The sequence below is a fragment of the Populus nigra genome, chromosome 13 (assembly GCF_951802175.1).
Source record: "Populus nigra chromosome 13, ddPopNigr1.1, whole genome shotgun sequence".
Classification (NCBI taxonomy): Eukaryota; Viridiplantae; Streptophyta; class Magnoliopsida; order Malpighiales; family Salicaceae; genus Populus; species Populus nigra.
The window spans coordinates 13,248,448-13,518,164 of NC_084864.1; the positions used below are offsets into that span (position 1 = coordinate 13,248,448).

At 33.0% G+C, this 269,717-nt stretch overlaps 28 protein-coding genes, 2 long non-coding RNA genes and 3 pseudogenes across 41 annotated transcripts; 16 read left to right on the forward strand and 17 right to left on the reverse strand.

Annotated features, from left to right (window-relative positions):
• Positions 1–536: 536 nt before the first annotated feature.
• On the reverse strand, positions 537–2,913 carry LOC133670953 (loganic acid O-methyltransferase-like). Its single transcript, XM_062091551.1, has 4 exons — positions 2,837–2,913; positions 2,118–2,331; positions 1,351–2,019; positions 537–1,012 (listed from the first exon to the last, which is right to left on the reverse strand). The coding sequence occupies exons 2-4, from the start codon at positions 2,208–2,210 to the stop codon at positions 668–670; spliced, it is 1,107 nt and encodes a 368-aa protein (XP_061947535.1). The 5' UTR covers positions 2,211–2,331; positions 2,837–2,913; the 3' UTR covers positions 537–667.
• Positions 2,914–9,118: 6,205 nt separating this feature from the next.
• On the reverse strand, positions 9,119–12,142 carry LOC133670464 (loganic acid O-methyltransferase-like). The gene is made up of 3 exons (XM_062090965.1): positions 11,923–12,142; positions 11,156–11,824; positions 9,119–9,581 (listed from the first exon to the last, which is right to left on the reverse strand). Exons 1-3 carry the CDS (start codon positions 12,013–12,015, stop codon positions 9,237–9,239), a joined length of 1,107 nt encoding a protein of 368 aa, XP_061946949.1. The 5' UTR covers positions 12,016–12,142; the 3' UTR covers positions 9,119–9,236.
• A 4,468-nt stretch (positions 12,143–16,610) lies between these two features.
• LOC133670361 (loganic acid O-methyltransferase-like) lies at positions 16,611–18,580 on the reverse strand. Its single transcript, XM_062090848.1, has 3 exons — positions 18,444–18,580; positions 17,687–18,355; positions 16,611–17,126 (listed from the first exon to the last, which is right to left on the reverse strand). The coding sequence occupies exons 1-3, from the start codon at positions 18,534–18,536 to the stop codon at positions 16,782–16,784; spliced, it is 1,107 nt and encodes a 368-aa protein (XP_061946832.1). The 5' UTR covers positions 18,537–18,580; the 3' UTR covers positions 16,611–16,781.
• A 703-nt stretch (positions 18,581–19,283) lies between these two features.
• LOC133671682 (loganic acid O-methyltransferase-like) lies at positions 19,284–21,248 on the reverse strand. Its single transcript, XM_062092507.1, has 3 exons — positions 21,059–21,248; positions 19,947–20,603; positions 19,284–19,712 (listed from the first exon to the last, which is right to left on the reverse strand). Exons 1-3 carry the CDS (start codon positions 21,143–21,145, stop codon positions 19,365–19,367), a joined length of 1,092 nt encoding a protein of 363 aa, XP_061948491.1. The 5' UTR covers positions 21,146–21,248; the 3' UTR covers positions 19,284–19,364.
• Positions 21,249–22,569: 1,321 nt separating this feature from the next.
• LOC133670826 (integrin-linked protein kinase 1-like) lies at positions 22,570–27,465 on the forward strand. The gene is made up of 11 exons (XM_062091428.1): positions 22,570–22,824; positions 23,309–23,401; positions 23,668–23,751; positions 24,069–24,160; positions 24,289–24,409; positions 24,589–24,668; positions 24,890–24,952; positions 25,703–25,794; positions 26,031–26,119; positions 26,575–26,672; positions 27,345–27,465. Exons 1-11 carry the CDS (start codon positions 22,570–22,572, stop codon positions 27,463–27,465), a joined length of 1,188 nt encoding a protein of 395 aa, XP_061947412.1.
• A 1,411-nt stretch (positions 27,466–28,876) lies between these two features.
• On the forward strand, positions 28,877–29,900 carry LOC133670827 (E3 ubiquitin-protein ligase SINA-like 2). Its single transcript, XM_062091429.1, is given in 3 exon segments — positions 28,877–28,906; positions 29,276–29,602; positions 29,604–29,900. Coding segments are annotated over 3 exon segments (654 nt in total).
• A 573-nt stretch (positions 29,901–30,473) lies between these two features.
• On the forward strand, positions 30,474–36,718 carry LOC133670667 (uncharacterized). 2 transcript variants are annotated; one of them, XM_062091224.1, is made up of 11 exons: positions 30,474–30,704; positions 30,779–30,841; positions 31,034–31,168; positions 31,641–31,743; positions 33,572–33,642; positions 33,913–34,017; positions 34,517–34,583; positions 35,366–35,466; positions 35,636–35,695; positions 35,761–35,964; positions 36,231–36,718. In XM_062091224.1, the coding sequence occupies exons 1-11, from the start codon at positions 30,585–30,587 to the stop codon at positions 36,318–36,320; spliced, it is 1,119 nt and encodes a 372-aa protein (XP_061947208.1). In that variant the 5' UTR covers positions 30,474–30,584; the 3' UTR covers positions 36,321–36,718. The 2 variants fall into 2 exon arrangements, with proteins under 2 accessions (XP_061947208.1, XP_061947209.1); XM_062091225.1 differs by having other exon boundaries at positions 30,475–30,704; positions 34,550–34,583.
• Positions 36,719–38,810: 2,092 nt separating this feature from the next.
• Positions 38,811–40,517, forward strand: LOC133671723 (heavy metal-associated isoprenylated plant protein 21). The gene is made up of 3 exons (XM_062092579.1): positions 38,811–39,150; positions 39,342–39,417; positions 40,076–40,517. Exons 1-3 carry the CDS (start codon positions 39,079–39,081, stop codon positions 40,366–40,368), a joined length of 441 nt encoding a protein of 146 aa, XP_061948563.1. The 5' UTR covers positions 38,811–39,078; the 3' UTR covers positions 40,369–40,517.
• Positions 40,518–49,167: 8,650 nt separating this feature from the next.
• Positions 49,168–52,850, reverse strand: LOC133670879 (putative disease resistance protein RGA1; annotated as a pseudogene).
• Positions 52,851–55,087: 2,237 nt separating this feature from the next.
• On the forward strand, positions 55,088–56,377 carry LOC133670828 (AAA-ATPase At3g28540-like; annotated as a pseudogene).
• A 402-nt stretch (positions 56,378–56,779) lies between these two features.
• Positions 56,780–57,497, reverse strand: LOC133671371 (histone H2B-like). Its single transcript, XM_062092117.1, has one exon. It carries the CDS (start codon positions 57,413–57,415, stop codon positions 56,969–56,971), a length of 447 nt encoding a protein of 148 aa, XP_061948101.1. The 5' UTR covers positions 57,416–57,497; the 3' UTR covers positions 56,780–56,968.
• Positions 57,498–61,433: 3,936 nt separating this feature from the next.
• LOC133671369 (uncharacterized) lies at positions 61,434–67,898 on the reverse strand. 2 transcript variants are annotated; one of them, XM_062092115.1, is made up of 12 exons: positions 67,658–67,898; positions 67,445–67,585; positions 67,260–67,319; positions 65,854–65,983; positions 65,061–65,290; positions 64,832–64,924; positions 64,683–64,754; positions 63,666–63,698; positions 62,868–63,008; positions 62,527–62,583; positions 61,839–61,934; positions 61,434–61,774 (listed from the first exon to the last, which is right to left on the reverse strand). In XM_062092115.1, the coding sequence occupies exons 1-12, from the start codon at positions 67,751–67,753 to the stop codon at positions 61,715–61,717; spliced, it is 1,209 nt and encodes a 402-aa protein (XP_061948099.1). In that variant the 5' UTR covers positions 67,754–67,898; the 3' UTR covers positions 61,434–61,714. The 2 variants fall into 2 exon arrangements, with proteins under 2 accessions (XP_061948099.1, XP_061948100.1); XM_062092116.1 differs by having other exon boundaries at positions 67,445–67,575; positions 67,658–67,894.
• Positions 67,899–69,867: 1,969 nt separating this feature from the next.
• Positions 69,868–71,051, reverse strand: LOC133670581 (uncharacterized). Its single transcript, XM_062091103.1, has one exon. The coding sequence runs from the start codon at positions 70,740–70,742 to the stop codon at positions 69,966–69,968; it is 777 nt and encodes a 258-aa protein (XP_061947087.1). The 5' UTR covers positions 70,743–71,051; the 3' UTR covers positions 69,868–69,965.
• A 3,869-nt stretch (positions 71,052–74,920) lies between these two features.
• On the forward strand, positions 74,921–76,561 carry LOC133670829 (putative UPF0481 protein At3g02645). The gene has a single exon (XM_062091430.1). The coding sequence runs from the start codon at positions 74,921–74,923 to the stop codon at positions 76,559–76,561; it is 1,641 nt and encodes a 546-aa protein (XP_061947414.1).
• Positions 76,562–79,282: 2,721 nt separating this feature from the next.
• On the reverse strand, positions 79,283–80,406 carry LOC133671715 (protein RSI-1-like). Its single transcript, XM_062092559.1, has 3 exons — positions 80,271–80,406; positions 80,127–80,154; positions 79,283–79,861 (listed from the first exon to the last, which is right to left on the reverse strand). The coding sequence occupies exons 1-3, from the start codon at positions 80,346–80,348 to the stop codon at positions 79,680–79,682; spliced, it is 288 nt and encodes a 95-aa protein (XP_061948543.1). The 5' UTR covers positions 80,349–80,406; the 3' UTR covers positions 79,283–79,679.
• A 2,798-nt stretch (positions 80,407–83,204) lies between these two features.
• On the reverse strand, positions 83,205–88,350 carry LOC133671387 (uncharacterized). The gene is made up of 10 exons (XM_062092147.1): positions 87,722–88,350; positions 87,423–87,560; positions 86,830–87,018; positions 85,415–85,552; positions 85,214–85,335; positions 84,953–85,085; positions 84,742–84,871; positions 84,574–84,653; positions 84,329–84,463; positions 83,205–83,888 (listed from the first exon to the last, which is right to left on the reverse strand). Exons 1-10 carry the CDS (start codon positions 88,247–88,249, stop codon positions 83,661–83,663), a joined length of 1,821 nt encoding a protein of 606 aa, XP_061948131.1. The 5' UTR covers positions 88,250–88,350; the 3' UTR covers positions 83,205–83,660.
• Positions 88,351–94,263: 5,913 nt separating this feature from the next.
• LOC133670830 (5-oxoprolinase 1-like) lies at positions 94,264–97,411 on the reverse strand (annotated as a pseudogene).
• LOC133671325 (valine--tRNA ligase, chloroplastic/mitochondrial 2) lies at positions 97,072–110,625 on the reverse strand. 2 transcript variants are annotated; one of them, XM_062092045.1, is made up of 27 exons: positions 110,381–110,625; positions 109,484–109,574; positions 109,202–109,328; positions 107,883–107,966; positions 107,429–107,523; positions 106,699–106,790; positions 106,375–106,428; positions 106,067–106,119; positions 105,915–105,976; positions 105,575–105,650; positions 104,800–104,883; positions 104,456–104,604; positions 104,245–104,362; positions 104,014–104,130; positions 103,431–103,651; positions 102,779–102,868; positions 101,726–101,837; positions 101,372–101,482; positions 101,096–101,233; positions 100,932–100,982; positions 100,743–100,855; positions 99,770–99,917; positions 99,345–99,449; positions 99,122–99,223; positions 98,270–98,342; positions 97,917–98,083; positions 97,072–97,660 (listed from the first exon to the last, which is right to left on the reverse strand). In XM_062092045.1, the coding sequence occupies exons 1-27, from the start codon at positions 110,535–110,537 to the stop codon at positions 97,532–97,534; spliced, it is 2,919 nt and encodes a 972-aa protein (XP_061948029.1). In that variant the 5' UTR covers positions 110,538–110,625; the 3' UTR covers positions 97,072–97,531. The 2 variants fall into 2 exon arrangements, with proteins under 2 accessions (XP_061948029.1, XP_061948030.1); XM_062092046.1 differs by lacking the exons at positions 109,202–109,328; positions 109,484–109,574; positions 110,381–110,625 and having other exon boundaries at positions 106,707–106,790.
• Positions 110,626–112,407: 1,782 nt separating this feature from the next.
• On the forward strand, positions 112,408–114,154 carry LOC133671066 (uncharacterized). Its single transcript, XR_009834203.1, has 4 exons — positions 112,408–112,683; positions 112,814–112,889; positions 113,354–113,413; positions 113,964–114,154. It is a non-coding gene; the product is annotated as an uncharacterized LOC133671066 (long non-coding RNA).
• A 2,478-nt stretch (positions 114,155–116,632) lies between these two features.
• LOC133671629 (geranylgeranyl pyrophosphate synthase, chloroplastic-like) lies at positions 116,633–118,049 on the forward strand. Its single transcript, XM_062092438.1, has one exon. It carries the CDS (start codon positions 116,914–116,916, stop codon positions 118,006–118,008), a length of 1,095 nt encoding a protein of 364 aa, XP_061948422.1. The 5' UTR covers positions 116,633–116,913; the 3' UTR covers positions 118,009–118,049.
• A 908-nt stretch (positions 118,050–118,957) lies between these two features.
• Positions 118,958–120,174, forward strand: LOC133670561 (heterodimeric geranylgeranyl pyrophosphate synthase large subunit 1, chloroplastic-like). The gene is given in 2 exon segments (XM_062091076.1): positions 118,958–119,280; positions 119,283–120,174. Coding segments are annotated over 2 exon segments (942 nt in total). The 5' UTR covers positions 118,958–119,147; the 3' UTR covers positions 120,092–120,174.
• LOC133670560 (1-(5-phosphoribosyl)-5-[(5-phosphoribosylamino)methylideneamino] imidazole-4-carboxamide isomerase, chloroplastic-like) lies at positions 120,142–125,046 on the reverse strand. Its single transcript, XM_062091075.1, has 8 exons — positions 124,854–125,046; positions 124,653–124,720; positions 124,000–124,210; positions 123,389–123,474; positions 122,640–122,741; positions 122,206–122,339; positions 121,402–121,450; positions 120,142–120,775 (listed from the first exon to the last, which is right to left on the reverse strand). Exons 1-8 carry the CDS (start codon positions 125,011–125,013, stop codon positions 120,599–120,601), a joined length of 987 nt encoding a protein of 328 aa, XP_061947059.1. The 5' UTR covers positions 125,014–125,046; the 3' UTR covers positions 120,142–120,598.
• Positions 125,047–126,816: 1,770 nt separating this feature from the next.
• On the forward strand, positions 126,817–128,568 carry LOC133670469 (uncharacterized). Its single transcript, XR_009834092.1, has 3 exons — positions 126,817–127,352; positions 127,550–127,636; positions 127,969–128,568. It is a non-coding gene; the product is annotated as an uncharacterized LOC133670469 (long non-coding RNA).
• A 532-nt stretch (positions 128,569–129,100) lies between these two features.
• On the reverse strand, positions 129,101–132,842 carry LOC133671718 (uncharacterized). 2 transcript variants are annotated; one of them, XM_062092564.1, is made up of 6 exons: positions 132,635–132,842; positions 132,412–132,497; positions 131,770–131,905; positions 130,965–131,696; positions 130,373–130,565; positions 129,101–129,612 (listed from the first exon to the last, which is right to left on the reverse strand). In XM_062092564.1, the coding sequence occupies exons 2-6, from the start codon at positions 132,486–132,488 to the stop codon at positions 129,587–129,589; spliced, it is 1,164 nt and encodes a 387-aa protein (XP_061948548.1). In that variant the 5' UTR covers positions 132,489–132,497; positions 132,635–132,842; the 3' UTR covers positions 129,101–129,586. The 2 variants fall into 2 exon arrangements, with proteins under 2 accessions (XP_061948548.1, XP_061948549.1); XM_062092565.1 differs by having other exon boundaries at positions 132,412–132,842.
• A 1,770-nt stretch (positions 132,843–134,612) lies between these two features.
• On the reverse strand, positions 134,613–139,112 carry LOC133670562 (glutathione S-transferase DHAR3, chloroplastic). Its single transcript, XM_062091077.1, has 6 exons — positions 138,737–139,112; positions 138,561–138,651; positions 137,521–137,664; positions 136,372–136,489; positions 135,801–135,941; positions 134,613–134,967 (listed from the first exon to the last, which is right to left on the reverse strand). Exons 1-6 carry the CDS (start codon positions 138,966–138,968, stop codon positions 134,881–134,883), a joined length of 813 nt encoding a protein of 270 aa, XP_061947061.1. The 5' UTR covers positions 138,969–139,112; the 3' UTR covers positions 134,613–134,880.
• Positions 139,113–158,427: 19,315 nt separating this feature from the next.
• Positions 158,428–160,824, forward strand: LOC133671031 (DELLA protein GAI-like). The gene has a single exon (XM_062091647.1). It carries the CDS (start codon positions 158,703–158,705, stop codon positions 160,563–160,565), a length of 1,863 nt encoding a protein of 620 aa, XP_061947631.1. The 5' UTR covers positions 158,428–158,702; the 3' UTR covers positions 160,566–160,824.
• Positions 160,825–167,022: 6,198 nt separating this feature from the next.
• On the reverse strand, positions 167,023–170,186 carry LOC133671028 (uncharacterized). Its single transcript, XM_062091644.1, has 2 exons — positions 168,299–170,186; positions 167,023–167,414 (listed from the first exon to the last, which is right to left on the reverse strand). The coding sequence occupies exons 1-2, from the start codon at positions 168,570–168,572 to the stop codon at positions 167,251–167,253; spliced, it is 438 nt and encodes a 145-aa protein (XP_061947628.1). The 5' UTR covers positions 168,573–170,186; the 3' UTR covers positions 167,023–167,250.
• An 851-nt stretch (positions 170,187–171,037) lies between these two features.
• Positions 171,038–176,629, reverse strand: LOC133670425 (protein PTST, chloroplastic). Of its 7 annotated transcripts, none has more exons than XM_062090918.1 (9): positions 176,492–176,629; positions 175,748–175,778; positions 174,946–175,255; positions 174,049–174,138; positions 172,983–173,051; positions 172,216–172,321; positions 171,724–171,812; positions 171,477–171,589; positions 171,038–171,379 (listed from the first exon to the last, which is right to left on the reverse strand). In XM_062090918.1, exons 2-9 carry the CDS (start codon positions 175,765–175,767, stop codon positions 171,277–171,279), a joined length of 900 nt encoding a protein of 299 aa, XP_061946902.1. In that variant the 5' UTR covers positions 175,768–175,778; positions 176,492–176,629; the 3' UTR covers positions 171,038–171,276. The 7 variants fall into 7 exon arrangements, with proteins under 7 accessions (XP_061946902.1, XP_061946901.1, XP_061946903.1 ...); XM_062090917.1 differs by having other exon boundaries at positions 176,395–176,529; XM_062090919.1 differs by having other exon boundaries at positions 176,423–176,525.
• Positions 176,630–183,848: 7,219 nt separating this feature from the next.
• Positions 183,849–186,496, forward strand: LOC133671154 (protein C2-DOMAIN ABA-RELATED 4-like). Of its 2 annotated transcripts, none has more exons than XM_062091809.1 (3): positions 183,849–184,110; positions 185,194–185,289; positions 185,968–186,496. In XM_062091809.1, exons 1-3 carry the CDS (start codon positions 184,000–184,002, stop codon positions 186,256–186,258), a joined length of 498 nt encoding a protein of 165 aa, XP_061947793.1. In that variant the 5' UTR covers positions 183,849–183,999; the 3' UTR covers positions 186,259–186,496. The 2 variants fall into 2 exon arrangements, with proteins under 2 accessions (XP_061947793.1, XP_061947794.1); XM_062091810.1 differs by lacking the exon at positions 183,849–184,110 and adding an exon at positions 184,158–185,082.
• Positions 186,497–194,149: 7,653 nt separating this feature from the next.
• On the forward strand, positions 194,150–196,899 carry LOC133670370 (transcription factor MYB1-like). Its single transcript, XM_062090859.1, has 3 exons — positions 194,150–194,352; positions 194,622–194,751; positions 196,280–196,899. Exons 1-3 carry the CDS (start codon positions 194,235–194,237, stop codon positions 196,839–196,841), a joined length of 810 nt encoding a protein of 269 aa, XP_061946843.1. The 5' UTR covers positions 194,150–194,234; the 3' UTR covers positions 196,842–196,899.
• A 3,739-nt stretch (positions 196,900–200,638) lies between these two features.
• On the forward strand, positions 200,639–203,029 carry LOC133671716 (transcription factor MYB1-like). Its single transcript, XM_062092561.1, has 3 exons — positions 200,639–200,827; positions 201,120–201,249; positions 202,321–203,029. Exons 1-3 carry the CDS (start codon positions 200,710–200,712, stop codon positions 202,877–202,879), a joined length of 807 nt encoding a protein of 268 aa, XP_061948545.1. The 5' UTR covers positions 200,639–200,709; the 3' UTR covers positions 202,880–203,029.
• A 24,391-nt stretch (positions 203,030–227,420) lies between these two features.
• LOC133670397 (transcription factor MYB1-like) lies at positions 227,421–229,556 on the forward strand. Its single transcript, XM_062090883.1, has 3 exons — positions 227,421–227,603; positions 227,920–228,049; positions 228,824–229,556. The coding sequence occupies exons 1-3, from the start codon at positions 227,486–227,488 to the stop codon at positions 229,404–229,406; spliced, it is 831 nt and encodes a 276-aa protein (XP_061946867.1). The 5' UTR covers positions 227,421–227,485; the 3' UTR covers positions 229,407–229,556.
• Positions 229,557–248,324: 18,768 nt separating this feature from the next.
• Positions 248,325–250,199, forward strand: LOC133670390 (transcription factor MYB1-like). Its single transcript, XM_062090876.1, has 3 exons — positions 248,325–248,442; positions 248,683–248,812; positions 249,671–250,199. Exons 1-3 carry the CDS (start codon positions 248,325–248,327, stop codon positions 250,197–250,199), a joined length of 777 nt encoding a protein of 258 aa, XP_061946860.1.
• The last annotated feature ends 19,518 nt before the right edge of the window (positions 250,200–269,717 follow it).

The window sequence follows — 269,717 nt, forward strand, 5'->3', positions numbered from 1 at the left end:
TAAAATCATGGTTTTAATGAAACGTTATTTCTAATAACGATGCTTTAACAATTACAATTTAAAATTACAGTTTCGTAACAAAATCACAATTCTATATTGCGTTTACAATGCATATATATATATATATATATATATATATATATATATAAACAAAAAGTCGTAGGAAATATATATATTAAGTTAATGTCACTTTAAAAAAACTACGAAACAAAAAGTCGTAGGAAATATATATATTAAAAAAAACTGATTCATGAACTGACTATTTACATAATAGATATGTTATTATAGTTATATAAACAATATTAAAACAGAAATTGATGTATGGACTGCTTTAAATATTCCTTAATAATTCAAAGAAGTATATATGTTATTCTTTGGGAAATGTGAACATCGTTGTAAAGATCGGATCAAATGGCCGACTCTGAAGACACCATCTCTATGCTTTGAAAAACTCAAGTACGATGCACTTGTAATTATCAAGTGCATCTGAGGCACTCTCCCCAACCACTCGCAATAATAAAAACAGACAGATAGAATAAAAAAGAACAAGTTTCTTAGTAATATAGCTGCCAGCCCAGAAAAGATACAGGCATTATTTGTTATGGTAATGGAAACACAAAAGCTTGATAATTCGTCAACATTGAAATCCAAAAACGCATATCTTTCATCAGTTAATGTTGCGCTTTAGCAGGATAAAATGGTCGACGTGTTGAGGCGTCGCCCCATTGAAGACAGAGTCATAATTCTCTGCAAACTTCTTGGCAAAATATTCGAATATTTTGTCAACATCATCCCTTCCAAAGTGTTCTTCCAATAGTCCCTGAAAAATAGCTCTAAATTGCGAAATAACAAACTGGACATCTAGCTTCCTTTTCATCATGGGATTAATCAGCATGTTCATTCTCTCAATACAGAAATGTCCATTGTTCTTTATAATCTCTTCCAACTCCTTAGCAGAAGAGTAGTACAGAGGCAAATTAAAGGAATCCACCTTTTCTTCACTAATCACTCCCTGCAAGAAATATTAGTATAGTTCAATGAAATTAATAATTGAAAAAAATAAAAATAAGAGCGTACACCATACCGTTTTGCTTCTCCGTTTCTTACTATTCTTTTATCGAAAAAAACAGGTAAATAGAAAAATAACAAATAGATTATCTTTCTTGAAAAGTTGAAGACAGATCCTTCAGATAATAACTACGAGATTTGTAAGGAATTGCCTCCTCTGTCTGACCTCAAGGGTTGGCGTACTTTACTAGCACAACACCAACTCCTTGCAATTGCACCAAATACTCAACGCTTTTTTGTTGAAATTCTTCTAATCAATACAGGAGAGATTTATATGCTTACCAATTTTGCCATGTCGATGAGGCAAGACCCGAAAAGCTCATTGCATTTTCCAGCTACAGTTTGAGACAAAAGGATTCCGTCAGGAAGACCGAGAATTATGATCACCATCAATCCTCCACCAATAATTTCTTGTGCTCTAGCATTCAGAAAGTTATCCATATCCGTTTTGAACTGAGCTGAATACGCTTTTGCGACTTCTTTTGCAGTTCCACTGCACTGTATGCTACCCTTATTCCATGCCGGAGATTCGGTGTCCACAACTTCCTCTGGAACCTTAGAGAGCCAGTGCAAGGAATAGGAAGAGTATGCAAGATGGAGCGTTGACTTCGGGAATAAACGACCATAAAAAGTACCAGGCACTCCAGCAGCGAAGTATTTTTGATACAATGGAAGGGTTTTGAAGAGAGTGTTGAAATCATTGGTTGTGACATCGTTGAAGAAAACTTGGAACTCTAAGGGTGGGGAGTTTTGGAACTGGGCATGGTGTTTCTGCTCCACAGCTTCTATGATTTTCTCCATTGCCAAGAATGTATTCGGCCCAACAGAACATCCAAAATCTGCGATTCGAAAAGTGCAGATATTTGAAGAATCAGAACAAGGGCTTTTAAAGTCAAGCGTCTCTTTGATGCCTTCATTCATCAATTCATTCACGATAACCAGCCCTCCCCTCTGCACTTGGTAATAAGTAAATACACTTTTGTAATTAAACATCAGTGAATGTTAATTCAAATCAGTCTGTAGAAGATACTGAGAGAAAGAACGCATACCTGATAGGAAGAATTTTGGGCATAGCTACGAGGTCCATCTCCACCAACCATAGCCCATGATTTTGGCACTGTTTTGGTCTCTTCGTTTTCCATCTCTCTATTTCCCAACTTGATGCAGGTTTGCTTCCTATATATGGTAGCTCTACTTCACATTCAAGAGAAGGGTAGATCTCTCTATATCAGTAATTCGCCTCTTACTTCTTCCATCGCATAACTACAATAAAATTATATTATGTGTAGGGCATAAATTAACAAATGCAAGTAACATTTGATTACTTAGTATTTTCTTTTTATATAATATATGTTTGAATTCCAGAACTTTTGAAAGGAATATTAATATTAATGTTAGTTGAGTTGTAATTTATTGACTGATTACTTAATTCTTAAATCTTGGTGTGGTTTTTATAGATTAGTTGTAATGACCAGCGAGTTCTTTTTGCAAGTAGAAGGGATTGACACAGGTTGCGTAACAAAAATCCTAGCTTAAGAAGTTTGCACATGTCAAATGATCTTTCTAACAAAAACTAGCCTAACTTTCGATTCAATCATCGGATTACCCTGTAATTTTCTCTACTTATAAGAGCTGTAACTTTATGCTTGAGAATCCTAGTTTTTTTCTCAAATAATGTAGGGCTATGAAATTTTAAGGATCGAAGATCTATCCACGGTATACACAGCGTCATTGATGAATATTTTCAAAAGTTGAAGAATATACATACCTGATTAGAAAGATGGAAAGCGTTAGGGCCTGAGGGGTATGGTTTCAAACAAAACGTGAAACTCAAGAGTTTATTATACACACACATACATATAATATGCCACCTTCGTTAATTAAAAATAAAATAAAATCACATATTTGATCTGTTGGGAAAACTCGGGACAACTAACCGGATCAATTCAGCGGAATACAATTCACAATTCACAAGTCCCAATCCTTTTTCCCTCTTTGTGCAGTAAAAAACAGATTCAAACAATGATCAAATATAATGCAAATAATCACACAAATTAACACCAAGATTTTTACGTGGAAAACCCGATGCGGGAAAAACCACGGGACCGGAGTCCACCTAAAAACTTCCACTATCACAAATAATAGGTTCACAACTGTTCTTCCTCAGATTCAACTAAGGGATACAACATATATATCATCAAGAACTACTTATTCTCGGATTACAACAAGATTAAAGGAGAATTATTTGAGAAAAACTCACAAAACTGACAGCCCCGTTTTCTGTCAAAACGGCCAGCTTCCACACCACCAATCTTCGATCCAACCGTCCAGAATGAAGAGGAATGTGTCTAGAAGCTGCTGTCAAAATCTCAGCCCGATCCAACAGTGAACGAGATGGAAATCAAAGAAAGAACACAGGCTGCTCTGCTGCCTCTTCTTCTCTTTTCTCTTGTTTTTCTCCCGTTTTTGCTACTGCCATCTACAGTGACAGCTCCTATATTAATTCAAAGAGACAGCCTTGCCTTGCTGTCTCTTACTAATTAATGTGGTGGTCCCACCATCACATGGTGCGGGACCACACACAACAAATCTCCCCCTCACGCACCATGTGAGGAATTCGTCATACTGGCGATCAACATGTAAGCTTCAATTTAGGAGGATCTGATAAGCCTGCTTCCCTTCTGCAAAACTCAAACTTCTCTCTCGGTAGAGGTTTGGTCATCATGTCTGACACGTTGTCATCTGTATAGATCTTCTCGACAACAAATGACTTCATCTCCATAGCATCTCAAATCCATTGATATCTACCCTCAATGTGCTTTGACCGAGAGTGAAAAGTAGGATGCTTACTAAGATGGATTGCACTTTGACTAGCACAGTGCAACACAAAGTTCTCTTGAACTAGGCCAAGTTCATGTAAGAACTTCTTCATCCATAACAACTCTTTGCCCCCTTCAGTAAGAGCAATATATTCAGCCTCTATAGTGGATAATGCCACACATTTTTGCAACCTTGATTGCCATGAGACTGCTCCCCCTGCAAACTTCATCAAGTATCCTGATGTGGACTTTCTAGAATCAACATCACCAGCCATATCTGCATCTGTGTATCCATCCAACACAGGTTTATCATTACCAAAACATAAGCTGAAACTAGAAGTACCTTTGAGATACCTGAGTATCCATTTCACTGCTGACCAATGTTCTTTACCAGGATTGGAGAGGAACCGACTAACCATACCAACTGCATGAGCTATATCCGGCCTTGTGCAAACTATGGCATACATCAAGCTACCAACTGCGGATGCATAAGGAACCTTTTTCATCTCATCTCTTTCTTCATCACTTGAAGGACACTGCTTAGAACTTAGTTTAAAGTGGCTTGCAAGTGGAGAACAAACTGGTTTGGAGTTGCTCATGTTGAATCTCTCAAATACCTTTTGGACATATCTCTCTTGAGATAGCCAAAGTTTCTCCTTCTTCCTGTCACGTGTGATCTTCATGCCAAGAATCTGTTTTGCCGGTCCTAAGTCTTTCATTGCAAAAGACTTGCTTAACTCTTCCTTCAAAATCTGAATCTTCTTAGTATCATGGCCAACAATCAACATATCATCCACATACAATAGGAGAATAATAAAGTTTCCATCTGAAAACCTTTTCATAAATACACAATGATCAGAAGTGGTCCTGTCATAACCATGATCCACCATGAAAGAATCAAACTTCTTGTACCATTGTCTTGGAGCTTGCTTTAATCCATATAGGCTCTTTTTCAACTTGCAAACTAACTGCTCTTTACCTTTTGCTTCAAACCCTTCAGGTTGTTCCATGTAGATCTCCTCATCTAAATCACCATGGAGAAAGGCAGTTTTCACATCAAGTTGCTCAACTTCAAGATTTAAACTAGCAGCTAAGCCAAGCACAACTCGGATTGAAGACATCTTGACCACTGGTGAAAAGATTTCTTCAAAATCAATACCCTTCTTCTGACCGAAACCTTTCACAACCAATCTTGCCTTGTACCTTGGCTGTGAGCAATGTTCATCAATTTTCAACCTGAACACCCATTTGTTCTTGAGTGCTCTCTTACCTTTAGGAAGCTTCACTAACTCAAAGGTAGGGTTTTCATGCAAGGATTTCATCTCTTCTTGCATTGCTTTCAACCACTCACTTTTCTTCTCATGTGACATAGCTTCATCAAAGCATTCTGGCTCTCCCCCGTCAGTAACCAGCACATACTCATGAGGAGAGTATTTGGTGGAAGGTTGGCGAGGTCTAGTTGACCTCCTCAATTATGGCTCATCTGGAGCTTCCTGCATAACCTGTTCAGGAATAACATCAATATCATCATTAGCTGATTCAGGATCACCAATTAATGGCTCATTAAGAAAACCATCATTTTCATCATTTTGCAAGTCTCCCCCATGATTAGCAGGCATCAAAGGTAACTGTGGAGTAAGTGCTGGATTTGAATTAGATGGAATAAAAGTAGTAGACTCTGTTTTCTCCTTTAGTTCAAAGTCTTCAATGGTTTGATCTTCAAAGAAGATAACATCTCTACTTCTCACAATTTTCTTCTCCTTTGGATCCCATAACCTATAACCAAACTCATCATCTTCAGAGCCCAAGAAAATACACTGCTTTGTCTTGCTATCAAGCTTAGACCTTTCATCCCTTAGAACATGTACAAATGCTCTGCATCCAAACACTCTCAAGTGTGCATAGGAAACATCCTTTCCTTTCCAAACTCTATCTGGAACATAAAACTCAAGAGGAACTGATGGAGAAAGGTTGATCATAGCAACTGCAGTCTTCATTGCCTCACCCCAAAAGGACTTAGGCAGCTTTGCATGAGAGAGCATACATCTAATTCTTTCAACAATGGTTCTGTTCATTCTCTCAGCCACTCCATTCTGCTGTGGAGTCTTAGGAACTGTCTTCTCTAACTTGATGTCATGTTCCCTGCAGTACTTCTCAAAAGGACCTCTGTATTCACCACCATTGTCTGCTCGAACACATTTCAGCTTTCTGCCAGTTTCTCTTTCAACTCTGGCATGGAAATCCTTAAAGACATCAAGCACCTGATCTTTGGATTTCAAACAAGTAGCCCAAATCTTCCTGGAGTGATCATCAATAAAACTAACAAAGTACAATGCACCTCCAAGAGACTTATCAATCATTGAGCAAACATCAGTATGAACTAAATCAAGAACATGTGACCTTCTATGTGAAGGTGATCTTTGAAATGCAACTCTATGTTGTTTACCAACTAAACAATGAGTACATGTGTTTAAGTTCATACCTTTTAAAGGAAGGTAGTTCTTCTTGGCAAGGATGCCAAGGTCTTTCTCACTCAAATGTCCAAGTCGCTTATGCCATAGATCAGTAGAGCAATCTTCAATTGCATTCACCTCCCCTTTGATCACCTTGGCTTGTGACATGTAGAGACCCATCTTTTTCCCTTTAGCAACAATTAGGGAATTTCTGGAGAGCTTCCATTTACCATCTCCAAAGTAACTGTGATAGCCTTCTTCATCAAGAGTACCTGTAGAGATTAAATGTAGGCGCATATCAGGCACATGCCTAACATCTTTGAGTAGCAACTTGCACCCAGCATTGGTTTCCAACCAAATATCTCCAATGCCCACAACACTAGCCATCCCTTGATTTCCCATCCTAACTTGACCAAAGTCACCAGCAGTGTAGGATGTGTAAAAATCACGCCGGGGTGTAACATGATAAGAAGCTGCTGAATCTGCAACCCAGGTGGTATCTTGATATGCAAGATTAACACAGCCATCATCACACACAATGACAACATCACCATCAGATACAACTGCAGCTGTACCATTCTCTTCATTCTTGTCTTCATCTCTACCCTTTTTATCTCTTTTATACTTTCTGCAATCTTTTTGCATATGGCCAGGCTTGTCACAATAATAACACTTAAAACCCTTCCTTGACTGAGATCTTCCTCTTGGCTTCCATTTGCCTTTTCTATTGCTGGATTCTCCATCTTGCTTGCCGTGAGAGAACCTGCTTTGACTTCTCCCCCGACTTTCTGTAACAAGTGCATGAGACTCGGAAGTGTTTGTCCCTTTCCTCCTCTTCTCTTCATTGAGGATACAATCCTTCACTGTTTTTAAAGTGAGCTTTCCATTCGGAGTAGAATTTCTAAGTGACACTACCAAAGTCTCCCAACTATCCGGCAATGAACTCAATAGGATTAATGCTTGCATTTCATCGGCTAACTCAAGGTTCATCAATGACAGCTGATTCAAGAACCCTTGGAATACATTTATATGCACCGAAGCATCTTCACCATCTCTATACTTCAAATTCACAAGGTCTCTAATTACAAAAACCTTGTTTTGTGCACTCTCCTTGGCAAATGTTTCTTCCAACATCTTCCACACTGTATAGCAGTCATGTTCTTGAGAAATATGATTAATGGACTTAGAAGATACCCATTTTCTAACATTAGCGGTAGTCTTTCTATTTAGTCCATTCCATTTTGCATCATCCATGTCATCAGGCTTTATTCCTTTACATTCAATCGGCAAAGCCAAATCATTGCAATATAAGTGATCCTCCATCATTGTTTTCCACAGAAAATAATTTGAGGAAGTAAGCTTTATCATGCCCGAATCTTCCTTTTCCATTTTAACTGCACAAGAACTCAATCTACACAACCAAATGCTCTGATACCACTTTGTTGGGAAAACTCGGGACAACTAACCGGATCAATTCAGCGGAATAAAATTCACAATTCACAAGTCCCAATCCTTTTTCCCTCTTTGTGCAGTAAAAAACAGATTCAAACAATGATCAAATATAATGCAAATAATCACACAAATTAACACCAAGATTTTTACGTGGAAAACCCGATGCGGGAAAAACCACTGGACCAGAGTCCACCTAAAAACTTCCACTATCACAAATAATGGGTTCACAACTGTTCTTCCTCAGATTCAACTAAGGGATACAACATATATATCATCAAAAACTACTTATTCTCGGATTACAACAAGATTAAAGGAGAATTATTTGAGAAAAACTCACAAAACTGACAGCCCCGTTTTCTATCAAAACGGCCAGCTTCCACACCACCAATCTTCCATCCAACCGTCCAGAATGAAGAGGAATGTGTCTAGAAACTGCTGTCAAAATCTCAGCCCGATCCAACGGTGAACGAGGTGGAAATCGAAGAAAGAACACGGACTGCTCTGCTGCCTCTTCTTCTCTTTTCTCCCGTTTTTGCTACTGCCATCTACAGTGGCAGCTCCTATATTAATTCAAAGAGACAGCCTTGCCTTGCTGTCTCTTACTAATTAATGTGGTGGTTCCACCATCACATGGTGCGGGACCACACACAATATGATCTGATGCTGCAGAAAAGCTTTTTCCTCTCTGTCTTCATCAGTGCTTTTGTAATAGATGAGATGTATCATAAATAATCATCTCACAATGTCGACTTTTTCAACCAAACAAGACAATAATTGCTTTTCTGCAGAAAATATTTTAAAAGCTAAACGAATCCTTTCTGAATATATTTTTGGTGGGTGCCGTGGACGATGATTGGGGAATGGTGCTCGGTGTCTCGGAATTTGAATTTGGTTTCGGCTCCCATCTTTGCCATGTTGCATCCCGGTGTGGCAGTATTGGTGCAGAATCCTCGCTGTTTTGTTTATTTTATTTTATTTTATTTTGTTGTATTGAGAAACTGTCAACGATGCTGTAGAACTTTGCGTTTAACTGTACAGAAGCATCATAGTATTCGTAATAAAGAGTTGTTTTATTCCCTTCTGGGAATTTTATCCCTGTTAACGAATATTCTTGATACACCAGGGGAAAGAAAATAATAATAATAAAGCATTTCCACCCTTACTGGGAGCCTGTGAAGGGTATTCTTTTGGAAACTGGGTAGATCGTTGTAAGGATCGGATCCAATGGCCGAATCTCAATGCAAGATTAATTTCTCTGCTTTAAAAGATTCAAGTATGGCATTATGGGCACCCTACCACTCGCAAGAACAAGAACAGACAGACAGAAGAAAAAAGAAAAAAGAAAATCGTAGCAGTATAGCTACCAGAGCATAAAAGATACAAACATTATTCGTTATGGTAATAAGACCACAAAACATTGAAATCCAATGACGCATATCTTTCATCAATTAATGTTACGCTTCAGCAGGATAAAATGCTCGACGTGTTGATGCTTTGCCACATTGAAGACAGAGTCATAATTCTCTGCAAGCTTCTTGGCAAGATATTCGAATATTTTGTCAACATCATCCCTTCCAAAGTGTGCTTCCAATAGTCCCTGAAAAATAGCTCTAAATTGCGAAATATGAGATTGGACATCGATCTTCCTTTTCATCATGGGATGATTCAGCATGTTCAATCTCTCAATACAGAAATGTCCGTGGTTCTTTATAATCTCTTCCAACTCCTTAGCTGAAGAGTAGTACAAAGGCAAATTAAAGGTATCCACCTTTTCTTCACTAATCACTCCCTACAATAAAGATTGTATAGTTCAATGAAATTAATATTTGAAAAAAAAAACTCAAATTTATGCTGTACCGTTTTGTTTCTCCGTCTCTTACTATTGCTGGGAGGGTGAATTGGATTCCATTCTTGTAAATTGGAAGTATCGAAAAACAGGTAAATAAAGAAATAACTATATGATGACATCTAATAAATATTTGCTAGATTTATTCTTTATTATAGAATGAACTATAAAGATGGTGTTTAAACCGACCGTACTAGTATTAAGGAAATGATGTGCTAGGTTTAATTATTTATTATTGTAGAAGGAACTAAGAAGATGGTGTTATAGATTTACAACTGAGTTGTTTGTTGAATAATAAAGGTCAATCAATTTACATGTTTTACATTAATAAGGTGGTTTGAATTTTTTTAAACCCGTGACCAGAGTAATCACATCGGAAGCACTATACATGTAAAAAACATGAAACTTAATCCCCAAGAAATGAAATGTTTAAGGACGAAACAAAAAAAATTATACAAAAAAATTCAAAATAAAAATATCAATTAAAAGAATGATGGTGAAAATTCAAATAAAAAATAAATTTGAGGGCAACAAAATTTTTTAAATTGAGGGTTAAATTGAAAAGAATAATGACATTAACAAAATGATAAGAAAAAATCAAAAGAATAATGACCAAATTGAAAAACAATATACCATAAACTTAGATTGAAGGGTGAAATTGAAAACAATAAAACTTTTATATAAGGAATCAAAAGAATAAGAACAAAATTGAAACACGACAAATTGGGATCAAAGGGCTAAATTGAAAAGAACAAAATTTTAACAAAAGGGCTAAGAAAAAAAATAGAAATTAAAAGAAAGAGGATCGAAGCAAAAAAAAAAAACAAAGAGGACCAACTTGCAATTTGAGGGGGAGGAAAGAGAAAAAAATAAAAGGTTCACCAAAAATAAACTACTTAACTTCCATTGACACACCCCATACCAAGAGAAAAAAATGCGGTGACGACTCCAACGACATAGCGAAATGATAATTTTGACAATTAGAAGGAGCAGCATGTGCCGTGCTTGAAGTGCGTGAACTCTTCCCACATGCTGAAACGTGCATACGTTAGTAGCTTTTTAAATTTTATTATTATTTAATTTTTATGAAAAAAACAATATTGCCCTTGACAAAACAACAAAGGGCAAAAGAACTGATATGAAAAAAAAAAAAAGACTCTTGACCGAAGCCTTTTTTTTTATATACTTTATAGGATATTTAAGTAAGTTTATTGTGCATTTATAATTCTAGACCATAATTGGCATCAACAAAATAGTGAATAATAATAATAAAAAAAACAATATAAAAAGACAAAAAAAACCTTTACTGAAGGCTTTTTTATACTTTAAGGATATTTAAATAATTTTATTTGCACTTGAAAGCAAAAGAAACAAAACATATATTCTTAGATTCCAATAGAATTTTAGTTTTTTACTATTCATTAAAAAAGTAAAAGACCCTCTTACCCCCCATAAACCAAGCCAAATGTTATTTGATATCTCTTGAAAAGTTAAAGACAAACCATTTATATGCTTACCAATTTCGCCATGTCGATGAGGCAAGATCCAAAGAAGTCATTGAATATTCCAGCTCCAGTTTGAGACATAAGGATTCCGTCAGGAAGACCGAGAGTTATGATCACCATCAATCCTCCACCAATAATTTCTTGTGCTCTAGCATTCAGAAAGTTATCCATATCCGTTTTGAACTGAGCTGAATACGCTTTTGCTACTTCTTTTGCAGTTCCACTGCACTGTATGATACCCTTATTCCATGCCGGAGATTTGGTGTCCACAACTTCCTCTGGAACCTTAGAGAGCCAGTGCATGGAATAGGAAGAGTATGCAAGACGGAGCGTTGACTTCGGGAATAAACGACCATAAAAAGTACCAGGCACTCCAGCAGCGAAGTATTTTTGATACAATGGAAGGGTTTTGAAGAGAGTGTTGAAATCATTGGTTGTGACATCGTTGAAGAAAACTTGGAACTCTAAGGGCTGGGAGTTTTGGAACTGGGCATGGTATTTCTGCTCCACAGCTTCTATGATTTTCTCCATTGCCAAGAATGTATTCGGCCCAGCAGAACATCCAAAATCTGCGATTCGAAATGTGCACACATTTGAAGAATCAAAACAAGGGCTTTTAAAGTCAAGCGTCTCTTTGATGCCTTCATTCATCAATTCATTCACGACGTCCAACACTCCCCTCTGCACTTGGCAATAAGTAAATACACTTTTGTAATTAAACATCAGGGAGTGTTAATTCAAATCAGTCTGTAGAAGATATTGAGAGAAAGAATGTATACCTGATAGGAAGAATTTTGGGCATAGCTACGAGGTCCATCTCCACCAACCATAGCCCATGATTTTGGCACTGTTTTGGTCTCTTCATTTTCCATCTCTCTATTTCCCAACTTGATGCAGGTTTGCTTCCTATATATGGTAGCTCTACTTCACATTCAAGAGAAGGGTAGATTTCTCTATATCAGTAATTTGACTCTTACATCTTCCATAGCATAACTACAATAAAATTATACAATGAGCGGGGCATACGAAAATGCCGTCAGAGGTGTGTGTGTGTGTGTGTGTAGTAATTCGCCTCTTCCCTCTCCCAAACGCATAACTACAATAAAATTATATTATGTGTGGGGCATAAACAAATGCAAGTAACATTTGATTACTTAGTATATTCTTTTTATATAGTATATGATTGAATTCAAGAACTTTTGAATGGACTGTCAATATTAATTGTTGATGGAAGTGCCTTTGTTTTATTGGAGTTAGGTTTCCAAAATACTAAATGAAATCTTATAATTGATGCTTGGTTTGAGAAGTTCAATGTTAGTATATGCATAAATATTTTATTATTATTTTAACTCGGTCAATTTTTTAATTTAATGAACTAAATATTTTTAAAATTGAGTGTGCAAGAATTTTTTTTACTAGAAGTAGGCTGACAATATGTTTTCCAAGAGGGTGTGGGAGAATTGCAACGCCATCATATTGTAAAGATATCAATTATTATAATCATGCCACATGTCAAGTGATTACAAGATGAAGTAGTTAAAATACTGTTAGACAGTTAAAGTTGTTATACTGTTAGACAGTTAGAAAAGCAGTTAAACATTGAAGAAAGAAGCTGGTTTACGTCTGCAGCTTCTGTTATAAATACATCTTCAATAATGTAAATTGGATCAATGAAAAACAGTGAATATATTCATCTTCTTCCTTTAACTGTCAACTGCTCTCTCTGCCTTCTTCATTTCTCTTCTTAAATCTCTAGAATTCTTTCATTCAATTATGCTATCTTCACACATATAAGATTGAATTCAAAATGTAAATGTTTTATTTTTTAAAAAATATTCAATTTTATTTTTTATTATCTTAATTGATAATTTATTTCTACATGCTAGGTTGCATGATTTTTGGTACGAGGCTTTGAAAAGATCAAAGAAAAGAGGTTTTCTAGGCTAGGAAGACGTGGTCCTGTGGAGGAATTTCAGACCCCCGCACGTCTCGAATGCTATCTAGGAAGCTTATATCCAGCACGTGATGTCTGAGCATTTTTTGTGTCAGTCGCGATCCAGTGCAGAAAATCAAAACAAGGAGATTCATGGTTCAATTACCACTAATTGATCCATTTCGTTCATTTCATATGCGAATCAAATGATAAGATTCTGTTTTATTACATGTATTTTTTTTAAAATTGTTGTTCTATATAAAAATATTTAACTAATATTAGCTTTTTTTTACAGACTACAGGTTTTGAACGCGATCTAAGACCAATAAAGTTTTTAGTTGCCGAAGCTCACATGAAATAAGAAGACTAGCTCTTTAATATATCATCTCGATCCCTTCCCTTATCCTAAAGAGTGATGTATTGAATGATCCTTCCATGAAAACGAGGGGATGCTGGTGAAGCTAATTAAAAGGTGTTGCCAAATAAGAAAATCCTTACGTTTTAAATATTTTTCTTGGACTGCAAACGGGCTTTAAGAAATTACGGAAAAGAAAATTACTAAAACCAAATAAAGTTTTTGTTATGATGAACAAATGCAAATCTCCGATGGACGGAGTTTTGAAAATAGCTGCTGGGTCCATCTCCACCACCACTCATAGGCTAAGATTCTGGCTAACTCTCCTCACTGGCCATCTCTCTTTTCCCCCCTTCTATCTCTGATTGCACTTCAGTCCGATATAAATAGAGAAACAAGCAATCTCTAACTAATTATTGAAATATATTTGATAATCATGGTTTGGCAATTAATTATTAAAATATAATTGATAAATATTTAAAATGGAAATTAATTTTAGACATTCACATGAAAACTTCCATGACAAATTAGTCAATTAACCATTAAAATATATATAATTGTAAACTATATATCATGCTAAACTCTGGCAATGAAAGACAACTTGAGGGACGAAAAGCTTGTAATTTCCGATCGAATCTTGCTGCTGCAATGGCAGCAAGGCTGCTGCCATTGCAGCCCTTCACTTTCTCTCTACACTACATTCTCACCGCTCTCTTACATTTTGCTCTCTCACGTATGCCTATAAATAGGCAAGTATTATGGCTCCTCTTCTTTAACAACAGCAGCTGCACATGGGTTGATGCATTTGTCAATGGTGGGTGCAACTACCATTGACAAATGGTAACCCTACTCTTTAGGGTAGGCTGCCTAATAATAGCAAATCCCAACAATAAAAAATATAATTTTATAGAGAAGAAAAATGAAACATCTTTATTGATGACTTTTCATATGAATGATAAAAATCACTAAAATTTATAGTATTTAGACATTGAGTGTAGCAATCATATGAGTCGAGATAAATCAATCTTCTTCAATTTAGATGAATTGTATCCAGATTTTATGAAGTTTGGAGATAAGTTTAAAGTTTATATTACTGGAAAAATAATAGTAGCAATGCAAACAAAGAAGAACATTGTCCATATCATCTCTGATTTTTTTTTGTTCCAGAATTAAAATCAAATTTACTTAGCATTAGTCAACTTAAAAAAAAAACGTTATGGAGTTTCTATAAAAAACATAGCATGTAGAATTGAAGATGAAAAATTAAGCTTAATTGCTAAAATTAACATGACGGTATATAACTTCAAAATATTACTCATTCAAGGTTTTTTTTGATGTGATTAAAGGAGAAAACATGATTATGGCATTTTCTCCATGTACATCTTAATTTTGACAGATTAGTAATTTTACATAAAATAAAAAAATATGGTGGTAGGTCTTCCTCGAGAAAAATGAGTTGTTGGCAAACAAAATCAAAATCAATTTCCATGAGAAAAATCATGGAGAGAAAAGAGGCCACCGAAGCTTGTTCTTTCCAATATTTATGGGCCAATAACTCTACTTTCTAGTAAAGATAAAAGATATATAATCAACTTTATTGATTACTAAACTAATAAAAATTCTTCGAACATATCATGGTAGAGAATATAACTTATATGAACTTGAAACTTTTTATAAGTCTCATGGAATCAAGAGGCTTCCTGTGATAAATCTTTGCAAGTGAATAAAATGCAATAAGTAATAAAGTTTTTATGAAGAAAGGAGTGTCAAAAGGACTATTTATGCTATTTAGTGTTGAAATTTATCAAATTAATTACTAGAAATAAAATCAAAATTTTATGGAATTGACCATCTAATTTAAACCAATTTGTTTGACAAAAGTAAATTAAAAGAAAAAGGAAAAAAACTTAACGTTATAGAGCTAATAATAAAAAAGAAATTTAAAGCTTTAATTTGATTTGACCTAGTTAATCTTACATAATTTATTATTTTCTATTATAAAATTCCAAATCTTCATATTGATGATTAAAAAATCTTTTAATTATTCAGTTTTTTCTCTCGAACCACATTAAAAATATCCCCACCTAATAATTCAACATATCTCTATGTAAATTTAATTATTTGAAGATTCATTAAATTCTTTGAATTTTTCCTAATCTAAAATTACACTAATCACGGTAAAATATCTTTATCTTTCACTAAATTAATTTTGTTTAGTCCTGAAAATTTCAAATCATAAATAACCTCTTTATCTCATTATGATTTATTAGATCAAACAATAATTGGCTAGAAAATTATAAATAATAAGAACAACAATAAACACTCAACACTCAACATTTATAAATAAAATAACTTGAAATTTAAATTGTGTAATCCAAACTAAACTACATCAAGTCCCAAGAAAAATAAAATTTAGTTCATAATGATTCTAAAATAAACCATGTTTTTATTGAAATACATCAAAGGAAAAATTAAGAAGAGTAAAAACTCTTTTGCTTGCAATCGAGTCAAAAATAAAACTCTTTTGTTTTTAAATTTTTCCGTGTCAATCTATATAATCCAAGACCCGGTCTCTTGGTTGGGTCTATCCTTGAACCGAGTTTGATAACTATGATTTAGAGTTGACGAAGATTAATGGTAGATCATCTCATAGTTTTTGGGTACATTATCTATACCTATATTCCATGTCAAAAGAGGAAATTAAAGGTTCGATGACAATGGAAAAAAAATGCATTTTTCTTAGTATTAATAATTATTTAAAAGCTTATAAACTATATAATCCTAACATCAATAAATCTATTATTTGCCAAGATGTTATCTTTGATGAAGCTAAAAAATCGTATTTACTATAAACATTATATTTGTGGTTAGTTAAAACTAAAAATTCTTAATAATGTATCTCCCTTGATGGAACACAATTTTATCGTCACCTCTAAACATTTATCTACTTCGTAATTATTAAAAAGCCACTCCCATTTTTACGTCCATACATTCAGATAACTTTTCCAATGTTCTCTTTCATTATGAATAAAACTCTTATTTTAAGCAATTTATTGTTCCATGTTATGACAATCCAAGCATCTTTAAAAATGAGTTCTTGGGTGCAATCACTTTGGTTAAGGAGGCTCTGTTTTAAACTCATTTAATGCTTAACAAATAAACTACCCGAACAAGGCTAGTTAGGGCACCGGCACGGGCGCCGGCAGATCATTCATATATTGAGAAACTAGCAAGAGACCTGGTAATAATCGGAGGTCACTAAGAGATACAGACATGATTTCTTAAGGTAATGGAAACACAAAAGCTTGATAATTCGTCAACATTTGAAATCCAAAAACGCATATATTTCATCAGTTAATGTTGCGCTTTAGCAGGATAAAATGGTCGACGTGTTGATGCGTCGCCCCACTGAAGACAGAGTCATAATTCTCTGCAAACTTCTTGGCAAAATATTCGAATATTTTGTCAACATCATCCCTTCCAAAGTGTTCTTCCAATAGTCCCTGAAAAACAGCTCTAAATTGCGAAACAGCAAATCGGACATCAATCTTCATTTTCATCATGGGGTGATTAAGCGTGTTCATTCTCTCAATACAGAAATGTCCATTGTTCTTTATAATCTCTTCCAACTCCTTAGCAGAAGAGTAGTACGCAGGCAAATTAAAGGAATCCACCTTTTCTTCACTAATCACTCCCTACAGATTTTATATAGTTCAATGAAATTAATATTTGAAAAAAAAAAAAAACAATGTATACCATACCTTTTTGTTTACACAAATGTCACAAGTATCTGTCTTGAAAATTTAAACACTGTCCATTTATATTATAATATAACTAAAAGCGAGGCATTATAATTAATATGATATAATTAAAGTGAAGAAGTTTTTACTATAGAATTCCATAGTAGTTAAATTATTTTGATCCTCAAACTTCTTTTGTTTTAATTGCATACTTTTTATAACCGATTTCATGAGTTATAGTTTGGATTTGTAAGGAAAAAAAAAAGAGCAATTAAAAGAGAAAGTACTAAACTTTAAAACATGGCAAAACCGCGTTGCAATTCTCTTATTTGGGTAAAAAAGTTATTTTAGTCCACTCTAGATTTTAAAACTTTAGTTTTAGCCACAATAACTATGAGATTTTTAAGGAATTGCCTCCTCTATCTGACCTCAAGAGCTGGCATGGTTTACTACTAACATAACACCAACCCCTTTCAATTGCTTCAAATACAAGAGAGATTAATTTATATGCTTACCAATTTTGCCATGTCGATGAGGCAAGAGCCGAGAAGCTCATTGCATATTCCAGCTCCAGTCTGAGCGATCAGGATCCCATCAGGAAGACCAGCAATTATGATCACCATCAATCCTCCACCAATAATTTCTTGAGCTCTAGCATTCAGAAAGTTATCCATATCCGTTTTGAACTGAGCTGAATACGCTTTTGCTACTTCTTTTGCAGTTCCACTGCACTGTATGCTACCCTTATTCCATGCTGGAGATTTCTTGTCCACAACTTCATCTGGAACCTTAGAGAGCCAGTGCAAGGAATAGGAAGAGTATGCAAGATGGAGCGTTGACTCTGGGAATAGACGACCATAAAAAGTACCAGGCACTCCAGCAGCGAAGTATTTTTGATACAATGGAAGGGTTTTGAAGAGAGTGTTGAAATCATTGGCCGTGACATCGTTGAAGAAAACTTGGAACTCTAAGGGTGGGGAGTTTTGGAACTGGGCATGGTATTTCTGCTGCACAGCTTCTATGATTTTTTCCACTGCGAAGAATGTATTCGGTCCAACAGAACATCCAAAATCTGCGATTCGAAATGTGCAGATATTTGAAGAATCAGAACAAGGGATTTTAAAGTCAAGCGTCTCTCTGATGCCTTCATTCATCAATTCATTCGCGATATCCAGCAGTCCCCTCTGCGGAAATAAGTAAATATGCGTTTATTAATTGTACTCGACATAATAATGTTCTATTCAAATTAGTCTTAAGAGAAAGAATGTATACCTGATAGGAAGAATTTTGGGCATAGCTACGAGGTCCATCTCCATCAACCATAGCCCATGATTTTGGCACTGTTTTGGTCTCTTCATTTTCCATCTCTCTATTTCTCAACTTGATGCAGGTTTCCTTCCTATGGTGGCGCTCTACTTCACATTCAAGACAAGGGTAGAGTTATATATATATATATATATATATATATATATATATATATATTAGAAATTCGCCTCTTACATCTTCCATAGTATAACATTTGAATTACTATTACAAGTTTGAATATTTACTTTGTATTATTTTTTATATTAGATATGAGTTTGAATTCAAGAATTTCTTAAAGGAATATAAATATTAACTGATTACTTAGTTTTTAAATTTTGGTATGATTTTTATAGATTTTTTCTTCTAGATAATATACCCATAATGTAGTGCTTTCGAGTTGAGAGAAGGGAGGCCAAAATTCTGCAAGGATGTTGAGTTGCCGACATTGAGTTTGACAGCCTTGACTTGATGATTTAGAAAGATAAAAAGCATTAGAGACTAACCACTCCCTAACAATACAGGCGTTGACAACGGCTTCCATTTGATGCGACGCTGCGGCTGAAAAGCTTGTCCTCTCTATCTTCTATGCTTTTGTAATACATGCATTCTTTTTCAACCAGACAGGACAATAATTGCCAAAGAAATCTCGAAGTTTCAAAACTATGATTGAATTTGACACATCAAATAAAAAACCAATATTGCACACTGGGTCCAACTGTGTATAATGAGGGATCATAGACCCTGTCCAACGAATGTAAACCATGATTGCTTAAATTAAATCTAAACTAATTAAAAAAAAAAAGAGGAAATTATAACACACTGGACTGACATTTCAAAGCTAATGAAAGTCTTTTGCTTGAATTAATTGATTTGAAACAAGAAACAACTTTAATCAGAAAAATTGCGCCTTAGAATGATGAACAGGTCCATGAATTTTTTATTCTTCGTATCTATGATGGAAAACCAATTCTCAGATAGTTTTATGTTGAAAAGTTCGAATACTGCATCGACAATCTCACTTCCAAAGTGTCCTTTGATGAGTTCTTCCGTGATCACTCGTAACTGTAATGTAAGAAATTGCGCTGTGAGGGTGCTGATGTTCATGTTGCTAGTTATTCTATCAATTTTCTCAACACTAAAGAATCCATTTTTCTGTAACAATGCTTCTAAATCCTTCGCTGGTGAAATGTATATCGGCAAGTTGAAGGCCTCCACCTTCTCTTCACTAATTATTCCCTGCAATTAGATTTCACGACTAATTAAACATGAGTAGCAATAATACCATCCTCTCCTGAACTTCACTAAGATGCATCTTCAGCTTGTTTTATTCCCAAGGTCTGTTCCCTCAAATTTATTAGAAAATCCAAACAAGATTGGAAGCTTTGCAAGGAAATTTTCAAACTCACGCCTCTAGAAATGACGCTTCAAAGTTTGAGAAAAACACTAAAGCGAAGGGATTTGCAGTCTTACAGATTTGGCCATGTTCTGGAGGCAAGATCCCAAGAGATCATAAGTCATGCCGATTGAACTTTGAGAAAGAAGCACCCCATCTTGTAGGGCAGGCATTATAATTACCAGCAACCCACCATTCACAAGTTCTTGTGCCCTAGCATTCAAGAACGTCTCCATGTCATTCTTAAATTGAGATGAATATGCCTCTGCAACTTCTGTGTGAAATCCTGTGCAGTGAATGCTACCCTTATTCCATGCAGGAGACTTAGAATCCAACACTTCCGTGGGAGTTTTGGAGAGCCATTGCAGTGCAAAAGAGGAGTGACCGAAGTGGAGAGAGGACTTGGGAAACAACCGGCCATGAAATGTACCTGGTACTCCGGCGGCAAAGAATTTGCAAGAGTGATTGTGATGGAGGTTTTTGAAGAGAGTGTTAAAGTCATTGTTGGTGTGATCATTGAAGAACACTTGGAACTCCAAGGATTGATGGTTTTGATGATTGCCATGGTACTTGAGCTCCACAGCTTCTATAATATTTTGCACTGCAATGAATGTGTTGGGTCCAACAGAACAGCCAAAATCTGCTATATTGAAAGCGTTTGAAGGACTGTTCAAGGCAAGCTTGTCTTGGATGGCTTCGTTGATCATTTCCTTCGTTGCCTCCACTATGCTTTTCTAAACATTAAGTGCATGATTTTCAGATTTTTGTGAACTCGACGAAGCTAAGAAGAAATTAAAAAAAAAAAAAGGAACTTTCCTTCCATTTTTTCTTAGCTAAAAATATAAAAACATGTCTATAAATCAAATCACTGGTTCGCTTATTAACTCAATGATCTAATTAAGAACAAGGTTATATTCCTAATCGATTTCAATAATTACATGTAAAAGTCAACCGGATCCTTCCCTGTTCGTAATAATGCTTCGATGAAAACAGGGGACACTGGTGAAGCTAATTAAATGGTGTTTGCCAAATGAGAAAATCCTTTCCTTTTTACCATTGTTCTGTACTGCAAACGGGCATTAAGATTTTAATGGGGAAAAAAATTACTAAAACCAAACCAGATGTTACAGTCAATATTGGTTTTAAAGATCTTATGATGATCAAACAAATGTAAAAACCTGTAACTCACCTGGTGGACGGAGTTTTGAAAATAGCTGTTGGGGCCATCTCCACCACTCATAGGATAAGGGTCCGGCGAACTCTGCCCACTGGCCATATCCAACTCTGCCCCTCCCCTCCGTCTCTGTGATTGAAGCTGCGCTTCAGTCCAATATAAATAGAGAAAGAAGGATTTGTTTTTCTTTTTAGAACAAAATAGATGATTTAAGCACATTATGATATTAGTAAAAGCCGGCAACAATACCGTTTATCTTTTTCTTTGTTTCGTTTCGTTTTTTCCCCCCTTAGAAGTTAGAAATCTATATCAGCCCTTCTCATATTACCTTCTTTTTAATTTCATCCTTGAACAAAAATATTTATCCATTTGGACCTTCTACCCATTCCTGCTCATATTCTCCGTAATTATTTTTTTGGAAAATGGCCGTCTTTCTATACCTTATATGAAATACGCACAAAGGATGGACAATACTTACAGGTATGCTCTGACTTGTGGACTTCACTTGTAGCCTTTGTTAGTGGTTACCATTATTATGCTCTGTTTATTGATGATTTGTTTTAAGATTTTCATGGTTGCTTCCATTGCATAATAATCAAAATTCTTTGCTACTTTTCTGAAATTTAAAGATCATTCCATCACACTATTTCAGGCTGCTGATAACTTTGCAAAACAAGATGTAAGAAGAATATGTGATTTTATGGCTTGAATTTGATTGCCTCGTAATGTTTGTGTAAACCATTTCAACTTAACAGTTTAAGAATCTCACCTAACAGTTTAAACTTTTAGGTTAACGACTAGGCGGTTACGAGTTTGAATCTCACCATCCTTATTTATTTGATAAAAATTAAGCACAAGATAATGTGGGTGTGTGTAAGTTTCAAGCTTAAATGACTTTTACTTGAGGGGATGTGTTAGAAAATAATATAAATCATATCCTAAGACCTAACAAAGCTTTTAGGTTGAGATAGTTCTTTAATAATATATATATTATATTCGTCTTTAATACATGTTGTTATGATTATACATATCAAAAATTAAAAAAATAAAAATAAAAAAGGGAAAGAAGGTGAAACATTACTGTTGAAATTTTTTATTTTCTTTTTGATACTCAAAATTTAAAAGTACTTAGCAAAATAGAGGGTCTTGCAATTAAGAACTTGTGAGTATAAGCTATCATCCGAATGTTAAACCGTCACTGAGAAACAAATAATAATAAAAAAAGGTGATAATTCCTAACCAGAACAACGACGCAAAAACACAAAAGTGATCGTTGGTCGTTAAAACCAAATGTTTTTCTCATAGGAATAACAGCCACTGTTCGCACAAAAAAACAAAAGTCTCTTCTCATGTATAGCATCTTTATATCTTCCCAATCATTGACAATGCCTCCCTCATTGATTAACGAACCAGCCCAGATTTATCAATTCGGTATTTGATGAACTCACTCTCTCACTGATCCCTCATGAACCCACTTTTATTTTAGTTTATTTAATGGTTTGCAGGGTTTTTAAGAACTCAAGACGATGGATCCGATGCAAGAGGACAACTATTCTGACGAGTTTGACATGCAGCTTATAGGTAATTTCTTGAGCTTTGCGTCTAGAGGTGACAGAGTGGGACTGAACCAGATGTTGAGGGACGGTATATCTCCTAATGTACAAGACTATGACAAGAGGACTGCCTTGCATCTTGCAGCTAGTGAAGGCCATGCTCCTATTGTTGAGCTCCTTCTGCACTACAAGGCCAATGTCAATCTCAAAGACCGATGGCAAAGGACTGTAAGCACCCCCATGTGCATTTGTCCCTTGTTTCCATATATTTGTTTTCTGGTAATTTGAATTCATAAAAGAAAATTGATTCACATTTTTATAATATTGTATATTAGCAATAGATGTGGGATTTGTATGGAATTTCAGTCCATCCACAAAATTTAATATTCTCTGCTTTAGCTATCTCATGATCAATCTTAGGCCTCCTGACATAAAAATTCAGTGCATTAATTTTTAAAATTCTTCCTTCATACCATCTTCACTAATAGCACGTTGTTGCTTTGTCCACTAACCAGTACTGTCTCGAAGGAATTCGGTTTAGCAGGATTGATTTGTCCCATTAACCTTGTCCTGTTGAAGACACTCTCATATGAGCTCCCTTTTCGGATTAGTTTGGTGAATCCAGATTTATTCTGTATAACAGAAACAGCTAATCTAATTAGGTAGAAAAGTGATCTTGATATTGATTCTATCTCTTTACTGTAATGTCAAGCCCTTGACAGATGCAAGACTCTACAGTTATCGAGATATATGTAGGATCCTGGAAGTTAACGGAGGCAAGGATTTCATCAATGACCACCCAATGGTAATTGAATCATCTTCCTTTCTTTCTTTATGTTTTTGAGGGAGACAGTGAGAGTGGGGATGGTGGGATGTAGGGAGCATCAGGCTGAATGTTCAGTGTAGAAACAACTGATACATCTATAAGAGATTAAGTAATTAGATCATGAACCTCAAGATCTTTTCAAATGCGTTGTACTACTACTGCTCAGAGTAAAGTAAAAATTAGCATTAAGGAAATTTGCATCATGCAACATATGATCTGTTTCTAACTCGTGCTTTGCCATGCAGACATTTCGACATGAACAAGATAGCATTGAGATGAATTTTGATATTTCAGAATTGAACACAGAACAATCATCAATAGTTGAGCAGGTGACCGTAAATAATTAACATTAATCCCATCGAGGAATTGCTTCTCTGTTTTGTCTATCAACTTTTTGAATATCGTACTTCAATCTTGGAGAGTCGTGTGCATCAAATTTCTATCTCTTATGGTGTTAGTCCTGGAGTACAACAAACGCATGAGTGATCTAGTCTATACTTGAGCAATTCTTCGACTAGCTTGTGGTAGTTAAGCTTGCTAAGACCTCACATATGCAACCTATCTTCATAGCTTTACTGTCAAGGCACTGCCTATGTCTTTACTTGTATTAACTTGTTCTGATAATTCTTCTTCTGATAATTTTCAGGGTGTCTTTGGTGAATCAGTCAAGGTCAAGTGGCGTGGAACATGGGTTGTTAAAACGGTGATTAAGAGTCAGATATACCATCCTGTAAAAATGTATGCTTAGTTGTTCCTTCTTCCGTTCTTGATTCTTTGTTTCGTTCACATTTCGTCGTCCATTGAGCTGAAGGAAACAATTGAACTACTCTAGATTCTGAATAAATCCCGCTTTGAACATGATGCAGGATATTATCTGCCAAGGATAACACTCTCTTACGACAACTTCAGCATCCAAATATTTTGCAGTTTCTTGGTTCAATTGTACATCGGGAGGAGATGATTCTGATTACACAGCATCTGCCTAAAGTATGTCCTTTCAGTCTTCTACATAAGATTTTTAAACTATGGTTTGAGGCTTATGGCAATACTCCACCGTTGTGTGCGTGCAATAAGTAATGGATTTAGCTTCATTGATAATTTTGGTGATTAACATATTTTTCTTGGGCATGGTATGTTTTTCTCAATAGTTTTTATTTCTCATGTAGGGGAATTTGGATGGTATCTTGACCACAAAAGTTCGGCTTGACATTCCTACTGCTCTGCGCTATGCTCTAGATATCGCAAGGTAGTGTGATTTTCGTCGCTCTGATTTCAAGTTATAAAAACGGAATGTTGGGAATTACGACCTGTTTCCTTCATACAACTATTCCATGTGTCAAGCTGCAAATTATTTCATTATATAAATTATACTCTACACAGAAGCTTTCTTGAACGCATGTTCTTGCTATTTCTTCATAAATTATGTTAAAGCAATTTGTGATTCTTTCTTATCTACAATGATTACAGGGGAATGAATTATCTCCATGAGCACAAACCCTTACCCATAGTTCACAATCATTTGACTCCCAGGCGAGTGCCATCCTCAACTTCCACCTTATCCTTCAATTTTAATATATGGCATTCTGTGACTCCATGAGTTTCAAAATTAAAGCTCACATTCCTGTTAATTGTCAACTCAATAAACGAATTTTGGTGTCACCGTGGATGTCGCGAAAGCATGGTTATGGTGTCCTGACAATATTATGCAAGAACATGCAGCAAGATGCCCTGGTTGGATGAGTATAGGAGACCATATTAGGATCCTGGATTTCAAGAATGGTAACCGGAATAAATGACTTCATTTTTTTATTAATATTCTCTCTGTCGGGTTTTATTCATGTATGCAGTGATGACACCATTTGTAGTCATTACCACTCCAATAAGTGTTGTCGGAACTCCACATTCTCTCGCGATCTCTCAATTTCTTTCTTTTAATATATACTAGTGGAGGTCCATTAAGACCAGTGGAATGGGAGTTCCTAAGCTCCTCGTTTGGAATTTTGGCTGGTGATTTTTCAAGAGGACTAGCCCTTTCACTTTTTCTTGAATTATCAGAACTTTTAAGGCTCAGGACTCTCTTAAGCTCTTTATATTTCACTGTCTTTTCTTTTTTGCCTCGTCTTCTATCGTGATTGGATTAACCACTTGTATAAATATCATGTAATAATATATATAAATCTAAAAAGTTTCCCTCATTCCCTACATAAACCCTGTAACATGTTTTCCTATTCAGTCAGATAATGACCTTATGAGGGTTTTCTTGTTTAATTTATCATGCAGAAACTTGTTACTAGATGAAGGTGGCCACTTGAAGATTGGTGACTATTGGGTTCAAATGTTGTATGAACAAATCCACCCCAATCAAGACAACAGTATGTTCTCGCCTTCCTTCCATTTTTCTTTCTTGACCATTTTAAAGAACTATTCAGTATACCTAGAATTGTACTCCCATCTCAAGTATTAAGGTAGGACTCGTGTTTATGTAAGGAGGGTTGCAGCTCCAATTATACCTTTTAGATTCTCAACATTTCATCTTCTTATCATTAATTTCTCATGTATATATATGTAACATTAATTCTACTTCCTAAGACCCTCTTTTGTTTCGAAGGCCAAAGGAATGATGGTTCCATCATGTCTAGCAACCAATCGAATGACACCAAGAAAGATATTCGCTCTTTCGGATTCATATTTTATCAGGTATCTATCTATATTCGAAGATGCTAGCTGCAGAAAAACATCAATTGGCTTGTTGTACAAACTATTTATTCTATCAAAGAGATGTGAAATTAATGTCCTCTGATGGATGCATCTTACACTAATCTTTATGATAGTTTCTGGACGTTCTTCTTTGCCTGTGTTTCTGTCACGATGCATTTTCCCAGACTCCTTTACTCGGCCCCATCAAGTTGGCTTATGAATTGAGAAAAATAAAAGAATAATGAAAACATAAAGCAAAGGGAAAGGAAATGCATACGTTGTCATTGCATTATCTGAGAATAGGACTATTGTAAGTGAGTTTTACTTGCCTTACAAGCATGGGAACGTGCATGTCTGATCTATTGCAATTTTCTTTTTCCAGTTATGGTAATTAAGAATTTCTTGAGTATAGTATATGGTTCACCATTTTAGTTCGAAATTTTATTGTACTACAGATGCTAGAAGGAAGAGTGCTTAGCAACATGAACTTTGATAAGTCTACTGATTTTGAACTAAGGTTTCAGATAAGCCGCTGCCCTAACAGAATTCAACAGTAAGTGAATATCTTTTTTTTTTCTACCAACTCTTTTTTCACTAATGATCCCGATTTTCTTGTAATTTGTGAAAAAGATAAAGCCTTGTTAGAAAAATTAACGCTTTAAAATTTTAAATTAAAATAATTTTTTAATATGATATTAAAACTTTATTGATCTAACGATTATAAGTTCAAATCTAGATATGTTAAAAAATTATATGTATCACTTGTTAAGAATTATATAAATTATATTTCAAAACTTATCTAAAATTTTAAGTTTTTAGATTAAGATTATTATTTTTACCACTCTCATGAATAAGAAATATTCAAATACTGATTTGGAAGAATGGAAGTATGAACAAGAAATACTGGTTTGGAAGAATGGAGGTATTGTTCGTTACCAATTCTGTGAAAAAATTGTTATGTTCAAACCACCTTGACAATTTCAAGATCTTGGGAATTATATGCTCCTAACATTGTAGGTTTTTAGCACAGTGACATCGTCATATCAGCATTTTCTTGGCCTGTGAAAATTGAGATCTCCAAAAGTTTGTCAGAAATAATAAAGATCAGGGAAAAATTTTAGATACATAATACAGTAACTGCATCATTTCAAATTAAACTTATCTACTCTTGTTTGGATTTTGCAAGTGTTAAATTAGTTAGTTAATGTATGGTTATCATTTGCAGGTTAATCCAGCATTGCACAAGTAAAAATCCTTGTCAGAGGCCCTCATTCTCTTCTGTCATAGAGATCTTAGAAGAAGTTTCTGCATATCTGGGGAGAGCTGGATGTTCTCCTGTTTGTTGAGCCCATCAAGCATGTATAATACGAAGTAGTTGGTTATCATCAGGGCTCCATGAAACAGTCAAAACTGGTTTCTGTTGACCTATGACTGTATGCTTCCATGACCCTTTACTGCCATCTATAACCTGAATCAGATTAGTTATAATTTAATCGCTTATTCAAAGGGAGACAAATTAACGTTAAAATTTAAATTAAAACTTCAGTATAAGGGCAATGGTTTTTAAAAAGAAAAATCAAAAGAAAAGAGAGGAGAGGAGAAGAAGAGATGACGATGAACACGTAGCAGGAGATATATAAGCATTTAGATCATCTTCGAAGGTATGCTTACCTTAATGTCCATGTGCTATGCAAATACTCAATACAATTCTTTTATTTAAAAAACATTAAGAGAAACATTTACCTGCCATATGATTGCTAACTGATCCTTGGACGATGATAACAAATACTTTCCGTTGTGTGAAAATTGCAGAATCTTTCAAGTTGGCATAAACTTAAAGGATTCATTCAGAAAATTCAGAGTGATGTGCAGCATATTCATGTTAAGATGTTATGAAATGCAGTAACAATGGTTGCAAAAGCAGAATAAATTAGCATACAACAAATCTTGTATTTGAGACGGTCATGATGCATGTGAAAACTGCAATTTTAGTATGAGAAAGAAATGTAATGGCATTAGAGTATGAAAACAACGACAACGAAGACAAAAAGTAAGGGCATTAGCACTTATTACCTAACCTAAGATTCTTCCAAATAATAGAAAATGCTGACAGAAAATTGAAAAATAACTTACGGGATATTTCATCGGCTTATAGTGAAGATTGCATTGGGGTTAAAAAATACCAATGGAATAGGCAATGAAATACTTACTACTGTCGAAAAATATCTCATAGGATTTTTTATTTCATTAGCAATTCTATCACCATTTATTTTCCTGATGGAATTTTTCGCTGGCTATTCCATCAGTATATTGCTACACATCCTATAAGTTTCACAAAAAATTCCAAATGAAAGTGAAATTTTTGGTGGAATCCCATCAGAAACGCCAACAGAATTGCCTTTCCGTCAGCATTTTCATGAGTGATTTCAATTTTCTTGTTTCGTCTATTATGATCTCAAATTCAACAATTGTTTGCTTACAATAAACCCACAACCACAACAAAAAAGCATCTCCAAGAATTGATTTATGCCAGTTTAACAATAAATAATGTTAAATAGATATGCTAACCTATGAGTTTTCATAGTTGAAAAATTTAAGTAGAAAATTTATATTAATGAGATCAATAGAATTCCATATATAAATATTTTTAAAGCAAAAGTAGATATGAACATCACAAACCATTGAAATACAATCAAATCCACAATGTAAAGTGTATATAATCAGTACATCACACCGGGGGTGTTGAAGAAGGTGGAAATGGAGGGGAGGAAATGGTGGTATGAAGAGGTGATAAGCAACCAACGATGGGATGCTCAATTAAAATTTCATCAAACCATAGGAACAGAGGAATTTCTTAGTTGTAGACAGAATTATTTTCTGGTTCTCTACTCAGATTGCTGCTTTCACATGGGTCCTCCAAGGTGGAGTCTACATTTGGATGGAGACATTTTTTTTTTTTTTTGAATTAATTGAACTTTAAGGGAATGGATCCCTTGAGTTTTGATTTTGCTATTTGGGAATCACAAGTTTTCACCAGAAAGACTGCGGAGAGCATGAAAAACCAAAACCAAAAAACCTTGCTTAGCAATTTGAATGGGGAAACAAATATACCTGGCTTCTATGATGTTTTTTAACTTTACTGATTTGTTTCTGCAGCCAAATATCTCAAACCTTCAGGTGAGCAATAACGTAGTGTGCGGGAACATTGAAGTGGGTACAGAATCTGCTACAATTGTATGCCAAAACAAAGAATATGGGTGTAATGGAACACTGGATTGCATAGATAATGATATCCATGAAGAAACATGCATCTTTTCACCCTGGGCATGCCCTCTTCCAGACTGTAACTTTGCTGGCTCATCTGAACAATTGTCATTAGCCTTCAGCAGCAAACATTGGGACTGTGGAAGGCGTTTTAGGTACAACATTTCCTTTTCCTGTCTCATTAGGGTGAATGAACAGTTCCTTGTTCTTCAAGCAGATGGAAGAGGGTGTTCTTTTTCTCCACAGCAAGGGTATTGAGAGCATTGGGAATATAGTCATCGTAACCTTTGTTAGACCAAGCTTCTCAAAGGATGGGTTCTTATATGATCTAGTAGCAGGTAGAGGGGTCAGCTCTCTTAGGTTAAAATCATTGACTGAGCCTTTTTCTGGGAGGGTGGAAGGCTTACCTCCTGTAGATTTTCTTCTGATTCCATTCCCATTCCTCGGTCCTTCTGGTCAGCTTGACTTGGAGGTTTGTATATGGAGTTCAACAGAACTAGGTGCAGATTGTTCTTAATAGCGTTTAGAAACACATTCTAGATCATCATCATATCTGTAATGGTCTTAGAACCATGTATTCGAAGAGTTGTAGAGCTCATTTCATAGTTTTTGCTCAAAAGATTATGGAGACAAATGCTCTCTTCCATCAAAGCTGACTGGCTATCCTAGTATAACACCTTAGGTATGTTAATCTTGCCGCCGAACTTTCCAGGAGTCACATTCAATCGAACCTAGCCTGTATTGAAAATCACTGTAATGTCCAGCTGATTTTGTAAAGAAAATGATGAAACTTTAAGAATGGCTTAATTGTGCTTTTGTAATTATGAACTTAATTGTGCTTTCCAGTTGACAAATCATTACTGTCACATAAACTTATAAATTGACTCGATAGTTTAACGAACTAAACTCCTTTTCAAGCCAGTCCAGTGTTTTAGAGAAGGGATTTAAGGATTTGAGCCTGGGACCGGTGTGCGGAAAGGTGGTCGGAGAATAGTTGGTCCATTGAAGAACAGAAAACATAAAGCAGAGAGGCCCAAATCTAACTGGGCTAGGCCTGCTACAGAGGCAATAATCAACTGAAAGAATTTCAACCCATGGTGGCTTGGGCAGTGGATGGATAAGCAGCAGCAGAGCAAAAAAAACGTTTCTAAAACCCCAATAGAGTAGCCGTTGAAGCAGAAGGAGAGACAGCGGAAACGGCATGAATTCTTCATTAATGCTACGCCGTTTCTTCTGTTTCAACTCAACAACAACTGCAGTAGCAGCAGCATCTTCTACTTCTTCAAAGAAGAAACCCCTTGTCTTCTTGGGTTCTCCTCAGGTACTAAAAAACACATGTATTCCCTTACTCTGTTTCATAATGGGAACTGAAATGTGATTTTGGTTCCTTTTCAGGTGGCTGCTACTGTTCTTGATGCTCTTTTCAATGCATCTAAAGCACCCAATTCTCTCTTTGAGGTACTTGTGTCAAAATCCAATCTTTTTGTTACCTTATAATGTTTTTGTAATTGTTTCTATCTGGGTTTTGGTTAAAAATGAGAGAGATGATATTTTTGTGTGGATTTGTGTTAATGGGATTTGCTTCTTTTGCAAGTTGTAAGAGGATGTGGCGTGCAATTTAGTGAGAGCATGTTTTTGTTTTGTTATTAGGTGGCAGCTATTGTTACACAGCCACCTGCAAGAAGAGACAGGGGTAAAAAGTTAATGCCTTCACCAGTTGCTGAGTTTGCTCTTGATACAGGCTTCCCTTCTGATCTTATTTTCACACCTGAAAGAGCTGGAGAGGTAATTTTAGTGGTTTTTGTTTGGGAATTTGAATTTTTTTTTTTTTTGAGTAGTTGAATTTTTTTGCAATTTGCATGCTACCAGCAAGAATTTTCTGTATTAGGTCATTTTCTTACTTTACCTGCTATTCTCCCTTACAATTCTGCAACTTATGTGGATGAGTCTGCCAATTAGCAGTCTGATAGGTTTTCATCATCCAAGAGCTACAAATACTGTTTTCTGCAATTAAGTTGGGTCGTAGTCATTGGAAAATTATAGATTTTTATCATTTGAAACACCATGGAAGTGAGTGCATTGCATTGACAGATGCTTACGATTATAACTAAACAAATTAGGAAGATCTTGACAAGTTTATCTTTTCTATTTAGTTGTTTGTCCTTGTCATTGTCATTGAACTTAACTGATATTTTGGAACATGGTAATAAGTGAACTGTTATTCGCAGAGAATTCATATACTTTTATTTCTGTGTAGGATACATTTTTGTCCACTCTAAGAGCATTGCAGCCTGAACTTTGCATTACAGCAGCATATGGGAATATCTTACCAACCAAGTTTCTCAATATTCCACCAATGGGTTAGTGAGATATACTTCCTGCTAACAAAATTGAGAAATTTGTTTCATTGCTACTTCTGGAATCAACATCTCATGTGTGTCAGTTGGACAGTTCTTACTTAGCTGCGGTATTTCCATGATGAAAATTCATTTTTTTTATGTGCATGCGGTATGCTGTTTTTGTAGATTTAATTTCCATTTTATCCATAGAGGAATATAGGATAGCTGTTTCTTTGACCAAATGAATTTGCATATATATGTTTTTATTATACAAGTTTGGGGTTGTGGGCATTATATGGTTCAATTGTGGGAGCTCAAGTTCTAGTAGGGATGGCAATAGGTAGTCAGGGGTCGGGTTTCTACTATATCCATGCCCTATCTATTATCAAACAGGTAAGAAATTTAGATATCTGATATCCATACCCCATCAATCAACTTAAAATAAAATAGTAATGTGCGTGTGCGTGTGTTAAAAAATATATGTGTTTTACATGTATATATCTATATGATACTAATGTATATATCTCGGGTTAGGTTTGGGTCGGGTTTAATAATATCCATATCTTATCTAGTATCCTTCGGGTAGAACCCACCCATTCGAGTCTGTTCAGGTGGGTATCCATCAGGTTCGAATGAAATTGTCATCCCTAAATTCTAGTCTTAAGAGTAGCCATTTGATGCAAAAAAATGTTAAGCTTGAGATTGCTAAGATTTTCATTCTCTCCTCCTGTTTTTATTGATGCCTGTCTTGTTTATTTCCCTCACACTTGGGTGTGCCTCCTTTTGGTATCTTTAATGTTCAAATACTAGAGAACGGAAGGCAGTTGGTAGCTTTAACATATGCTACTGCAGAAACAGGGAAATTAATGTTTATCATCAGGTTTTCACTTTCTTAACTGAACTTGGTTAGTGGTCTAGTGCATTCTGCTTAAGAAAATATGTTTATGATTGGTCTGTTTTTGCCCAAATTAAGCAATAATAGGGAAAAGATTAATCCTTAGACTTGAGTCCTCATAAGCTCAAATAATCATAGTCAAATAGATTTGAATTTTGGTCCTTAATCTAATCAGTAGCTACAAGCTTTTCAGCTAGTGACGAGACTAGAGTTATGCAATCACTAGTGAAGGCTATTGGAGTCCACCTTTTGACACAAAGCTAGTGGCCAGATGAATCATGTAATTCAGTATTTGGCAGTGCACATATATGTTGGTCTCAATCTGTTGTTTAAGTTAATCACTAACCTGCCTAATAGCACAGTGCCCAGTTTTTTAAGATAAAAATACCCTCATGTCTGGTTTGTGTAGAGATGTGAATAAAGGGAATGAAGAAGCAACCCCTATTTAAGAGCATGATTTAGTTGATGGTGGATGAGAATATCTCTCTCCCTCTCATGCGAACAAAAATTCATGAAATAAGAAACAAAAGGGAAACCAAAAAATAATAAAATATCTAATAGGAAAGCAATTATTTATGCTCGAGGAGAGATGTATGTTTAATATGAAAAAAAAAATATATGGCTGGTAAATTCCATAGGTAAAAGCTTCTCACTGGAGAGGAATTGCAACCTCAAGATAGCAAATGCTTTGAACTCACAAATTTATCCTCCATTGAAATATCTTCATGCAGGGGACATGAGGAACATTTTTGTCTTAAAAAATCAGGCACAGTATTAGCCTGCCTAAATATTGGGTAGGTTAGGAATCCTCTTTGCTAATATATCTATTTTGATACAACAGCGATCATTTGTAAAATCTAAACTAGTTGATACTAAGGATCAAGCAATAGCTTTAACATCGAAATCTCAAAGTTTATCTTCGTAGTTACTCACACCTGAACTTTTATTTCTCAGGGACGGTCAATATACACCCAAGTCTTCTGCCACTTTACCGTGGTGCTGCTCCTGTTCAAAGAGCATTGCAGGTTCCTTATTTTATAGGCCATCCATGCTAATTTTATTAAGAGAAATGATAATTTAACAAGAATAAACGACAAGAATAAAGTCTCTAGAAGATTGTGACCCATTGGATAGTTTTTAATATGGGACCAATGGTGTGTCCCATTGATCTAATGGCTCATATGTATTCTTCAAACTTATTCTTGTTAAATTTTCTGAAGAAATAGAATAACTCTTGTATCAAATGCTTATCTACTCCCAGACTATGCAATTGCATTTATGAGTCTCTGCATTAGGATGGTGCTAAGGAAACTGGGGTATCATTAGCTTTCACTGTTCGTGCTCTCGATGCTGGACCTGTAATTGCCTATGAAACTCTGGAAGTTGATGATCAAATTAAGGTATGGATGGTGCTTGTCTGCATTAAGAGTGGCTGGAGTTAGGATCTGTTATTTCATTTTCTTTCATATCCCAATTAAATAACTTGATGGATGGGCTAGAGCTTTTAGTAAAAATATGCATGTTCCATTAAGAATCTTAGCTAGGTAACTACATGGAGTCCATGTGCACTTCCTGGTGGCACAGCTCAATCAGGATCTATAGATAGATGTTTTGTATGGTCCTAACTTCAACATTTTTGCATGAAGTAGCTGCAGTTAAACCCATGCACTTGCACTCGGTAGCTCAAGCCTCTATTGTGCAAGACAATGGTCCCTTAGAGTTTTAAACCAGTCTCCTCTGACATTTATCTTTCTCTATTTCATGCACTTGTGCTCCAACAAAGTAGGGGTGGCAATGTTGATTTTAGTCTTTGTTGTCAGCTCATCCTTTCAAGAAACAGTTAATGAATTAGAATTATTTTATGTTAATTTTAACTTGACTTGTAATTCCTTCTTCCAGAGTGTTTTAAGACTATCTTGTACATGCTTGCAGGCTCCAGATTTGCTTGCATTGCTATTTTTGGAAGGTATTTCTGATTTCTACTTTTTATTTTATTTTATCACCATTGTAACTACTTCGTTATTCATGGCCAATCTATCAATCTTGAATTTGTACTTCAATAGTCATTTAAGTTCTTTTCTTTTCTTTTCTCTCCTTTTTATTTTTTCATTCATTCGAGTTCGTAATTATTCCCAACTCTGCATTATTCAACTAAGTTTATGATGTAAATAAATTATTATACTTTATCCATCATGTATGATGCACTTATAACAGTCATATGATATCAATAGTCAAGTTTTTTTCTTCTTTGTTTATAAGTCATCAAAATTCACTTTGTGAGTGTTAATTTTTTTATGCATGACAAGTTTAGTAATGCATCAAGAGCAAAAGTTAATTGATTCGAGTTGAAGACATGAAAGATAAAGGGAAGACAAAAATGACACAATAAAGGAAACAAAAAAGTTACAAGTGTTATTAACATAAGCACAATATAGTTTTAGGTAGTGGCAGATGGTGAAATAGGATTTATATTGCTTAACCTTGCAGATGAAACAAGGCTTCCTTGAGTTGATTGATAAGAAATCACTTCGTAAATATTTCTAGTTTTCACACGTGATTAGATATGCAATAGCTATTCCTTCTATGTGAGTAGTTTGTATGATCAATGTTTTCTTTGAATCTCTCTTTCATATTTTTCCCAGCATGATTTCTTTATTACGTTGTCTGAGCTGAATTATGGGCTGTGGATCGCAACACCCAATTGAATGCACTTTTGAGTCAGGTACTTCTGTTGATGAATGATTGCAGGATCTAAACTTTTGATTCATGAGCTCCCTTCTATACTTCATGGATCAGCCAGGTTAAAAGCTCAACCCCAAGATGATTCCAAAGCTACCTTGGCTCCAAAGGTTATCCCCCCACCCTTCCTGTTACTTTAGTTTTGAATTCCTTTTACTATGACTAAATACAAACAGCAATGGATCAATTAGAAAGAAGTATGGAATTCCCATCTAGACTCTCTTGCAAGAATTTAAAGAGCTGTGATAAGGCTTCCTATAAGCTCTCTACTCTATGCAGATATCTGTTGAGGAGTCATGGTTATCCTTTGATCAAGAAGCTTCAGTCCTCCATAATAAGGTTAGCCCTCCTTTCCTTTTTCCTGTCAAATATGAATGCATGGTGATTACATGCAACCTTTTTAGGTTCGTGCATTTGCAGGGTGGCCAGGGACACGGGCTAAAGTAGCAATTGTTGACAATGAAAATGATCGCCGCAATATTGTAGAAGTTAAGATTATTACTACAAGAGTTTGCGACCGTAGCATTGTTCAGGGTGATGAAGCGGATGACATCACTTATGTGAAGGATTCGTTGGTGTTTCCATGTGGAAGGTCTACAGCGCTTGAGGTCTGTTCAGCCATCACATGTCATCATATATTTATTTTGTTGTTGATCTGCAATTTTTCTTTAAGACTATACTTTATGTGCTATCCCAGAAAATGTTATAAAAAATCTGGTTTTCCCCATCAAAATGTAAAATGGGAAAAAAAAATTCTCTTTTAACAGTTGAAACATTGTTCAGGTGTGAAGGCATGTTATATTTGTCCAGATAAATGCACATGCCCCAAGCCTTTTTGAGTTGCTGATTTTGATGCTTTTTGTATACCAACCAGGTATTGGAACTCCAGCTTCCTGGGAAAAAGGTTTTTCGTGCAGCTGCCTTTTGGAATGGTTTGCGTGGTCAAAAGCTGAAGAAACTGTAGTAGAGAAAACATTAAATCTGGACGGCTACAAACTACATAAGCTGAGATTTCGGCTAGAGGTAGGGATTTCTTGAATTTTTTCACGGATAGCTTTTTCCTAAACTTTATTTATCCCATGCATTCTGCATTGATGTAAACCAAAAGTGATTATTGATGTTTATGCAAAACTTCGACTTTGTTCAAACAAGAGCTGTATTGCATCATAGGTGATTTTTCACTTGGGAGCTCAGATGGCTCAATTGAATATGTTTCCATTGTGCTGTTCAGTGTATTCCAAGTCGAAGGTTAGAAACTGTTATTGTAATCTATAAGATGTGAATTCTTTGGATCACATCATTCATTCTTTTCTTTAGCATATGCTCAATTGAATATATGATACTGTCCCAATTGGGAGCTCAGATGGCTCAGCTTTCTTCTGTTTTTTTAATTCGATTAAAGGTAGTTCAAAATAGAGACACTAACAAAAGAAAGACGGGAGAAAATTGAGGGCCGTTTGACTGTCCCGTGATATAATCTATTCCTACATATTTTATATTGGTACTTACTGTGCAAGGCAATTATTCTGAATGAAGTCCTCGGAAAGTTTCCTTGTTATATTATTGTTGGGATAGAATCATTTAACAATTTATAAATGTGTCACTATTTCGAACCCTCTTCTTCAGTGCCCCACATGTAATGATGAGTTTCTCCATTAACTTATCTGTGAAATTCAGTGTACCAACTTAACATTGATTGGACAATAGATGCAAACAGAAACAGATCTCTTTGGGATTTAATCTCAAAGTCCAATGATTTTGTTTATGGCAAATGACCCATACAGCAAAAACTCCAATCTGGTGTCATCTGTTAACTCAGTGCAAAGAACCTCAGGCCAATTTTAATGTAATCAAATATGAGTGCATTATGAATGTTTGAATACTAGTGTATTGCCCTTGTCAGTGCTTGCATTGTGAATGTTTCAATGCTGTGGACGAGATTGGCAGGTAGATCAACCAGCAGCCATTCAATCCATGTTAACGGGGACATATTTTCTAACTGATGATCTGCATGCATTTCATTGTGATTAAACAGATATGTGAAGGATACAAATATGTTATTCCAGTTCAGTGGAGAATTGATTGTGTGGTTAGGATGCATTTCTCATCATAGATTAAAAAAACGAGAGAGAAAAAACAATAAAGATGAACGAACCTGACCTAAGCATTAGAAACTGGAAAATGGTTCTCCTTTCATGTCATGCATGATTTTTTTTTGTTTTTCAAAGTCCTCGCAGTAGCTTGAGATGCTTTGAGGTGGCGTCCTGAAGCATGAAGAAAGGTCCAATAATGAAGAGCATAGTATCTAGGACATGGGTGTTGGGGCCCTTCCATGTTCAAACAAGAAGTTCCAATATTGGATGGTAATCCATAACGAAATTAGATGCTGTTTTGCCTGTGGAATTGCTGAAAGAGCTTTCACGATCATAAGAAATAGATTCGTCTCGCTCGAGTTTTTGATAAAAGCATAAGATTTTTTTATTGGTTTATTGAGAGCTTCAATGAGCTTTGGACTTTACAATGGAGGCCATCATCCCTCCTTATAATATAAAATCATTCTTAAATTTTACTTAACAATTTAATTTTTTAAATTAGTATAGTTTTTTAACTTTTTCTGTCTAATTATATAAAAAGGAATTAATTTGATAGAATTTGTTGAAAAATAAAATAAAATCATTGGTTAGTCTCTACTGTGTAAATCATAAGAAATTTTAAATTCATCAATTTCAACGTAAAGTATGGATTTTTTTTCATCATAAATATGGATTTTTTTTCATCATAAATATGGCTTTATTTGCGTGTTCATTCCTCACATTTATACAACCATATTAATATCTTATTTTTCACACTCCCCTATCTGTATATCCATTAATTAAATTAAATTAAAAAAAATAAAAAGCATCGGCTTTTTTATCTAATTGAGTTAATGACTCGAATCTCGATTTTTTTTTACTTTTTAAAAATACTAATGCACTTAATTATATTTTTAATGTTAGCAAAATTTAATCTAATTTATATTGCAACGTGAACTACCAATCTAGTATTATATTAAATCAAGATTTAATTTGGATTAAATTTTAAATTAGATAGGAGAAAAATTAATTTAATTTAAATTGGTCAATTCAATCAAAAACTAATTTGATTTTAAAAAAAATATTAAAAATATTATTTTATTTTTTTAAAAGAAATCTTAAAACACCACCGTTTTGAATTGTTTAGATTGACCCGCCCAACCTTTTACCAAAGTATTAGAAATAAAACCCAAAAGGGGGGAAATTCCTTCTGATATTTCAAGCTCTGGAGTTTGAATAGAATCAACCGATGTTACAATTATTGGGGGATTATTTAATAAAGATAATTGGGAAAGCAAAGCCACGCTCATTGAAAAAAAAAAAAGAAAGCTAACAGAAAAGCACTTTACAATTATTTCTCATTCCATTAACCTGCAAACTAGATTAAACAAATCAAAATCAAACCCAAAAGCACTGTTGCCCTTCATGATTTCTAGGCACTTTAGCATGGTTTGTGGGCAAGATTTTTTTCCCCTATAGTGTATTGTTTTCTCCTTTTTTTTCAAAAAAAATCTCTGGACACTGCTTTTTCACACGACTGCTTATACACAAGCAAGCAACTTCCTATATAAACACCCCAATGCTCTCTCTTACTCTATATCATATATCCCTCTCTCTAGCTAGTTTGCTTTCTGATAAAGAGAAACAAGAATGGGAGCTCTTGATTACCTCTCCAACTTTTGCACTGTCACCAGCACAAGAAGCAAACGAAAACCAATGCAGGTACTCTCTAAACCTAGCTAGCTATCAACCCTTTTCACTTCTCTTTGTAAGTGTGTAGTCTGTAAAAGAGAAGGCAGCCTCTCTCTCTTCTCTCTCTCTCTCTCTATATATATATATCTTTTGCTGTGTTAAATGTTTTATGCTGTGACCCTTTCCTTTCTTTAAAAGATGGCTTGTGTTATATTTCTCAGACAGTTGAGATCAAGGTGAAGATGGACTGTGATGGCTGTGAAAGAAGAGTAAAAAATGCTGTCACCTCCATGAAAGGTTTTGCTTTCTAGCTCTCTCCTCTTGTTTCATTCATTGAAGTTGATTCACTTTTTGGTCTGAGTGAATCATGGGCCTGAACAACCTTGTAATCAGAGAAAGCAATCACATAATGAAAAGGGCATATAAGCTTTCCAAGTAAAAACAAAGGCATCTTTTGTTTAGATATCTACAATCATCGAAATCGGAAACAAATGAATCTGTTGTGACCTTGAGAGAATATATCTTTCTTTCTTTTTTGGCTCAAATTATATTTTCTTTGAATTTTGACAATGACAGTTCAACCGAAGTACACAGCTTATGTTATGACAGGATCAAACCAAAGAATGCATGTACATATGGATAGAGGGTTATTGTCTTAGAAGATTAATTAAAAATCAGATAAAGTCTAAGCTGAAAAAGGGGGAGAAAGAGCAAAAGAAAAATGCCATTAAATTTTAACTTCTTGATATGAGATATGTACTGAAAGAAGGAGGGAAAAAAAAGGCAACCTAACCCCAGTACAAAACTTAAAAAGAATAGCAAAATTAGTAAATATCCCATCCGATCTCTCCTTGCTTCACCCACCTGCAATAATATTGTAGTTCTCGATTTATTTCACTCCTTTTTTTTATAGCAAACACTTGCAAGTATATATAATTTTGCAATACATATACAGGAGTAAAGACGGTGGAAGTGAACAGAAAACAAAGCAGGGTGGTGGTTAGTGGATATGTTGATCCAAACAAAGTCTTAAGAAGAGTGAAGAGCACAGGCAAGGTAGCTGAATTTTGGCCATATATCCCTCAACATCTAGTTTACTATCCTTATGTTTCCGGTGCCTATGACAAGAGGGCACCGGCGGGCTATGTTCGCAATGTTGTGCAAGCTTATCCAGCCTCAAATGCACCTGAAGACAACATTGTATCTCTCTTTAGTGATGATAATGTGAATGCCTGTTCCATCATGTAAGAGATTGTATTTTCATGGATTTGTGTAAAGCAAAATGGGTTGCTATCTTTTTTAAAAGCAAGACCTCCTTCATATGTATGTATTTATGTACTATTTTCTATCTAGAAATGAAGCAAACCTAGCTACAAATGGGTCTGAAAGAGCATTAATCTCTTGATTTGTGATTTTCATTATGGTTAGGATGGTTTTTGCAGAAAGATTGGATTATGTAGATTCCGTTTGGCCATGCTATACTTAATTTATAAGTTAAGTATTTTTAAATATAATTTTTTAGAAGTATATATAAATGTTTAGCAAAGAACTGCTTGTTCTTAATTAGAAAGAACATCCACACAATCTCAGAAAAACAGGTGAAAGCTAATTATTAGAAAAGCATGTCTATCTTCTCTTAATTCTCTCAAAATCAACTAAAGAGTGTTTTATTTTTAAGCATAGTGGGATTAGAAAAACCCTAGTGTATGTTTGATATTATTATACTTTTAAACCACACTTTTTTTTCTTGTTGCTTTTTGTTTATAAATAGTTTTTGATTAAGTGTGTATTTGATATTGTGTTATAGGGTATTTTTTAATTGAAAATATATTAAAATAATATTATATATATTATTTTAATATCAACATATTAAAATCATCCATAAAATAACTTAAAAACATATACATTTAATACTTCGTAAAGAAAAAAACAATTTAAAAAATAAATTATAATACAAAAATAAACACCATGTAAACTTGTTTCCTTAATAAAACATATAGTGGTAACTATTTTGCTTTTAAATAATCTGTTTCTAAAGTAGTGTTGTTGTTATCGGGGAGTTTATTATTTTTTAAATAAAAATATTATTTTAAAAAAATATAACAATAAATTATTAAATATTATTTTTATTAATATCTTTCGAGTCATAGCCAATAAAAAAAACTAAATATGCTAAATTTCAGTGAAATGGGAAGCTTTGAACTAAAATAAGGATTTGCAAGTTAGCCCATAAAAAATAAAAGAGAAAGAGAATCCATTAAAAAGGTGTTTCGGGGTTTTATTTAGGTATTGCTATGGTTGGATTGTATTTTAAAAAAATATAATTTGAAATTAATATTTTTTATCATTTTAATATACTAATACTAAAAAATACAAAATAAATATTATTTTAATATATTTTTAAATAAAATTTATATTATAAAGTAATATCTCCTAGACTTCCAACCAGGTTATAAATCAGGAAAGCAGTGAAATTCTTAATTTGTAACCAAGGAGAGCAGAAAGGGAAATGATGAGAAAGGTGTACGGACTCACCAAAACCATTAATTTTCTGACAGGTTTTCAGACAGCAATACATTAATGTGTTGAAGTTATACTAAGAGACTTCTATAACTGCCAAGCATTAAGGGAATCTAATTCATCTGGGACTAAAATAATCAATTTGTCGGATTCTATTATGTTGATCATTATATATATATGCTCTTGAGGATATGATCCATCTTATATATTTGTAAAATCATAATTTTTAAATTTAATTAATGGTAGGGATTTGCATCATATACATGGATATTTATTCATAAATATAATTAAAAAATCCATTTGATTTTATGATAAAATCTAATCAATGATTTGGATTTAGTGGCTAAATTTTGTAAAAATGACCCATCATTTTGTTTTAGGATAAAAGGTCCAAATAAAAAAAAAACTTATTGTGCTAATCGATTAAAACATTGTTTATTTTTGTATTAAAAATTGTATATGAATATGTTTAATATGAAAAAATATCAAAATCATATTTTTTTTTACTATTTTTATTATTATTTTGAAGTGTTTGTATAAAAAAAATAATTTTTTTAATATATTTTTAATTAAAAAATATTTTTGAAAAATATATTATATCGATCACAATACCAAACACGCATGGAATTGATTTACTACATACAAATTAGTTCGAATAAATTATATGCTTAATTAAACTTCTCCGGCAGTTGAAGATAAAAAAGATCACCTTTTCTTTCTATCAATCTCTCTAGATAATCTACATTTTGTCACTAGCTAGTTCGTAAGAACCCAACTTGTTTTTATAATTCCGATTCCAAAGGAACAAAATTATTATTTTAAATCCTTTTTCTACATGAAAAAAACCTCTAAATATAGTAAAAAAAACAACAACAATAAAAAGTAATATTTGACAATTAAATTGGTGGAGAAATATTCAAAGGGCCGGGGGGACATGATCTGTGGGATAGGAGACTTGAAGAATAAAGGTTGCTGATTAAAATACCTACATATATAATGGAATAACGCTATGTAAATGACACCGTTGATCCAAATTAAGTTGGAATCCATTGGAGCTATATATGATCAGATTGACAGTTGCATTTTCTTTGGGGTCAAAATAAATTAATAAATTCTTCTTCTAGAGAAATATGTGGTTGGCAATTATTGGTCAATTCCTCTTGCATGTTCTTCGTTCTCTTTTTCTTGAGTAAAATCGAGTGAAGAATTCTACTCTAAAATCACGAGCAATATGTTCTTTTTTAGGTGGCTTTTGGTGTCTAAGCAAGAGATCATGTATTTGATTTTTTGTTAGGAGATTTCGAAAATTCTTGAAACGTAATAAGATTTTATGTCTCGTTTGTATTTAGAAAGCTTAATCAAATTATAATTAATACTCCATTTGTTTCACATAAAAAGTTTTTTTCATAAAATATTATATATCACCTTAAGAAAAGACTTGATAAATTAATAAAAAAAAATGTTTTACAGCCAAGAAAATAGTTTTCATCAACCTTATAGTCTAGGAAAGTATATTTCATATAATTTTTTTTGCTTGAAATAAATGAAGCCAAAGAGTATAAAGTTTTAAAAGGCCAATTTTCCATCAAACAAAGAATTGCTTCCCAAACAAAAGGCCAAGGATTACCTTTCTAGAAATTATAGTTACGAAACTCGACAGTCATGAACTAACTTATCTATTGATTTGGTTCCTAGACCAAGCAAAATCTTTTTTTAAATTAGATATATAGAATTAACCTAGACAAACTTGAATGATCTAGTCAAAATTTAGTTGAGACTTGATTATCTTTTTCAATTTTTTTAAAACGGTATTATTCAAGAACTTTTTATAAAAAAAAAAAAACCAACAACAACATTATTTTAAAAAAAAAACCATTTACAAACTTAGATCATGACCCAAACCTTGAATTCTCCATGAGCCGGCCGGGCTGGCCTCTGAACTATGCTGGAATTATCAAGAATCCAAATACTGAACAGTTCTCAGGGAACTTTGGCTGAATTCTGTAAGTTCAAATTCTTCAATTTTCAACACAATCCCACAAGTTATGGCTTTAATCTGAGTGGAATGACGTCGTCACATTATCCTCAGAGAAGATAAAGGTAATTATATTCATAAACCCATGAACAGAACACAGACATGAACATGATCTTTTTTCTAATTTTGTTCCCTTTCGCTGCTTGTGGGTGCTATGTTAAAAGACAGATGGCAAGAAAACAACCTAATGATTTTATAATAATTACAGCCGTAGATATATATATTTTTCTCTCTAAATTTATACTATTCAACACCATCGTTAATATAATACGAAGAAGTTAATCCAATTTAACAATATAATCTCTTTGTCTAGCCGCTCAGAGCCGCTAAATATCATAACATAATCTCAATGAGAGGACAGTAATTAGTAGTTAATTCACATTGTGCCCAAAGAAGGAGAATGATTTTGGGAAGCACGTCCACCTCTTGTTAGGCACACCATTTTTTTTAATGGCGAAAGAAGCTTCTGTGTGCAAGGAAGGGGCCTTTCAAGCCATTTTCAACACTGCTTTAGCAGTTTAATAAGCTTACTATTGGATCCACTTACCCAACATTCAATATTTAATTTTATTGTGAATTATCATATCAATTAAAGTAATGTTTTTCTTGGGATTCTAACAAAAGTGGTAACGCTAAGGATCATGCAGCTCCATTTTTTCTAAGAGGTCTTGGATTATATTTTTTTAATTGAAAAAAAAATTAAATATCTTGTGATAAGTCATTAAGAGCAGGACTATATGGTCAAGAAGGGGAGATTTTAGTTTAAATGTCACCTTCTGATTTGTCCACCATGGGAAATTCTGTTGACCAAGGTGTGAAATTAATTGATTCAGAAATTGTTGCCTTTGACTATAATTATTGGTGGATCCCCTCGTAGCAGAGATCAAACCCCAATAGGGATTAATTTATTTTAAAGTGTGTGTGTGTATGTGTGTGTGTGTGTATATATATATATATAACCATAGGGTTTTTTTTATCGGATCAAACTTTATTGGGTTAACTTAAAATTTTAATAAAATTAAAACAAGTTATTTTATTTTATTTTAAATTTTATCTGATTCAGATTTTGAATTAACTGAATTTTATATTGATACGGTTTAACTTTTATAACAATGCATAATACAAAATTTAATGTTTGGGAATAACTTTTGAGTGTTTTTTCCTAAATAATGTTGAGCAAAATAAAATTTTATTTTCTAAAATAAGGAAAATTTTAATTTATTTATCAAGATAAGATATTCCACGCTATATAAGCATCATAATGATATATAATATCTAAAAAAATACATATGTTTGATTCCATATAAGCACCATGATTATTTATTAGATAAAGAATAAAGAATAGTACTTATCACAATGGCTACAAATAACATCACAAAATTTTATTTTCTGATAACCAGCGACGGGCTTGCAATGACTGTTGAAGTTTCATAGGTTGTATATGTAGGTATAATGATAAGATTGTATAATGCTTTTCAGCGGTTGTTCTTGCAGAAACCTCCATGAACGTGTACAAGACTTTAAGAATATATACATATATATATTAGCTTGCAAGTTTTTAATTCTTGTGAGAGTGTGAAATTATTCTGGATGGGTTAAAATTCAGAACTTCGTATCAATCTTATATCTAAGCATGATAGTTATTCGATGAGATCATGCTATAAAAATGAAAGGAACTAAAAGAAAAACTACTCAGAAAAACTCAAAATCCATTGTGATGAGATCATGCTATAATCGAGATTGCTAAAACCCCTTCAAGTGCTCTCTCGTTCTCAAGCATGTCCAAGGCAAAGCACAGTTTACACACAAAGGCACAGATACAGAGTTGAAATGAGCTGCAGGAAATGGGGTGAATCCACTGAGTAAAAGAAGAGATGGGTTAATTTTGTAGCACAAAAAGGTTATGATTTTGTGTGATGCAATCAGCAATGCAGTACTGTATATATTGCTACTAATCTGGAAATTCTTCCAGGCTCTTTCATAAGCAAACTAGGGTAAAATATCTTTTGTCCATTTTCTTCAACCTGTATCTGAAAATTTCTGACAGACTGACACAATCTTCATGTTTTTTTTTTGTTTTCTGTGTATAATATGATACTAGCTAGAATGTGTTGGAAAAAATATTTCTATCGCCAAGTTAATGGCATGCTTTAACAATTTATTTAGAGCCAGTAATTATTACTCGGTCTCATTTAGTGGGGTCTGTTTTTGCGTTATAACATTAAATTACTTTTTATATAAAAAAGTATTATATTATTTTTTTTAAGTATTTTTAGATGATTTTTATGTGTTAATGTTAAAAAAATTTAAAAAAAATCCAATAAAACATTATTTTGAAGAAAATAAAAAAAATAGAAAAAAAAATAAAAACATGTTTTGTTTGAAAGAGAAAAATAAATTTATTTTTAAAATAACTTCAAAGTGAATTTATCTTATTTAAAAACAATGAGAGGGGAACTTGTCTCTTTTAACCCACACCAAACTTTTTTTTTATGTACTAGTTAATCATGATATAAACAAGTGTAATTAAGAGCATGTATAGTATTATAATAATAATTGTTTTTAAAATATTTTTTTGCTTAGAAATACAATGAGATAATTTTATTTTTAAAAAAAAATATTTTTAATATCAGCATATAAAAACAATCTGAAAACATTAAAAAAACTTTTTTTAAAAAAAAAACTTTTAAAATGTAAAAATAAATAGGCTTTAATTAGACATCGTGTAATAATTTTAGATTTGTTTTTTCCTCTCAAAATACTTTTCTTTAACCGCTACCACGTTAACCTTACTGACATTCTAAAATAGAATTAAAAGAATAATTAATTTTTTAAGCATGATGAATTCGAATCAAGGAACCTGCATGTTTCCAATTGCATCAGGAACACAAGGATAGCGCATGCAAGTAACTCATTTAAAAACCAAATTATGAATAGCTTGTGAATTTTGAACTTCTACGAGCTAGGCATCGTGCATGGAATCTCTTCCTCAAACATAATATTATTTTAACCGAGCGAAGAACTGGGGCAGCATGTTGCTCTTAAACCACAGAGAAATGAAGGATTAATAATTAGTTATAATGGTCTAAATAAACTCAAAAAATACTTCATAACTTGGAAATATCTCATGTGAATTGCTCGAATGTAACTGGAATCTAGCTCTTTTTCAATTCAATCAAAGGGAAAATTAACCAAGCTGTAGATTGTCTATCCAAAGCATCTAGCTATCTTTATCATGGTTGTCCAATCTGATTTGGAGATTAACCTGAAAAAAATTCTAGGTTATTGATCATGGGATCAAGCCGAGAATCATCGATTAATTTAGATTAGTTTTTTTTTATCAATTTGGATTAGTCTTTTTATTAAAATAAAATAATGTTTCATTCTTTTATGTTATTGTTAACTAATTTGAGTTTGGTTGGTCAATTAAGTAATTAAATTTTTTGTCGAGTTAATCAAGTTTTGCTAGATAAATATCTTGTTTTATTTAGTGAAAACTCAATTTAAATTAGGCTCCGAGTCTTGGATCTAACCCAAATCAACTTATCTAATTAGATGAGATCTAACAACACAAAGTACTCATATTTAGTTAACAGGGTTTGTAATCCTTCTATAAGGCTACATCCTATTTAGAGATAATAATTTAATTCAAAGTCGATGGATATCGACACAACCTGATCTAAATAGATAAGTATTTTTTAGACCTAGATATGTAAGGTATAAATATTATTAAACTCGACTCGAAACCTACCTGAACCTAACCTGAAATATATATTTATATTATAAAAATATAATTGTAAAATATTTAGATTTTTCTAATACAATATAATACATACACGCACCTTAATATTAGCATAAAATACATGTGTATATAAATGAATAATATTTATCATTTAATATACATATACATGCTTCAAATATGTATTAACTATTTTATTTTTTTATTAATAGATAATAATAGATAATATATATATATATCTATTAGATACCCCCGAAATACAATGAATTTATGAATATTTAAGTTTCTTACCCCCGTTAAAAATAAAATATAAATATAAAAAAATGCATTCCGCGGTTAACCATTGCCATCACTAATCCTGTTCCTGTAACTGATTTCCTTTCTTTGAAGAATGGAGGTCCATCGGTCGATATCAAAAAATCGAAAGCCAAATGCCCATAAAGTTCGCATGTGCTGGAGATGGGCCACAATGTCCTCTCTCATATATTTTCCTTTTACCCCACAAAAACTGTTCTCTCTCTAGGAATATATATATATATATATATATATATATATATATATATATATATATATATATATATATATATATATATATATATATATATATATTAATAAATAAATAAAAGTAAAGCATAAGATAATGGATAGAAAAGGAGGTCATAATTGCCGTCCACACCCTAAAATCATGATTGGAGAAAGGAAGACAGTTCCATCCAGCTAAATTGTGGATGGATGTCCCTTTTGAGCATTGAAAAAGAAAAGAAAAGGGCCTCTTTCTTTCAGAAAAGCCCATGGAAGGGCCCAATAACCAACTATGCTCCTCATGATCAACCTTCACCTTTTGTGTCCTTGATGTGTCCTCACAGGAGATCTCTAGAAGCTTTTAGCTCATGTTCCAAATTTCCAATTTTACCCTGATTTATTTCTCAGGGTGTTTGTTGCTGTGAGGTAGCGTTTATTTAAATTAATTTTTATTTGAAAAATATATTAAAATAATTTTTTTATTTTTTTATATTAATACATTAAAATTATTAAGAACAGAAAAAAAATTAATTGAATAATTTTTTAAAACAAATATATTTTTAAAAATTATTTAAAAACAAAAGATACTATGCAACCTTATTAAATAATTAAGTGTAGGACTGCCCAGTTATTTATTATAATTATTATTGTTATTATTTTTTTAATGGAAGAAGGGTCTTCTAGAAAGTCTCGATGAGCGGTAAGAATTCAAACAATACTATTTATTTTTGTATTTTAAAAATATTTTTAAAAAATTTTAAAATTTTTTATTTTTGTATTTATTTCAAATTAATATTTTTTTATGTTTTTAGATCATTTTAATATATTGATATCAAAAATAATTTTTAAAAATAAAAAATATATTATTTTAATATATTTCTAAATAAAAAACACTTTAAAAAATAATCACAACCACAGTTCTAAATACCTTAAAAACTAAAAATAATTTATGATAAAGTAAATTTCAAAAAGTCAAAATATCATGTCTGTAGAAAGCATAAGTCGAAGCCGGGGATTGCTATTATGCAGATGTTCAAGTATTGGTGCAGCCGTGATGGCATTACAACCATTAGATTTATTCTTTATTCAAATCCAATGAAATGCACCCGCGTTGTACCGAGATTCCAATCTAAGCACCATAGACTATAGTTAATAAACTCAGCCTGGTTTTGTGGGTTGATTCTCGACTCGAAATATAGTCTGGGTCGGGTTTTATAGGAATTAAGAATACTAGGCAGGAAGAAAAGTCCAAATTTATCAAAACAGAGTATATGTGAACAGCAAAATATTACCCTAGAATTGATTCTGATAGACTGTTTCTCGTCAGATGCCAGGAGGGCCAATCATCATTTCTTCATCTCTGCCAAGAACCCGAGGACTGGATTTCTTCACTGTTGATAACAATTTTAGGGATGTGAGCTATATTCAGCCAGTCTTCTCCTGTTTCCTTCTTGCACCGCCTCTCCAGATTCGGACATTCTTCAATTTCCAACTGCTTGAGCATGTTAAGTCTCTTTACTCCATCCGGCAAAGACATCAAATCAGGGCAATCCGAGATACGCAAGTGTGAAAGTGACATGAGATGTCCAATCTGATTTGGCAGAGAAGAAATTCCCTTGCAATCACAGATTGTCAGAGATCGTAGAGAAGTGAGATGTTGGATACTCTGTGGCAATGAATTCAGCTGTGAGCATCCATAAATATACAAATGCTCGAGGGCGGTCAGGTATTGCACTCCCTTGGATAAAGAGGCCAGTTTATTACAGCCTAAAACATGTAACCGGCGAAGAGAATGTAAGCCACACAATCCATTAATTGGCAGAGATTTTAATCCTCCACAACTATTTATATGCAGTGACTCCAAAGAATTTAGGTTCTGGAGACCTTCTGGCAAGCTTTCAAGTTCATCACATTCTATAAGAAACAAGCGTTTAAGAGCAAATAGATTATCAAGCTGATTTGACAGTGACTTGAGATTTCTCAGCCTAACAATTTCCAAGCGCCCAAGGACTGCGTGGTTTTTCACCATTCCATCAGGAAGATGTGTCAAGTCACAGAAGTCCTCAATACGAAGGGAGGTAAGAGAAGTAAAATTCCTGACCGATAAGAGTGATGCAGTACTGCTGTTCTTGATTGTTAATGCTCTAACAGATGGTATGGCTGGCAAGTCCACCAGCTTAGCACAATTACAAACTGTTATCTCACGAAGGGAAGGAAAACTGTCTCTTCCAGTTACAGCTGTATTTGTCCATGCCTCTAAGCTCTGCATGGAATCTAAAGTCAGACTCTCCAGTGATGGGAATGGTATTTCCTCATCTCCGTACACATCCCTGCTAATATACTTCAAACCTTTCACACTCTTCAGACGAAGGTTCTTAAGGAATTGTAGTTTCCCGAAAGGTGGAAGACGCTCACACCTGCAACACTCTTCCACTGATATTTGCACTAGATTCGGTAGAAGCAAGTCCATCATCCAATTTGGAAATTTTATGCCTTGATATCCACTTATGCATAGCTGCTTTAGATTTGAATGGGGTTGGAGACCACAAAGAACCTCTTCACTTCTTTCCATGCTGGCGTTGCTGCTTATTTCTCTTTTCCAAGATAAATTCAGTGACTGCAGATTTTTCTTCCCCATCAAATTGGCATCTCTGGCTTCTGTTAAACCTTGAATATTATCAAGATTCTTGATCCTCAATTCACCCCCAAGAAAATTTAATCTATTTAGCTCCCCTATGTTGTGACCCTCATGCTTGCCCACAATGAACATGCTGAGCTTTTGCAGGCAAGTCAGTTGTCCCATTCCAGCCGGCATACACCGAAGTTCTTCACAACCCGTGATGTCAAGATACTTGAGGTTTTTCATGTCCTTCATATCTTTGGGTAACATATGAAGGACTGTACAATTTCTTAGAATCAGAGTTTGCAAGTTTTGAAGAGAAATGGTTTATGCAGGAAGTTTATAGATGAATTAGCCAGAGACATCTAAATACCTTAGATGCTTCAAATTACAAATTGATTCAGGCAATTTCGCAACCTTTATAGCCAAGGCCCTTAGATACTTTTGTCTAGAGAAGTAGGGATGAAGATCCTCACTCCAAGGCTTTATGTTGTCATCAACATGAGTCACCAAAAATGAGCGCAGTGACCGAGCTTTGAGGTCCTTGTCATCAGGAGCAGATTCCAGTGATCTCCCATAAAAAGCCACATGACGAACTGTTTCTGAAATTTGCATCTTTTTATTGCCCGCAATCAAAATGCATTCATGGGACGTAATGGATTGTGCAAGATCATGGATGAGATCGTGCAGTTTACATGTTATGTTTCCCAATCCATTGTCCTTCACATCCTGAAAAAATGACCTCCCAGCTAATTCATTGAAAATATCATGCCCCATGCCATGTAAATCCATTTGCCCTTTGCAAGCAATAAAACCATTTGCCATCCATAGAGTTATGAGCCGGTCCTTCTCCATGACATAATCTTTAGGGAATATGGAACAATATGCAAAGCATTGCTTCAAGTGTGGAGGTAGATTAATGTAACTTAATCTCAAGGCAGGCAAAATGGTGCTTCCTTCTTGTCGTAGATCCCAAATCTCACTTTCTTTGACACATAACCACTCATCTTCATGTTTCTTCAACCGCATCAGGTTTCCTAGTGCTTTTATAGCTAAAGGAACCCCACCACACTTCTTAACTATCGCCCTTCCGATTGTCTCCAAGTGTGCATACTCCTCTCTCCTCCTCATCCCGAACGCAAGTCGCTCAAACAAATGCCAAGAATCATCATCGGATAATCTTTCCATATGCAGACATAAAACTGGTTCCATTTTAAGAGCAACAATCTCAACACGGGTAGTTATTACAACAACACTACCTTTAGCTCCACACCTTAGTAAGTCATTCAAACTGTTCCACTTGTCATGGTAATCATCCCACACATCATCCAGCACAAGCAAAAGCTTCTTTCCACTTAACTTCTCTTGAAGACGTCGCTGCAAGGGATCAAGCTCTTTAATGTCACAAGGGCTATTTTCAACAGACTCTATCATGGCTCTTGTCAACCTTCTAAAGTCCGAATCATTAGAAACACATACCCAAATTCTCAAGTCAAAACGCCTCTTCACCCTATCGTCGTTGTTGATTAACTGAGCAAGAGTTGTCTTTCCAATTCCACCCATCCCACAAATAGCATAAACAGAGAGATCAATTGAAGTGGTGAGCAATGAATGGATTAGATCTTCTTTCTCCTTGTCTCTTCCATAAATTTTAGATTCATTCACGTAGGAGCTAGTCACTCTCCAATCAAAGCTGTCCACCTCTACGTCCCCAACTCCCTCTCTTAGATGGAAGTCATGCCTCTCCTTGGCAATGCCATCTAACTTTTCTCTTACAGTTTTCAATCTACGTGCCATTTTCACTCGAAACAAAAGTGGATTATGGGCAAGAGAAAAGAAGGATCTTACTCGGTTTTTGAGATCACTTTGCTGCAAATGCCTTTGAGCTTCAATGGTGAACTCATCCAGCACATCATCAGCATCATAAGCAGCATCCTTAAGGTTGATCAGCCACTGCTTTATAGCCTCATTCTTCCATTGCTTCTCCTCTGCATCCCGGACCACAGCTTGAATCATTGTGAAGGTGCGCTTGAGATTCTCGTGCTCAGTCTTTAGGCCCCCAACAACTCCCAGTTCTTGAAGCACTGTTGAATTCAAGTTGCTCAAGACTGTAGCCACAAGAGCAGAAACAAGTGCATCAGCCATAGCCTCTTGTGTTCTTCCCTTTCTTGGAAAAACAAAAATATAGAAGTAATGAATATGGATATGGATATATCTAGAATATAGAGATATCTAGAATATGGATAGATATGGATATGGAGAGAGAAGCGCGGTGTGGATGTTACATGTGAGTGCCAGGAAATTCAGAGTAACTGGAAGAACTGGGACTTCTTCAAAGATTCATGCATTGAATTTGTCTCTCTCTATGATGACTCAACCTTCTTACTGAAAAATCAAGGAAAACTAATAATAGCTGCACAGACAAATACAAAATTAAACTATGATAATCGGTAATAGTTATTTTTTAGAAGTATTTTTTATTTATAAATATATTAAAATTATATTTAAAAAAAATAAATTATTTTTAATATCAGTATATTAAAATAATTAAAAAATTAAAAAAAATTAAAAAAAATTTCTTGAAAACACGTGCTAACTGTGTTCCCAAACACATTATAAGTGACTATTTGAAAATGCAATAAATATTATGTATGAAAATGTTTTTTATTTGAAAATATATTAAAATAATATATTTTTTTATTTTTTATAAATTTATTTTTGATATTTATACATCAAAACGATAAAAAAATACAATAAAAAAAATAATTTAAAGCAACAAAAAAATTCAAAAAATTATGAGGCAGCAATTCAACTGCAACGTCAAACAGTTCTTAAAAGGATATTTGTTTTTGACGTGATAACATATTTTTTAAAAAAATTAAATTTTTTTTATTTTAAATTATTTTTTTTGATAAAAAATAAGTTTAAAAAAATTAAAAATATATATTTTAATATTTAAAAAACATTAAAAATAACTACGACAGTAACAAAAACTACCTGAAAACGCCCTTCGAAAATTGTGGTTTCTTTTTCTTCGTTTTGGTAATACCAAAGTTGTAGTTAAACTACAGTGTATAACAGAGGTCAAAGGTGGAGGCTGCAGATGCCACCCAACCACATCTTCGGTTGCTTGAAGATGAAATTAATAATAATAATAATAATAGTCTTCATTTGATCGGACTCTAACCTGACTAAATTGACCTGAATTAAAATAATATTTTTTAAAAAATATCTAAAATAATATTATTTAAAAAAGTATTCAAACTTTTTTTTTAACTAAACAGTACTAGTCTAAACCTTAGTTCGTCAGGTTATATCTATCAAATCAGTTAAAGTTTCAAAACTAGGAAAATAAGTAATATAATAGCCTATTTGTTTTTGTTTTAAAAGTATTTTGAAAAAAATATATTTTAAATTAATATTTTTATATTGTTAAAAACAAATTTTAAAAAATAAAAAAATATATTATTTTAATATATTTTTAAATAAAAAATATTTTAAAAAACAACACTAAACTTAATTTTACAATAAACAAGAATCCAACTTGCAAGGCAAGTAAGATACTGAAAGGTAATACTGAAAAATCAGAGACTTTAGGTGAGTCAAGTGTTCGATCCACGCTCCCCGTAAAAAATTTCTTCTCTACAAATGATGGAGTTTTCGAAGCCAATGTTTGGATTAAAGGGGCCGCTCCAAAAGTTCAAGTGTTTCTCTGATTGGCAGTACAGGACAAAGTTAATACAAGAACCTGTTTTGTTTGCCACACAAGCTTCATGTGTCTTTTGCAGCTCAGATTTAGAAACCTTAGAGCATCTTTTTATACATTGTAACTTTTATAGGAGTGTTTGGATGAAAGTTTTGGATTGGTAAGGTATCCAATGTTGTTTACCGAGAACACTTAACTCGTTGCTTCTGCAGTGGCCCGAAATGGTACATGGCAAATTCCAAAGATCAGCTTGGAGACTAATTTCAAGTAATACTATTTAGGGTATTTGGTTGCTGAGAAACAAAATTGTTTTTGAGGAGGGAACTATCAACTTGTTTGATTGTTTCTCCACCATCCTTTATCAGGTTGCTATTTGGTTGCATATTCAGGATTCAAACTTTACTTATACAGGAAATGATCTCTTAAGATCTTCTGATGACATCAAATTGTGGTGTAATAAGAAATCTTAGGTAGTCTTTTTGTTGTTTGTTGTAGTATATCAATTTTTTTCTTTTTTCATATCCCTTGTATTTTTTATTTTTTTTTGCTATTAGCTTTATAATCTTCTCAATATACTCTTGATGATTATCATAAAAAAAAAAAAAAATACTGTAAAATCAGAGACTTTCGAAATGAAAGCAACCGAGGAGCTAAGCAGGAATTTTCTGATATGCTAATAACTTAGTCACCAGGTCTGCCTAAAATAAAATAAAAAAAACCTGGAGTCATGCATCCTTTACCATGTACCATATAAATCTGATACTGCTTTGCAGATTGAGGAATTAAAAAACACTTCATCTCTAACTCTTCTTATCGTTTTCAGTGATGACTGGAGAAGTATGGACTCAACTAAGCTCAGCCATAACTGGCCTAATGCTTGCTTGGGTCATGTTTCGACAATATTTCCCTCATCAACTTCGTGGCTATCTCGAAAAATATATTCAGAAGTTGATGAGTTTGGTGGTATCCTTTCATCCACATTACCTTTCATGAATTCACGAGTGAGCGTCTCAAGCGCAGCGAGGCCTTTTCTGCCATTCAGAACTATCCCAGCTCCAATTCTACAAAGAATGCTAAGAGACTCAAGGCTGATGCTGTCTATAAAAGCTAGTCTATCATCGTGATTGCCTGGAAGCGTTGCTATTTCCTTTATGGCCCTCCGGGAACTGGCAAATCGACTATGATTGCTGCTATGGCTAATTTCTTGGGTTATGATGTTTATGGTCTGGAGTTGACCACAGTCAAGGACGACAGCGATCTTAGGAAGCTATTGATCGAAACCACTGGAAAATCTATCATCGTGATTGAGGATATTGATTGCTCACTTGATCTTACAGGACAGAGGAAGAAAAAGGAGAAAGATGAGAATGATGCCGAAACAGGAAAAGAGAAGGATCCAATTTCTAAGAAGAAAAGGGAGGCTGAAGAAGAGAGCAAACGCACTAGTAAGGTTACTTTATCAGGGCTTGAATTTCATCGATGGAATCTGGTCAGCATGTGGGGGAGAAAGAATTATTGTGTTCACTACCAATTATGTGGACAGACTGGATCCTGCTTTAATAAGGAGGGGGAGGTTGGACAAGAGCATAGAAATGTCATATTGTCGCTTTGAAGCATTCAAGGTGCTAGCCAAGAATTATTTGGAACTCGAGTCCCACGAATTGTTTGGAAAAATTGAAGAGTTGTTGGGGAAGACAGATCTCCTGCTGATGTTGCTGAGAATCTGATGCCAAAGTCAGACTAAGAAGACGAGGAGACTTTTTTGAAGTGTTTGATTGAAGCTCTTGAGGCTTCAAAGGAGAAAGCAAGAAAAAAGCCTGAAGAAGAAGCAATGTTAAAGGCTAAGAGAGCAGGCAGAGAATGGTGAAGCATCTTCTTCCAAGGAAGAAGTAGCAGTAAAAGAGGATGGTGTCACCTCATCCAAGGAAGTGAAGCAGAATGGTGTCATTGCTCAAGGTTAGAGTGGAGAGACAGTGTCAACACCTTGAATACCATTATTAGACATTTGATTATGCAGGAACTTAGAACACAGCACAGTTGCAATGTAGTTGCTGTCAAATAAGTTTGATTAGCCGTTGTAATTGGATTACTTACTGCATAATTGCCTATTGTTAATTTTCCTGGTAATCTATCACTATTGTTAGTCAATTTTTAAAACTGTGCCACCTGCTTCTTGTAGATTCCAAATCACCCACTGGGTTTCACCTTTCTTTGATTATATAAGATCATAGAGATAAAAGATGCTAAAGAAGACAGTGTTTAGTAAATGGGGCATTTTATTTTTGCTGTTGATCATCCTTTTTCACCCTTAGATTCCACAACTCCATCAACTGTCCCTTTTTCTTAAATATTCCTAGAGCTGATAAGACATCCATTTTCTTTTTGCTGTTGATCATCCTTTTTCACCCTAAGATTCCACAACTCCATCAACCGTCCCTTTTTCTTAAATATTCCTAGAGCTGATAGACATCCACTAACGCAAACAAAACAAGAAATTTTCTAGAGTTCGAACCATAATTGAACAGAGTTAACAATACTGCGACTACTGCTGTATTTCATTTCTACTATAGAAACATACAGATCAAGAGTAAACCCTAACCCTAGAGACATACTTGCATACTAGAGAAACAGAAAAAGAAAAAGAAAAGGAAAAAAAAAAAAAAGAGGCCCAATTAACTACATGAACAAAAGAAAGTACATAGCTAATCAAGAACTAGTGAACTTAGTGACAGCCTTAGTTCCCTCAGAAACAGCATGCTTAGCCAACTCTCCAGGCAAAACCAACCTGACAGCAGTCTGGATCTCCCTCGAGGTAATCGTGGGCTTCTTGTTATACCTAGCTAGTCTTGAGGATTCCTGAGCAAGCTTCTCGAAAATATCATTAATGAACGAATTCATGATACCCATCGCCTTGCTTGAAATCCCAATATCTGGATGAACTTGCTTCAGGACCTTGAAGATGTAGATCTTGTAGGTCTCTGTGCTCTTCTTCACCCTCTTCTTCTTCTTGTCTCCAGCTACTGCTGCTCCGCCTTCTTTTGGGAGCTTCTTGCCTGCCTTTGGCTTCTTCTCTGCAGGGGCTTTCTCTGCCACTGTCTTCTTCTCCTCCGCCGGCTTCTTCTCCGCTGGCTTTTTCTCTGCTCTTGGTGCCATTTTTTCTCGAAGGCGACGAAACCAGAGGAGGAGAGGCGAAGAGAGTTTTTTGTTGGAGATGACTTTTCGTGCTGTGATAGTATTGTTTCTTCACTTATATAATAGGAGGCGGGTAGTGTCCTTGTGTGATTGGTCGTTTCTTTTTTATATGGATTGATGACGTGGATGGTTTCGATCGTTGGATTAGAAAAGGGTAATTTATCAGTTGGCGGTATAGATTGTTTGATATAGTTCCATAGTAGTCGTTTAACACAGATTGCTGACATGGACGAAACAAGTGTAACGGAATTAATTATTTAAAGTTGAGTTTCGTATGAATTTTAATTTTAATTCTAATTCTTTTAACTTTTAACTAACGAGGGTGTTTGTTTTGTATTTAGAAAGTGATTAATTGGATGGGAGTTCTGGTGATTTTTTTTTTAAAGGTATAATTTTTTTAAAATACATATCATATTTTTAAAAGTTAAAAATACATACTTTTTATATGAATTTTATAAAAAAAAAGCTAAAACCATCTTTGAACCAAACATCCTCTAATAAGTGTTTAATAATAAGTAAAACGCAGGTTTAAAGACGTGGGATCCATATTAAATTATAGTTCAACCACATGCTAATGAAAAGCATGTCTTTAGTATTTGTTTGGTATTATGGTTAGAACTGTGTTTTGTTTCAACCATAATTTATATTCGTATAGTTAAACATTTAAACGTAGATTTTAAAAATGAATCTCACTAAAAATTAAGGTCACACTACTTGTTTTGCTAAAGCAAAAAATTGTTGCTTTTCATTGCCTATCACATTGTCACATGTGCAAAGTGAATAATCACTTTGACACTGTTTACATGAATAGTGCCAGGTGAATTATCACGTGGCACTGTCCACGTGAACAGTGTCAGGCTCTTATAATTAACGAGTCACTGTTCGCATGAATAGCGACTCCACTATTCATTAAACCGTACTCGATCCAGTAAAAAAAATCATTTTTTAATTGTGTTTTACTCGAAAAACTAATGTTTAATATGATTCAATGACACTACATAATTATATTAGAAAGAGATTGTATGATGACGTAGCATTTGCAGAATTTTATCGCAATTTCAATTTTATTCTTTATGATATTTTACCTGATATTGTTGCACACTCAGAAAACCATGAAAACTATAATTCTTGTCGGATAGATTTCACACATGATAAAATTGCACATAGTTTAATGAAATAATAAAAAATATTTTATATAAAGTATTGTTTATTTTATGATGTAATAACAGTAGCTAAATCTACAATATTTAAATTAAAAACCATCAATATTAATATATATATATATATATATATATATATATATATATTTTAATTATTTTATAACCTCAATTTGAAAAACACTCTTAACCAAACACATTAAACTACTTTTTGATCAACCTTAATTACAACCACAATTTTAACCAAACATATATTTTTCCAAACCAACCTCAACTAAAAATACTTTTTATAAAATAATTTTTTTCAAACCATAACCACAACAATTACCACAATACCAAACACGCTAAGTCCTGTAATCTCTTTTTCGCGTACAATCATGTGTGTTAGTGTTAGTGTAGAATTTTATTTTCAAGTAGTTAATATTAAATATATATTAATTGTTCAATGTCAGTATGGAAACAATTAATATCATATTTGGTAATTTCATGTTTAACCATAATTTTAATTAAATATTAATCACATGTTTTTGGTGAATAAACAGTTTCAACCATAAATTTCACCAAACACATAATTTACGTAAAGCAACCACACAAAAAAGTGTTTTTTCAAAAATTACCTTTATGAAACTACAAATACAAAAGCAACCATAATACCAAACATACTAGAATTTTTTCTTCCATCAAGATTTTGTAATAAAATTTGATTAGAATTTTTATTTAATTAAAAATTGAAAATCTAAACTTTTAATTTATAAATTCTAATTTATACTACATCTCTTATTGAAAAAAATGATTTTAGTTGTTTTTATTAAACATAATTTTAACTTACTTTTATCCTACACTATTTATAAAAAAATATTTTGAAATTATAACTTAAAAAAAAGAAGAATTATAAGTCAAAACCAAATGAATACTAAGATCATCTTCGCGAAATCCTAAAATGATCAAGAAGTATTTATTTCTCAAGTACTTTTTGTGATTTGTATATTGAACTATGATTAAGTAACTTACGCTCTTCTTAAACTCTTAACTCAACTTGATATGGCCTGTGATAAAAGGTCATATGTTAAAGTTAGGTCCAACTATGTAGTTGTGTTAATTATTTTTTAAAAATAAAATATGTTTTAAACCTGATTTGTTATTTTATTTTATCTTAATTAACACTAAACCAATTCTAAAAAGAAATTAACGCTAAACCAAATACTTAAGAATAGATCATCCATTAAAAATTCGCCCAAAATATGAAAGCTAAAACAAAGAGAGGGGAATTTTTGTTAATGGAATCCAATCTAAACATATACCAATACTCGAATGATTTCATCTTGGGTATATCAATTTGAATTTTTATAACAAAAAAATTAAATTCAGATTAAACTCGGATTTGTCATAAGTTGACGCTGTCGACCGAACCTCTCCCTGGCCCAACCAAAACTATCTTCTCCTAGTCCATCAGTGTTCAGACCTCTAACACAAAACCCAACTGAACCTTCAATGTCAAGTCCAACCCAGTTGAAAAACATATAAGAGAAAAGGGGGGAATCCACCGACCAAATGCCTACACGCTTACCTTAATTTTCAAGTTACAGAACCAATGCATGCATTTCAAAATTCAAACGCCATCCTAGTACAAGCCACTCTACTTCTGTTATAACCACCGTATTATTCCTCCACATTTACATCGTAGGTTAAGCTCCTGTATAGAAGTGCAACACAGACAGGTGTTGGCGAAAATTCTTTTTTTCTTTTTTCCTTTTTCTTTTTAAATTCATTTTTTCTATATTTTTGAATTATAAAAAATAAATTTTAAAAATAAAAAAACATTAATTTAATATATTTTTAAAAAAACATTTTGAAAAACAATTAAAATTATATTTTAAAAAACAACCTCAATAACTCCTGACTTTGCAATGATTAACAATGAAGAGACGACATCTCCTGACATCATGAATCATGAAGGATACTTTGTCAACAGGTTTGCCACCTTATTCTCGTGGATTTGCAACCCACTCTCTCTCTCTCTCTCTCTCTCTCTCTCTCTATATATATATATATATATATATAAATAGCAAGGATATCGAAGGAGCAACCCCCATTAACAACAAATCTACATATACTAAAAAAAACTCAACCCATCACCGATACACAAAGTCTCTACTTGCACTCTATTTTCTTACTTCTCTTTCTTATATTTAGAAAAGCGGTGTGTATTTTTAAAAAATTTAAATTTTTTATGGTAAAAAAATAATTTTTTTATATATTTTAAATCGTTTTGATGAACTAAACTTAAAAATAATTTTTTTAAAAATAAAAAAAATATTATTTTAATATATTTCAATAAAAAAAATATTTTAAAAAATAACAGCCAGAAAAAACTATTAGAAAGTCTGTTTTACAGACGACACCAACCTGCCCTCGTCAGCCAATCCGAAAAGCCCAAATTCATCTTAAGTTTTTCAGAGATTTCATCACTTTCTAAGTTATAACGTAGTGAAATTACTAATTAAAAATGAAGGTCTTCAAAGCCACATCCTAAATGTTACATTTGGAATACAATAAATACGTGTAAATCAAACGTTATCTATATTTTGTTTTGTTCCCCAATACCAAACAGGAATAGGAACAAAATTTATGTATATTCCATCATCTTGCCCCTGGCATCAGTCTTAAATGTATGAGTTTTGAAAAAGTAACAAATGGTAACTCATGTTGTGCTAACTAGTGATATTTCATTGTCACAATCCAATCTGATCTTCTGTTTTCCCGACCATATTCGTAACAATTTCCAGCCTTTCAAGATAATTTACATCACATTCTAAAATCAGTTTAAGAACAGATATAACTTTATGAAATTCATCGCTGAAGACCATCCTCGAAATGTAACTGTACAAGGTCCTTGTTTCCTAGTCTTGCAGATTTTCATAACTAATTTATGGAGAAATTTTGAACTGTCTGGCAAACATGTTAGCTAATATTTTGACATGAAATTGACTAACTTCATAAGACCTGCTACTGACTTGCAGACAATTAATGTTGAAAGCGAAGATGACAGATATGCTTAGGCATGACTTAGCTGATAAGAGTTAAAAAGGAATATGTTTCTGGTCTAAGCAGCTGGAACTCCATTGAAGCTCGACTCATCCAACATCTCAACTACAGGAGCAAACTGCACAGGAAGAAAAGTAAGAAAGAGAGAGACTAACCAATTGTTCATAAACATATAAACTGACCTCATCATCCTCTTCGAAGTATATGCCATCAACTGTGCTATTCTGCTGGAACTCCCATCCCAGAATATTCTCAAGTAGTTCTTTCAGTTTCCTAGTCTGCAAGAGTTGGAACATTAAAGTGCAAAATCTTCCATTCATTCATCCAACACCAGATCATCCATTTCAATGAAATTTAGAAGTGGTGAATACTAAATGAAACTATAGATTGCAATAAATTGATTTCTAATCAAATGAAGCCTATCCAGGAGCACACATTAATCTAAGATTCCAATCCATAAGTAAAGATCTGAAACATTCTAGCAGATGGTCAAAAAAGATATGATATAGTGCTTTTTTCATGCAAAAGGAAGAGAATTTGGTATCATGCCAAATATGCATGACAATTAAACATCACAGAAAAAAGTAAAGAATTTGTGATGGACATCATCCTTATATTAGTGGGAGAAGAACAGGATAGAACTGCAAGCATGAGCATGTGAATCTGTGGCTTTCACAACTCGCATAAAAAGAGAGGTTCACAGTCAACAACCAAGAATCATAACTATAAGAAGTTCCTAAAATAAAGAAGACCAATTTAGTTTTTCTGAAAAAAATGTTTCAAAATAGAACTTTGAGATATAAAATATGCAGTTTACATGTAAAAGAAAAGAGCAAATTGACTATGAACAGATGAGTTTAATGTACAAACCCATGTCAAAAGATCTCCATCCACCACAGTGGCATCTTGCACCAACAAAAAGAAATCCTGCAACCCATTTAGCCATAAATCAATCACTTGATCCTAACATAAGAATCAATATGTAATCTTTGCAACACGAATGATTTGAAATTGCTATAAGGTTTTCTTTTTCTTTCCGCGGCCTAGTTGTATAAGAAGTTGCATGGCAGGCAACCAATTATATGTAATGCCTAGGAACTTAATAAGGAGACAAGCAAATTTAAATCACCACAATCTAATTCAAATGTGAAAAGTCTCTTTTAAGTGGCAATTGAGCCTCATCAGTTGATAATTTTGGTGCAACGAACTACCTTGCAAAGTCGGTGCAAAAAGCTATCAGCAGAAAACCATGACTCGTCCAGCAATGATGATACTGCTATTCCTGCACCATCACTTTCTTTCCTATCTTTCTGAAGTCCATATTTCAGTTGATAGAAGATGACCTTGATGAACTGTGTGAAATTCATATGAGCCAGTACCAGTTAGAACAAAATCTACAGAACCAAAGGTGCATGTATAATGTATTAGCTTTCAACAACACAATAATGCATAAAAACTCAGGCATCAAAATATCAACACCAGAAAAGGATAAACACCAGGATCACCAAAAAAAAACCCAGATATACCAACAAGTTTTATCCAGTAAACCAAGCTTGCTGAGTGGATATAGTTAAATAATTGGAAATGTTGACTAGAGAACTTCAAAATGGTAATAAGAGTAAGGAGTTGGGGGAAGCAATGACAAAAAGGTCAAGGCATCAGGTTTCCAGAGTCAAGCAAGCAAATGATTAGAAAGTCCAGCACTATCATTATAAGGAAGGGGATAAAAATTAAGGTACCAAGGAGCATAAAAACCCATGTGATAATAAAAAAAAAGAATTTCAGATAAGATCACAGAAAAAGATTCAGGAATCTGAAACCCGGATGTTAAGGCCTCTTTAGTTGGGTTTATCTGCTAATAACATCACCTTCAGTTAACCTTTTCATTTTGGGCACTATTCAGTTACCTTTTCTTTTTGTGGTGGTATTCAGTTACCTAAATTTTAAAACCACCATGATCATGTAATAATATAAAGAAACACTCAAAACAATTACTGTCAGAATATTACCTTAGTAAAAAGATGACTCCTTGTACGAAAAGGCTGTAAAAAGAACAAAAGAGCACTGTCATTAGAATATAAATAATACAAAATCCAAAGCTGGAATGAACATCATTGAGGTGATATGTGTAAACTATGCACAGGATGAACTACAAGATAACCAAACACTTATAGAGCACCAAAAGTGAAAAAAGAAAGAAAAAAATGCTTTTAAAAGAATAACATACTATAACATTAGAGAAGATAAGGAGACAGAAAAAAAATGAAAAGAAACATTTTCAGTACTGAGCGACCAGTGCACTTTCACCATAAACTAACGACCTTAATTGTATTAAGGAATGGGGAGTAGTATATCATACTAAATCAGCAAGAAACTATAAAATACAAAGGAAAAATGTTTTTAAAAAAGTGATTTTAAATGAGAAATGCTCAGAAGATATTGCTGCTTGTAGTGCTGAACCAAACACCAAAGCATGTGCGATACTTGTTTCATTTTCATGTGACAGCCACTCAATGTATTGTGATGCACTAAATCGCTATATACGAGCACCTACTGTAGAAGATTAGCATCTAGGGAGACGTTTAACTGCACAAACTATGAGTGTGTATTTATTGTTCTGCTATTGCTCTTGAATATATGCCTTGTTCAATCTAATCAACACCTCTTTGAATTTGGGCACAAGCCATAATTTTCAATTATTGAAAGCAAAAACATAGCAAGAAAAACTTCGTTCATGAAAGAATACAATCATTGGATTCAGCTCACAGGATATGATATGGAGCAGAAGAAAGAACAGTGTCAAAGAAAGTTCAAAGGAGAACATGTGCGCACAAAGAAGAATAACATAAAGGCATAGTGGGAAGAGTAGTGGTGAAAAACATCATGATCTTAATATGTGGATGAGAAAGTGCCACATGCATAATTAAATAAAGCATTGATTTTCTAAGTTTCAAAGTATTGAGAGCAAATTATATCTCAAACTAATATTTTACTATCAAGGGAAACTGAAACAAATCATTACTTACAGCTTCAATGCAACTCAGTAGAAGGCTAACCAAAGATTTCCACTGAAAAAATGCTTCAAGTGATTGCCCCATCTGCAGAGTTTTTTGAATGCCATAAAGATATGATATCATCGATCAATGTGCGAAATGCAGGATTCATCTGTGCATACCAGAAATGCAATATAAGCAAATTGCAGCTCCCCTAGAAGTAAGTCTTCGGAACCTCCGTAGTCTTTAATCAAAACACTTTCTAGTAATTCAGTCTGGTAACAGGAAAACAAGAAGAAGAAGAAGAAGAAGAAGAAGAAGAAGAAGAAGAAGAAAGAAAGAAAGAAAAAAGTTAATCTAAATTATAAAATGTCAAAGATAATTCAGAAGCCATACATACCAATACTTTACCTTGTCAAGATTCAAAGAAGTAAGTTCTTTCCCCTCCATTCCTCTGCGTTTAATAACACGTGGGATTGTAGTGTAATAACATCCTCTCTTCTTGGACTGATCAACTGATGTAGATGCTGAGAACTTACCAGTCCCCAATTGTGCATCTAGAGCTCTCTCGATTGATGTTTTAGGACTGTTTTTATCCATTTCAGATTCACATGCAACCGTAATTTCTCCCCCAATGGGTTCTGTGAATTCAACGAGCAATTCAACATAAACAAGTTGTGAGGAACTTGCTATCAGGAGAGGCACACTATGTATTTCAAATATGCTAGCAGAGTCATAGTATTTCATAGACAGATGAAAACCTTTGTTCTATTAAAAATAAGTGACTAATGCATATTCTTACATGATTTACATGCTTCAAGCTCTCTACATCAATTACTAGCCAAGGAGCTAAAACTAACATTCACATCAACCAATACCCATATCCAGTGCTGAACTTTTCCTATCTAAATTAAAAAAAAAAAATGGAAATGTGATGTGACCAGTCAATGAACATAATATATCTACAAGAAAAAAAATATTTAAATTAATATAAACTATATATCTATGTGGATTCTCAAAAGCAAATTTAAAAAAGTAGAAGAACCAAATGTAAAATGAGAAAACAGCAGCAATTATAGAAGATGAAAATGAAGTGTTAAAAGCACCAAGCACTCAACCATGAGAAAGCAATCATGAAGAAATCCTACTAAGAGCTAACAACAGAGCTGTTTAAAATAAATAGCACTTCTAGTAGCTAAAATACCAATTCGTTTGATGATGGTCTTTGTGAGGTAACTAGACAATCGCTTCCATTCTCCATACTGGCTTGGCTTATAAGGACCAAGATATCTGTCAAACTCTAAACTTTTAACTGCTTGGCAAAATCTTTCTTCCTGGGCAGCAAAAAAGGAGAGAAAAAACATAAACCAAAATGAAGCCAGCACTATGCACACCAAGCAAATGTATAGATTGAATACTGTCCTCAAAAAAGTAAAGTTTTGAACAGGAACTTCCAAAAAAGGAAACCCAGGTCTGGAATTCTTGTTGTCTATCCATGGGTTAGAGTGAACTGAAAAGTATAGCTATAAATATTCATGTATCTATCAAATTAAAGGCAGGGTTGAAACTGTGCAGGTATGGGTAAATAAGTAAGATCCTTGTAGGAAACTAAACCATGCAAAAGCTCTCAGTTCCTATAACCATGTAGAATTGATTCTCCTTGCTAGTAATAGATAATTAAGTTTTCGTTAAAGTTATTGAGAAAGCACAAGCATTAACGTTATTGCAAAACCAAACACAAGTTAGGACATTATCTCGTGATGGGGAAATCATATTGTCAACCCAATTAGTCAATAATTTACATGTTAAAGCATTAACCAGTTCAATATATTATATCTTGGTTTAAATGAACGTTGATCTGACATTGTTTAACTATACATGCATAAAGCAAGTACACTTGCAAATAAAAAAGACCTTAAATGTTCCCCTCAGCAAGCAGCAAAAACCTTCAAATTGGAATTCTACAATTCCCAGCCACTTATCAACGTACAGATTTCCTTGGACCAGCTTCTAGAATAACTTGCCTTGTCTTGTCCAAAGTTTTCATATCCCAGGACACCTTTATAAAAGAAGAAACTAACCAAGACAACTAATGTAAGCTGGGGACCAAAACCACGACACTTTTTTCTCTTGCAGTAGACAAGTACAAAAATTTGAAGGAACAGATCAAAGGACACTGTCCAAGTAAATTGGGTGGAAATAAGAAATGGCCCACTATAACCACTAGAAGGAAAAATATAATCCCCAGCTCCAAGAGAATGATCATCAAAGAGTTCTAGAAAGGAAAGCCAGCCAACTACACTACAACTCGACTAAACCATCCTACTGTTAAAGCGATTGCGACTCATTAGCGAAAAAGTTTGACTCAGGTAATCATAATTTGGACAGTTTTTCCTTTTCCCCTCTTGATATTAGATGGAAGAAAAAAAAATGTAAAGAGCAATACATTCTTCCAATTAACAAGGCTTGTGTTACATATGTACCGCAAACCAAACAAGAAAAGAAAAAGTCACCACAAAGTTACCAGCATCACTAATTCTATTTTCACAACAAGTAACTCAAAAAATACAGTAAGAACATGCATATTCAAAAAGATAAATAAACACAAACCTCGTCTTCTGGAACCTTCACCAGCCTTTCCTCTTGTTGATTCCATTTACGAACAATAACCTGTTCATTAACCAAAAAAAATGAAAAGCAAAAACACAGTCATAATAAGAACAAATTTCAAAATTTAGCATTCAAAACAGAAATTAATAACAATAAAAATTCAATTAAATAAAAAGAAACCCTACCTCAGACGGAGCCGCATCAACGAAGAAGCCAACGATAGGGGAGAATTGCTTGCCGTCTTTACTAGAAGAACTGTAGTAAACAAAATGAGGACCAGGAGGTATCATTTTGATGCCTTTAAACGCTGGTCCCACTGTAAACATCTGCAATTTGTCGCAGTCAGTCACGATAGCATAAATTTTGAAATTCAACTAAACGGAGAAAATCTCTAGTACCTGAGTGTCAATGCCGACAAGAGTGTACTGAGGGACGTCGAGGAGGAGAAGTGTGGCTCCTTGCTTTACCAGCTCTAACGCCGTCTCTGGATCCATGGCTACCTATGTTTAAGAGATTGTTTTTAGTTTTCTGGTTTCTGGTTTCGGTTTAAGAGAAAGGAAGGAAGACGAGAGAGTGAAAGAGTGAGAGACGGACCAGGCGGTCGCTTTGCTGTTGTAGAAGTAGAATCCAGAAACATCGAGGGCCGTTTCGGGGTTTTAAATAGTTTGTGTTTGGTGAGTTTAGGAATCTTTGGGTTTGTAATTGTAATTTCAAAGACTTACGGGTGGCAAATGGCAATCTTTGGTTGGTTTTAGATAGGGGTGTCCATGGTTTTCGGGTTTAGATTTATAATTGAATCCAACTCCACTTCTAAACTCGAATTATTTGAACTTTTTTGGATTTGAGAAGGTTAAACATATTAAATTTAGCTAATTTTTTCTATATTATAAAAGACTAATTTTCATGGGATTATATTTAGAGGTGAGTATATTGTAGGCATCATTAGGTTTAATTTTCGTATCTTATAACTTTTTTATTAAATTCTTGATATCTTTTATTTCTTCCCAACGAAAAAACAATTTTTTTTTATTACATAAAAAAATCTAATAAAAAGCTCATTAACAAGAACTTTCAAGCCTAAAATTTCTAAATAAAATAAAAATAAATATTCAATACATAAATTATCAAATATAAAGTTAAAATAACTATAAGATATATGTGCTAGATCAAAGTTAATCATGTTTTAAAAATCTCAACCCATAATATCTATTCATTAGATTTTTTAACCTATTACCATTTGTAATATTTATATTATTTAATTTTAATGGGTTACGTCAGTTTAAATAATGCAAATATTATATATAAATCAGGTTTTCTTAACACCTCTTTTTTTAGTTAGTGTATAATGACATGAATGAATACACAAAAGAGTTTGGCTTAATAGATATTAAGTAAATATATTAATTTAGATAATTTTTAAAATTAATTTTTTATTTTTTATTTTTTTTATCTTGAGATAGTACCCAAAAGCTTCAATTACTTAAAAAAAAAAACTAAAAATACATTGCAAAATTAGAATTACTACTCAAAAAGTTTTTAATAAAAGTTTCTTTTAAAATTTTCAACTATAAGTCCGTTGATTCCAAAAAATAATGAGAAAAATTTCTCATAATTGCATGAGTCTATCTATATACAAATAATTTGCAATTTTTAAGAGAATATTGGCATTTTAATGAAAGATTTTTGCTCTTTTACTTAATTTTTTGGACTTAATGTCAACATTCATAACTTCTTTTAAATGTATCAAATTGATAATAGAGATGTGTTTTTACTATTATTTTAAAAAAATAATCTTAATTCATGCATATATATGATCCAAAAATACTCTTTATTATTGGGAAAAAAAAATGTTTCGTCTCGTCATGAAATGGCACCTTATTTTAATGTGAAAAAAATGTGTGTTAAATAAATGTTTAGTATAAACAAAGTAAGAGAAACGTTTTGCTCTATTCAATATTAAATAATAAACCATATAATTAATGCCCATTTTAATGATAGTGAATGCTTCAGACAAAAAATTAAAACAAAAGAAAAAACCAATATTGAAGGTCTAATTTACTGGCCTGTGACTATAAAACCTCACTTACTTAACTTCTTTATCACTAAATGCACATTACTTGAACTGCCAGAACAAAAATCTTTTTTTCTAGAGCACGAACATGCCTTCTTGCCAATCCACCATGCCCTCCAATGCAAATCCAAACTTTGATGAACGTCGATGGATAATTAACATTCGTCGAACACTCGACGAGGAGCTTGAAGATGACGCTGAAATTCCTGTCTGTATTTTCAATGTCCTTAAAATTCTAATGACAAGTTGCCCAGATTGCTATGTTCCACAGCAAGTTGCAAAACAGGAATTTTTAACATTTATTTCTTAGAATTTTTAACCCACTATCATTTATAATATATATATTGCTGCTGTCAGCAATTTCATTACACACACACACACACACAAGATTTGTGGGGCTAGCTTTAATCAGCCATAACAGGAATTCTGTTGATAATCTAAAATTTAATCGAAAATTAGAGACTACTCTGATTAAGAAAAACAAAATTGAATGCCTTGTTATTTATCTATGTTAAAATCATAACCTCCCCAAAATTTTAAACTTCCCCAAACATGGTTAACAACTTACAAAGAATCCTGAATAGTACGTTGCAACTATCAATGATGATTGACAGTTGCAATTCTCAAAAAAAAAATCAACATTGATAATAGTTTGTCCAATCTTCAAACTGATTCGCACCTGCAGTGAGCAATGGAAGTCGCAGCTGATCAGTCAAACAATAGCCTGAAGTTGATTCAGAGGCAGTCGCTGAAGTAGTGCAGTCACTACTGTTGTTAATGGAAATAACTTTGTCAGAACACGAGCTGAAATCAGAAGACTCAAGGAGATTCCATATAAGATCCACATCGAATTCGACTGGAAATTCCATACCATTATCAGTAGTTGAACCATCAGCATTCCAATATGAATCAGAATAATTAGCACCATTATCTCCTACAATGGCAGAATTCTGACCGATTTGATCACCACCCAAGCTAGATGAAGAATCATCTCGGGGTTTAGGCTCTAAAGCCAAAAAATCATTACACTTTGGCTCAACAGCTATGCTTATACCAAGATTCTCAGTTGCGTTATTCATCAGCTTATTCTTGGCCTGACCCAACAAACTTTCCAGGATATCTACAACATCCTGTAACTCTTCAACTGAAGTACTAGACTGCTCAATCTCCTCTAAAGAATCCCATAAAACCCCTCCAACGTTTCTCTTCTTGTTTTGCATTAGAGTATTAACATCACCCTCCAATGCCTTGATTTCTTCATAGAGGGAATTACTGGCTGACTTGATTCCTGCTTCGTATGCTACCGCTTCCGGGGCTGCTGTAAAATTGTCGAGGAACCTGTCGAAGACAGCATCAATGGAAGAGTGGCCAAAGGTATAAATTTTTTCTTTGGACCCAGTTGAGGAGACCATAATGGCAATTTGAGCATCACAAATCCTGCACAAATCTGCTGCTTTGTTGAAAAGACCTTGACGTCTTTTAGTAAAAGTAACAGACCTTTGCTCTGCTTTTCTCGCTTCGCCATTGGAATTTTTCTTGTTCTCCCCATGGTAAACTACTGCAGCTAGCCTTGATGGGTTCTTCTCTTACAGCAGAGTTCTTTTCTTGTAAGAACGTGTCTCCTTATATATAGAAGGAAACTGGAGACTATGCGGAGTGGAGCCCTTATCCTTGCAAGTAGAGGACTTCTTCCTTCCTTGAAGAAAGGGGATAAAAGTATAAAACCCTAGCTCTTATTGTACATGCAATCGACTAATTCGGTTCGATTTTCTCTATTAAAACTCTTAGGCTGCACATGTCCAGTCTTTACACGGTAAAGCTTTCTTTCTTTTTTCTTTTTTCATTATTTTCTTAATATTGTTTTTTCGAAATAACCGGTGTTTTTGTACCGTTTATAAATAATAAAAAATAATGACTATTTTTCAATATTGATTGCTCAAGCAGAGGATCGGTTGCGTATTTTTTTATTTATCAAGGTAAAAAATATTTATAAATGTATTTAAATTAAATAATCAATATATATATATATATATATGATATTAATACTAAAACATACATATTAAATAAAATAATTTACAATTAATGTTCACTGTTATTATTTTTCTGACCTAATTTTTCAGAATTATTCAATTTCTTAAACAAATGTGACAAGACTACTCACAACATCGCTAGACACACTCTCAAAACTAAAAAAATTCAACAAGACTTCTCACAACTTTCTAGTTTCTAAATTTCTTAATATAATTATTTATGTTATATATATTATTATTTTTTATTGTGTTTAGATCCAATTGTGTTGGGTATAGTTTTAAAAACTAACTCGATGAATCGTCTAGGGACTCGGCCTATCCGGGGTAAAACCAGGCCGGGTTTAAGAAAAAATAGGAAAAGTCAAAACCCGGGGTGACCCGGTTGACCCGGCAAGATTAAGTCAAACATTCAATTGCAACCCTTTGACTTTTTTTTTACTAAAACAACGTCGTTTTGATTTTTTAAAAAATCAAAATTGACCTGAGCGACCTGGTGACCTGGTCAAAACTCGGAACCCGAGCCTTAGACCATATCGGGTTTAAAAACTTTGTTAGGTCTGATGTCAGGACCCAAGATTCATAGGTTTCTTAATATAATTATTTGTGTTATAAATATTATCATTTTTTTTATAATTCAGAATATTTATAAAAATATTATTATTTGTGTTATAAATATTATTATTTTTATTATAATTAATAGTCTTAATATTAAAAATAGTATTATTTGTGTTGTAGATAGTATTGTTTTTATCATATTTTTCTTAGGTTCTGCATCAAGCCCTAAGGATATTGGGTCATTTGTCAGGACAAATCCTTTTATTATATAAAAAAAAATCTAACATGAAGTTTATTAACAAGAATTTGGAGTCTAAAATTTCAAAATAAAATAAAAATAAATGTTCAAATCATAAATTATCGAATATAAAGTTAAAATGACCATAGGATATATGGGTTGAGTCGAGTTAATCAGGTTTTAAAAATCTTGGCCCATGACATTTATTTCTTAAAATTTTTAACCCACTATCATATATATATATATATATATATATATATATATATATATATATATATATATATATATATATAATCTGACTTTGATGGGTTAGGCTTAACACCCCTGCCTTTAGTTAGTATTAGTTAGGTGGCATGTGCTACGCCGCGGGCCAACCTTTTATTTTCATAAAAAATAAAAAAAATATAAGTCAAAAGGTGTTGGGTTTGGTTGCAACATTAGATCTAAGAGCTTTGAGTTTGGCTGTAACACCAGACCCAACAATAATATTTAACTTGTCTGCTCAAATTTTAATATTTTTTAAAAAATTGGTTTTCTTCAATACTAATAATAGTATTTAATTTTTTTTTATTAATTATAATAATAACAATAAGAATAATAATTTTTATTTTTACCTTTCAAATCAAATCCAAGGTTGTTTTTCAATATTGATAATAATTTTTTTTTCCAAATTTATTAATTATTTTATAAATAATATTAATTATAATAAAAAATAATATTTTTAATACAAATAATAATATTTTTAATATTAATACTATTAATTATAATGAAAAAATAACAATATTTATAACATAAATAATAATATTTAGAAACCTAAGACTAAGAACCTTGAGTCCTGATGCTAGATCCAAGAGAATTGGGTCATGACTCAGGACCTAAGAGAATTGGATCCGGAGACAGGACCCAAGCGAAATGGGTCATGATGCAGTACCCAAAAGAATTGAGTTCGGGGCAGGACCAAAGTGAAATGGGTCCTAATGCAAGACCCATTAACCTTGGGTCTTGTTTGATGACCCATTACCCTTGGGTCCTGATACATGACTAGAATTGGGTCCGGATTAAAGACCCATTAATCTTGGGTCCTAATGCAAAACCTAAGAGAATTGGACCCTAACGCTGGACCCAACCGAGTTAGGTCTTGACACGGAACCTAAGAAAATTGAATCTGGATCTAGTGCTTTTAGGTCCCCAAACTTTCCCCAATAGAACCCAACTCTAATAGGTCCTGCTAAGGGCAGGACTCAGCACATAATTTATTAATGTATTTAATAATATTTATAATTTAAAACTACTAAATAAAAAATCTAAAGATAATTAAACATTGATAAAACTTTGAATCTCATGTTATAAAATTAAAATATCTTTTATTACACAAAATAATATTATATTATAATATTTATAAACTATTTTTTAATGGATTTATTGTCCAAAAATTCTCCTATATAATACAAATGTATAAAGTATATAATGTGAATAAAAAATTTATTGAGAGCTCCATCAAATTTAATACAATAATATTAGAGAAAAAAATTAAAAAGTTGCAAATTTTTTCAAATAATTTTTGAAACACAAAAACAAACATAATTTAATAACAAAATTCAACACAACATTAAATGAGAAAAAAAATTATGATTACCCAACTTTTAAACAATATAAAAAAAACTCCCATCAATTTATTTCTTATTTACTGTATGAGAAAAAATTACATGAGAGGAAAGAAAAAAATTAAAAGCATTGGGTCCTGTTAGGGGCAGGACCCAAGGTTGATGGGTTCAATAACAACAGGACTCAAAGCTGATGGGTCCGGCTGCGGTTGGACCCAAAGCTATTTTGAGTCCTTCTAAAGAAAGAACCCACCTCGAATGGGTCCTGTAGGGCAGGATCCAATTTAATATATTCTCATTGAATTTGACTGTGCAGTCAGACTCAATCTCAATATATTTAAAAATAAAATCAAAAATATTAATTTGAAGTAAAAAAATAAAAATTCAAATTCAAATTTTTTTTAAAATATTTTTGAAACGTACAAACATGCTTTAATAAGAAAATTAAACTCAACCTGAAATGAAAAAAATTTATCATCACCTAACTTTTTTATAATATAAAAAAACACATTAATTTATTTTTTATTTACAATATAAAAAAATCAATAAGAGAAAAGAAAAAAAATTCAAGAGGAAAAAAAATATCATCGTGTTTGGAGTTGGGCATTGACACGTTCTAGCCTGACTTAGAGTTGGGCGCGGGCATGCCATGGTCCAACATGAAGTTGGACACCAAGAAAAAGATAACTTCATTTTAGAGTGTGCCTTTCATGTGTTGACTTATAAATGGGGGAGGTTTTAGGAACCAATGACCCATTAATAATAAAGATGTGTTTTTAATATTTTTTAAATAATCTTAATTCATGCATATGATCCAAAAATAATCTTCATTGTTGGAAAAAAAAAATATAAAAATGTTTCTCCTCGTCATGAAATGGCACCTAATTTTAATGTGAAAAAATGTGTGTTAAATAAATGTTTAGTATAAACAAAGTAAGAGAAACGTTTTGCTTTTCAATATTAAATAATAAACCATATAATTAATGCCCCCTTTAATGATAGTGAATGCTTCAGACAAAAAATTAAAACAAAAGAAAAAACCAATATTTAAGGTCTAATTTACTGGCCTGTGACTATAAAACCTCACTTACTTAACTTCTTTATCACTAAATGCACATTACTTGAACTGCCAGAACAAAAATCTTTTTTTCTAGAGCACGAACATGTCTTCTTGCCAATCCACCATGCCCTCCAATGCAAATCCAAACTTTGATGAACGTCGATGGATAATTAACATTCGTCGAACACTCGACGAGGAGCTTGAAGATGACACTGAAATTCCTGTCTGTATTTTCAATGTCCTTAAAATTCTAATGACAAGTTGCCCAGATTGCTATGTTCCACAGCAAGTTGCAATAGGTCCATACCATTACTGGCGTCCGGAGCTCTATGAGATGGAGAGGTACAAGCTCGCCGCGGCAAAAAGAGCTCAGAAACGCCTCGAAAGCCTCAAGTTTTCACACATTGTTGATAACTTGATCAACCTTGAGTTGAAGATCCGAGCTTGTTATCATAAGTTCTTAGATTTTAGTAATGAGACTTTAGCCTGGATGATGGCCATTGATGCGTCATTCTTGCTTGAATTCCTACAAATTTATGCCATCAAAGAAGGGATCGCTTTCACTGGAGTCTCCTCAAGAATGTCACATTTGTTTGATTATGCAGGGAGAAAATCAGGCCACAACGCAATTCTCAGAGATATGGTAATGCTTGAGAACCAAATCCCATTATTTGTGTTGAGAAAAATTCTTGAAGTTCAATTGTCATCGTTAGAGATGGCTGATGATACGCTAGTCTTAATGCTGGTTGGATTTTATAAGGAGATTTCCCCATTTAAGACGTTGGAGGACATTCCCAAGATCAATATTTCTCAATGTGCCCACTTGCTAGACTATTTGTATGACATTATTGTGCCCAATATTGAAGCACCAGAAGAGATGAATGAGGCTGACGATCAGCTTGATGCAATGCAAGGCAAATGTCTGTCATCCGAGAATTCAAACCTAATCTCAAGGCTAAGCGAAGGTCTGGTGCGTCTTCTCAAAATATTGCTATTTTCTAGACATGTTAAGGCCATGCTTAAATTGCCTTGGACAATCGTCTCTAACCTTCCTGGATGTTCAATCTTGAAACAACCTGTTGAATACCTTTTCTTCTCACAAGACAGAGAAGTCAAACCAGAGAATGAGAACCTGAACAATGAACATAACAAGCCTCCATTGGCAGAGGAGATTGCAATTCCTTGTGTCGCCGAACTGTTCAGATCCGGAATCAGTTTTGCACCGACAACAGGTAACATCCTAAGCATTAGTTTTGATGCCAAGACCGATACATTTTACCTTCCGATTATCAGTTTAGAAGTGAACACAGAGGTAGTCCTAAGAAACTTAGTAGCATATGAGGCTTCAAACGCGTCAGGACCATTGGTTTTTACGCGTTATACTGAATTAATGAATGGGATAATCGATACCGAAGAGGATGTGAAGCTGCTTAGAGAAAAAGGCATAATTTTGAACCGGTTAAAGAGTGATGAGGAGGTTGCCAACTTGTGGAATGGGATGAGCAAATCTATTAGACTTACTAAGGTTCCTTTCTTAGACAAAGTGATTGAAGATGTTAACAAGTTTTACAATGGACGATGGACAGTAAAAGGTGGTAGATTTATGAAGCAATATGTGTTTAGTTCTTGGCAGTTTCTTACATTGCTGGCTGCCATTTTTCTTTTGCTCTTGATGACATTGGAAGTCTTTTGCACTGTCTATAGATACACTCGAATACTTCATATGAGACCACCTAGAAACTAGTCATAGTTATGGTAATGTAGTTGCTAAACAAATTCAAGAATCTAAATCTACTGCAAATTTGTGATTGACTTGATCACATTCAGAAGCAGGTCCACCAGGTGGGGTGGAAATTCTTGACTCAAGGATGGGTTAAATTGAATGTGGATGGATGAGCAAGGGAAATCCAGGTCAAGCTGGGGCAGGGGGTTTAATCCAGGATGAATTTGGGTCTTGAATAAAAGAATTTGCAATTAATTCGGGACTATATTCTTCAGTTAGAGCAGAGCTATGAGCGGTGGTACCAGGTCTCGAATCGGCATGGATGTTGGGATTTCTGAAGGTTATCCTAGAACCTGACTCCAAACTGGTGGTTCAGCTCATCATGCAGGTGTCTATTACAGTGGAATCAAATTACTCACTCATCGCCAAACCAAAGGAGCTGCTAGATCGTGAGTGGAAGATCAAAGTCCAATATGTCTACCGCGAGGCAAATCAAGCAACAGATTGGTTAGCAAAGTTTATTTTGTCTATGAATTCTCTTGATAGGAGCAATTGAATTCTAAATGACACTCCGGAAAATAGCAATGGACAGAATTTCGTCGCTAATTATGTCTGTAATTAGTGACGGACTAAGTCTGTCGCTAATATCTGTAGCCAATTCTCATTTCTTGTAGGGTTTTCCTAGTTCTTATTTAGTGTTTCAGAGTATATTTTGCCCAATCAAACAAACTTCATGCATCATAATGATTCGTGCAAGATCGTGCATTTTACATGTTATGTTGACCAGCCCATCATCCTCAACGTCTTGAAAAAATACCCTCCCAACTACGTCACCAAAAATCTCGTTTCCCATGTCATGCAAAACCATTTTCCCTTTGTGAGAAATAAAGCCATTTGCCATCCATAGTGCTATTAGCATGCCCTTCTCCATGACAAAATCTTTCGGGAATACAGAGCAGAAGGCAGAGCATTGCTTCAAAGTGTGAAGAGTGATGAAAGTCATTTGACTTAAAACGTGTACAAACTTGTATAAATTTATATTTAATTTTTATCATATAAATAAGGATGATGAGATTCGAACTCGTGAGTGCTTGGTCATCAAGGTTTTGATATCATATTAAAAAATCATCTTAACCCAATAGTTTAAACTGTTAAGTAAGATCTTAAAATATAATTTACATTATTATCTAATATGTTTAACTTGGATAAACCTGTTTTAAAGCCAGTTCAGTCAATTCCAAGAAATGTTTTAATATAATTTTTTTTCCCATAATTCCTTTCAATGTTCATAAACTATTAGCCAAGATAAACAGATGTTATCCTGTTACCACCTCTAATGACTTTACCAACAACTAAACTAGTTAGAACCCACATTTTTCTTAGTTAGATAAATAAAAATTATTTATTTAATTTAGAAAAATATTTTTTATGGTGTTTTTATATGCTTTTCCTATTTAGTATAAAAAATCAAATATTGAAATTTATGAATTTATTTTTTCTAGTTTGTTTAGGTTGTATTTTAAGTTTATTTAAAGAGTTGTAAATTATTTTTTTTTAAAAAAAATACTAGGTGTGGTGAATTATTGAGAAATAAAATTTTAAATTAGAATTTTTGTGTGATTACTCTATTTAATAGAATTTTATGATGTTTGTTATTGTTGTCTTTCTTGTATTATTTTTATCTATCAATTAGTATCAGAGCTTTATGATTTCTAATTATTAGTTGTTGTGTGATGTTGAACTACTATAAATGAAAGAGATGGTCGCAAAACAAGACATGATCTCGTTGAATGGGATGAGGTGTTTTTTCTTTGAGAATGAGACATTTAGAAATTGATGATAAAAAACATGTAAAGACAAATTGTAAAATTAACATGTTAACCGGTGGAGATAAGGATCTCAAGGAATCGTGAAAAAAGTGATCTTAGATACATAATTAATTTTAAAAATCTATTTTAGATGCATGAATGTTGGTATCATGCATTAAATCCAAAAAATGGGTCTCAATTTCACATGAAAAAGCGAGCAATGAAAGCGTTGTGGTTTGTGGTTTGGTTTTTTGTTTGCTTTCGTTATGTTAGTTATCATGGTTTTTATTACTCCTGTTGTTTTGTAATGCTGTAGCTAGCAAGAACGTTGTCGTGTTGTGCTTGGCTTTTAGAACAAACTTGGGAGTTATTGAATTAATTATTTTTATTAAAATATTTTTTTTTATTTTACTTTTTAGAATTGATTTCATTGAGTTTGATCCTGTCAACTAAATCACTAAAACTCCACTAGATCAATTAATTTTTACTTTATCAATTTCTTTAATAATTTAACTCAGATTAAATTTTAGATCTTAAATTTCTCAAATGAACTTAGACAATTCTCTTGTTGTTTTTCACTTGGTACGTAGTTACACAAACACACACAAACAAAACCTAAGAGGGTGCTAAGTGATTCAATGTGTTCTTGGAGAAGAATCACTATAGATTACAGCAGTGATATTTTTTTTCTAAGGACTTTTTCATTTGATTTTTCAATATTTTTTTTTGTTTGGTTCTTTAACTTTGTATTGATTTAGGATTAATCTTGGTAATTTATTTTTTAGAATTGAATGTAACACGGTTAAAAATTATTATTTCAACTTAAAAAAAAAATTTAAGTTCACTTGAATTAACCTGGATATTAACCTATCCAACATGTATCTTGTATCGAATAGGGTTTAGTAACTATGGATGCATGCATCATACTCACACATTAAGATAACTTAATTTTTATAATTTTCTTGAACAAATCATTGCTTACATTAATATTATGAGCATATTTAAGGAAAGTTGGCTTGATAAAATCAAATTGATTCCCTAACCTTGACCATTGTACGGACTAAAAGGAGTTTACAAGCTATTTTGCCTCTCCCTTGGAACAAAATTAACCGTAGATTATAATGCCCACTTTCTCTATAGAGAAGGAGTTTGCATCAATGTGGTAGCCCGGGCCGGCTTGAGAAATATGGCATCTAAAGAATAGATTGCCTAAAGAGAGAAATAATCCATGCCTGCCAAAGTGATTAAGAAAATGAGAATGGGATTCTAGGCGTCTATTTTTATTGTCTTTAGTTTTTGATCGAAGGTAGCTAACTAGCTAAGCCTCGAGGTCAAGGGCACTTGGGTCTTCCTTCCTTGGTCTTCCAGTTATTGTAGCAAGGGCATGTTTCCTTGTTGCCATAAGTCCCAGGAGGAACACAGAGGCATGTCGCACAGCATTTCAGACAGAAGAACATGCATGGCTTCTTGTGTGATGTTGCTGAGCAGCGGTAATTACATCTTGGTTTGCATTCTGTAATGTCAAAATAAGTAAATTAATAAATGATTTCACACTCTTGATTTGCTACTTATGTACCTGGTGCTTGCCGGGGAGATGAGTGAAGTAGCTTCCTTTCGATATTTATAAACAATTATCGAGTGACTAATAGACATTATTCCTTACAACTTCAAATGTTTTTACCAACTAAACTAGTTAGAATCCACATTTCTCTTAGGTTTTAGGCTTGTTTAAAAGGAAAGAAAAAACCCAAGAGAGCAAGCATAATATATATATATACCTGAAGGACGGAGCTTGGCGCCATGGATCTGTTAAAAGATTCAGAAAGAAAAAGGAGATTAGAGCTAGCTCTTTTACCAGAGTACTGGTGACAACTTTTGTAAGCAGAGAAAGCTAGCACATGCATATATGTAAATTTACATACCTCAGCCACGTTAGAAAATGTAATTAGAAGACAGAGAGAAAGGACCACCAAGAGGGAATGGCGACTGAGGCTAGCCATGGTGCTCCCTTGTCTCTCTCTCTCTCTCTTTCTATATTCTAATAGGGTTTTCTTTTTCTTTGACAGAGATTGATTTTTATTTTCCATGGGGATTGTGGGTTCTTATTTATAGGGATTTCTTTGGGATGACATTAAGGCGTGAATGCTGGGATCAGGCATTAAATCCAAAAAAAATGGGTCTCATTGTCACATGCAAAAGTGAGCAACGAAAGCGCCGTAGTTTGTGGTTTCGTTTTTTCTTCGCTTTTGTCAACTTTGTTTTGTAATGCTATAGGTAGCAATAATGTTGCCGTATTGAATTTGGATTGATTGGTATTTTTATTGAATCACAGCGGTTTTGTTTTTTGCTTTTTATTTTTTAAAATTTATTTAAATGAGTTTAATCAGATCAACTATATTACTAAAACTCGACTAAATCAACTAAGTTTTATACAACAATATTTTTTTTTAGTTTAATTTGAAACCCAACTTCATATACCAAGCTATATATAGAAGATGGCAAACCAAATTTAATAATTATTAGAAGCAACTCTCACATGTTTTTCACTTTGTGGTTGAAAACAGATATATGTCGTGGATATTTTATACTCTTTTTGTATAATTATCAAAGATTTATGGTGTTTTAATGGAATGTTACTTAAAGAACTCAAATGTTTAGGTTAAGTAGTTTGGCACGACAAGGAGAAACGTGCCTTAGTTTTATAATTATTATTAAAAAAAAAAAAAGAGTAAGAGGGCTAGTGATTTACCATGTCATATGCATATGAAAGCAAACTACTTTTTTTATATATAATTGATTTTTGATTTGATATTTCAAGTCGGTTTGTTTAGATAATTCGATTATTTAATTGTTTTGCTTACCCTTACCTTGAATAATAGCACTACTCCTAGTATTTAGTATATATATAAAAAAAAAAACTAAGAGAGCTCATTTTCATACACTCATATTTTATTGTGAATTTGTACATTGAAATGATCATTTTTTTTCTAAAAAAAAATCCAATAATTCTTTTTAGGGGTAATATTGTTTTTCTTTTATGGTTTATTAGTCATTATCAAATTGATTGAGAAAAATTAATTTTTATATTTTTTTTCAAATTAAAATAATTTATTTACCTTTAAAAGCAAAAACGTATAAGCATGTCCTTCAGAGACTTTTTCATCTTTTTATTATTCTAAGTACAATTAAAAGATTTAATCGCTCTTGGAATCACAATTTTTTAAAAGTGACTACAATAGGCCTTTTATCTTTTCCTTAAGGTTTTTTTTTTGGTGTTATAATCATGTTGACTATGGGATGATTTATTATTTTAATAAATATAAAATATTATTTTTAAAAAAAATGGTTGAAGTATTTTAGTAAATATAAAATATTATTTTTAAAAAGATGATCAGTGCGTGCTGAATAGAGATTGTTCGTGTATTTTGAGCAGTATGTGCAACCTTTTCTAGTGACCAAAAACATTCAACCACAATGTTATCTGAAGGGGCGAGTGGCGACGCATCTAATATGCTATTTGTTTTTATTTTAATTGTAGTTATTTTTTTAATTGCTCTTTATTTGTTTGGAATCATTTTTTATTGAGTTTTTTTTTCAATTTCATCCATTACTATTTGATTTTATTTGATTTTTATATCAAATATAGTTCTTATTCTTTTGATTGCTATTTCTTTTCTTAATTGAATTTGTTTTTCAATTTTATCCCTCGTCATCTGAATTCATTTTATTTTTATATCAAATTTGGTTCTTATTATTTTAATTAATTAATTTATTGCTTTGGATCCTTTTTTTGAAATTGGTTTTATTTTTTAATTTTATCTTTCAACATTGGAATGGTTGAAAATTAGGCTTCTTAGTTTTTTTTCCGGTATAGTAATCATAATCTCATGACTCATATTATATTGATCTTTTTTTTTTTATACTGATTTTTTTTTAATTTCACCATTTAATATTAAGCTTATTAAATATTGAGTTTTGTTTTTTTCTTTCAATTTGCTTTCTTTGAGGATAACTGAGCCTTACGACCCGGGTCATGAATTCATCATGCTAACTCGGATAGGCTCGGGGTTTTACATAATTTTATTTAATTTTATTTTTTTATGAAATTTTATCCTTGTTTTTTTTATTGGTTTTTTTTTCTTTGGATCTATTTTTTAGATTAATTTTTAAAATTTTATTATTCAATTTAAATTAATAAAAAAATATGTTTCATAATTTCAGGTCCCGTGAACGTTTTCAGAATTAATCTTTTTTTTTTTACACTACTAAAAAAAACACGAAAGTTTATGGGATTTAACTATTAAAAAGGAAAGGGAATGAGGAAGGCATACTTTGGTGGATATCCTGACGAGTGACGTGGTAACTAAGGTGGTAAGGACATGTGAGACAACATGCCTTCTCTTCGTTGTTTGATTGTGTAATGCTGTATGGGTCTGAAATTGCAAATTGGCAATCAGCCATCCAAATTCATCGATAATACCTAGACTAGCAGCACCTCATCTTTTTGGGGCATAGTCTGAGGAAAATTATGAGGGAATATTTTATTTAAAAAAATCACCGGATTTAGAAAAATTAGTTAAACCCTGTGCCTTGACAAATAATTTAGAAAAATTATTTGCGAGGGAGTGACTAACAGTAGACTGGACATGTCACATGTGGTTGAACATGCCTAAGTTTTGACTTCGTTGATGTCTGAAGAAAAATAAAGCATCAGCTCCACATCACATGTTACCGATCTAAGAGAAGGCAAGAAACAAGCTATACTTGCTTTGAGTTTCAAACATCATGAAGCTTCAAAAAAAATTAGAAAGAAGAAGAAGCTCCCAGTCCTAAGATCCAGGACATGCAACTGTCACTTATTCGAACAATATTCACCATCCTCGTTATTTTGATCAGAAAAATCCCACCAAACACCTAAATCATCGGCGGCCAAGAGCTGACCTAACAAATTCTATGAATCTTGATTCAGTCCACCCAAGAAAACAGAAACAATTTGACTAGACTGTTTTCGAGAACACACAGATTGCATCACATAGCTTTACTTTCTTACATACACAATCGATTATAAATTAGTTATTACGAAGGGCAAACCAAGTTACGAAACGGGATTGATGCCGAAAACTAGACAGATCAACATTCTGTGATATGTCAACCAACTCCTTTTGGCCACTATTGCTATTGCTGCTCCAATTTGCAATCACAAAGCCCTCATTCTCTGTCCATCTTGCGAAGGAACAACTGAACCAAGCCTGATATAAAAAGTAATAGCGATGATGAAAGTCATTCGCTGCTGGGGAAACTCCCTAACAAACTTATGAGGTTGGTAAGTTGAGCATTGCAGAGAGTTTTTGCAGGTCCCAAAATTCTTTCTGGGACATAATAACAGCTCCCACAGCCAGAGCAGCAGACACAATAAACGTGCTTCTTATGCACCCAAGGCCTCGTGAAAACCGTCCCAGAATTGCCTTGCAGTACTTGTCTGCTTCTTTCAAGGATGCATGGTCGCCTGAATTCTCTGCCTTTGCCAATACTTTCTCATTCTATAAAAAAAACACAGCATAAAACAAGTTATATATAACAAGACACTGACAGGCATAACATCATCAGTACAAGGTGGAGCAGCAAGTTAGATTTGGTGCACCAGCAACTAAGATATATTACCTGGGTCCCAATCATAAATGTAAAATTATGAATGCATGGAGCAATGAGAAAAAAAACACAAGGTCCCTTGTTTCTCTTCCTCCCTTGTTAGGAAGAAGAGGAACATTACTCGTATCATAATTCAGGAAATTCAAGTGATGTTTACAGAATTCACAAACAACCAAGCTAAGATGCCTAATAGTAAATATTTTCAGTTCATGATCTGTCTAAGAGAATAACCTAAAGAATTAATGATGATTCTATTGACCCAAAACCTTTATTTTAATACTGTATACATTTCTGTAAGTAAATATGCAGATAAATATGAAAAATATGTTACCTTCTGCCTGAAACTCTTTAGAGTTTCCCTCACTTGGTCAAGACAAGAATGTTTGACAGAGTGGTCCTTCCATTCATCTGAAAGCTGTCTCAAAACCATGACACTCGCTTTGAGATTATCCAGATAAAACATGTCCTGTTTCCAAGTAGTTCATGTACAGGCAACCAACGTCAACGATGTATATAACAACAGAAACCAGTCTCAAATTTACAATCTAAATCATAATTACATCAGAAAACACCTACCCATTGTTTGTAACACTCAGGGTTCTGTGTCAAGCACCAAATGAAAATGTCACTTGCTTCCTTTGATAGTTCAGAGTTACCTGCAGAAAGCATTGATAATCCGGTTGTGATGCACACTTATAGACAGCAATCAATTGATGACAAGCAGCCCATTTGAGTTTAGACTACCTTCTCCAATAGCTTTGACTGAAATGTTCAAAATCTGCTGCGTAACTTGCTTCATTGCTTTGCTTCCAGAGGAACCAGCAAGAGCAACCTCCTTTAAGGTTGGATAAACAGCTTCAAACCTCTCGGTTGCCTAAGGAAAGAAAACAAATCAAAACTTGCCTCAGACCTAAAATACCCAATAAAATCTAGAAAGCTGCACCAGAATACCCACCTTAACTCTAGCTGAAGGAACTGGGAAGGTTACTCTCATCAAAAGCTCAAGAGCAGAAGGTGGTACTAAGCGCTCACCCTTTTTAACAGCACCATTTAATAAAATTGTACGAGCTTTGGGGGATGATAAGATTCTAATCCAAAGAAAAGTGGGGGGGGGGGGGGGTCAGAAAAAAATATGAGCTACACAATAATGTCAAAGATCTAAATGACACAAGCATCAAATAGGAAGGTGTGAAATTAATTTGAATCCCAATGGTACCTCTCAATCAACTGCAAGATCAAGTCTCTGGATTGAGGATTACTGCTTGATTTCCCACTCAGCATAGGGAAGAGAACACGAATCCACATGTACAATCCCACAACCAAATCTCCTTGAGAAGCCTAAATCAAGATACAGTTCCGAATATCAAAATCTATTGTCCTAAGAGAAGAATTCACATATTTGGGAAGGTCAGGTTACCTGAGCAATCATCCATACAGTGACCGGAAGCTTGTCTTGTCCTTGATATTTTGGATTTTCACTAATTACCGGCAATAAATTGATCAACACGTCAGGCTTGCGCTGTAATGCCATTGCCAAAACCACAAATATGGCAACCTGGAACCCAACAGTATATTGATAGAATAGTCAGGCACTATTACAACAGCCATGAGAAAAATTTGTAAAAATGAACACAAAGTGTCCCGGAAAACCTTTAGTATTGATGCTGGTGTGCTAACCATAGACAATGCCTTAAAATAAGCACAGTTCCTAACATTCTTCAAACAGGATAGAGGCATCTGACTTACTTTAGGGGAAAATACTTATCTATAAGGTTTCATACACAATACTAATCCAAGCCTGTGAACTGAAGCAGTATCTGATAACAAGTATTGCATAATGTATTGTGAAGAATGATCTATTTTTACAAAGAAAAGCGGTAGTATTTCATGGTTTGTTGCTTTTTTAACATGCAGGAGTTGTTATGGTTTTGCTGAGAAAAAAAATAAGAAAGGGAAAATAAGACTATAACAAATTGACAGCAGAGATTCTCCTTAACCACAAGAAAACTTAAAGTACACAGGGGAAGCGGCATTAATTAAAAAAAAAGAAAAAGAGGGGGAGGGGGTGGCAAAAGCACAAAGAGATTTTTTATTATTTTACAGGTTTGGTAGCATACCAAAACTAAACTTTTCAGTTTATGATAATTTTGCAAATTCCAATTGACAGCTACATTATTGTTTCTGAATTTATTATTTTATTTGGTGGAGTAACAGATTTTGAGCATTTAATTCAAGCAACCTAATGAACCAAAGATTTTTTAACAAGTGACAAGCATGCATGTGAGCGATACAGAAGCAACGTAAGATTGAAATGTTGTGAATCAGTTAAATACTATATCAATCCCTGCTTTCTTTCAAGTCTTATGGAGTTCTCTCCAAGACAATAATTAGCTCTGATAAGCCAAATATATCTGAGAACACTCACTACCAAATTTTGAACACTGCAAATTCTTTTGACATGGTTAATAAGCATATCCAAAAATTCAATTTTTGCTAGTCGTAGTAGTTCTAGGAGCTCCAATTTCCACATTAAGGAACTGGAACCTAAGGACACAATATAGACATAGTGACAGGATGGCCAAATTAGAGGATTTGAACAGCTAATACCCGCGTTCCAGTAAATGAGCGTCTATTAATCAAAGCTCTTTGCAAACATATGACTCATAACAACTTCTAAATTCTCACCTATAATACAGAAATTAAAGCACTGGCATGCAAGTACAAACCAAACATGATAATAGGTCAAAAAAAAAAAAACACTTTTGAAAGAAAGTATTGACTAGCATTGAAGTACTTAGAAATCATATATAAAGAGATATTCCTGAAAGCTACCAGAGACTTGGATGGCGATTGCTGGACCACCTTTTTCGATCCCTTGGTAACTCCTTGATGACTTGCAAGGTCAGCGAAAATGCTGTCCACTGACCATAACACAAAGGACGCAAGTGCTTCAAGAGATCGCTGGCCAAGCCAGTCAACTGCCGTCTTGTAAACATCTTGAGAGATGTGTGCGAGAGGAATCTGCTCAGGAAAGGATTAATTAAAAATAAGATGTTAGAAATGGTAATAACATAAAAAATTCATTCAAATCACATCAAGCAACTTAAGCTTCTCATAGAACAATGTGCGTGGATCAATTCAGATCGATCCATCTTGGATCATCACATAAACGAATTACACGATGTCGGTACCTTACCATCTTAACACAAATACAAAAATCAGAACGAACAAGCAAAGACTTAACTACACCATTATATCCCAAATCATTCACACCCGTTATTACTTTTTCCATAAAAATCAAATCTTTAAAGAAAACAATGCTATGTTAAGAAAAAAAAAATATATTATTTTTTATGTAATCAAAATTACTATTTACTAATTACAATTAAAATGATAAATAAATTTTTTTTTAAAAAAACGCTTACATCAACCAATTTGCCAACAGGGGACTCCTTGAAGATCTTCAACCAAGGAAACTGAGCTGAACTCACTGATGAAAATGCTCTTCCAAAGTAATCAGCAAATCTCATTAATAGTATATCCTGCTGTGTCTCATACGAGACCTAAATCCGCCAAAACGACATCACAAAAAAAAAAATTAAATTAAATTAATTTTTTTTTAAAATGTACGGATTCAAATTAATTAAAAATAAAAAAGTAAGATCAGAGAAACTAAATTAAAAAAAACAAGGATATTAATTATAATTATTAATTAAATGCTTACAGTGATGTCAACAAGAAAGGCGCCTAAATCACCGGCATCGATCTTCGCAGCCGCCTCCGCCACCGTCACTTTTGGTTTCTTCGCCTTCGGCTTCTTTACCTTCTTCACTTGTTCTCCAGCACCACCACGGTCTCCATCGTCACTCTCTCCATCATCCTCATCAGAATGCCGCTTCGATCCATCTCTCTCTCCACTCTCCTCCTCCTCTCTCCTCCGGCTCTCCTCCGCAATCCTCCGTCTCCGATCCTCAGAATGTTGCTCAATTGAACGAAACACATCAGCTTCCCCACCGCCGACACCGTTAGATCGTCGGTGATCGGAGGAAGAATTCTCCGGCAAATTCGAAATTTTTGGGAGTTGTTGTTTCTTGTTCCGCTTTGAATACGTAACTGTTTTCCATCCGCCGTCGCTCTGATCTTTACCGTTAACGTTAACGTTAACGGTAACGTTGCCTTTGCCGCTACTGTTTCTCATTTCAATTTCGTCTTCCATGAGAAGTTGTGCTATAAGAGCTGAATTCTCGTCCATGATTGAAAGGGCTGCGGTTTCAACGGAGCGACAGAAACGGAGGTTGAGTTTTCAACGGCGAGTGAGGAGGGAGAAGAAGGCGGGTTGGGTTTTTGAAGGAGAGGATCAGAGAGGGGGTCACTAGTGTCAAAGGACACGTGGATATTTCCGGCTATGTATTTGGGCTTTTTTGGCAACGAATTTACGCGAATGCCATTATTAATACATCTTGATTTACAGTTTTAAAATCTTTGTGCATTAAATGGAGAGTCGGATTAACTTATTTAACTTGTGTCCCGTGCAGAATTATTGGATTTCTAGCACGATTAGTCCCTATAATTTGAGAAATGTATCAAATTCATCCTTTTTTTATCAAATGTTTTTCTTTTGTAATTTAATAAGCTAGTAAAACTTAAGCACTTGAAAGTTTTTTATTATTATTAAGAGGAATCGTTAAAAGCAAACTAGTGGTTAAAATTTTCATTTTTTTGGATTAATTTAAATTTTCATTTAAATAACTTTAAAGATGGACAAGAGAGAGTCCCAATTGATTTAAATTTTCATTTCAATAATTTTCATTTTTCTTTACTAAGAGGAATCTTTCATTTTCTTTTCTTTTTTTAAAAAATAATGAATCATTCTACAAAAAACTCCATAAAAATCCATGCTTCTTTAATTACAATGGAGCCCTCGTTGAAATCTTCAAACTTCTCTACTCTTTGTGATCATTCAAATAACTCCATAAAGTCTTGGTTTTCTTAAGTCGTCTTTGATTGCTTGCATGTCATTGAAATGGAGACAAGCTTGACTTTCCAACTTTCAAATATTTTAATCATGGTTTATTCCGATCTTCGTTGGCTAATCACAGCGCATGGTTTATAATTTCTATGTGCATCAGTCAAAGTATGCTCCATTTTTGTAGGTGAATTTTATGATGCTAGAAATATTTATAATAGTTGTTTTTTAAAATAATTTTTATTTAAAAAATATTAAAAGAATATTTTTTTATTTTAAAAAAATTATTATTAACATCTGTATATTAAAATAGTTTCAAAACACTAAAATAAAATTAATTTGAAACAAATAAATTTAAAATTCACTTTCAAATAGGTTAAAAATCACTCTCAAATAGATTTGTAATCACATGTTGATATTATAAGATAGATTGCTAGATTTTAATAATATAACAGAAGGGAATTCACGGTATTCAAATTAAATGAATTTGTGCTTGATGCTAATATGCTATTAATATTATTATTTTAATTTCATACACTAACTTCGTGTATTGGAACAATATTGTTTATTTATACGTGGGGTTTTTTTCATACTATTATTCAAGATTCAATCAAATTCAAAGGGATGCTATGAAAATAAATTTCTTGGAAAAATATTTAATATTCCATGCTCAATCACATGTAAAATGAAAATGGAGAGATCCCTATGCTTTCCCCATGCATTGGATCTGGTCCAGATCCATGCGGATGGTCTTGTTCTCCTCCACTAGCTGTTTCTTGTGACAATCCTTTGAACTTTGGCTTTAAAACTATGTATCGTGCCACAACATGCTGAATTGTTGTCTTCCTTAAAATATTTAATTAATTTGACAAAATTAAGCAGTAGTTATTGTGATGTCAGGTATTTTTTACATGTATTTTTTATTTAAAAATATATTAATTTTTTATATTAATATATCAAAACTATCAAAAACTATTAAAAAATAGTATTAATTTAATGTATTTTTAAACTAAATGCACTTTTAAAATATATTAAAATAATCAGTGTTTTATCCTTCTTTCTAATAATTGATACTATTTGAAATTTACCAGTCTTGAATTCCCATGCCACTTGTCGTGGCAATAATTGTTTATATATATATATATATATATATATATATATATATATATCATAAAATACAACGGTCAATTTAATCAAAGTGACGTGCAGAATTCAAATAAATTGGTGTCATCTTCCTCGTATTTCAACTTTGAAACAGTAGTCAACCGCAATATACGATTGAGGAAACCTTTTTACAGCCTTTGAACTCTTCTTAGAAAGATAAATTTTAAATTATCAATTTATTATCATAATACAATTAATTTACCAAACAATGCAAAATAATTTTTTTAGCGGTCCAACTTACTTTTAATTTATTTTTTAGTTTTAAAATATTTTTTATATTTTTTTATCATTTTAATATGTTGATATCAAAAATAATTTTTTTAAAAAATAAATAATTAATTATTTTAATACATTTACAAACAAAAATATTTTTTACAATCACCTTTAATCAACAAAATTATTTAAATAGTCTCACAAATTTTTAATAATTTTTTTAATAATAAAAAAACTAGTGAATTCATTGAGATCTTAACTTTGATTCACGAGAGAGCTCACGTGAACGACCAAACTATATAAAGAAACACAAACTTTTATATAATTACATTTCTTTATTTAATGTGTTTAATCATGTGATTGGTGGGATTTTATTAAACCCACGTGGTTTTAATGTAATAAAACAAATCACTTGATCTGATTGAAAATTCCTAATTAAGATGAAAAATAAATTAGAGACCTAATTAAGATTACTCACAGAGGTTGGAGACTTTTTTTTATGATTTATCTAAGATTTACGATGAAAAAAAAGGATGATTAACAGCATCGAGCGTTCGTCCTTAGTGCACCCACCTACCCAAGTTCGCACGTGTTCACAGCTCTAAAATTATCCCAGCTGGAGGAACAAATTAAATATATATATATATATATATATATATATATATATATATATATATATATATATAAAAGGAAATTCCTTCTCTATGTGTTTTTGGCCGCGATCAAATATCTGTAGTCCCATCTTTGTAATTTGAGGAAGATGCAAGGGTAAATAGGGAAAGTAAAAGATCCGATATGAACGAGGGTCTGTTATTGTTTTATTTTTAAATATATCTCTGACTGTTTTAGACTTTTATGTGGGGCCATCAGCACCACGTAGAGAGACTCCACCCCTTCATTTAGGGTTGTGGGGCCATCTCACCATATCAGCCTTCTTTCTCTCACTAAGAAGTAAGAACACCTTGCTTACTTTCGTGGCCCCCACTAAATTCTATCCCCTTCGGCTATTTTAGAATTCCATCACAGTTTTATAAAAGTTTCAAGAAAATAACATTTATTAGAGAAATAGTATGGTTTGAATATAGTCACTGTCAAGAATAGTCGTTGACGTAATTGTTATTGAAAATAAGGTTATTTTAAAAATTATTTCTCTTTCAATTCAATTAGTATAAATAAAAATTAAATTTAAAATCATATGAAAATCTAATGTCTAAGAAATGAAATTTAAGATTCAATAGTTAAGAAAGAATAAATTATCAGGAACATATCATAATTTTGTTTTTTACATATTTAATACGGCTAAAAAAATCTAGATAAGATAATTCTAACCAAACCTTAAAAGACCACTAAACATAAACGTAATTTGTTAAGGGTTTTAGTTTATGGTTAATTATGATTTTTTTTTATGTTCTTTAACGGTGTAATTAAAATTGTTTTATTGAGATTTTTCTAACAATACATGTTAAAAACATAGTTTGGTGTGTCTCGAATGATGTATTTTTATTTTTTATTTTTTATTTTTTTCTTCTGTTGCATCATCTTATCTCTTTTTTTTTTTTGTGGCCATTAGATCTTTAATGTAATCTTTTAGGTATTTAATTTTCATAAAATATTTGTTGATTTTTGTTGAGGTTAATTAATTTGTAAATGGAAGATGTTTTGAAATATTTACTAAACAATTGTTATTTTGAATAGAGATTGTGTAGAAAAATATTTTACAAGACGCGTATAAAAGTAATATTTAAAATATATATGTATTCAAACTATATTATTTTCCAAATATTTTCTAAATCTATATTATTTTCTCAATACTTTTAACAAATCATGCTAATTTCAAAGAAATCCACCATAACCCATAGGATTCACCTATGAATAATCTATTTTCAAAAGTAATTTTCAAAATATTTTTTATTAAAAAAATATAAAATTAATATTTGTTTTTTAATAATCTTAACATGTTAATATATATAAAAAATAAACATATTCTTACAAAAACATGATATTTCACTTTTCCAAACACACATTTAAAGCTGCCTTGTACGAATTCCAGCAACCTGTTTCACGTTAACTATCTCGACAACCTTTACAGCAAACAAAATATCACGTGTGATTTATCGTGTGGTGAGAAATTTCAATTCATGGGGCTACCGGAGCCAGTTGACGATGATGATGATGATGATAATGTCCAAAAATCTGCAACAACCTTGCAGAGAACCTTCTTTTTTTGTTCAAAAGAAAACCCATCTTTCTCTGTTTTTATCTTCCTTTTCTTTTAACGAAAAAAGAGTCATCTCTTCTAGTAAATTGTAGTTTGGAATTCGGAAGTTTTCTTGCTTTTATTTCCTTCTGCAACTCACCCACCAACCACCTACCTCCGTCATATCCTCCGGCTGTCCTGGTGCTGGCAAGGTTTTACAATAAAATAAGAGTTGATCCTTTAAAAATCCAGTTAACCCGTAATCCGGTTAAAAGATCAGTGGTTTTATTAACAATTCAAAGCAGTATTATTTTAATTTTTATTTAAATTAGGTTAATTCATGGCCTATATCTTATTCCATTCCAGATAGAATTTAATCTCGTTTATTTTATAAAAAATAATTTTTTAAATTTTTTATGTGTTTGTTTGCCATTAAAAAAACTGGTTAACTAAAAATAATTTCCAGTCAAAGAAAAATTTAACTTGATTTCTAGAAAAATATTTTCTTTTTAGAAATATCATGTTATTTGCTGGTTAGAAATATCATGTTTTTTCTAGAAAAACACTTTCGAGAAGTTGTGAAAAAATTAGAAATATCATGTTATTTGCTGATTATATCAAATTTGATCCTCAAACTTTTGATTACTATATATTTTATTTTGAATCTTTTTTTTCTTCAATTTTATCCCTTAAAATTTGATTTTTATATTAACTTTGGTCTTTATTTTCATGATTGTTAATTGCTTTTCTCTTATTATTTTTTTAATTAAATTTTTTTATCTGTCAAATTTGGTCCTTATTTTTTTGATTATTACCTATTTTATTTGAAATAATTTATGAAATTGTAATTATTATTATTTTAATTTCATCATTTTTCAATTTTTTTATCTATTAGATTTGATCTCTATTATTTTAATTATTATTTATTTTATTTGAAATATTTTATGAAATTAATTTTTTTTTTAATTTTATTTTCATTCAACCTTTTAATTTGTAAGATTTGTTTTTCATTATTTAAATAAACTTGAAAAAAAATAAAACATTAATTAGTTATTTTCCAAGTTATTTTTTATAATATAATCAAATATTAAAAAATATTTTTCAATTTATTTTACATAACCCTGTCGAACATCAAAATATAATTTATTTTAAAAATACATTGGTTATCAACTCAAGACTCCTCACTCAAGTGAGGAGTTCAGCTCAGTTAAAGTAAAGATGGGTTGATAAGAAAATGCTGATGTAACCTCCGAGCAATGAAGTTTGGGGCAGAGTTGACATGGTGTGTATGCTTGGAAATTGTTTCCGGCCACAATATGAGAACGTTTCTTGGGTACAACATAACAACCCAATACAACAGTGATGGATGTTTTATCATCTAGGAGAGCACAATAGCAAATTCAAGGAAAAAACAAACTAGTGCTGAGAAAGAAAAAAAAAAAAGAGAGAAGAAAGAAACTCCTGATGCAGCCTTTTTTTTCTTTTTGCCAAGATTTTGCAAGAGCAATGAAGCTGAAGAACTGGGATCATAGCATAAACAACAATGAAACAACTTGCGGCAAACTGGGTTTCAGAACTGAAAGCAATGCAGCATCAGCAGATACAGCAAATCGAGCAAGTTTCAGCAGCAACATATACTCATAAATAGCAATGAGAACAGTCATCTCAATGCAGCGTTGGAGAAGCACCAAAAACTAATCCACCTACCACCACCGCCACAGCAATGCAGCAGTTTGCACCAGAAAGATCAACATGAACCCCACCCACCGTCTCTAGGAGTTAAAATCTGAAGAATTTCCCCTGCATGCACCTCAACTGTGTTCTTACCTCCAAGGTAAACTCTTCGTTTGTCTTTTGTAATCAGATGATTGGCTCCACGAGCCCCGTCTTTTCCCCTCTTCAAACCTCTTGGTGCATGCACACGCCTTTCTGAAAGGATACTCACTACAACTGGCCGACTGAACTCTATCTCGTACAAGGCCATAACCCCCTTTATGAAGCCCGGATCGATCCTCCACTGTTCTCTCTCAGTTCAAACCTGTGCAAAAGAACTGGATACCTCAGATAAAAAATCTCTGGATCGGTCATTCGAGTAATGGCACTGGACTCCACTTGTCCCATGCCAGTGCGGACCAGCCCCACTTCCACCGCCAATTGTTTCATAATAGCTGGAAGCAATATTCCCAAAAGTAAGATTATTCATGCAACTCTGATCACAAGCACAGGCCTGAAAGGCAGTAAGTACAACATCAGTTACTCTATGACTATGAGACGTGAGAACATTACCTCCAACAAATGCAGCCTTGTCTCTTGGAGAAAGGAATGAGCCTTTAGGAACATGGATTCCAACCGGGGCTAAACAACCTTGGCTGAGAGGAATATCAACATCCACCAAACAGCGAAGGCAGTATATGACTGCGGCAGCTATTACTGCTTCTAGTGCATTCCAATTTCCATACACAGGGCTGGTCCCTCTATAATCGAAAAATGCCTCCCCGCCTTTATTAGAATGAATATTAAGTTTCAGATGTGTGATAGAGCCATCATCCAAGCTATCCTCTTCTTCCATAGCTATATTATCATTCTCTCCAAACTTAGCTGACTGAGATGAAACTCTAGAAGCAGCTGATTTGAGCATTTGCCTCGCTGCTTCTACCGCGTTGAGATGCACATAGGTCATATAGGCCTGCACAATTTCCAAACCGTACCGCTCAATCAATTTTTTGATAAGGGAAATACCACTCTGGTTCGCAGCTACTTGTGCAGGTAGATCTAATAAACTGTCTTCAAGCAGGCGAGTTCCAGGGATTTTATGTGTCGATTCATCAGAACCGGGAAATAGGAGAAGGTTAACAATTCCTTCTTCCTGAAAAACCCCCTTCTCTACAAGCTTAAATGCTTTAATAGCAGCTCCTTCTTCTCCTATTGACTTTGAAAAGTGAGGCATGCTTCCAGGAGTAGTACCCCCAATCTCTGCATGATGCCCTCTACATGCAACGAAAAAAACCAGTTTCTCATTATCAAAAACAGGTGTGATGACAGTTATGTCAGGAAGATGGCTACCTCCAGCACTAGGATGATTGCTGACCAAAACATCACCTTCATTAGACCAGTTCTTTTTTTTACTGGCTATACGTGGGTTAGGTCTTAGGACAGGTAATATAACTAGGGTACTAAGCTTCCTTGCTCTCAAGAATGGCACCGACACTCAAACTGTTGGCTTGAAGATTAGATTTACTTGGACTATAACAAAATTTGAAAATTCATTCAATGACGATGAATCAGAAAAGTACAGCGAATACTTCCAAACAAAAAAAAGGAGGAGGAAAGACTTGTCGATGTTTTCATACAGTAAAGCAATTAGTTTCTCACCACTTTTGAAGGTTTTTTGTACATTGGTTTGAATGCCATCCTCCTAATTCTTACATGTGATTATCTAAAAGGGTCATTGGTTTGCTAGAAAGCTTTGATTGAAACCATCTCTTGTTAGTATTGAAAGTTTGCCCCCAAGTTAAATTAATTTCCTTGAAATGTTTGGTATTCACTCTTGAGAAAAAAAACGTTTCCCATGTATTTTATTCCATTGAACGTCAATAACATGAAATATTCATCATGTTATTTAATCTCATTACTAGACAATGCATTATAGTTTTTCACTTAATTTTTTAATTTTAGATAGTGATAATTTATTATATTAATTATAAGACTCGATTCAAGGATTTATCTAACTCACGCTAAAGTCATGAATTAGAAAAATTGACTAGCGGGTTATCGAATCAATTTATTTTATGATTTTTTTTAAATAACATTATTTTATATATAAAAAAACATAACACCTAATAACTAGTTTATATTTTATAATAATTGCATTTATTCAGACAAGATTTCTAACTAATTGTAAAACTTGTGAAATTGACATGAACCCCTACAGCACAAGATCATTAATCAACAGAAAATAACAAAATAAGGCAATTCATCCAGACAAGAGGGGAAAAAAGAAATTATCAACTACAACTAGCACAATTATAGGATAGGAATAAATTAACTCTCATTACCTTAAGTTTCCCTTAATCAATCACATAAAACTACTTACAAAAGGATGTAAAATCATTGAAGCCTAGTTGATCGCCTTGACGAGCTTTTGTTGCCGGATTTGAGAAATCTAGTGTGAGCTTTCAAGTCCAGAGTGTCAAACTGACTTCGCATTTTTTTGCTCGACTTTTGTATATATAATCCTCAGACTTAAAATACCTATCAAAATGTGTTCGATTGGTCTCGTTTCTTTCATTTTATGAATTGGACGAGATGATTTTATTTGACAGTAAGAGTCAGGAATTTAACAAGAAAGAACTGTCAGCCAAGTAGCTATTCACCAACTATTTGGAATCATCTGATAGTGCTTCAGTGAATTTTGCCTCGTTCTTGATATATTTAACATTGATCAGGGAGAACATTCTTTAACTGCATTAAAATAGCCATCGACAATACTCTTACTAGGTTTCAAGTCATCAAAGCTGAAAAGACGACCTGATCATGACGAGGCAAAATGGCAGATACATCCACATAAAAGGTAAAATCTATGCAAGAATTAATGTTAATTGTACAATGTCAAAAGGTAACGGCAGGCCAAAATGATAGAACTGCTGCTGCTAAACGAATAGCTGTACATTTGGATGGCCGAGAATTCTATCAGTGACCTCTCGCACAAAAATAATCATGGATAGTAGCACGATCTCATAAGCAATTTGTCAAATACTTCTATCTCTACCATGAAGCAAGGCAAAGCAAGACTCAATTTATGCAGAACTTCCAGATATCGGACTGTCCACTATCCTGTCCAACTTCTTCTCCAAATGGTCATCCATAATTGCCATTGTCCCAACAGAAAGTAGATGGTGTGGATGTCAGATGGTTGTATGGAGCACTGGTCTTGCAATGAGGTGAATCCAATTTTGTGGATACATTGAGAACAAATGAAGTCTACCCCAGACAGCCTATTGTGACACCAGAATAGAGGATTTTAGGAAAGCTAACCGGTTCTTGGTGAGTTTTATCTTCTCCTCTGCTTCTGCTGCCTTTTCTCGAACCCCACGGACAACATCCTCAGGAGCTTTCTCTACAAACTGGAGAGTGAGGCAGATTTAAGCATATTGCACAAGTCCACATGTCAAGAGCTATGAAATGTCGTAACAGTTTTTAATTAACATTAAGATGTGCTACGGCCTAGAAATTATAACCTTGGATTATGCATAATCCATAATGAGTATGGTTCAGCAATCCCTTATTTTATTATTATTATTTTTTTTTTTTTTGGGGGGGGTGGGGGGAGCGAGATCTTTGGACAGAAATGCATGTATATGCAAGAGCAGAAGTTCATACTTTCCGGGAACTGAGACGAGCAGCAAGTCCATCATACTCCACTTGCATCTTGGAGAGGCGCTTTGTAAGGCGTTCTACTTCATCAGATATATTGACCATATCTGCAAGAGGAAGGTAAGCTTCCAGTCCCTCGCTAGCTACCAGATGTACCGACTGGTTTGCATCCCCTAAAGCACAATAGAATTTACATCCATTAGAATATAAATTTCAAAGGCCAGTCATAAGTGAAGTGAAAAAAAAATGATAGAAGCAAAAATACTATACACGAATTATATCTGTCCCATTGACAAGAAAGAAAACAAAAGGCAGAAACAATGCACAAACAAGAAAAATTGATGGGGAAATAAACATGCCTGGAGGAGAATCTGTGAAATGGATATTTTGTAGATCTAGCCTGGAAAGAAGAGCTAATACTTCCTTCTCGTTCTGCAATGACAGGTTATTATACCACGCTTAGTGTGCACATGCACAGATTTAACAAATAACTCAGCTATGAAGTGTCTTGATAAACAAGGCTACTATTCAATCACCTTGCCTAAACATCTGTAGATTGCAAGTGAAGAATGATATAGCAAGGAAGTGTGTATAAACAGTGTGTTAAGAAATAGTAAGATGATCAGTGGGCATATTACTTTTCCTTTTATCAAATAGAAAACATGATATTGATGAAAGAAACAGAGCTAAACAGTTAATGAGAGCATATATCTCTATCATTCACAGCAAATTATATGAATGGTTGAGAGAGGACCATTTCAAGTTTCAGAATATAACTTGAATTAGTTTTCATGATATGAAAGGGCATTTACAAGTTATAATCAGTTTGGGCAGCAGAAGTTTGAGAATCTATACATGCAAGAGTTCTTCCTAGCTTTACTGAACAAAAGGCCAGCATGTTGCTGCATGTTTTATCTGTAGTCCTCTCTTTTCAGAATTTTTAACATCTACTGCACAAAGATTTCTTTTAGCCAGGGGGGACCCTGACCATGAGCTCAGTAGGTGCTTGTAGAGGTGGGGAACAGAGACAGCATATGAGCCTATTGGAGTTGAAACGTAAAAGGTTCAAATGTTACTTTGCCAATCCAATGAAAATCAAGGACCAAGAAAGAATGTTTATATCCCTGCTTGAATATGCAGCTAAAGCTCTACTTAGAACAGCACACTAATGCCCACCTAAAAGACAGGTTAAGAAAATGGAGTGCACTTACAGATATGTATTGGATGACTTCTTCACTTGCAACTATAGATGCAGATATACGCTTGGCTGGCTCAACTGAGTATTCTGCTCGAGCATTGCGGATTGCTCTAGTCTAATTCATATGTGAAGATGAAATCATTATGCTTGTACTAAAAAAAGATGAGAAATAAATATAAATTTTTTCACAGGATGACAATTGAGTGTGCAAGAAATGAAAGTAGTTGTGTGCTCACCAAAGCTTGGAAATTTTCAAATTTTTTTATGGAGTTGGGAAACCGTGGAAGTGAAGTCTGGGGCCAAGGAGATACTATAAGTGCTTCTTTCAGGTCGGGGAGTGCCTGTATATAAATTGAAGGATGTCAAGAATCAAAAAAATGCATCATACAATTGTGGCATCTGTACCAAGTTAACAAAGTGACATCACAAGGAACATATTGTATCAGTTTCAAACTCAAAGAAATGATCTTTTAAACTCAAACACATAATATCAACTTCTAAAATAAATGCAGTGATCTTTAAACTCAAATCTCAACACAGTCACTCAAATGAGTCCAGTTGAGTTAAATAAAAGATGGATTGAGAAGAGATATTGATTTAACCTCTAACCAATAAAGCTTTGAGCAGAGTTGAAATGATTTATATGCTACAAAATTGTTACCTGCCATAGTTCTTCAGTGACAAATGGCATGAATGGATGTAGCAATTTCAATACATTTTTGAAAACATATAATAGAACTGCCTGTGCCTCCGAACAAGCTGAATTGGCTCCAGACTGGTAAAGGCGAGCTTTACTGGCTTCGATATACCTGGCCAAAATACATCAAAAGAAAGCTAAATATGGATTATAAATTAAGATAACAAGCACCGCATATACCTAGAGTTCCACACCTAGTGCACATAATGTGGCAAACAAGATTCCAAGGATTCCCCTGGTATTATCACAAATATAAATGATGCACAAGTATGAATGTATGCACAAGTTTTTGCATCATATGGATATGCGCCAAATAGGAAAAAACTATGAGTTTCACCAATAAAGAATGACAAAATGAAACAAAGAACTGCTGACATTTGCCCACTTTGTGAATCCAATATTTTAAGGGATCAATTGTCACTTTTTTAAAACATTTGTTCTGAAAACTAGCTGGATAATTAATGAAAATCTTTCTCTTCAAAACAGAAAAATTATAACGCTGACAACCATGTGACATAGATCATACATACATGCACTAAATCTCAACCACTATTAAAGTGTTTGGGAACGCGGTGCAAACCGCATTCCCAAAAATTTTGAATTTTTTTTTTTTTTGCTTAAAATGAATTTTTTTTTATGTTTTCAGATCGTTTGCTGATATCAAAAATAATTTTTAAAAAATAAAAAAACTTCATTTTGATGCATTTCTAAGTGAAAAAACACTTTAAACCGCCACCGCCACCACAATCCCCAATAGGCAATATATTTCATCAAAAGTGCAGCCTCTCCCTTGCATCAAATGCTTTGTGTTGTGATGTTTAAATTGAAGGCTCATGTTTAAGATTCCAGGATCAGGGAATTTATTCATCATCTACAGTACCTCTATTCAAATAAAGATAAATATTTTCCAATGAAAAACTAGATAGATTTAATGTACCAATCAGCAAAATCACTCCAGAAGAAATCATATATTTCCCTCCCAACATCTCCAAAGAAAAACTTATCATAGCTCGCTGTGACCATGTCAATAAGAACATGAAGTTCTGACACCTGAAATTAAACGAGGTCATTAGTTTAACTATAGGTATTTGACAACGGACACTATGCTTCATAGCAATTTTCTTACCACCCAACATTCTGGTAAGGGTAGCCTGAGAACAGACTCCTCTTTGTCAAACTGCAAGAGGAATAAAATTGGTTCAGTTTACTGAACAGGGCAATTCCTACAGTAAGCATAGAAAACGTGACCAAAAAAAAAACAACACGTCCTCTCATAGAGGGCAAACAGACCTTACAATTCCTAATAGCTTCCCAAGCAGATACATCAGTTTGACTAGGCATATTCTGTAGCACAAACTTGCCCGCATTCCATAGTTTGTTGGTGAAGGCCTTGTTGGCAGTCAACCTCTCAATAGACAAATTAAGGTCCTGGGTCAAAAGTAAGTATTAGTAAACAAACAGCATCTGATGTAAGCTTCAAACCATCCACTGAAAGGTAGATAGGCTTCATATATATCACTAATTCTTGAAGGAGCAGTTTCAAGGATTATAAGAAAAGAAGGCAACCTGGCCAGCAGTTCCTAGAGAAATAGTGAATCGCAAAGCATCAGTGCCAAACTCTTTGATTGTATCAAGGGGATCTATTACGTTACCAAGTGTTTTGGACATTTTCCGTCCCTGAAAGACAATAGGATTTGGAGGTAAAAGTGAGGATAATACATGCAAGCTAAACTATTGGAACAACAACTGAGTAAAATGCTAATAATCACAATAGAAAAGCCAAAGTTGGTCAGTAATCCTTGCAGTAATTATTTTTCCATTGTCTTCATAAGACATGAGATGCTGTACATATCCATGAAACTGTACAAGGATTTATGAACAATACATGCATATGAACAAAACTACACACACTCTACTAACCTGCGAGTCCCGGATAAGCCCATGAAGATAAACATATGAGAATGGAACAGTCCCAGTAAACTCAATTCCCATCATGACCATCCTTGCCACCCAAAAGAACAAAATGTCATGCCTGTTCAAACAACAGAAACAAGTGTCAATGGCAGCAATCTACAAGTAACAGATAAGCCCATGGAGGAGGAAATCTGAAAACAATGAAAAGGCAAACAGTGACAATAAAAGCCATATTATCAAATGAGAAAAAAAAAAGGAATTCAATGGTATTAAAGATGGTTCCCCGCAACAGGAAAGACAGTCATCTCGTTATGAAGGCAGAAGGCAGGTAAATCACCAAAACTCTTAACATCGTCCCATAGATAAAACTGACTGTGATATGACTCGGGCATGGTTCTACCAAGATGGGTGCCAGAAGGAAAGGTTTTGAAAAAGTTCTGCCCTTGAACATTTTCCCATGATGTGGTTAGTCGAAAAGAAAAAATGAGCACTAGTTACTGCAAGCCAAAACTTTTATGGTGTTTTTACTGTTGTGTCAAGAAAATAACTGATTATTATTCACTTCTTTAATGCTGCAAATTGTTTCCAGCCTATCTTATACCAACGAAGTCAGTACCCGTAGTCATATTTATGATGCGGAATATATATTCCATCAGAGTTGGCAGAAAATTATCAGCAAAAGCCAAATCATAGCAGCAATGCACTAACAAGAAAACCATGACTAATCCTGTGATGAAAAGATGCAATTTTGAACACTCTCTTGCTCACTGTCCATGTTCACTCTATAAGCAAAGAGTAAGGGCACAATATACAACCCAAAACACCGGAAGCTATTTTGCTCCATATTCAGCGTGTCATAGATCGAGGCTTGGCTGCCAAGCACTCTGAATATTCTTTTAAAACTGGCCAGGTTAATTCAAAGTTTTGAACTCCCCACTCAGCCAAACTGGTTAAAAAGTATCAATCCAACTTCAATGTTTCAAAAATGATTAAACTACAGCCAAGATAAAACGACAAAAACAAACCAAAGCAGCAAGAGTCAGCAAGAGAAGAACATACCCAGTTTCAAGCATTGTTGTAGGATAAAACTTCTTAAAATCCTCTGCTGAAACATCTGGCCAACCAAGAGTACTGAATGGCCATAGAGCGCTGAAGATGGAAGTTGAATAAATGAGGCTAAGGAGAAGGAAATTCACTTCATTTTACAATGATAATTCCATGGGGTTATGCGGAAAAGGTAATTCCAGTTACCCATGGTTTCTTATGAAATTATTAGAAAGTGATGAAAGATCCAAAATTCCCTCAAACAAAAATTAAATGATTGATAAGAGATTGATTAAAGCATGCAGGAGATAGGAATAATCATCAGGCTTCCACAATATACAGAAATGGCACAGATTTATTATCCGCGCATAATCTGAGGTAACTATCTTTTTTTGCAATCTTTATCCCTGTATCTAACCAGCTAGATTATCTAAGAGAAAAACTGTTTGGGGGAAGTGGGATTGACTGAAAGAAGAAAAGCCCATGCAAAAGAAAGTTTGCTGCTTATTCTTCGCTGTGGCACTTCTAGACTCCGAGTCAAAACCATTTGCTGCTCTAGACATTTCCAAGAGAAAGTCATTGATCACTTAAACTCTTCTATCTTTTAGAATAGAATTTAAGTATTAATAACAAGAGATAAAGGATTGTGACTCGTTGAAAAACAGACCTTGAAAACCAAGTATCAAGAACATCTGGATCTTGATAAATTTCAACATTTTTCCCATACTTCTCACGAGCTTTCTCAAGAGCTTCATCAGCATTCCTTGCAACTATGTAATCTTCTTCACAGTTTTTTCCTACAATGTACCACACAGGTATGCGGTGCCCCCACCATAGTTGTCTGCTTATACACCAATCCTTGATGTTTGACAGCCAATGATTATAAATCTGTCATCAGCAAAAAGAAAGTTGTAAAAAATCACTTGACACCGAGTATAGTAAATAGTAAATTGGCTTCAAATAAATAATCACAGGCTGACAGAATAAAAGGAAACTCATGACACAATGATACCCAGGTTGATGTATATTGCTTCAAGATTAATAACAATTTACATGGTTATGGAGGACAAGATAGGCCACATAGAGAAACTAATATCAAGCAGGATAGCAACTTTACACAAATTGGAAACTACTGGGATAGAAGGCTCAGAAAGAGTCAATTTAAGCAAGCATGAGAGTAAGTCTAGCTGATCAACATACGAATCAAATGCAGACAAACATGACAAAGAATTTGTCTTAATCTTGCATACCTTCTCAAATCTTTCAGGCATTATGGTTAACTCTCCTTTTTCAACAGCACGAAGAGCCTTCTCAGCCAAGGGCTCCATGGTAACAAACCACTGTTTACTTACCAATGGCTCAATTATCTATAAGAGGGGAAACAAACATCATGACATTAAAACTGCCAATTAAAGCATTTTTTCACCAAATTTCAATCCTCAATATTTGGAAGGGCATATGTAAATACAGTACTAACGCACTTCTCCTCCACGTTGGGATCTAGGAACCCTTAAAGTGTGCGGCTCCTTTTTGATAGCTAACCCGGTCTCCTCAAGTTCTGACCACAGCTTTTTCCGTGCCTCAAATCGATCGAGACCACTAACATTCCAAGATTTGTTTCCGCATGTCAGGCAAACATAAATTCTCCAGCACATAAATTCTTCAACTCAAGATAATTATTTCATGTCTCACCTGTACAATCCAGCGACCTCATTAAGGGTCCCATCCTTATTCATCACGTTAAGAATAGGGAGACCAAGCTTTCTAGCAAGATAGTAATCATTATGATCATGTCCCGGGCTTATCTTCAACACACCAGTCCCAAAGTCTTTATCAACATGCTGCCAAAATAGCAATCGGGTTATTTTCCAGAAACTTTCATCTTGCTTGAAAGAACACAAGTCAAGGTTATAGGTGCATGGTTGACACAACATTCAATAATTACAGAACACTAGGGGAATTACCAAGAAAAATATATCATGAAAAACAGCTAAAACAAAGCAAAATGCACCAAGTATCAGAAAGCATGCTTTTACCCTGTCAGCGATGATAGGTACATGGCGGCCATATGTCATGGGTACAATTGCCATCTTCCCAATAAACTTAGAATAGCGGTCATCCTGCATAACAAATATATATAATAATATATATTGAGTTATCAGAATTTATGTTGCCCTGAGTCTCATAAAACTGTATATAAGAGAGCGTATGAAACAACTAAATAAATCACAGGACATTTTATGATATCTGAGCCACCTCCAAACTGTAAATACTACAAGTAGCTTATCTGTGCAAGTGCTTCAGTTTTACCACAAGAAAGAGAATACTGGTACATCTATTTCATCTTTGTTTCAGATTAAAAAACTAGGATATGTGTATGACTAAAGAATGCATGGATATGCGTTACCACAAAATTGTTCAATAAATAATATCCACACTGAAATTATGGAAATAAAACCCCGAGGTTTAGTTAGAGGGCTTGCACACTTTATCACAATTAGAATGACCATTATACTGTCAGATCCTCAAAAATCTTGAATAATAATAAGAATTGGTTGATTGTTATTTTTTTCTTCCATTTTCCTGTGATAATGGCAATGAAATTATTGTCAATGTTTCACAAGCCTCTAATGAGGAAGACTGACAAGTTTTTGGACAGCTTATCACCATGTTGGTACTTATTAACCTATGCAACGATAAGGTATGTTCCTTAAATTTAGGATCTAAATAATTGATTGAATAACTATGTAACTTTGTGTCCTAGTATGATAGTTTAAATGGTTAATGTAGATTGCATAAATATGCCCCTACCTTGGGATTCACAGCAATAGCTACATCACCAAATAAAGTCTCAGGCCGTGTTGTTGCAACTGTCAAGAAGTCACTCCTACAAAAGGAAGTATAAAAATTCCAATTTCCATACTGTAGCAATCTACTAGAAGCTGTCGCAACATAGTCAAGTTCATGAAGCAGCAATTCCAGAAGTACAAGAATGCAAGCAGATCAAATCACCGACACAGTACCCATATAGTAAAAAATATGTTATAAGAGCAAAAACAAAGCGGTACTTACTTTTATTGATGAGCTGTTAGACATCATTTACTTACAGAGGAAATGAAGAAATAGTACAAGTGAAATCTCTGATACTTACTGTCCAGCAACTCGATACTTGATGTGATATAAAGTGCCAGGTTCCTCAGAATATTCTACTTCCTAAGCACAGATAAAAAGAACTTATGTCAAACTATATTATTTGTCACAATAACAGCAATCAATTGAAGCTGTAACCCAAAAATAGCATACCAAGTCTGAAACAGCAGTCTGTAGATTAGGAGACCAGTTGACCAAATACGAGCCTGGAAGAAAGTACAAATTTAGTGAACTATTTATCAAGGTAACCAATCGACTGTTTAATATCCTAAATAGTAGAATACCCTGCACAGTTAAATACACAAACTGAAAACAGGAAGCAGAAAGTAGCCCCCTCCTCTTTAGCACCAATGAGCTGGTTTAATATTGTTAACGGGATCAGACTGCAAGAATGTGGATCCCCCAACCCCTTTCCCCTTTAGTGGAAAAAAAAAAGAGTTCAACCAATAAAAGTATGATACCTTGATAGATTAGGCCTTTCTCATGAAGCTTGATAAAAGCCTCAATCACAGATTCTGCAAAATTAGAAAAAATGGTGTGAGAATAAGGGAATATCTGATAAACGAGCTTTAGAAGGCACATTGAGAGGCACATAAGAGGTGCTTGTCAGGTACAAAAGCATGAGGAGTCCCTTTTCAAATGAAAGTCAAATAACGAGCAGAGGAAAAAAAAAAGAGATAGATGGCACCCTAGCACTTTAACACTACCCATAAACTATCCCCATTCAGATACAGTTTTCTAGATTGGCCACTGTTCTACTTCTGCCAGTAAGAAAACTGCCTTACGACTTAGCTGCTCATCAAGGGTGAAACGCTCTCTAGTCCAATCACAGGAAGCACCGAGTCTCTTAATCTGATTTGTAATAGTTCCACCATATCTGAAATCATAACAAGCCAAGTAAGGAAAAAAAAAACCATAGGAGGTGGGGTGCCCTGAAAACTGAAACAACAGCAAACTTAGCAGTAGAAGTAATCTGAAGTTGGATAGGCAACCTTCAAATTTCAACTTTTTTTTTTTTTGTCACTGGGACAAGGACCTACTGAAGAAATTAAAGACGAAAGAAGAAAGGAGGCAGTCATAAGAAACAAAGAAGCTGAGCAACAATTAGCAAACTTTAATTTTAGAATCTATAGAAGGGTGTGGTTTGTTTTTCATATCTCAAAACAAATGTATTAAAAACATAATAATCAACAAAAGCATTCATACCACAAAAACATGCAGAACACTGCCTAAATTTGATCTCCAACAACACATTCCTTGTCACCTAATAGCTTAATTTCTATTAAATGTCATTACCACTTCAATTTTTATCCCCTCACTCCTCAGAAGTTCCCTTTGATTCTTTTGATTACACATGGTCTATAAATATTTTTGGAATCAGAAACACATAACCAAAAATTGAAAGCTGGAAAAAAGAAAAAAAGGTGTCCAACACAGAAGAAGGTAATGCCGTGCTCAATCAGAAAACATAGGTCACATAAAGAATAAAAACAGGAGTAAGTTTGGGATGTATACTTCTCTTTCCACTCCCAAACTCGTTTTGTGAACTCATCTCTGCTCAGATCAGTCCTTTTGATTCCTTCAGATGCAAGCATTTTTTCAACAACCAACTGAGAAAAGAAGTGCATTTATTCAAAACATACAAGCAATTCAAGCAACATTACATCAGAAACTTATAGCCAAAATCACAAGTAACAAGAAAAGTAATGGAAAGACTGAAAATAAATACCCTAAAAGTACGTCAAATCTGATTTAGTAGGATCCCTATAAAAACAGTTTACGAGGGAGGCCTCATTTCACCAAGAATTACAGCTAAAGAGTTAAGGAAACAAAGTTAAGGAGGAACTCCAACGCTAACAATATTTTTATGGAAGAATAAGTGAAAAATGGATTTTTTCTGTTAAAATTCCCCACTAGGAGAATCAATCAATACACTAATATCAGTAAAATAGTCAGTCCATAGACAAACCTGAGTTGCAATACCGGCATGATCAGTACCAGGAAGCCACAGTGTTGGTCTTCCCTTCATACGATTGTATCTAACCATGATATCCTAACCAAAAAAGGTCACCAAGTTAAGCAAAGGAAGAAAATTCAAAAGGCAGGGTGATATATGATACTTGCACGACCTACTGCAGGGAAAATGTAAATGTAATCATGATATACAAAAAGCACACCACTTAATATTTATCAAACTCGGTTCTCCAGATTGATTAAAAAGAATCTAGAGCATAATATCACGCTGAAATGTCTGTAAAATGGTAAGTGTCCTCTGCATATACTGTGTATCGAGAAATTTAAATTGGTGTTGATGACATAGGATGAGATCGCCAAAAAAGCCTATCAAATAATTGACACAAAATATTAAAGGAAGGTTTAAAGAGAAAAGTTCACAGAAAAGTGAATGAAAGGGTTTGATAAACTAGTATTCTTATGCATAAACATACTCCATCCACGAACCTTAACTTTATTTGTGGGTTTTAACATTTTCTTTCCTTAAGACAAAGCACCTTTTTCCACATTCTTCTAGCATCATTCACAATAAACGTCAGCAGTTTAGGTGCCTTTATATCATCTGCTTTTGCTATTAACTTTAGATGATAAAATTCAGACAGAATCATTCCATGTTACATCACTCATATCTTACTATCAAAATCTTGCTCATTCATTTAGCCCTTGAATCCCAATATTAGAACCATAAAGATATGATATTTGCTTCTTTTATTTTTTATTTTTTTAACAATGCTTCAACTATCTTTTCTGCATGCCATTTAACCAGCAACTACCGCTAAGATTTTTTACTATAACTGATTCATTAACCCATTTTCACCCTGAAACACAAAGTGCTCAATTTTCTTCATAAATGAGGAGAGTCAGACAATGTGTTATATAATTAATGACTACGTAAGCACGATTCAATGATCAAATAATGGATAAGTACATCAACAAGGGTGTAATGCCCATAGTGAGATATCATTTCCATCTATCATTTAGAAGGATGGCCTACGGAGACAAACTAGGTGCTTGCACGCTGCATGTAGTTGATATTCGTTGTTCTTTGGAGGGGAAAACACTACATGAGGCAAAGCCCCCCACCAACACACATGCCCCCTTTTCCTAACCTGATCTAAACACTGTTGTTGAATGATGGGAAGTCAGCAAGACCATTACCAAACACCTGAACTAAGTGGTGGCTAAAAAGCTGTATTGTGGTCCTACTATGGTGTACAGGAAAGATAAATGAAAACTCAAGTCATAAATCAATTAGTTTAAATTCAGTTCCACAACCTCAAGAGTCACAAACATTGCATGCCCCATGTGCAACGAACCAGTAACATTTGGAGGTGGCATTGATACCACAAAAGGATCACTCCCCCGGTCAAAAGTTGGCTTAAAAAATCCTTGAGATTCCCACCTAGCATCCAACAATTAGATGACGTTACCGCTGAATGAACATATGCTAAGACACATTAAGAAGTAGCACAGCACCATTTGCATATGAAAATACCATCAAGTAAAACATTTACAAAATGTAAGATGAAATTAAGAGTATGTTCAAAAGAACAGTACCAATTGTATATTCGTTCTTCTGAAGAAAAATCAAACGACTTTGCATTTTCTGGAGAAGTAAATACACCATTTTCTGTTGCAGCAGCAGCAACTGAAAAGCAATAAGAAATGTGAATAAGCTCCCAAAACAAGTACTAGTTTGCTTAAATCCCAATTTTTCTCTTCAACAAATTCACAAACCAAGAGATAAAAACATACATTTTTATACGTAATTTCCATTTTCAGTTCTTTACATTGTTAGTTATCTGATACTTTTAGTGATCTAAAGTGATAGGAAATGCTATAACAGGCTTCAGTCTGTTTCACTTGATGACCCTCGGTCTTGTATTTTTTACCATTTTTGCAACTTCTATTCACCCTTTGATCCTCTCTTCGATACCAATTTGTCAAGAACTTACGAATTTAACCCTCGACAGTTATGATTATGACAGAAAAAAACTAGAGAGAGAGAGACAAGTAAATTCTGAATTGTATTCTACTTTGCAAATTCTGTTACAGCAATCACTCCTTTATACACTACCAGTTTTGGCGGGAAGAAACCAACCAGCTATCTTTCACAACTAATCAACTAACAGTATTGATATGCTAACATGCTACTAACCCACATTAACACTCAACGCAGTCAATTATTATCAGCAGTTGATCGCATCAGGTTGCAAACAATATCAAAAGGTTCAGGCTTTGCGATTTCAATTTCTCTCGGACAGAAGTAAGACCCATTTAAAATCAAATATTAATTAACAAAAGAAGAAACCCATATTCTATTACCCACAAATTTGAAGCTCCAAGCTTCACATAATCCAAAGTATCAAACTTTATGATCCCAAATTAGAGGATTAAAAGATTGTGTAATTTAAAGTTTCAAACTTTAAAAAGATTTAATGATGATGGGATTACCTGTAAGGAATCTGGGTTTGGTGAGTAGATGGAAAGGGAAGTGAGAGAACTTGATGGGACAATGGCGTCGTTTAGAGAAGAGAAGAGGGTTGAGTCTGTGAGCTGAGGAACAGGAAGAGAGGAGAAATGGAGAAGAGAGTGTCATTTGAAGCATCATGTTCTGATGGGAATGTGAAAAAAGATGGTGGGTTTTGGAGAAGGGAAGGGAAGGGATAAACCCTGTGAAGGGCTGTAATTGAATAATAATTGAAATAAAATGTTATTTTTTTTAATATTGCATTTGAAATCTAAATAAAAGAATTAACAAAAAAATAAAAACGAAAAACACCCACAAGAGTCAAGGTCCAGCCCGCACAGCTGGTCCCTTTTTTTTTTTTTAAATGGGTAGACAACATCCTAATATTTTTTTAAAAAAAATCATTGCTCATATTTCTGCTGGTTGGAGTTTTTATCTGAAAAATATATTTTTATTTATTTTAATTCAAAAATATCTAACAAACATGCTTAATATCTCAATAAATTAATCTTTCAACTCAAATACACTCTTAAATTGCCTCAAAACACAAATTTAATTTGAAAAAAAAATTATTTCTAGACTCTAATCCAAGTTTTTAGACAAATTACAGATTTAAAAATATCTACATGGAACTACTTTTATCTAATGAAATTCATTAATACCAGAATTAACTTTTTTTGTAGCTAAAATATAATTAATCAACAATTTTCTCTCTCACTTTATCTAGCGAGTTTCTTTCTTATTTTTTAAATTAAAAAACTAAAAAATAAATAAAATAAGCTTTTAAATCAAAACAATAGTTACAATAATTATAAGGATTATAAGAAGAAAAAAAAGAGCAAAGTTGGTGGACCAAAAAGTACTTTCTCACCTAAATGTGTGATTGGTTGTAAGGTTTCTTCTTGTTTTATATATTGGTTCTTTTTTATTGAATTGTTTTTTGAAATAAATTTTAATAAATTAGTCATCAAATTGATTATAAAAAAATGTAATTGAAAAAAAAGAGAGAATAAAATTAAAAAATATATATATAGTTAGAATGAATTGTTATGATGAAATGCCTAGCCCTTGTAGTATATTTAGTAATGTAATGTTGATGACGAATAGCAGGCTAGAATGACTCTGTTGATAATTAAATACATAAGAAATTTAAAGAAGTAATTGAAAGCATGTATAAAAATGAGACGAATCGATAATTATGATGACGTGTTCCTTTGTTTAGTGGAACAAATGCAATTCACCAACGTATCTAATAATTTATCTAAATCACAAATAGTATGATTTATATAGTATAGTTTTTATTAAATTAAAAGATATAGTGGGTTTTCTGTAACAATACTTACAATGCACCGGGGGTGTAATAGTGCTTTGTGAGTTTATTATTTTTTTTATCATTTGATTTTTTTTACTTGATTTTATAATTTTATTATGTTAATTCAGAATTGAAATTTATAATTTATTTCAGCTAACTTGATATATAAAACAAATTCAATACTCGATTGTGACTAGTTTGGCAAAGTCAAATTTAATAATATTAATTCAAAATAATCTGGACTTTAAAGACCATATTAAAAGTTAAGCAAATTTACAATTTCTTTTTAGCTAGCTAGAGGGTGGATGGATGGTTAGAGCATGTAGCCCATGTGCTAGCACGTGATGAAGGTCGCCGCCCTATTATGGTGTATGTGCCTTCCTCCAAGCTTCTAAGATGGTTTTTTTTGTAGTGTTATTGGAATTATCTCGATGATAATATATTTATAAGGTAGCATTAGGGGTGTTCAAAAAAACCGAATAACCGAAAAAACCAAGAAAACCGATGGAAAATTAACCGAGAAAACCGAACCGAAATAAAAAACCGATTAAACCGATTACTAAAACCAGAAATCTTTCCGGTTCTGTTCGGTTTCGGTTTTACCACCTAAACCGGTGAACCGAACCGGTGAACCGAACCAGCCACCCATAAACTAAAGTTAAAAACGACCTAGTATATAAATAGCAGTAAGCACAGTAACCCTAAACCTAAAAATGACATTACAATTTTTACTTCTGAAGCCGCCGCCCACACCAGACCAAATTCTTCCTTCCTTCAATCTCCATCCTCTCTACCTCTTGCCCCTTGCATCTGTCTCTTCTCTAGCCTAACTTAACCTAATCGGCCTCCCTCCTGTGCATTTTATTCTCATCTCACAAAAGAGCCGCCTCCTTCCCACTTCCCAGAGAAAATCTTCCTCTCAATCTTCCTTTCCCAGAAATCGTCTTCATTTGAGCAACGACAGGCGACAGCAAGGTAAATTGAATGTGCATGCCTAGTGGGTTTGAAAGTCTATTCTAAGTTCTAACATCTAACAGAACAAAACGAGATTTCTTAGAAGTAATTCGTTGCATAAACCGTCTTCATCTTTGTTTCCCACTTGCAGGCTTCAGCGTTTTTCTCCATCTTTCTCCTCTCTTTACTTCTGCACAAACCATCTTCATTAGAGAAACGACAACAAGGTAAATTTTGTTGCTTTGGATTTCAAGTAATCTGTTGTATACTTTTTTTATTTCGTATGTATTGCTTTAGATTTCAAGTAATCTGTTGTATACTTCTTTTATTCCGTATGTATTGCTTTAGATTTCAAGTAATCTGTTGCATACTTGCTTCTGTTGACTGATACGTTTCATGCTTCTGTTGCTTTAGTCTGGATAACCTAAAAAATAATTAAATATCATGGGTTGTTAAGCTTTAGTTGATTCTGTTGCTTCTGTCATAGCGATATAGTAAGATTCTATTGATTAATTGTTGAGAGACTGTAATGGCTAGTCCCTACTGCTACCCCTGTGATTTTAAGCTTAAATTCATATCTTTGTTTTGTTTTGTTGATGTTTTTTTTTAGATAATGAGTTTTGTTGATTTTTGTTTTTTTTAGTTTTATGAATTGTGTAAAGTGGGTTGTTTTTGTTTCTTTGTTTTTCAGGCATGGATCTTAGATCATCTAAGATTTGTGAGCTTGGGTTGTTGAAGTGCAGTGTTTAAGGTGATTTTATCTTGTTCTCTAGCAGCAAGTATTATATGACTTCTATTGTACAATACTATTAGACAGCCTAATAATATTACAAATTGCATTTTCTTTTGCAGATGTAAATATACGTTTCATGCTAAATTATTTGTCTTTTGTTTACTGTTGATAAAAAAAATAAGTATGTATTGCTTCTAATTAATTTGATTGCAAATTTGATAAAATATGTATATAAATTATTAATTTGACTGCATATATATAAATATGTATGTAAATATATGTTTCCTGTTCGAATTTGATTGCGTTTCCATGTTATGAGTTTTTCCTTTGTTCTTAAAGCTACCAACCATAATCAAGATTCTACAGTTTAGTCCTCTTCTGACAAAAATATAGTATAGAAAACAAAACTAGAAATTCAAACAGAAATCAATGATAAAAACTAGAACAAGAGAATAAGAGAAGGGAAGAGCTGCAATACCTTGTTAATTCCCCCTTAACATTTTGCATACTTAATTCTTTCAATAGTTGAACTCTAATATGTTGCTAATTTGCTAGTGTTTTTTTATAGCATTATCGTTGCTGGAATTTTTGGATGCTGCCATTGCTGGAATTTTTGGATGCTGGTGTTGCTGGATTTTTTTCTTCGAACTATGCCGGATGTTTATGATAATTTATTGCTGGTTGCTAATGTATTCGCTTGTTAATTTTTACTTTTCTAGTGCGAACAAACTTTTAATTTGAGATGTTTAAATTTGATCATGCATTTTGCATCGTTTTATCACTTTGGGAAGCATATTAAAACTAAAAATCAGCCAATTTGCATTTGATTTAATTCATGTCCAGATTTTAACCGAACATCAGGTTGCTGTGAATTAACCGGACATCAGGTTGCTGTGAATTTTAATGTAAAGCTAAGCTAATTTAAAAAAAAACAAAAAAAAAAATCCATATAAGAAGGGATTAGGTTTCCCGGTTTTTTCCAAAAAAAACCGGATTTAACCGAACCGGACCGGTTCGGTTTGAACCGGTTTCCGGTCCGGTCCGGTTAATATTTATCAAAAATACAGAAATTCGGTTTGGTTGGTTTTTTGAGTCTAAACCGAACCGAACCGTGAACACCCCTAGGTAGCACATATAAGTGTTGGAGGCTTCGTGTCTAATTATTTTTTTTTTCTTTTTTTTATATATTCTCTTATTGGTTCCTTGTTTAACTCTCTCTAGAATAATAAAAAAACGAGATGTTAATTTTTTTAATATCAAATTTGATTTTTATTTTTTATTGTTATTAAAAAAAATTAATTTTATCATTCAATATTAGGTTAGTTAGGAATTATGATTTGTAATTTTTTCAATTTGCTTTTCATAGGTAATTTCAGTTTCATTATTTGGATTACGAGTGTAGTAGGTCACTCGCGTTTACTTAGGTTTTTTTTTTTTTTGTTAATTGATTTTTTTATTTCATCCTTCTATATTAAGCAGATTGATAATTGAGTTTTATAATTTTTTTTATTTGCTTTTTTTTTTAAGTCATCTCGGTCTCAAAACTCAAATCACAGGTTTGACTGGTTAACCCGGGTTAACTTGAATCATTTTTTATCCTCCTTTTAAATTAATTTTTGTTTTTAATTTTATTCTTTAACACTAGGTTAGATGAAAATTGAGTATTATTTTTTTTCTATTTGCTTTAAATAGAGATTTTTCATTCTCGTAACTTAGATCAAGTAAGTCAACTCGATGAACTTTAATCTTTTTTTTTACGTTCTTTTTATAAAATTGAACTTTGTTTCCAACACTAATATGTGCTAAATACCAGCCCATTGCGTAAAGATTTTATGGCTATAACAATAAAATACTTACACTATTAGAAAAAAAAAATAGGTATAAGGAAGATAAAATTTTAGTAAATAGAAAAAATAAAATTATATCTAGTTCTATTAAAAAGTGATAAGAATTTCTAATTTTTTTTTTCTCTCCTCATTATATTTATTTTTCTCCTAATAATGTAATGGAATGAATTGTCTATTTAATATATATATATATATTAAATAAGAAATGCCAGCCATGACGATGATATATTCTAACATGAAGATTTAATTTGACAGTAATTTTGGATATATTAATTTTATTTAAAATGATATGGTTTTGACAGAAAACCACAGTCAGTTCAAGGAGACGATGCTACCAGCCTCCCAATATTTGGCTGTTCTTCACCTGGGAATCTCGTCTCCCAGCACTGGGTGAGTCGCCAGGATTTCAATTTATAATTAAAAATGTTCACGCGTCACACAGCAACAGAAAGGGAAGGTATTCTCAGACAAAATCCATCCATGCATTTGTTAACAATTAATATGATTTTGGGCATTTATTCAGAGGATCAACTAACCTAGCTAGAGCAACTTTAAAAAGAAAATAAATAAATTGCAAAGCCTATCCTTAGTGATCTAGATCTTAATTATAAATAATTATCAATTTCCACAATTCAATGGAAGCAGCCTCGTAAGCAGTGGATCACGATCTCAACCCTAATATAATAACATATATTTATTTTTTTCAAATTAATTAAAGAAAAAAAAATGAATATTGGAGAGATGTGTTAATTTGTTGTATTTGGTAACATGCACCATTTTAATAGCTTGCCTAAATAAATATCTAATCTAGCCGGCTCATGTGCAATTTGATTCCTTGAGATAATGATTTATTAATTATTCAATGGATTTCAAATATTCTTACAATTTAATGTCTCAACTTTGATTTTTATTAATTGATTTGTTGAGCAATATTTTTTAAGATTTTAAACCGAATCAAACAAAATAAAAGAATTAAACTGATTAGTTTGGTTTAGCTTGGTTTAATTATATATATATATATATATATATATATATATATATATATGTGTGTGTGTGTGTGTGTGTGTGTGTGTGTATTAAAATAAAATAATTTCGGTTGTGTTTTTAGGTTTTAATTTAATAATAGTTTAGTTTATAAAAGGTATTTTGTTCATAATGGGTTTTTTCTGTTTGTTTTGTTTGAATTTTAAAATTGTAAATCAAAACGGAAATAGATTTTTAAAGTTTTTTTTAACTAAATTATCAATTAAAAAAAACATGGGAGTTTGCCTTTTTATAGCCTTGATCCTTCTTGCTTTGCTTGGATATTTTTATGATGAGCAAATTCTTTACTTGTCTCTTCTATGTATACTGAAACTAAATCTTTTCTAGATTTTAATAAATCATCTATATCTAAATTAAATTTATTTATAAGAAAATATTTTTTTTCTTATAAGTTGTCTCAGAAAGCCAATAATCACACAAGGGTCCAAAACCATGTAAAAGGGAATTATAATCATAACTTCAAACCATACTCTCAGGAAGAAAATCTGTATATTTTCCTATCATCTTCTACCATGTAAATACACGCCATGCATGTACAAGTAGCAAATCTCATCATTAAGAGTCCTCTTACAAGATCCCATCTCAGTAGTGGTGCTTCTATACCTTCTCCCAAAAACCCATTCAGTCATGGCCTTCTCTGTAACAATTTCTTGCTACGACAATTTACTTCTGAAAAAATCCATCAATGGCCTATACGCCCAACCTAGAGCCTCATTAGACCACATCAAGGTTTTTCCCATGAAAACTCAAGCAACCTATGCTGCAAACCAATCTTTCTTCGAGCAATCGTTTAGAGCCCATGAAGAAAACAACAAGCCACAAAAGGTCCCTTTACCGCCATTCGGATTTAAGGAGTACATGATCCAGAAGGGAAATCAAGTGAACAAAGCACTAGATGAGGCAGTGCCCTTGCAACATCCCAGAAAAATCCATGAAGCCATGAGATATTCTCTCCTTGCAGGTGGAAAGCGTGTACGTCCAATTTTATGCATTGCTTCGTGTGAATTAGTGGGAGGAGATGAGGAATTAGCAATGCCAACGGCTTGTGCACTGGAGATGATTCACACCATGTCGCTAATCCATGATGATCTTCCTTGTATGGACAATGATGATCTTAGACGAGGTATGCCCACAAGCCATAAAGTTTTTGGTGAAGATACAGCAGTTCTTGCTGGTGATGCACTCCTAGCACTTGCCTTTGAGCACGTAGCTAGTAATACCAAGAATGTCTCGTCGGACCGCGTGGTCCAAGCCCTTGCCGAGCTTGGATCCGCTGTTGGATCAAAAGGTCTGGTGGCAGGTCAGGTTGTGGACATTGAAAGTGAAGGTAAAGAAGTGAGTTTGAGCACACTGGAGTACATTCATGTCCATAAAACAGCAAAGCTTTTAGAGGCAGCAGTTGTTTGTGGGGCAATAATGGGAGGGGCAGATGCTACAAGCGTTGAAAGACTAAGAAAATATGCTAGATCTATCGGATTGTTGTTTCAGGTGGTGGATGATATATTGGATATAACCAAGTCCTCCGAGGAGCTAGGAAAGACCGCCGGCAAGGATTTGACCAGTGACAAGGCTACATACCCTAAGCTGATCGGCATAGATGAGGCCAAGAAATTTGCTGCCCAGTTGACTGATCAAGCTAATCAAGAACTTGGTTTCTATGATCCTGTTAAGGCTGCCCCATTGTACCATTTGGCTAGTTATATTGCTAGTCGACAAAATTAACTGGGTTTTCAATTATACATGTTCATGATTTCACCTTGTTTGTTTAAGGATACAATAAGATGTGTTGCTTCTCAGTAAATTCTTGTTATTGTATGATAACGATGAGAGAAATTAAAAAAAAACATTTTTAAAATATAAAACTCTAAATTTGTTTAAACAGGTAATCTTGAACATGATAAGTTTTATATTTCAAACTAGTTTGAATATTAATTATATCAAATTTAATTGATTTAATTAAACTGAGTTTTATTTTTTTTTCTAAAAATACTATTGTTTTATTTTAACAAATTAAAATATTATTATTTTAAAATAATATAGAATAACTTGAAAAATTCTTGATCTAGGATAAAAGTAGATAACTATGTATTTGCCTGCCATTACATTAATTTATAAAAAAATTAACACATTGAGAGCTGAGTTTTTATTAGATTTTACCTTTAATTAAGTAAGATTCAGTCACTACTTTTTTTTTCTTTAATTAGAATAAGTCTAGATCTCAGATCTATGTGGATTTTATAAGTACATTTCTTAAAATTTAATTTTATTTATTTATAAATTATCTTTATAGAATTAGAGTGGAAAAGTCAAATCAAGCAAATGATTTTTAAATCCTAACCTCAATGACATTGCATCCTGTGATTTCCAAAAAAGTAATTGAGTCCTTAATGTTTTGGATTTCTGCAAAGATAGTCCCTCTCTTCAAATTTGTTAGAAATTTCCTTTAAAATCATAATTATTATCTTAAGAGGGACACGCGTCACAACTCTTATCCGCTAAATTTGAGTCAAAGTTTGACTATTGATCACTGAAACTTTATCGAAAATTGGTAATAGAATTTGTTGGGGTATTGCATTGTCCTAAAATTGAAAACACAAGGACCTAGCTGCTTTTTATCGAACTACAAGGTTCAATATGACCTGATCTTTAAACTGCAGGGGCCAAACCCTCATCAACAGTCTCTCTCTCTCTTTTTTTTTAATTCTGAAAGAAGTCTCCCCCCACCAAGATCCCATCTCAATCAATCATGGCCTTCTCTGCAATATTCCGGAGCTTTAACAGTTCATTTTTTCTCAAAAACTCCATCAATCACCTTAAAAAATCCACCAAAAACCCCACGAGGCCACCTCTATCTTTCCACCATGAAATTTGCAAGCTCGAATCTGAAGCAAACGAATCAAGCCCAAGAGGTCCCTTCACTTGCATTTCAGTTTAAAGAATACATGCTCACCAAGTTGAAGCAAGTGAACGAAGCACTAGAAGAGGCAGTGCCCTTGCAACACCCCTTAAAATCCATGAAGCAATGAGATATTCTCTCCTTGGTAATGGAAAACGAATGTGTCCGATTTTATGCATTGCTTCATGTGAGTTGGTCGGAGGAGATGAAGAACTAGCGATGCCATTGGCATGTGCTCTAGAGATGGTGCATGCGATGTCACTAATCCACGATGATCTTCCTTGCATGGACAATGATGATCTTAGACGAGGCAAACCCACAAACCATAAAGTATTTGGTGAATGTATTGCAATTCTTGCAGGTGATGCACTCCTATCACTTGCTTTTGAGCACATAGCTAGCAAGACCAAGAACGTTTCGCCAGACTGCGTGGTTCGAGCCATTGCGGAGCTTGGTTCAGCTATTGGGTCAAGAGGTGTAGTAGCAGGCCAGATTGTGGACATTGATAGTGAAGGAAAAGAAGTAAGCATGAAGACGCTAGAGTATATTCATGTCCATAAAACAGCAAAGCTTCTAGAGGCATCTGCTGTTTGTGGGGCAATAATGGGAGGGGCAGATGATGCAAGCATTGAAAGGCTTAGAAAATATGCTAGGTCTATTGGGTTGTTGTATCAGGTGGTGGATGATATATTAGATGCAACCAAGTCCTCAGAGGAGCTAGGAAAGACAGCCGGGAAGGATTTGGCAAGTAACAAGGCTACATATCCCAAGTTGATGGGCATAGATGAGGCCAAGAAATTTGCTGCTGAGTTGGTTGAGCAAGCCAAAAAAGAAATTGCTAGCTTTGATTCTGCCAAGGCTGTCCCATTGTTCCATTTAGCTGACTACATTGTTAGACGACAGAGTTAGCAAGGTTACTCTAAAACATCCATGATTTTTGCAGGGTTTGTATAAAGAGATACACATAAAATGCCCTTTCAATTATTTTTTCATGTCCCATTGCAATAGATAATATTTTATTATTTTCAACAAAAACTACGTTCATTCTCAAATTGGTTCAAATTGCCTGCCTTTAGTGAGGATGGAGTTTGAATGTTGCTTCAATGCTGTATCAAACACTAGGAGTTTGTTTCATGGAGAAGGGCTCCTCCGTATCTTCAGAAGGCACCATGGAGACACTTGTTTTTTGTTGCAAATTTTCTTTAATTCCACCAATGCAAGACAGCGTTCAACGTACCTCACTCCATCATTGAGTGTGAGTCGCAAACAATTGCCAAGCCTGCAGGAAGAAACAGGAAACAACTAGGATTCCTCCGCGGTCTAGATTTTTGTCATCTATAAAGATCTGCGCAACCTCAAAAACTAACTGAAACTCTTTTCAGAGTGGGATCAGACAAACACAACAATTAGAAGGAACTAAACCATCGCAGTCTCCTGCTGTGTATGCCAAGCGACAACATCTTTGTATGGTAAGTTACCCCCAAATATATCAAGAGCACTGCCCACTGTAAGATCCACACATCCGTCTCCTGCCACCTTTATTCTTTCCAAATCAATCATTATTGTCACACCGCCAGCATAAGTAACAGGAATCTGACTCACCCAAACCGCAATTCATTAGCAATTCATACATTAAAACAGTACATAAAGACAGGCACATATTAATGGATAATGACCTGATGTGCTGCGTTCTATTGAAAAAAGCTAGCATTGCAATTAAAAACTGCTAGTCCTGGATTCAGTTAGAACTCCGAAGATCAGTTCCATGTCCATCAGAAACTACTAACCAATGGTTCACAACCACTTGCACACCACAGACTCCTCCACATCAACAGATAAAGAGGGTATCAATTTATGGCAATTTTAAATTTATGGCAATTTTAACTTTAGGCATACATAAAACATTTCTTGGTTAGTTTATAGCAGTCATCCTGATAGGACCTGTCACTAGAGGTAGATGGTTTCTTTTACTTTCTACCATGTAACACACAGATGTTATCATCGAAGATCTCAAAAAAGAAGAAGCTATTAATAGCAATATAATAGCAACAGTTTTTGGTGTGATGTGGATAAACTGTATCAATGAATCAATGACATCGGTGCTTAGGCATTTCATAACAGAATATCAATAATGAATAAGAGCTTAACAAGATAGCTAAGACAGGCAAGAGAAAACAGAAAAGTCATGGTATGCAAAATGATACTCCCAAGTCACTTACTGGTGAGTGCCTGCCAAGCAATGCCACAAGCTCTTCATCAATTCCCAACCTGCAATAAACCGTAGTTTGGTGCATGTGATGTAAATATAATGAAAAGGAGTTTTATAGGATTAACTTTTTCTTCCCAGAAAAGGAAATCTTGGATAGAATATCCTATCATGTTAAGTGCCTAAAATTAGAGAGCAGAATGGCATCAAAGTTCTAACATGGTTTCTTCAGTGAAAAAAAAAATGTCTCAGACTGTTGAAGAAATTTCACGAGGTTTTAGATTCTATATTAAAAGCATCACTGTTGTGGGTATAGTAATGATTAAACACATTCCTGCTTCCTGAATACATTCAATCTAATCCGGGCTTTACTGATTACTTCAAACTCCAAAGTGTTGTATGATATGTAGCTGTGATGTATTGCCATAATCATGAATTCATTACCAACACAAGGCGGTATCCTTTTTGTTTAATAAAACCAAGGGTTGTTAAATAAAAGTAGAGGCAGGATATAAACAGCAGACCAATCAGAGATCAATCCTCCAACAAGAACTCATAGCACAGTATTCAGAGACATCTAATGGAATAACTATATTACTCACAATGGAAATAACAGAAAAGTGAGCAGAGAGCATGCGGTGACAGGTTGTTTTGGGAGAAGAAAAGATAAGGTTGATGAAAGGTAAATTTCTCCTAAATTGAAATACATGATCCTTATCCACCACTATTATATATCTAATAGAAACTAGATGGTAAAACCTACAGGAAAAAAAGAACCTAGAAAATTGAAGGCAATGAAGCAACACTCAGAATTTACCTTTTCCCTTCAACATCAACACCATGAACTAAAAACTCATCAGCATAGTTAGCGAGAAATTCTAATACTTCCTCGTCAAGATATACATCACTGAACTTCTGCCATCTATCAGTGACAATTGCATATCTACCATCCTGCACATCAGAAACAGCACATCCAAGGTCATAAAAGGTAGAAGTAGAAAATACAGTACCTTTAATTTGTGAAAGGAGATAACACTAGATGTTTTCACAGATACTTGTTTAGGCTACAATACTTGAGACATGCTATCAGTTCTAATATGTTACCATGTAAAACTTGAAATACCAGCAGGTCATTAAAAATTAAGTTGCAGAAAATGTCAGAAGTTCAGTTATAATCTTTCAAGTTGGATATCACCCTAAGTTGTACTCAATGTCTACAAAAACAGATATGTGTGATTATTGATTTCATACCTTCTTTCTGCAGCTAAGGTCTAAAACAAGCTTCTGCTTTCCAACAACATGAACAAGATCTTTCAGCCTTTCTAGGTCCATTTGACCATCGTTAAAGACATACTGTGAGAGACACCAACGAACTGTTTAAAGAACATGTAATCACAAAAAAAAAAATAAGGGATAAATGAAAACAAAGGTCTTCCAGGGATACTTTCTTGAGGGTACTCAACATGTCTGTTCCAATCACATTAAACACTGGACTCAAAATATTAACCACTATGACATGGACTGAGCACTCCTATGAGCATTTCTTAACAAACATAGAGCACTACTGATGCAAGAGCTCCCTTTAGATTTTATGTGTCACATGATAAGCATCTGACCTTTCAGAGTATTTCCTTGGAGGTTAAGTTGTTGTACATGGTGACTAAGACTAGTGAATACTTTTCGTACAAGGATCTAGGGCTTTAACTAGTATAAATAGGTAACCAGCCAGTCTATATAGGTTGCAAGGATTATTTTAATGAACTTTCTTCGTTAGTTATCAATCCATTCAGATTTTAAAGGTTTCTTGATGAACCCTAAACCTTATTATCTTGTTCAAGCTTCCATTTTATTCATATTTTAGCCATTATTCTGCTGCCATTGCTGTTTTATTCTTCTCACCCTCCGTCAACTATGAATATATGCAACCTTGTAGCAGGAACTACAAAAATGCCCAAGAGACAAATGCATGGCAAAATGTGAGCACAAAGTACATGACATACTGAAGTAACAATAACATGGCTGGCTCCTTCCTCTATGTACTTCAAAGCGTTGTTTACATTGATACCACCTCCAACTTGCAAGCCGCCTAGATTTTTCAAATCCTCGCAGTAAGTTCAGCAGAGGAAAAATCTGTAAGTTTTAAACATCCCATCAACCAAACAGAAGTAAAAGAGCATATTCACTATACAATTGACCCCATTTCAAAATCTCAGTATAAACAATAACACAAACCCTTTTGCGTTAGAGGAAATTAACACCCACACATGTTGTATTTTAAACAGCATCTCAATTGTAAAATTACCCCAAATATACCAATAGAGTCAGAATATCTCCAGCAAAACAAAGGGTTTTTTTACACTCAACACAAATACAAGTCAATAACAGAATAATTCAAATAAAATCATCTTTGTTCTATATGAGGGTTTATCATTAAACAGAGAAATTCCATGAACCATACCATACCACCAACCAAAAGTGAATTATTTGTGGGACAGGCAAATTTGTATTTGCTGGAATAGTTTTCTTAAAGAACCACAAATATGGAAAAAACTAACATTACAAAAGTAAAGAAAAAATCCAATCCACCAGAAACAAAAAAACATAGACCTACCAGGATAGGCACGCAGAGCTTCAACAGCTGCAGCTTTGCTCAAATCATCAGCTCCGAGCATGATCACATGACCACCCATCAGCCCATCTTCTTTATACAAATTTGCAAACTCCGCTGCCGACTTATCTGATTCAAAATTTGTCACAAGAGCTGAACCATCCTCTTCCTTCGAATCTCGAAGGGTAGACCCAACAATTTGTTTCACCTTCCCCTGAAAAACAAATCATGATTTAAACACGAAACTAAACCCACTCTTTAACCTAACATAGAAATAGCGCCGATATTTGAAATTTAAAACCCAATCCCAAAACTCAATTCAATAATAGAATAGGCAATAAAAACTGAATTTTGCTAAAATGTGACTTCTTGACTCTATAAGTGAAAGCATAAGCCACCAAATCACCTACTTGACGATTGATAATTTGATATATAAAATAAAAAAGGGTACTTAAAATAGCAGTCATATCACACTCTCATTCATGAAATTATCTATTACAGTTGCACACTTTTTAAGCAATTCCCTCAAGCATTCAACTTAGTAAATCTTACAGGATTAAACAAAGAAAGAGAGAACGAAAGAAAAGAAAACCCAAAAATTGAAAAGATTATCAGTGAGAACCATGAGGAGAATTACAATACATTGAATCAAATACCTTGTGTATATCAATGCAGGGTCGAAAACGAACTGCACATTTTATAGACAAGCAAGAAGAAGAAGATTCTACAAGAACAAAAAGATTATAATTTCAAGTCAGAACAGGTTAAAAAGGACTGAATCTCAGAGAAAATAGAACTTTTGCAAAAGAGTGAGATAAAAAAAAAAAAAGAGTGAAAGCAACGAAGCAGGAGCATACGAGAGGAGGCATGCAAAGAAGGGAAGGATGTAATGAATCTGTTTCCGTGGTGTCTTTGAAAACCATGAAAGAATGAAGAGGAGCTGAAGACCTTTCTTGATGCAAAAAACTTGGAAGAGGATGAAGCGGAGGCGTGTAGGCTGCTGCTGCTAGTTGCCATTCTTGGTTTTGCTGAAGAAACTGCGAAGACAGAACTGACTAATAAGAGAGTGGATATTTTTAAAAATATATATATTAAAATAATAGTTTTAATTTTAAAAAATTATTTTTAATACTAATGCATCTTCAAAAATAATTTAAAAATATTAATTTAAAATAAAAAAAATTTAAAATATTTTTAAACGCTAAAATAAATAAAGCTTCATGGAGTGTGTTAAAGGTTTGGTTTTCTTATTTTTAATTGAAAATAATATTTTTTTATTTTTTTAAAAAATATGTTATTGAAGAGAATTTTGGATGGTAATTTTGTCTTCTTTTTTTTTTTTCACCAAATGATCATTAAAGGATAGCCAATGGTTATTTTTGTCTTTTTAATTTTTTTTAATAGTGTAGTTATTTATTTGCCTCCAAGCTCAAAAAAATAAAATTGAATTGCTAGCCAATAGTATTTATGTTTTAATATTTTTTTGCAAGATTATAAAAGGCCCTCTATAGCTTTACAATCGAAAAAAAGAAAGAAAAGAGTACATGTGTGATTTCATCTTTTCACGGGATGTTTTTGTGAATGCTAGAATCATGATGAATGTTTTGAAATTTTTCGCTATAATTAATTATTTTTTAAATAAAAAAGCAACATGTGTGGCCCTCAAACGTTAGCATGTGGGATGGGCTTGCTTTCTTTAGGAAATGCGTGCGGCGTATCTCCATGGTCAAGTCTGTTGTTTTGCTGTATTATTGAAAGCGCCGTCCCGTTTTTTTTTTTTTTTTTTTTTTTTTTTTTTTTTTTTTTTTTTTTTGGTGCGGTACGTGGTGATGGTTGATGAAGAATTTATTTTTGGTGGTTTTTTTATTTTAGTTTTTTTATTTTTTATTTTAGTTTGTGGATTTTTTGAAATTTTTTTTGATGTTTTCAATTCCGTCCTTCAATTATAATTTATCATGTATTATTATTTTTTATTTTTTTGATTTCTGATTTTTTTTCTTGGTTAAAAAAAAATTGATTTTGTGGTTATTTTCAATTCATTTTCTATCAATTTATCTTAGTCTTATGGCCTAGGCCACATATTTTTCAGGCCGTTTTTTACTATATTTTTTTTTAAAAAAAAAAATTTTGTTTTATATTTAGTTTTTGAATTTTTTTTATTTTTATTTTATGCAAATAAGTTTTATTTTATAAAAAAAATATTTATTTTGAAATAATATTTCTGATATGTCGAGCCTTACATAATATTTTTTTTCTTTTCTTTTATTCACTCAGATTTATATGTGTTTTTTTATTATCTTTTATTGATTTTAATAAACAAATTTTGTAAGCATAAATGGGTAAATATTTTATTTTGCGAGATTAAATATCTTGATTTATATTTATTTCTCATTTTTTCCTGTTTTTCTTTTAGTTATTGCTAACAACTTTTTTTATTTATATTGATGATTATCGATTTGTTTGATTAAATATTTGGATAAGCTTTTTAATTTATGTAAAAAAGCATATGAAAATAGCTGATTTATCTAGATTTTTTTAAAAAAGTACATAATTATGAAAGCCAGTTGGACCAGACACAAAGTCAAATCATAAATTGATCAAATTAATTCAAATCAATATAAAGATGTTATTTTAATTTTTTTAAAGCTAAAACTATATTTTCTTAATTTTTTTAAAATTTAATTTGGATTTTAGCGAAATTATAGATTGACTTATCAGATTTTAAAATAAAGCGTTAGTAAATCAATATATTTGATTTAATAACTAAGATTAGAATGGATACGATCATCAGATAGAACTTAGTGAAGCAATACCAAATCTTCTGATATTGTAGATGAAAAATTCTTTGAGTACTTGATAAAAATTTGAGTTATAGTTTGGGTACTAATCTTCAAGCTCTTGCTTCTGATACTGATGGGTTTTTAGAGGTATCAAAAAGGCACTCTCTTTTATATCCTTTTCTAGTTATATGTTAAGGGTAGTTGGTTTGAGAGTTAAGTTAGGGTTGGTTTGAGAGTTAAGTTAGGGTTTGAATGCTTGTGCTTTCGATGACATTGCCATTTTTTTGCAAGCTGGCTTTTACAATCCATGCTTGAGAACTTTGCAATATCCGGTCCAAAATGTTGCAAAAATTTGTCACCTCAGTTGCTGTTTTTTCAAGCAAGTTGAATTTTCAATGATAGTGAATAAGCACTTGCAAAAGAGCAGCAATGGCGTTGGATTAGGTGCACAACATTGTAGAAAATGTCCAAGTAACATATGGATCGAAACTTTTAGTGGTGTGATCGTGGAAGACGAAGAAGCAGATCCTTTGATTCTGGATTTGCCTTTTACTTTAGCCCTACCGATCTATTTTGGTATGTTCTCTGAATCGACATGATTTTGACTTGTGTTAGCAATCCTTTTATGGGGATTTATCATGTTTTTTAGTTGCAGGATCATTCCCACATTGTCTTCGAACTAGTATCATAGTCTTAATGGTTCATTCTTGAGGAAGACAGTAAATTACTGTGGGAATTTACTGATATTGTTTTGTTCTGGAATGTATTTGCAGATTGGGCAATATGTTTCCTCTAATGGCGGTGCTGTCGCTGCTGAAGAACAAGCACCATTTCTTGATGTGAAAACTACCGAGGACATGGTATGCATAGACATGTTTATTTTATCTACCTTGTATGATGATGTAGTTACTTCTTTAGTTGCTAAAACCTGCCTTTTCTACTCTTGAATTCGCAATGGTTATTTTCTCTCGAATTCAAACCTGGGATTGACCATTATCAGTTGGAAGTTATGAGCTAGGTGCTTATCTATTCAGAAGTTTGGGAAAGAACCAGAAATAGCCTTGTATGCTGATTACAAATTCAACTCCCCAACTCCAACCCTCTTCCCTGGAGAGGCATGTGTACCTTGGTGTCATTATTTTATCTTTGTTTCATGGAAAGTAAAATCTTGTTTTTCTGCTTCTATTTCTAGCTCATTATACCACATGGATCTTTCAACCATTTTGGATGCTTTGCGTTGTTACAAGAATCTGAGAGGTGGTCTGGAAATCAAGATTTAAAAATTGAAGGGAGGGCACATCCAATTATGCTTTTGCCAAGTACTGAAAGTATTCATGTCTTCAGGGCTTGAGCTTGCTGTAATATTCTTAGATTGCTTGGAAGTGTCTGCGCCTTGCATAACCTCCAAGTGGAAGTCGATCCAAAAACTTTTGGATCGACAGTGGAAGCCTAATGTTGCCACTGGTGCCGTTTGCAACTATATGAGCGAGGATCTAAGGCAGCCAGGCATTGCAGCAGGATGGCATGGCTTTAAGCAATAGTTCCAGTTTCTTCAGTAACATTTTTCCCATGATAAAATTCTTGGGTTACGAGGTTCATGTTTATATAGATGTACATATATTATTGTTTTGAATTAAAGAAGGTAGCATGAGAATAAGGGCATACAAATTGAAAGACAAGGAACCCTCAATAGGGATGGAATAGATGTTTTGAAAATTTGTGGTGGCAGACAACGGGAAACTATCCAATCTCATCATTATTGCGTATGGTAGCCGTTACTGGGATTTGTGAATCTCATTTTATTCAAATACCCGGGCAACAGGGTCCTTAAAACATCTCCTTGAGTCATCCTAATCCTAAACCCAAATAATATCTATGAAGTATGAACCATGATGGGGAAGTTGGCTTTCAACTTCCGCTCACAAACCAACTTGCTTATGAGAAGAGCTCCCTTCAAAAGCAAGATGTTGCCTACCATAATGTCCTTGTTATATGATAAACTTGTTTGTGATCATATCATACTAGCATTATTGAAAATTTCTAGCTCTTAACTATTAGTTAACTAATTCAAGTTTGTCACTACAATCTTTTCTTTATAGTGATCAAATTATACAAGTTACTGGAATACAGATTGCCTCTCTTCGTATGGTTCATGGTTCACGTCCTAGTTGTACACTCAATATAAATAGAAGAAATAATCTATTTTCACTATATTATGTTATGCTATATCAAACAACATTTGAAATCATACATTAACCATGGAAAATATATGGTAAAAAAAAAAAAAAAACCTATTCTGCTTTTGTCTGAGAATGGCCAAATCATAAATAGTCAGTAGCGTGCAAGTTCCAATATGTACTCAAAGAATATGTATGTAGAGGTCCTAGAGGATAACATGGATCCTTCGGCCAATAAAGCGGGTGAACGAGTGAAGATATGACCAGCATCTTTTGCCACTCAAAGAATATATACATACTCAATAACGCCTTGGCTTACTGACGTAACTATACAAATAAAATTCTAATCTTCTGCCACTCACCAATGCCACTATGCTATCATGAAATGCTAATAAAAAGCCATCACAAACAGCCAAAAAAAGAAAAACCTGGATTCTGTCCGCCGAATCCACAGTTACACTTTCAAAATGCATTACCAGTGGAGACCATTAGTCATAACATGACCAGCAAATTCATCTTTTCATCATTCATTAGCAGCTACACCTTTCCCGTCAGCAAGGTAGAAGTTGCGACCAACTAACTTTCGGTCAGAACACTTAGCTGCTTGCAGATTTTAGCAGCAATTTACCATCTTCAAACAATTCTGGACACCAATATACCTGTACCAAGCACACAATTCAAGATAATTTAATTTCAAAAGAATCCTGTCATTGTTGCTGATTGTCTATCTCCCAGATGTCTGTGTAGAACAGTTATAGTAAATATCTACAGTAAAGCGCTACAATGGAAACAAAGAGAATGTTTCAACATAGCGATCTCTGATTACTGCAAGTTCCACCTTTTCAGGTAGAAAATCTAGGGTGCTAAGAAACTCATGCTAGAGAAGGAAAGCAAGGCAAGCACTGTAGCTTTATTTTGTATCTACTGAAAATTGACTGTTAAACATGGACATTTTCCATCATCTTTGCAGCACATCTAGCATCTAAGGGGGCATCATATCCTCGCATGGCATTTTATTGCATAAATACAAGTAGAACCCTCATGACTCTTGGTTATAAATAATGAAATCAAATTTCTGCTTGCTCAATTTCTTTTTAAAAAACTGCTAGTTAAAGCATCCCTGTTTTGAAAATGCAAAACAAAATTCTGATTCAAGATCTTAAAAGTAAAAAATGTTCGACCACCTCTGAATCATACCTAACATCTATAAGTAAACACGGAATATATATCATCATGTGGCCTTCTATTGGATCACACAAACTCACTCGAATTTTGGTTTTACATAATGATATCAAATTTTAAGGGACCAAAGGTTTCATGCACTACCTTACTCTAGTTTGATGTGGTAAATAATTGCAAGTTGAAATCAAGAAGAGAGAGAAAAAGGTAATGGAAATTCATAATGCAAAGTTGACTTACCCAAAAATATGAGGGTAAGAATTGTTGTCAATATCATTTTCATTGAATGTCGATTAAATTCGAAATGATAGGGAAATCTTTGATATCTTGCCCCAAGGCTGCTGCCCAGGTGCATTACTTCTGATTGCAATCTAAAGCATATTCCTTGGAGGCTTCTGTATCCAGATCCTAGCATTTGTCCTAGACAATGACCCTGTAATAGAGCAGCAAACTGATAAGCATCTACAGCTTTTACATGATTGATAGGGAAGAACCATTTTCACTAGCATCCCAAGTCATCCTATCATGCTTAAATATGTTTTGTAAATATGGGATATCAGACTTTCTTATAGCATCTAGTGTATCTTCCAGACATGCAAGTAATTTCCAACTTCCAACTCTTAAAAGCACCAAGAAACAACAAAAAGTTGCATGATCCGTGAATATGGAAAAACAACAAAAAGTCCTTGATTGAGCAGAACTTTTCATATAGCTGTCATGCTTCAATACCTGAGAAGTGGATTTTTCCTTTACCAGAAAAAAAGGCTATAAACAGACTTTCTGGTAACAAAATTTTAGTTAAGAGTAGCCTTAACATGGATCATCCAGGTACCTGTGCAGAATGAGACGATTCAGTGTAAGTAGGCGAATGCCTATATTCTTCTCCATCTTTCAACCTCTTTGTATAGTTCCTACCAACTCTGTTCCTATGAGCAGTCCATAGGTTGCTCAAGAAACCAAAGAAGATCATGATGCTGTAGATACCTCTTGACTTGATCTCATTGAAGAAGCTCTTAGATTTGGCTTCATTAGCTTCCAGGTCCCAGTGATCATCACCAACATGCCTGTCATGATGGATCTCTTGCTGAGAGTTCATCATATCTGAGCCTAATCCGGTGGAGTTATGTGAAGCAACATTTCTCTTATCCTCATTTGCAGAGTCAAGATAATGATCAGCAAGCCCAACTCCAATCATTTTTACCCTCTCAAATTCTCTGCTGTCATGCTCAACAATTTCATTATCCTTTAAACTAACACCTGAGTTTGGATCAAGGAATCTTCTCAAAATGCTACTTTCTTCCATTTCATAAGGATGCATATTTTCAGTGGGATTTCCTCCTGTAAGAAATGATGCTAATACATCTCTGTCTTGGTCATTTAAATTAACCCATTCAGAGTTTCTCATGGAATCATCCATTGAACGGCCCTTCACACTTTTCTCCACTTCATTTATATGTTCTCTAATGGCTATAATAAACTGCCTGTGCCTGGAAATCACATCTTCTCTGGCTTGAGATTTGTTCGCTATGCTTGATGAATTAACAGCTCTTTCAAAATCTTCCAGCTGTTAGGGAAAATAAACAGAATCAGACAACTAAAACCACAAAATGGAAAGTAAGCTTCTCATCAGCAAATACCTGCCATTTCGCAGTTCCAAGTATGGTAGCAAGATCGCGCTTATGATATTCTATTGATGAAAGCAATCTTGGGTCGGGATGTTCACTCCGAACAAGATTCTGCTCATGCAATAGAAGGCGAAAAAGCGACTCCATCCTAAACATTAACAGCAACAGCAATCTTAAGTTCAAAGCAACATTAAAATCTACCCTACATATGCATCTTCCCACGTTAACAAGTTAGAACAAAATAATTCAACCCCGAACGAGAGCCTAACACAGGCAGTACCACAATTAAGTTTAATAATCAACGAAATGCTAGCAAAATGGTTATTTTAAATTTTTCTAGACATCAGTAATATTACCACAATGTGCTATGTGCTTTGAACTAGCAAAAAAAAGGAAAAGCCAAACCTAATCTTACATAACATGATGTACTAACAATAGAAGTAAGGCTAAAAAAACACAATTAAAAGAAATCCAATCCATCAAAGATAAAGTTTACAAAGAACCCAGAAACAAAATCTTCAAAAACAGCTTAATAATCAATAAAAATGAAATCTTTTCGTTAGCCCTCTAATCAAGCACATTCAAAAATCAAGCCATAGTTCCCAACTTTAAATAGAAACCATAGGAAAATGGCAATATATGATGGAATCTAACCTGTCAGCAGAATCTTGAACCACCTCAGCAGCTGAGAATAATGGGTCAGATTCCCATTCATGAAAACTTGATGCCATTTATTGAGCCTAAGAAAAAAACCCAACAAAAGTACACATAAAAAAGCTTAAAGGCTGCACCTTTAAATAATGATGATCTTTAACAAATGAAGAAAGTGAAAGACATAATACAAATGGAGAATAGAAATGGATTTTTGCAAACTTACTCTCTCTCTCTCTCTCTCCTTGAAGTTAAAATGGAAATGGGTTTCTCTTTCTGTAGAGAGAGAGAGAGATACTTATGAGTTTGTATGGTAAGATTTAGGTTTCACAGAGGATGAAGATGGTGGTGCAAAAAGGCAGAGCAAAAAGAAGGAAAGGTACGGGAAAGCATAGATTTGAGGTCTTTTGGTCATTTTAATTTACAGATGGATTGTCTATCTGTGAGTTTCTTTTATTGGATTAACCATTTTTACTGTTTTTTTTTTATTTGTTGCTCTTGTGATGATATTTTATTAGAATCAAAGTACAGCAGACTATTTTCAAATTCAAAACCTCGGATGAAATTAGAAATTTCTGCTTGGAAGGGGTCAGGTACAAGAAGACAAAAATAACTTAAAATTATTAATTTTCTTTTTTCCAACTTTTTTTCCTTATTAAATTTTAAGTGTTTTTTTTTTAGAATTATAAACGGAGAGTGATCGCCTTGAAAAGGTAAATGATTTCTAGTTACCTATTACCCTATATTGAACATAAACCAATTAAAAATGAACATAAATCAATTAAATGAAAAAAAAAGGATAGAGGTTTGTTGGTAAGTTAAACTATTTTCAAGGTATTTATTCTTTTTATATTATACGATTTTATTTTTATGATATTGCACTTTTTTTAATATTATACTAGTAGAGACAGAGAAACATGTTTCCCTATATAATTTTTCTTAAGCGTATAAAAGTTCATTTAAAAACTACGTAAAAAACAAAGTTCATTTAAAAACTATGTAAGAAACAAATTTATTTTATATTTCTGTCATTGTCTCAATTTCTTTAACTAAATATATTTATATCCCTTTTATAACTACATTTTCTATCCTAAAACACTAATCAAAGATTATTATTATTATATGATCATGGAGGTTCAATACTAGGTCTATTAAAATCGTACCAATTAAACATTGTCTTCAATTGCTAACAAAGAGTGTTTTTAGTGTGTGACGTGGGGTTTTTATATTACATGAAGCTGAAAAATTGTCACTTTTCTCACAAAGTGTGGGATAGTCAATCTGCCTTTTTTTCGTTCCCCTTTCTGAATCAACCCAAGTGATTTTTGTCAGCATATAACCTAACCATGTATACTGTATAGGACAAGCTCAGCCTATGAGGTACTTCATGCCATAAATCATGCCTCTTGTTTGTATAGCAACAATGAAGCCAGTCCTTCAAACATAAAATTGAATATATATATATATATATATATATATATATATATATATATTCAGAATCTCGTACCAAGAAAGAAAGCACACCCGAAATTAAGATTATCCTATAAGGACATAAAAGAGAAAAAGAGGAGAACACTTGATAAATTCAGGTATCAAACATCAAGAGCTTTAACTAAGATAGTAGAACAATTATTCATTATACTAGAAATATTAGGACAAGAAAGGGATGGGAAAAGAGAAGGTTTAAAGTTATCGTGTGCTACGCTATCCATAATTCTAAGCATCAGCATTCATGTATTCTGGCATGGGATTCGATGTAGAGTCTATTAATACTTTTAAGTTCTGTAAGTAAATCCTTGTTTTGATGAACAAGGACAACCATGTCACAGTAGATGTCATGTTTGCTTTTGTGCCCTTGGACATGTTGAATTCATGGAGGAAAGCTTGATACACATATCCATGGTTCTTCAAGAGATCGATGGATGAAGAGGCTTCCATCTTCCTTGGCATAAAGAAGTTGAACCACCTCCAAGAATAAAAGGCCCTGTGCCCTCAGAATTTCAAAGATTTTGTAAGAGCTCTGTCTGCCTCTAGGAATGTATATGGCAGTGGGCGTATAGGGTTGACACTAGAGTACCGAGGCAGTTAAGCGGAGGTGCTTGGTAGTTCAGTACTTCTGTGTAACATTCTTTCATATGAGCACTAGGCAAAGAACTATACTTACCAAGACAACAAATCATAAAAAAGAGTGCAACTTGGAACGCTTGGAAGTATAAGTATGCACATGAAGCATTTAGCAAGGCATTTATACCATCACCCTGACATATTCATGAAATATACATATGAAGATTTTTCTCGTCCCCACAATGTGGTGACAGAATTGCATCTGTTAACTGAAAGAAAAATTATATTTAGTTTCAAGGCCAAGTACACACGGAGGAGGTAAATCTGATGGACCTTGCAACCTCGCATTAACTATAGAAGATCAGAACGGATGTCAAAAGAATTATTCAAAGGAATGTTTAAGAAATTTTAACCCATGACTTTTGGGCGCCAACCGGCAATGACATCCTCTGGCAGAGCACGTGTGTTAACAAATGAATCCCTGGAGAAGATTTCCTGAATAACAGAAATTTAGCGTTGTCAAAAACCAGACATCATTATACAGAATACAAGATGGCTATGATTATACTAAACCAGTAATCCGCAGAACTATACTTCTATCGATAGTTTAAACACAGAATTAACGTCATAAACCATGCATCAAAATAACCAGTTGCTCAAGCATATTGAGTCCAATGTCTATGCCAGTTGCTCATTCGGAGAATAGGATTTTGCATGTACTTGGTAATGTGACATTCAAGTTTACTTGTTAAGTCTCTGGCAGGTAGCAAGAGGAAAAGTACCTAAACTACATGACATTGTTTATATATGTTCCCAAGGAAACAGTACACCTCTTAACCAAATAGGGGTAAGAACTTGAAGTCATGAAGACAACACTGCATGATTACAGTGAGTTCTGAGGCAAGCTTATTGATTCATTAGAAGCAGAATTTGCAAGGCCAACTGTGGACTTTGACATGAAACCTATACTTATCTTCAAAATACATATTCTATGGTCTTTTCCCAAGTAATATACTTATTTATTCTTTGTAACGAATGAACAATGTAGTGATAGGACAGCAGCTCCACGAAAAGCACTCCCAAATGAACCTAAGCCATGAAACAAGGCCCAAAAAAAAAGAAGATGGAGCATGATGGAAGTCATAAGGCAAAACAAGCAACTTCAACCGAGGAAGAGGAGTGAGGGAGGGGAGGATGCCTATGTAACAGTGGTGCAATAGAAAATGTTACGGGTAAAAGACCATGGACAAAGTCTGCATTCATGGGCTGCACAAAACATGCTCACATATGTAACACACCATATCAGAGGATTAGCTTATAGGAGATACCTTCAAGTAGGATTTGACGTAGGGAAGTGACTCTGGAACTGACCAGTTCTTATAATGCCCAAGAGCAATCTCTAGATGGTACAGCTTCGGTCCAAGGGCCAAATCAGCTGCAGAAACTTTTTCCCCGTTGATAAAAGGGCCCTTCAAAGGAGAGAAGACAAACAATCATACAAATCAGTAAAAAGAACCATCAGATTCCAAATTGGACAATGCATAAAGAAATTTTTGAAAAACAAAGTATTAGATCGAAGCAACAGAGGCCTACAGATAAAATGTCATTGCTCAACCAATTGTTTCAAACAAATGCATTTTAAAGTCTTGAAAGCAGCACCAACACTGGCATTTACGACTTCAGAATTCAAGAAGAATTTCTATTTTCAGGAAATATGAGAATCCAAAAATATGAATAGGCATCTCCGTTGCAATCAGATTAATCCTTCACATGCTTAAGCTGATTATAACATTAAAAGGATGACATCATTGCAGTTCTTTTTTTCTTCTTTTTTTCCTTTTTTCTTTAGTATCACAAGGTTAGCTGACCACCAGAACTTCAAGGTAGATAAGGACATACATTCTCTTTGATATGATCGTTAAAAGCACTAAGCTCATCGAGCAATGCCTGCTCTGTTCCATCACCAGGGTCTTTGCTTTTAAGAAATCCAATAAATGTGGAGAAGATCTTTGAGCCACTGCATTGAAATAGATAAATAAAATCAATAACATAAAACCTCAACCAAGTTATGAATCTTGGGATCTACTATGTTGTTGTGGACTTCTAGCAAAAATAACATTCAAAGTAAAAACGCCGAACATACTCAACTCAGTCTAACTAAACTTCATTCCCTAAGTAGTAGTCAGAGAATTCTTCCTCTCAAATTTGTATCATTTATCCCAAACTTTTTGCAAGCTGTTTTAACAGTAGATCAGTTTTTGCCACTTCCACAACATCACTTTGGTGTACCTTTGATATTTCTGGCTGCTACTATTCATAACACCAACTGTGGATTGTCAAAAGTACCAGTGCAATAAAAAAAAAAACCAAGGGATCTGGTTCTGATCAATAAGATTTGGACTCAAAATGAACTCAGCCTCATTTGCAATGGAATCCACCTCATTAGCAACAGAACCAATGACCAAGACTTGTATTGGTAATGAAATATAGCAATTATTTGAGCAAACAACCTCAAATGCAATGCCTTCTACATTGGAAGCTGAGAATGATAAAGGGGGAAGGGAAATATAAAGGATTCTGCATCTAGGCATAAGAAACACTTTTTGCACCCTCGAAAAGGTTGTGAACAAGTAGATAGGTAGTCTGGTGGAGTCAGCAATTTCAGCATTCCAATATGGAAAGTTCAAGCTAGAAAACTCTAGTAAACTATAATACTCTCCAAAAACCTCAAAGGTGGCAATTCAACAAACATTGACTCTAAACAAACCATTCACTATAGTTGCATCTGACTTAATCAGAAGTTCAAACATGATGACAGTCCCAGATTTTCTTTACCAGAAGAAAATAATTTTTAAATGATTTTGATTTTTATAAGTGGAATTTTATGTTTCCACCACCATCAATCCCCCGCAATCCCCTCCTCCTCCTTCTCACAAATAAATCAGTAAATTTAAAGTTATCACATAAAATGGAAGCACCAAAAACATTATTAGGTCAGAAAGTAAAAGTGACAGTGGTAATTTCTGTAACACTGAATGTAAAACATACACTGAAGCCTTTTCAGGTGGGATTGCCAATGGTGGATCTGGAAACTTTTCTTCCAATGCTTGTGTGATAACATCTGAATCTGAAACCCAGTTCTCCTCAAACTTTATCACAGGAACTTTACCATCTGGGTTTAGTTTCAAGAACCTATATCAAAGAAGAAACATAACTGATAAAACAAATGGTCAAATACAAACCAAGTAGACAAAACAGAGTAATATAGCTATCCACCATCACTTGCTTTTCTTCTTCTTCAATGCCTTTGGTTAAAACCAAGGAACTGCCTTTATTTTGACCAATGTGGGTTGAATTCAAAATTCCATCAACAGGCAGTACTGCGGTTCTTTCTTGATGGTTAGTATAGTCGACACTATTATGATTAGACAAAAATGTTGATCAAATCATGCTCAGTGCATTCGTTTTTCACCCAAAGTCATTATAGAATTTGACTATTTGCTACAGCAGTAAGAAGTACTTTTTTCCATCAGGATATCTATTCAAAGTCCAATACAATCAACTTATATTCTGAAATAAGTGTAAATAACACCAAGCACGTAAAGGGTTGGCCCAAATTGGAAGATCTATAAAAATTTCCAAATAGATGAACAAAATCATTATCTACTCGCTATTCAATTATCACATGGGAGCTCCGCCAACATTCAGTTAAAAATTGGAAACTTCTGGAGTTTTCTGTATAATCCAAAAACTTTTGGATAGCACCCACAATTTCGCCAGTGCCCTCTACAATGCCTTGTTTACAATATGGACAGTGTTTTTTACATAACATTTTGCGACTTTGCTCCAGCCTTCCCTAAAATTACAGTAGAAATCCACGAAATTATCAACCATAAAACATACTAGTAAATTTATGGAACTATAGTACGATCTTTTGTTTACAGAATTCTAACAAAGGAGCTGGATTCATGTCAACTGAGTCAAGAAGTCGAAACACCGTGAAACATTTTATGAAAAGCGCATTAATATCGTAATTTCTTCAAGGCATTGTAGAAAAGAACACGGGCAAATGGCTTGAAGTAACTTACCATTCAGGTTTGTTCCCCAAATCAACAAACTTCATGTCATAAGGCAGATTCTTTTCCTCCAAAGTAAGCAATACCCTTTGACAAAAAGGACCTAACAAAGCATTAAAAAAAGACCCATCAATTGCCATTTCCAAATGACCCAACAAAAGAAAAGAAAGAAAACACGATTCACTCACAGTCACCAAGTTTATCAGGGACAGTAAGAGAAGCTTTGACACAGATTTCAAGAGGTTCAGAAACTGAAGTAGCGGACATTGAAACAGTGAGGTTTCTTTTGATTCTTTGGCGTCTAAAAGCAGCAGAGTGGTTCGTAGGGAGTCGGAGAGAGGTTAAACCGAAGTGGTGTTTGATTGTGGAAGACAGAACACAAGCTGCTGTTACTGTTGGTTGGATTCTTGCAGTCGACATTTTTTTTTTAATGTTTTTGTGCTTTGCTTGATTGCGTGGCTGCCTGTCGAAAAATTGAGAGCGTGAAAGAGATGAGGCTCTGGAGTCTCTACTCTCTACAGGTGGGAACTCTCCCTATGGAAGCGACTAGATTCTGGCCGTACTGTTCTATGAGGTGTTTGTGCGACAGTGCAGATAAAATGTTTTTTTGTATAAATTTTGAATATTTTTTTTAACTATATATTTTTTTAATATTTTTAAATTATTTTAATATCTTAACTTTAAAAATAATTTTTAAAAATATATATTATTTTAATATATTTTTAAATAAAAATTACTTTAAAAAAAAATATTTAGCTCCAAAAACTTATTTAAAGCTATGATTAAACCGGTTTTTTATTTTATTTTTAAATTAATTTTTGATTATTTTTAGATAATATGATAATGTAAAAATTAAAATTTTAAAAATAAAAAAAATATTATTTTAGTATATTCTTAATCAAAAAAATATTATAAAAATTAATTTCTACCCTATTTTTCTATTTTTAAACCAGCTCCAAGTATCGTGTCAAGTTAGCTCGAAGAATTGACCTTGAATGGGCTTGTTCATGGACCGGGCCATGGCCTATTTTTTAATAAATTTTGCCAGATTGTGAGCCCGTCGAAGTCTGTGAACTGTTCTTTCTTTCCATGAGTGAATGATGAATCGTTCAAGTGATTTCATGCTTCTTCCTCGCCCAAATTTACAAAGAAACTTGACGGCAGGTCAAATGTGGGTTTGGAAAAGTTAAAAGGATTTTGGAAAATACGTAAAAATTATGTATAATGATTATCATAATTGTTAAAAAATGCATAGTCTAGTGGGCTGATGTAAGTCAGGTTTCTATTTGAAGCAAACAACACATTGAACAAAAAATACAGCGAGGAAGCTTTTCATTGTAGTGACAGATATAGTTTACTGGAGATTATTAAATGAAATTATTATTTAAAAAAAAATAGTGGCCTTGGTTATGGCTGTAATTTGATCTTTTTCCGTAATTTATTGATTATCATAGTTGTAGAAAAAATGCAGAGTCTAGTTTTTGCTAATGGCAGGTTCCAAGATCATGCCTGATCTTCGAACTATTCAGAACTGGGCTTGTACCAAAAGTTCAGAACTTAGAATTCTTGTGCTGGACGAGAGCCTGCTGGGTCTCGTATTTCCCTTGGTTGAATCATTTCAACATCTTTTCTTGTCACGAAAACCTGTCTTGAGCATCTAAAGTTTCTACACTCATTTTCGTGCTGTGTATATTATCCGAAAATCTGACAAAATACAAACTTCTGATGCTGTGCTTCTAGAGCAAACCTTGTAGATTGATAAATACCTCACCAAAAATAGATTATATATCAGCTGTTACTTGCATGTTTCTCAACAACTGTATTGAGTTACTTTGAAGTTCAGAAATTAGAATCAAGGATTTTAAAAGCTTTTTAATCGCCTTGAAATTTGCACCATCAACTGCATTTTCTTGTTTTATATTCTTCTAAAGGCCAGATTTTAAATATATTTTCATGAAAAAGAAAGAATAAAAGAATTTTATTATTGTTTTAAATCCAAAATGATAATGTGAATGACGAACCTACTCACCAGAGTAGTAGCCAAGCCTCGTATTTACATGTGATATGCGTTAATTGACAGATGCATGTAATTGGGTTGACAGATCTTCAGATTTGAATATTTTACTTAGTATTTTGTCCAATTGTTTTTGTTTTTTCATGTCCTTCAGCACTATAGATTGACATGAAGTCATTTTGTTTTGTTCATTTGTACTTGAAAGCTTATAATAAACTCCTGACAGTCCTTTGACCACCTAGCATATGAAATAAAATTAAGTTATGGTTTGTTTATAGTATTCAAAATATTATGAAATTTAATTGTGAGGGAAAAATACTTGCATCCAGCTGTGTTTTTTTTTATTAATTATTAAAAGAAACTAAAGTATGTGAAGAAATTATTATAACTTTCCTCGTAAAACACTAAGAATTGCTATAATATTTTCCTCCATTAGTTTTGACAATTAACATTCATAAATAGCTAGAATAAGTGGCTTTTTTTTCTTCTTCTCTTTTGTGTTGCTTGAACCATAGTTTTTAAACTCATTCCGGTAGAATATTTGGCCTAGACTCAGGTCATAAATTTTAACGGGTCATCCCAGATCAATTTCATTTTTTTTATAAAGCAAAACAATGTTGTTTTTGTTATAAAAAAATGAATAGTCAACCGGTTTTAATCAGGTTTTCGACCAAGTCTTATAGGGTCAACCTGAGATTTTAATCAGGTCACTCGTGTTTCTACCTTCCCCCTTTTCTTCTTAAACCTATCCAGGTTTCGGGCCCAGGTCATCTGAGTCCTAGGTTGACCTATCGGGTTAGGCCGAGTTTTAAAACTTTAGCTTGAACATGATTTTTTTCCTTTTCCCTTTTTTTTGTTATTATATTTTTTTATAATTTTTTTTTTCAAAATACTTTTTGTCAATTTTACTTTTTAATATTAGGATGATGGAGAATTTAGCTTTATAACCCTAATTTTTTTTTATTAAGTAAAACAACGTTGTTTTTGTTAAAAATAAAATAAAATGGTCAACAGGTTGAAATTGAGTTTTTAACCGAGTCTTGCAAGATTAACCCGAGTTTCTACATTCCCCTATTTTTTCTTAAGCATGCCTTGTTTCAATCCCAAGTTGGCTTGTAAAGCCGAGTTTTAAAACTATATCTTGAACACGTGGTTTTTTTCCTTTTTCTTTTGTTTTTTTTAATTAAATTTTTGTTATGAATTTTTTTTTGATTTTTTTTTGATTTTTTTTAATATTTGGATGGTTGAGAATTTAGCTTTATAATTTGTTTTGTTTTCTATAAAATTAATGTGGTTAGCAGGTTTGGCAAGATAATCCAAGGTGTCTTGGTTTATGAGTTTGGTGGGTGTTTTTTTTTTATAATAAAACATGATGTTTTCATAATCTATTTTTTTTATCATATAGTTAAAAAAATTAGTTTTAGAGAAAATCTATATTATTAAACTTTATAAAGTAACAAAAACTAAAGGATGTGAGGAAATCATTGTTTACTTACACCTATTGCACTATAGTTATAATAGTAATCCACGGTGTTTTGCTTTCCTTTTTTTTTTTTTGAATTTTTGTTATGATTTTTTTTTCAAATTTTTTTTTGTTGATTTTTTTTTAATATTGAAATGGTTGAAAATTTAGCCTCATAGTTTGTTTCTTTTTATTTTTTCTTTCTATTAGGTTAGTGTGGTTTGCGAGTTTCTTAGAATCACCCAGGTTGCCCTAGTTTACGGGTTTGTTGGAGTGCTTTTTTTTTTTAATTGAACTTGACTTTTTTATCATATATTTTTTCTCATGTAGTTAAAAAAAAATAATTTGAGAGAAAAATCATGTTATTAAACTTTATAAAATCCATGGATCTATTCATAGGTTTGAATGGTTAACTTGGTTCGTAGGTTTGACAAGTTTAATTTTTTTAATTTTTTTTAATTTTATCCTTATATATTGGGTTAATTGGAAATTTAGTTTAATAATTGGTTTCATTTCGCCGTTTATAAGGTTATTGCAGTCTCAAAAAAACATCATGATATTATGTTGGTGTTTGATTTCACAGTCATCTATTTTTGTTATTATATAGTTAAATAAAAAATTGTTTTGAAGAAAAAACAAATTATAATTTCAGTAAGTCTATAATATGGTTCACATGTTTGACATGCTAACCCGGGTAACTCGATTCACAAGTTTGACAAGTTTGTCCACCAATTAGATATGCTTTTTTTTTAGGTTCTTTTTTTTATAATTTTAATTAGCCTATAAAGTAGATGAATCAAGCACCTCTTGTACATAAATTAATTTGATAAGATCATATCATTACTTGTTGAATGAAAGATGTAATCTTTTGAAAATCTGCATATAAAAAAAAATAATTTAAATAAAAATAAAAAAGATGTAATTTGATAAGGCTACATGAACAAAATAAAATAGAGGGGTATTAATTTAAATATAAATAAAAAATAATTAAAAAAAAACATATAAAAAAACATTAATTTAAAAAAATAGAAAAAAAGCCAGGCAGGCAGGCATTGCTAGGTCCGAAAGCCAAGCTAGCCTCCCTGACCAATTTCATTAGGATCTACACACTTGGGTCCTTTTTTTTTTTATTGCAGACATGTCGTCCGCCTTAATTTTTTTGAAAAGAAAAAATCACATGACGCGTCGTCTGATTTTATCTAGATTCCAGCCACTGTGGTGACTAGAAAATTTAGGATGAATGTTTTTGACCAAAAAGTTATTTTTCATCTCATCTTTTACCCAAAACACTTATACAACACTCTAGGAATCTTAATAAATCTATTCACGACCTCAAAAAACCTAAAAACCCGTTCCAAAACCCGAAATGAAAAATCTTTTTGAGTTCAGATATGTTTTTTAGGCCTTTTCAAGGTAAAAAAAATCACTTAATATAAACTTACCTCATCAAATGGAATCATTTGACACAAAGATCAACTACTTTTTACGGCTGAAATTGATGTCAACAACATCTTTCTTTCTTTACCACTGGAATCCGGTGACCTCTCTCTCCCCTCTCCTAAATTAGGGATTAAAAAATAACTAAAATAAGCTTTTTATATCAAAATTGAATTGAAAAAAAATATTGAGGGATATGTATAATTTTTAAATTGTGAGAATTTAATTAAATTTTTTGTATGAACTTTGAAACGATCACCCAATTATAGCTCCTTTTCTACTCTGGTCCATGCCTTTTAGTTTTGTTCTTAGTCAACAAGTTTGATTTAACTACCCTCGAATTTGTCCCAAAAAGGATGCAACTGAGGAAAAAAAAAGTTTGAGGATCTAATTTATAAAAAACAAAATTTTGAGCAGTAGATCCACAGTAAAATATAAGAGGATGAACAATAGTGTGTGCATAGTAAAAAAAACCCACATCCTTTATTATTTTACGAGCTCAGATATGTTTTTTTATGAACTTTGAAAGTATAAAAAAATTTAATATAAACTTTCTTCATCAAATGACATATATATAATCTGATTTGGTGGCTTAAATTAATATCAATGAGACTTTTTTTTCTCTATTGTCGAAATCCGACGACTTCTCATTTTTCTCTTTCAATCAAAAACTAAAAAATAACAAAAATAAAATTAACTGACAGATTATAGCACATCACTCACATTTCACATTTTTTTTTATTTTGATAATCCCATATTTTCATAAGCAAGTGCTATGCGTTAACTGACAGATGAATGTAATGGCGTCGACAGCCCTTCAGATTTGAATACCTTTACTGAGTATTTTGTCCAAAATGTTTTTAAAAACATGTCCTTCAGCACTATACATTGACATGAAATCCCTTTGTTTTGTTCATTTGTACATGAAAGCTCACAATACTCTCCTGACCGTCCTTTGACCACAACTTTGATCACGACATTGTACGGAATCACCACCCTCAAAAGTAAGTTTAGGTTAACTTAAAAAATATGGGATAGAGAAAATAAAGAAAAAAATAGATAAAATATATTTTTATATATATTTGTTATTTTAGAAATACAAAAATTTATTTTAAAATAATTTCAAAAACAAATTTGTTTTATATCTCTAAATTTGTTTTTTCCAACAATTGATGTGCTCAAAACGTATCGAAACAGGAAAAAAATGTTCAACCATGAATATAATAACACGATCTCAATGCTTTTCAAAGTTACGAACCCGCAAAGATGGCTTGGTGGTAGAAGGATTTGGATAAGATTAATCTACTCAACAAGGATCCAAGTCTTCTCTTTCAACTGACAATCATACAAGCTATCCAATGTATACTCAGAGCTTATTTAATCTGCATGAAAAGGAGTGTAAAATCAAGGTCCTGAGGCCATAAAAAGTATTCTTACAAACCTACTGCACGTTATAGAAGGCAAAAGCAGTCATGGTGGGGTGGTCATGAACAAGGGTTGAATGTTTTCAGACCCATCAATACGTCTAGTCCTCTCATGTGGGTACTTAACAGGTGATTTTGCCTTCAGGCCTTCAAAGCCCTGTATGGGTTTTCAGTGGACAGCATGGCTTGAAATCACATGAAAACCCATGTGAAGGGTTGCTCAGGAGGAGCAACAATTTACCTAAAAAAAGTGTCCGCCATTCATTTCTCTTCCCATTTGCCAGGCCATGTTGCCTCAGCCAACTGTAGCACAAAGTCGACGGCCTTTCATTTAGGACCTCAGAATTATTGGCATCAGAAAGGGCAAAAAACTGGGTTTCAGATTTCATTTGATGCTTGTACGTACTAAGAGAATGTAATGGAGGAACATGACGCACATGGGCTAGATTGTGTTCTTTGTCCTCTGGTCCTACCAAAAGCATGTACATATGGTTTTTGAGAGGCTTGGCAGATGGGTGACAAGCTAGTCCATGTTCGGTGCGGGTGCCTGAATCCCATCTCTGGGCAATCTTGAAGAGGAATTATTATATGCTTTCTCAATCATCCTTCCACTTTCTTTCTTTTTCTTGTGAAAAATCAACCAGCATGTAAAAGAGATAAGCAATTACTTTTACGTGTGTTCTTAAGCAACAAAATGTTGATTTTGTTCATGTAATATTGCTTTTGTTTGAAATTAATTGAGTTTTCCATCCCAAATATTATTGCAAATTATTAATAAAGAAGTATTATTAATTAGTGATGACACCAAAAAAGCAATTCTTGTGAACATAAATGTGAATAATTTGTAAACCTATTTGATGTTATCTGACATGAGAAGTAAAACCTGAATATTGTCATGATACATAATTGTAAACATATTTTAGGGCAGGTTGATCCTGTTTTTCATGAAAATTTATTTGTTTTGAAATTTTTTAGTGTTTTTAAATTATTATAACGTATTGATGTAAAAAATAAATTTTTAAAAATTAAAAAAATATTATTTTAATGTGTTTTTAAGTAAAAAATATTTTAAAAAATAATTATTACTATATTTTTAAATACTCTCTAATTTAAAAACAGTTGATCAAGATTAATCTTCAAGAACATGAAGGGTCCGGCTATTCCCAAAAAAATATTTGGAAGTTCCAAGATGAAATGTAAATTATTTTTATTTTATAAAAATAGTATACAAAATTAAATAATTTGCTACACAAGAATTGTAATTTGATCTTGGAACTCAACTACACTGCACTTTTTGTGTATTTGTTTTTGTAATTATGGTTAATGTTAAGTTTAGAAACAATCTAATTATACACAAAACTCAATCATAAAAAATAGTTTTTCTTGTTTTTTTTTTTATGAATCCTATACATAAAACTCAACCACCCAAATAAACACACTTATCATGTAAGCACAAGAATATAAAGCTTTTTGTATTTAGAAATGTGTTTGAGTATATTTTAAAAAAATATTTGATTTTTAAAAAAATATCAAATAAATTTTTTTAGGTGTTTTTTTTAGATTCACATCTTTTTGACTATGTTAAACTATATATATATAGGAGTTAGGATCCTTAAAAGAATTGAATACGAAATCGGCTTAAAATCCAAATCTCAGGTTTTTCTTGGTAGCACAAACAAAACATGAACTTGTACAGATTAAAGGCATCCGATGCCCTGCATTTGCTTGCTTAGAGGATCCCACTTGGATATTTTGAAGTCAGGTCCATCCCTCTTCCAAAAACTGTACACCTTCGAGCACTGGTTCATGAGCCACTTTGCACCCAAATCATGACGCATAATCACAAACAAAACCATCGAGGTAGTGCAGAAAACACACAGCTCACATCACATGATGGAGGGTCCCAGATGTACGGATGGATGGTGGCAGTGATTTTAGAGGCATGGGAGCCACATGATGGAGGAAGGGCCCTGCATTGTCTTTCAAGTTCCATGGCAGTAACGGTACTACATCATCATAAACAACAAACATGATAGGTTGAACATGAGAACAGCAAACCAGCCACTAAACCAGTCCAGTTTTCGGAAAGGACTGTTCAAGTAACAGATTGAAGTCATAGAGTCGGAAAGAATCACTGGCTAGCTAGTTTTTCCCGGAACTGGTTTCGCCACTGCCAGTTGCTCCAAAGTCATTTTTATTACTCATTTTTATTCCATTATTCAAGATTCAATGAAACTCCTGATGAATCAAAACTCTCATTTACAGGAAAAATGTAGTATACGGTAAAAAAAAATAAAAATAGGCAATGCTTGTTTCAACCAGATAATAAGGCGAAGTGATTTGACAACATATTTTGGCATCTGCCCACGATTCGTCGCCGGGCCAAGTCCTTCAAAGAGGTTGACGAGACTAGTGTACAATATTGCTTTGTTGTACCCAAAGAGTGAAGGAAGTGGATGAACATTACAACTTTTTTTCTTGTTCCATGGATGGAAATGTGCAACAGGTAAGAATCCATTCAATAGCTAACCAGTACCATGATATTATTGATAGCACTAGCACTGCCACTAGCATGTAACTATGCTATGAATTCCAAAATTGGTTTACTTTTATTGTATCCTTTTCCTCGAGAAGATAAAAAAAAACATCATCCCCTGTTTGTTAAAATACGTGTTTGAATCATGTGGAGGGGAGTTCAGATTTTTTCATTTAACTTTGATAATTTTATGTTTTGGTTCAGGCATTTTATATATATGTATATGTGTGTGTGGATTCAAGTTTTAAAAGGATAAAAGATAGAGTGATAACCTAACTATGCGCTAAACTTAAATATATGTGAGTTTGACAAGCTACCAGATCCAATATCCTTGAGCTCAGCTATGCACCGAGCCTCAAATACTTGGACTCAACTACGCGCTGAGCCCAAACACATGTGGGTCTAGTGACCTGTCAGACCTAATATCTTTACACTTGACATCATGTTGAGGGGAGTTCATATTTTTTTCATTTATATTTGATAATTTTATGTTTTGGTTCGTGCATTATATATATATATATATATATATATATATGTTATTTTTGTCTGGATTCAAGTTTAATAAGGGTAAAGACAAAATGATAACCTAACGTCTTAGGGCTTAACTACGCGTTAAACTCAAATACATGTGAGTTTAACAAGTTACTAGACCCAATATCCTTGAGCCCAACTATGCACCGAGCCTTACATACTTGTACTCAACTACGCGCTAAGCCCAAATACATGTCGGTCTAGTGACCTGCCAGACCCAACATCTTTAGACTTGACATCATGTCAAGCTCAAATAGATATAGAACTAACAACCTTTCCATGCCCCATATTAAACCACAAGATTTTGTTTGTTTATTCTTGTGACCCTTAACATAAAATGGTAAGATCAAAGATACTCATCTCTCAACACCTTTATATGTATAAAAGTCTTTTAAGGACTTACAACTTGTCCTGCAAGGTTCCTTTTATAGCTCATGTGGGTCTGTTGACAAAGATAAAGAACTAACACATGCCAGTATCATCATCGGTGCCAACAACCAGATAATAACAAGTTCTAAAGATGTTGATTGTAGGCTCGATTTTGATGATGGTAAGAAACTTATCAAAGACAAATAAAATCATCCTTAAAGACAAAAGGGATACCCTAACACATATATGTAAAAAAAGTTGTAATTTTAAAGTGACCCTAGGTAGAGATTAAGGTCAATAGACTTACACGTAGTTCTGTTAGGCATTAGAGATATTTACTCTTCTAACTACCAACCGTTAACAAACAACAAGCCCTATGAACCTAGTGTATTAAGAGCATCATCCTCATGGGTTTAAGATAGCCTTTCTCTCCATTGAGATTCCCTGGTAATAACAGGAGAAGAACTTCTCTGACGGGGAGAACTACTTTCTCCTCTATTAAAGGTGTCCACAGTAGGGTTCCATCCTTCTAATTATGGGGCTTAATTTGATAAACCCTCATCCCCTGTTACTTTATCTAGTTTCAGGTTGGAACCTAAACTTCTCATTGGAGGCAGCAATATCTCTATTTCTAGGATGATATCTGACTTTTTTTTGTCCATTTTGTTGTTAAAAAAGAACATTTTGGTGGTAAATACCTAGAAACATGATTTCCTCTCAGATTGGGGAAAAACTAGCTTAGGATTCTTCAACAAAACTACTTTTTAGAAGTTACAGAGAATAAAAAAAACTGAAAGCAAGATGACTAGGGTATAAAAAAATAACTTTCCATCATCACCGTTGGATGAATGACCTTTCATGTCATCTCAGATCTCCATAAATCTGCTCAAATACTGCATTAAATGTACATTGTTGTTTTGTTTTCCAAGGGACACCTCTTTTAACAAGGACAAGTCACTTGGCCATGATGAATCCCAACAATTCTACATGAACAAATAAATCTTATAAGGAAGGTGAAAAGTCTTTCATTGATGGAACATACAACTCTTAGGTAAAAAGACTTTCATTAAAGTTGATAACCTATCAAACCTTTGCATATTTAATACACAAAGACTTAGGAGGCTACTAATAGATCAACGTGTTTTATATATATTATTTTTTCCTATATCCAAGTTTAAAAGGGAAAAGGCAAGGTTATAACCCAACGTCCTCGGGCTTAGCTGCGCGCATAGCCAAAATACATGTGGGTTTGGCGGGCTACTAGACCCAACATCCTTGGGCTCAGTGAGCTACCAAACCTAATATTCTTAGGCTCAGCTACGCACTAAGCCTAAATATATGTGAGTCTGACGAGTTGTCGAACCCAACATCTCTAGGCTCAACATCATATCAAGCCCAAATAAATATAGAACTAACGACCTTTCTAGACCCCATATTGGGCCACAAGATTATTTTTTTTTTAATTCCTGTGACCCTTAACATATAATGTTAAGATGAATGATACTCATCTCTCAACACCCTATGTGTATAAAAGTATTCTAAGGATCTACTACTTTTCCATCAATATTAATGATATGCAAGGAAAATTTTTCCATCATTGATACTATCAGAAGAAAATTACTTTATAGTACTTTTTCTTCATAAAATCACAAGACTCTTGAGCTATATAAACCTTATGAATCCTTCAAACGTAGGGGGCACGATCCTAATTCTTTACTGCATACATACTCTAAGAGCATCGTTCTCTCTTAAATATCATTGCACTCTCTCTAAACAAATATTCACTTAAGCATTCAAGAATCTCCAAAGCCACCAAAGATTATCCAAATTTTCATTTATCCTTAATGCCATCACAACCGAACCAAAACTATAGCCGATTTTAGTTTTACAGAATGGTTAATTTCATTCACACCTTGTTGCCTTGGCTTTCATTTATTCTATTATTCATCAGCTCTATAAATCTTGTATATGAAATTGTATACTTGAATTATTTAGCTGCTTAGTTCGTATAATTTATGGATGGATGACAAATATTTTGTTGGCAGAATAAGAGGAATGGGTTTGTGTATATGTATATAAAATTGAACACTAATCCATGTGGTTTCTAAAAATTAATTCATGGGTAAACTCAGATCTTGATTTCACTATTTTTTTTTCATTATACTCTACAATAGCTAGCAAGGGGAAGGGTGAGAGGCATTTTGAAACAAATATAGTAAATGGTGATAGCAAAAACAACCTAGGGACGATACAACGACTGCAGGAATAATTATAAATGAATACAAAGCTAAGTAACAAAGAGTGACATTTTAAAAAAAGCAAGAGACTGAATAATATTAATTATTATGCTGAAATCATAGGGTTCAAATTATAAATTTTCTTGATTGAAATAATTATATGGCTATATATGTGTGTACAATACCTATAATATAATGTCTGTTAAAAGGTATAATATCGATGAAAAAAATATAATACTGCTTTTAAAATAAGTGAGTGTCTAACTCAACTTAATTAAAAAGATTCTACTCGTTCACCATTAATTAATAATTGCTTTTAGAACAAGTCTCCTATCACTTTACATCATCAACTTTGCAATTAAATGCATACTTTATTGGCTCATATTCATTGAAACTAATAATACTCTAATCACCTGTTAGAGAACAAGAGGTAATAATTAATTGGTTTTTGGATTGAGATGCAATGTTACTTAATTTTTAATCAATTGGTTGTATGTGCTTTGTTTGTATCCCTAATTAGCACTGCCGGCGTGAATGCTCAGGGAACAATAATCTAAGAAAGTGGAATTAACAAAGATTAACATCTCAAATTAACATATAATAATAATAATCTTATGCACCGAGATCAACGAAAGAAATCCTAATGCATATCATTATCAAATAATTTGTGGGGTTTAACGTAATGTGACAACATGGTATCTAGCTATTGATCAGATCTTAATTCAGAGTGAAGGAATCTTATTGACTTCTATTTGAACGAGGAATTGTTCTGCTATTTTCTACTTGGATCAACGATGCAATGACAAATGGGAAAATCTGGACATGGTAACACATGATATGGACAGCCATGTGATCATGGTTTGGATTGAGGTGGACAAGGGCTGGAGTTTTTGATCCTGACCACCTAGCGAGTTTGAATAATTCTCTTCGATTACCCTTTTTTAATCTTTGTTTTGAATGAGTTTTCGAGATTAGTAGTGTTTATTCTGTCATTCTACAGCCAGTAAGAATAAATTAGCTCTAACCGAGGATTAAGACACAAACATCAAAGACTCTTGCACAGTGTCTTGCATATGGCCGGGGAATATGAAAAGAAAAATACCCTTGAGAATTCACAGCCAGAGAAGATAATAAAATCTATGCTACAAATATCCTAAGAATCTTCAAGAGAATTTCGTGGGCGTAGGAGAGAAAAAAAGTGAAGAAAATAATAAAAAAAACTCTCTTAATTATCACAAGAAAAAAAGAAAATGGTGCGGTGCGTGGTCAAAACTAGTTTTATGCAAAATTATACGCATAAAATGTCAATAACAAGTTCTTGCTATGCATGTCTATATGCACGATTGAGATTGATATGATCCACATAACTATTCTGGATAATTTTTTTTTCTTAAGCCTGTGATGAAACAGGGGATGCAACATCTTGAAGTAATCATATATAGCTCCACGGACCGTAACTCTCCGTTGATAAGTTACGGAGTAATTAGAGATAAGATCGGAAAAGGATTACAAGCAGGCGAGCATGGTTGTTAAATATAGTCTCACTAGCCCACACACGCAGCTCCGGGAGGATTATTTTGCAGTAGGTCGAGGCTCAAAACTACAGGAAAAGGCCTGCAAAGTACTGAATGGCGATGGATGATAATTGATATAGGTAGGTTAGTGTAGGCTGTGGTTGATTTGAGCAAAGAGCTGAACCCTAACCCTAGTACTAGAATGCTCATAAAAGGAAAAGGTTGGAAAGTGTACGATAGAGAAAAAACAATCAGCTCAGGATAATAATGTAATGGGTGAAAACTAAAGATTATAAAGAACTATATATATTGAATTATTGACGCCAAGAGTAGACAATTTGCCTAATTACATTGATGTGGCTAGCTCAGAAACTTGAAAGCTAACACTGTACAATACATTTGTTTCATTTCATTAATGTCCTTGTACTCCACGATTTAATTTTATGTACCTTATGAACCTAGCTATAAAGCTTTGGCGAGGTTTCATATGACTTTATTATTATTATTTCTTTTTAAATTTCAATGCCAGAAATTCAGAATTCAATTAATTGGGAATTAATTTTTTGTCTCTTAGCATTTTAGTTCCTCTACCTACTTTTCACCTCAGTAATTGTATACATATATGATTGAAATCCGCGAGAAAGTTATTCTATTTCATCAATTTCATATCATCCCTTTTCATTCAAAGAAAAAAAACATCTTCTGTGGAAAAAAAATAATTCCTTTTAACTATATAGTAGTGCCTAGTGGTAATAACTTGAGATTAAAGAATTTACTTTACCTGTAATTTCAGATTCGAGCTCTTTGATCGCTAATATAATGGTCACTGCAGACTTACATGATCGTTAACTTTAGAATCCGTGAGATTAGTCGAGGTGCGCGTAAACTAACTCAAACACCCACGTTAATAAATAAAAAAATTTCCGTTTGGATTTCTCTAATTATTTTTAAATTAATTTATGAAATTACTTACTAAAAAAATATCAATTTGCGGGTTTGTACAACAACAATAAATAAAAGTTTCACGTTTTTATAATTATTTTTTTAAAGTAGTTTATGGAATTGCTCACTAAAAGGATTCGATTGCAAGACTTGGGAGATTTATAAATGAAATCCTTTTATTTTTACATGAGATACCCATAAAAATCTTAATTTCTTTCAGTTATTTTTTTTATAAGAATATATTGTAAAATTAGTATTACTTCTCTTTGTTATTCTACGATTCATTGATATAGGTTATTTATTAAATTCAAATGGTTTTTTTTCTTACCTTAAATGGTTCGGTTAGTGTAATTATACTATATATGCACATCTAAACGACTATATATATAATTTTGCTTTTATATACAAAACAGTAAATCAAAGAAAATTAGCTACTAAGAAAACATATCCGATCTTTATCAGCATCAGAAAAAGTCGAATTTAAGGAAGATTCCCACAGCAAAAGGGTAAAATTGCTTAAATTAAGTCGTTTTCTTAATTGATGTGGGGAAAATAGGCTGTCCACTTCTCAAAGATAAGTATGACATATATATATATATATATATATATATATATATTATAATAATGATATTTTAATTTTGTTTTAATATTAAAATAATATAATTTTAAATTAATTTAAATTAATTCAAGTTAATTTATCTAATTTGCAACTTAAACCCAGAGTAATGTTATAAACTTAACTAGGCGTAATAACTTTTGATTTCAATTATATTTTAAAATAAAAAATAAATTAGGTTTTCTAAGAAAAAGTAATAGTGAAAAAGTGTAATTTGGAAGTAACAAACTTTGAGGTGAGGGATGGGTGGGGACCATCATGAGATGAGAATCTAGGTAACGTGGCAGAATCACATGGTAATGGACCAACATGAGAGTTGAAGGTGTCAGTAATCAGTACTGCTCCCCTTGTTTCAATGTTTTTTTCTTTTCTTTTTCTCCGCTTTACACTGATTTTTTTTTAAAATTTTGGAAAATTAAAAAATAAAGAAGGAAAGAAATAAAAAGCCAAAATTGCCATAACGGCATCCTACCTCCACGTTTCCACTCCGTTACATAAACGCCACTCTCCAACAAACAAACGGCCAAGCAAGAACTACGTTTAATTTTTTTTTTATTTTTTTTTTTAAAAAAAAGAACTACGTTTAATTTTTTTTCCAAAATTTATCTCCGCACATCGATTAATTCGGACCTCATCAATCCAGAATTTAATTTAGATTGTGTTTTCTTTTAAAAAAAATATGGGATTTGATTTAGTCAAAATCCGAGTAATTTGATTAATATTTAATTTAATTTTTTAATTTTTTAAAAAATATTATTTTAAATTCACTCAAGTTAATCCATTAAACTTATAATAAAAATCTAATTGTGATCTAACTGTATTTTATAATTTTACAAGCTATTATTATTTTTAGTTAGTTAAAAAAATACAAGAATGGAATGGAAAATTATTTTATTTATCATTCGACCTTTACCTTTTTTATGCATAATTAAAATTCAATAAAAATTAATAATTGATTGTAGACTTTGCATGGGTATTCCACTTAAATTGATGATATCATTAAAATTCAAATCAAAGACACATTTTTATATAACTTTACATGTTTCTAATATTTTTTATAGTTAGTGCACAATTAATTTTATTTTAGATGGAATTGATATATAGATAAGTATAAATTGATTTATGATATCTTGAATAAATTTTCATAAATATTAATGTAATATGATTTATAATTACTCCATATTAGAATTGTGCATTTTAATATTTAATTTCAAACAACAATAATTATAATTATTTTTTATTAGTCTTTTTACCCAAAAATACATATTAATTTCTCACAAAGAGAATGAATTTCTTCTTAATTTAAATATATTATTTATATATAAACCATCATTAAACATGGTTTGACTTGGCTAGTTGATTTGCCTTTAACCTAACCTGGATGTAACAACTAACCTGGTAGGTCAATTATGATCTAATTGACCTAATTGACCCGTACCTGATTTGATTTTTTTATATATTTTTATTGAGAATGATGTTATTTTGATTAATTTGAATCAACTCGTCTAATCTATTGATGGATCAATGCATTTCATATTGAAATATTTCTTTTAAAACCCATGGTTAAAGGGATAAAAAGAAAGAAAAGTCAACATAAAAGCTTAACAGAAATCAAAACTTGTAAAAAAATGGTGTGATAAAAGGTCATGTCCAACTTTTTCGGGCTCAGCTACGCGTTAAAACCAATGGTCTGTGTATCCGATAAGATGTCAAACCTAATTTTCTTGAGCTTAGCTACACGCTAGACCCAATTTCTTATAGGTCTTGTAAGATGTCAGATCCAACATGCTAGAGCCTAGAATTACTTCAGTTCCAAGCACCTAATATGAAAAATCTAAGATCATCATCTCCCTACATCCTAGCTGTGCAAAAAAATCATATAACATTTGTTCATACGTTATTCAATATTAATGTTGATTATAAGGGTTAATTTCATCGATATTAATATCATGTGTAGAATGACGTATGATCGTCTTCTATAGGTACGTGGTACTTCTATCAATATTAATGTTGATGTAAGGGTTTCCCTCCCCACCTAGATGTGATGTTGGAAGAAACTCATGACTCCTCGAATAAGAGGAAAAAAGTTTAAGGTACAGAGGTTATAAATATTCTCTGAATAACTTAGGTAAAATGTTTACAATTTTCACTCTCTTATAATATATCCTTAACATTTATCATATATAAACTAAGAACAAACATTTTTAATTTTAGAATTTAATGCTATTTATTACAACTCCTCATTTATAAGTTATTGATTTAATTATAAAAAAGTCCTTAAATCTCATAAAAGAACTATTTTGCAGGGACTCAAACATTCATCACAAACTCTCTGCATTCTCAATCATAAAGAATATAAGATTAGTATTAACGAATAATTATCCATTATCTAAACTTTTAAAAATTCAAGTTCTCTTGCATGCTGTCTTCCGGAGCATCATCATGCATAATCTGAGCAAGTGTCCTATTGGGTTTTACTATAACATAAACCAGTGCAGATATTAGATTATCTGTTAATTTTAGCAATTATGTTTGATAATCATGAATTAGGGTTTTAAAGGATGATTAAATTGCATTCTATCTCCCATGAGGAACAAACAAACATTGCTTGAAAGAAAGATCAAAAGACGGCACGTTACGTAAACGCCGTCAGCTTTGTTACCTAAATTTCCGTAACTTTGAGAAATGGGTCCCACAAGAGGAGGAGCAGGGGAGGGGACTAGGGAGAGGGTGGTGGTGTGTGGTGGTCCAAAATTCGATGTCGACGTCTGAATCCTTCACCCTTCGATCTAATCTTTCCAGTTATCTTGTGGGTCCCTTTACCAAAACTAAAAAAATTATAGTATGCATCAAGTAGCCTTCCTAGTCATCATGTCTTTGACGTGAAGTACACTTGCCTTAACAGAGAGCCAGTTGGCAACTGAACGACACTAAGCTTTCAGTGATTGGCCTCTGACGACCACTTGCTGTGTTGCTGTGTTCGGTCCAAAAGTTGACCATTGATAATATTCATGTGGTCATGTAGTAAAGATGGGTCTTCCCCCACTTGATTCAGGTGGTGCGTGGGTGATTCTCTTTTTTTGGAATAAGACACAATATTTCATTGTTTCTGCTAATTTTTACTTTTCTCTTTAAAAAAAAAAGTTTTTATACTCATCTAAATAATAATAAATATTTTAATTCATCCATTCAAAATAAAAGAACTGAATTGTCTTTTTTTTATAATTTCCAGAGATTAAAATAATGAATTACACGGGCAATACTTACTATATAAAACTCTCGATAAATATTAAAATTATCAAAATATTGATTTTATTTTTATTTGTTCTATTTTGTGTTATTTAGAATTCAAGTTCTTAGACGTTTTCCCTTCTAGTTATTTTACTGCTACTTTAAACATTTTAATAAGAAATTTATTTTTGATACGTGAAGTTGTTTTTCCAGAATTAAAACTGATTTTTTATTGCATTTTATAAGTATTTTGTATTTAATAATAAGCTAGCCTGAATCCATGTATTAAGAGATCTATTATATATATATTTTCCCTATTGGCTTCTAATTGTTTTGTTTTATTATTTTTGTATTAATGTATTAACTTTATAGAAAATTATCCAAACAAATCCATATCCATTGATTTTGATAAAATAAATATTAATCAAAATCCATCCATTAAAAAGTGAAAAAACAGAAAAAAGTATCGTTCTCTAGATGCCCAACAAGCGTTCTCGTAATTGTAAATTAATCGAAAGGGAGGGAATCGAAAAAAAAAAGATATATTTTTTCCCAATAAAAGTAGTAATAATAATAATAATAATAAAAGCATGTAACCACGCAAGGTTGAAAAGGGTGATGAAGGAGTTGTTCCCATTCGTGGGTTTGTAAGCAAGCAAGAAGCAGAAAGAGAGTAATATTTTTAAAGCGTACGGCCACCTGAGTTGTGCAAGCGTATGTATATAATCATCGCACGAGTGACCCATCACCACCTCCATCTTTTTGAGCTTGCGGTGCTCCCACGGCTCTTTCTTCCTCACACTTTGATAATTATAGAAAAACATACTCCACTGACCACTTATATAATTCAAAGCAAGGGTTTTACCATCTTTTTGGGTTTTTTTTCTAATCGAATTTTGGATTTTTTGGTGTTTGAGCTCTTGATTAATTGGAAGGGGTCAGTGGAGTGGAATAATTGCTTTGTGGATAGGTATTCTGAGTTCACACTCAACTCAACATTAATGCTCTAAAATCAGGGGATAATCTTGAGTTAATTCTTCACAATTTTTCTATTTCTGATGTGAGTGGTTTCAGCAATAATAGGTTGTTCCAGAAGGATCCTCGGATCATCGATCACACGAAATAAAAGAAGTAATCTTAATGAATTTTTTTATTTATTATTTAGTAGCTTGAAGATTGGAGGAAACATGAATGTTTTTGGTTAAATAAATGGTACGTTTACATAAAATAAATTTATGCCCGAGATAATTTTAAAATGATTTTCAATTTTTTTAATAAAAAAATAAACAAACATGTCATTTCTGCTATAATTATTTTTATTATGTAAAAAAAAATAAAAAAATTCTATCATTTGTGCATACGTGGGGTTGAATATCCGGGGGGGTAATGCTCATGCCATGTTTCAATAATTAATATTTGATGCAAAATCTAAAGTTTTACTAAAACAAGAAATTAATTTAATTAATTACTAGAGATAGAAAGGAAAGAGAAGAATAGATTTACCATCACTTTCACAAACCCAAAAATAAATAAATAAATGAATAAATAAAATAAAGGACAGGGAAAAATAATGGCCATCTCCATTGTTCCTCATCCCTTCCACTTTCAGCCCCCTCTTGTTCTTTGGTTGGACCTCTCATCCATCACACCAGCTGCCTATCATTTCTTCACAAACTTTTCTTTTTCTTAAGAAAAGAAAAAAAGAAAAAACAAAGCAAATAAACTCATAATTCATCTCCCATGTCACAACCATAACACCAAGCTATGAAATGAAACCATAAAGAAACCCTCCCTATCTTTCTTGAACCCTTTTCTTTTGCAATCAAGAAAAAACACCAAAAATGAAGAGAGAACATCAAGAAACCATTGGTGGTGCTGGGAATTCTATTGGCAACAAAGCTGAATCTTCTTCTTCGTCAATGGCAACCGGGAAAGGAAAATTATGGGTTGAAGATGATCAAGATGCAGGTGGCATGGATGAATTACTTGCTGTTTTGGGTTACAAAATTAAGTCTTCGGAAATGGCTGATGTAGCTCAAAAACTTGAACAACTAGAGATGGTTTTGGGTTCAGAGGATGGAATCTCTCATCTTGCTTCTGATACTGTCCATTACAACCCTTCAGATCTCTCTGGTTGGGTTCAAAGCATGCTTTCTGAGCTCAACAATCTACCTTCTCCTGATCTTGATTCATCTACTCTTCTTTCCAATAATCAAGATTCAAATCCTTCCACAATGACCTCTTTAGATTTCCCCAATAATTCTCAATCTAAAGCATTTGTTGACGACTCTGAATATGATCTCAGAGCAATTCCCGGCGTAGCTGCCTATCCTCCACAAGAATTCGATAAGAGCAACGATAGGAAGCGAATGAAGCTCACCCTAGTTGGGTCCAATACCGCGCCGACGCTAGCTGTGAATTCCTTACAATCTTCCAACTCGTCTTGTACTCCTTCTTCTTCTCCACAAGCAATAATGGCAGTTTCAGGTACTTTATCGGAGCCCACGAGACCTGTAGTCCTGATTGACTCACAGGAAACTGGGGTCCGTCTTGTTCATACCCTTTTGGCTTGTGCAGAGGCAATACAGCAAGAAAATCTTAAACTTGCTGATGCCCTTGTTAAGCATATTGGAGTACTTGCAGCATCTCAAGCTGGTGCTATGAGAAAGGTTGCCACGTACTTTGCTGAAGCTTTAGCTCGTCGAATTTACAAGATTTTCCCTCAAGATCACTGTCTTGATTCTTCATATTCAGATACGTTAGAGATGCATTTCTACGAGACTTGCCCTTATCTCAAATTCGCACATTTTACTGCCAATCAAGCCATTCTTGAAGCTTTCGCTAATGCAAGTCGAGTCCACGTTATCGATTTTGGCTTAAAACAAGGAATGCAATGGCCGGCTTTAATGCAAGCGCTTGCATTAAGGCCTGGTGGTCCGCCAGCATTTCGGCTGACGGGAATTGGACCGCCGCAGCCCGATAATACTGATGCTTTGCAGCAAGTGGGGTGGAAGCTAGCACAATTGGCTCAAACTATTGGGGTAGAATTCGAGTTTCGTGGGTTCGTAGCAAGTTCTTTGGCAGATCTTGAGGCGGAGATGCTTGACCTCCGTCCTCCAGAGGTGGAGGCAGTGGCTGTTAACTCAGTTTTTGAGTTGCATCGCTTGTTGGATCGGCCGGGTGGCATCGATAAGGTTCTTGGGTCTGTTAAGGCCATGAGGCCTAAAATCGTGACGATTGTTGAGCAAGAAGCAAACCACAACGGTCCGGTTTTTCTAGACCGGTTCACCGAGGCCTTGCATTACTATTCAAGCTTGTTTGACTCACTCGAAGGGTCCGGGGTGACTCCAACGAGTCAGGACCTGGTTATGTCTGAGTTGTACTTGGGGAGGCAGATATGTAATGTGGTGGCCTGCGAAGGGGCTGACCGAGTTGAGCGACATGAAACGTTGGCTCAGTGGAGAACTCGGTTCGATTCGGCTGGGTTCGACCCGGTTCATCTCGGGTCGAATGCCTTTAAACAAGCTAGCATGTTGTTGGCCCTCTTTGCTGGGGGTGATGGGTATAGGGTAGAGGAGAACAACGGGTGTCTCATGCTTGGGTGGCATACTAGGCCACTAATTGCCACCTCCGCATGGCAGCTTGCCGCAGGAGATTCAAGATTACGAGTAAACTCAGCTGAGTTCGAGCTACCGAGTCAATGAAAACTCAGGAACCCTTGTGAATTTAGTGGAGTGAAATGGTTGTGAGTTGATGAGGGTGCGAGTGAGACTTTAGACTTGGAGGTTAAAAGGTAAAAGTGAGAATCCAACACCTCTCGGTCAATTTTTAATTTTTTTTTTTTTAATTTCATTTGCTTTGAAGACCTCTTCCATGTAGTTTCTTAGAATTTTTTTTTTTAAGAATCGAGATGTGTATCTATTTGTCAACCTTTGAATAAAATGGGTACTTCTTTTTATATAATTGCAAAGATTCTCAATTGGATCAAGAGTCCTTTTTCTATCTTCTTTTGCTTGGATGCCCTCGATTCCTCTCGGCCTGCATTTTCTTCGGACTAGCTTCTGATATTTCTAGTTTGGAAACGGTGGCATCCTTCTCCTTTGTCACCACCTCTGCATAAAGAAAATCCTCAACACCCTAGCTTGTCATGACTTTTAGTTTCGTGCGGCTGTGCGACGGAGATAAATTAGAGTGATCTTGAACCGTTCAATTTATTGATGCAAAGGTTTCTGGCAGCTAGATTAATTATGCCGGGGATAACTTTTTATTTTTATTTTTTTGACATGGACACCTTATCTAATTCGCTGTGTATTGATTCTATCTACTTCTAATTATAATTGTAATAGTGATATTTCTTTGCAATAAATGCAAATAAATCATTAAAATTGCTTGATAAATATACCAACCATGCCTTTGAAAGAATAAAAAAATATGTTCTAAACATGAATGATTAGTCGTTAGTGGAACAAGGGAGTCGCATGACCATGACATTCTGAGTTTGCCGCTAATCATAGATAAAGAAATACTCTTCCATTTTTTTAAGGTCGAAGCCTACTGATATAATATATTTTTATTAAAAGTAACTCAAAGAAGTGGCTTAATGATTAAGGAGATTTATTCTCTTCTTTGATTATTGAAATTCAAACCTTGAAACCATTGTAAAGAATAATAATTATTCATCTAAGTTAATGAGAGAGAGAGAGAGAGAGAGAGAGAGAGAGAGATGCAATTTAAAAATTACTAAAACAATTTAGTCTTGTTTCAATATATATATATATTTATGTTTAATGTTGCGAAGGTATTTTTTTTTAACTGCAATGAAATCAATTTCAGTCAAGTTGGTTTTATGTGAAGAGGTTTTTTTTTTTAATTAACGTGGTGTCCGGATTAATTTATGCGTATTTCGACTAATCACACGGGTCCTGAAATTAATAACAATATAAATCTATAATAATCATCATATTAGCAACTATAAAGTTCAAACCTGAAAATATAAAATAAAATATTTATTAATTTCATGCTTTTATTGTTAGATCACCTATTAAATGATTTTCTTTCCCGTTGTTAAATATTATTTTGAATGCGACATGCATGAAGAAGGGAATTACGAATTTTCTAAATGGATCTTTCATATTCACAGCCACGGTCTATAGACGGCACGCCAACCCAATGTGCTTATATATTGACTGTAGAGATGTCTAGATAATGGGATGGTAAGTATCCTTCCAGTTTTTGGATTAAAAGTAAAAATTAGACTTTATTATATGACTATTTGTACTAAGAAAACTAAAAATTAACATAAAAAATTCATAAAATTGTAATTTTCTTCGATATAATATTGTTATTTATTTTAATATATAGTTTGGGCTAATATTTTTCCATAGTTTCCCTGTTTGTGGATTGAATTGGTGGGATAGGTACCTTACTTCTTGGGTGGATATTAATTACTACGTCCTTTTAACCTTTTGAAGTGAATGTCTTATTCTTTGTTATCGTTCTCTATCTCTCTCTCTTTCTATTTCTTTTTATCCATACAAAAGCCTGTTTACAGGAGTATAATTAGATGGGGACACTACAAGAATAATAAACTACATATGGACCACCTTCGGTGACCAACATAAGGTCAAATAACAAATTTCAAAAAATTTTGAGGGTGCCTAGACACCAAGACAATGGCTAGTTTTCCCTGCCTACTATAGGTCTTTAATTACTCATACAAGAGAATTATTCCCAAGCTGTTGCTCTTCTATGATGAACTAAATGAGCGTTGTAGTGCTTGGAATGATACGTTTAGTTGGTAAATGAGTTTCTTTTAAAATCACATTGCTTTAAAACTTGAAATGGCTTGATAAATCAACCGATTTGTGATCTCAACGGGTATAAATCGAAGAAAAATTAGAAAAAATAAATTGTGTTAGAACCATCAACTATCTGAATCTGGACAGACATTTCTCAACATGAATTTATTAAAAATTGTGCTCACATGGAATCTAGCTACCCATATATATATATATATATATATATATATAGACACACACACACACACACACACACAGCTCACGAAGACCCTAAAATCCAAGCAGGAATGACTCCACTTAGTTAAGAAACTTCAATATCATCCCTAGCTAGGTATGAAAAACATGTTCCAGTCGTGCTAGGAAACTAGGGTTAGATCTGAAATCAAAAAGTTAAAGATGCCATTTGGTCTACTGCTAGCATCAAATGGGAGCATGAGGACATGTTGAGGCAATCTCTAGCTAGCTTCATTATGAAGATGGGAAAAAGTAAATATAGTTGGTGTTAAGGTTATCCGATAACCAATTATTATGGACAGCAGTAGGGGAAAAGCTATCGTTAAAATGAGTAAGCAGCAGGGAAAATAACAGATCATAGGGTTTTGGGTTAGGTTTATCATTTTATGAAGATGTGTAGGGACGAGCTTAAGTCTATCCTAAGATAATAACTTGCCACTGTAACTTGGCATAGTTATAATCAGTTGAGATAACGATTTGATCAACTCGAATTGCTCTCAGATAAAAAAAGTATTAAACACCAATTATTTGATAAAAAAGAAGAAGAATTAATTACAAGAACCCACATTCTTTAAATATGGCAGACCATTATTTCGTGGTAGCTACAGGGCATGAGGTCGCAAAGATTCTTTGTGTTGTTGATGCAGGTATGATTTTACTGTAGCCAATCACACACCAAAAATCCAATACATCTTCCCTTGCTAGACTGTACCTGCATATTATATGATTTGAGTTCATACCAACATTTCTCTTCTTAATTTTTGATTTGGTATTTATAAATATGTAAAGCTAATTAATGTTATAAGAATTCCTGGTGCCTTTTTTTTTTTAAAGGCCGAAGGTAGCGTGAACCTTGACCTGGCAAGCATTAACTCAGGGCAATGTGTTGTACAGACAAGATGATACATATGATATGTCTTTAAATTTTGCTCTCGTCAAAGGTGCTTAGCTAGTTCAATGATCAAGTCCAGGTAACCTTTATGAAAGCTTCGATCTCTTAAATGAGAGGTTAATTAGCAAAAACATCTTAGAAAAAACTTAGTTATAAAAACCATGCCTTACCAGGTTGATATTGGATTAAAAAAATAAAACTAAAATATCATTGTTTTGATATTTTAAAAGAACCGAAACGATGTCGTTACTGGTGTTTTTAAACAATTTAAAAAACGAGTTTTAAGACAAAAGAAAAAACCTACGAATTAATCGAACCATTTGACTTGCCAATGAAATGTGTTTGACATAAAAGTTACTATCCCTATTCCCATCGGGGCAAAGCAAATGGCTAAAGACCAGTTGGCTAACTTTCAATCATGGGTGATTTCTTGCACCATTAAGACGAAGCCAAGTCAACATAAGATGGTGGCTTTGATAACCTTTTTCGCATTGAAGCCTTTGACACCATGATTAGTTAATGGGAAATCGTACCAGCACTAGCCATTTTCAACTTTTATCTGAATCTAATTCTACAGAACTCGCAATTAAGCGGGCATGGGGTCCCTATCTCTTTCTAGCAAGATCAGCAAACAAATTTATGGTGCTGGGCGTTTGATGTTGACTAGAGGTTCCATGTGTGATTTTGACAGCCTCCACCAACGAGCACTACACCACCTCCTAAGACCAGCATAAGGGCCCCCTCACTGCATGAAACCACCTTTACACCTCCACACATCAAGTGCCATGGCTTTTCAACAACTTACATGTAAAATCTTCTCTTTTTTCCCTTTAGTGTTTAGAACACTTTTCACCAATCTTTGCAGGGAATGCCCACCTTGATCAGAAGATGGGATTAGCTTTAATATAAATACGAATCCTCCTCCGCTACTATTGGAAAGCTAGTAATCATTACTATTATGCCATGAGACTCTAAACATGCCATGCCATGTAGGAATCCATGATTAATTAAGAGAAAAGGGAATGGTGATGGTGGTTGATTACGACTATTGGCAGCTCTTTGGTTGCGCAAGAGCCTGGATTAGACAATTAACAGCTACTAGTCAAATACAAATGAAGTGGTATCAATAAAGTTTCAAGCTTCTGTGGTAACAATGAAAAGATATAATTGTGTGGAATGTGACTCTTACCGGCATCAATTGTTAAAAATTTAAAATTTTATTAGATCGAATTCTACAAATTTTAAGTTCACTTAATATTTATATAATTATTAATTTTAAAATTTATAAAACTAATTAAGATATATATGATATATAGACTGGTTTGAATAACTAGATTAATAAAAAGGATTATTTAAAAATCACCTTTACACGTGTTTATATAAAATAAAAATAAACAGCAAACGTAGAGGCAATTATAGTTTTTAGGACTCTGTGTTCCATATCACCTTGGTGTTTGTGCTTTAAGAGTTGCAAGTGCTGTATACATATTCCAAGAGAGTTGTTATATGTATTAAAAATATAAAATTAAAAGAGGAGAAAGTTAAGATTTTATTAATATTGCATTGAAAAAATAAATTTAATTTAAATAAAAGAGATTATTTGTAAGTTAAACTGAAAAGAAAATAAAAATAATATTATGTCCTTAATAAATAATAAAATAAAATAAACCTACATTTCTTAAGAATATATACATTAAACCATTCGTGACCTCCTTACATATGCACTGCCGAAATTTGTACACCATAATTACTTTTACCAAGAATGAATCCTATAAATCGGTTCTTCGCCAAATTTGTTTCGAATGAACCCTCTTTTTTTTCCGGCCTTGGATTTGAAGCACGGAGGGAAGGATGTGTGGATAACAGGCTCCCGGAATTTGAACACCTCCATGGGCTTTTCAATGTCACTATTCTTTTTAATGGGCCTTCATGGGCTTTCGGGATAGTGTTTTAAATGTTTTTAGCCCAATTATGATTTGGTGTTAGTATTTTTAAATCTTATTTCCAAGTAATTTAAAACTCATCTTCCAAAATAAGGTATTTTTTTCCCATATAAATAAAAAAAATTATATTTTCTATATGATGTGGATTTTAATACAATAACTACGAAAACATTATTACAGTTTAATAATCATAAACCTCTTCCATATTATTTAACTCCTCCAAAACATAAAATATAATCTATGGTTAGAGTTTATAATCGATCAAATTGATCACTTGAGATAAGTTTGTTACTTTGTTAGAAGATAATTCAAGTGTAAAATGCAAGAATAACCATAGCTCCCTTCACCCTTCTTCTTCTCCTTCAATTCTCTCCAAAACCTTTACTTTGATCTTTCTTAATTCCTAGTGTGAATATGTTTTTCTTTTTCAAAATCTTTTTTTTTTTCACTTTTAACCATCACTTCTCTAACTTGTTAAGGTGACAAGAGAGAAGAAGAAAAGAAGAGAGAAAAAACACTCATTTTCTTTATTGACTGCACCATTAGGATATATTTTTGTCATAAAGTAAGACATGTTATGCTCTTCAATGTAGAAAAAAAACAATTAACTCATGCTCGGGGACCAAAAGTAAGCAAGGCCCGTAAGTTCTATGACTTATATGTTTTTTTTAGAAAAAAAATTTAATTCAAACTCTCCTTTTTTATGTATTTTTAAAAACTTTTTGATTAAGACCCTTTCTATTTTTTAGATCATTAATTGTTCAATTAAATAAAAAATAGATTTAAAAAGACAAGATTATTAAACTCACAAGGGACATGACTTAGCTTATGGGTTGAATATGTTAACCTAGTTTGACTCAGATCTATTAAAAATATCATTATTTTAGTTTTTTTTATTAAAAAAACATTAGATCGATTTCATTTTATTTTTGTTCAAAGCAAATAGGATTTTTGCTTGATTAGCCAAGTTATCGTTGTGCTAATATTGATATTTATTGGCACGTATAAGTTTTATTTAATTTTAAATCAATATTTTTTTTTGTTGCTAGAAACTTACAATAACAACAGTTGTATTTTTTCTTACACTAAAAAAAATCTTAATTCAACCCGTAACAAAACGCTGGTGAGGTGAGGTAACTAGTATTCTTAGAACCGTCCCTTTAGATAAAGGACCGCTTAAGATCACCAGCAAACAAAATTAAAGAATCAAGAATATTAGAATATAAAAACTAACATATATGTGCCAAAGATGCCATTCGTTGTAATTAAACTATTAAGACAGACATTATTGGAATTGTATAAAGAGAACAAAAGCTTTCAATATTGTGGCAGAATTGTCTTTAGTATATGCCCCAGAGAAGCATCAAAATATAAATTAATTAGGGTATGGCAGGAGAGCTCACACCTGGCCACAGATCATAATGACTACAGGCATTTATTATAAGCTTACAAGATGCTTGGTTCGTACTTGTTCTTAATTGCAATATTGAAAATGAATTGATTTAGTTTAGGAGACTATATTTTAGAATTTAAGGACTTGTTGAGCCATGATCCATGCCTTCCAGCCAGATGGTTTTTTGGCTATGATCTCGGCCCTCTCTTCTGTTGTTTCTTGCTGCACCTGTTTCTTGCACAGCACAAAATTCCTTCCCTCGTGAGAACCTATTGGTTCCCATGGATTCAACGCTAAATGAAACGAACACCAATGAATTATATATCATAATGATATATATAAATAATTAGATCCCACCCATTAGTTTGTTAACCTGATTAAATTAAAAAAAAAACACTGGCATATAAATGAAATTAAATCCACGAAACACCAAATTATAAGAATTATGAATATATTTTACGGTTGAAGCCATACATATCAGATTATGGTAATATTTCAAGTCACAAAAACAACAACATTGTTTTAATTTTTTAAAATAAAATAAAGTTGTTTTAAACAAAACAAAAAAATTCATTGGAATTGACCCAACAGGGTTTAACCAGGGTTTTGCTTGATTTGATTATTCAAATTGGTTTGAAATGAAATTCAACCTGATCTATGCTCTGGGTCAACGGATTTCCAAAAAGATTGGGTTTAATAAGTATTGTTGGAGAATATTTTACTAGACATGGTTGGGTTAGTTTTTAAATTGGTTTGAAATGAAACTCAAATTAATCCATGTTCCGAGTCAACGAGTTTCCAAATAGGTTGGGTTTAATAATTATTTTTATAGTAATTTTTACCGTAGAAAAAAGAGATCAAAACTGGCAAAAAAGGAACACAATGTAACACTATTGATTTAGTAACACTCATGATGATCGAACCAATATTCGAATTCATAAAAATTAATTAGTTCCTCTTTCTTATGCATGAGAAGATATCCAAGTAATATCAAATAATAATTAAAAAGATAATAAGACTGAATTCAAGGCAGAAAAAAGAAAGAACAAATTTATAAAAGAACAACGAAAGAACACCCTCCCTCTAAATAAAACTATCTACTACTTCTAAGGAACGTGAAATGATATATATTTTTTTGTTAGTGATAAGATTTTAAAGAAAGGGTAAGTGAAAATACCATCTGAAGCTGCATTTACACAGTACAGAAGGAAGTTACTGACATCAAAGCCAAGAACTGGTAGCCGGCCTTCACGAGCATAAATCTTTAGAGCAGTGCTAATGACCCCAGAAACAAGATCATCGCCATTAACCACAACCCTTATAGGCCCTGCACTACCAAGAAAACTGATACTTATCAAGAACCTGTTCTTTTTATCATCACCTTTCTTATTGTTCTTGTTCTGCTTATGTAACAACATTTTCTCGCTCACATTTCTCTTCGATTTTTCCATTTTTCAGCCTTCCTTTAATTAAAAAAAAAAAACAAGATGGTTCAAAGTAGGAAGAAAGAAGCTAAGGGTATTAAATTAAAAGAAAAAAAATAAAGTAATTTAATCTTGTGTGGTTTTCTTCGGGGATCGAGGCCGAGGCTGAGGCAACGACTGTACCAGACTAGTTTGCTGGAGCCAAAGTGGCAAATAAGCGCGTGAAAAGAGCATGCAAAAGCTCTTTGAGAAGAAGGAGTAGAGAGAAAGAGCATCAAAATAGTTATAGAATTTATTTCAACCAGTCAAGAAGGAATTGATAAAAGATGAAGAAGACAAGAGTGGTGTACATTGAGGTTTCCTTTAGAAGAGAATATAAGCAGAGGAATAAGGAGGAGTAGGGTTTATTAATAGAGAGACAAGAGAGTTTTCTTTGTTTTTTGTCAAATTTTTTTATAAGCATCGGTAGTGTGCTTCGCTATGGTTGCTGCTTTACGTGGATCTGTTTTTGTGCCCTTTTGCAGGCTGTTAGGGTTGCATTTTCCTCTCTTTCCCATGAAAGAAATCAAAGAAGTTACACGATGAGTACTCTTGTAGTTTAGTAAACTGTATCAGTGCTTTAGTTCTTAGTTTTTTTCTTTTTTTTTTTAACAATATTGAGTTGATTCTTCTTGTTTTTGATAATGTTGTTCTTACTTCCAATTACAATACAGAGAGACATTTTGGAATTTTCCTATTAACACATATTGAGTTTATTAGTTTCTAGTTGTTTTCCTTCAATTGTGTTTTCCATGCCCCATTTTTACGTATTTTATTTTATTTTTATGATGATAATATAAATGATAAGAGAAGGATAAAGAATTTAGGGAGTGAAATAAAAAGAAAAGGAGAATTAGGAACTAAGAGAATAAGGAAATAAGAAGAAATAATTAGAGACATGTTTAATTTTTTATTTATTTATTTATCATGTATTAACATTTTCAATTTGATTTTTATTTTTTTGATTTTTGATTTTTTTTCTAGTTCTTTTATAAAAAGTTTTATTGTTTTAAATTTTACTCTTCAATCCAAGTTTATAGTATGTTTTTTATATTCTTATTTTTTTGATATTTTCTCTTTTGTTAATCTTTTTGTTTTTTTCAATTTAATTTTCAAATTGAAAATTTATTATTGCTTTTTAATTTATTTTTTATTTTAATTTAACCTTTATTATTTTTATTTTTTTGTGTAATTTTTTCCCGATTTAATTTTTTAACATTTTATTTTTTAGGGATTGGGTTTGAAGATTTTTTTTATATATATTGTTCTTAATTTAATAACATAAATCACGAGTTTAAAAAATTAATAAAATTAATAGAAGGTGATATTTTTTTCTGTCTTATTATCTTTTCTGTCGCTTAATATTATAACCATAACTATATCCATTTGAAAATAGCAATAACGATTGCTTATCCATTATTTAATATATTTGAATTTTTTATTATCATATTTCAACCATCAGATATACTCATTTGGATAACCGTTAACCATCCACATGTTTTTCAAAGAAAAAACTTATCATAACTATTTTTATTTTTTTAAGTCAATAATGTAATAAATTTGATTAACCATATGTAAATAAAATTATTATTAACATATAACCATATTATTAACATCAATAAATAAGTTAAAGAACAACAAGATATACATATAATTGTATATACACTTAATATATATATGTTTGTGTTTCGAATCCAATGCAGTTTGGAACTAGAAAATTAAAATTGTTGATATGTTTATATTAAAAAAATAAAAATTTTTAAAAAATATTTTAATATATTTTCAAGTAAAAAATTACTTTCAAATATTATTTTAGAGTTTAAAAATTATTATATTAAAGTTTTTTTAATGTGTTTTTTTTATAATCTTGATGTGTTGATATTAAAAAAAACAAAATCTAAAAACAATATTTTAATATATTTTCAAGTAAATAATTATTTTTAAATATTATATTAAAGTTTTTTTAATATGTTTTTTTTATAATCTTGATGGTTGATATTAAAAAAAAATATTTTAATATATTTTTAAATAAAAAATTATTTTTAAAAAACATTTCTCACCACAATACAAATTTATTTAATTTATGTGGCACATTGGATGTTGCACTTGGCATCTTCTGATTAATGTCCTAGAGCATAACATAATGGACAGATGCAAAAGAGATAAATTTGTTTAGTTGAAAAAATACTGACAAAAATATAAAAATAAATATATTTATAAAACAGTTTTAAACTAGATTTATAGAATGAATTTATATACTTTCAACATGAAAAAATACATGAAAATATATCATTTCTATCCTTACCATCTCTATCTTCATTTTGTTTTTTGGGTACCGAAACAATAATCAAACACCCGAATATTTGAGTACGGCACCGTCGTTGGAGGATTTCAAGTAAAAATTGCGGGTAAAGTTTTCAGCAAGTAAATACTGAAAGTTTATATCCTGTATATTTGTAATAATGGTATCATATTCCATTGATGAATGTTGTCCAAACTTATAGCTAAGCATCCATAAATTGAAATAATAAAGCAGAGACTGGTTCAAGCATTCCTTCACGTTTATTCTTATGCACTTCAACTACTTTTTCCAGAAATCCTTTTTCAGATACCTTTCCATTTGAGCTCCTAGCTCGAGTTAAAGAAGCTTACTAGGATTTTTAGAGAACCAAAATGATCAGTGTACCTCAGACTACTCAACAATTAGCAAGTTATTTTCTGTTAGTCCCTCGCCAATGGTGGGATATTCAGGAGACAGCTGCCAATCTCCATCCACCAAGAACTTGATTTCATACCTTCAACATTGAAAAACAATGGGGGTCAGGACACACGAAGAAAACTGAAGAAGATTTGATAACAAAATAGAATTCGGCTTGCTCAATAGAATCGCACCTTCCAGGTCTGAGCATTAATGTTGCCGAGAACTTAGTAAAAGAACCATCATACTCTGGTGATAAGTGCTCCCCTTGACTCCAGCCATCAAAGGAGCCCATTACTTGTACACTCTGAAAATAGATGAATCTTTATGAGAGGAGGTTATCCCTCCACCAAATTCCTTTACATTACTCAAAATATTTTGAAATCCAGATTTGTCGGTATAATTTCTTAGGAATATGAAGGTGGTTTCTTGCATTCTCACCTCTGCCATGCCACACCAGAACAAGGATACCTCCTTGGATTTTGCAGCATCCACATCCTTTATTTGCTCCTTCAATTTTTCTTGGAGAACTTTACAGCAACATAAACGCCAATTGAACTTTTGTGAGGAAAATGACGGAAAAGCCTCAGTAAAGCAAAAGCATCAAAAGAAATAGTAGAGCTACATTCATTGTGTTAAAAAAAAACTAAGATGGTTGTCTTGAGACGTAATTACATGCTGGTTCACAAAGCTAAGCAACACAACAAAGTTGACCTTAAAACATGCATGATGCACCTAGCACCATGTGCTCAAGCCACAAGAAACTGAGGAAATTATAAAAGGAATAACCTTAAATTTTTAAGATTTGCAATTTGACCTTGCTTGCAAGACTGCTGCATTGCACTTGCCATGCATTTGGAGAAGCCACAAAATTTACTTGTTCAAAAGGACCAAAATTACAATCATAAAACATGCATGCAAAAAGCTATGTACCTCTTAAGCGTGAAAGCAGGTGAGATTGTACGTATTTCCCATTTATCTTTCTTGACCCTTCTGGAATTTCATATTGAGCCATTTCTTCTGACAGCGTGACCAAAGCCTGCCCATCAAAAGAAAAAATTAGAGCACTTCTATATTTGGTTGACATCACCAAGATATGGAAAAGGTACATGGAGCCTTTTAAGATTCACAATATCTGATTTATAGAGGGAGCACGTGCAGCTAATTCTGCCTAAATCCATTCAACAAAGCTTTTAGATCAACCAATTAGACGCTTTGATCTGTATTCAGCAAAATGCAAACAATTATGGTTCTGAAAATATAAATAACCAAACTACTAAAATAAGCCCTTTGCTCGTTCCAAAGTAAAAGAAGATCCTAAAGAACTTCTGCTTGAATTACTAACAAAATACATGTATAATAGAGCTTTCGAGCAATAATGCCCATAGAGGCTTAGACTACTCGCACACAAAACATAATGCTAACCCAAGACTGGGCCATATCCCTAACCACTGATTGTTGAATTGCCTGGATCAGAGCCATCCATACAAGAGTGGTTTGAGGGACAGGTATGTCACGCATCCACAGTTCGAGGAGTGCGACACTTTTTTATTGCTGGGGACACTGACTCATGCTATACATGGTAATAAAACATCAGCAGTTCTTCAATAAGCTTCAGGTGAAGAAAAAGGAGATATTTCTCATATGAGAAATGGGAGATTCAGAAAACGAGACAATTGTTCAAATAGTCCACTGTTAACCTGAATTTCAAGTTCCATCACAGCAAGTTCACTTTTGAAGTTTACCAGTGCATCCTCCATTACATGCAGCTGCAAATTTATTATTTAAAAAAAAAAAAAAACAGAGGATGTTAGACCAAAGGCTTCGTACAACGACATCCCACTAAAAACACAGCTTTTCAAAAATATTAACATTACTATTATAAATTATAACTTTGATTTTTATGAAAAATATTTGTAATCTTGATATATTTGTTTATGAAAAACTTGTCTTCGTTTTCAATAAATGAACATGTTTTTCAATTTTTTAATGGAAAAGAAATATTGGAAAAAGAAAATAGATTTTTGTTACTAAACACACACTAGTTTTCCAAATGCAAAAAAATATTGTATTTAAATAAGTTTCAGTTTTTTAAAAAATTAGAGCATTATTCTATTTCTTAACATCTTCTATAATTTGCAGAGACTATATTTCCTCTGATAGCATCGATTAATTTACCATGTATGACACGATGATATTCCAAATTGCACCCTCTTTATTGATGTAATTCTGACAAAGGAACCAAAGGTTGTATTTATTGAAAGTTTTCAGATAGGTATTCTGGAGTCCAGAGTACTTGGGATATGCAGAAATCTAGCATATGCATTGCAACTTTAGAGATACACAACATATTGAAGGGGTTGTTTGTCTGTATGGAGCAGGGGTGTCAAAGTTAACATTTTTCAGTACCTAGTGTCATCATGCAAAGGGCAGGGCCAGGGGGCAAGTGAGTAGAGAATAACAACTTTTTATGATAGTTAAATGGAGAAAAAGGATCCATCCAAATGAGCCAAAACTTTTGGGACAGGGATTTACTTGTGTCGAGTATTGGGGCATGATAAAAAAAAAAAAAAGTACATGACAACTGCAACAAGATGGCAAATCATCCATCAAAGTCAGACCATGAATGTGTTATAGTCCTGATATCAGATATAAATCATATGCAGCAAGAATGCAAGCAAAACCACCAACAAAATGCATAAGGAATTTTTATATATAACATCAGGTTTTCCTCCTAAACATACCCAAGTTTCCACATATACAAACCTGTCGTTTGAGAAACCGGTTTTGCTGATTTGCTTCACTTAGTTTTTTTGCAAGGTTTTTTCTCTGAGAATCAAGCAGCAGTGCCTTCAACTGTCAAAAACTATAGAATATCAGTCCACGTTTCTTTCTCAAAGGATAGACCACAACCCAGACATTTTTTTTCTTCTTATAGTGCATGTCAATTGGCCTAACAGAGTCCACACTTGGCAATTTCATTGTTATACTGTACTAAAGATTACAGCTACGACCTTAGCAGGCATATTCAATTTTGGCAGCACCAGAATTTCAGGAATGAGGTTAATGTCCAGCACATCCTGATGAAAACTAACGTCCAATTTCAAATGAAGCAGAGCTATAGCAAGAAATAGAACTTCACATGTAAATTGAAGAATATGGCAAATGAGACAGAACAAACAAAATAATAATATCAATGCTCATGTCAAATATACCAATATAATTTTACCCAGCCAAAGAAAGAAACATCAAAATGGAAGCTACTAAATTATTTGAGGTCAACACACAATCACATGCTGAACATAATTAAAAGCAGTTTACTCCACTCGATGTTTATGAGGATGCCAGCAAGTGTACACTATTGGCTTCTATGCTTCTCATGTTTTCATTTAATTGTTGCATTGCTAGGAAGTATGCAATTAAAAGTCTTCAAGGAACAGATGCCAGTCCAACCTTGAAAGATATTCGCTCTCTATTTATTTATTAATTTATTTATCTATGGTTCAATGTATTGATCATTGAATTCTAGGGGTATAGAAAGAGAAGGTCTCGATTGGAAGAGAATGCTAGTTGCTCCATGCCCGTTTACTGTTTCAGCAATGACAAAACTCTGTAACTGATATTATCAAACTTTACCAAACAGAAGTGAAAATGTGAGCTCACCTCATCACTGCTCAATGGTTGATCAAGAGGCTCTTCTGGTAAATCCTCGGATGAACTCCCTTCATCATCTGAATAGTCTTCTGGCTGTTCTGACGAAGATTCCTCCAAACTAACAGGCATGGTATATGTTCTCCACAATACATTGCTCATCCAATTTTTCCTAGCAGAGCCCCAATAAGAATGAGCAAAACTTAGGTTGCTTGGTTTAATGGTGCAGCCAAACACATGATAAGGAAGCTTATGGATGCTTTCCACATCTAACATTCGTGAATTCCGTGAAAACCATGGTACTTGTTTGCCAATACAACACCTATCACCAATCATAACAAAGCTAAGCATGGTCAGGAAGAGGTAAACTACTCTGAAATGCATTGAACAATAGGGAAATGAGGTGACAGCTACAGAAAAATCAAACAAAAGGGGGTGCGAACAAAAACATTGGTAACTGGCAGAAAAAACTTGAGTCCTTTTCTGCAGTTTAAAAGCAAAGAGAAGAGGTTGCCGATGTAAAACATTCTCGGCATAGCAAATCTGAAATATCCTTTTTGGGCAATTGCCAACAGTTTCAACTTTTTGAATTGGAAGATCCTATCCACACATAACAGTTGGCTTTGTCTCCCCTCTTTGCCGTATCAACTTAAAGATGCTATTGTAATCTTGGTAAGGGCATGGCAGAAAGCATCTTATCGAGAAACTATAAGCCTATCATACCATGATCATAAGCTCAGCTTAATTTATGACATCAGTTTTTCTGAAAAGGAAAAGGTAAAATAACTGTAAAAGGTCAATCAGGAATGCTTACCTTGTAGTGCCTATCTCCATGTTGAAGGGTCCTGTGGTAAGGAAAGGGAATAGAAAGTCCAACATTAGGAGGAACTTCATTCTTCTTGAAAGATTAATAAATCATAGCACAAGCAATAAAATAAATCATGCTTCCCCATTATTTAATCATACAATAAATGGTTACCTATAAAAACTTAAGATGCACGGTCACACAATCATTTCTACATCCACTGGATATGCACCTATCCTATTTGATGAAAATCCTCAAAAAACTCTATTAAACTCATCAAGACAAAACCCATTTTCATATCATGAACCCCCATGCTTTGGTACATTCATTGGATTCGATCATAACATTTGAATCCTCACGGCGCGCTTCAAAACATTTCTCACCTCATACATTAAATATAACTAATGGCCGACACAAAGAGAAGCCAAAGGGAGTTCAAGACTACAATTATCCATCTTCCAAAACAGAAGGGGAGCAGAAAAACCCACTTTCCCAAATCCAAGAAGTGCTTCGTATTGCTAAACCACAAAAATACTAGAATTAACTAGCAAGTCTATTTACACAGAGTCGCAAATTTCAAAACAAAACACATAGAGCGGAAACATCAAGCGAACACAACAATAGAATCATAGTAACATTTTGCATAAAGATTCAACCTTTCAACAGGAAAAATCATGGGTTTACATTAATACATGAATGCATTGAAGTGTACTACGTAGAAAAAAAAAAAAAAAAAGAATGTTGGCTGCTCACTAAGCAAAGCAAAGCGGTCTTGAGGATAGAAAGTGTGGATTTTTGGGTGGCAGAGAGAAGGGGAAAACCGTGCATCTTGACACGTGTTATAAAAAATTTTAGTCCACGTTTCAAGTCAAAAGGGGTTAGAGGTTTTGATTCACCAATCACTTGATAAACATCTGGATTCTTTTTATGGGCTTTTGGTCTAGTTTTTGACAAATGGATGATTTGGTTACTTGTGTAGCATCTCCACACTTTGATCTTGAATTATTATAATCTTTGTCAAATGCATTGAGATTCAAAAGAATTTCATTTTGACGTTGGGATACTTTTTATTATTCCTTGTATAATTATTTTTTATTGTATCTCTTTTATAATTATTAAGATTAAACGAAAATTTTAAAATGAGTTCAACACATAATTTGATGAAAACAAACATAAATTAAACTCGTAGCAATGCAAATTGTTATTCCATACACTTTCTTCAATATCATATCATTCTTTTTCTTTGCTTGATACTGCAACATTTTCTTTAACAGGCTTCCTATACCATCGGCAATTTCGTGACATATAGCCTTTCTCGTCATCATCTTTGATATCTGTGATCATCTTAGTTATCTTCTTGTTGTTGATGCCGTTCGGTTGGATTTTATTTTTTTAATGATTAGATATTAGTGAACATTAGTTATTTGACCTCCATTCCCCGCGGATTATATTTTTTTTCAATAAAAAAAATTGAATTTGTGAGCTTTTTTGACATCTTTTTTACATAAAATAATGAAGTGTTAATAAAATAATATGCATATAATTAAATAAATCAAAATTATTTATATCAATGAATAAAAAAAATCATTAACAATAACTAAAAACATAACTGGAAAAATCAAGTGACAGGTATAGATCAAGATATTTGATTTTATAATAATGGGCATTTACTTTGTTGTGTTTAATGAATCTGTTTATTAAAATAAATTTTTTATTTAATCAAATGATAGTAGAAATAAACACATATATGAAATTAATTAAATAAAATCAAAAATAAAAAAATCTCATGCAAGATTGCACTTATTTTTTATATATATATAACATTAAAAAATTATAGATGAATTAAAATAATCTCATAAAAACTAAATACATACAAAATAATTAAAACACAATTGATATTTAAAATAAAGCTAATTAAAAAAAACAATAAAGAGGGGTATTAACTTAAATATAATTTAAAACATTAATTAAAAAAATACATATAACAAAGCATCAATTTCTTTTTGAAAGGAAAATTCAGAATAAAGAAAGAAAGATAGATAGTATGAAAGAATGAAAGAGGTCAAGTGTTATTGGGCTAGAAAGAATCTAGGCATGTGGACCTTTATTTTTTTTAAAAAAAATGCCAATAAGACGGGAACATGTTTTCTTTGGAAAAAAAAGCTAAACGATACATCATATGCTGAGACAATTAGATAACACGTCATATGCTTTTCCCCATATTCAGCCTGAAAAATCAGCGTTCACCTTTTAACCTAGTAACCTATTTTTCAATACATTTTTTTTTACCTAAAACAACTATAAAAGATTCTAAGCAACTTAATAAAGTCATTGATTACCTTAAACAACATAAAAAACTACAAAAAAACTCGAAATTAACATGAAAAAAAAATCTTCTCGAGTATAGATATGTTTTTTAGGCAATTTTAAGGTGAAAGAACACCAAAATAGAACTCCTCTCACCAAATAGAACATGTTAACACCAAGATTGACTATTTTAATGGTCGAGATTGATGTTAACATTGATTTTCTCTCTCTAGCTCTTAAATTCAATGATCTCACCCTCTTTTCTCTCTCAAAATAGAGGCTAAGAAATAATAAAAATAAACTTTTGAAAAATTAAATTGCAAAAAAATTAAGGTAATAAATGGGTATAATTTGAAGAGTTGGAGGACTAAACCAAACTTTTCATGGGAACTTTGAACCCATCACCTATTTTTTGCACATTTCTCACATTGGTTCTTCTTTCAATCTTGTCATTGATCAATAAATTTGAGTCAATTATCCTTTAATTTGACTCCAAAAGGAAGCAATCATGCATGAAAAAAATTTTTGTGAATAAAAATAAAAACATAAAAAAATTAAATAGTATGTCCATAGTGAAATGTGAGATAATGAATAATATTCTTATCTATAATAAAAATATCACATCTTTTAATTTTTTTCTATCATTATTAATAAATAAAATAGTGGTCAAAAGAGACTAGAGGTTCCATATGGAGTTAATAAATCCGTGAATAACAATTTAATGTTAACCATATCCATTAAAGTTGACCAGCTTAATAGGTCGATCTAATAACTTGGCAAATTAGAGTTTGACTCGGATTATTTCATTTCTAATTATTTTTTATATTGACTTGATCTTATTGGAATGACTTAATTAAATCTAATCCAATCTTGACCAGATTAAAATTAAAGAACAAAATCGTTTTGAATAAAAATAATAAACTTGGGTTGATCCAACAATTAATTCAAGTTCTAAATTATATAAGACTTTAGACTGCTTAGACAACTATAATTTTAGATCATGTTTGAGATTGTTTTTAATTAAAAAGATAAATTTCATTAAATATAGTCATGATCCATGATATAGAGTCTCATAAAAGGTACTAGGATTTATCAATGTGAGCTCTAATTTTCAACCTCTTCATTCATTTATATGGTTCTTTTTTTTTATATATATAACTTAAAAAAACTAGAAAATAAGCAAACCAAATATGAAATAATTGAAACCATAAAAAATATCAAATTCATCACCAAATACAAGGTTTATTCAAATTATTAAATCAAAATATCAAAAATTAGAAAGCATTTAGGAACGCGGTGCAAATGGTGTTCCTAAAAAAATTTAATTTTTTTTTTGCTAAAATTTAATATGTTTTGTATTATTTTGATGTGCTGATGTTAAAAATAATTTTTTTTTTAAAAAAAATATCATTAACATGTATTTCAGCACAAAAAATTATTTAAAAAGTAACCGCTATCACACTACCAAACATATTAATCTCCTTCATGCTAAATCCATGTCTCCCATTGGAAAAGAAAGGCATTGATTAGTTGCAGTACTCATGTTAGAGATAACATGAAAGGAAAGCATACACTTGATAATTGATATAAAAACGACCGCCAATCAAGCTTTCGATTCAAAGTAGATTAGACCCATTTGGTCGTTTTACGAGATATCCATATCAAAACGGGTGTCATTTCTACAAAAGTAGAGACCAAACACATCATTTCAGAGGAGAATTCACATGACCCATTTCTAATAGTAATTGTGATTATAATTTGGTCTCTGGATCCCATTTGATGTACACATGTGAACAACTTTGGGACCTTGTGGATTTGATGCATTTACACGCCAGGAGAGAGTCACAGTCACACCATGCAGGATTCTCGCGCCAGGATGAGCACTAGGACTCATCCCTCCTCAAAAGCGGCCCCAAGGAGACCCACCCACGGGCCGAACCTGTGCATATCTTCGTGGGTCAACCTAGCTAGATCTCTGCCTCATCTACCAATAAAATAAATAGTACATACATTAAATACAGGTACACTCCAGAGGCACGTGACTTTCTCACTAGTGGGTGTTCATTACCAAAAAAAAATTATATATTAAAAAAATATTTTTATTTTTTAAGATTTACTTTTAATATTACCATAACAAAACAATTAAAAAAAAATCAATTAAAAAGGGAAGCCAAACACCGTCTCAACTCACTGAATTCCTTGTCCACTGGAATTTTCAGGGAAAGATCTTCATAAAAGAAAAGGTAAAAGAAACGGTGTTCATCAATTCTTGGTCTGCATACTTGCTGGTTACCAGATGCTCCCACCAACACGAGCTGCATGCCTACGTCAATCAAAGGAGACCCAAATGTAACGACTGGGTATACATATATATTTCTCATATTTCTTCCCTGAAGAAACCCTTTTTGTATAGTTGTTGAACTCAGTTGGAAGTCGTCCTCGTTAAGGTGTTGATTTCTGGGTTATACGGCTCGAGTTGGAGTAATCTAGAAAAATTTAAAAAATAAATTAGATTTTAATATAAAAATTAAAAAATAATTTATGTAAATGCAGCCTCTCTCTCTCTATATATATATATATATATATGTGTGTGTGTGTGTTGTAATAATAAAATTAAAATTTAAAAGATTATTTAAAAAATATTTTATTTCAAATTAGAAAGATATTATATTCTCCTTTAAATTAAAGTATTTAAATAAAAAAAATTTATTTCATATTAAAAAAACATTATTTTTTTATGAATATACAATATATATATTAATAGGTTTCCAATCTCATATTGAAAAAATAAAACTTTACTTTAATATTTATACAATGAATTTTTATATGGGTTGGTAGCCAACAAGGAAAGAGAAGTATGTTTGCATGTATAAGATTAGACTGAGTAAAAAAAAAAATATTTAATTGCCCCACGCTTGCGAGGCAATGACTACTTTTTATTCTCGATAGTCATTTGTTTTTTACCCTTAAAATAAAACCACTATTTTAGATGCTTTGTCTTGGGGAGCACCGATTAGATTTTCTTTTTCTTCATACTTGGCCAGACGCCGGGTCACCTGGGTCCTGCATCAACCTTACCATGGCATTTGATTAACATATTTGTTGGTGATAATGTAGTACCATAAATCATGCTCTATTGTGACAAACAAATTGCCTCATGGTTTAAAATGTAATTTGGGGAAGCATAAACAGATAGATAGAGAACGGAAAAATTAATCCAAGATGATGAATAAATAGAATTGATACAGAATGAGTTTCGAGAGTAGAGGTATTTAATCAGTCCTCTTGTACACTAACAGTCTTAATTATTTCTCTATAACAAGGAGTATTGTTGAATAGTTTGCATATTATTTCAGTTTAATTAGTAATTCACTCCCTGTTCGAGCATAGTACAAGTCACCGGAGACTGGAGAGGACACTGTTGGTGAGTGAAAAATAAAATAAAGAGATAAGATATAATGTACAATGTCAAAGAGACTTGTGCACAAATCCAACAGCTACATTAAATTGTTTTCACCAGATGTTTTTGTTCCTTTCTCCACATTTTTTTAAGGTGTTGTTGTCTTGTATCTTCGAGATACCCTTTTCATTGGGCATTAATCGTAATATATGGTCTTAATTTCTTTATTGTATCATGGCATGGTCCGTCTTGACCAAGCATGAAAATTAATGCAGGATTTTGTTGACTTTCTAGAGGATCAACTGGGTTCCTGTCCCTCTTAAAACACATTTACATCTGGTGAAATTCTTACTAGAGAAGGATTTATCCGTTGTCACGAGGTACGTATATGCTTATGGCCTCAATATTTTTCTCCAAAAATAAAATCAAAACATAGAAGATAATACCTGGAAAAACTTGAGAGAAGTCTTCCTCCTTTGAGGATAGTATTGATTGGGTTCTCAACCTATTTTTATCTCAATTAGATCCCTATTATGTCAATGAATTCCTAATGAGATCATCCATCCATCTGCTTTTTGTCAACAAAATTGTCGAGTAGACATGAAAACCGATGAAATGGCATTTTCTTTAGTGAATGGCCATCCAACTTCGATCTAGGTCTAGCTACTTCCCTACCGAGGAAAGTCATCAATCATACTCTCAGCAGCAGGCCTTTCTTTCCTAGTCTCTATATATTTACCATGCAACATTTCGAAAGACTCATATTAAATAAATCTCTCGTCTCTTGCTTTATTTTATGAAAGTGTATCATCACTACTGAGTTGAACATAAATTAACACGAACTGAGATATGGTTCTCTCTACCAGTACTTGTCTTTCTTAACTACGAGTCAGATTTAACCGCACTATCTCACATATCAGCTCGGTAAGGTCATGCCAGCAGAGTTCCGATCCTAGCTGACCCTATCCGAAGATCTCTTCAAACTTTGTTCGATTAGCATATAGTGTCTTTGCCTCTTGGGGTAAATTCTTCGTCACTTTCAATGCTCTCAATTCCCTTCTTCACCGAGACAACCTCTCAAATACACATTACGATGTTGACTCGTTTTTCTTTTCCGATTCCTCTCAATGAAATTTAGCCATATTGCTTTAAATTAACAATCTGGACTTTGGTTTATCTTCTAAAAAAAAAATAAAAAAAATCTGGACTTTGGTATTCTCACCATGTTCCAATGATCGTCGTCCGGCCATTAACACCGCATTGGCAGATAGTGAAAATTCATTATTCGAATCTCACTGTCACAAAAAAAAATTATTTTTTCCTTTCTTTTTGTCAAAAACAATATGGTTATATAGATAGAACTACAAAATACAACCCACTTATAGAAAATATAACGTTTTCAAACGAAATTCCCATTGTAATTGCACGTAGAAGGAAACATAGTTATAAAATTCATGGGTTAGTTGAGCTCGGAATCTATTTTTTAAAGCTTGGATTGAGTTCAAAGATATTGTACAATCAAATTCAATTAACATGATAGATTAACGTCAAACCAAATATAAATTAGACTTGATCAACACCAATTTTGTTTTTTTAAATAATTTATATAAAAAAATTAATTTAAATTGATCCGATGAATCATATCTAAGAATTATAATTTAAAATTAAAATATTTTCATATGAGAAACTAATAGTTAAATATATAGGCTTTCAATAAAACATTAATGATAAAAATTAAATATAATTAAAATCTCGAATGAGGTTTTTTTTTTATTTTTTTGTCATCAAAGTAAACCCTATTTTTAGAATGAGTGACCATATAAAAGTTTAAGAACTTGAAGAACACGGGGATGGGAAGGTCCAATCCCCAAAACTCCTTATTGGCCAAGTCAACCTCTCCATGAAGATCATTTAAGAGTTTGACATGATAAACGAGAAAATTTGAACGAATGAGTCTAAAATAGCGATAGCATTGCAGCTGCCGAGAATAAAACCTTCATGTTTTGGACGTGATAAATGTAAAAAAAAAAAAATCATCTTACATAAAAACTTGAGCTATAGATGATCTCACAAAGAAATATAATATTAAATAAGTAGACGAAGACCATGACAATATTTGACAATTTTTCACATTTTGTACCTTAAAACCCCAGAAAGAAATATGATCTAACATAGCATTGCAGCTTCTGAGAATAAGATCTTCATGTTTTGGACACGTACGATAAATGTCATAGAATCTTCTCACGCGGAAACTGGGATGATGAGATTTGAAGTTATAATTACTTGGTCAACACTTTGATATTACTATATTAAAAATCTAATTTAACTCAATAACTTAAAATCTATGAGATAAAATCACGTGAAATTATTTATATTATTCTAAATCAATAAATACAAGACCAATTGTCATTTCAGACCATCCACTTCACTTCCCCCCTCTTGCAAAAACAAGAAATCACAAGAACTTTAGACGTAACAACTCTTGTATCTCCTCTGTTTTGTTGCTGAAACCAATCAGTTTTCTTGGTTTCTTTTGTTTCATCTTTTTCTAGTCATGGAGAACTTGTTAGGTTTGCTTAGAATTCATGTGACCAGAGGGATCGACCTTGCTATCAGAGATATCCGCAGCAGTGACCCTTATGTTGTGGTCAAGATGGGCAAACAGGTATTACATATGTTCTCTTGTACTGGTTCTTGTGTATCTTTGTTTCATTTCTTGCATCATTTTGACTTTTTGCTTCTGTTCAGTTTTGCTTCTTGTTTTTGGATTGGTTTGGAGTTTGGTTACTGTGATTTTTAATGTTATGAGTTACTTAGGTGTTGCTGTGCAAATTGTTTTACGGTTTACCCCTGCGTGCGGTGGTGGTGTCATGGCATTAATTGTTGGTTTATCGATTGATATTAGGATTAATCAGTATTTAAAACTCATGAACTGGTCCTGTTGTTGTTACCCTTGGATGGCTGGTATTGATCTTGTTGTTATCATCTCTAATTCAAATTCAAGGGGATGCAGAAAAAGAGAATTTCTTCTGCTGAATCCGAAAACTCAACCAGCAAGGAACTTAGTCTTGGAACAGTTAAAACCAAAAATGAAAAAAAGTCTTCTTGACGTGGACTCTGTTCACCTTAGTTTTTAAGTCCTGTTTTCACACCTTCAAAATTAATACTGATTTGTAATCCTATCTTCCGTTATAAATTCTCTCCAAGCAGGTAGGGTTCTTGTTGTTAGACTCACCCTAATCAATTTCTTTTACGGGAGCTATCAAATTGATTTCCCACTTTGAAATTTATTATCTCAAAAGTTGCTCTTCTTATTTAATTACTCTTGTCCTTTAAAGATATATAAGGCTTGCTTTCAATAAGAAACTTATGTTTCAGACTTTCATCATCAAGATAGAAAGACAATTAACAAACAAAATGTTTGGTTGTTTGTCTATTTTATTCTTGGCACTAGTTGTTGGCTACTTGCTTAAGTTGTTGTTGAATGATGAGAGTTGAGAGTGAGTGTCCTACGCTAAAATCCATCCAACTATATTTTTTTGGGTCTCCAGACCCACGAAGTCTAACCCAAGAAGGAATTTAAAAGACTGGAAATGGAAAGAAAATGGTTATGCTGGTCTCTTGTATTTTGATGTGGGTAAATTTTTCTCTTGTGCTCGCGAAGCCTTAATTGTCATAACATCAAGAATTTGAATATTCTGTGATTTTGTTTTCTTGAATTGATTTTTATCAATGTGTTCTCTTACAGAAACTGAAGACTCGTGTTATAAAGCAAAATATCAATCCTGAGTGGAATGATGATTTAACTCTTTCCGTTGTGGATCCAAATCTTCCAGTCTTGATAGTGAGTATATATAATAGTATTTTTTTTCATCCGAAGAACTGAATGTTTTAAGTTGCTTAATTTTCAATGTGTCTAGCAGGCATCAACTAGGCTTCTTTGCTTCTGCATTTAGATTTAAATTAAAAGTTATGATATTTTATTTTGGTTTGGTGCTACTACATCTTCTCTTGAAACTAAACTTATCATATTAATTCATAAATATATCTGTTATTCTATTCATGTAATTTATTTAAGTTAGATTCTCATCTAGTTATAGTAAACTAATACCTGACTGTTTAGAATCACTCATTATCATAGACGCGACTAGATAGGAAGCCCGGTTGAAACTCCCCAGCCGGGGAACCTTTTTAAGCAAAATCTTGTTGCAATATTAATGCAAATATAAAGTCAACATGTTTGAAGTTTCACGTTTTTCTTCATGCTGAATCATTCTGTGCTTTGGCACAATATTTTTTAGGTTGCTATAGGAGGATTTATTTAACAAGACAAAAGAATTTCATTGTTGGTGCATTTTAGGGTACCAGATAACGTAGTTTGTCATCAACATGCATCCGATTAGCAGAATGAAATGCATTTCATTGTTGTAATCAGGACAAGATTTACGTACATTTAACTATGTTACATGCTGCTGCTGGTTGGATTCTTTGTGACAAAGTGCTTCGTTTATTGTAACTGCAGAAAGTGTATGACAAAGACACGTTCAGCTTAGATGATAAGATGGGAGATGCAGAATTCGACATCAGACAATTCATAGAAGTCGTAAGGATGCAATTGGATAACCTCCCTAGTGGAACTATTATAAGAAAAATTCAACCAAGCAGGGAAAACTGCCTAGCTGAAGAGAGCTGCATTGTCTGGGCTAATGGCAAAGTGATTCAAAACATGTTTCTTAGACTTCGACATGTTGAGAGTGGCGAGGTTGAACTCCAGCTAGAGTGGATTGATATTCCTGGTTCAAGGGGCATTTAGATTGCCTACCTGTATGCTTTATATAGTGTACAGTTGAAGCTCAGAACACTATAGTTCAGCCGTAAACAAGTTTCTATGATGATGTTCATTTTTTATTCATGGTGATTGAATGTCAAATTTTGCTATTTACATCTTTTGTACTTGCTAATCTGACTCTGCTCGAGATGTCGGCTTGTGCCATTCTGAATTTTTCTTGCAACACATGGGAAAATGAGGGATTTCCTAAGCATTTAGTGAATGTTCTTCAGTGGTTGCATAGTGTACTAGCTCATATGGTTCATGAATAAATCCATTGGAGACATGCTATGTGCATATAGTGTTAAATTAGACTAGATTTGATCTAATCCTTTTCCTCTGGGCTAATGCAGGGAGGGAATTCTGAAGTATGACAGGTTGCTAGATTTACATAATTTAACAAGAGGTAAAAACAACAAATACAAAATAAAAAGAAGAACAAATTTTAGAGTCATTAACATAAAAAAAAAAAAAACTAAAACTGCTCAGAATTTTACCATTCACACAGACTTATTGTCACTATGAATTTACACAGTGCAATGAATTTTTTTTCGCATACTTTATTCTAGGAGACGTGGAAGCATGCCTGCTAAGGTTTTTTCTTTTTTCTTTTCGACTTTTTGCACTGAGATCATAACTTTCAATCCATCTCTTCTCTTTGTAAACAAAACAGATAGAAGAGTGGAGAGAGAAGGGGGCGCCTAAGAGATGGCCTGTTCTCGACTTACCGATGAGTTCCAAGTTCAAGCAATCCTGTCAAGGGCCTAGCTCAATCGAACCAATGATCAAGGATAAGCCAGACTTGGACTCTTACGAACACATGCTTATTTTCAAGAGCAACTCAATAACTCAGCTGGACCAATGAGATCTATATGGCCCTATGCAATCTCCAATTGGACCACTGTTGTTGGAATCATTGATTTAATGATCCGTTCTTTAGTTGGATTTCTTCGAAACCTCATCATCAACCATCAACCAAGAGGTGATGTTGCAGAAGGATGGTTCTTGTCCCTTAATCTATGCAATGCAGGAAACATAACTTGTTATTCTAAATAGAAAAAATCAACTGACCATTTGTTTTTATTTCTACTCTTTGTTTTTTTGAAAAATTACAGTTGATGAGTTTTGATATAAATTGTAATTTTTCAAAACACAAAGAATAAATGTTAAAATAATTAAATTATAGAATGATCGGAGTAATATTTTTTAAATAATATATTTTTTTTAATTATCCATAAATCTTAGTGCATGTGGAAGAGTGATATTATATTTTAATATCAAATACTAATTGAAAAATTGTATTGAGTGATTTTGTTGTTCTTGCTTGCTTCGATTGTTATTTTTTTTTTATCAAGTTATTAAAAAAATTAATTTTTTAATTGAATCAAAAGTTAAATATTTTACTTTTAACATTGTATTCTTTCTTATACTAATTTCCTTAAAAAAGTATTTTTGAATCATTTTTATCAAAATTACTTTGTTACTTTAACTTAATTTATTATAAATTATTTATAAAAAAATAATTTTTGAATTATAACTCAAACTCAAAAATTACTTCTTATAAATCATATCAAACATATTCTAAAAAGTTGTAGAATAACATAGTAGCAATAAAGCCTTGAAAAGGAGGTCTAAAAAGTTGATTGGGTACAAAATATTTTTAGGCTCCAAAGCCTAAAGATATTAAAATTAAAAGAAAAAAAATTGATTGTCATGGAGGATTTAATTTTTTAGAACAAAAAATGGTTTGGTTTCGGTTTTATAAGTCTGAAATTGAAAAAATCGAACTGAACCCAAACCGGAAAAAACAGAGGCAAACCAGAAAAACAGAACCATATCAAAAAAACCGGTTTTTGTTCTAAAATAACCGAACCGAAACCGAATGGTTTGAACCTATTTTGATTTTTTATTTTTCAAAAAATTCAGTTTAATTATTTTTTCTCATAAAAACCAAACTAAACAAATAATTATCACTCCTATCAGTGACTATAATCTTCTTAATTATTTTTCATGGAAATTTTACTTTCACCAGTTTTTCTATTGCGGCTGGAGGACGCCCCCATTGTTTGTCGTTTATCTCTTTCTGCAAGTCCCCCTCTTTATAAAGCAAGAAGAAAGAGACTAATTATCATTGAAGCACAGAACGATAAAAAACCATATTTTTGTTTTTCAAACTTGCCAAAAACGTAATGATAATGGCGCTTTTCTGGTACAATTTAGCAATAATTGCTTGATAGGTTATACCTTTTATTTCTTTCTGCATCAAACTAACTACTCATACAAGCATATGCAACCAATAGCACAGATCTTCTGCATTGCTCGAACCGAAGAGAAATCACATTGACAAGGAAAAAAATCAAAGAGGCAGGACGCTATTTGTGGATCTTGCACTTGGCTGGTCGTTTGCAAAATCTTTATCAGACATTTTCTTGAAAGTGAGCTGAAATATTCAAGTATCAAGCTTTAGTATATGCCCGAAATACCGCGGTGGTTGTTTTTATGGTGGCACCATGTTTTAAAAAAATAGTTTTTTATTTAAAATTATTTTTTATGTTTTTTTAATATTTAGTATGTTGATATTAAAAATAAATTATTTTAATATATTTAAAAATAAAAAATAATTATAAATTTTAATATGACTATTGAAGTTTGACATAATTGATTGTTATATTGAGTTTAGTTGTCTATTGAAGGGGAGACATATTGATGTAGACAAATTATCATATTAGCGTGACTTGTTGTGCTGACTGGTAGGCTTTAAAAAATGTGCGGTCGTAATTCAAAAAAAAAAAAAAAGGAAACACGTGAGGTTTCAATGATGTATGATTTATTATTAGCTCGAATGATTGAAACAAAGGAAAATAGAGAATAATTTGAAATCATGTTCTCGCTTTACTAATCATAATGATTTGCAAGTTTTTGTTCTGAACAAATTTTGTCACATTTAAATTCATTTTTTCATTAAAAATATTAGAAAAAACATGATCGAGCCTGCTATAGTATTTGTTAGAGAATAATATAAATTATATTTTAAAACCTCATCTAATATGTTAAGCTATTAGATTAAGATGATTATTTGATATGGTATCAAAACCTTGATGACCAAACGGTCACGAGTTCGAATCTCACCATACCCTATTTATTTAATAAAAATTAAACACAAGATAATGTGGGTCTGTACAAGTTTCAAGCCTAAAAGACTTTCATTTAAGGAAGGGGATGTGTTAGAAAATAATATAAATTATATCTTGAGACCTCATCTAACAACTTAAATTATTAAATTGTGATGGTTTTTTTAATAGTGTTAACGTTGGATCAACAAAATAACTTTTTTATCCAATAATAATGGATCACAAAATGTTTTATTGCTATATTGATCCAACTTTGGATGATATAATGTAAAATGAGGCCCTCGTTTTTCCATCCATATGGTCACGCGGCATGATCTAAAACCACACAAAAAGACTTGGTGTGCGTGCAATTAGGCAAATGGACACAACCATCTGTATCGTTGATGAGTATATGTCACATAATTTCGGACGTCTCAATTGGGCAACAAAAAGGTCGGACAAAAAGTATTGGAATTGATGTACAATCATTGAAGTATTGGGGATGTATACCTGTATCTGCTAGATTCCCATGACAGGTTGGCCAACGTTCGGAGTCTTTTCACGAAATAAAATCATTTCACGAAACTAACCACAATCAAATGGCTCAAATGATTGCAAACTTTGGAATATTATTTTTGTGGTTTTAATCGTGTTTTTTTAAAATTTAAAAATTATTTTTATTTAATATTTTTAGATTTTTTTAATTGTGTTGATATCAAAATATTTTTTAAAAATAAAAAATATTATTTTAATGCATTTATAAGTAAAAATCAATTTAAACTACAACTGCTATAATACTCTCAAACACACCTAATTTTTTTTGTTTAAAATTATTTTTCTAAATATTTTCAGATTGTTTTGATGTGTTGATATTAAAAATAATTTTAAAATTAGATTGGCACCACCAGCAGCAGGGGAGGGGGAGAGATCGGAAACTTTCCTATTGAAACTAAGAGTTCAATTTCAGACTAAGTCAGCCGGTTAACAAGGTCCAGGAAAGGAGAAAGTCTCAAGCATCTTACTATGAAGAAAGGGCAAAATGGGTAGAAAGAGAAAGGTATCCGTAAGATCTCACTAATTCTTATTCGAAAGGAACTCCGGTCAGGATTCTTTTCACCCCTAAAGGAAGAAAGAGAAGGCATTCTCAAGGAACTTCTAGTTTTTGCCTCGAAGGGAAAAGAGGGAACTAAAGGTTGGCTCCCGAGAGAAAAGGGATGAGATTGACCAAATCGGAATGCACACCTTCTTTGTAAATTCTCATGCCCCTCCAATGTCTTAGTTTAGGCTATGAATTGATGATAAATAAATATTATTTTAATATATTTCTAAATAAATATTAGTTTGAACCGCAACCACTATTATATTCTCAGACACATTTTCTGATTCCTCTTAATCATTTTATGAAAACTAATCTCAATCAAATGGCTAAAATGATTAGAAAAAAAAATCAATCTAAAATATGCAGGTGCTACATCTCTATAATTCAACTTTGAAATGCTGCTCCTATCTCAATTATTTTTACAGGCAGCTCGAACAGAAAAAATAAAGTATGACCACGTTGGCCATATCACCAGCCAACTAATAAGATTTAAAGAATCTTATAAATGTATGTTGTCGATAGAAGAAAAAAGAAATCTTAAATGCATGTTGTCTTTTAATTACATCTATTCTGGATTGCTACCTCTTACGTGCGTGTTGTATACGTGGAACATTTATACCCAAACATGAGTGTTTCTTCAAACATGTTGTATTGTTGTAGTTTTTATTTTAAAAATATTTTTTCATGAAAAAAATTAATTTTATATATTTTTAATTTATTAATATTGAAAATTACAAATTATTATAATATATTTTTAATTACAAAAATATTTTTTTAAAATACTTTACCTCGTAATATCAAAAGACAGTTAATATGAACAGGTTTCAAAAGTGACATGGCAGTATGTGTCACTGCTTGCCATGACCATATTCGATGGAAAGGATACAAAAGTGACGTGGCAACATGTGTTTACTCCAGAGATTTGACGTAGACATGTAGAAATTTAACAAACCAAGTTTTGTTTGTTAAAGTTATGTTTAACCACGTCCTTTTATTAATCTGCGATTCAATTTTTTCTAAAATAATAATTGATTGATTTATTAATAAATCAATTATTCAAATAATAGCTGAAAATAACATAATAAATAAATAAAAACCAGTGCATATCCTAAGTTCCAAGATTCTAAGTTCCTATAAAATCATTTATGAGGATTTATTTAATAATTTAAAATAAAGAGTTAAAATAATTACTTAATGATAAAAAAGTTCATATAAAATCAAACTCCAAATCCAGTGCACATCCTTTCATCTTATTAGATTAGTTCAGATTGGTGAAGTTACAATAGTAAATGTTTGGGAATATACTAACGTATGTATTTTAACATGTTTTAAAAATATATTTTATTTGAAAAAAATATTAAATTTATTGTTTTTATTATTTTGTTTTATAATTTTGATGTACTTATGTTAAAAATAAATAAATAAAATTATTTTAATATGTATTCAAGCAAAAAATACTTTACACTAAAATATCAAACACACAGTAAGTACTTAGTTTAATCTTAATTTATTTTCTTAAATATTCAGCGCTAAAGGTTATATAAAATCATTCTAAGAAGTTAAACTATATATATATATATATATATATATATATATATATATATAAGGAATCACAATATTATAGAATGTGATCATAAAAAAAAACTATAACATAAAGACCAAAATGCAAATGTATGAATAAAGCCTTTTGTTTTTCGTTTAACCATGTTTTCATAATCCTACCATTGGTTCCAGTAATAGTATGTGAAATATCTTGTTGATTTTTTTGATTTAAAAATATTTTTGAAAAAATTATTTTTTTAAATTAATATTTTTTTATATTTTTAGATCATTTTGATGTGTTGATATAAAAAATAATTTTTAAAATAAAAAAATATTATTTTAATATATTTTTAAATAAAAATATTTTTAAAAGTAACTACAACTATACTCTCAAATACACTTATAATATTTGAAAATTATATATTTTTTAAATTATTTTTATACATTTTTAAATTAAAAAAAACTTTAAACTGAAATAAACCGCAATTCCATGTACAACAACGTTAGACAATCTGCACCATAGGTTTTGCACCGCACAGCTCAGAATGAGTGTTTGTTTTTCGGTCAGAATGAGTGTTACACAATTTGCACCATAGGTCCACTCGGGAGATGAAACATTATTGCTCTGGCACACTTGTTTGTTGTCCTTTTCTTTTCTTTTTCAGTTGAGAGTAACTGAAGGAGGGTCAAAGTCAATGCAAAATTATGCCTGTAATAGGCCAAGACAACAGAAAGAAATTATGCAAAAGGGGACAAAGGGTCTTAAAAAGCACATAAAGAAACTATTTTTGCTTTGCAATTGTGAATAAAAGCTAACAGGTCTTTGAAATTATGCCTGTAATAGGTCTTAAATTTTTTTTTATGATTTTGAAAATTCTATAAGCTCAGAAATCTCGAGTGCATATATATATATATATATATATATATATATATATATATATATATATATATATATCATGCTTTTATTGCACGGGCACTGACAGAAAAATTTAAGGACCGTTAATCTGATGATGACATATTTTCATTAATGTCGGTTGTCCATATATTTTCAATTCTGAATAAACCAAGGTGGATTCAGATTATTTTTTTCCTAGTTCTTTCGCATATATGGTGAGATTTAGAAAAAAAAAATCATCAAATTTGCAATGTTTTACGTTGATATTCCAACATTTTTATGGGTACTTGGCATTGTTTTTCAATATCCATCTCTGCAATGAATAATTTTATATTTGGATTTAAAACTTGTTTATATTCACTATTGTTAAAGAATATAATATAAATTATATTTTAGGATCTCATCTAACAATTTAAGTTTTTAAGTTGAATTGATTATTTTACATGATATTAGATCATTAATGATCAAGCGGTCACAAGTTTAAATTTTACTATTTTTATTTTTAATCCAAAGAACTTTTACTTGAAGAAACGTGTTAGAGAATAATATAAATTATATTTTACAACCCCACTTAATAATTTAAACTTTTGAATTGAATTGATACTTTAACCATTATTATTTTAAGCTTGATATAATAAGAGAGAATTGATTGGAAGTGGGGTTCTCCCAAATTATCTTGTAATTTTGTGACCTAGTCTTCATTGAGCAGTACTGATAACCAAATGGAAGACTCCAGTCGAGGAGTGAAAACGTTGTTAATTAACGGTTTGGAATAGTTGGACTGGTAGCTGAAGAATGAGAAACTACTACTGGCTCCTATTCTGAATAGTTCTACCAGTTTCTTTAAAAAAATAAAACCTTTTTTGAAAGATTATAACATAAAAAGTAAATCACAAAACCATATGTAGAATATGAACAAAAAAATCCACAGATAAAATCATAACATTAAATCAAATATGCAAATTTACACATAAAAGGATCACGTGATTTTCTCTCCTAGTATTTATCGAGCACTCATGACCAAATGGAAGACTCCAATCAATGTACGGAATTGTTGGATTGGTAGCTGATGAATGCAAAAATTAACCGTTTCCATCTTTTGAACCATACACCTTTTCAAGTGAAACCTCGTGGTTACAAACCATGCACGTCGATGTAGTTAGAAACTACCAAATTGAGCTGACAAAAGCAGTACTATATATATGATATTTTGGAGTCAGTACTGATCAACATGCAAATGTACGCTTGATTGCATTTACTATCTTGCAGACTTGCTAGATCTAATTAGGTGGGCATAGACTACGTAAGAGGCACTATGGTAGGCTCATTAGGAGTAAGGAAAGGTGCATGGACGGAGGAGGAAGATATACTTCTAAGGAAGTGCGTTGAGAAATATGGTGAAGGAAGATGGCATGAAGTTCCTTCCAGAGCAGGTAACTAAATGACTTCGTTCATGCTTCCAAATCAATGTGGGTTTGTAGGGACGGGAGAGGGCTATCCTCATCCTCTAGTCCAAGGTCTATAAGTATCTCCCTCGTCTTTTGGACAAACATATGGGGAGATCATTCTGATCACGAGAGATTTTCTCGTGTTTATATGCTGTGTCGATCGAGTATATATTATCTCTCGTGTTTGAGAATACTCAACTAGCTAGCTGGACGCTTCGAAAAAGTATTCATTGATTCTTAATTTGCATTTGCAGGCTTGAATCGATGCAGGAAAAGCTGCAGAATGAGGTGGTTGAATTATCTTAAGCCCAATATCAAGAGAGGACAGTTTTCGGTGGACGAAGTGGACTTGATTATCAGACTACACAAGTTGCTTGGCAATAGGCAAGTGAAAATGTCTCTCTCTCAGAACTATTGGTGTTGGCTGAGGTCATTTGCACTATATAGTATATACGGCGTGCACATATATATCACAAAATGATGAGCAGATAACATATTAAAAAAAAAAAAGACACTTCTAGCATCAATGAGCATATGGATGCCTGTAACTTTTCTCAAGAATTTATATTAGAAAAAAAGATATTTTATCAAGAGTTTTACAAATTAATTAACAATATTGCAATATTACTTGCACCAGCCTAAATATATTAGAGTATTAACGTTATTAAAAAATAAAGTAAAAGAGATTGGTGATTTTGTGCTATAATATTATTAACAAATTAACATATTTCACCATTCATAGCACTATTTGGTGGGCAAATTTCCTTCCTAGGCCCTCAAATTTTTTTAATGTATTTTAACTTGATCATTAAACTTTATTTTTTTTTTCAATTTAGTCGCTCTTAAACTTCTTATTCTCATTAAGTTGCATGTTATCATGTTTAGAATATTAAATCATAGGTCAATTTTCCACTATTTAATTTCTCATACTTTTAGAAAATAAAAATAGGGATTAAATAAATTGACATTGACAAAACATAAAAGCCTTTCCCCATGTATACTATTCAAGATGCATATAAAATTACACTTTAATCCTAATAGTTTTTTTATTCTATATTTGGTCCCATACATTTGAGATTCTTTTTATTCAGTACCAATTTTTTTTTCATTTCAGTTCCTAAATTAAAAGGGATCTACATTTTAGAAGAAAGAAAGCTCTCGGGTGAATAAATTTCAAATTCTCATGTGGGTAGATTTCAATCACAAATAACTTCAATTCGGATGTATAGATTCGTCTTTGAAAAAACAATTTAATAAAGGTGATTTTTACTTTCAATGATGCTGAAAAAATAAATTGGGGTTTAATATTTTTTTAATTAATTTGAATTTTTATTTTTAGAATAATTAGAATGTGTTTCGCTCTAAAACACGTGGCTTGAATGTTTATAGAATGTTTTTTTAAGGTGAAAATGCTTGAAATCTGGATTTTAATCACAAAAGTTAGATCCTAATTTTTCAACAATTATAAAAGTTATAAACAGACAACGTAAAAAAATCAGTGATGCATCCCGTTCACTTAAAAAAATAAAATAAAAGGCAAACAATATATCATCCGTTTTTAAAAATAAAAAACTCAGGTTCAAGCTTGGGCTATAATTATCAACGAGGCATGCAGGTCAAAAACTTCTAGCTCATGAATGATTAGCCCATCAATTTTTTATTTTATTAATTTTTTATTTTGTATTTTATAATTAAACCATTTTAAAAGAGATTATTAAAATTATGTTTAAATAGTTATCCAATTATGCCATTATTTACAAATAGTATTAGTGTTTCTTATTGTAATATTAACAATTGATTGTAAAATATATTATATACGAACCTTAAATATTCAATAAGCGTCAAATGTTTTTTGATTAAAGATATAACTATTTTTTGAATATTGATTTTAATTAGTTTTTTTGTGACTCAGGTGGTCATTGATAGCTGGTAGACTTTCAGGAAGAACAGCGAATGATGTAAAGAATTATTGGAACTCAAACCAGCGTAAGAAGGTGATTTCTAGCACTGATGAAGTTCGATCAAAACCAGAAGCAAAATCAATCATAAGAGACAACATAATAAAGCCTCAACCTTGGAAGTTCAGAAATTTATTCTGGTTAAGAGGAAAACGTGCTCCACTTATTAATGTTGGTTCTCAATATGGGAACGATCTTTGTAAGCCATGTTATACAACAGTATCGCCACCTTCCGACATTAATGAAGTTGAAAGTTTATGGTGGGAAAGCTCGTTAGATGACAAAGAAATTAATCTAACGATCAACAGTAGTTGTCTGGGTTCTGTTTCAGCAGCAGCAGCTTACCTAGAGTCCAGCGAAAGTCATTTTGTAGAGAACAACGCACCAGGAGGGATAAAAACCGGGGACGTGTTCTATGAACAAGGACAAAATTGTTGGAGTGACATTTCTTTGGATGCAGACCTTCGGAATCTAATCAATACAGAACTAGATCAACAACGACCTGAAGGACTTTAGTCTATAATGTTGTAATATTTGGTGCCACATTAATATATTATTCTTCCTTCTCCTTGTAGCTTAAGTAGATAAAGTAACTAATAGGATATATTAGTCACTCTCTGTACACTGTATTTTTTCTTTTTATGAATTCCAAATGCAAGTAGAGGAGAAAAAGAAAGAGTTTGGGAAAATAACTAATTAGTTCTTTAAGTATAAAAAATAATTAAATAGTTTTTTAAATGATGTTGATCATGGATAATTCAATAATTCTAGTTAAATTCTCCTTTCAATTTACTTATTTTTTACATTTCAATGAAAAAGAACATTAAATATTTGAAAAGAATTAAGTTAATAAATACACTGGGCGCCATGGATTTTGTCATTGTTGATCAGTTTCTTCTCTTGCTCTTTTCATTTTGGGGTGCGTTGTTTGGGTCGGTTTTTTGGTTCTTGCGTGGTGGGCCGAGCTACTTTGGTGGCTTCTCTGCGCCTGGGACCTTCTGAGGCCATTGCTAAGCTGTGGCATGGGCGCTGTGCGATCGAGCAGCTTAGTTGATGGCAGGTGGACTAGGGGGAGAGTTGTCGCGGTGGGCCTGTTTCTTTGGTTGTTGTGTCTTGTCTATTAAAAGGATATTTTAGAGTATAATAGTAATTATTTTTTAAAATATTTTTTTATTTTTTAAAAAATTAAAATAATAATTTTTTTATTTTTTAAAATTTATTTTTAATATTAACACATTAAAAAAATTTAAAAATATATAAAAAATTAATTTGATGAAAAATAATTTTTAAATTTTAACAAAAAAATAAATTAATTAAAACTCACCCTCAAAACTATGGAATTTAGTCCTTTCTTTGCATTTAAAGGGTTGCATATCTTTTTAATAGATTTGACACGTTGTTTAATTGTTTGTTAAGAGCTGGTGCAGTTTTAGTAAAACTTAAATACCCATCAATAAAATAAATAAATAAAAAATATAGAGAAAGGTCCGCATCATATTACTACTTATATACTATACTAAATGAGATGGGTTTCACTTTACCCCCTCACAGTGGGATTTATTGTTCATTTTGAATAGTTTTTTTTTTTTTTTGGTTTCCATAATTAACCATAAAAATATTAGAAAACATCAATAAAATATGTCATCAGTGTTTTAAAATTAAAAACTTTTTTAACATTTCAAATACCAATAGCACTACCAAAAAAACATGTCATCAACAAATTGCTTATCGAGGATTTGTGTTCTGTTGGTGGTTCTACCAACAACTTCTTTTATTTATTAATAGAATGGTTAACAAAATATTCTAAGTTAAAAAATTAGATTTTATCATCCATTTCCATTGAGAAGTCCATCAGAAACTTTAACTTTTGATGGACTATTTTGTTACCAATTCTATTGAGAATTCCTAAACCTTATGTAATCAACCCACAAAATGAAAGTGAATATTGCTAATGAAATTGCTAATAAAAATGTACTTTAATTTTCATTGGACTATTTTGTTGCTAATCTCATCAAAAATGCCTAAATCTTTAATAATTTTTTGACAAAATAAGAGCAAACATTGCCGATGAAATTTCATTTTTATTGGCATTTCACACTTTGTTTTTATGTTGTTTAGTTGTTTTAATCCTAAATGCATTTTTTTAAAACCTAAACTCATAACAAACAACAGCAACAATAACAAAATTTGAAGTATTATAAACTAAATTCCATACGTTTTTTTAAAAATAACATATTAAAACTTCTAAAAAGATGGAGGGGAAGGAAAATGTAAAGCCAAATATTCATGTACTTGCTTCCACTTTCTTGTTCGACTTCTATTCATATTTCAACCCTCATTTATGCTTTTATATTGGGCAACTTAATAGCCAGTTGTTCCTTGACCCTATCTTGGATAATCTCCTCGATGACCAGTGATGTCTGGTTTAGATCGAAATGTTGTGTGCCACTATAACTCAACCTTATATCTTAGGCTAATATCATAGACATACCATAAAAATAATTTTTATTGGTCTATCAGTCGATCTAGCCTCCATCCACAATTGAGAATTGCGAGGGGGATTGATGGAAGTGTCTTTTTCATGTTTCATAAATATGTCGGTGTTGTATGTATCCTAAAAATAGAAACAATTCAAGATCCAAAATTCATTTAATGATGCAAATAAACATTAGTAAGGCAATTGTAACTATCCTTTTTATTTATACTCGTATAACTCCATTGGAGAAAGTTCGTTGCCCAAACTTTTTTCCTGCAAAATAAATAGTTTATAAAAAAATCTCATAAATAAAGATTAAATAAAAAAATTGAAGAAAATAAATAAATATGTAACAACAAGCTTTTACTAAGCAATTAGAATTGTTACCCATTAAATTGGTTGCAATTGTCCCATCATCATTTATCAATGGCTATTTTATTATTTTTTTTGTTAAAAATAATAAAAATCATATCTTGATACCTCACTTAATAAATTAAGTTATTGGATTGAGATGATTTTTTAATAAGGTATTAAAGCCTCATTAATTAAGTGGTCACGAGTTCAAATCTTGAGATCACCATTTTCATTCTAATTAATAAAAATTAAGTACAAAATAATACGGGTCTCTATAGTTTCAAGAAAGAGTTTTTATTTGAAGCGGTATATTAGAGTATAATATATATAAATTATATCATGTTAATAATTTAAAATTTTGAATTGAATTGAGTTGTTTACCGTTTCTATAATATATAATAAACTAATTTAGAAAAGAAAAATTAAATGGTTTTTTTTTACTAGTGGTTTTTAATTAGAAGAGGGTTTCCCATAAGTATTGTACGGCGTCGAAACTTCCCTTTAACATGACCATCCCACTTAGGCACCGTTTGGGAACGCGGCTGTGGCCGCGTTCCTAAAAAATTTGAAATTTTTTTTTTTAAAAAAAAAATTTAATATAGTTTGTATGTTTTGGATTGTTTTGATGTGCTGATATTAAAAATGATTTTTAAAAAATAAAAAAACATCGTTGGCATGTATTTTAGCACGAAAAGTTATTTGAAAAGCACCCGCAACCACACTGCGAAACACGCTCTTAATCAGCACCTGATCTGCAGTTTTCGGAATGGTCCCCATCGTAGGCCAAGCCAATTTGTTTCTTGCTAAGTGCAACATATAGTCAGAAATGATCATTTTCCGTCTTGCTTTTTGGATGGATCATAAAGCTACCTATTGATTGTTAGTTGAGGCAGTTGAGGCACAAGTTCTAGTGGACAACTTGCACCACCGTGCAGGCTTTTCCGTCCTCATCAATACAGTGTTGTACTGTTCGGACACAGTTCATTTTTATTTTTTTAAAAAAAAATTAGAGTAACCAAACGTGGTGTTTAGTTGAGCAGTGATTTTTAGTTTGAAAGATCATGTAATTTTGTCTTCTAGTATTTATCGAGCACTTATAACCAAATGGATAAGACTCCAGTCAGGGTGGGAAAAAGTTAATTTAACGTTTTGGAATTGTTGGATTGGTAGCTGATGAATGCAAGAAACCGTTTCCATCCTTTGAACCATACACCCTTTCTTTATATATTAATCGATTGATGTATAATACAAACCATATTGTATATATATATATAAACAAACCATGTATTATTGAATGGCCAGTGCCATGAAGAGTATGGCAAATTATCAAGTGAAATCTTGTGGCTACAAACCATGCACGTCGCTGTAGTTAGAAACTACAAAATTTCTAGATTATTACCAAAAAAAGAAAGTACAACATTGAGCTGAGAAAAGTACTTTATATATGATAGCTTGGAGTCAGTGATCAACATGCAAATGTACTTCCCGTGTGTGTATATATCTTGCAGACTTGCTAGCCTTAATTAGGCGGGCATAGACTACGTAAGAGGCACTATGGTAAGCTTATTAGGAGTAAGAAAAGGTGCATGGACCGAAGAGGAAGATATACTTCTAAGGAAGTGCGTTGAGAAATATGGTGAAGGAAGATGGCATCAAGTTCCTTCCAAAACAGGTAACTAAATGACTTCGTTCATGCTTCTAAATCAGTGTGGGTTTCTAGGGACGGGGGAGGGCTATCCTCATCCAGTAGTCCGAGGTCTATAAGTATTAATTTCCCTGATCTTTTGGACAAACATTTTGGTCTCTCTTTTCTAAAAATGGGGAGATTATTCTGATCACAAGAGATTCTCTCATATTTATATACATAGCCTCTCGTGTTTGAGAATAGCTACACGAGGCAAAGAATATTCAACAAGCTGGACGCTTCGAAAAAGGATTCATTGATTCTTAATTTTCATTTGCAGGCTTGAATAGATGCAGGAAGAGCTGTAGATTGAGGTGGTTGAATTATCTTAAGCCGAATATCAAGAGAGGACAGTTTTCCGTAGACGAAGTAGACTTGATTATCAGGCTACACAAGTTGCTTGGCAACAGGCAAGTGCAAATGTCTTTATATCATATAGTATATCTAATTAATATATATACTATTGTGGCCGCTATTTAAGTTAATATTTACTAGCATCAATGTTAACGTTTAGGTTTTGAATCTAAAAAATAGGCTATGAAAAAGAAATAAAATATCGTTCGTCTATCGCAAGAGTCGACATAAAAGTATTCTATGCGCGGCTTTGAAACCAATCTAGATTTTTTAATTTTTAATTTATTTTTTGGGCAAGCCAGAGTATTCACTAAAGTATCTAATGAGAAACATTAACTCAGAATGAGGAAACAGAAATACAAAGATATAAAATAAAGATTATTGCGAACAACACAAAAGAAATCATAGGATGGAGATGATGATGAAGTCTATTAAGAAACCAGCCTTGCAAACCATGCAATTGAAATATAAATACTCAATCTGAGATTATTGAGGAAAAGAGGTAAAAAAAACAAGGGATGAAGAAGTGGTACTGTTGCCAGTTGTTTATGAAAAATCACCAACGCCAGCCAATATCAAAACCAAAGAAAAGTGAAAAAAGAGAGGGGGAGAGGCGAAAAAGTTAAGAGGAAACTTTATCTATCTATCTATATATGTATGTGTGTGTGTGTGTGTGTGTGTGTGTGTGTGTGTGTGTGAAAGTTGATGAAATATTATTGGAAGAAGAAAACAAGAAAGTGGCTCTAAGAAATTACAGAATTACAAAGCCAAGCCGAAAGGTCATGCTCTCTGTGCAGACCTAGCTTTGCCAGTCCATCTGCTATATAATTTCTTTCTCTATTGGCACGCTGAAAAGTACAGTATATGGGAGATCGAAGTCTTAGTTATATATATATATATATATTTGCATATATCTGAGGGGAGAGTTCAAAATCACATCACAAGGAAGCTAAAGTCTTTTGGATATAAAGAGGTATTTTTAAAATGTCGACAATACAAATTATATTGTAATGAAGCCATTTAGGTTATATAAAGAGAAATTTTTTGATTCAGTTAAATTAACCCATTTAATTTCACATATTGTGCATGATATATGTATATAAAACATATTACTTTTTGTTACACAGGTGGTCATTGATTGCCGGTAGACTTCCAGGAAGAACAGCGAATGATGTAAAGAATTATTGGAACACAAACCTGCGTAAGAAGGTGGTTTCTAGCACTAGAGAAGCTCAAACAGAACCAGAAGCAAAATCAATAACGAAAGACAACATAATAAAGCCTCGACCTCGGAACTTAAAAAAATTATATTGGTTAAGAGCTGGAAAAGGTACTCCATTTATTAATGTTGCTTCTCAATATGGGGATGATCTTTGTCAGCCATATTCTACCACGGCATTACCACCTTCCGATACTGATGAAGTTGAAAGGATGTGGTGGGAAAGCCTGTTAGATGACAAAGAAATTAATCTAACGAACAACAACAGTTGTCTGGGTTCTGGTTCAGCAGTCAACCAAGATCCCATCAAAAGTCTTTTTGTAGAGGACAACGCAGCAGGAGGGATAATGATTGGGGATGTGTTCTGTGAACAAGGACAAAGTTCTTGCGCTGGCATTTCTTTTGATGCAAACCTTCAGAATCAAATCGTTACAGAAATATACCAACATGGACCCGAAGGACTTTAGCCTAAATTAGAAAGATGGCCCGCGCTTTCTCGTCCATTAGAAATGTATCATCTTCCGACGTGGATTAGAGTGTTTTTTTTTTTTGTAATTAAAAAAATAATGTTCAAGCATGTTTTAAAAAATAAAATAAGTTCCACGTCTCAAGCCATATATTATATTGGATATAATAAGATGATTTAATTTAATTATATGATAAAAAAATTATAGTAAATGTATTGAATTCAAAGAGAAAAAATGATAATAATAAGCTGCAGAAAGAGAAAATAATTATGAAATTAAATATTAAGATAATTCAATGTTAAAAGACAAAATGAAAAAACAAATTTGAAGAATAACAAAAAATTATCTAGTCAATTTAAGTTAGCATATCAAACTCACGATTTAGATCATTGCGTGATCGAGCAACTTCACTGATGGTGGGCCTGCTTCTTTGGCGGTTCGGGGGTCATGGTATCCCACTAACTTTGGGATTTTTTCTTTATTTTGCATCGGGAGGGGTTGCAACTCTTTTTGATTGATTTGACGCGCTGTTCATTTATTACAAGCTGGTCCAGTTTCAGACAAATTTAAGTACCCATCAATAAAATAAACAAAAAGCATAGAAAAAGCTCTCCATCATATTACTGTATATACCGAAAGAGATGGGGATTGTGAGCGTCCTGCATCCACCCAATTATATTTGTTGGGTGGATGCAGGACGCTCACAATCCCCATCACTTTGGTAGGCTATTCTAGTTCAAATTTCCCTACCAGGAAACTTGTTTAAGCAAAATCTTCTAGCAATATTAATGCAAAGATAGAGTCAACACGTTCGAATTTTCTCGTCGTTCTTCATACTTTTTTATTCTGTGGTTAATTTGTCACAATACCTTTTAGGTTACTTGCTATAGGAGGATTTATTTAACAAGACAAATGAATCTCATTTTTGGTGCATTTTGGGGTACAAGACAAAGTAGTTTGTCGTCAATATGCATCTGATTGGCAAAATAAAATGCATTTCAATGCTGTAATGAGGACAAAAGTACTTCGTTTGTTGTAACTGGAGAAAGTGTATGGCAAAGATACATTTCTAGATGATAAGAAGGGAGATGTAGATTTTGACATCAGACAGTTCATAGAAGACTTTGGATAACCTCGCCAGTGGAACCATTCTAAGAATAATTTAACCAAGCAGGGAAAGTTGCCTAGCTGAAGAGAGTTGCATTGTCTGGCTAATGGCAAAGTTGGAACTCCAGCTAGAGCATGTTTCTTAGACTTCTACATGTGGAGAGTGGCGAGGTTGGAACTCCAGCTAGAGCTTAGAACATTGTAGTGCAGCTGTGAACAAGTTTCTTTGATGATGAATATTTTCTATTCGTGGTGATTAGATATCAAACTTGTATTAAAAGTATAGTTTTTCTATTTATATCTTTTGTATTTGCTAATGTGTTGCTATAAAGATTCTACTGGAGCCAAAAACCCAAATGGCCCAAAAACAGCCATTGGGTTGTTGAAAAGCCCAGTCACATGGGCTTAATGAAGGCCTGTGTGCCTGGGTCTTTATTAACGTCGGCTAAAAGGATTTATTTGCTTCTGCTAGAAATCGAACCCAAAACATCAAAGTCAAGCCATGCAATAACCACCAGGTTACGAGATGTAGATCGCGACGTGATAATTAAAATAATTTATTAATCTTATTTACTCTTGATATAAACAATTAAGTTGAATCTATGTATTTTAGGCTAAATAAATTGTTGTAATTGAAATATTTAATATGAAAATAAGAATCTCCTCTTAAAAGAAAAAAGAAAAAAAAAACAACAAAGAGAGATTAAGAATCATGAATATATTTTTTATGTAACTAAATGATTGTGAATCACATCATGAAAAATTAATAAATTAATTTTAAAAAATTATTAAAATTAAAGGATTAGAAAAATGGAGAGATAAAAGAAGTATAAAAGAGGAGAAATAAAAAGATGTTGACTTATTTTCAAATTTTCTTAAATATAAATTAACAAAGGAACCAAAGTAGAGGGGAAAATATAAAAAATAGAAGTTGCAAGATTATAAATGCATCAAAATAATGCATTCAAATAATATTTTTTTTTATTTAAAAAAATTATTTTTGACATCAGTACATCAAAATGATTCAAAAATATCAAAAAAAATATTAATTTAAAATTAAAAAAATTAAAAAACTAATTTTTTTAAAAAACACTTTTAAAATACAAAAATAAACAGCTAGCACATGACATAATCTTTTAATCTAAACTTTTGAACATAAGATAAATATTTTTCACTGGGTAGGTCTAAATAAAAAAAATCAAATCAATACAAACAAATAAAATTAAATAAAAATTCATATTAAATAATAAAATTAAAATAAAATAAAAAAGAAGTCAATTTTTTTATTATATAATAAAAAATACAAAAATCAATTCACATCAACCTAGTACTCAAGGATATAATTAAATAATAAACATTTATATTAAAGAAAGGAATTGAAAAAAAAATGGAAGCAAAAGATAAAAAAAACTAAAAAAAATTAAAAATCTCATATGATTAAATTAAAAAAAAAAGTATGGGAGGGAGCCAAAAAAAAAAGGTATGGGAGGGAGCATGCGAGGTTAATATTTTTTGTTAATATTTTTGAAAGCATGTTCTGACTTGACGAATCATAATGATTAGTAAGCCATGACATTAAAAGATTTGAAAGCTTGTTTTGAAACCTTGTCATGCTTTCTTAGATATCCACGCATTCCAACGTACAGCCAGAATAGATTAGTATACAATATTGTTTTATATTTATTAAATATTAAATTAATTTTATTATGGATGATAATTATTAATTAGTTTTTAATGTATATATATAGATTAATTATTTGGAATGAGACGAAAAGTAACAACGATTATCTATTAAGGTGTCAATGAGATGAGATGTATTGCAGTCATCCCCACACTTAATTTATGTAATAGTGGACTTCAAGAGGTTTGGGAAGATGAGCGTCTTAAAGCAGCATTAACGAAATATAAGATTTCTTATCGTGAGAGTATTAGGGATGTTAGTCCATCTACGAGCATCTTAGACTCGTCCACGAACTGAGATGATATTGGTCCTCTTCACACCTATAAGGATATTATAGACTTGTTCTCAAGTTAGACGAGTTGGGGTGATGCTCTAAGCTCGTCCACGAGTGCTCTAGATTCTTTTATGAGCTAGGTAAATTATTAGATATAGTTACATGTTAATATATGTTATGAGAATTATGAATAAATGTATAATTAGTTTAATTGTTAATCAAATGTTATGTTGTGTTAATCATCAATCTACAATTGTTATTTATGATTGAATATGTTATGTGCTGCTTATATGAATTGAATTTTGATGGAAGAATAGATTGTTTAAAAATATTTGAATTAGAGGTGTTGTAGGTACGATTTGGGTATTTATGATTCGCATGTGGCAAATAGTATATGTGATAATAAAATCATAGATGATATTGTAATATTTTTAACTGGATTCCTATTTATATTTTTACTTGTGTTATTTTACAAAATAATTTTTTTAAATATACTAACTTACCACGTTTATGTAATCAGAGAGGCTGGACGCAATTTGTGGATCTTGCTTCCATATCCGACATTATTGTCTTGAACACGTGAAAGGAAAAACAGAAGTAACATGGTTCCGGGTAATTATTGCGTTTCTTGTTGTCTGGAGATTAGAAATGTGATCTGAGTGATTTGATTGAAATATTGTAGGCAAAAAAAAACATGTTGTGCTACCTGGTACGGCTTAAAAAAGCCCAGCGCATGGGCTTAAGGAGGCCTGTGTGCCTGGTCTTTACGTCGGCTAAAGGGATTTATTTGCTTTAGAAATCGAACCCACAACATCAAAGTCAAGCCATGCAATAACCACCAAGTTACAAGATGTAGATCGCTACGTGATAATTAAAATAATTTATTAATCTTATTTACTCTTGATATGAACAATTAAGTTGAATCTATGTATTTTAGGCTAAATAAATTGTTGTAATTGAAATATTTAATATGAAAATAAGAATCTCCTCTTAAAAGAAAAAGAAAAAGAAAAAGAAACAACAAAGAGAGATTAAGAATCACATCACTTGAATAGATTTAGCAAAATCTTAAAGTTTTGTTAATGTGCGGAAAGAATCATTAATATTTTTTTATGTAATTAAATGATTGGGAATCACAACGTAAAAAATTATTAAAATTAAAATATTAGAAAAATGGAGAGATAAAAGAAGTATAAAAGAGGAGAAATAAAAAGATGTTGACTTATTTTCAAAATTTCTCAAATATAAATTAACAAAGAAACGAAAGTAGAGGAAAAAAAATAATAGAAGATATAAGATTATAAATAAATCAAGCCTGCTATCAGCCGATGTTGCTAGCATAAGACATAGAGATAGTTTGGAAATGTGAGCTAATTATATTTTTAAAAAATTATTTTTTTTGTTAAAAATTATTTTTTTAATGTTTTGGATTGTTTTGATGCGCTAATTTCAAAAATAATTTTTTAAAAAATAAAAAAATTTATTTTAATACATTTCAGAATGAAAAACACTTTAAAAAATAACCGCAACCATACTTCTAAATATACCTTTAATTTTTTAATCTAAACCTTTAAACATAACGAACGATAAATGAGTGACACAAAGCCGTTTTATACCAAACTTACTTTGAACTTTGAGATGGAAAATCTATAAAGAGAAAGAAATCAAGAATGATTAATTTAAACAAATCTATTTTTTTAAAATAAATAAATGTTTTCTAAAACCCTCTAATTATCATTGCAAAATAGGTGAAGGAGATATTTTTAGCAAACAAACAATTCTGGTAGGGACGGCTATTACACCCACTGGACACAGCCATCTCCGTCACTGACAACCATCTCCGTCACTGATAAAATGTCACATAATTTCGGACGTTTGTCCTCTTTGTGTTTCCATCTTCAACAAAAAGGACATCCAAGAGGATTTTCGAATTGATATATGAATGACAACACGAAGGGAAAAAGGAAGAAGAAAAAGGGCTGTTGGGTTCTGTTTAACATCAATCAGATAGATGGTTGATTCTACACCACACGCCGTACCAATTTGTTTTTAACATAAAACAAATTGTGAAGTATGCAACTATATGTTTGTTTTTTATATTTAAAAAATATTTTAAAAATATTAAATTTTTATAATGTTTTTAGATTATTTTCATATATTAACATTAAAAATATTTTTATAAAATAAAAAAAATATTATTTTAATATATTTATAAAAAAATATTAAAAGTTCTGTTGGGTTTTGTTCAGTTTCTACCAAGAAAATATTAATGTTTTTATTTATTTAAATTAATTTTTTTATTTATGAATTATATGCTAATATTAAAAATATTATTTTTAAAAAATATATTTTTAAATAAAAAATACTTAAAAAAAAACTTAAGATATTGAATTTAAATATTGAAGTGTTTAGCAGGTCAGATTTAAGTCACTTCTCTCGATTTAGAGACACAATCACTTCATATTAACTAATAAAATTCTCATTAGAGTTGAAATTTATCTGTCTATGATGGATTCCTGGCATAAAACTATATGAAAATAATTACAAAAACTCCACAGTTAAAATTTAGCATGACAGATTTACAGTGATAATACGAGCACTCAATAATGTCACCCAAATAAGGGCCTGAATGGTCCCACGTGTACAAGTTGCCCTTGCGCAGTAAGAGATCGACAGTAGCTATATTTGGAAAATTACTGTCTCTGTCACCCATCATGTCCCTATTCGTTGGAGAAGTTATCAAAGGAACGTCGTGGTACGTGTTTCGGCACGCTTAAAAGTCCACATATACGAAGTCAACACATTTAAAGCAAAGTAGTAAAACCAACCAGCTTTTGTTCACATCTGGACAAAAAATAAAAGAAAATGTTGTGTCCAAATCTTGACCATTCTCTTGCTTACTATTCAGGTTTTTTTTTTTTCCAATAAAAGTGTGTCTACTAACACGTTATGCTTTCGCCACAAGTTTTAGAATTATTAATAATATTGTGTAAATCTTGACCATCCTTTTGTTTACTATTCAAGTTTTTTTCTTTTTTTCAATAGAAGTGTGTCGCGTTATGTATAAAGTTTCTTTTAAAAAAAATTAATTAAAATAATATTAAAATAATATTTTTTATAATATTTTATTAATTTTTAATATAAATACACCAGAACCATTAAAAAATATTAGAATACATTGCATCGTTAACCCTTCTAGATAAATAAAAAAGAACTTCAAATTGCTGTAAATTCCTTGTCATCTTCAAAATTAAAAACATGTTTGGAAATGCGGTGCAAACCGCGTTTTTAAAAAATTAAATTTTTTTTTATTAAAATTTAATATTGTTTGTATGTTTTGGATTGTTTTGATGTGCTGATGTTAAAAATAATTTTTTTTAAAAAAATATTATTTTGATACATTTCGGTAAAAAAACATTTTAAAAAAAATCACAACTACACTTCTAAACAGAATGTAACTGTAGTCCTTTTTACAGTTTTTTTACAAGTGCTCCTGCACTTTTTGAGATTAAATTAAGTCTTTTTTTAAGACTTTATTTTTTGTAGCATTATAATGAAAGCTAGGTCATACACAGGGAAAATTATTCTAATTATAAGAAATTGAAATAAAGAATGGTCCTAAATGGTCCCACGTGTACAAGTTGCACTTCCGCAGTAAGAGATCGACAGTAGCTATATTTGGAAAATTACTGTCTCTGTCACCCATCATGTCCCTATTCGTTGGAGAAGTTATCAAAGGAACGTTACGTCGTGGTACGTGTTTCGGCACGCTTAAAAGTCCACGTATACACATTTAAAGCAGAGTAGTAAAACCAACCAACTTTTGTTCACATCTGGACAAAAAATAAAAGAAAATGTTGTGTTCAAATCTTGACCATTCTCTTGTTTACTATTCAGGTTTTTTTTTTCAATAAAAGTGTGTCTACTAACACGTTATGTATGAAGTTTTTTTAAAAAAAAAATTAATTCAAAATATATTTTAAAATAATTTTTTTTCATAATTTTTTATTGATTTTTAAAATAAATACATCAAAACCATTAAAAAAATATTAGAATACATTACCTCATTAACTCTTCTAGATAAATCAAAACGAACTTCAAATTGCTGCGAATTCCTTGTTATTTTTTAGATTAAGGCATCGTTCCATAAATTTTTAATTTTTTTGCTAAAAATTAATTTTTTTATATGTTTTGGATTGTTTTGATACGCTGATCTCAAAAATAAATGTTAAAAAATAAAAAAAATATTATTTTGATGCATTTCGGCATGAAAAATACTTTTAAAAAAACAACCGCAACCACATTTCTAAACAGATTCTAATTTAATGCTTATTCGGGAGTCTTTTTTACAAGTGCTCCTGCACTTGCTTTGAGATTAAATTAAGTCTTTTTTTTTAAGATTTTATTTTTTGTAGCACTACAATGAAAGCTAGGTCAGACATAGGGAAAATTATTCTAATTATAAGAAATTGAAATAAAGATGGGAGTTTAATAAGAAAACTTAAATAAAATTAAATTTTTGAAAAGAAAACATACAAAATAATTTAGTGTTATATGCTTGGTTCCAAGAAATTATTCATTCAACGAATTATATTAATCCTCAAAGTTAAATAAAAATTCTTTTAATTCAAGCAAATACTAAAATTTCTTTAATCCAAGAAGATAAAAAAATATTAAATTAATTATAACAAGTCCCTAATTAATTCCTTAACATCAATCAAATTAATGATTTTAAAGCAATTTTAAATTAACTCCTTAACAAGTCCCTAATTAATTCCTTAACATCAAGGAGGTAATCTTGTTTTCATGGAAGAAGTAAAAAGCAAAAGGTAACAACATTGCCTAGTGTAGAAGTAGTGTTAGAGGAATGGACAAAGAGCTATGTGAGATGTTAATTTTAAAAATAATCTTAATATTATAAAATAGTTTGATCTCCCATTAAGATTTTATATCGAATGCAGCTATTCTAATTTCCTATAAAATCATTTATGAGGATTTATTTAACAATTAAAATAATTATTTAAGGATAAAAGAGTTCATTAATTTAAAGTAAAACACCAAAGCCATCACACATCCTTTCGCCTGATTAGATTAGGTGAAAGGAATGGGCAAGGATTATCCATCCTTTCATATAAAGTTTCAGTCCCAATTATTTTTTTAAAAGTTCATAGTTAAAAGTTATATAGAATCACATTCTAAAAATTTTAAATATTATAGAATATGATCATTAAATCGTAAGAAATGATGATCTCCCGTCTTTCCTTTTTGGATGGGTTCCATAGTCCCTGTCAATTGAGCGTTACTTAAGCACTATTATATATATATATATATATATATATATATATATCAATTAAAAAAATAGAACCCCAACTTAATAGAATAAATAGGCACAAAGTGAGTGCAAAATTATAGCCATAATAAGCCAAGACAAGAAGGAGAAATGAAACAAAAGGGGACAAACGGTCTTAAAATGCACATAGCTTTACTACTTCTGTACTAAAAAAGGATGGAAAAATACATTTTCGTTCCTTTTTTTTTAAATTACATGTTTGTCCTTATAGTTGTTGTTCTACTTCATTTTGGTTCATTTTTATGGAAAAAATACATTTTGGTATCTTTTTTATTAACTTTTCATATTTGGTCCTTTTAGTTTTAGTTTTTTATGTTTCAGTCCCAAAAATACCATAAGCTAACAAAGGGAAAGATGTCTGCTGAAATTTTCCTTTTGTTAAATAAATCCAGGGGGTCAATACTTCTAGGATAGTGTGTGGGATAATTTGAATTTTGAACCATACACCTTCAGAAGTAAAACCGCATGTGGTTACAAAACATGCACGTCTCGCAGAAGTTAGAAGTTACAGATTTACAAAGCTCAAAGCCTAGCAGAAAGGGCATGCTGTCTGTGCACACCTTGCTTTGTCAGTCCATCTTCTATATAGTTCCTTTCCCTTTTGACATGCATGCTGAGAAGCACAGATTAAATTACGAAGCAAAATTTTAATACTATTAAGAGCTGGTAAAGGAACTCCATTTATTAATGTTGGTTCCCAATATGGGGACGATCTTTGCAAGCCATATTCTACCATAGAATTTCCACCTTCCGATACTGATGAAGTTGAAAGGATGTGGTGGGAAAGCCTGTTAGATGACAAAGAAATTAATCTAACGAACAGCAACAGTTGTCAAAACAGCTGTCTGGGTTCTGGTTCAGCGGCTAACCAAGAGCCCATCAACAGTGCTCTTTTTGTAGAGGACAACCCACCAGGAGGGATAATGATTGGGGATGTGTTCTCTGACCAAGGACAAAATTCCTGGCTGAACAAACACTAATCCGGCAGCGAAAGATGTGGCATCCTCGAACACCACAGTTAACGAATGGTTCTAGAAAGCTTGTCTGGGCTAACATTGGAATCATGAAGTGTACTTTTAAAAGTAAGCTAACGCTTAAAGAGGAAAATAAAAGTTTAGACTTTAGAGTTTAGACAAGAGATTTTGTCCTTTTCCTTTGGGAATTAAACACCACCTACTGCCCCTAAATAATTGTAGCTTTTTTGCCCGAGCTGCTCAGGCTGGCACGAGATGATAAAATACTCAAGATTCATGACATCATTGCAGATTCCAATTTATAGTAAAATTTATATTAACCACCCGATTATCCACACCTTATATGGAACATTACTAGTTATTTGACCTGTTTTTTTAATCAGGGGTCGGATTATATTTTTCAATAAAAAATAAATAAATATGCAAGAGGTGAAGGTCTTTTCAACTCATTTTTTAACTTAAAAAGATTCTTGGTTATAAATAAAAAAATACTTTTATTTAATTAAATAAATCAAGAATTACAGTGGCAATAAATATTAAAAAATTATTAATGATAATTAAAGACTAAACTGAAAAGATCAAAATATAGATATCAATCAGGATGTTTGATCTCGCAACATGAACCATTTATTCAATTGTATTTATGATTTTATTTTATAAATTAAATTATTTATTTAATCAAAATATTATATATGCCAAAAAAAACATAAAAAAAGTTGTTAAGATGACTACACTGGGAAAATAGAGAGCTAGAAATAAATCAAGATATTTGATCTCATAACACAGGTCATGTATACAATTTTGTTTAATAACTTTGGTTTTTAGAACAAATTTTTATTTAAATGATAATAGAAATAGATACACATAAAAATAATTAAATAAAATCAAAATAAAAAAAATATTATACAAGGCTGCAAATATTTGAAAAAAATATTATAATTTTATATGAAAACAAAGTAAAAAATAAAAGATTTTTAACCAAAAATTAAATTAAAAAATGGAAAGACAAATATGGCTGTAATCATAAAATTAATTGTATTTAGTAATATTATTTTTTGAAATCAATTTTTTATTTAATAAAATGATAATAAAATATAAAATTACAAGAAACAAAAAGCATTAAAAAAATAAAAAGTAAAAAGTAAAAAAAGCCTAAACGCGTAGGCATAGCTTGTATGTCTCCACTTATCTAAATTTAAAATGCTAAGACATGTCAGCCTTTAATTTGTTTATTAAAAGACGTACAACTTCTTGCTTGCCCTTAATTTTTATTTTTTTAAAAAAAGAAATATGAAAGAAACACGTCACCTGTTTAACTCATGATGATGAAATAATTGGTAGACCGTTCAACATCCATATTAATTTTAATAGATGCAGGAAAAATATAATTGACGCCATAGTAATTTGCAGTTACATGTTTATCACAAATGATGAAATTTTATAAAAATCTAAATAATAATAATATAAAAATAAACATTTAAATCATATAGAAGTTCTAAAACGACCTAATTAAAGTGTTCAAAGCTAAATAAAAAATTTAATTAAAATCCAAAATTAACTAAATAAATAAATGAAAAAGGAAAAACATCATCATATAGGTTCAATTTTAAAAGATCCAACTATCCGATGAATATTGATAAAAAAAAATACCTGTAAAATATCCTTAAAAAATTTAAACTCCATTCAGTCGTCGGATATTTTGTTAACGTTTGTTTTCGCCATCTTCATAATCAAACACCTACGGGCTACTTCATGGATTACGTTCACGCTTGATGCTATCTATCTAATGTATGGACATGTTGGCAACATGTTATTAAGCAAGCAATCAACCATTCAAGAATGAAAAATAAAATTAAGGACTATTGAAGACATCAAGTAATATTTCTGGGATATCATGAAAGATGTGGAAATGTTTAGCATTGTTGAAACTAAGATTCATGATCACATAAATATAATATCATTTCTGAAACATTTATATATAAAAAAATGGTTTAAAGTAGATAATATAACTATATATACTAAAACAAAAGGGGGTAAGCAACAATATTTTTACTTTGGATTATAACAATAAAATTACTGTTTTGCCCCTCATTCTAGTAACATTTTGCCTTGATTAGGAGGGTATTAGGGACTTGTTCTTTTTATGAACAATAAATACACTAAAATAACCTTGGAATAAAAAATTATAAGTCTTTGGTCCAAGGATATTATTGGTTTTTCAAAATTTTAGGGTACAATTAGATTATTAAAATGTCATTTAAGTCAACAATACTAGGTCAAGGGTTATTTATGTCTTTAGACGGAGGTTTTTTTTTGTTATTTTCCTGTTTTGTCAAGGGTATTTTCGTAATTAATCATAATAAAATAATATTTAAATTCAAAAAGTTGTTGGCGTATGTCTTACACGCGGAAGCGCATAAGAGATGCTCATGCACTTTGGATGGTGCATGCGGCGTCTCTCAATGGTTAAAACTATCCAACTGTCGTGGCGTTAAATACGTTGTCATGTTGTCTTTCATCTAGTGAGGCATGTGTCATCAATGCTTGGGGGGTTGGTCGGCGGTAGGTTTTTTTCTTTCCCTTTCTTCTTTTCTCTTTCCTCCCACAGAAAATGCAAATTGGTCTTCAATGTTTTTGGTATTTGTGTTTTGGTCCTTCCGTTTTTAATGTTTTATTTCGTGTTATTGTTTCAATTTGATCCTTAATTTCTATTTTTTTATTTATCTGATCTATTTTTCACTTTAATTTAACTCTTCTAGTGAAAATTTGTCCTTTTTCTTATTTATTTGTACTTTGTCCTTTTGAATAAGTGTAATTCTTTTCGATTTAGGGTGCTTTTGAAAGTTTTTGGATTTTTTTTTACTTCAAATTTTTTTTTATGATTTTGGTTTGTTTTGATGTCTTGATTTTAAAAATAACAAAAACATTATTTTGAAGCATTTACAAACAAAAAATATTTTTAAAAACAACCACTACTACAATCTCAAACACTACCTATTCCCTTTATTGCATTTCGACTTGAAAGAGCATCTATCTATATATACATTTACCGTTTGAGGAAAAAGTTGGAGGCCCAGTCCAATATAGATGGATGTATCCATTCTAGAGGTTAGGGATTACAGATGTATCATAATTAAATTTTCATTTTCTTTCTTTGCATATTTCAAAACATTCATTTAATTTCATGCAAATACTTGTTCAACCTTAAGAGAAAAGTAAAAAAAAACAAGGCATACGTTGAGGCACCAATAGGCGAGGCCTATATTGTTGAAAAGATCTCAACATATATCTCGTACTATTTCGAGTCTCAATTGAGAACAAGAATTAATCGTGTTCCAAGGCATGAAAATGGTGGGCAATGCCTTCATATGGGATCTTGTCAATATTCTCTCATCCTAGACAACCTGTACCAAAAAATATTATGAGGGGAAGATATTTTTTCAGAAATAAAATTCAGACAAACATATAATTATGTGTTATTTAACTACTGTCGCGGGGTGCGCGACGTCGCGGCGATCGTCCACCCTCGAATGTGTGATGGGGGGATATATCTGGTAAATATGGAGAGACAAGGAGTTCTTTGTCTCTTAGCAATAAAAAATGGTGTGGGAGTCGCCACCTAGTATTTTGGTCACTAGGAACCCTAACTGGTCTCAGAGATCGGGCACGGGGACTGGTTGCGTAAAGGGAAGGTATTAGCACCTCAAATACGCCCTACCTAAGGTAAGCTGCTTTGTTTGTTCGTCTGATAAAATCAAGGTCTCGTTGTGTTTCCTAGTTGTTGGTCCGTCTATGGTTCAAGAAAAGTCCTCCTCAATAAGGAGGTCCTTATCTTATCGGGTAAAACCTAACCGTTCTAAAAAAACTATGTAAAAACCATATTTTTAATATCAGGAAAAACATTTTATATATAAATTCATAATCCCGAATACTAAAAGAAAACAAAAAGATTTTTTTAGAATTTTTGAAATATTGGCCTAGTTCTCATGGCTTGAATAAACTGGTTATAAAAGCCAAAATGCATGCTAATACATATATCGTTTTGAAATTTTCTTTGTGGTATGAAAAATATGATGTTGTAATATTTATATATATATATATTGGAGAGACTAGGCCGTATTTTAAAACAAAACATTTTTTAATTATGTATTTTTTTTTTATGTTTTGACGCAAATCGGGTATTTTAATACTGGGTTGGTATTCTTACGGTATAAAAATATAACCAAATATTAATCCACTTCGATAAAAAATGCAGAAAAATCAACAATATTTTTAAAAATATTTAGGAAATTTTTGAAAGCAAAAAAACATTTTTTATCTTGAAAATCTTTAACGTTTTGATGAAAACCCGGTATTTTAATACCGGATTTGTATCTTTACAGTATAAAAATACAAACCAATATTGATCAAAATACAGTAATAAAATTACAGAAAAATCACATATTCTTTGAAATAATTTTTGAAGAATTTTTATTTTTTATTATTTTTTTATTTTTTTGGGCCGGACCCAGCTCGGCCCATGTGGCTGGGCTGAACCCAGCAGGCCTTACCAGGTCACGAATTATATTTCACGTGAACAGTGAAATAGCATTTCACTGTTCACGTGAATTATATTGGGCATGAACAGTGAAATAGCATTTCACTGTTCAAGTGAATTATATTTCACTTGAACAGTAAAATGCGTGAAAACGGTCTGTGCACAGAGACGAGAAAGGGGACAAACCTGGTGGCGGAAACAATGTTGAAGACGACGGCGAACACTCCTAGTGATGCTGATGGCGGTGGTGAGGCAGCCGACGAGGTCTTCCGGTGGTTCTGACGGTGGTTCCAGGCGGCGGCTTCTCCTCCTTTCTCCTCTGTTTCTGCTTTTCCTCTGTCTGTTGCTTCTTCTGCTTCTTCTCACGGTACAGGGCTGTTATCAATGACAGGGAGGGAGGCAGCAGCTGGTAGTGGCTCTAGGGTGGCGCTGGTGGCGGTTGCTGACCGGAGGATGGCCGGGAGGGTGGTCGGTGGCTGGGGAGCCCGATGACAGCAGCTGTTCTTTCTTCTTCTTCCCTGTGCAGAGGTGCCCACCTCTGGTTTTTTTTCTCTCTGTCACTATCTTTGTTTCATCTCCCTTGTCCCAAAGTCTTCTCTCCTTCTGGTCCGTTTTACTCCAGTTTCTCTCTTCTTTCTTTTCTCCTCTGTTTTTTCGTTTTTCCTCCCCCTCTCTTGTGTCTGTTCTCTTCTCTATTTATAGGAAAAAATGGAGCAGGTGCGCCTTCAATCACGCAACGGCTGGTCGGCCAGTGACCCGTTCGGTGGTCTAAAGGTGTGGGGCTTCGGTGGGGACGAGGAGAGAGAGGCGGGATGGTTTTTTTGAAAATGGTTTTTGTCTTCTGTTGTTGTTTGACGGGGGAAGGAGGAAGATGAACAGTGTCGTTCAAAACGACACTGTTCTGGCCTTCCTCTTTTTTTTTTTCTTTTTCTTTTTTTTTTTTTTTTTTTTTAACCTCCTTTGGCTATTTATTTTATTTCATTTATTTGGGGACCCAAAAATGGGTTACAACAGATGCCCCCTCTTTATAAAGCTTACGGAGCAGAGGTTCTGCGCAGTAAGTTTCATAAAGATAAACCAAAACTGAGCTCCCGAAACTGATTTAGTCGGAGCTCGATTGCTCTGAAACTTTGTCCTTACAACAATCCTCCTTAACCCAAAAACTATGATCAAAATTTAGTCATCTCGAGATCCCCTCTGGTGATCTCCTTTAACCCCAAAAACTTGGAATCTCATCTGGCGATTCCTTTACCCATAACCAAATACAAAAACACGTATGTGGTCTCATTATGACGGGTGACCTGCCCGAATGGGAAAAGGAAAGAGTGGTCTCATTATTATGGGTGACCTACCCAGGAAAAAAGATGGTCTCATTGTATGGGTGACCTACCCAAGAAAAATGACGGTCTCATTGTATGGGTGACGAACCCAAGAAAATGACGGTCTCATTGTATGGGTGACGAACCCAAGAAAAATGATGGTCTCATTGTATGGGTGACGAACCCAAGAAAAATGATGGTCTCATTGTATGGGTGACGAACCCAAGAAAAATGATGGTCTCATTGTATGGGTGACCTACCCAAGAAAAATAATGGTCTCATTGTATGGGTGACCTACCCAAGAAAAATGATGGTCTCATTGTATGGGTGACGAACCCAAGAAAAATGATGGTCTCATTGTATGGGTGACCTACCCAAGAAAAATGATGGTCTCATTGTATGGGTGACCTACCCAAGGGGAAGAATTCTTAGTAAACTCCATGCTTTTCTAAGAAATAGTTTCAATACGAGGTCCCTTCTAGCGACCTTCCTTGATGAATGTCGAAGTACGAGATCCTTTCTGGTGATCTCAAATAACTTGAAATCCCATCGGGCAATTCCTTTTACGTCAGCTAAAACATGAAGTTCCTTCTGGCGACCTTCATCGAAATACAAGATCCCTTCTTGCGATCTCCTTTATCCAAACAACTTGGAATCCCATCTGGCGATTCCTTTTATACAAAAGCTGAAATTTAAGGTCCCTTCTGGCGACCTCCATCGAAATACGAGATCCCTTCTGGCGATCTTAACAACTTGGAATCCCATTTGGCGATTCCTTTTTACCGAATGCTATCGATGTCGTTCTTCCTGCTAGCATGGTTTGAAAACCATTATCTTATCTTCTTGTTGTTCTAGAATCAACTCAATGATTCTTTCTTCGTCCATAATCTTGTTGGAATGCGCTAAGATCTCCTTCTGTAACGATCCAAAAAAACATACATGCAATGATTTATGATTAGATGCAATGCATGCATTCGTACCTGGTTTTGAAACATAGGCCCCATCCTCTTCTTCTAGTTCATGAGACTCCCTCTTAACATGAACTTTACTTTTGAAGTCGTATGTTGAATTCATCTCTCGTGTTGCCTATCATATTCTTGGAGAAGAAGTCTTTGACTTTCTTCAAGTAGTCCTTTTCTCAAAATGTATGACTTGTATTTGCCTCTTTGTCATGCTTTTGTCAAATGCTTTAGCTTGATTTTCAAAACTATGGGCTTCCCACCAATTTTAAACACGTAAAACTTTTCAAAAAACAACTCGTTTTGCCCCCAGTGTAGGGGTGTGATCCTAGTCTGGGCTTTTATTCATTCAGCCAATGATAAACTTTTTAGTGCGTGAAGGGATAATGATGATTTTTTTTCAAAATGCACATTGTTATGGTTGATAAAGACAATTACAGATGATTATAAAGTGACCACTTAATCATTTATCCATTCATTACGCTATCAGAGGTAGGGATGTACTTTAGGGTTAGCTTTTCTTAAATTTCATATTAAACCATTTTATGATATAACCACTCAAACTTGTTCAAAAAGTGCATAATCTCATCATTTATTAAAAAAGGTAGGCTCAAAGACAAACATAAAATCTGGCTGAAAACATGAGTCCTGATTGCTAAATAGAGAAAATAAAAGCAATGACAAAAGCAAATGACAAAAACATGCTAAGGCAAATAAAGTTGTTTTACATTTTGAAAACTACGAGAAGTTATTGGGTCAACCCGTTCTGGAAAGTCAACCGAGGCAATGCTTCATCTTCCTTCCCCACTTGCGTTTCCTTGTCTTCTCCTTCGATCTCGCCTTCTTCATTATTGACGATTCTTGACCAAGGTTTTCCAACCCTTTATCCCCTATTACTTTTGTCATGACCAGGCAATGGATTTGAATTGATATTGGGTGTGTCTTCAAACGACACCCATCCTATCTTGATGAGCTTCAACAACATGTTCTTGAAAGCGTAACACGTTTCAAGACAATGTCCGGGAATACCAGCATGGTACTCGCAAGTCAACTCGGGCTTATACCAGATGGGGAATGGTGGTTGTAGTGGTAATGTAGGGATAGGAGCTATTTGTCCAATGCTCAGTAGTTTGGCATACATTTCCTTCAAAGGCATGGGTAATGGCGGTAGTTGTTCTGCAATGTACCTTGTATTTGGTCTTTGGTAGTTGTTTTGGTTGTTTGACTGGTTATTTGCTCGATTAGAGGAAAATGGTTTGTTAAAGTTTATGTGGGCAACATGAGAGGTAGGTATTTGTGGGTTGAGTGAATCCACTATATTGCCCTTGGACCCACCTTCAAAGTCGTAAATGTGACCTTCCATTTTTCTTCCAATAAAACCCTTCGCCTCCAATGGCTCAACTATACGTCCAGCTTTAATCCCTTGCTCTATTCTTTCAGCTATGCGTACCGCATCGTAGAAATGCTGAGATGAGCTACCCATTAGGTGCTCATAATATGGTGCTTTAAAGGTATTGGCAAACAAGGTCACCATCTCCGTTTCTATCAAAGGGGGTTGGACATGCATTGCCTCATCCCTCCACCTTTGCGCATAGGTCCTTACCGACTCTTGGCTCCTTTTCTCCATTGACATTAGACTTGTTCGATTAGGAGCGATTTCCATGTTAAACTTGTACTGCTTAAAGAAAGCCTCCATCAAGTCTCTCCAGCTCCTGATCCTGACACTGTCTAACCTCATGTACCAGCTCAAAGCGGATCCTGTTAGGCTATCTTGAAAGAAATAGATTAGCAATTTATCGTTATGGATTACTTCCGCCATTTTGTTGCAGTAGGATCGAAGGTGAGTGTTTGGGCATTCCACACCGGTATACTTAATGAATTCTGGTATCCGGAAATCTTTTGGCACCGCAATGTTTGGTACCAAACATACTTCGGCTGCTCGTATAGGGTCAAACCAGTCATTACCCTCAACTGCCCTTAATCTTTCTTCCAAAGCAAACAGCTTGTCATGGTCCATCAAACTGGTAGGCCTATTATCCGGGACTCCCTCCGTTGTTAAGTCCACAGTGATTGGAGCGTGAGTTGGCTGGATAGGGGTGATAGGCACAAAATGTTGTTCATTGGCCGAGTTTGCCCCCAGGTTTTGAGATGCTTGAGGGATGTGAGCTGTTGGCGCTCCTTCAGGCTGTTGTGCTGATGTTCCCTCCCCATTCTTAGCTCTTAGAAGCTGCTCAAGTAAATCGGTCAGCCGAGAAACTTCATTTTTTACAGACTCCAACTCGGTTTGATAATGTGACTCTAAGTGGGCTCTTTCTTCGTTCTCCATTCTCGCTCTAGACCGGGTGTTGTGGATTTTGGAGGTGGGACCTATGTTTCACGATCTGGCGGGCGTGGAAAAATGTAAATGCGTGGAAAAATGTAAATGAATGTATGATAAAGAATAATGCATGATGCATATGTAATGTGAGCTGAAAAGACCTGAAAACCAAATGCCTTATGGTTAGGTTTTGTCTTATGCAAAAATATATTTTGTGGAGCATACACCATATAGCCGATTCTAATTCTTTTGTGCTTGATGAGGGTAGGTTGGCTATTCAGTCTCTAAAAGGGTCTCTTGCTGTCCCAGTGATTGCCCTCGTGGAGGCAATATGGAGGCTTGTAGGCAACGAGATGGCACATGTACCAACTATTGCCAGTCTAAGCACTCAGCGAAGAGTTGGGGTTTACACAAACTTAAACCTTGACTAACAGTCGTAAGGTAAGCTGCTAGTCCCCCACTTAACTTAAAGTTTGTGTGTGCTCTCAATAATCAAAGTATGTGATGCATGAGACAGTTCTATCTAATGCATGAACAATATGTGTAAAAATATGTGTAAAAATATTTAAAGCATATACGCATGAGAGAGTTCTATATTTAACAATAAACACACGAAAACAAAAACAAATCAGACAAAAACAAAGCTTAGTCCACAAGGTCCCCAGTGGAGTCGCCATTCTGTCGCGGGGTGCGCGACGTCGCGGCGATCGTCCACCCTCGAATGTGTGATGGGGGGATATATCTGGTAAATATGGAGAGACAAGGAGTTCTTTGTCTCTTAGCAATAAAAAATGGTGTGGGAGTCGCCACCTAGTATTTTGGTCACTAGGAACCCTAACTGGTCTCAGAGATCGGGCACGGGGACTGGTTGCGTAAAGGGAAGGTATTAGCACCTCAAATACGCCCTACCTAAGGTAAGCTGCTTTGTTTGTTCGTCTGATAAAATCAAGGTCTCGTTGTGTTTCCTAGTTGTTGGTCCGTCTATGGTTCAAGAAAAGTCCTCCTCAATAAGGAGGTCCTTATCTTATCGGGTAAAACCTAACCGTTCTAAAAAAACTATGTAAAAACCATATTTTTAATATCAGGAAAAACATTTTATATATAAATTCATAATCCCGAATACTAAAAGAAAACAAAAAGATTTTTTTAGAATTTTTGAAATATTGGCCTAGTTCTCATGGCTTGAATAAACTGGTTATAAAAGCCAAAATGCATGCTAATACATATATCGTTTTGAAATTTTCTTTGTGGTATGAAAAATATGATGTTGTAATATTTATATATATATATATTGGAGAGACTAGGCCGTATTTTAAAACAAAACATTTTTTAATTATGTATTTTTTTTTTTATGTTTTGACGCAAATCGGGTATTTTAATACTGGGTTGGTATTCTTACGGTATAAAAATATAACCAAATATTAATCCACTTCGATAAAAAATGCAGAAAAATCAACAATATTTTTAAAAATATTTAGGAAATTTTTGAAAGCAAAAAAACATTTTTTATCTTGAAAATCTTTAACGTTTTGATGAAAACCCGGTATTTTAATACCGGATTTGTATCTTTACAGTATAAAAATACAAACCAATATTGATCAAAATACAGTAATAAAATTACAGAAAAATCACATATTCTTTGAAATAATTTTTGAAGAATTTTTATTTTTTATTATTTTTTTATTTTTTTGGGCCGGACCCAGCTCGGCCCATGTGGCTGGGCTGAACCCAGCAGGCCTTACCAGGTCACGAATTATATTTCACGTGAACAGTGAAATAGCATTTCACTGTTCACGTGAATTATATTGGGCATGAACAGTGAAATAGCATTTCACTGTTCAAGTGAATTATATTTCACTTGAACAGTAAAATGCGTGAAAACGGTCTGTGCACAGAGACGAGAAAGGGGACAAACCTGGTGGCGGAAACAATGTTGAAGACGACGGCGAACACTCCTAGTGATGCTGATGGCGGTGGTGAGGCAGCCGACGAGGTCTTCCGGTGGTTCTGACGGTGGTTCCAGGCGGCGGCTTCTCCTCCTTTCTCCTCTGTTTCTGCTTTTCCTCTGTCTGTTGCTTCTTCTGCTTCTTCTCACGGTACAGGGCTGTTATCAATGACAGGGAGGGAGGCAGCAGCTGGTAGTGGCTCTAGGGTGGCGCTGGTGGCGGTTGCTGACCGGAGGATGGCCGGGAGGGTGGTCGGTGGCTGGGGAGCCCGATGACAGCAGCTGTTCTTTCTTCTTCTTCCCTGTGCAGAGGTGCCCACCTCTGGTTTTTTTTCTCTCTGTCACTATCTTTGTTTCATCTCCCTTGTCCCAAAGTCTTCTCTCCTTCTGGTCCGTTTTACTCCAGTTTCTCTCTTCTTTCTTTTCTCCTCTGTTTTTTCGTTTTTCCTCCCCCTCTCTTGTGTCTGTTCTCTTCTCTATTTATAGGAAAAAATGGAGCAGGTGCGCCTTCAATCACGCAACGGCTGGTCGGCCAGTGACCCGTTCGGTGGTCTAAAGGTGTGGGGCTTCGGTGGGGACGAGGAGAGAGAGGCGGGATGGTTTTTTTGAAAATGGTTTTTGTCTTCTGTTGTTGTTTGACGGGGGAAGGAGGAAGATGAACAGTGTCGTTCAAAACGACACTGTTCTGGCCTTCCTCTTTTTTTTTTTCTTTTTTTTTTTTTTTTTTTTTTTAACCTCCTTTGGCTATTTATTTTATTTCATTTATTTGGGGACCCAAAAATGGGTTACAACAACTACGATGAATTGAATCCTTTTATTTAGTTAATGTAGTACTTAACATGTCATTATTTTCAAACGTTATATGTTTTATAATACCATAAACTAATACATTGTTGAATTCCTTGTAGATAACATAGTCAATATTTATTGTCCCAAAGCTTACAACAGACTGAATCCTAATTTTTTCGATTACAAGATGAATAATCTTCACGTGGTTCAAAACATATATAAGTAATTTTTAATTGTTCTTATTTCTCGGAATACTTAATTTCATTACACATTTCTCGTAAACTGTTCATAATTATACTTCATGCACCATGTTTATCAATTGGAAGGGAATGCTAGTGTTACTTTGTCTTTACTAAGTATAGGTCCTGAAACAAAGGTGAAGTGCTATAATGAGTATTTCATCAAAGGACATATGTTTCATACTGAAGAATATGGACATGGTAGAAAGGCATATAACAGTGAGGTTTGTGTTAAGAGATCGATTTTTAATGAGTTTGAAGTTGACTACTATGAGAAGTTGAGAGAGGTCATTGAATTGCAATATCATAGTGAGCAGAATAGAGAATATTTATTCAAATTTTATTACTATGACACTACTGACAGAGAAATTAGAGTAAATCCCCATAATGGTTTGGTCAAAATTAATTCAAAGGCTACACTTTGCAATGTTGACTATGTCTTTGTTTTCACCAAAGAATGCCAACGAATTTATCACACACACACACATACACACACACACACACACACTCTCATTTCTCTAGAAATGATCATTCAAGAGTTGATTGGTTATCCATAGTGAAAATCAAACCCAGGGGTCATGCCGAGGTTGTTCAAGACGTAAATGATGAATTAACCGTGGGAGATGATATCTTTCAACTTGATGAGTTAGTTAATCCATATCGAGTTGCTCCGTCTAATAAGTTAGAAGAAAATTCAAATTTTCGCATCATCGTGAATATTTTTATTGATGTTGACTTTGAGGAGTTGAATGATGTTTTGAGCTTCAACGAACATATTCAATGAAGATAATATCGATGAAATCAACATAGAAGATTGCGATGGAGATGAGAATGAGTCAATTAATGAAGAAGAAAATTCTGATTAATTTGTACAACACGAAGGTGTAATACCATAAACAATAATGTAATATTTATGGACGAAATTCACTTTAATGTAATGATAATTATGTTAATTTCTTATTGAATGACAATGAAATATTTATTTTATTATTGTGATGTGAACTGTTGTTGTTGTTGTTGTGTTGTGTGTGCAATTGTGAATTTAAGTATTTGCAACATGAATAGATAGAGAACATATATGCAATTTGGCATTAGACATTGTTTTACACCGATGAAAATACCGGCAGACTGTACATTACATACAAGTATATCGATGGAATGTAGCCGTCAGTCTATTCTAGTGATTATAGGAATTGTTTCCTTTCTTTCTAGCACTGTTCACGGTGTTCATTGCATACGGGTGTACTAATGAAATATGTTCGTTGATATATTATAGAGACTAGGAAATGTTCACTTTTCAATGCAATTATAATTAATGATCAGTTGACTGATCACTTTTTTTTTCCAAAGCATCACTGATGGAATGAAAAGTCATCAGTAATATTTGGACGGTTTTCTAAAAATTTTCATGGAAGTTAAGAATTTTCAGTTGACTTTACAGACAGAATCACCGATGAAAATTTTATAGGTAAAACAAAATTAAAAGACCAGAATCAAAACAGACGAGGCTTCATCTTCTTCTTTCTTCTTCTTCTCTCTTCTTCTATTTTCTTCTCTCACATATGTGTTTCTCTCTCTTTCTCTTCTTTTCTCTCTCTCCTTCTCAACTGAAATTAAGCATTACCTCTTTTATTTTCTTTTCTTTTTTTTTTTATTTTTTAATTATCAGCCGAAATTAAGCATGCCATTATTAAGGTAAGAATTTTTTATTTCTTTTTTGTGTTTTTTAATCATTTATTTCTTTTTTTTTCATTATTTTTGTTCAATTTTATGTTCTTAATAATTTTATGAATTAATAAATGTGTTTAATTTTAGTGTTATTGAAATGTGTTTTTTATTATTTTGTTAATTTTTTTTTTGTCAATTGTTTTGTTCAATTTCAATTAAATATGTAGGATTAATTTTAATTATTAATTTGTATTTATTCCATTTAGAATACAACTTTGTAAATTTAGGATTAAAAATATTATCACTTGGAAATAATTGTGTTGAACTTTGTATATATTATAAAGAGAATTGAAAAATAATTACTGCAAATACAACTGTTATTGTTAACTGACCGATAGAATTATAGAAGATATTCTATCAGTGATATGTTATATTTACTGAAAGATATATTGATGGACAAATAAAAAAAATGATGATATTATATATGATTTTTCTGTTAGTGATATGTTAAATTTATCAATAGAGATATCAATAGAATGAAATAGGTAATTTTTTTGATGTGCTTTGTCCGTTAATAAATCCATCAATGTATTTATTATCAATAAACTCACTGATATACCATAAATTACAGACATAAATTTATTTCTAGCAAACTATTTCTATTCATAAGTCAATATACATACCAATAACATATAAGTGTAAATAATAACATAATCTATTTATAAAACTGTTAAATCTAGTATTCTTAATTAACCTAAGCAGAAGTTGTTACAAACATTAACTGAAGAGGATCCTTCTTTAACATGGTCGTGTATAACTCTATTACACATAAAACGATCTTCTACGTGCTTGAAAGGCATTGAACTTTGGTCAAATCTTATCAATGTTCAAAAGCCATCTAGATGAAAAGCGCCGCAAACGGGATTCATAAAACACAGATGGTTCATGTTGGGAAAGCCGGGTATTGTAGGAATTGGGTAATCTTGAGGGGTAAAAAGGGGAAATATTCTTTGCACATTTTCCATACCTACAAGAAAAGCTAAGGAAATCATTCTTCATCTCCATTCGCAAGGGAAGTTGAGTAGATTTTCTCCCAAAGGATCATGAAATTTTGTCACTTAGTGTTTATGGAGAACTGATAGCCAAACTCCAATCGAGGGTCGAAAACTTTATTTAACGATTTGGAATTGTTGGACTGGTAGCTGATGAATGCAAAACAGTTTCCATCTTTTGAACCATACACCTTCAGAAGTAAAACCGCATGTGGTTACAAACCATGCACGTCGCTGTAGGTAGAAATTCTACTAAATTGAGCTGAGAAAAGTACTATATATATGATATTTTAGAGTCAGTGATCGATATGCAATTGTTCTTCACGTGATTCTATATATATTAATGGAGTCTTGCTAGATCTAATTAGGTGGGCATAGACTACGTAAGAGGCACTATGGTAAGCTCATTCGGAGTAAGGAAAGGTGCATGGACCGAAGAGGAGGATATACTTCTACGGAAGTGCGTAGAGAAATATGGTGAAGGAGGATGGTGTCAAATTCCTCTCAAAGCAGGTATATAAATGTCTTCGTTCATGCATGTAAATAGTGTTGGTTTCTAGGGACCGAAGAGGGCTATCCTCATCCTGTTGTCCAAGGTCTATTTACGAGTATCTCCCTATCTTTTCGACAAACATTATGGTCTCTCTTTTCTACATATGGTGTGATCATGAGCAATTCTGATCACAAGAGATTTTCTCATGTTTATATGTCTGTATCGAGTATGTATAGTCTCTCGTGTTTGAGAACAGCTACACAAGAGGCAAAGAATAATATTCAACTAGCTGGACGCTCGAAAAAGTATACACTGACTCTTAATTTTAATTTGCAGGTTTGAATAGATGCAGGAAAAGCTGTAGAATGAGGTGGTTGAACTATCTTAAGCCAAATGTCAAGAGAGGACAGTTTTCAGTGGGCGAAGTAGACTTGATTAGCAGGCTACACAAGCTGCTTGGCAACAGGCAAGTGAAAATTTATGTCTTAACCAATCTAGATTTTTTTTTTGGCAAGACAGTATTCACTCACAATGAGAAAAAAGAAATATGAAAGATAGAAAAGAAAGCTTGAGAACAATACAAAAGGAATCAAAAGGATAGAGATGATGATAAAGTCTACTAAGAACCCCCGCCTTGCAAGCCATGCAAGTAAGCATGAATACTCGATCTGAGATTGTTGAAGACAAAGAGGTAAAAACCAAGGAATGAAGAAGTGGTACTGTTTCTAGTGGTTTAAGAAAAATCCCCAATGGCAGCTAATAGCAAAGCCAAAGAAGTCTCAGAAAGAGAGGGAAGGACTTCAACTGATTGAAGAGGATTATTTTTTCTATAAATAAAATGCTATGTCTCATATATTTAATGAGAAATTTAAGAGGAAAACTTAAACTGATATGGAAGCCTTACTCCCTTTTTTTCTATAAATAAAGCTGTCTGTGCAGACCTTGCTTTGTCAGTCCATCTTCTAAATAGTTCCTTTCCCTATTGACATGCTGAGAAGTACAGACTAAATTACTAAGCAAAATCTTAATATTATTTTTTTTGTTTGGAGAATTTTAATGCTATTAATAAACAAGCCTTGAAGTCTCTATAGTAGGTCCTGACGAGTGTCTTCCATCTATTTAACAACGTTGCCCGACTCACACTCTATTACCCATGCCACTTCAGTTTTGTTTTGAAAGGAAGAAGTAGATCGAAACCTTAATTAACTTTACGGAAAATTTATTATTTTTTGTTACACAGGTGGTCATTGATTGCCGGTAGACTTCCAGGAAGAACAGCAAATGATGTAAAGAATTATTGGAACACAAACCTGCGTAAGAAGGTGGTTTCTAGCACTAGAGAAGCTCAAACAGAACCCGAACCAGAACCAGAACCAGAACCAGAACCAAAATCAATAACAAAAGACAACATAATAAAGCCTCGACCTCGGAACTTCAAAAATTTATGTTGGTTAAGAGCTGGAAAAGGAACTCCATTTATTAATGTTGGTTCCCAATATGGGGACGATCTTTGCAAGCCATATTCTACCATAGCATTTCCACCTTCCGGTACCGATGAAGTTGAAAGGACGTGGTGGGAAAGCCTGTTAGATGACAAAGAAATTAATCTAACGAACAGCAACAGTTGTCAAAACAGCTGTCTGGGTTCTGCTTCAGCAGCTAACCAAGAGCCCATCAACAGTACTCTTTTTGTAGAGGACAACCCACCAGGAGGGATAATGATTGGGGATGTGTTCTCTGACCAAGGACAAAATCGTTGGGGCGACATTTCTTTTGATGCAGACCTTTGGAGCCTAATCGATACAGAAATAGATCAACAATGACTTGAAGGACTTAATTTAGCTCGTATTGTTGTAATATTTGTTATCACACTGATACATTATTATTATTATCAAGTGTTCTTTTCCTATGTATTAAAGAATTTCCACAAAAATTTCTTGTTATTTTTAAACGTGAGATTGATGTTTTTTTTATGCTTGGAAAAATTTGAGTTTTTTTTATTTTAATTTTTCATTTAACCCTGAATGGATTTAAATTTATTAATACTCTATATCAACATAAAACAATTCTTAACCCAAACCAAATTCTGAGTGAATTTCATATTTATTCATTAACCATATTTGAAAACTATTTTTTCCAAGAAAACATCCATCATAACTTCAACTTTTAAAAAAATTCCATGGCTGAATGTGTAAACGTGCTTTTCCCAAACGTTACCTCCAACTTATGGGCTGAACAAACACTAATACAGCAGCGACAGATGTGGCATCCTCGAACACCACAAACTAATGGTACTAGAAAGTTTTGTCTGGGCTAACATTGGAATAATCAATTGTACTTTTTAAAGTAAGCTGACGCCTAAAGATGAAAACAAAACTCTAGAGAAGGTATTTTGTCCTTTTCCTTTGGAAATTAAACACCACCTACTGCCCCCAAATAATTGTAGCTTTTTTGCCCGAGCTGCTCAGGCTGGCACGAGATGATAAGATACTTATGACTCATGACATCATTGCAGATTCCAATTTATAGTAAAATTTATATTAACCGCCCGATTATCCACACCTCATATGGAACATTACTAGTTATTTAAAAAAAGCTATGACATCTTATCCATAAACTAAGCAAAACTTAAATCATATTCTTTTAAAAAAAATCCAATAAAGTATGAAATTGCAAGAAACAAAAAGCATTAAAAAATAAAGGTAAAAAAACCCTAAACGTGTGGGGCCTTTAATTTGTTTATTAAGACACGTACAACTTATTGCTTGCCTTATTTTTTTTAAAAAAAAAATACTTGAACACTTCACTTGTTTCTCTCTAAATTCTGCTGGCTATGAAAAGCTGTGCAAATATAACAAATTGAAAAAGAATTGACATATAAGTTCGATGAATCTGCCTTTTGATTTGGAATGAGTAGCTGAATTCCAGTATATGATGGCATGAATGCGACGTGTTTAACTCATGAATCACATGATAATGAAATAATTGGTGGACCATTAATCCGCATCCATATTAATTTTAAAACCTTATGAGAATGACCTTATGTTTGGGTTTAGAAAGATGAACCAGTGGCTAAAGAAATAATCAATGAAGTGCTTTATATAAGACAAAGGGGAAAAAAATGCTACATAAATACAATAGAAAAAACAAAACATGGGATATAGGCTGAAGGATAAATTAAAACACCGAAGAAAACCAAGATCCCAATAGTTGGCACAAAGCTGGATTGTAGATTATGAATAGTAAAAAGATCTTATCATCCTTGGGATTGGGATCATAAATGTTCAGAAGTAAAACCTTTTGTGGTTGCAGACTGTGCAAGTTCCCTCTTCTACAAATTAAATTGAGATGAGAAAAGTGCAGTATAAATGATGGTTTGGAGTTGATGATCAACCTATATTTAATTAGTGGGCATACACAACGTAGAAGGCTCCATGGAAAGTTCCGTAGGAGTGAGGAAAGGTGCATGGATAGAAGAGGAAGATAGCGTTAGCATATATGTTTAGTAACGTCGAGCAAAATACTTTTTAATAAAAAATATATTAAAATAATTTTTTTTTATTTTTTTTATTTTAATATCAACACATAATTAAAAACCATATGAAAACATAAATTTATTAAGTTTTTAGATAAAAAAATATTTTAAAAAATATTTTAAAAAACAAAAACTTCTACAATTTTAAACAAACATGAAGTTCGTTGAAAAATACGGTGAAGGAAGATGGCATTTTTGTTCCTTCCAGAGCAGGTATCTCTGTGCTTGAAAAATACGGTGAAGGACCTATATAATATTTAAATCTAAAATGCTATCATTGATTCCTTTCACTAATATTTAAATTAAGATATATGTAGGCATATCCGCATATATATATGCATTATTTGATTTTGTTTTCTGTTTTCTATTTTTTCTTTGATTTTTTATTTTTATTTTTTTGTTATGCAGATGGTCACTGGTAGACTTCCAGGAAGAACAGAAAATCAGATAAAATTTTTTATTGGAATACAAGTAAGCGTAAGAAGGTGGTTTCTAACACAAAAGATGTACCATGATCAAAACTAGAACCTTTGCAAAAGTTACATAATAAAGCCTCGACTTACAAGCTTTAAGAATTTTAGTAACTAGGCGAGGGGAGATGTTACTCTGTATATTTTACTGCTGGTGCTGAATTTGGGGACGACCTTTGTGGAAAATCTAAAAGACAAAAGTCACAAAACAGCTGGTTGGGAGGGTTTGGAGGTTGAGCAAGAGCACATCAACAGTCTTTTTGTAGGCCACATCAAACAGTCTTTCTGTAGAGCACATCAACTTAGAGAGACAGAAGCTTGCCCTATTGTCTATGAATAAGGACAGAGTTGTTGAAGTGGCATATCTTTTGATGTGAACCTTTGGATTCTGATCAGTATAGTACAAGATCAGCAACAACTTGAAGGAATTTAAATTAGTCTTTATTTTTGTGATATTTGTGCACAAGCAAATATATCAATTACTACGTGCTATTTCGTATCAAAATAAATTTTCATATCAATTATATTAAACAAATCTAGTTTCTTAAGTCTTTTCGTAATTATTTTAACATTCGGTGACATCTGATACGAGGTAAAAAATGAGGATAACTTTTTAATCCACCTATTATCTTCTCCTCTAAACCCTCCTGCAATTTGGTGGAAGCGATTTGTTGATGATGATGGTGAGCTCAGTTGAAAGAAAATGGAGGAGAAGCGTGGAATTTACCCAGATCTGAACTGGGATGGAAACACTCGATTGATGTGATCATGCCAAGTTTCTAACATATCCTGGAAAGCTTATGACCTGTTTCTTTGCAGTTTTATGGGATCAGAGATAAGAAAAATGCAGCAGATTGCATGCCCATTTTGCAAAAATCTTTTTACAGCATGAAAAGGCCACGCAACAATCACTAGCTAAAGACAAACTAGTGCACGGCGAGAAATAACTGCAGTAGCGTGAGGTGTGGAATGAAAATGAGAGGTCGAAAGTTTTCCTTGGGGAGTAAACGGGTAATACGCTTCGGTTTTTGGAGGATAAGGTTATTTTTGAGTTTTAATATTGTTTTTTTTAAAATTTAAATTTATTTTTTATTTAAATTAATATTTTTTAATATTTCCAGATCATTTTAATATACTAATATCAAAAATAATTTTTTATAAAAATTATTTTAATACAATTTCAAACTAAAAACATTTTAAAAAATAACACAAACCATACTTTAAAATACCACCTTAAAGTTGTCAAGTTGTTAACTTCCAGCTATGGTGGGACTTTTGCAAAAGGAGGTGGCAATTAATATCCAGTGATTGTGTTAGAGATTTATTTATTTTTATTTGAATTCTAATTAAATATGAATTCCATTTACAGGTTAAATTTTGCTATAAATTATTCATTAATAATTTTTTTTAATTTAAAATAACATGATTAAAAAAATTATTTGTGAAAAAAAATTAATTTCAAAAAATTATTGGTTAGTAATCTTTATTTCACATGGAAAATAATACTAAAATATCTTATAGTTTATACAGTGAAAAGTTGAAGGATAATAAATGAATCTAAATGAAGTGGGTTTGGACTTAAGTCATACGTGCATGCATGCTTATCTCAAGACAAAATCATCTCGAGCTCCAAAGTCTATGTTTGTTTTTTGCTAACTTGTTTTGAACTTAGTTTTGAGTTTGTTATAAAATAAGTTCTTCCACTCATAAAGAATTTTTTTCATTTCATTTATTTATTCAAACCATGAATAAAGAGTCTGGACAATTTTTTTTTTTAACCTAAAAACTTTTATTTATACATAAAATGTTAGTTTAAAGTAAAAAAATTGCCAGGTTAATTTTTTTTTATACGTTGTAATTAAGGAACAACATAATTAATTCTAGTAATTCAACACTAATTTTGATTCAAAGAATTAGTATAAAAAAAAAAAAAGCTAAAAGGGAGACATTATATACCAAGCAACATCTCATTTGCCTTCTTCTGCACTATTTTCTTAACTTCCTTTTGCTTTTAGTTTCAATTAGCTTTTTCTAATTTTTATTTTTGTTTCAAAGCTTAGGTTCTTCTCTTTTGTAAAGAGTTTTCATTTTATTTTTTGAGTTCATTGATTTTATTTAGAAAATGCAACTAAATAACATAGTGTTGTTGGAATCTTAAAAAACTTAGTGAAAATATTTTGTTTGCATAAGAAGAACAACAATAAAGCTTTAAAGACAAATAATTGATCCTTGATGACAACAAATTGCTATTTAATTCCGATTGTAAAGTGTTTAACAAATAAATATCTTACATGTACATTAGTTTTAGATTAATTAGAAAATTATCTTTATATGTGATGATATGCTTGCTAGGATCTTTTATGATTCATGTCGCTATCCGACATCGTGACTACCTCGAAAAAACAAGCAAACAAATATCTGACATTTTATTCTTAAAAGGAAAAGGTCTTGTTTAAGAAGTTGTCACCTAATATTATAGTCATTAGAAATCCTAATTAGTCAATATAAATTTTATGATAAGAGAATAATTATGCTAAAAGAAAGATATTATCACCTTTTAAACATCTTATCTTAAGTAGATGATGATGTTAATCAACACACAAACACTAACAAGGACCCATTATATGTTCTAAATGGGCCAATGACTAGGTCCAAGACAAAGGCATTGAATACATTGGTTTAGAAGGTTTCAACCAAGTCAGATTTGTAGGGTCCATTAAAGCATAAAATGAGGTTTTAGTACAGCTTATCCATATGTAAGAGGGGCTCAATCCAACCTTATTTAGGCAAATAGGAGAGGAGAAATCATAGAAAAGGAAACAAAAGTATCCAAGCTGACTTAGAAAACAAATTGGTGGTAAGGCTTTCTAATTATGCAATGAGATTATTCCAACAACTTTAATTGTGTTTTCTAGTATTAGAAGGGTTATGAGAGGTGGGAAAAAAAGGAATTAATACTAATAATTACTTTCCTTTCAAAAGAAGAAGAAAAAACACAAGTCTAAGAATATCAGAATCCTACTACAACCTGTAAACAACATGAGCGACTACCTTTCCTTTTGTTTTTAGGATTAATGAGCTACATGGAATACTATAAATAAGCTTTAAATCAATTTTGTAATATTTTCTTTCCTTCTCTTCTTCTCATGGCAGAATAAGGATTTAATATTATAGGCTTTATTTTATTTTGTTAGCTACAACTCAAAGCTTGTTTAGGTTTAATTAATACTTTGTTTTCAGTTAGGATCTAAGGCTTTTTTGGATCAGGTTATGAACTTTCAGTTGAGGATTTTTGAGTCAATTTTATAAGTGGGCTAAATTAGTCCACTAGAGTAGATCCATTAGGGTTATATTTTTATAAGTATTTAAATCCTTATAAAGCCTAAAGATGTGACCTCTTTTATCAATAAAAATTTAGAATGTATTTTTTAAACTTTTGTGAGAGTGATTCTTGCGTTCTTTATTTCATTAACGAACTAAATCTAATTGATCAAAGATTAATTGGCTTCGTGGTGTTATTTAGCTTCATTCGAATAATATTGATGCCTTGGGATAAGTTTTCATTGCGTCACATTTCCATCAGATCTATTTTGATTTTCTGGAATCAGATCTTAATTTTGATTGTGGGTTACATGACCACATGATCATGAGGTTTGTATCAGAGCTAGGTTTTAAAATAAGGTCACATCCTTCTATTATTTTCATGTTCTTAGTGTTCCTTTAAGTTTTTCAGTTTTTACGTTGTTCATCATCATCATCATCATCTTCATCTTCTTCTTTTTCTTTGTGTTTGTGGTAGATAAACAAAAAAAAAAAGTAATATTTCATCTTATTGTCTCTAATAATATCAGTAGCATAAAAAAAAGTTAAAAAAAAGAAAAATTTAGATCAAATTTGGAGGTTGATTCAATTCTGTCGTGGAAACACAACTATTAGTGAATTATAAGAAAACCACCTCAGAATAAATGTCACCACTAACAGTGGTTCCACCATGTGATCCAATCACTTCTTCCCTCTTGAGTCATCAACAACAACCACTTGCATCTTTGAAAATAAATCGAGAGGAAGAAAACACAATAAAAAGAGGGGGGAGATAAAAACTGGCCGAATTGTTTGTGTGATTTCTTTTGGGTTTTACAAGTAGCGGTATCCTTAACTGCTAGTACAGGAAGAAAGAGAAGGTGGAGATGTTCTCGATTTCTTATTTTTTTATTTTCATCAGAGGCGGTGCGTGGCTCTTCGCGCCCCCTGTGGCGGTGGTGCGGGCAGCACACGCACCGCCACTATTCTTACACTTCTAAAATTTTCCACCAGTGTTCTTGACTTTCCAGCAATTTCTCCATATTAATTTGTGATTTTTAGAAGACCTATATTTTAAATTATAAATGTTTAATGTGTTTGTTTGAATTATTTTGAATTTTGGTGATTTATACAAATGTAATTGTAGGGTGTGTGAGTAAATATAGTAAAAAAAGAAAGTGTGTGTGTTTGTATTTTCTTATATGTTTTTGAATGCTTAAAACCCAAAAAAATAAAATTAAATGTTTTAATTGCATATAGCTAAGCTCTAAAAAATATAAGAAAATCATATCGTTTAGTATTTCCATATGAAATTTCAAAAATACGTATTTGCGTGCATTTTGAGATTTAATAACCTTGACCAATATTTCAATAACAGATAAAATTCTAATTCATGATAATTAATAATAAATATTCTAGTGTAAAATATTGGACCTTCAAGTGAGGCTGATATTTAAATATTAAAAATAATTTTAAATATTCATCAATTTTAATTGAGAGTATTTTTCACTGTAATATACAAATTATGAAAAACATTTTTATATAAAAATTTATTTGGGTACACGAGCCAATAATAAATTCTTAACATCAAATTTATTCACATAAATAAATCTCAATCTTAAGCCATATATAGACCATCGATCAGAAAATCATCAAAACCTCTAAACCACACAAAGAAACTTACCTCAGATAGGGTGCGATAGTGATACTAATACTTGTTCTAACCACAACAAATCTCTTACCATTGAATATCTGATTAACTTAATATATTCGAGTTTCATAACGACCTTGAACCAAATAATTAGATGACGACTCCCATGACTCTCCGATACTGCGCATCCACGTGCGACACCAAGTATACTCTATGACCTTCAAAGTAGCGCTTAGAATGGGTCAAGCAAGTATGGTTTATACATTATTTTGTTCATTTTGGAAAGATTTTTTTGTAATTACTATTTTGGGACATCTACTAATTTTTTAAAACTCTTATAAGTACCCTTTATTTTTTTTTTTTTTTAATTTTAACATCAATAAAGTGCAAGAGAGAGTAAAGGAAAGGTAGAAAAACAATTGTACATGCATCGATCCTTCTAGAGAGTTTTATTGATCATATACCTGTATATTGTGCTATTACGGTATAAGTTTTGTTTGATTTGCTATTGCGATGAGCATAATCAATTGAATAACTAAAGAAATCAATACTTAAGTTATATATCTCTTAAACTTATAAAAAGAGTAGCTGTCAATTTTATTTATGCAATCACTTTATATATATATATATATATATATATAAAAGCCTATTCACTCCTCGATCATTAATTTGACTCTTGGTCTCATAGCTAACACTTTAACATCTTATTATTTTCATGGTTAAGAAATTCAGCCGGCAGGTTAACCCATATTCGAATGATTTGATATCTTGGTCTCATTTGAAATAAGCAAAACTTGTTCAAATTTAGATAATCTAGCTGTTCAATTCAAAATTTATAGATTGAAAAATTAACAAAATGAATATTTAAATCAAAATAAAAATTATAAAACTTTATCTTTTAATTTTGTATTTCTACTATAATTTAAAAGGATGAAAAAAAAAGGATGAGACCATAAAAAAAAAGTGAAAAAATTGAGAAAAAACCATCAAAAAATTATCTTATATAAACAGTAAATCACCTAGAAGAGGGTTTCCCATAAGCATCGCACGCCGTTGAAACTTCCCTCTCACAGGACATTCCACCGAATCAGAACCTGCTCTGCAGTTTTCTGAACGGTCCCCATCGTTGGCCGAGCCAATTTTGTTTCTTGCTAAGTGCATCATAATAGTCAGAAATGATGATTTCCCGTCTTGCTATTTGCACTAGGAGACAACTTGCGTGCAGGCTTTTCCGTCCATCAATCAATCCATGGTTTTATGTCAAAACAGGAGCTGGTCCACTTGAGTGTTTAAACAGTGTTGCTCTGTGCGGACACAGTTCCCTTTTTTTTTTTTTTTTTAATAAAACTATAGTAACCGAACGAGGGTTTTAGTTGAGCAATGATTTTTAATTTGAAAGATCATGTAATTTTGTCTCCTGGTATTTATTGAGCACTTGTAACAAAATGGAAGACTCCAATCGGGGTGGGAAAACGTTAATTTAACGTTTTGGAATCCTCTTTGTGTTTTCAGACCATGCATTCAGCTGTTGTCACAAACTATAAAATTGAGCTCAGAAAAGAAATATATATATAAATCGGTTGGTTAGACGTGATTTTGAGTTCGTTTATATAAATATATTTATTTTTAATAAATATTTTATTTGTTTTTAGTATTAATGAAATATTTTATTAATGATTTAAATATTTGATTAATTAGAGTGTGTTTGGTATTGCAGTAGCTGTTGTGGTTGTGGTTTGAAAAAAGTTGTTTTATAAAAAGTGCTTTCAGTTGAGGTTGGTTTGAAAAAATAAGTGTTTGGTTAAAACTGTGGTTGAAATTGAGGTTATAAAATAATTTTAATATATATATATATATATATATATATATATATATTGATGGTTTTAAATTTAAATAGAGTAGAATTAACTACTCCTATTACATTATGAAATAAATAATACTTGATATAAAATATTTTTTATTATTTCATTAAACTATTTATAATTCCATTACATACAAAATTCAGCCGATAAGAACTACAGTTTTCATAATTTTATGAGCGTGTAATAAAATCAGATAAAATATTATCAGGTATAAAATTGATATTATAGTGCGAGTGAATTTAATTTACTCTATACTAGTTTTTCATGAAAAAAAATATTGTTCACATCACAATGCGAGTGAATTTAATTCACTCTAAACTAGTTTTTTAAAAAACAAAATTGTTAAAAAAATTAATAAACTGAAAAAAAAGTGCACGTGAACAGTGCAATTCACTGAATAGTGTGTGTTTCACAGGTTGAAACTCGTAAAAAAACAGTATTTTACTGCTTTTGAAAAATCATGGTCCTGCCGCATATAAATGACGGGACCCATGTGTTTTGAAACATTCAGTATTTGTAACCAAACAACCATTTCATGCGTTTTTGAAGAAACGCGAACGCTAACGCGTTGCAAAACGGGTTCTTAATAAAGAGTAAAGATAAAATATTTTGCAAAGAAAATTATAAAGTTATTATAATTATAAGATTTCTATCACATCAAAGCATTATTTTTAAATATTCATGGTCAATATTCTATTAATACTATGTATTAATTAGAATTGTTAAAACTAATACATATTATATTCTTTTATTTGTGAAATGAAGCAATTTATCTTATGTGTTGAGGTATGAGGGATAACTAGAATTAATATGTAGGTGTTTGTCAGATAATACACACACTGAATTAACCTGCATGAGAATTCTATATGAAGAGATCATTTGTGTCTATGAAAAGATTCACGTAACAGTTGTATAAGTGATTATTAAATTTGATATCACTAAATTATCTTATACAGAGAATGTTATGTTTTGATCTTGCTACATGTTGTCCTAAATCAAGGGTAACAAACGAGCAGATATTGGGTATAACATGAATTATATGAAGATATTTGAATAATCAAGAGAGAATTCGTTACCCTGTATGAATTAAGAAAAATGTTTCATTTGTTTTCAAATAGTATTGATTTTAAATCCTCATGCAAAGTCGAATGAGATTTGAATAGAATTTCAAATCTTATTCAAAGAATTAATGATTCTGGTGTTGGGAACAAACATGATTTGATAGAGTAGACACACTAGATGCTATAATGTCTAAATCAAAACATTGATGATGAAAGGATAATAAATTTATAAATCAAGTAGGGACTTGATTGAATAAATTTATAAAATTATCCTAAAATAATATATGTGATATTATTCGAGTGACAAATTAATATCATATCATTTATAAAATTTTCAGATTTTCTTATAAATAAAATGTTATGTCTTTTATTTTCTATATAATACACTATACAATAGAGAACACCTGAAAAACATAAAAAAAGGCTAACACTCAAAGACATAACAATCAATCTCTTCTAAAGGATTTATGAGATTTTTCACTTATGGTTCGTGTGGATTACTATTAAATGTTAAATACTTTGATAATTTGTGGTTTGCAACAACTCTATCTTAAAGCAATTATTTGAAGCTAAAAACCAATATAATCTTCAGATAATATTTGTATAGATCTTAAATAACTCTGAATTTATCGATCAAGATCCCTGAGATTGCTTTTAAAAAAATAATATTTACAATTTTTACTGCGTCTCAGTGTAATCAACATGCAAATGTACTTCACGTGTTTGTATATATCTTACATACTTGATAACTTTAATTAGATGGGAAAACACTACTGTTAGAGGCACTATGGTATGTTCAATAGGAGCAAGGAAAGGTGCGCGGACTGAAGAGGAAGATATAATTCCAGGGAAATGCGTTGAAAAATATGACGAGGGAAGCCGGTAGCAAGCTGGTACCCTTTGGTTTCTTTGATTTTTTATTTTTGGACAAGCCAGAGCATTAACTAAAAGAACCAAATGAGAAAATAAAATACCAAAGATAGAAAACAAAGCTTGCGAACAATACGAAAGAAATCGAAGGATAGAGATGATGACGAAGTCTAGTAAGAACCTCAGCCTCGCAAACCATGCATGTTAGTATAAATACTCGATCTGAGATTTTTTAAGGAAAAGAGGTAAGAACAAATGGATGAAGAAGTGGTTCTGTTGCTAATGATTTAAGAAAATCAACAATGGCAGCTGATAGTAAAACCAAAGAATAGTCTAAAAAAAGAGAGGGAGATGCGAGAAAGTTTGAAGACTTGAAATGATCGAAGCCTCACTATTTCTCACAATGAAATTTGATGAAATATTATTGGAAGGAGCCAACAAGAAAGTGGCTTTAAGAAATTACAGAATTACAAAGCTCAAAGCTCAAAGCCAAGCCAAGCCAAGCCACAAGGTCATGCTGTCTGTGCAGACCTTGCTTTGCCAGTCCATCTGCTATGCAGTTCCTTTTCCTATTGACATGAACTGCAGTTTAAATTACTAAGCAAAATTGTAATACTATAAAACAAGTCTTCCATCCATTATAACAACATTGACCGAATCACTATCAATTACCACTTCAGTTTTGTTCTGAAAGGAAGAGTTCAAAATCACTTCACTTGGAAGCTAAAGTGATCTTTTGGATATAAAAGAGTTCAATTTTTTATGTTAAGAATATGACTTATATTGAAATTTGCATATATCTTAGGGGAGAGAGCAATCAGGTTACAAAGAGGAATTTTTTATTTAATTAGAATTAACTCTATTAATTTTTTATCTTTATTTAATATTTGAAATTGTAACTTATAATACATGAAGCAATTTTTTAGTATTAAACGAATCGGTTTTTTTTCACACAAGAAAACAATAAAAAATTTTCTTTTAAAAATAAAATTTTATTTTTAATAATATATTGCCAACTCTTTCAAAAAATATTAAAAACTTAATTTTGGTAATAAAATATTATTCACTTTTAATATAAGGATAAAAAAAACATGTATAAGGTTAATATTAAAAATATTATTGGAAATAATACAACTCATTCACTTCTAATATAAAGATAAAAACTGCAAATAATTTTATCCTAAATATTATTTGGAATGACATTGCAGCAAAAATTTCAATTTCACCCAGAAACAAACCTTAATGATAATTGAGGACATATCACCGTTTTAGACCAAGTTTTGACTTAGAAAACCAGAGCTTGTTCATCGTAGAAAATTCTTCATAGTAGGTTGATAGGAATAGAAACATTATTAGGCCATAACAAAGAAAAAGAAAAAATAATATAACTTACCTCAAATAAAATGTATTAAAGATACTAATATTTTTTATTTATATAATTAATCCCTTACCTACAATCTCTGAAACATCCATTAGAATTCTTAATAATCATATAATATGAGGTAACAACTTCTTTATTTAACCAAAGACAATTCCAAGACACCATTTGAAAAATGTCATCGCGCCCTGCGCCCTGCGCCCTGCACCCCTGCGAAGAGGGCATGACACTAATCTGGCAGTTCCACATTTGCATAACCCAAGAACAACAAATCGGTTTTTCAAGACTCAAAGTTCTAGATGTCTAATCAGTTCGGTTTAATTCAATTAACACTTTAAAACATCAATTAAATTCTTTAAATCATTCAATTGTCAAATTAATATAAAAATCCTAAACACTTTTAAAATCCTTCCATAATCAAATCCTAATAAAAAAAAATAACAATAAGGGTTGAGTTTGGGTGTAAAGCCAAAACATGGGTGTTCGAGTCCTGGCATGTTAATCTTTTAATTGGTACACGGCTTAATAGATTCATTACGGAGTACATTACTTTGCAATTAAATTGGAAAGATTATAAGATTAAACTGCAGGAATTGGATCCTCTGCATTATCCAGTATTCGAAGCTATCGAGTGCAATGTGGCAGCATTTGACCTGATGAAGTAGAAAGATGATACTGAAACAGAGACTAGCACTGCTGATACCTCTGATACTGCCAATGCTGACGATATTCCAATTGGAATATGTGCACATTTGGCAACAGACATGGATGCGATTGGTAGTTGGCATAATAGCTGGGATTTGGAAATCAGTAAAGCAGCTGTTTCTGATGAAATTCTGTTTCCGAAAATATTGGATAGTAGATCACGACCACAAGATCTTAATTCAAATGCAAAAATTGATTCTGGGTTTTAGGAATGTTGAAGATCTAGATAGGGAGATCGATGATTGGGCTGCAAATCAATAGTTGCAGGTCTGCATTTATCTTGGTAAGGAATTATTTGCCTTCTATGCAGATTTTCGTTTTGGAATAGTTGTGGATTGGGCATGTCTGCTAATAAGAGAGCTGTTAAAACAATGATTTTGCAAAACACTAATGACATTCGCATCCTTTTAGAAACTAAGCGGAGAATTTGCACACCTAGTTTAGTTTATATGCAATATGGAATGATCCTAATGTCAAGTGGTTCTCAGTGGACTCTGTTAATAACACCGGTGGCATCTTGGTAATGAAGGTAATTTTAAGGTTAAAACTATTGCATACAGTGGGCAATGGATAGCAGTTTTCGTCTCCATGTTAAAACGAACTTTATATGTGCAGTTATAGGTGTTTTTGCAGGGAGTTTGGTTACTGAGAGGTGTATACTGTGGGAGTAGATTATTGCTTTACAGGTAGCTTTTGAGGTTCCTCTGTTCATCGTAGGGGATTTTAATGAAACATTGAACCATAGTGATAAAACTAGTATGTGCTTGAATGTGGTTGGTTCAAGGGAATTTGGTTCCTTCATTTCAAATTGTAATTTGCTAGAGCATCCTTTAAATGACTGTTGATACACTAGAATTCGAGGACAATCGATGAGTCGTATTGATAGAGCCTTTGCGATTCCAGAATGTCATTTGCAATTCCTAGACTTAGCTTTATTCTGTTACCCTAGGGGCTTGTCGAACCACCGTCAGATGGAGAAACTTAAAGACTTGTGGGCTGAATAATGCAGCAAGCACCCGGAAAGATTTTGATTGGTCAAGAAGATTGTTGTTTAGCTTCCAAATTTAGAATGTGGAACATGGCTGAATTTGGCAACCAGGATAGGAAACTGATACAGATTCAAAATGATATTCAAAAAATGGAAAAAAGAGAGGAGTATTGTCAACTTATACAACAAGAACTTACAGATTTGAATAGACTCAACTCTGAACATTGGGAAGTTAGTAAATGTGCTGAGGCAATTTGGAGTCAAAAGTCAAGAAAAAATAAGTGCAAGCTAGATGATTAGAACACCTAGTTCTTTCATTTGGCAACAAGTATGAGAAGAAGCAGAAATAATACTACACAGATAAGTCGTGGAGGAGTCATTTGCACTTCTCCAATAGACATTAAGGTTGCTGTTGTTTCATACTTTTCCAACTTATTCAGAAAGGCAGATTCAATAAAGGCAAGTATGGGTCCTGAGGGTTTCAATACACTATCTTTTTGTGAAATGGGACAAAATATTACTATGGTTGAAGTCAGACAAGCGATGTGGAACTGCGAATGCCGAAGGCTCAAAGGGACCAGGTCCTGATGGATTCATATTTACCCTTTACAAGAAAGTGTGGTCGTTGATCATCGGGGGAGAAATTTTTGATATGATTATACAATTCTTCAGACATGGGAAATTGCTGAAAGGTATTAACACTTCTCACGTGGCACTAATTCAAAAAAGCAAAGCAACCAGCTATAGTTTCTCGGAGTACATACCAATTAGTTTGGTTCATGGCTTCTACAAAATAATTGGTAAGTGCTATCCTCCAGGTTGATAAATGTACTGCCAAGTCTTATCAGCCCAAATCAAATGGCTTTCATAGTGGGAAGACAAATATTAAATGGATTCATGATAGCTAATCGGTGGTCCACAGTGTAAAAAAAAAAAACAAGTGGTAAGCATGGATTTATCTTGAAAGTACATTTTCACAAGGCTTTCGACTTTATTATATGAGAGTGCTTAGAAGAAGTAATGACTTAAATGGGATTTGGAAGAAAATGGTTATAGAGTATATTTCAGGTTCAAACTTGGCAATTCTTATTAATGGTTCCTGGAAGCTTTGGCAGTGTTTTGTGAATTGGCTTGGGATTAGTTGGTGTATGCCTAGAACAGTGCAATGGTTAATGGCAGGTTTCAAAAGAGAGCTTTAACTATGTTATCTCTTTGGTTGAAGTCGATGGGTAGGGATTTTATGTGCTGCTACTCATGGACCAGTGCCACCCGGCCAGCAATGGATCATTCGCTCACACCTTGCTAGCTAGCTATGGACCATGTCATGTGTATTCACATGTACCAGTGGTTAGCACTGTGAGAACTGAACTGAGATGACCTAAACATGTATTCAAGGTGCGTAGTCACCCTTATGGAACATCTAAACTCTTATGAAAGTCAGTTCTTGTCCGAAGAAAATCACAGTCAAACTAATGCTATAGCCACTTTCAAGTTGCGAGAGACTAATTAATTGCACAAATACTCAGACCGAAGGTATATCAATAAACTCCCTAAGGTGTGTTCGTGTGTCTATCGTAATACATTTTTAATAAAAAACATTTTCTTAAAAAATATTTTACATCGCATTAAAAAGTACTGACGTAGCTAGGAGGTAGATATTCTATTTCTAACGTGCTTGGAACAGATATTTATTGAACAGATTTTATAGGTGAACATTAAAACGCTTCCTGTCGCCATGAAGGCGCATTATATATATTGGTGAAAATGACATACATATTATATGTTGAAAAAATAGTTACGGCAATAAATATTTAATTGGTGAGGATGTAGGACAGAGGACTCATTCCATAGGTGTTGAATAAGATCACCCGCGTTACCTAGATGACACCGAGTGACTAGAACATCATCTACATGAATCAAGAATTTAGAAAACCGCACTAAGGCTCGTGGCTCAACAGTCTTGGCAAGTTTTCTTATTTATGTGTTATGGGTTTAAGTCTCGTGCATGTCTATTATATAAATAATATTTTACTTATTTATTGGACTTACATGATATTCAATGAATTTAAAAATTAATTATAACACGCGTAAGTTAGCCCGAACACTCTAAATTATATAAAAAAAAGAATTTGAAAAACCCTAGCTAACCAGGAAGTTATTTAACCTGGAAAACCACGCCCTATGAGCGAGGCCGCACAGTAGCTTACAAAAATTTATGGAATTATGCAGAACAATGTAACTAATATGTTGGGCCGTGTAAACATCTTCTTATGGAGAAGCATGTAACAATGCAATATGAAAATCAAGCTATTAATACATCATAGAGGATATTTAATCCCCCATCCTCGATTAATACATGATAGAGGATTTTTTTTTCCCCTATTGGATGAGGTTTTAAGCCCATTTGTTTTTGCATTTCAAAATTATTTTTGAAAAAAATTGAGTTTTTTAATTTTTTTTCTTTACTTAAAATTAATTTTTTGTGTTTTTAAATTGTTTTAATATGTTGATATTAAAAAAAATAAAAAAAATTATTTTAATGCATTTTTAAACAAAAAATACTTAATCTGTGTATTTTTAATAAATGGATATATGTCTATGAATAAGAAAACTAGGATATTTTGTCATTTATTGTCAAAAAACTATCTAAACCTCATAACTTAATCTGTTAGGTGAGGAGGTTCTCAGATATGATTTATATTACTCTCTAATATTTATTGTTAAAAATTAGGGTAATATGACTATATTAAGGCTAGTATTAGCTAAAAATAAAACTCAAAGGACTTCTAGTTATAACTAGTGATACCAAATGTATTTTTAGTAGATGGATATGTATTGATGAATAAAAGGGCTAGGATGTTTTGCCATTTATGGTTAAAAATGAGGGTAATATGATTATATTAAAGCTACTACTAGCAAAAAAAAAACAAACTCAAAGGAGTTCTAGTTATAACTAGTCTTGATTTTCATGCTTTTTCACGATACCAAATTATTTTTTTATATAAAAAATAATATTTAGATATGAATATAATATAATAAATTAATTATGATAAACTTGTAATTCTAATAATTAAGGTTATATTAATCTAGAATATCTTGTCAAACTCCCAACCCAAATCATAAAATTTAGTAATTGATATAATGATTTTTTTGTTTTTCCATCCAAGAAAACATAACAATAGCTTTCAATAAATCTTACTCATTTGTCGTTTCTAAATTAACCGAGGATAAGTAAATCTTTTCATTCTTTAATTGCACAATGAGCAGTCTAAATGTCTCTATAAATGTAGTGTTTTTTTTGTCAAACACCAATTAGCACTTTATAATAGGAGACCTTTGTATCAAATAGTTGTGTTTTTTTAACAACAAATTAAAAAATGAATATTAGGTTTCTATGTCTATATATGTTTATATGTTTATATCGAGTATAGTCTCTCGTGTTTGGTTATACAGCAACAAAGAATATTCAACTAGCTGGACACTTCGAAAAAGTGTACACTGATTCTTAATTTGCATTTGCAGGCTTGAATAGATGCAGGAAAAGCTGCAGGTTGAATTATCTCAAACCAAGTATCAAGAGAGGACAGTATTCTGAGGACGAAGAAGACTTGATTATCAAGCTACACAGGTTGCTTAGCAATAGGCAAGTGAAAATGTGTAAATATATATATATATATATATATATATATATATATATATATATATATATATATATATATATTACATGTATTGCAAACCTTGCTTGGAAGTATCAATACTCGATCTGAGATTGTTGAAGAAAAAGATGTAAAAAACAAGGGATGAAGAAGTGGTAGACTATTGCTAGTGATCTAAGAAAAATCACCAATGGCAGCTAATAGCAAAACAATAAGAAATCCTCATAAGAGGGAGAGACGAGAAAGTTTGAAGGATCGAATTGATCGAAGCCTTACTTTTATTTATGAAAGTTGATGAAATATTATTGGAAGGAGCCAACAAGAAAGTGGCTCTAAGAAATTACATAGTTACAAAGCTCAAATCCAAGCCAAAAGGTCATGCTGTCTGTGCAGACCTTAATTTTCCAGGCCATCTGCAATATAGTTCCTTTCTCTATTGAGATGCTGAAAACCAGAGTCTAAATTACTAATCAAAATTGTAATCATGCTAAACAAGCCTTGAAATCTCCATGGTCGGTCCTGACCAGAGGCTTCCATCTATTAAACAGCGTTGACCGAATCACTCTCAAGTAGATCGAAGCCATATAGCTTGGGGGAGACTTCAGAATCACTTCACTTGGAAGCTAAAGTATTTTGGAATATAAAGAGGTATTTTTGTTTTTAATGATAAGAAAAACAATTGCAATAAAATGAAGTCAATTAGGTTATAAAGGGAAATTCTCTTGATTCAATTATAATTACCGCAATTAATTTCACATATGTTGCGCGATATATGTACATATATATAAAATGCATTATGTTTTGTTACACAGGTGGTAATTGATTGCTGGTAGACTTCCAGGAAGAACAGAAAATGATGTAAGGAATTATTGGAACACAAACCTGCGTAAGAAGGTGGTTTCTCCCAAAAGATCATGAAATTTTGTCACCTAGTGTTTATCAAGAACTGATATCCAAACTCCAATCGAGGGGCGAAAACGTTATTTAACGATTTGGAATTGTTGGACTGGTAGCTAGCTGATGAATGCAAAACAGTTTCCATCTTTTGAACCATACACCTCAGAAGTAAAACCGCGTGTGGTTACAAATCATGCACGTCGCTGTAGTTAGAAACTACTAAATTGAGCTGAGAAAAGTACTTTATATATACGATATTTTAGAGTCAGTGATCAACATGCAAATGTTCTTCACGTGATTAATTGTATCTTTATTAATGAAGTCTTGCTAGATCTAATGAGGTGGGCATAGACTACGTAAGAGGCACTATGGTAAGCTCATTCGGAGTAAGGAAAGGTGCATGGACCGAAGAGGAGGATATACTTCTAAGGAAGTGCGTCGAGAAATATGGCGAAGGACGATGGTGTCAAATTCCTCTCAAAGCAGGTATCTAAATGTCTTCGTTCATGCTTGTAAATAGTGTTGGTTTCTAGGGACCGAAGAGGGCTATCCTCATCCTGTAGTCCAAGGTTTATATATAAGTATCTCCCTATCTTTTCGACAAACATTATGGTCTCTCTTTTCTACATATGGTGTTTGAGAACAGCTACACAAGAGGAAAAGAATAATATTCAACTAGCTTGACGATCGAAAAAGTATACACTGACTCTTCATTTTAATTTGCAGGTTTGAATAGATGCAGGAAAAGCTGTAGAATGAGGTGGTTGAACTATCTTAAGTCAAATGTCAAGAGAGGGCAGTTTTCAGTGGGCGAAGTAGACTTGATTATCAGGCTACACAAGCTGCTTGGCAACAGGCAAGTGAAAATGTCTTAAGACTCTTAACCAATCTAGAATATATATATATATTTTTTTTGACAAGACAGAGTATTCACTAAAAGCACCTAGTAAGGAAAAGAACTAACAATGAGAAAAAAGAAATACGAAAGATAGAAAAGAAAGCTTGGGAACAATACAAAAGGATATAGAGATGATGATAAAGTCTTACTAAGAACCCCAGCCTTGCAAGCCATGCATGTAAGCATGAATACCCGATCTGAGATTGTTGAAGATAAAGAGGTAAAAACCAAGGAATGAAGAAGTGGTATTGTTTCTAGTGGTTTAAGAAAAATCACCAATGGCAGCTAATAGCAAGGCTAAAGAAGTCTCAGAAAGAGAGGGAGGGACTTCAACCGACTGAAGAGGATTATTTTTTCTATAAATAAAATGCTATCTCATATTTAGTGAGAAATTTAAGAGGAAAACTTGAACTGATGGAAGCCTTACTCCTTTTTTTTTTAATGAAAGCTGACGGCGACAAGAAAGTGGCTCTACGAAATTACAGAATTACAAAGCTCAAAGCCAAGCCGAAAGGGCATGCTGTCTGTGTAGACCTTGCTTTGTCAGCCCATCTTCTAAATAGTTCCTTTCCCTATTGGCATGCTGAGAAGTACAGATTAAATTAATAAGCATAATCTTAATACTATTTTTTTTGTTTGGAGAATTTTAATGCTATTAAACAAGCCTTGAAGTCTCCATAGTAGGTCCTGACGAGTGTCTTCCATCTATTTAACAACGTTGCCCGAATCACACTCTATCAGTTTTGTATTGAAAGGAAGAAGTAGATCGAAGCCTTAACTAACTCTACGGAAAATTTATTATTTTTTGTTACACAGGTGGTCATTGATTGCCGGTAGACTTCCAGGAAGAACAGCAAATGATGTCAAGAATTATTGGAACACAAACCTGCGTAAGAAGGTGGTTTCTGGCAACAGAGAAGCTCAAACAAAACCAGAACCAAAAGCAATAACAAAAGCCAACATAATAAAGCCTCGACCTCATAAATTCAAAAGTTTATGCTGGTTAGGAGGAAAAGGTATTCCATTTTTCAATGGTGGTTTTCAATATGGGTACGATCTCTGTAAGCCATTTTCTACATCAGCATTGTCCCCTTCCGATATTATTGAAGTTGAAAGTATGTGGTGGGAAAGCTTCTTAGATGACAAAGAAATTAATATATCGAACAACAAACGATGCCTAGGCTCTGGGTCAGAAGCTAACCGAGAGCCCATCAACAGTCTTTTTGTAGAGGACAACGCTCCAGAAGGGATATTAATTGCGGACGTGTTCTGTTGTGAACAAGGACAACATTGTTGGAGTGACCTCTCTTTTGATGCCGACCTCTGGAATTTAGTCAATACTTGAAATACTTTAGTTTGTATTGTTGTAATATTTCGTGCCAAAACTAATTAGGTTAAAATCTAAAAGGCTTGTCGTCCTTTCTTTAAAAAATTAAAAAATAAATAAAAATAAATCATGTTTGTTTATAGTAGGGTTGATCATTTTCGGCTCAGTTTGATTTTTATTAAAAAAAACTACACCGGTTTAAAAAAAAACTAAAACCAAACTGGAACCGATTCAAATCGACTGGTTTTGATTCGGTTCGGTTATTTTAGAACAAAAATCAGTTCAAACCAGTTTAGCTCGGTTTTTTTCCAGTTTGTCTCTGGTTTTTTTTTTCAATTTTTTTGGGTTCGGGTTCGGCTTGGTTTTTTTGGTTTCGATCTAATAAAACCGAACCTGTCGGTTTTTTAGAAATTCTAATATGTTTTTTTCATGATTCGATTTTTTCTGTTATTTTTTTCCAGTTTTCTTCATTTTTTAATGTTTTTGCTCACCCCTAGTTTCTAGCTTCTTCGTTTTGGTGGCTTAGACATGTCAGGTCATAGGACCTGAGTCTAAGCTTCTTTTGGCCCATTGTTTTTAGGTTAAATATAAATTTAAAGAAAAAACATATTTGACCTAATTGAGTTTATGATTAAGATCATGGCTTTGATGAATTAAACCATAATAATCGAACTATTTTTTTTTGTTATTGCTTTTTTTACTAATATATTTTTTTTAAAAAAAATTTAATTTATATTTCAACTAATATCCCTCATATGTGATTTTTATTATTATTATTTAACCACATTTTGGATAGAGATTTTTTTTATGGTGTTTAGTGTATTTAATTTTTCAAAAGATCATTCTGATTCATCTATAATTTTTTTTTATATTTTTTTTAAACTAAAAAATTATTTTTTAAAATAAAATATAATTATTTTTTTATAATATTTCTGATGTGTACAGTCTTGCATAATATTTTTTTACTTTTATTTCATTTAATCAATTTAATATGTGTTAATATTTTTAATATCATTTAATTGAATAAAAAATAATTTTAATAAATAAATTCAGTAAACACAACATATTAAATGTTACGTCTTGCAAAACTAAATATCTTGATATATGCATGTCTTTTGATTTTCTCAGTTTTATTTTTTTATATTGTTAATATTTTTTTTTCATTTAGTAACATATATAGTTTTAGATTTATTTAATTACATGTATACATGAGCTTTTCAATTTATACTTATGATTTTTTATAAAACAAATGCATTGAAAAAACTTGTATGTACTTTATTTTTGCTAGAGAAAAAACATTTAGCCCACAACAGAGTGCGAGTTATATGGCTAGTACAATATTATTATTATTATTATCCAAGTTTTGAAAAAAAAATTAAAAAATTAAAAATAAATAAATAAATAAATAACAACAAAAAATGAATAAAGAAATAATTTAAAAATTGAGTTAAGACAACACAAACTAAAAGTTTGAAGACTAATAAGGATGAAATTATAAATTTAGGAGTCTATTTGGTCAAAAATTAGAAGAATTGATAAGTTTGAAGACTTAATTAAACTTTGATTTAATTAATTAATGAAATCAGGAGCTTAATTGAAAAAATACTAAAGTTTGGGGCTGATTCGAGGCAAAATTGCAAGAAATTAAAGTTCATGGACCAAAATGGCGAGGGTACTTTAGGGAGTATAATTGATTTTTCCAATGGTAATTTTGAAAACAATAAAAGTTGAAGAGTCAATTAAGGACTCAATTGAATAATCCATAACGCAAGGATTGTTTTGTAAATGGCGCTAAACTTCAAGAGTTCAATTACAATTTTATCAAGGGGTATAATTAAAAAAAAAGAATTTGCTTGATTAAGGAAATAATTATTAAACTTCTTCAGGGATCAAATTAAAAATGATCATTTCAGTTAAAAACGACGCCGTTTTCATCGCCTTCTTCATCACAGGAAATCCACCATCAATCATTGTTACGTCTGTGTCTAGTGGCGGAGCCATAATGAAGCAAGAGGGGGCAATTGCCCCTTTTTTTTTTTTCAAACTATTTTTTTATATTAAAATATTAATATAATAGGGATTTTTCAAAATTCAAATCATGCATTGCAAAAGCTGTATAATCGATAACAATATTTTGAATGGTATCCATGTACTTTTTGCCCACTGCAATCGATGCATCACCTTTTACAATTGAAGATAGTATCTTTAAACATGGAATTGTCTCTTCTTAAAACAAAGAACACTCGATCCCAAATAAGACCTAGGATTGATATGGTTTATTTTTTGCATGAAATAATCTTGATTCCCCTTTATGAAATCAATATTGATTTTTAACTGCTTTGAATTCTTTTATTTGCTCCTCCATCAAAAGGTTTGGCATGCAGTGGCGGAGCCACAATGGAATTGCTCCTTAATCTTTTTTTTTTAAGTATTTTTTATATTAAAATATTAATATAATAGCTTCAAATTTTTTTTGTTAGCTACTAATTAATTTAAATTCTTTTTTTTTTAACTATTGTCCATGTCTCTCTCTTTTCTACAAAATTTATCTTGAAGCCCTAAACTATTAATTAGTTAATCCAATAACCTCTTATGCTTTATGTTCTAGAAAGTTTTCTTTATCTTTTCTATTTGTTTCATTATTTAATTTTAGTTTTATTTCTTTATAATTAGTTATTGAAAATGTTGGGTTTATAATAATTTATAGGTTTATTGAATATATGTGTGTGGATAATATTATATGCTAATGGATATTAATTGAAATGAGTTTTGATAAATTGATAAGTATTTTGTAATGAATTTCATATGAAAAATGATGGTGATGAATTTACTAGTTATTAAAAATGAAGTACAAGATAATGCAAAAAATTAGGGACGTAATAGATAAATTAAAAAGAAAACATTTAATATTTATGTTTAATCCACTTGTATAAAACAACAAGTCAACAAGAACAATATCAATTTGTGACAATCCTTTTAAGCTATGATTTTAGATGTTATGTATCATATGGCAAGATAAAATTGTTGCCAATAACTTTCATAGTCCTTGAAAGATTTAGAAATAGATAAATGAAAGTTTTTTGTATATATTGAGAAAGATATTTTTAATGAAATTAAAAATAAAATCATTATGAAATAATTTTAAAATATAAAATCTCAAAGAAAATAATTATAATGTAATTTTTTAAAAAAAGTATTTTTAAATTAATTTTACTTGACTTGAGTTAGTACATATATTTCAAATTAATTTCTTATTATAACATATATTTATATAACATATAATATCAAATATTTATTAATAATTTGTCTCTACTACGCCACTGTCCGTGCCCCATGATTGTGCCACCTACAGTAATGGATGACATCCCACCGGGAGGGGGAGAACGAAGGAGCAGACAAAAAAAACAGACGGAGAACAGGGGGTTTTCTGGAGATAAAACAAGAACACAAGGGAGAGACACACAGGAGGAACAGAGGAAAGGCACCGGGGACGGACGAAAACAGAGATAACAGAAGTAAAAAAACAGAAACGAAAAACCAGAGACGGGGGGAGAAGAACGAAAACACAGGACGCACCCAGAGAGAACGAACAGAACTAAAGACGCAGATGGAACGAAGACGAAGGAGCAAAACACAGAACCAAAAAGAAACAGAAGGAACAGAGGAGAGGAGGTCAGCCATTACACCATCATCGGCCTCTTCACCAGCAGAGCAGGTAAGCTTCCTTTAGCTCCATTATTCACGTTCTCTTCCTTTAGCTTTGAATAATTAACGCATGCGAGCTTTGCCCGGGTTAATTGGGTCCAGCTCAGCCCTGTATGGGCTATGGGCTGGGTCAAACCCAGCTCAAAAATAAAAAACATTGAGGTCAGGCTAGGATTGGATCTCATGCCCAGTCAGCCTTATCTATTTTGGATCAAAGGTGTATTTGATAAAATACATCCTTGTAACTTAACTCTTTATTTTTATTCATTTTTATTTTGATATCTAGCTAAAAAGGCCTTTGTGAATATTAAAAAATAAAAAAAAATATTAATCTTTTTGAATTTATTTATATATCCCTCATGTATTTTTTAGGTATTTTATTATATAATTAATCTGTGGATTTTGCTATGAAGTGCAAATTTGTTGTACAATAATTTTTTTTCCTTAAAAAAAATATGTATACATTGATTTAAATTCATTTTACTAGTTTATTCAGTGACGCTACAGTCAGGAATACCATATGGTTTTTTTTTTTGCTACATAATGTTTACAAACGCCAGAGTTGAAAATATTCGTAGTTGAATATTCATTGACACTAGAATTATGAATATTACAAGTAGACCATTATAGATATAAACCAACAAACTCTTAGAAATTTAAGACAAAACCAGCAATGTAATTCGCATCAAGCATGACACTTAAAAGGTGATAATATGTTCCATTTCGCGTAACGAATCCCGTCCCATAAAATCTATGTTGACCAGTTAGGGTTTCTAGTGACCATAGTATTAGGTGGCGATTCCTTACACAATACCTTTCCCCATCAAAGAACAAGATACCAGAAATTCGTTATTTAATTTTTTAAGGCGGCCGCAATGTCAGTTGCAATAATTGTTGTTGTTATTGTTGTTGTGTTCCTTTCATATATAAAAACAGTCCATGTTAATAAGAGAAATTAATTGTTAGATATTGTTATAAACCATTTATGAGTTATTCCCTAAATTCATATTTTTTTTCTTTTCAAAATAAAATAATAAATAATAATAGCAAGAGGACTAACGATGTGACAAAAGCTAACCAAAGAAGATTTTAGGTACATACAAAAAAATCAAGTGAAATTATGAACAAATTTGGAGCATAACTATATTTCATTGTACCAAAAACTTGATAAACAATGCAGATTCAAGGTCAAATTAAATTATTATTGGATGAATCTACATAAAAATTAAGTCCAATGATATAATTTAATTTTTAATATGTCAATTTGATTTAATTATAAGCCAAATTAAATATTTAATTATGTTTAAGAATTAATTTGGATCCAATTAAAGAATTTGATTAGGTACAATGACTTAATTGTACTTCAAGTAGGTCAATTAATTTTGTTAGGGACTTAATTGGTGAAAATTTTAGTTCAAGAACCAATTTGGGCTTCATTGAGAATATTAAAATTTTACAGGATCAAATTTAATTTTTACAAAGTTAATTGATTCGAATCAAGAGTAAAATAGCAAGAAAATCAAAGTTTTGGGGTTAATTAAGGGCTAAATTGAAGAAACTTGCAACCACTGATCATTTTGAAAAAGGCATCGAACTCTAAGAATCTAATTGATTGAACTCATGGGTGAAATTGAAGAAAATATGAAAGTTTAATGATCAATTGAGGGTTAATCTATATAAATCCAAGACTAAGAACTAATATGAAAAGGGCGCAAGAATTCGAGGCTGAAATTGAAGTTCAGCAAGGACAAAATTACATAACATTAGAAGTTTAAGGTCAATTAGGGGTGCAATTGAGAGAAGTTAAAAGCTAGACGAACAAATTAAACTTTGGTCAAATTCCTAAATTAAAACCCTGAAAGCCAAAACAATGTCATTTCATTTAAATGAAACGACATGTTTTGACCAAAACGATGTCGTTTTGAATCAAACAATAAAAAAAACTAGGACCAAACGATGCATCTTCTGGTTACTATTTATTATTTTCTTCCTCTTTAGCCTAAAAAGATTGGTGAAAATATAAAAACTAGGACCAAACAGCATTTAATGTTTCATCTCTTAGCCAAACCCGACAAACCATACATTAACATGATGGCATGACACTTTACTATACTCCGATATGGTTTTTTTTGGCTGATTAACACCACAACAACCGTGACACTAGCCTAAAGAAGCCAACTCAGGAGCCTTCAACTGTTAAATTTGACAGTTCATGATGACCATTTTGAACCGGTTGGTATCCTTCCAATTCGAATCAATGGCCCAGATTTGTCCCTAAAAAAGACAAAATATCCATCTTCCACCCCTATGAATAGAGGTAGATTCCAAGCAATAAGTACGAACAAGTTAGTGTGCAAAGCTGGCAAAACATTATCTTTTCCCTATTTTTTCTGCCAATTTTATTCTCTCCCTCTCTCTAATGCTTCTTCATCAACCAACCATCTCGTTGTTGGTGTAATGTCTCATAAAATTCAATAGATTCATGATACACTGATTATTCATAACAAGCCAGAAATTAGGTGATTTTTTTTATAGTTTCATGTTCCATTGATGCATTGCATGATACCATATATCATTACGTGATATCCATTGATTCAATACATCACACATACATATAACATACGATAGCATCACAAAAAGAGGCACATTTTCATCGTATCAATAACATTAAGTGTTTATACATGCCATAAACCACATCCCAACTTTGAAAGTCGACATTATAAGTTTTTACAAAAATGCAAATCATCAATTCGTAGCTATTATATAGTTGTTACAAAATGCAAGTCGCATATTCATAATATTACATAATTTATCATAAAATACTTAAGATGAAGTTTCTAAGTTTCATGGCCATGAGACATCATTGTTAAAAACCAAATTCAATGTAAGTGTATAAACAATTTATTATAATATAATTGGACAATGTACATATACTTATAACCATATTAACAATTTAAATAGATAGATTCTCATTAATGACTTCCTACTAAGTTTATCCTTAACATTTTACTTCACATCTACATATGACCTTACGTCGCATTATTTTCTTTAATCTATAATCAACACCAATCAATAACGTGTATTATGGTCTAGAAACCCTTGTACATTTGGCATCCTTCCATGAATGATTATTATTTCCTAACTATGGTCAATTTTTTTATGGTTCTTAAACATTAATCACAATTGTAATTGACACATCACTATTCTTACTTTAGCGTATCAATAATTACTTTAAAAAAGCAACTATTATTATTATTACTAACTAATGCTAATCTCATTCAATCATTTTGGTTATCCAACATGGATACCATTAGCCAAAGCAATTTTACTCACTTTTCTTCATGGCAATCAACTCTGGTTGGGTCTCGGTCCAGATCTGTCACTATAACAGTGAAATCGGGGAAAAGAAGTCGATCTGAGGGACTAATTGCTACTGCTGGATGAGAAGGCAGCTCAATGGTTCAACCAAAGGCCGTTCATGGCTACTGTGAGTGAAAAAGGATAGGAATTGAGTGAAAGTTTGACCATCAGTTGAGATGTGAGTCTCGATTGGAGAGAAAGGTTGGTCTAGTTTGGTAGAGAGGGAGGTGAGGAGAGGAAGTGCAGTGGCCTTGAAGGGTGGCGGTCGAGAGAAACAAGGCTGGTGATGGGAGATGGAGAGCTTAAAGGGAAACGCCAGGGAAGCGGGGAGGAAGAGGAAATGGGGGAGATAAAGACGGTCTCTGGTTCCTGAGACCAGGGAAGAAGAGAGAAGACTAAAACTAAGAGGGGCGGTTGCTACTAGTATAGGGTTTGGCCGCCCCCTTTCTTTTTAATAATTTTTTATGATGTGTTTTTTTTTGTAATCTCCGTAATTTTTTTTAAGTATTGGCCTCCTTTTTTTAAAATGTCTCCCTTAAAAAAAAATGGCCTCCCCCCTGTGTGCATACACTGAGATCTGTATTTATAGTGCAAGAGTCTCATCGCGTGTAAGAAATAAAATCTCAAACAAACTCATTCTCTTTTTTGAAATTTGAATTTGATTAAGAATCAAATTCGAAAGTGGATAACTATTGTTGTAACCCATTTTTGGGTCCCCAAATAAATGAAATAAAATAAATAGCCAAAGGAGGTTTTAAAAAAAAAAAAAAAAAAAAAAAAAAGAGGAAGGCCAGAACAGTGTCGTTTTGAACGACACTGTTCATCTTCCTCCTTCCCCCGTCAAACAACAACAGAAGACAAAAACCATTTTTCAAAAAAACCATCCCGCCTCTCTCTCCTCGTCCCCACCGAAGCCCCACACCTTTAGACCACCGAACGGGTCACTGGCCGACCAGCCGTTGCGTGATTGAAGGCGCACCTGCTCCATTTTTTCCTATAAATAGAGAAGAGAACAGACACAAGATAGGGGAGAAAAAAAAAAAAGAAGAGAGAGAGGAGAGGAGAAATAACACAGAAGCAGTAGAGAAGAAGAAGAGCCAACCTTCGGTCAGCAACCACCAGCAAAACCACCACCAGCACCACTGTCAGCTCCTCTACCCAAGCTCATCGTCGCAGGTAACTCTTCCCCTGTTCATCTTCTTGCATGCAGAACGTGCACTGTGCACGTTCTGCAAGCAAGAAATTAATTCCCCCGGTTACTGTGCAGGGGCACAGTAACCGGCTAATTAATTCCCCCGGTTACTATGCAGGTCTAATTAATTAACATGTTACTGTGCAGGTGCACAGTAGCCACCTAATTAATTAACGGGTTACTGTGCTTATGCACAGTAACCCGGTCACTATTTATGCACAGTACCCTGTCACTATTTGTGTACAGTATCTCAGTCACTGTTGTGTACAGTATCCCGTCACAGAAGAAGCCTGATGGCCTGTTGGGCCGAGATCGGCCCAACCCAGTCTGGGCCGAGATCGGCCCAACCTTTCTTTGTTGGGCTGAGTCCGGCCCATTTATTTGGTCCGTCCCAGCCCGATTTGTTTTTATATTATATATTATATATTATAATATGTTATAATATATGTGTGTATATATGTATATATATATATATATATATATATATATATATATATATATATAAAATATGATAATTAAAAATATATATATATTTGGAAAAATCTAAAAAAATATGGTTGATTTTTTTTTGCATATTTTTATCAAAGTGGTTTAATGTTGGTTTGTATTTTTATATCGTAAAGATACAAAATCCAGTTTTAAAATACCCGGTTTTCATCAAAACATCAAAGATTTTCAAAGCAAAAAAATGTCTTTTGCTTTCAAAAATTTTCTAAAAATATCTTTAAAAATATTGTTGATTTTTCTGCATTTGTTTTATCAAAGTGGATTAATATTTGGTTATATTTTTATACTGTAAGAATACAAACCCAGTATTAAAATACCCGATTTGCGTCAAAACATCAAAAAATACATAATTACAAAAAAAAATGTTTTGTTTTCATGCATACGGCCTAGTCTCTCCAATATATATATATAAATATTATAACAACATATTTTCACACAACAAAGGAAATTTCAAAAATCAATATATGTATTAGCATGCATTTTGGCTTTAATAACCAGTTTATTCAAGCCATGAGAACTAGGCCAATATTTCAAAAATTCTAAAAAAAATCTTTTTGTCTTCTTTTAGTATTTGGGATTAAGAATTTATACGTAAAATGTATTCCTGATATTAAAAATATAGCTTTTTTTACATAGACATTAGAACGGTTAGGTTTTACCCGATAAGATAAGGACCTCCTTATTGAGGAGGACTTTTCTTGAACCATAGACGGACCAGCATACATAGACATTAGAACGGTTAGGTTTTTACCCGATAAGATAAGGACCTCTTTATTGAGGAGGACTTTTCTTGAACCATGGACGACCCAACAACTAGGAAACACAACGAGACCTTGAATTTTATCAGACAAATAAACAATGCAGCTTACCTTAGGTAGGGCGTATTTGGGGTGCTAATACCTTCCCTTTACGCAACCAGTCCCCGTGCCCGATCTCTGAGACCAGTTAGGGTTCCTAGTGACCAAGATACTAGGTGGCGACTCCCACACCATTTTTCACTGCTAAGAGACAAAGAACTCCTTGTCTCACCATATTTACTAGATATATACCCCCCATCACAACACATTTGAGGGTGGACGATCGCCGCGACGTCGCGCACCCCGCGACAGAATGGCGACTCCACTGGGACCTTGTGGACTAAGCTTTGTTTTTGTCTGATTTGTTTTTGTTTTCGTGTGTTTATTGTTAATATGCCTTTCCTTTTGTTATCTGCTTATATGCTTTAAATATTTTTACACATTGTTCATGCATTTGTATAGAACTGTCTCATACATCTTATAGAACTGTTACATGCCTTACATACTTTGATTATTGAGAGCACACACAAACTTTAAAGTTAAGTGGGGGACTAGCAGCTTACCTTACGACTGTTAGTCAAGGTTTAAGTTTGTGTAAACCCCAACTCTTCGCTGAGTGCTTAGACTGGTAATAGTTGGTACATGTGCCATCTCATTGCCTACAAGCCCCCATATTGCCTCCACGAGGGCAATCACTGGGACAGCAAGAGACCCTTTTAGAGACTGAATAGCCAACCTACCCTCGTCAAGCATAAAAGAATTAGAACCGGCTATAGGGTGTATGCTCCACAAAATATTTTTGCATAAGACAAAACCTAACCATAAGGCATTTGGTTTTCAGGTCTTTTCAGCTCACATCATATATGCATCATGCATTGTTCTTTATCATACATTCTTTTACATTTTTCCACGCACGCCAGATCATGAAACATAGGTCCCACATCCAAAGTCCACCACACCCGGTCTAGATCAAGAATGGAGAACGAAGAAAGAGCTCACTTAGAGTCACATTATCAGACCGCGTTGGAGTCCGTAAAAAATGAAGTTTCTCGGCTAACCGACTTACTCGAGCAGCTTTTAAGAGCTAAGAATGGGGAGGGAACATCAGCACAACATGAAGGAGCGCCAGTAGCTCACATCCCTCAAGCATCTCAAAACCAGGGGGCAAACTCGGCCAATGAACAACATTTTGTGCCTATCACCCCTATCCAGCCAACTCACGCTCCAATCACTGTGGACTTAACAGCGGAGGGAATCCCGGATAATAGGTCTCCTAGTTTGATGGACCAAGACAAGCTGTTTGCTTTGGAAGAAAGATTAAGGGCAGTTGAGGGTAATGACTGGTTTAACCCTATACGAGCATCCGAAGTATGTTTGGTACCAAACATTGCGGTGCCAAAAGATTTCCGGATACCAGAATTCATTAAGTATACCGGTTTGGAATGCCCAAACACTCACCTTCGATCCTACTGCAACAAAATGGCGGAAGTAATCCATAACGATAAATTGCTAATCTATTTCTTTCAAGATAGCCTAACAGGATCCGCTTTGAGTTGGTACATGAGGTTAGACAGTGTCAGGATCAGGAGCTGGAGAGACTTGATGGAGGCTTTCCTTAAGCAGTACAAGTTTAACATGGAAATCGCTCCTGATCGAACAAGTCTAATGTCAATGGAGAAAAGGAGCCAAGAGTCGGTAAGGGCCTATGCGCAAAGGTGGAGGGATGAGGCAATGCATGTCCAACCCCCTTTGATAGAAACGGAGATGGTGACCTTGTTTGCCAATACCTTTAAAACACCATATTATGAGCACCTAATGGGTAGCTCATCTCAGCATTTCTACGATGCGGTACGCATAGCTGAAAGAATAGAGCAAGGGATTAAAGCTGGACGTATAGTTGAGCCATTGGAGGCGAAGGGTTTTATTGGAAGAAAAATGGAAGGTCACATTTACGACTTTGAATGTGGGTCCAAGGGCAATATAGTGGATTCACTCAACCCACAAATACCTACCTCTCATGTTGCCCACATAAACTTTAACAAACCATTTTCCTCTAATCGAGCAAATAACCAGTCAAACAACCAAAACAACTACCAAAGACCAAATACAAGGTACATTGCAGAACAACTACCGCCATTACCCATGCCTTTGAAGGAAATGTATGCCAAACTACTGAGCATTGGACAAATAGCTCCTATCCCTACATTACCACTACAACCACCATTCCCCATCTGGTATAAGCCCGAGTTGACTTGCGAGTACCATGCTGGTATTCCCGGACATTGTCTTGAAACGTGCTATGCTTTCAAGAACATGTTGTTGAAGCTCATCAAGGTAGGATGGGTGTCGTTTGAAGACACACCCAATATCAATTCAAATCCATTGCCTGGTCATGACAAAAGTAATAGGGGATAAAGGGTTGGAAAACCTTGGTCAAGAATCGTCAATAATGAAGAAGGCGAGATCGAAGGAGAAGACAAGGAAACGCAAGTGGGGAAGGAAGATGAAGCATTGCCTCGGTTGACTTTCCAGAACGGGTTGACCCAAGAACTTCTCGTAGTTTTCAAAATGTAAAACAACTTTATTTGCCTTAGCATGTTTTTGTCATTTGCTTTTGTCATTGCTTTTATTTTCTCTATTTAGCAATCAGGACTCATGTTTTCAGCCAGATTTTATGTTTGTCTTTGAGCCTACCTTTTTTAATAAATGATGAGATTATGCACTTTTTGAACAAGTTTGAGTGGTTATATCATAAAATGGTTTAATATGAAATTTAAGAAAAGCTAACCCTAAAGTACATCCCTACCTCTGATAGCGTAATGAATGGATAAATGATTAAGTGGTCACTTTATAATCATCTGTAATTGTCTTTACCAACCATAACAATGTGCATTTTGAAAAAAAAAATCATCATTATCCCTTCACGCACTAAAAAAGTTTATCATTGGCTGAATGAATAAAAGCCCAGACTAGGATCACACCCCTACACTGGGGGCAAAACGAGTTGTTTTTTTGAAAAGTTTTACGTGTTTAAAATTGGTGGGAAGCCCATAGTTTTGAAAATCAAGCTAAAGCATTTGACAAAAGCATGACAAAGAGGCAAATACAAGTCATACATTTTGAGAAAAGGACTACTTGAAGAAAGTCAAAGACTTCTTCTCCAAGAATATGATAGGCAACACGAGAGATGAATTCAACATACGACTTCAAAAGTAAAGTTCATGTTAAGATGGAGTCTCATGAACTAGAAGAAGAGGATGGGGCCTATGTTTCAAAACCAGGTACGAATGCATGCATTGCATCTAATCATAAATCATTGCATGTATGTTTTTTTTGGATCGTTACAGAAGGAGATCTTAGCGCATTCCAACAAGATTATGGACGAAGAAAGAATCATTGAGTTGATTCTAGAACAACAAGAAGATAAGATAATGGTTTTCAAACCATGCCAGCAGGAAGAACGACATCGATAGCATTCGGTAAAAAGGAATCGCCAAATGGGATTCCAAGTTGTTAAGATCGCCAGAAGGGATCTCGTATTTCGATGGAGGTCGCCAGAAGGGACCTTAAATTTCAGCTTTTGTATAAAAGGAATCGCCAGATGGGATTCCAAGTTGTTTGGATAAAGGAGATCGCAAGAAGGGATCTTGTATTTCGATGAAGGTCGCCAGAAGGAACTTCATGTTTTAGCTGAGGTAAAAGGAATTGCCCGATGGGATTTCAAGTTATTTGAGATCACCAGAAAGGATCTCGTACTTCGACATTCATCAAGGAAGGTCGCTAGAAGGGACCTCGTATTGAAACTATTTCTTAGAAAAGCATGGAGTTTACTAAGAATTCTTCCCCTTGGGTAGGTCACCCATACAATGAGACCATCATTTTTCTTGGGTTCGTCACCCATACAATAAGACCATCATTTTTCTTGGGTTCGTCACCCATACAATGAGACCATCATTTTTCTTGGGTAGGTCACCCATACAATGAGACCATTATTTTTCTTGGGTAGGTCACCCATACAATGAGACCATCATTTTTCTTGGGTTCGTCACCCATACAATGAGACCATCATTTTTCTTGGGTAGGTCACCCATACAATGAGACCATTATTTTTCTTGGGTAGGTCACCCATACAATGAGACCATCATTTTTCTTGGGTTCGTCACCCATACAATGAGACCATCATTTTTCTTGGGTTCGTCACCCATACAATGAGACCATCATTTTCTTGGGTTCGTCACCCATACAATGAGACCATCATTTTTCTTGGGTAGGTCACCCATACAATGAGACCATCATTTTTCCTGGATAGGTCACCCATAATAATGAGACCAGATACGTGTTTTTGTATTTGGTTATGGGTAAAGGAATCGCCAGATGAGATTCCAAGTTTTTGGGGTTAAAGGAGATCACCAGAAGGGATCTCGAGATGACTAAATTTTGATCATAGTTTTTGGGTTAAAGAGGATTGTTGTAAGGACAAAGTTTCAGAGCAATCGAGCTCCGACCAAATCAGTTTCGGGAGCTCAGTTTTGGTTTATCTTTATAAAACTTACTGCGCAGAACCTCTGCTCCGTAAGCTTTATAAAGAGGGGGCATCTGTTGTAACCCATTTTTGGGTCCCCAAATAAATGAAATAAAATAAATAGCCAAAGGAGGTTTTAAAAAAAAAAAAAAAAAAAAAAAAAAGAGGAAGGCCAGAACAGTGTCGTTTTGAACGACACTGTTCATCTTCCTCCTTCCCCCGTCAAACAACAACAGAAGACAAAAACCATTTTTCAAAAAAACCATCCCGCCTCTCTCTCCTCGTCCCCACCGAAGCCCCACACCTTTAGACCACCGAACGGGTCACTGGCCGACCAGCCGTTGCGTGATTGAAGGCGCACCTGCTCCATTTTTTCCTATAAATAGAGAAGAGAACAGACACAAGATAGGGGAGAAAAAAAAAAAAGAAGAGAGAGAGGAGAGGAGAAATAACACAGAAGCAGTAGAGAAGAAGAAGAGCCAACCTTCGGTCAGCAACCACCAGCAAAACCACCACCAGCACCACTGTCAGCTCCTCTACCCAAGCTCATCGTCGCAGGTAACTCTTCCCCTGTTCATCTTCTTGCATGCAGAACGTGCACTGTGCACGTTCTGCAAGCAAGAAATTAATTCCCCCGGTTACTGTGCAGGGGCACAGTAACCGGCTAATTAATTCCCCCGGTTACTATGCAGGTCTAATTAATTAACATGTTACTGTGCAGGTGCACAGTAGCCACCTAATTAATTAACGGGTTACTGTGCTTATGCACAGTAACCCGGTCACTATTTATGCACAGTACCCTGTCACTATTTGTGTACAGTATCTCAGTCACTGTTGTGTACAGTATCCCGTCACAGAAGAAGCCTGATGGCCTGTTGGGCCGAGATCGGCCCAACCCAGTCTGGGCCGAGATCGGCCCAACCTTTCTTTGTTGGGCTGAGTCCGGCCCATTTATTTGGTCCGTCCCAGCCCGATTTGTTTTTATATTATATATTATATATTATAATATGTTATAATATATGTGTGTATATATGTATATATATATATATATATATATATATATATATATATATATATATATATATATATAAAATATGATAATTAAAAATATATATATATTTGGAAAAATCTAAAAAAATATGGTTGATTTTTTTTTGCATATTTTTATCAAAGTGGTTTAATGTTGGTTTGTATTTTTATATCGTAAAGATACAAAATCCAGTTTTAAAATACCCGGTTTTCATCAAAACATCAAAGATTTTCAAAGCAAAAAAATGTCTTTTGCTTTCAAAAATTTTCTAAAAATATCTTTAAAAATATTGTTGATTTTTCTGCATTTGTTTTATCAAAGTGGATTAATATTTGGTTATATTTTTATACTGTAAGAATACAAACCCAGTATTAAAATACCCGATTTGCGTCAAAACATCAAAAAATACATAATTACAAAAAAAAATGTTTTGTTTTCATGCATACGGCCTAGTCTCTCCAATATATATATATAAATATTATAACAACATATTTTCACACAACAAAGGAAATTTCAAAAATCAATATATGTATTAGCATGCATTTTGGCTTTAATAACCAGTTTATTCAAGCCATGAGAACTAGGCCAATATTTCAAAAATTCTAAAAAAAATCTTTTTGTCTTCTTTTAGTATTTGGGATTAAGAATTTATACGTAAAATGTATTCCTGATATTAAAAATATAGCTTTTTTTACATAGACATTAGAACGGTTAGGTTTTACCCGATAAGATAAGGACCTCCTTATTGAGGAGGACTTTTCTTGAACCATAGACGGACCAGCATACATAGACATTAGAACGGTTAGGTTTTTACCCGATAAGATAAGGACCTCTTTATTGAGGAGGACTTTTCTTGAACCATGGACGACCCAACAACTAGGAAACACAACGAGACCTTGAATTTTATCAGACAAATAAACAATGCAGCTTACCTTAGGTAGGGCGTATTTGGGGTGCTAATACCTTCCCTTTACGCAACCAGTCCCCGTGCCCGATCTCTGAGACCAGTTAGGGTTCCTAGTGACCAAGATACTAGGTGGCGACTCCCACACCATTTTTCACTGCTAAGAGACAAAGAACTCCTTGTCTCACCATATTTACTAGATATATACCCCCCATCACAACACATTTGAGGGTGGACGATCGCCGCGACGTCGCGCACCCCGCGACAACTATCATTATCTTGATGATAAGGATAGAACGGCAAAAGCACATTGAAGTCCCTAGTTTTTGCGCAATTTGGCAAATCATACTTTTCATCAAAATAAATCCCAAATCTTTTAATTTTACATTTTAATATTCGTAAAATTAAATTAAAAACCAACAGGCTAAAATTAGGTTCTAACACCTGGTTTTTTAAATAGTTCGAGATACTTCTTCCTCATTTCAGATTCCTTCTCTCAGGTTTCTTATTTGTTTTATGAGCTCCACCATAAGGTCCTAACGATGGGGATCCTCTTGTTCTGCAATTCTTTCTCTCTCCAATCTAGAATCTTTATTGGTTGCACTTTAAGAGTTAAGTCTTCTTTGACCTCTATTGGAATTTATGGTAGCACTCATGTAGGGCCTACATTGTCCTTTCACAACAAGGAGACGTAGAATACATTATGAACTTTGGCCAATTGTGGGGGCAAATCTACTTTATAGGCTACGAGTCCAATGCATCTCAGGATTTTAAAGGGCCCAATGAATCTGGTATTTAACTTGCCTTTCAATTTGAATCTCAATATATTCTTCCACAGGGCCACCTTTAGAAATACTTTGTTTTCTATGTTAAACTCGAGGGGTCTTCTTTGGATATTTGCATATTTATTTTATCTATTTTGAGTAGCTTTTATCTGATCTTTGATGACTCTTACCTTTTTAGTAGTAACCTGGATTAATTTTGCACCATGCAGTTTTTTATCCCTAACCTCTTCAAATCACAAGGAAGTTCTATACTTCCTATCGTATAGGTCTTCATATGGGGTCATTCCTATTGTTATTTGATAACTATTGTTGTATGTAAATTCCACTAATGTTATGTGTTGTTTCTAGTTTCCTCCAAACTCTAAAGTCCACATTCTCAATAAATCTTTTAGGATTTGAATGACCCTTTCAGATTGGCCTATCAGTCTAGGGGTGGAATGCAGTGCTCATATTCAACCTTGTTTCCAGGACGTGTTGTATGCTCGACCAAAAGCAAGAGGTAAACCTAGGATCCTAATATGAGATGATGGATATAGGGATTCCATGAAGTCATATTACTTTATTCACATAAATTTTAGGAAGTTTATCTATGAGGTCCATCATCTAAACTAGTAGAAACATAGCAGACTTTGTTAAGCAATCTACGATGACTCATATTGCATCATTCCTTTTTTTTTTCCTCTAGGTAGGCCCAACATGAAATCCTTGGTGATCATTTCCCAATTTCATTCAGGAATTGGCAAAGGTTGTAACAGTCCTACTAGCCTTTGGTGTTCCACTTTAACTTGTTAACAAATACCACACTTCGCCACATACTAAGTTATCTCTCTTTTCATGTTGGGCCACTAATAGTGTCATTTTAAATCCTGGTATATTTTAGTACTACCTAGATGTATAGCAAATTTGGACTTATGTGCCTTTTGTAATGCCTTTTGTTTGACCACTCCTCTGTTAGGTATATACCCATTTTGTCCCATCATCAACACCATTATTTGTTATTCAAAACGGGGTTTCAATCCCAGCATCCACTTTACTTCTTATTTTAGACCCCTTACTATCTTTGTATTAGGCTTGTAATAAATATTCTCAATATGTCAGTTGTATTGTTAATTATGTTATTAACACCCCTTCAAAATTGGTGTCCAACCGGGTCTCCAATCCCCCCAGCTCTATTAGTGATCGTTCCTCTCATATAGGTATCTTATTTAGAGTCATTTTATTTTTTCAACCAAAAGCATTCGTTACCATGTTCGCCTTTCTGTGATGGTATTTTATGGTACAATCATAGTCTTTAATGAGTTATATCCATCTTCTTTGTCAAATATTTAACTCTTTTTGCGAAATTAGATACTTCAAACTTTTATAGTCGATGAAGATTTGGACTCGAGACTAGTAGAGGTAATGTCTCCATACCATTAGGGAAAATATCATAACAGCTAATTCTAGGTCATATACTAGGTAATTTACCTCATGTATTTTCAATTACCTCAATGCATAGGTGATCACTTTCCCATGTTGCATTAAAACACATTTAAGCCCTTTTTCTTGAGGCATCGCTATAAACCATAAAGCCCTTAGTTCCTGATGGAAGTGTCATCACAAGGGCAGTGGTAAGCCTCTTCTTTAGTTTTTCAAAACATTCTTCACACTCTTTTGACCACTCAAATTTCTTATCATTTCTTGTTAATCATATCAAATGAGTTGCTATCAAAGAAAACCCCTCAATAAACCTCTTGTAATATCCCTCAAGTTCTAGGAAGCTACGTATTTAGGTCACTATAGTTGGTCTTTCCCATCTTAGGACTGCTTCAATCTTCTGGTGGTTTACAAGGATGCCTTTTGCAAAAATGACATATCCCAAGAATGTTACCCTTTTCCAGCCATAAGTCACATTTATTCAATTTAACGTATAGATCAATATGTCGTCTATAAATACTACAACAAATTTGTTATGGTATATCTAGAAAACCCAATTCATCAGGTCCATGAAAAGCGTTGTCGCATTCGTCAACCCAAATAGCAACACCAAAAATACTCTCATGGCTTAAAATTACAAACTTGTAGAATGCATGGACCAACTTAAACTAAAAACTAGTCTACAAATTCAAAATCAACTTGAAACTATAACTCTTCTCGAGTTTAGATTTACCATTTCGATGACGGGAAGGCCAAATCACACCTAGGTGTGACTCCATTCATTGAATTAAATCCATTGACACCAAGATTGACGTTTTATAGTTTAAATCAATGTTAATCGAGACTTTCTCTCTTTACTACCAGAATCTAGTCACTTCCTTTATTCTCTCCTAAATCAAGAATTGAAAAATTAAAAAAAAATAAAGCTCTAGATTGAAATTGAGATTTCAAAAATAAAAGGGGACAAAGAAAAAAATAAATTAGAAAGAATAAGGACCAAACTGAACTTTTTTTACAAACTTTGAGGTTGTCACCTATTTTCCTCACCCTTTAACTTTAGTCCTCTATGCTTCAATTTTGTCTTTCTTTTATAATTTAATTTAAATTGGCCTTCAACTTGGTCCAATAAAAATAAAGCTGGAAAAAAAAATAGGAACGAAAAAAACACACTTAATGCACAATGATTTCACAGTGCACTCAGTACGCGTCCACAATGGAGTATAGTTGCAATTTGCTTCATAAAAACGCCACAACATTTAGATTTTTGTTAACTAGGTAAGAAGTGTGAAGGTGAGTCACTTGTAATAATAGGGTTCTT

Bases quoted from the DNA above. Each gene is read 5' to 3' on its own strand.
- LOC133670953 (XM_062091551.1), bottom strand. From the start codon at position 2,210: ATGGAAAACGAAGAGACCAAAACAGTGCCAAAATCATGGGCTATGGTT. The intron at 2,020-2,117 runs GTATGCGTTCTT...TACCAAGTGCAG, and splicing joins CCCAAAATTCTTCCTATCAG to AGGGGAGGGCTGGTTATCGT. The intron at 1,013-1,350 runs GTAAGCATATAA...TATTTCTTGCAG, and splicing joins TCATCGACATGGCAAAATTG to GGAGTGATTAGTGAAGAAAA.
- LOC133670464 (XM_062090965.1), bottom strand. From the start codon at position 12,015: ATGGAAAATGAAGAGACCAAAACAGTGCCAAAATCATGGGCTATGGTT. The intron at 11,825-11,922 runs GTATACATTCTT...TGCCAAGTGCAG, and splicing joins CCCAAAATTCTTCCTATCAG to AGGGGAGTGTTGGACGTCGT. The intron at 9,582-11,155 runs GTAAGCATATAA...TCTTTATTGTAG, and splicing joins TCATCGACATGGCGAAATTG to GGAGTGATTAGTGAAGAAAA.
- LOC133670361 (XM_062090848.1), bottom strand. From the start codon at position 18,536: ATGGAAAATGAAGAGACCAAAACAGTGCCAAAATCATGGGCTATGGTT. The intron at 18,356-18,443 runs GTATACATTCTT...TTATTTCCGCAG, and splicing joins CCCAAAATTCTTCCTATCAG to AGGGGACTGCTGGATATCGC. The intron at 17,127-17,686 runs GTAAGCATATAA...TAAAATCTGTAG, and splicing joins TCATCGACATGGCAAAATTG to GGAGTGATTAGTGAAGAAAA.
- LOC133671682 (XM_062092507.1), bottom strand. From the start codon at position 21,145: ATGGCCAGTGGGCAGAGTTCGCCGGACCCTTATCCTATGAGTGGTGGA. The intron at 20,604-21,058 runs GTGAGTTACAGG...CTTAATGTTTAG, and splicing joins TTCAAAACTCCGTCCACCAG to AAAAGCATAGTGGAGGCAAC. The intron at 19,713-19,946 runs GTAAGACTGCAA...ATCTAATTGCAG, and splicing joins TCCAGAACATGGCCAAATCT to GGAATAATTAGTGAAGAGAA.
- LOC133670826 (XM_062091428.1), top strand. From the start codon at position 22,570: ATGGATCCGATGCAAGAGGACAACTATTCTGACGAGTTTGACATGCAG. The intron at 24,410-24,588 runs GTATGTCCTTTC...TTTCTCATGTAG, and splicing joins TTACACAGCATCTGCCTAAA to GGGAATTTGGATGGTATCTT. The intron at 24,953-25,702 runs GCGAGTGCCATC...TTTATCATGCAG, and splicing joins CACAATCATTTGACTCCCAG to AAACTTGTTACTAGATGAAG.
- LOC133670667 (XM_062091224.1), top strand. From the start codon at position 30,585: ATGAATTCTTCATTAATGCTACGCCGTTTCTTCTGTTTCAACTCAACA. The intron at 33,643-33,912 runs GTTCCTTATTTT...TCTCTGCATTAG, and splicing joins CTGTTCAAAGAGCATTGCAG to GATGGTGCTAAGGAAACTGG. The intron at 35,696-35,760 runs GTTAGCCCTCCT...CAACCTTTTTAG, and splicing joins CTTCAGTCCTCCATAATAAG to GTTCGTGCATTTGCAGGGTG.
- LOC133671723 (XM_062092579.1), top strand. From the start codon at position 39,079: ATGGGAGCTCTTGATTACCTCTCCAACTTTTGCACTGTCACCAGCACA. The intron at 39,151-39,341 runs GTACTCTCTAAA...TATATTTCTCAG, and splicing joins GCAAACGAAAACCAATGCAG to ACAGTTGAGATCAAGGTGAA. The intron at 39,418-40,075 runs GTTTTGCTTTCT...ATACATATACAG, and splicing joins TGCTGTCACCTCCATGAAAG to GAGTAAAGACGGTGGAAGTG.
- LOC133671371 (XM_062092117.1), bottom strand. From the start codon at position 57,415: ATGGCACCAAGAGCAGAGAAAAAGCCAGCGGAGAAGAAGCCGGCGGAG.
- LOC133671369 (XM_062092115.1), bottom strand. From the start codon at position 67,753: ATGGATCCAGAGACGGCGTTAGAGCTGGTAAAGCAAGGAGCCACACTT. The intron at 67,586-67,657 runs GTACTAGAGATT...GACAAATTGCAG, and splicing joins TTGTCGGCATTGACACTCAG to ATGTTTACAGTGGGACCAGC. The intron at 64,755-64,831 runs GTATGCACAGAT...AAAACTCTGCAG, and splicing joins TTGCTTATATTGCATTTCTG to ATGGGGCAATCACTTGAAGC.
- LOC133670581 (XM_062091103.1), bottom strand. From the start codon at position 70,742: ATGGTCTCCTCAACTGGGTCCAAAGAAAAAATTTATACCTTTGGCCAC.
- LOC133670829 (XM_062091430.1), top strand. From the start codon at position 74,921: ATGTCTTCTTGCCAATCCACCATGCCCTCCAATGCAAATCCAAACTTT.
- LOC133671715 (XM_062092559.1), bottom strand. From the start codon at position 80,348: ATGGCTAGCCTCAGTCGCCATTCCCTCTTGGTGGTCCTTTCTCTCTGT. The intron at 80,155-80,270 runs GTATGTAAATTT...ATCTTTTAACAG, and splicing joins CATTTTCTAACGTGGCTGAG to ATCCATGGCGCCAAGCTCCG. The intron at 79,862-80,126 runs GTATATATATAT...TTGACATTACAG, and splicing joins CGCCAAGCTCCGTCCTTCAG to AATGCAAACCAAGATGTAAT.
- LOC133671387 (XM_062092147.1), bottom strand. From the start codon at position 88,249: ATGGACGAGAATTCAGCTCTTATAGCACAACTTCTCATGGAAGACGAA. The intron at 84,654-84,741 runs GTAGTCTAAACT...TGCTTTCTGCAG, and splicing joins AGTCAAAGCTATTGGAGAAG to GTAACTCTGAACTATCAAAG. The intron at 83,889-84,328 runs GTAACATATTTT...TTTTTTTTATAG, and splicing joins TAAAGAGTTTCAGGCAGAAG to AATGAGAAAGTATTGGCAAA.
- LOC133671325 (XM_062092045.1), bottom strand. From the start codon at position 110,537: ATGATGCTTCAAATGACACTCTCTTCTCCATTTCTCCTCTCTTCCTGT. The intron at 101,483-101,725 runs GTTAGTAGAGTG...ATTGTCTTTCAG, and splicing joins GGCTTATCCGGGACTCGCAG to GGACGGAAAATGTCCAAAAC. The intron at 99,450-99,769 runs GTAACAATTTTG...ATTTATATACAG, and splicing joins TCACTGAAGAACTATGGCAG to GCACTCCCCGACCTGAAAGA.
- LOC133671629 (XM_062092438.1), top strand. From the start codon at position 116,914: ATGGCCTTCTCTGTAACAATTTCTTGCTACGACAATTTACTTCTGAAA.
- LOC133670560 (XM_062091075.1), bottom strand. From the start codon at position 125,013: ATGGCAACTAGCAGCAGCAGCCTACACGCCTCCGCTTCATCCTCTTCC. The intron at 124,721-124,853 runs GTATGCTCCTGC...TTGTTCTTGTAG, and splicing joins TTCTTTGCATGCCTCCTCTC to AATCTTCTTCTTCTTGCTTG. The intron at 121,451-122,205 runs GTAAATTCTGAG...GGTTTATTGCAG, and splicing joins GTTGATGTTGAAGGGAAAAG to GTTGGGAATTGATGAAGAGC.
- LOC133671718 (XM_062092564.1), bottom strand. From the start codon at position 132,488: ATGGCATCAAGTTTTCATGAATGGGAATCTGACCCATTATTCTCAGCT. The intron at 131,697-131,769 runs GTATTTGCTGAT...TTTCCCTAACAG, and splicing joins TTGGAACTGCGAAATGGCAG to CTGGAAGATTTTGAAAGAGC. The intron at 129,613-130,372 runs GTAAGTCAACTT...TGCTTGGTACAG, and splicing joins TCTTACCCTCATATTTTTGG to GTATATTGGTGTCCAGAATT.
- LOC133670562 (XM_062091077.1), bottom strand. From the start codon at position 138,968: ATGTCGACTGCAAGAATCCAACCAACAGTAACAGCAGCTTGTGTTCTG. The intron at 136,490-137,520 runs GTATGTTTTACA...ATTTCAATGCAG, and splicing joins CCACCTGAAAAGGCTTCAGT to TGGCTCAAAGATCTTCTCCA. The intron at 134,968-135,800 runs GTATCTCCTATA...TCTGTTATTCAG, and splicing joins ACGTCAAATCCTACTTGAAG to GAAATCTTCTCCAGGGATTC.
- LOC133671031 (XM_062091647.1), top strand. From the start codon at position 158,703: ATGAAGAGAGAACATCAAGAAACCATTGGTGGTGCTGGGAATTCTATT.
- LOC133671028 (XM_062091644.1), bottom strand. From the start codon at position 168,572: ATGGAAAAATCGAAGAGAAATGTGAGCGAGAAAATGTTGTTACATAAG. The intron at 167,415-168,298 runs GTATTTTCACTT...CGTTTCATTTAG, and splicing joins TGTAAATGCAGCTTCAGATG to CGTTGAATCCATGGGAACCA.
- LOC133670425 (XM_062090916.1), bottom strand. From the start codon at position 175,827: ATGAAGTTCCTCCTAATGTTGGACTTTCTATTCCCTTTCCTTACCACA. The intron at 173,052-174,048 runs GTTTGTATATGT...ATAAATTTGCAG, and splicing joins ACCGGTTTCTCAAACGACAG to CTGCATGTAATGGAGGATGC. The intron at 171,380-171,476 runs GTGCGATTCTAT...TCAATGTTGAAG, and splicing joins TTAATGCTCAGACCTGGAAG to GTATGAAATCAAGTTCTTGG.
- LOC133671154 (XM_062091809.1), top strand. From the start codon at position 184,000: ATGGAGAACTTGTTAGGTTTGCTTAGAATTCATGTGACCAGAGGGATC. The intron at 184,111-185,193 runs GTATTACATATG...GTTCTCTTACAG, and splicing joins TGGTCAAGATGGGCAAACAG to AAACTGAAGACTCGTGTTAT. The intron at 185,290-185,967 runs GTGAGTATATAT...TTGTAACTGCAG, and splicing joins CAAATCTTCCAGTCTTGATA to AAAGTGTATGACAAAGACAC.
- LOC133670370 (XM_062090859.1), top strand. From the start codon at position 194,235: ATGGTAGGCTCATTAGGAGTAAGGAAAGGTGCATGGACGGAGGAGGAA. The intron at 194,353-194,621 runs GTAACTAAATGA...TTGCATTTGCAG, and splicing joins TGAAGTTCCTTCCAGAGCAG to GCTTGAATCGATGCAGGAAA. The intron at 194,752-196,279 runs GCAAGTGAAAAT...TTTGTGACTCAG, and splicing joins CACAAGTTGCTTGGCAATAG to GTGGTCATTGATAGCTGGTA.
- LOC133671716 (XM_062092561.1), top strand. From the start codon at position 200,710: ATGGTAAGCTTATTAGGAGTAAGAAAAGGTGCATGGACCGAAGAGGAA. The intron at 200,828-201,119 runs GTAACTAAATGA...TTTCATTTGCAG, and splicing joins TCAAGTTCCTTCCAAAACAG to GCTTGAATAGATGCAGGAAG. The intron at 201,250-202,320 runs GCAAGTGCAAAT...TTTGTTACACAG, and splicing joins CACAAGTTGCTTGGCAACAG to GTGGTCATTGATTGCCGGTA.
- LOC133670397 (XM_062090883.1), top strand. From the start codon at position 227,486: ATGGTAAGCTCATTCGGAGTAAGGAAAGGTGCATGGACCGAAGAGGAG. The intron at 227,604-227,919 runs GTATATAAATGT...TTTAATTTGCAG, and splicing joins TCAAATTCCTCTCAAAGCAG to GTTTGAATAGATGCAGGAAA. The intron at 228,050-228,823 runs GCAAGTGAAAAT...TTTGTTACACAG, and splicing joins CACAAGCTGCTTGGCAACAG to GTGGTCATTGATTGCCGGTA.
- LOC133670390 (XM_062090876.1), top strand. From the start codon at position 248,325: ATGGTAAGCTCATTCGGAGTAAGGAAAGGTGCATGGACCGAAGAGGAG. The intron at 248,443-248,682 runs GTATCTAAATGT...TTTAATTTGCAG, and splicing joins TCAAATTCCTCTCAAAGCAG to GTTTGAATAGATGCAGGAAA. The intron at 248,813-249,670 runs GCAAGTGAAAAT...TTTGTTACACAG, and splicing joins CACAAGCTGCTTGGCAACAG to GTGGTCATTGATTGCCGGTA.